At 40.1% G+C, this 243,793-nt stretch overlaps 11 protein-coding genes across 21 annotated transcripts; 6 read left to right on the top strand and 5 right to left on the bottom strand.

Moving 5' to 3' along the window:
* The first annotated feature begins 479 nt into the window (after positions 1-479).
* Positions 480-4,491, top strand: ccni2 (cyclin I family, member 2). Its single transcript, XM_056398176.1, has 5 exons — positions 480-823; positions 1,654-1,810; positions 2,106-2,240; positions 3,227-3,301; positions 3,441-4,491. Exons 2-5 carry the CDS (start codon positions 1,697-1,699, stop codon positions 3,588-3,590), a joined length of 474 nt encoding a protein of 157 aa, XP_056254151.1. The 5' UTR covers positions 480-823; positions 1,654-1,696; the 3' UTR covers positions 3,591-4,491.
* A 474-nt stretch (positions 4,492-4,965) lies between these two features.
* Positions 4,966-44,550, bottom strand: septin8a (septin 8a). Of its 2 annotated transcripts, none has more exons than XM_056398173.1 (10): positions 44,390-44,550; positions 35,189-35,303; positions 34,699-34,894; positions 31,531-31,717; positions 25,672-25,833; positions 24,089-24,185; positions 17,894-18,062; positions 17,553-17,685; positions 16,961-17,130; positions 4,966-7,809 (listed from the first exon to the last, which is right to left on the bottom strand). In XM_056398173.1, the coding sequence occupies exons 1-10, from the start codon at positions 44,417-44,419 to the stop codon at positions 7,644-7,646; spliced, it is 1,425 nt and encodes a 474-aa protein (XP_056254148.1). In that variant the 5' UTR covers positions 44,420-44,550; the 3' UTR covers positions 4,966-7,643. The 2 variants fall into 2 exon arrangements, with proteins under 2 accessions (XP_056254148.1, XP_056254150.1); XM_056398175.1 differs by lacking the exon at positions 4,966-7,809 and adding an exon at positions 10,340-14,823.
* A 133-nt stretch (positions 44,551-44,683) lies between these two features.
* On the top strand, positions 44,684-49,838 carry LOC130182943 (ankyrin repeat domain-containing protein SOWAHA-like). The gene has a single exon (XM_056398172.1). It carries the CDS (start codon positions 46,159-46,161, stop codon positions 47,614-47,616), a length of 1,458 nt encoding a protein of 485 aa, XP_056254147.1. The 5' UTR covers positions 44,684-46,158; the 3' UTR covers positions 47,617-49,838.
* Positions 49,839-53,023: 3,185 nt separating this feature from the next.
* On the bottom strand, positions 53,024-86,149 carry shroom1 (shroom family member 1). 3 transcript variants are annotated; one of them, XM_056397288.1, is made up of 10 exons: positions 85,938-86,149; positions 77,169-77,233; positions 61,705-64,632; positions 61,405-61,591; positions 61,117-61,169; positions 60,009-60,659; positions 59,282-59,878; positions 58,457-58,565; positions 57,464-57,736; positions 53,024-55,768 (listed from the first exon to the last, which is right to left on the bottom strand). In XM_056397288.1, the coding sequence occupies exons 3-10, from the start codon at positions 64,410-64,412 to the stop codon at positions 55,514-55,516; spliced, it is 4,833 nt and encodes a 1,610-aa protein (XP_056253263.1). In that variant the 5' UTR covers positions 64,413-64,632; positions 77,169-77,233; positions 85,938-86,149; the 3' UTR covers positions 53,024-55,513. The 3 variants fall into 3 exon arrangements, with proteins under 3 accessions (XP_056253263.1, XP_056253262.1, XP_056253264.1); XM_056397287.1 differs by lacking the exon at positions 77,169-77,233; XM_056397289.1 differs by lacking the exons at positions 77,169-77,233; positions 85,938-86,149 and adding an exon at positions 67,253-67,390.
* A 2,276-nt stretch (positions 86,150-88,425) lies between these two features.
* Positions 88,426-120,655, bottom strand: aff4 (AF4/FMR2 family, member 4). 3 transcript variants are annotated; one of them, XM_056396881.1, is made up of 21 exons: positions 120,377-120,655; positions 106,428-106,557; positions 102,377-103,180; positions 101,982-102,020; positions 101,564-101,650; positions 101,101-101,128; positions 100,888-100,951; positions 100,550-100,642; positions 99,640-99,784; positions 98,643-99,396; positions 98,321-98,472; positions 97,636-97,721; positions 96,968-97,202; positions 96,438-96,535; positions 95,918-95,981; positions 94,828-94,964; positions 94,382-94,453; positions 94,095-94,188; positions 93,899-93,942; positions 93,316-93,533; positions 88,426-92,520 (listed from the first exon to the last, which is right to left on the bottom strand). In XM_056396881.1, the coding sequence occupies exons 2-21, from the start codon at positions 106,551-106,553 to the stop codon at positions 92,393-92,395; spliced, it is 3,468 nt and encodes a 1,155-aa protein (XP_056252856.1). In that variant the 5' UTR covers positions 106,554-106,557; positions 120,377-120,655; the 3' UTR covers positions 88,426-92,392. The 3 variants fall into 3 exon arrangements, with proteins under 3 accessions (XP_056252856.1, XP_056252855.1, XP_056252857.1); XM_056396880.1 differs by lacking the exon at positions 120,377-120,655 and adding an exon at positions 111,842-114,583; XM_056396882.1 differs by lacking the exon at positions 106,428-106,557.
* A 1,225-nt stretch (positions 120,656-121,880) lies between these two features.
* zcchc10 (zinc finger, CCHC domain containing 10) lies at positions 121,881-133,381 on the bottom strand. 2 transcript variants are annotated; one of them, XM_056397213.1, is made up of 4 exons: positions 133,249-133,381; positions 128,762-128,923; positions 124,849-124,890; positions 121,881-122,711 (listed from the first exon to the last, which is right to left on the bottom strand). In XM_056397213.1, the coding sequence occupies exons 2-4, from the start codon at positions 128,878-128,880 to the stop codon at positions 122,468-122,470; spliced, it is 405 nt and encodes a 134-aa protein (XP_056253188.1). In that variant the 5' UTR covers positions 128,881-128,923; positions 133,249-133,381; the 3' UTR covers positions 121,881-122,467. The 2 variants fall into 2 exon arrangements, with proteins under 2 accessions (XP_056253188.1, XP_056253187.1); XM_056397212.1 differs by lacking the exon at positions 133,249-133,381 and adding an exon at positions 130,180-130,249.
* On the top strand, positions 132,588-147,029 carry hspa4a (heat shock protein 4a). The gene is made up of 19 exons (XM_056397211.1): positions 132,588-132,897; positions 134,937-134,994; positions 135,141-135,281; positions 136,308-136,430; positions 137,480-137,579; positions 138,127-138,260; positions 138,910-139,154; positions 139,381-139,457; positions 139,830-139,981; positions 140,199-140,305; positions 141,058-141,191; positions 141,712-141,893; positions 142,563-142,646; positions 143,301-143,456; positions 143,872-143,997; positions 144,192-144,299; positions 144,675-144,794; positions 145,069-145,230; positions 146,005-147,029. Exons 1-19 carry the CDS (start codon positions 132,791-132,793, stop codon positions 146,203-146,205), a joined length of 2,517 nt encoding a protein of 838 aa, XP_056253186.1. The 5' UTR covers positions 132,588-132,790; the 3' UTR covers positions 146,206-147,029.
* A 1,422-nt stretch (positions 147,030-148,451) lies between these two features.
* Positions 148,452-155,687, top strand: rnf14 (ring finger protein 14). Of its 3 annotated transcripts, none has more exons than XM_056397816.1 (9): positions 148,452-148,528; positions 149,496-149,654; positions 149,961-150,091; positions 151,109-151,298; positions 151,787-152,172; positions 152,269-152,497; positions 153,097-153,269; positions 153,597-153,727; positions 153,818-155,687. In XM_056397816.1, exons 2-9 carry the CDS (start codon positions 149,504-149,506, stop codon positions 153,876-153,878), a joined length of 1,452 nt encoding a protein of 483 aa, XP_056253791.1. In that variant the 5' UTR covers positions 148,452-148,528; positions 149,496-149,503; the 3' UTR covers positions 153,879-155,687. The 3 variants fall into 3 exon arrangements, with proteins under 3 accessions (XP_056253791.1, XP_056253792.1, XP_056253789.1); XM_056397817.1 differs by lacking the exon at positions 148,452-148,528 and adding an exon at positions 148,543-148,848 and having other exon boundaries at positions 150,030-150,091; XM_056397814.1 differs by lacking the exon at positions 148,452-148,528 and adding an exon at positions 148,546-148,848.
* Positions 155,688-155,837: 150 nt separating this feature from the next.
* endou2 (endonuclease, polyU-specific 2) lies at positions 155,838-163,330 on the top strand. Its single transcript, XM_056397818.1, has 6 exons — positions 155,838-158,701; positions 159,325-159,430; positions 160,664-160,785; positions 161,175-161,287; positions 161,603-161,756; positions 162,954-163,330. Exons 1-6 carry the CDS (start codon positions 158,600-158,602, stop codon positions 163,203-163,205), a joined length of 849 nt encoding a protein of 282 aa, XP_056253793.1. The 5' UTR covers positions 155,838-158,599; the 3' UTR covers positions 163,206-163,330.
* A 1,510-nt stretch (positions 163,331-164,840) lies between these two features.
* Positions 164,841-174,541, top strand: ndfip1l (Nedd4 family interacting protein 1, like). Of its 3 annotated transcripts, none has more exons than XM_056397726.1 (8): positions 164,841-165,032; positions 167,483-167,570; positions 168,452-168,582; positions 170,041-170,100; positions 170,716-170,803; positions 171,006-171,130; positions 171,466-171,532; positions 172,968-174,541. In XM_056397726.1, the coding sequence occupies exons 1-8, from the start codon at positions 165,003-165,005 to the stop codon at positions 173,069-173,071; spliced, it is 693 nt and encodes a 230-aa protein (XP_056253701.1). In that variant the 5' UTR covers positions 164,841-165,002; the 3' UTR covers positions 173,072-174,541. The 3 variants fall into 3 exon arrangements, with proteins under 3 accessions (XP_056253701.1, XP_056253700.1, XP_056253702.1); XM_056397725.1 differs by having other exon boundaries at positions 170,038-170,100; XM_056397727.1 differs by lacking the exon at positions 170,041-170,100 and having other exon boundaries at positions 164,842-165,032.
* Positions 174,542-217,542: 43,001 nt separating this feature from the next.
* spry4 (sprouty homolog 4 (Drosophila)) lies at positions 217,543-225,151 on the bottom strand. The gene is made up of 2 exons (XM_056397792.1): positions 224,892-225,151; positions 217,543-222,260 (listed from the first exon to the last, which is right to left on the bottom strand). The coding sequence occupies exon 2, from the start codon at positions 222,207-222,209 to the stop codon at positions 221,061-221,063; it is 1,149 nt and encodes a 382-aa protein (XP_056253767.1). The 5' UTR covers positions 222,210-222,260; positions 224,892-225,151; the 3' UTR covers positions 217,543-221,060.
* Positions 225,152-243,793: the final 18,642 nt, after the last annotated feature.

Below are 243,793 nucleotides of genomic sequence, written 5' to 3'. Positions count from 1 at the left end.
TTAAACAGAGGCTTTGATCGGGGGGGGGGGGGGGGGGGGGGGGGGGGTCCTTAACAACTTGTGCCCCTGGGCCTGTGCCCCTGGGCCTGTTCAGTGTCCTATCGTGGAATTAAACCAGAAGTGAGAAGGTGCCAGACTTATCAGGATTTGATAGGCCCTAAATTTGAGTGAACTGTCCTGATTTAAAATCCCTATAGTCGTTGTTAATGTATAACAAACATATCAGGCTGTAATTGAATATTATATAAGCTATAATCAGCAGGCAGCAGGGGAGCTGCTGTTGTAGACATGCAGTCTGGCTCTGGGCAGGATCAACTCAAACCTTAAACAGCCCCGTTTTATTTCAGCAGCTGAACAAACACTTTCTTGGTAAACACTGGGAAAAAATCTTCCATTTCCAGCGAAGGCTCGACCATTTTGTGTGATGGGTCCCGTATGTCTGACCCACTAACACATTTCTGTTCAATAGACAGAGTGACGTCACGGGGGGCGGAGTCTGGGGCGTTCAAAACACAGACTGCCCTTAATCCTCACTGATTTTCTGCTTCCTGCCTTGTTTTGCGCGTATTTTCTGTCACTTCAAGTTATTTGACTTTGCGCGTTTTTCTTTAAACCTTTTGTTTTACTTGCTCTTTTTATATAATGCGGCTGCTTTCCGTATATTCATCGCAAAACCCGTTTTGTTCCGAGGTTGTTTTCCCTAACAGGATCCTACTGGGGTTTGTTTGTTTGTTGCTTCTGGCGAATATGGATTGAATTAGAAACAAAAACCGTATAAATGCACCTGCCGTCGAGGAGATACTCTGCGTTTGAACTCGAAGAGGTAAGACTGAGCAAGAAGGAAAGAACAAAAGAGGAAAACAAATGGGGCTTTTTTTTGTTGTTGGCTGCAGCAGCAACTGTGCAAGAGGCTGCAAGCAGCTGCAGCCCATTATCCCGCCTAGATCCTGCCTGTGTTCTGTTTCACCCGCTGCACATTCAAACAGAAGTCACGTACCAGTGATTTCAACTTTGCAACTCGCCTTTTAGGTCTGGTTTCTCGATCCTGCGGTGACTGCCTGCAAAGTCTGAAAAATGGCGATGTTGTTAAGTAAAACTGAAAGCGTAGTCTGTTTCCTGCTGCGTACTTGACTCTTTAAGCAGAAACCTGATGAACTGAACCAGATTATATTAACTGGCGCCCGAAATTGACAAAATTATGGACAGTGAGACTTGTTCAAACCCGTCTGAAAAATTAGAAGAAGTTGTGCAAGTTGCTGCTTTGGGCAACAGGCCGATTTATCTTAGACTTTTATCATCATTAAATCAATTTTGGTTGTCTCACCTTTTTATTTTCCTTTACCTCTCAATAAGGAAACGAGAGACCTCAGTTTACTACCTCACATCTTTATCAAACCTTTCATATGACAATGGTAGGAAAATAGAAGGTGAAATGTGATTGAAATGATGCTAAATGAATATATAATTATTATAGTTTGACCTCTGAGTGAATGCACAACTCAAGCAGTCTAGATTATAAGAAGGATACGTTCATACAGTAGATCATGATACTTTTAAGGGATGTTTTGTTTTGTTTGCCAACCGATTTCCATTGTAGTCACTGTCTCTTGCTTGCTTTTCCTCTTCTTCCTCCTCCCTCTCCACCTCCACCAGGTGTGTGTGCCCTGGGTGCAGCCTGGCCTGTGCTCTGGTGGAGATGAAGAACCCAGCTGCCGCCGAGACCCGCCGGCTGGTCGGCCTGCTGGAGGCTGCTCTGGTCAGGGAGTCTCGCCTCTGGAAGGTACCTGTCTTCAAGAACGGATGCATCCAGGTGGGACACAGGGTCTGTGCACATGTGTACTTTCAATTTGCATTTCAAGCTTGTTTGAAGATGCAAAGATGTCATTTTCAGATGTGGGTATATAATCTGAACCATTCTGGTTTTTAATGTATAGTGGAAAATTGAGGAAGAACCTCGCACCAAAGCCTTAGAATTTCTGAAAACATTCAGGTTATGGGAAGCTCCAGAGGTCACAGGTGAAAACAGCTTACCTGACTAATCCAGAACACAGTTCTTAGTGCAGGTATTATTTATTAACCAGTTGTTGTCTCCTTCGACCGCTCAGGGTGCTGACATCTCTTCATCCCAACACAAAGAAATGATCCTTTGGCTCGGAGAAATGAGCAGGCTGTTCCACTTCTGTCCAGAGACCTTTGCACTGGGGGTGTGCGTCCTCAACCGCCTGCTGTCCACTGTCAAGGTAAGCAGCTTTAACAACCTTTTGTCCAGAGGCCCATTTTTCCAGTATCTGATATGTTACTCTTTCAGAATAAATGGAAGCAAATTTCATTTAAAAAAAAAAAAAAAAAAAAAACCTACACAAATGGCTGCTTAGAACAGTTCAAAGTGCAGTAATGGACAACATTTCATACTTCTTCTCCTGAGCTAATGGTCCGTAGTCAAAGACAGCAATACATTTTGTCTATATCGGACATCAGCGTTTACTCTGAATAGGGCTGCACAGTGAATCATGAATAATCGTATCTTAACTCGGGTCCATTTACTTCCAATTATGACTGTATGTAGTGTATTTAAATTCAGCTTGACTTAGAACAGCAACTCTAAAATCGAACATCTCAGACCTTTCACCCTTTTCTTTACAGTTTCTGATAATCACACATCGTTCTTAAGGCATGAACCGAGCTACTGGTTCATACTTGCTTTGTGGCAGGGAGCAAGAGAGCACAGCGAGGCAGATCTGTGCAACCTTAAAAAAGAAAAAAAAAAAAACTAGTTTCTCCCAATTTGCCAAGCTTCAGGAAATATGATCACAATCTCCCCCTTCCTGAGTTACAGCATTGAATAATGTCCAGACGTGTTTTTTTGGCACATTATGAACATTATAAAGTCACAGTGAAGTTGACCTTTTGACTGTTTGGATATAAAATGTCATCACTTCACTACACCGATGTAGTGTTCACAAGTACACAAAACTAAGTACAATTGTCCCATTAAATCCTATTAAAGCAGTCACATCCCTCATCACCTGCAGAACTGATCCTTGCTGAGAGACGTCAGCCTGAATGTGTTAGTTTTCTAAATTAATTTACTGAAAGTCAGAATCTGTAAAAGCAGTGAAAAAGCATCCCTAAATGTTTTTTTTATTGATGTTTGTTTTCACATTCATACATCTTGTCTTGTTCCTAAGAAAAATCTGAAGTCTTTCTTTTTTCTTTTTTTTTTTAGGCCCAACCAAAATACCTGAAATGCATTGCTTTTACCTCACTGGTCCTAGCTGCCAAAATCAATGAGGAAGATGAGGTAAGATCTCAAAAAAAAAAACAAAAAGCAAAGTCAGCTTTAAAAAAGAAAAAAAAAAAAAAAAAACAGGAGCGACTTCAATGCTATTTCAAAACAATATGTTTATTTGCTTCCCTTTTGTTGGTGTCTGTTTTAACAGGTAATAGGTTCTGTTAAAGACCTGGTTGTGCAGAGCGGATGCAACTTTTCAACAGCGGAGATTCTTCGCATGGAGAGGATCATTCTAGACAAGCTGCACTGGGACTTGTACACTGCAACACCAGTCGACTTCATTCACATAGTAAGTTAGAATTCAGCAGATACACAGGCAAAACAGAACTGTTCTTTTTTTTTTTTCTTCTTTTTTTTTTCTTTTAAACTGAACCTGAACTGTCGGAGCATCTCACAGGGAGCTGGCTGGATTTTGAAATGCTTTGTGAATTCAGGTCCCAGTCTTGCCTAAAAACACAGCAGTACAAAAGCACACATTTAAACCATCATGCTTGCTTCAAGGGGGTATTAACATACCCTCACACACACACATACACATACACACATACAGACACACACCCACACCCACACACCCCTGCCCCAACAGAGAAGAATTGGTCCTAGTAGAGATTGTGCATTTATTTTGATTTGTCTCTTTGTGCCCACGATTCCTATAAACTCCAGTCAGTCCTGGTTGGAGTGTGTTGTTCTCTTATTAATAATCACTGTAGCCAAGAACGAAGACTAAAATCCCATCTCTCACTAACGCATAAACAAAATAAAATGAAATAAAAAGGGTCTGATTAGAGGATCAGTTAGATTTTTTATATTTGGTTGTCCAACATATTAGAATAAGACGGGCTACGTGTAATCAAATAGTGGCTGTCAGACAGTTGATTTTATTTACCAATAACATAATGTTGCTGCCTGACCTCAGCTGGGATAAAACACTGCTAAATTTGCACTTCACTCACTTGTTTTTAGGGCTAATCTAATTGAGTAAATCAACTTCTAACATTAAAAAATCACTTCTTAAGTGCCACATCATAGTCACCCATCATAGAGGTGATGGGTTTTTTCCCACTCTTAACAGATGTTGAATATCAGCCGTCTGCAGGTTCATTGCAAACGACATTAGACAAAGCCAAGTTATAACCCAGACTAATTACCCAATTTGCATGTGTGTGGACAAAAAAAAAAAAAAAAAAAAAAGCAACAAAGACACATTTTTAGCACGAGGTCTGAATAGAGCTGTGTGAGATTCCTCTAACCACGTTTAAGACTGCATTTGCAAGCTGCCAGCAAAAATAACAGGCGTGTTGCATATCAGGCCAAGGCACTTCTGACTAGCTCCCACCCGCAGCCCCGCAATGGAAAACATAAACCCTGCTGCCACCAGAGGGAGTGTGTGCAGACAGAAGCTCATCTGTGCAATCAAACCTCCAAAAACGTTAAAACCACAGACCATTTGAGCGGTTAGTGTATCAGGAACATGCTATGGATTATCGAGACTGTAATGTCAAAACACGTTTGTCATTGTTCACAAATCCCATGCTGCGTTAACTCGGTTTTATGGCACAGTATTGTCTCACGGCTTGGATTTGTAGACGGTAGTTTAACTGATAACCTTCACAAATCGTTACCAGAGGCAGGCAGAACTGTTGACGGTCACAAACACACACACACACACATCATCATCATCATTTAGGTCCCATCATGCAGTTGGGGCCCAGGGCTGTATTCATAACGCTTTTTTTTTTTTTTTAACAAGAAGTCACCCAGGATGTGATGATTAAAGATCCACATTTAAACAGCAAAGACGGCAGTTTGAGCAGGTTTCAATGGGCCTCACAGAGGACTGCGTGATACAGGCGACATCTAAATATCACAATATGGCAAATGTATGCAAAATCACTTTAAGTAATCATAGTGTGTTGCACGGAACATCAATTTAAAATACACTAGCAGCATAGCAATGTCAGCCTGCAGTGCTGGTCTGGACTGAAATATCTCAACTCAACAACTTTTGAATGGATTGCCATGAAGTGTGGTGCAGACGTCCGTGTTTCCCAGACAATGAAGCCCTCAGACTTTGGTGATCGCCCAACTTTTTTTCTCTATTGCCATTTTAATCAGAAATAGACATTCAAGTTCCTCTCAGGATTGAATTTCCATCCACGAACTTCCATCTTCTTAACTACAGTTTACTTGGTGTCATTCATGTGGACAGTTTTAGCAATCCAACATGATCATCATATCACGATACAAGTCAGGAATAACGATACTGAATTAGAAGTTTCAATTCTAAAAGGCAGATATCCTGCAGATGCCGATGAAACAAAAAGTAATGAAGCCAAAGACTAGATTCAACTGAATGAGGAGGCAGGACAGGTTGTAGGCCAGCAGTCGGGTGCTTTATGAATACAGCCCATAATTTTCTTGACATAAATAGTTTACACACTGTATTGATCCACACTGTTGGAAGGCTTTCCGTCGAGAAGATATTTAGAAGATATTGACTTCTTGCCCCCCGGAAAAATGAACAGCTGATTTGTGAAGTCTTGTTGTGCATTCTGCGAGTCGATAATTCTCGTCACCGGACCAAAAAGAACAACCCGCCTTCCCTCAAGAGATAAATCAAGGTGTTGGAGCTGTTGGGATATTGAATCATGGAGGACGGTTACATTTCCTTAAAGCCACAAACCAGAAATTGTCACCCAAAAGAAGCGTCATGGCACATCATCAGTGTTTCCAGCAAAACAAAACAAAAAAAAAAAAAATGGCACTTTCCCGTACTATTACAGTTTGACTGATACTGGTATCGCAGGTTTACAGTGTGTGGAGTTATTGTTGTGAATCTATTATTGTCCTAGCACTTCACTTTAAGTAATACAAAATCCAAGACTTTTAAAATAAACAGACATAATGTATTAATAAAAGCTATAATAAAATAAAGACATTTTCTCTTTTTTATACTATTGAAATAAATATTTTTTTCAAATAAATGCTTTAACTATACTGTTCATATCTCACAATTACATTCCCCCTGCCCTGAAGAAATGACTGCGTTCCCTTCCCTAAATAAAGTGTTATTCTCCATTGTCTATAAAACAGCAATCGATAGAATCTATCAGTAATTTGTCACAGACTCGCCACCATGACACTTTTCATATGAATAAATAAGAGGCTTTACAGAGATGCTTCGTCATTACCTCTCGATATGCTTCAACGACCAAGTGAAACTCTTCTGAAAGGCAGAATCAGCTACGTGATGCTCAAAACTCTCACCATCTGAGGTTGTATTGTGACCGTTGACTCCGAACGTCCAATTTTCTTTGCCTGCTACATTACCCTGAATTACATACGTTTCCAAAATGGAGTGAAAAAGGAAATTTGAGGAGGAGGAGGAAGAAGTCAATCAACTGTTTGTTTTTTTTTTTGTTTTTTTTAGGGGTTACTTTTTGACTTTGGCACCACATTGCTGAATCTACCTCCCAGCATTCCACTTTCTTTAAAAACCAATGGCTTATTTTTGCTACAGAGTAAGAGACGAAGAAAGCAAAATGAGCTAAACACAGCGTGAATGAAAGAAACGCAAAAGACATCTGACGTGGAGAAAAAAAAAACATTCCAAGAATGCATTGATATTTCAAAATCTAGTGGTACTCGTCGGTACCTTATTGGCACTCTGTATTTAAACCAGAGTTTAAATAAAGAGCGTGTTTTTACTCGGTGTGTGATTAAAAGTATGAAGAAGTTCTTAAACATAAGTTCAAAGTGTCTTTTTCTTTTTACAGTGAGCCCCCTCTCAGGTTGCGATTAATAGTTCCTGCCTACAAACGGGAACACAGAAAAGCACTGCACGTACGATACAATACGAACAAGATTACTATGATTCCTCAGGCAAACGGGGAGGAGGGGGCGGGGGCTTGATTAGTAAAAACCTGATGGTGAGATTCTCTGTCTGTTGCTCAAGGTGTCCTCCTGCACACCGCTTCCTAACTTAAGCAGCAGGTGAGAACAGTAGAGAATGGCAGACTGCGGTGAGACAGTGTCCCGGGTGGATGAGGATGGAGGGATGAATGTTGTGCTGACCTTTATCTCAGATATGCACAGGTCTACTTGATGTTGATGTGAAATTATTAAGTAGTAGATGTAAGGGGTGAGTGATGGATGGATAATGAGACAACTATGACATCATTATGCTAACGTTTTGGTCTCGTTCCTCAACATTTCTCCGTTCATCTCCATCCTAGTTCCACGCCCTGCTCGTCTCCAGCCATCCCCACCTCATTCCGTCCATCGGGCTCGGCTCCGGCGTCGGCTGGGACCCGGCGCCGGACCCCAGCGAGCGTCCCGCCGGGCCGGGGCATCAGAAGAGGCCACCGGGCTTCCAGGCGGCGCTGTGGACCAGACAGGTGCAGCACTGTATGGCCTGCCACCAGCTTTGGCAGTTCAAGGGCTCCACATTGGCCTTGGCCATCATCACTTTGGAGCTGGAGGCGCTCACCCCCGACTGGTTCTCCGTCTTCACCGAACTGTTGAAGAAAGCACAGGTAAGAGAAAAATGCAAAGGCCTGTGAGGAGGGCAGGACATACAAGACACCCATGGGGAAAGTGTGTACCAGAGCCCAATCAATACTTTAGCATGTGTTGATATTATCAACTGATTTTAGCCAATATAAATAACAAGAAACTGCAGCACAGAAATGCTAAAGATCAATTTGAGGTAATATAGATTAGAGATTAGTTAGTTCATCAGAGAGTAACATTTTACAACTGTAAAATGTCCAACTGAGAATACAATTTTAATAATTTAAAAAATATTTTTCATAATTATCAAAAATATATATTTTTTTTTTAATAGTTTTATGCAAAAAAAAAATTTTTTAATTCAAATTATTTAAAATTAATTCCTTAAAAATGCTCAGAAATCGAGTGCACCCTGTTGGTAACTAATGACTGAAGCAAACAAATACTCGTGAATCCACAATATAATCACTGGAATTATTAACATATTGATTCAGCTGTGAAGGACGTACACGTTTGCATAAAGGATCTATTCACTTCACCCACAGATCTGCAATTCCTTGTTTTTATATTTAGACATCCCAGGCTATTTCATTTCATTACAAGTATAAACTTGAACAAGTTGATCCAGTGCAGCTTCGTACTGTAGGGTGCTTTGGATCAAGGCACACCATTAAAGGCACATGCTGGTACATTGAAGAAGTGAACAAGTGATGCTCCTTACTGCCAAAAATCAACACACACACACGTTTGGTTAAATCGGCCGTTCGGCTGCATTTACACACTGAGGAAACCAAGGGAAGAGGATATTGCACTTGTCTGGAAATTGCTGTTTCACCCAGTTTGTGCACAAGTGAACAAGAGCCTGTTGTCTATATATTCAGTCCTGTGTCGTCGAAATAACCACAGTTGATCACAATGTTGATAAGAAATCAGAAATCATTTGTTTTGAAAGGTAAATTTCAATTTTGATCCAATTCCAGCTTTGAATATTTGACCTTTTTATATCACACCTTTTTGTTCTCTCTTTCAGGTTGATAGTGCCGAGTTCATCCACTGCAAAGAGATCGTGGACGAGTACCTACACAGCCTGGAGTTGTCCCTGCCGGCCAACGCCGTCTACATCTTCGACAGCGCCCAGATCCAGGAGGAGGAGCGAGTCTGGAGCCCCACGCAGCACCTCAGGCAGCCCAGGAGGGGACGCCGGGGCGGCGGCGGCGAGCAGGGGGACTCAGATGAGTATTACGACGGTTTTTGGTGTTTGTATAACGAGGAGACGACACCCGGCATGGAGGGAAGAGATGTCGAGGGTTTGTTTGATTCCCAGAAGAAAAACATCTCCCCCTGCCCGCCGCTGCACCCCGCTGTCAATTAGGATGGTTAGTCCCACCACCCATCTCTTCACAAGTGCACGGTGCCCCCTATTCTACATTTATGATGTTATGAAGTCAATTAGCACATTTTAGTACCCCACCAAACAGCTCACTGATGCTCTAAGGTCATAGACTTAAATCCTGATGTTTTTCACCTGTTGTAATATTTAGGAATTGATTTAGAAGATTTGAGTAAATAAAGGTAGAAATTCTCTTTTTGCTAAGGCCAAATTAAATACCTGTTTTAGTCCCTTCTGTGCACTTGTCGACCAAATGTGAATCCTAAGGTGTGTGTGGACATGACCTGTTCTCTGTGTCGACAGCTGGGCAGTTGTGGGGAATGTTTGAGCCTGACTGAATTGAAATGGAAATGCTTCTCTTTGGTGCAGAGTTATTGGTCCATTTATGTTCGCTACCTATTATAATAATTATTATTATTGTTATTAATGCCAAGTTGTTTTGTACTTTTTAACCTTCCTGTCCTTTATATCCACCACAGATTGTTTTGTTTCACCGGTGGGAGGTGAAGGATAAGAATTAGGCAGTTGTGTGTGTTTGTTGTTTGTTTTTTTATGAGTGGTTGAGGCCAAGAATGGCTTTTTTATGTTTGAGAGGTTTTGTTTGTTGTGAAACATGTTGGTGCTCAGGTTCCCCACCAGAGCCACATAGCACTTTGGAAAACAAAAAAAAAAAAGTTTTTCTCTTTTTTTTTTTTTTTTTTTTTTTTTTTTTAATGCAAATAATTTTATTTTTTCACCTTTTTTATTATTATTTTAACCTTTTACTTACTTGTACTAAACATCTGCTTTAAGTGTTTATTTACCAGTTATTTACAAAAGTTACCTTTTCACAAAAAAAGCTTTAATTTCTTGACTAAATGCTGCAAATTGTTTGATTCCTTTTTTGATTCTTCAGCCTGTTTTACTTTATTTACTTTATGCAACTGTTGTTACATATCAAACACGAGCACCTTTTGGGAGTTTAGTTCAACACTAGAGCACAATGACAAAAAGAATGGGTCATTTTGAAATCATGAGATTATCTGATCAGTGATTAATGCATCATTGTACTCATTTAAATTTTCAATATACCGTGTATATAAATTTTTCTTATGATGACATACTTAATGATATCACCAATAATCATACCCAGAACATTCTTGATATTGAAGTATTTGGATAAAAGTTTCCTGTTTTTTTTTTTTTTTTTTTTTTTTTTTTTTGTAAATATAACCCAGCTCTGTCAGCTCTGTCGTCAGTTTCATCACGTTACTGACACGTTTCGATTGAAACTTTATATATAATGTTGGCTGATTACATGAACATGCAGCGTGTCCACAGGGACTTCACCTCCACTGCCAAACAGTTGAAATAGTTCACTGTGTTCAGAGGGAAGCCAGCACTGAGATCTTTAATGTGAACTGGTTACTGTCTGTTTTCTCTACGGTTCAGTGTGCTGAGGTTCATCCAGTCAACGATTGAGTGGATGTTACAGCAGTGACCAATGTAAATGTTTTTGTTTTTTATCTTTCATATTCCTTCTGATACTGAGGCAGCTATATCGACAGAAATAAAGCTAAGACTCCAAAAGTCCAAAGTGTTATTTTCTCGTTTGTCAATTTCAAGAGGGAGCAGCAGGTTGGAGAAGCCTCCCTGTGACTGAAAGGTTGCCATGTTTAGTCCCAAGTTCGATGGGGAAAATATAAAATGGGTGAAGTTTACAACACTCTCCTGTGTTGTTCCTATAGAGATAAAATTATACTGACATGATTTGTGTCTCACTATAAATCACATTTAATACTAATGGATTGTTTTAAGAGTGTTAATGCTCCTACAGAGCTGCAGTCCACCCACGCAGGTGTTTACACTTATGCCTGATTAGAGCTCCTTTTCAGGACTTAAAAACTACATTTCATTTACACCTCCCCCATTCACCCGTTCTTCGTTGCACCTGCTGGGGTGAGACAATTTAACACTGCCATTACTCTTCGTACACAGTTCAGTGGCATCACTTCATTCTGGCTGAGGTCTAATCAGCCAGGGTAATTGGAAACACCTGTGTGGGTGTGCAGGGCCGTTAAGCTTAATCTATGGAAGTCCATTATCAGCAGGACAAAAACACAAAGGGTAAAAAAAAAAAAAAAAAAAAAATTGAAGTCAGTGAACAAAACGCTGAAATACTCGGTTAAAATTTTGACTTTCTAAATCAGATTTAAAGGGGAACGACACAGATTTCACACATTGAAATCTGTTTGCTGGGTCTTGGGGAGAACTACTGCATACGTATCATTTTCGTGGCTCCACAGGGAGCGGCGTGAAATATTTATAAATTTCATCGTCGGTTGGAGCAGAGGGATATGACTGACTGAACTGTTGGTGGTCGAGTTGCACTGTGGGTAATGTATGCGCCATGTTTTGACAAGGAAGAAGATGTAGGTGTGGAATGAAATAAAACTCGCTTTTTAAACTTATGTACACTAAGAGTAGTTGTTAGAATGTCAGAAACATAACTCTCAAAGTTAATTTTATTTCTGTGTCATGTCAAACATTTAGCAATGAAGCATGGAATTACAAGACACTGCTATATGTATAAAAAAAAAAACAATGTAACATGACATCTGGTAAAATACAGAGCAGTTATAACAATATATACTTCTGTAAGTCAAAGTTGTGGTAAATCAACATTTTGACTTGTGTCTCATAATTCTGAAATGATATGACAAAGAATCCAAATTAAAATACTATCTTATAATTTAGATTTAGTAAATCAAAGGTTTGACTTACAATTTTTTCCTTGCCAGGTGTATTTATGTTTTCATCATTCCTAGCCTTCCTTTTTTTCTGGTGGGAACGGGCTTCTTTAATTACCAAAGTCATTTTATGTCTATATAGTCTGCAGTTTGAAGGGTGAACTTGTTCCATACATTGTGGTATGTGTGGTTATAACTACCTAAAACCCCATTTCTCACTTCCTAATTCTCACGCAAGCCTGTCTTCATACTGTTCGACCACAGCGTTATACCTCCTGTATGTGCAGCATGTACAGTATGTAGAACAGCGTGTCAGAGAGCCATTATCACTCTGCTCTGTTAGAGTGTTGGTGTACTACGGCACAGAGAGAACAGAGAGCTCTGAACAGATTGTACTGCTGGATTAGATCCAGTGAGCCCTGCAAGTGGTGGACAGAATAATAATAGTGATGGCAGAGCCTTCACAGTAAACAGAGAACCATTACTATCGGAAGATTTCAATACTGTACCGTGACCCCCCCCCCGCCTTGTTTTCAATGAATCACTCGTGCATTCTCTGAAGTTAAATAAATACTAATGCAGGAAATGACAAACGAAGAAACTGCTTTTCAGTGGTTGTACCATGGTACAGTGGTTTTGGACTGTTCAGCGTTTCAACAAGTCACATTGGGCTCTACGAAAATTGTGATGAGCATTTTTCACAGTTGTCTGATTTCTACATACCAACAAATTAATCAATTAATTGAGAAAATGGCTAATTAATAGTTGATGAAACTGTTAGTTGCAGGCCTAATACACAAAAAAATGAATGTTTTCTGGATTAGAAATATAAATTACTATACTTTTTTGTGTGTTTTTTGTTTTGTGTCAATAGTACATATCTATTTAAAAATTTGTTATCTTATTCTCATTGTTTGATCTTCAGCTATTACTATTAATTACCAATAAGTATTTAAATGAATAAGAATTATACATTATCCAGTTGCCAACTATTTGATCCGTTTTCAGACTAGAATGAGAAAAAGCTGAGAGGGAGATGAACTGTGGAAGCACTGAGTGTTGAGATGCAGCCATGTGGTTTCTAAACAGCAACACCCAGCTGCAGTTTGTGCACGCACACGCGCGCGCCCCCACACACACACACGCGCGCGCGCCCCCCACACACGCGCGCGCGCGCCCCCACACACACACACACACACACACACACACACACACACACACACACAGTTAACCAACATAATCCCCCATTGACACACACATCCTGTACTTCCTCCAGACACACAAAGTCAATAAATTTCACACATTTCTTTTTCACACACACATTTCTTCCTCGGAAGAAAAAAAAAAAAACACGCACTGTAGACGTGCTGTCTTGGGCATACACACACATACACCCAGCTGAGGTCAGTAGCATGGTGGCGAAAGCGGGGCGGATTATTTGCAGACTGAGCAAACATCACTCGGCTCTGCAGCTAGGGATTGCTAAACAGGACACACTGCATCTCAAGATGAAAACCTCTGCATATCATCTCTGTGCGAGTGTGTGAGGGAATAAGTGTCATCACCTGCCTGTATTTCACTTTCATCTCCCTCTCAGTTGAATATCCTCAAACAAATCATGGTGAGAGAGAGACACATCAAAGTCAGGAGGATGGATGGGAGGGGGGAGGGTGCATTTATTTCCAACGACAGACAGTAAATACAGCTGCTCTCGTCTCCATCTCTGAGCGTAAACTCTTCTACAGCGAGCTGAGGCTTGTATGTTTTCCTGCATCCTGTGTGTGTGTGTGTGTGTGTGTGTGAGTGAGTGTGTGTGTGTATATACTGGCTTCATGTTTCTGTGTGTACGCTGTCACAAGACTCACATCAAGGCGATCACACATGGTTTACAATAAAGTTACATCACTTACGGACAATGTACACCGTCATATGTGCTTCTTACAATAATATCATATTCAAAAATTAGTACATTTTGCATATTAGGCTGCGTAAGCTCGAGAAAATATTCACATATATTTACTGAGTTAATATATAACAGCACCAGAATATTGCATACGTTTGTATTACGAGTTAAGACTAAGATTTAGGTTGTCAGTACCCATGTATATGCAGTTATATACAGTATACAGGTACTCAGTTTTATTGCTTGACATATTGCTATTTAAATGTATTATTTATTTGGGCTCATTCGATATAGGGTCTTATTATAATGTGAAATGTATTTAATCTAAAGTCTCATGATTACAAAAAGGTTAACAGACACACCACACTTGGACAGCATTTCAAACAGTTCAAGATATTTTTTTTTAAAACTTTCGGAAAGACTTGATTTTGTAGGACTGACATTTAAATGGAAGAGATCAATGAAATCAAGCAGACCCTAGTTTTTTTTTTTTTTTTTTTTTAAATACATGTTGGACAGTTTCAAATATGTTAAGCTGGTGTGTTAAACTGTAGTACCAAAAGATCAAAAGAGTTGAAGGGTTATAACCTGTCATTTCTGTGTGAATAGTTGATGGTAAAACACAAGAAAACAGAAAATCTTGAAATCACAACATAGAAAAAACAAAATGCATATATATATATTTTTAAAAAAAAGTGTCCAAAACAAACACAGAAATGAAAGATCCTGAATAAATGAGATGGCCACTGTTGGCAAGTGAACATGTTTCCTCATCATCTCTCGCCATCTTTCACTCTTTTCTCCCCTGTGGCTTCATCGTGATCATCATCATCCTCAGTGTCTTTGGTCCATGTGCACAATGTCAAGATGGAATGTCAAAAAAAAAAGACAAACAAACAAACAAACAAACAAAAATAAACAGGTGTTGTCGTTGCTATGGTGATGGAGGACAAATCCATGGTCGTGTGTGGGAGGGAATACAGCGCCCATAAATTAACTGAAAAACAATGACAAACAATAAACAAAATGAATTGAATGAATAAACAACTACTTGAAGGAAATAATAAATGAATAATTAAAGATTTAACAGATTCTACAACTAAACTCAAGTTTGTGTTGAAGCGAAGAGGTGCTGGAGTTCAAATAAAAGCCACGGCTTGTGTTAGAAAACAGAAAACAATAGTGCGAGTTATTGAAACTAAATTTTTCTTTTTCCTGAAAATCTACATTTTATCTATAATAAACAAAGTTTTACGATCAGCATCTTTCCTCGACTACAACTAAACGCTGGATGCCATAAATACACGAATCGGCAAACTAAGAATGTGTGGAATCTCCTTCACAAAAACCACAAAATGGAAGATCGGTGTCCTGCAGCGGCATCGACAGAATTGGCGTGAGCAGCCACAAGATGGAGCCACATGTCCACACATAAATTCTCAGCCTCAGTGAGGATGTCTGGGTAGTCAACAGTAAGACCGCGAGAAGTACAAGTCTTGCAGACCAATGTCTAAAGCTTAGCGAATGTTTTCAAATCATCTCCAAACTCCCAGGCTGCCATTAGCTTTAGTCCTGCTCAGTGCAGCTTGAAAAATAGCTGGCAGAGAATTAAAAACCTGCTATGAATATGCGAGTCATCAAGATAATATATTTAGGCTCCATTTTTTTTTATGTTTGAGTGAGGGATTTTCTTAAACCTCTTCTTTGGTGGCAAGTTCAAGGAACCTCAATCATCCAAATTTGAGAAATGGCTACAGAAATACATTGCATTCATGAGCTAAATAGGAAAAAGTATGATGGACACCTGAACGTGACACCCATACAGTATGTGATTGATGAGCATCTCATTCTCAAACCATGGGCATTAATCTGCTACTGTTACAGCTTCCACTCTTTGGCGAAGATTTTTCAAAGGATTTAGGAACTTGGCTGCACGGATTTGCTCCTATTCAGCCACAAAAGCATTACTGAGGTCAGACACAGTCCTGGCTCCCAGTCAGCATTTCATTTCATCCCAAAGGTGTTGGATGGGGTTAAGGTCGGAGCTTTGTGCAGGCCAATCAAGTCATTCCACACCAAACTTAAAAAAAACATTTCATTCTGGAGCTCACTTCGTGTATGGGGGCACTGTCATGAGGAAACAAGAAAGGGCCAAACACAAACAAGAGCAAAGTTGGAAGTGCAGTTGTCTAAAATATCACTGCTTTGCTGTAGCATTAAGATTAGCCTCCTTAGTTCCAGGATAAACAGCCACAGATCACTTATTTTTTGGCCACAAAAAACAGGAGAAGTTGAAGTTGAAGGAATTTATACACACAATAAAAACAGAAGTTTGACAGGGAAGTTAATGTGACATGATGTTCACTACAATGGGTCACTGAATAATGCATCCGCTTCACGTCTCTGCAAGTCGACTGTCATGCTGTGCTGAAACGAACAGAAGCTGATGGCTGGCAGGTAAAAAAAAAATAAAATGTTTGCCTTGGACAATGTTTTGCAGTACAGCGAAATATACATGATGTGTAAGTTATTGAGCTAAAACATGAAAAGCCTGTGTTGCAGTTACACCTGCGCCATCATAAACTCATCGTACGCACCATCAGCATACCCATATTGAAAATGTGCATGTGATGTTCTGCATCACCTATTTATAAGCCAAGCTTGCTATTGTCTCAGCGAGTGAGTTATTGCCTTCTCCCCGAGTATCCTGAATAATCAGAGCGAGGCAAAGGGAAAGAGTGAAAGGACAGGAAATGTTAAGCTTGGGCAGGACAAAAAGGGGAGGAAGTTTCCTTAACACATGCCAGGCCTTTAAAATAGCTGAAACGTTTGTGAATTGGAGATGGGCTCGACAACAGCACAGCACATTCAATTTAAGGCTCATTAATGCGACACTTTGCCACAGGACTTAGCAGAATGAAAACCTCCAGCTTAAAGACTTGTAACAGGAGCTAAAGAGCAAAAAAAGTAAAGAAGGGATGAGGAAGGGATGAGGAGATCATTTCAGGATTTAAGGCACAAATTAAAAAGAAAACAGGATTCATTAAAGAAAGGAAAAGGGCTGGAGAAAGCAGCTTCCTGTTATGGAAGGAAGAATGAGGTGAGTGACTGACAGAAAGGAGGGGTTGGCTTACTTTTTCTTGTCCTTGTCTTTCTTGAGGGGCTGAGATAAGGACAGCGTCTCGGCTGCCACCTTCTTCCTGTTGAAGGTGTTCATCTCTTCCTCCAGGTCTCTCCGCTTCTCCTCAACCTTCCTCTTCTCCTCCTGATGCATCCGCTTCAGCTGCTCGAACTTGTCATGCAGCTGAGAGGGAGGAAACGAAGGAGGGAGGTGATGGACCGACGAGAGAGGACAAATATTTTTTTGTTAATTAACAATGGGTCAATGTGTAATTTAAAAGCAGTTGCTCGTGGTGACAAACCCAAAGAGAATTTTCACCCAACTCTGCATCTCTTCAGCTCTACAGAGCCTGGTTTGGATCATTGTTTTGGTTTTCAGGCCTGCAGCTCTGCCCTCATCAACCGCAGCTATCTCCAGCTAAATAGCTCTAAAAACCAGCCACCCTCTTAACTTGCTCAGTTGAACAAACAAGAAACAGGCTTGGCCGCATAATGTCAATAATGACAGGTGTTTCTATTCTATTTCTCAGAGTTGATATGTGGACATATCTGTGGCCTTTTAAAATCAAATATACCGCGTCCATAGCTTCACATGCCCAAACTGACCTCTCTCTCCTTTTCTTTCAGCTCCGCTTCTGTCTCTTTTACTTTGTTCACAAACATTTGTCGCATTTCTTCCTCTTTACGCTGCAGGTCCCCCAAGAACTCTTTCCTCTTGGCCTCGTACGTTTCTTGAAGACTGGAGAGAAGAAAAGATGTGACAGAGGAGAGAATGACAAAACAGTAGACAAGAATAGATTGGGTATTGTCTGTAAACAATGGAAACTCTCCCTGGTGTTGACATACAAGTATCTCTGTGGTTTCGGATTTTGCGTGTGCGTGTGTGTTCTCACTCTCCGTGAACACGATGTGTGTATGTTAACTGTGTGAACTCTCTCCCCCTCTACCTGAATGGCTGGCTGTCAGGGTCTGTGTCTTTGAAGCCCATCTCCTCCAGCTTGCAGCGTCTGTATAGCTCATAGTGGCGGGCGTGAGTCTGCTCCCTCAGATCCTCCATGTTGACCCTGATCAGCATCTCTCTGAGTTTTACAAAGTCGCAGTGGCTCTCATTCTCAACTAAAGAAAAAAAACAAAACACACACACACACACACACACACACACACACACACACACACACACACACACACACACACACACACACACACACACACACACACACACACACACACACACACACACACACACACACACACACACACACACACACACACACACACACACACACACATCATAATTAAGACAGCAGTTGCGATTTCAGGCGCTTGTCTTGGTTATTTCTGATACAAGAAAGGCTCTGACAAACTCTGCTTTGGTGCTGAAAAACTGGATTTGGATCGTGTTAATGAGCCAGCGTCAGAGCTACAGGTTCTGAATCTTTGCTTTTCACATTTCATTCTGTGCCTGGCTGTCTTTTTCACTGCTTTTAACTAATTTTAACTTCCCATCTGCCACCCTGTTACCCTCCCTTCCTCTCCATCTCTCTGTCAAAAGCAGGAAGTCTTTCTCGAGTGAGATGTGAAGTCACTTCACTTGAGTTTCATGTCCGAGTGACTCTCACAGTTAAATGAATTGATGGTGGATAAAGAGCAGGAAGTATTTCCTGCCTGACAGACTGACAGCAGGGTGGGTGGGGGGTGTGCCCTGGGCATCATTTCCATTCTGATGAAGCCTTTTTACTCATAGGTCACCTCATTTAACTCCACTGCAACAATGTGGACGGTTCAGGAAATGTGAACGTACAATTTTCTGTTCTGTTAGAGGCCAGAACAGACTGTCACTGTGGGAAGATCAAGTGGGTAGGGGTACCTAAATGTGGACTGAATCCATCTGTACTGTGAATCAGCCTGTAGTCTGGATAAAGAGGAGGATAATAATATGGTCATATATATATCTATATATAGATATATATAGATATATATATATAGAGAGGGGCAGAAAATGGATGGATTAACAAATATAAAATCATTAATTCATCTAACTTCATTTTAGGACGTGTGCATTATAAAAGGATGAACTTCCTATTTACTGTAGCTAGCAGAAGTGACTGTGCTTGTTCTGGGTCTGATGATGTTGATATGAAAAAAAAAAAAAAAAAAAAGTATTTTGAAACTTCTGCCACGCACACAATCCCAACAGACAACAATAGATACATAGAGGCTCTATAACTAACATTACTGCCTATGAAAAGAAAACACTTAAAAGTTTTGTAAATTAAATATAAGACTTTTTAATACCTTCTGAGGCCTTTTTGGGGACAACTGAATTCAATACTTTTTCAGAGTCTTAAAGATCCACAGATAGCCAGAATCCCTTCTCTATTCTGGACTGTTCTCATCAAGTAAAATCACTCCTCCCTTTCTGGACGTTATTTTTCCACCATTTACAGACTCGATAATACCTTCAGAGTCTATGTGGAAAACTTGAAAAACTCATTATTATTCGATATCCTCAATAATTAGCAATTTTTAAATGAAGGCCACATTTCTGTGAAGTGCTAAAAACGTGGAGCAGCTGTGGTCCAGAGCATAACTTGATACATCAGCCAACTTATCTTGGAAACACAAGAAAAGAGTGGCCCGTTAAAACAGACATGTGATATCAAAGGAAAAATAACTTTCCCCCTTTCAGGAAGTAAATGTGATCAACCTGTTAGCAGACCTCAGAAAAGAGTTTTTCCTGTTGTCTCAGATCTGATATGAGTGGTGGCCGAGGACATGTGAAGAGGCACGTGACTTTTCAGGGGGTTGACTCGTATGCCATGAACCCTGGGGTAGTGGTGGTGGAGGATGGGATGTATGTTGTTTAAATGCCACCACAAGCTGTGAGCTCTGAGGATGTAAAGACAGCAATGCACAGACTGAAAGTGCCCAATTAGCGTGGCATTTAGCTTCCCCTGATGGAAAATGCTGGGAAAGCAGCCTGCAATGTATGATAGCGAACCACAATGCAGCAAGACAATATGCAACATAAGACAGTCAAAGTACCTAAACAATCCAAACATCCCATCCAAAGAAACAAGACTTTCCCTCATTAGATGCAGACATAAAAAAAAAAAAGAAGTGAGTGAGTAACCACCTAGTCACCCTCTTCTACTTTAACGCTTTTGGACCCAAAATCTGAAAAAGATGAGAAACAGTAGTGGGGATGCAGCTGTATGATTCACTCACCCTTATTTTTACTCAAATTTGCTGGTTAACCACACATCATTAGTGGGAAAATACAAGTTAAAAAAGAGAAATGAGCTGTTCTCTGAGGCAGCATCCAGGCTACTGAAATTGCTTGTTCATTTGGCATCTAATAGTCTCTCTGTACTGCCCCCCCTGCTGAGGGCTGAATAGGGGCCAATCCTCTGACTGACTGCAGCACTGAGCCCTCAAGATATCTGAGCACAGGGCTCTACCGTCTCTCTCACACACACACTCACACTCACACTCACACTCACACACACACACACACACACACACACACCACACACACACACACACACACACACACACCACACACACACACACACACACACACACACACACACACACACACACACACACACACACACACACACACACACACACACACACACACACACACACACACACACAAATAGAGGAGAACAGAGACACGGCTGCAAATAAATCTACAGTTATCAAAAATGTATGAAAATAGATGAATAAGCAAAATGAAATTCAATGAAAACACAATTTTCACTCACTGAACAGGCTGATCATCAGTTCCTGTGGTTTCAGTAAAGCCTTATTTAGCATGTTTTGAGTGGTAAACAAACAGCTTTATCTAAATTGCAAAAAAAAAAAAAAAAAAACTCTCAGATTAGTTCAAGCTTTTACATTCAATAGTGTATCAGAGAGGAGCCCAATATCTTGAATTACTGAGTGAAAAGATAAGGGCTGTTATTTAATTTTAGTCCTAACTTTCTCTCATGCATAAAGCCACCGAGGACATATCCATGTATCCTTCCGGTACTGAGAATGATTTTGGTTTTTAAAGTTTTTATGCTTGGCTGAGGTGGAAAAGTTGGTGTATCTGTAAAAGCCAAATGCGACAAAGTGCAATGGAAACAGTTGCTTCCAAAAACAGTCTGAGAATCAATTGCAAAATATATGATGAGTAACATCCATGTTCACATACAAACACCCACTACAATATGTGTGCACAGAAAAACAAATACATAGTAGCTTATAGAGAAGTAAAACAGAGTCTGCTATATGTCACAGATGTCTGGGGTTCAGAGATAACAGAGTATCAAGATCCTGAGGGAAGATAAATAAACACACACACAGACACAAATACACAACCACCCTCAATTACTCTTTTTGTCAGTGCACAGTCCTTCCTCTGTCTTCCTTCAAATCGATGGAAATTTCCCATGGCTCTTCGAGAGGTTACCATAATGCATCTATATGACATCTGGCATCTACAAACTGTTTCCACTGACACAGACCCTCCTTTCAGTCAGCCGAGTGTCGTAAAACACAAAGACGTCTGTCCTCTTCTGCCCCTGTCTGAAGATACTATGACAAAGTATGAATGGTGAGCCATCCGTTTGCAAGTGTGCCTGACTATGAGAAAAGTAGTTTTCTTGTATTACAACCCACTAGTCCTGATGTTTGTGGTCAGGCAGAGATGGATGAGCGTGATAAGATTATTAGACACACAAAGAACAAAAGACTTTTTTTTTTTTTTTTCATTGGTTGTTTAGCAATCTTCTTCTTAGTCCACACACTCAGGTCGTCATGAATTCAAGGCTCAATCTGTATTTTTTATGATCTAATCAAAATATTAAAGCTGGTCTGGCTTTACTGGGGTAAACAAATCTTCCAAATGGAGATAAATCCCAAAGAAATGAGGTTACAGTAAAGCCGAGATAACTTTTTGCATATGGCTCTCTTTTGTCTGTTGCTGGACTGGACTATGGTTTCACAGTGACTGATGGAGTCCAGAGGAATCTGTCCCCCAAGAGACACACAGCAGGCTTTATAAATAACCATAGAGCGTCCTCTGAGAGTTGGGGAATGACAGTGGTCAGTGGATAATGGATAGAGGAAAGGAAGAGAGAGTGAGGACACAAGAGCAGTAAACCGAGGAAAGGAATGAAGAGAGCTGGAAGGAGGGAATGAGAGAGAGAGAAAACATCCATGAGAGTATAACTCCCATCTGAGCAGTAATATTCTCACAGCACTACTCTGCCTGACATTATTAAATTAAACTGTTTACCATCATTGACAAGCACAGAGGAATGAGCCTCGGGAAACAAAGATCCCAGGATCCCTGACACGATAGATGGTGTCTCCAGGGGCAACGCATGCACGCAGACTTATGACGGCAGAGCAACATACGGTACATGAACACCATACACATCACAGACACAGAGACACACACTGGCAAAATCCCAAAACAATCTCCACCCACTCGCCCTTCATTCCACAGTGTCACTCCGCATGAAGTCACACTCACAGCTGTGCAGGGCACTCCGCGTTGAGAGGGAGGGTATAAATAAAGAGGAAAAACGGTTGAACGCACTCACCGCTCTGCCACAAGCAGGACACATCTCCCACCATGGATAGTGATAGTACACTTGCTCGTTCAGCTGATGACTTTTATTATGTGATGTTTCTCCATATGTGCAAAACATAACATAACTACCAGCGTGTGGTATAAAATAGATCTTACAAGTTTTTTTTTTAAACAAAGATATTTCATATACTCTCGACAAATCAATCAACTAATCAGCTCTAGCCTTTATTTCCCACTTCGAATCCACACTTACTGCTTTGGGATGGCATCCACATGAACACACAAACAGAGGCGGAGTGAAAGAGCAAGCCTGAGCAGCCTGCAGGGGTATGGAAAGAGAATGAGCCATGGACTTCCTCAAAAATGATACACCCATGACCACTTCCAGACACGTCCACAGTGCAGGAAAATCCAGGAAGAATCACTACACATGCACACTCATATAATGGCATAATAAAAAACTGTACCACAATTCAAGTACTGACATTGTGCCTTAATTGGTTGAAATACATTTGAATAAGTTCCATTAACATATAAAGCACTCCTCCCACATTTGGACATTTACCTATTTAATACCTGTAACCTGGCAACCAAAGCTAAAGAATATACAAACTAACCAGCATCGTCACACTTATATGGGGCAACATGACTTGACAAGTATTTATAACTACATTTGCGACTGGGGTTTAGTTATCAAACGTTTGATCTTCCAAGTATACTTGACACAGGAAACTACTGTTCAAGACCTTCCTGTTTGCAAGAGAAGTCATGACTGAACTTGGACGGATCAGCAAATCTGTAGTCAGTGACTCACAGGAAGTGACTGAGTAATAATCAACTGTCACTTAATAAAATTAACCCTTTTTCCATGGAACTATCTCTCTTTGAGGCATCTCAGAGTTTTTTATAGTTGTCCAATTAAAGTTCGGATCAGGGCTGCAAGTAAAAATAATTTGCATTATAGGTCAATATAAATTAATTTTATGATTAATGAATTAATCTCTTGCTGTACAAGATGAATTGTGCTGACAAAATTTCCCTGAGGCCATGGTTTTCAATGTCTTGTTTTGTCCGACCAACAGCCTGAAAGCCAAAGATATTCAGTTTACCATCATAGAAAAGCAAAAAAAACAAAATTCATACCGAGAGGCATTTTTTTTGTAACAAAATAAAATAAAATAAAAAAATAATAAAAATAAAAAAAGATTCGAACTGTTATTTGATTAATCCATTTATGGAATACTTGTTGTGGCTCTTCCTTGGATAAATGTTAATGAAATGTGGTATGATAACAACCATACACTTCCAACACCAGACTTGTGCCTATCATCACACTATAAATGTGAAAATGCACAGTTTGGCCTCTCTCTGTCTTATTTCTTAAAATATTCATTCTGTAGCGGTGTGGAAAAAGAAGGAGTTACACATCACCTGACCACTTTATGTACTCACTGTTGCGTCTGCTTGAGAAACACAAATACCAACACACCCACCCAACCACCGAACCACCCACACACACACCCTAATTAACTTTCTTGTAGATGGGTCTCACCTTGCACAACACCCCAGGGGTACTGTCTGGCCCTCACTGTTTTGTTGCCCACTTTGACCTCTTCCACGCTACCAACCACAGCAAACGGCAGATGGGCCTGCACAGGAAAAGAATTTAAGTGTTAGAAAGCTCGAGAGGTCACAGGGGAAACAGGAGGCATAACCAGGAACTGATACCTGGCTCCATGCGTCTTCTGGGTTACACTTTCTCAGTTTTTTTTTTCCTGCCAGTATTTTGTACAGCACAGAATGTTTCATGAGTCAAATTTCACTTGATACAACCATGCTGTTGTGCAGCTATAAAACAACAAAATGGATAAATAAAAATAGTGTTTAATTTCAAATAAAACTTGTTTCACTGTGGCTGTCGTCCCTCTTATCTTTCACAACCAGACCACAGCAGAGCCAAGTGTAACCATGTTGACATATGAGCTGCACCAGAGCCCTGTTTTAAGTTTAACATGTGGCTCAGTTGGGAGTGTGAGGCCTATTTTGTTGAAGTGATTAAACGTGCACACACACACACACAAAAACACACACACATTTTCTTATTGCTCTAAGAGCTACTACGCCTCGTTAGGATCGACAGGGAGGCATCATGGGGAAAACATGCCCCATAGCAACCTCAAAAATTAGGTGGCGAGTTGAAACCAGCTGGCTGGTTGCAGCACAGAGGAACAAGCTGGTGAGTGTGGGCGCTGATGTAACCAACTATGAATAAATACATGGGGATACTGTACAACGACTGTGCCCGAGAGAACCAAATGCAGTCTTATTTATCCATGAGAGAATTCACTGTTTGTGAGCATTTTTACATGTGTGGGTGTGTGTTTGAGCACAGAGTTATTATACATCATTCCCATTATACAATTGGAGAGGGCTAAATATTCTCTGTAGTAAAATGTATTTGTGCTTACTGCCTGAGCAAAAGTTATTTACTGAATATTCAGTTACAGAACAACTCAAAGTCTTTCGGTACCTCTCAGTAACTGGTTTATTTTAACAATGTAAAATGTACAAATGAACATATAAAACCAGTTGGAGGAAAGCATGCACCGCCATGAAATTCATAAATTCTTTTTATTATGGAAAGAATGGGGAACTTGTGCAATTTTGTGTTAAACAATGTATAACATTTGTATATACTGTATGTCCAAGCACATACCCAGGGTGAGCTAATATTTGGACATATTTTTAGTGTTTTTCCATGTGTACAGTCACAGATTTGTGGGATTTCCAAGTGTAAAGAAACATTACTTTCTAGCTCATGTGTTAAAAGCAAATACAACAGTGTCAAAATATGCTGCCATTACCAGATGTGTAACACATGTGGTCCTAAAGACATGATGGTATAAGATATCTTAAAAACGAAATCCTTTAAATCCAACAAAAAAGCCTATCACTTTTACTTGTCAACATATCCGGCAGTCATTTCAACATGTCATAAGCACAAAACCCAAAGTCTGAGTCTGAGATGTTATCATCTAAACAACACACATACGGTGGTGAAAATTAATTAAAAAGACTTATTGAGTGCATGAGACTACTTGAGTGTGTTTGCTGGAATGTCACAACAGGACTTACGTTCATGGAGGCGTTGATCTCACTGACTGCTTCGTCATCTGTTGGGAACTGATATATCTGGACACCATTGCTCACCAGCTCACTCATAATCTTTATTTTGAACTTATGGAGCTCACTCTTGGAGATTGTGTCTGCTTTGGCAATGATGGGAATGATGTTGACCTGAGGAAAGGATGAGAAAAATAGAGAGAGACAGGGGGCAGGGGGGGTTAGTCTTCAAAAATGTACAAGCATTCCTGTTTTGAAAGCTGCTTTGTGTATACATAGTTTAGCCTGCTTTGACCTGCAGCTTCATGGTAGGACAAAACATACCTGTCAAGTTTAATATCATACCAAATGTTTTAACTTCCATTTGTCACCAGGCCATAAAGAAATACTGCAAAAAAGCTAAATTAAACATGCTAAAGACCAAAATAAAAACATATACCAAACTAAGTACATTGCTAAATATGTCTGAGGAAGCATATGAGACCATATGCAGCAAAACCGTACAGTGAATAAGCTCAGTCAGAACCCCGACAGATAAATAAAACAAACAGTGATTATGAAAACAAATTAGGCTCCATCTCCGATCAGCAGCAGATGTGCAGAAATAAACACACAGTTTGTCTGCATTCCTCTGTATGGCTGCATTACCCAAATCACTAACTGGGAGGATGGGGAGGATTCCTGCAGATTCACTCATCAATTCCATAGTGTGCCTGAGAGCAAGAGCTAGAGCTTGTTAGGAGTCAAATTACAGACTCATCATACTTTATTGGATCATTAATTTGCAGCAGGCCAGCCAGTATCATGTTGTTACCCTTATTTAGCAAAGCAACTTTATTAATTGCTTCAATTCAATGCTGCCTCGTGTGGCCACTAAGGCAGAGTCAAGTATCTTGAAATGGTCAGTGAAGAGGGTGGGGTCAGTGATATTTGGTAATTTCCCACAACCGGGTTTTCCCAACTGGCCAAAGAGTATTCCCAAATAGTTCTTAGTGTTTGTTCTGAACCACTAAGATCACCAGACGGGTTGCTGTAACCACATCAAAGCAGTCACATGTAAGATAATCACTGAAAAAAAAAAAGAAAAAAAGAATTCACGTACAGAAGCCTGATATTTATGGCACTTTTTGTTTTAATCTTACTTATCTTATTTCTCAGAGAAAATATCTGTAAATTAAATAACTGATTTGGTTACCCTTATCATCAGTCTTTTCCTTATGTCAATTTGGGGGATAATAATGCTCTAAGGTTCTGAAACTACATTCCCATGATCCAGAACGCTTTGGGGGATGTAAAAACAAAGTACAATATTGCCATTGAGTCAATTAGCTATGGGTAACAACTTGAGCCCCAGTTTTGACTATTTCTTCACATTTTGGCAAATTGGTACTGTTAAAAGTATGCCGAATTAGCTATTAAGAGTTCCTGTTTGCAACGTACCCATGGATGCACAAACAACTATAACTGCATTACTTGGTAGTGAGGAAAATTGAAAAGCGTGACAATTTTTGAAGTTAAGTTTTGAAGTTAAAAAGGAGCATAGTCTTTTCTATCATTTCTGAATTTACAAACATTTACGAAGACAGTGGCATCCTTGTAATGTGCAAGTCACGCTGAATCTAAAAATATGTGTATCGTGTCTGTGTGTTCAGATTTGATTGAGTTATGGCTCCTAGAAGTAGTATTCATTTTGACACAAATTATGGCAATTGTGTACTAGGGAGTTCAAAGCAGCTCCAGCTGATGACCATGTTGATAAGCAGAACAAATGTGGGTCTCCCCTTCAACACACAGTTCAAAATCTCTGATTTTTGTTTGTAGGCTTGCACAAGATCAAACAAAAAGTAATAATCTGAAACTATACTACTAAATCACCCAACTCTGAGAGTAAATTACAAGTCGTGATAAAAACCCATGTACATTTGACTCAGGAGAGATGATGAGACATTTCCAAGGTTAGAAGGAAATATCAATCCTTGTTTGCCAAATGACCTCTACAAACTGAGTCTCCTACATCTTAATATTAGATAATTAACAAACAATGGTTTCCTCCTTTTCAAGAAAAATCTTCATTTTAAACAAAGTACACGTCCTTCAGACTCTTATCTCTCTTCCTGCCTTCATCCACCACAATCCACACTTGCTCTGCTCGGCCTCAACCATCCTCTGTCAGGAGGGGTGATTCATAACCCATCTACAAGAAAAACACCATTGTCTAGCCTTGACAACAAAATCTACAGTCTGAGGCAAAAGCTGTTTCTGGTCAGCTTCCCTGTCTTTTCCTGTGACAGGGCAAAACCTGGCAGACAGCTCTGTTCATTTATCTTTAGTTTGCAGACGAAAGCTAATATTCACACATAGAAATGTTCCCATAGACATGAATATAATTCAGCACGAAAACCAAAAATGTGACTGTGGACCATAGTTTTGCATTCATGAGGATGGAGCCAGTCTTGAAACGCTCTCATGGCAATTAGTATTTTTAATTAATAAATCATCTTCAATCCTCTTTTATCTGAAATGTGAGAATTTGCTGATTTTGTGCAGGTTAGGTTTTAGGTTTTGGTGAATTTATTATTTACTGTTTAGTGAATCAGGTAATCGAAAAAAATAACCAGTGTGGTGAATCAATACTGAAAATAGTCACTTCAAGCCCTACTTGGTTGGGAAAACCAACTACTTTCTGCGGTCCACCTGTGGCCATCTAAAGCTCATATATTAAATAAATAAAACTGAAAATGTGCAAAGGCTGAATTGGCGAGTAGCTGCTGCAAATATTGCCTGCAACACATTTATTCTATCTAGAAAGAGACCGCTGCATAAACCCCATCAAGCCTGTAAAAACAAAACAATGTCACATCCACGGTGTGGTCACTCGACATTGGCTTGGTTTCAGAGAAAACAGTGGTCATATTGCACATTGTGGAAAGATTGCTAGGACAGAGCCACTGAGGTCAGACTGCTCTTCACTGTGGCCACCCACTCAGGCTAAAACTGAATCCATTGTTGCACTCACTATGCTGTAAATCACTTTGGATAAAAGTGCCTGCTGCCAACATTGCTGTTATTTTGCACTTTCTGGTGCTGTGCAACTGAAAAAAAAGCCTGTGAATAACTAAAAAGGCCCATCTTAGCCACACCAGAGGTTCACAAGAAAGAGAGTTTGGCTCTTGTGAAAGGACGGGGCGATTTAGCTGTAGTAAGCTGCTTTGCTTTCGCACATACTAGGGGAGAATGTAGCAGGTAAGCTGCTATACGATAGCGAACGCATTTATCTCATGTTAACTGCTTTGCTATGGTTCATATAAAAAGGGATAAAAATAATAAGGTAAGCTACCATGGCTTGGTTCAAAGCAAGCAGGACACAGAGAGTTGGCTGTGTATCCTGTGGTGGTTTGGATGGTATTAGGGGACAGTTGGCAAACACAGGGTGGCAGGTTTTGATCACTCTGTTGGCTGGTAAAGACAGAACAGAGGCTCAGCAATAAGAGTCCTGAATTTGGATCTCGGACCTTTTAAGTTTGTGTGGTTTTCTCTCAGGTCAGGACACTATTTTGGTTTTCTCATGGGAATAATTAAGGATAGTAGAGTTACTCCTGTCATTGTTCTTCACTATGGCTTTGCCCTTAAAAACACAGATGATTCTCAGGTAAAGTTCTAGTGCAGGGTGGTTTAATTTGGATAAATCAAAAAGTATTAAGTATTAAAAACTATTTAAAAACATTTATAAGACTTGCAAATGTAATTTTTTTTACTATTTGATTTGAAAAAATTAATAATTAGTGAGTTTAAACATCCCTAAGAACTTCAAAGCCTGGTTAAGATCCACTCTGTGATAAATTATAAATATCTTTTTCTGAAATCCTCATAAAACTATTAACTGTCCCTTAAGAGCGACAGTTGGCTGAGGTAGTCGATCATTTTTCTGAATAGTATCAGGAGCCATTTCGCAGAGATGCGCAGTCGTGCCTTGATAGTTGGCAGAGGTAAACCAGCAGGTTTTTGGTCACACGCTGACCATCTGCTTTGTTCTAGATTTATTATCATTGCATCAATGGATATAAACAGGACTAAAGCTGCCACTTTGTCAATCCTACAGCAGTGCTATCAGTAGTTATATGTAAAAACTAAAAAGGCAGTAGAGGCAGTAAGCAAAGTCTTCAGGGCCACGGACCAGAAAATCAATTTGACTGATGTAACAAAACTTGATTAATAAACCTTATAGTTTTATGACTGGATATAAACAAGCAGCGCACGCCCATAAAATCATACAAATGCATGTCCAAAAAGACAAATGCTACTTTGTCCTCTACGTGCAGTGCTCTCACTTAAAGTACTTGTAGATGTCAAAGCTAAACAGAATGAAATGTGGATGTTTGCATATAATCAGTAAAGTATTTCACACCCTCCCAACATAGAACAAAATCCTGAGCGACAGCTATTCTCTCATTATTGTCTTAAGTCAAACAAGTGCATACAGAGCTAAAGACGAACAAATCTTCACTTTCGGATTTTGGCTGCCTCTTTATCTTCGCTCACTGTCTCCTGTGCTTTGTGAACATGTGTTTTGAAATGTTTTGTGGAGCGTTTCCCTTTCGCCTTAAATTCCACACTTCCCACTCTTTGAGACCATGATTGAGGATCCACACTCAATGGTTTTAGCTGCGTTTATCACACTAAGCATTTCCCAAAAACATTTTATGAAATGTTGAATTTATTTAAGTGTGTTATAAAGTAGATAGAAATTGTTTATATCAGTACCATATATGTAAATAAAATCTTTTCTGTTAAAAAGGGCCTATTTGTAAGTTTTCTCTGTCACTGAACGTGGTTTCTTGCCACGAGTGGGTGGTGGTGATGGTCGCTTACCAAGAGCTTCAGCCATCATCTTTGCAATACAAGAGGTTATAATACGCCCTCTGAGCAGTGCTACTTCTTCAGGACAGAGGGGTTGGTTATGTGGCTATGTAGAAATAGCATTAAAAATAGTCCTTTAATATTAATTTCCATAGACTGATATGGATTATAAAGACAGGGATCTGGCAGGTAACATAAGTAACAATAGCTGCAATGGCAGGGCAAGCTACAGAGACTCAAACTTTTACGACAAAATTGAAACTGTTACATTTTGACAAATACAAAACGGCTCTGGCTAAGACCATCCCCACTAACCCTCACTGTGTCTCTAGTGAGTTGCACTCATAGGATGTATGGCAAAACATGGAGCCACCAGCCAATAATCTGTGTAGTAATACTCACACAAGAGCAATGAAAAAGCCACAAATCAATGTGGCTCTGAATGTGACTATTGACTGGAGTACAGCTGTGTGTTGTCCTATAAACACATCAACCATGTCAAACTGGAACACAATTAGTAAGATGAGCACAATGAAAATGTATTTCAAGACCAACTGGTACATTTCTATTTAATGGATGACAATTAAAAAGAAATGTGACAAGACTGTTTCAAACTGCAAATCTGTTCATATAGGGCAAGTTTTCCCAAGAATCTGGGTTATTAAAGTCTAAACCTCATTCTCTTTCCACAGAAACAGCCAAATAAGTTCACTCCAGAGAATGGCATGTGAATTTTTCTTGAAATCCTATATGCTGAAATGGAAGCTTTGCGTTCACTGCAGAACTTTTCTTCAAGCTTTATTCTTTTGAACCCACACCCCTGCAGAAAGATCAGGGATCTCCATACCTCAGTGAAATGCACACCGGTCACAGTGAAACGGAGGTCAGATTTCAGCAACACTGATGTTATTCACAGACAATGGGGAAGGACCAGGAGTGTGTGAGTGTGCTTTTTGCCAAAGGGAAGACCATAATATGAAAATGGATGTGCGTTTGCGTGTTGATTGTGTGTACCTTGCTGTCCAGTTTTTTCATAGTGACAAGGTCCAGAGACTTGAGGGAGTGTCCTGTAGGGGCGATGAAATAAAGGCAGATGTGGATCCTGGTGTCATGGTAGTTAAACAGTGAGCGTTTGATCTTCAGCTCTTCCTGGAGATAGTTTTCGAACTGAGTGTCGATGTAGTCAACAATGGGCTTGTAACTGTGGAGACAGCCGAAGAGAAATTGTTAGGATTTATGTCTCCGAGGATAAAAGAAAAATCATTTGTGCATTAGTAATGAGTATAAAAGGAAATACGAACTTGTCGCTCAGGAAATGAACCGAGACAGTTATGTTTTCAGTAACTGTGTGACCTGAGTCTATGCCAAGATCAGTTTAGAGCTGTACAGCTTAGTGCTACATGAAATTTGCGTTCGGCTTATGGGAGTCTGGTCGAAACAAATCACAGTGGCTGCAAAACATCCTGCCTTCTCTCACAGTGCTGTACTGGGCTTTGCAGCCAACAGTATCAACAGTAAATCAATGAAAATTAAGAAAAAGCAGTATGAAAACAGTTTGTAGCAGTGTAGTATTTGCTTTTGTGCACTTTGCATGCGTAGTCTTACACTTTATATATTTTGGCTATCCACAAGGCTGTAAATGACCTGCGTTGCTGCAGGATATTAACTTTGACAATAACCAGAAGGCAAGGAAAATAACTTTTTTTCCCCAGATACTACAATTGTTTTTTCTATAGTAGATTTGCCTAACTTATATTAAAGCATACAGTATTTCAAAAAATCTATTACATTTCACCTTGTAGAGACATGCAGGTTTGCTGAATCTGAAAATATTTGAAAACATTATCCAACCTTATAGATTTGATGAATACAATAATTTTTCCTAATTTGAGATTAACACACTGCCACTTGCTTTTGTTTCATAGAGAATATTTTCAGTTTTTCCATTTGGATTCACTGTTACATACCTCAAGTAGCATCGAGGAATCAAAAAAAGACACGCAATTCAACTGGGTCAGAACAGAAGTGTTGTCTGATTCTGTACTTCTTCCCCACTACAGCAATTATCAAGTTGAAATATCAAGAAATATTAAATATTCTTTAATGCAAATGACAAATTATGTTTGTTAATGCAGCAGCACCATTGATCCCTGCATGCTGTATTTAACGTAATTAAACCCCACACCAGTCACCAGCCTAAGTGGGAGGGTCATGAGACAGTTCAAAGATCAAAGATGTTTTAGGCCACATTCACAAAGCTTGTTTGCAGCTTTAAGTCATTTATAGTTCGGTTCATTTTGAGAGATGAGAACAAGACAATTAGAAGTCAGCCACATAAACTGCATCATGGTTGCCTAAAATTAAAAAAAAGTAAATAAATAAAAAAAAGTGTCTTTCTTGTGAAATGCTTGTGGTTTATTAGTCACCGAGTCTCACAGTCATAGCTTAGCTCTCACTTTACCTGTTAGCATATTCAGACAACAAACCTCTGTAGTTGTGATAATTTTGTTGAGATAATCTATGTTTGAAATGTTCAATTAAAACGTATTCGTTTTTCACAATTCTACCAGCACAACCTCAGAACTATGTTTTGAAACAGACTTTGCTGTAGTTCCCAGACAAATGTGCAATGCGTATGTTGTGTTGCGACACTTGGCTGCTAAACCACCAACCTCAGCCTCATTGGTTCCAGCTGGTGTCACCTCTGCTTTCACATTTCCTTCAGCTCACACTGGCAATGGCAGGATTCACAAGCAAAATTGTGCACCGAGCAATGTCAAACATCTGAATCACCTCCTGATTCCACATCAGTCACAGGGACCCCCCACTGTTTCAAAGTGACTGAAGTGTAACCCACACGTTCGTATCTTCAATGAAGTGCCTGCTACACTACAAGTGCTCTGCTACAATGTGAACACTAGAGAAGGAAATTACAGAGGTTGTCATGTTAAACTTATAGTTAGGGGCATGAATCAGACAGATCTTTGCCCTATGAATGAGCAACTTGTGACACCAATAAACTAAAATTGTTGCTTACTAGAAAAATCCTCTTGTTAACCATTATCATGGTTCATGTACACTGTTGATAATTACCTAAATTAGCAGCCAACTATACTTGTTGGTAATCTTGTCAACTTTTCAACACCGAAATCCTCAGCTGGAAGCATGTTTATAGTAATCTGTCGTCTCCCTTCACATCTATCTTCAATCTTCTCTGTGGAATGCATCAACCCTGACCTTTTGAAGCTCTCTCAGTGTGCATTTACAGTCTGCTGCAGGAGTCCGTCCTTCAGCATGTCGGTTTATACTGCCAACAGAGAAAGCTGCTATCAAAGGGCGTGAGAGTGCTGCTTGCTGGCTAGGTCACAACATGAACACTCCATTCCACAGCTGAATGTTAAAAAAAACAAATCAACTATTTCCTCTTTATTGCAACAGTCCCACTTTGTCCTGTTTCCATCCTACTGAGAAAAGCAAAATGTGCAGAAATCTGGACTGATATCAGTTTGTGTCTGTTTCTCTCATTTGTATCCTAGGCAACGTGGATCTAATTTGGGCAAAACTATGGCGTTGTCATCTTGCAACTAGAAAGTAGGGTTTGGATAAGGATTGACAGGAAAATCTGTTGTTACTCCAGTCATGAGTCAGATGGAAAAGACATATATTTCATGCATGTGCTCTGACTATCAGATGGAAAGGAATTTGCCTTATGGAACAATATGATTATTGTTTATGAGAAATTATATTAAAACAGTCCTGATCCAATAAATGGTACTGTTTGTAAGATTTACCATGTTTTTTTTTTTTTTCTTCTACAGTCATCTAAATTTTCCTACAGCTTGATTCAAACCATGGACAGTATGATTTTGGTGATCAGCAGGTCAAGAAATATCTATGGATTTATTTTGAGACATCTACAATATACATATTTTTTCTTATCATTCAAAATCCCTTTCTTTGTTTTATTTCAATGACTAACCTGAACATAGGACTTGCTTCTTATTGAAATACAGTAATTGATCTGATGTTGAAACAGGTTACTTGTATTATAGACAGTTTTAACTGAACTCCCTGAATGTCTTTTGACCTACACATCTCTAAAAACCATGATTACAAGGAATTGTCAACCATGAAGTCATGTCACTGTCTTATCACTATCTATTATCATTTCATCGTCCTCACCTATCCTCTTTGTTGATCTGATCACCGAAGCCAACAGTATCAACAATCGTCAGTTTGAGGTGGACGTTGCTTTCTTGCAGGTCGTAAGTTCGCGGCCGCAGATACACGCCGTTCTGATAATGGCTCGCCTCTTCGTTCTCAAACATGGTGTTGAAAAGTGTGTTCATTAACGTTGACTTGCCAATACCAGTCTCCCCTGTGGATAGAAGGAACCGGAGAGAGACGAGAGAGAGAGAGAAAGAGAGAGTTAAAGTACTAAGTCACCGGGGAGTAATTCATCAGCTTTCAGACGTGGCTTTTTACTGCAACACAAGCGAGAGGCCTGTGCATTTCTTTTATGTCAGGAAAAACACACTAGAGGGAAAACAAAACAAATACAGAAATGTTCAGTAGTTACAGCATGGCATTTCCATGAGTTGCTAACTGTATGCCATATGCAACACATTGTCTCTCACACACACTGCACACACGGCTGTCGGTTTGTACTCACCTACACACAGAATGTTAAAACAAAATCCCTGTGTAACCGATTTACTGACCAGTTGGTCAGGGAGGCTGTCAAATCCAACATGGCCGCCCAAGCTCAGGTTACGCTTCTCTTCGTTCTGAAAAACACAGACAAAAACAAAACAAAAAGAATCAAAACTCCTTCCTGCATACGTGGAAAACACAAGGGGAAGACATTAGTCAGAGGTAGGAAGTGTTGGGTGGTAGAGAAGCTGAAACCTTCACATTCCTATGCAAATGAACATCAAAGACCCTCTGTTCATTCTGCAGATGTAAAACCCATCAACTAACATTATGAGTTAGGTAATCAGGGCCTGCAGCGAGGATGAGCTTCAAGAGTAATCATTCGGAAAGCATGAGCAACTAAAGTCATTTCCACACAAAGATGCACTTTAAAAGAAACAACCAGGGAAATGAGCTGATTCAGTGATTTAATACAGAGTATGGAAAATGAAAATATCTTCAGTTGGGAATAAAAGTTGTTTATAAAGTTGAAGGATGTAAAAAAAAAAAAAAATGTTCTGCAGTTTTTTTACTCATCAGTCACAGAAATGTTTCAAAGCTATTCCTTTGTTTAACTTCAGCACTGATGCACTGACACCACAGCCACAGCACAAGCAATGAGTACACGAGATGAAACCATTTATCTTAATTTAGCCCCTTTATCATCATGTTTTCCAAAACAATCAAAGTGAGTGTGACAAGACAAAATGATCTCCAATCACCACAGCTACTGTAAATTATTGCAAAGACCATGCACAAACACTGTAATCAATCTGCATTTGGAGGGAGAGCATCCTGGAACTAAAAGCACAAAGATTACTGATCTACAGCAAACCAAAGACAGACAGGTACTTTTGGGTTGTAAGCGTTTTCACCTTTGATCTCCCTTATCTAACCCATCTTGACTGAAGAAGAAGAGGCAGTCAGTGAGGAGAGAAGAGTGTGTTAGAGCTGTAGAGGACGGGAACAGACAGCACCTTGAGATGAATGGGGCCACCCGAGCTCGTCTGGCTCAGCCACGAAGGACTGCATATTTGAAGGCTGATGTCACCGAGCGCAGGCAGCCTGAGAGCAGAGCAGAGCTCAGCTGAATGCAGCCTGACCGTACTGAACTGAGTGGGGACAGGCTCTGCATACACAGCAGATGAGTTATAAACCTGATTGAACCACACAATATAGGATGAGCAATGTGTGTGTGTGTGTGTATATATATTTATATATATATATTTATATGTATGTATGTATGTGTGTGTGTGTGCGTGTGTGTAAGTAAAAGGGAAAAAAAAGAGAAAGAGCTTAATGTGTCAGGCAACACAGCTGAAGTAATCTGACGTGAGCTAAGCTAGGCAATACTGAGCCAAGCTGCAACGTGCTGTGAGTTTATTACAGTCCATTAACACAGGTGTTCAATTACAAAAAAAAATATACAAGCTATAATTGTGCTTCAAGTGAAGCTGTTTGTAAAACATTCAGCAAAACGAAGACATATGTTTCATGGCAAGTCAGGTAGCAGGACGGCCACTGTCAGAAACAGAAAACATTCAATTTGATGCTTAAATGAAAGATAAAAGCTCCATTTCAAAGGTTTCAGTGCTGCGATGTAGCTCTCTAGCTCTCATTCCTTTTGTGACTGAACACACTTATTGCAAGTCACTTTAGACAAAAGCATCTGCAAAATGAATGTAATGTTTGTACTGTTCAGTAGCAGGTTTACCGGGATGAGGAAGAGGCAGTGGTCACTCTTTGTTTGTTATTCACTACAAAACTCAGCGCTTGTTAAAACAACATTAATGCTTCCCTGTGGTATTCAGTTTACTGAATGAAGCTCATGGAGATATTTGGATAAATTGCTGGAGGGGGAGGGTGTGGCCTCTGGTATCGTGCCTGGAAGGAAACCGGTGCAATGACTCTCTGGATTCCTGTGTTTAAAATAAGAGAAGCTGATAATTTATATTTGCCTTTATTTATCCGGGCAAGGATAAATAAAGGCCTCTGTGCTCATTTTCCATCAACACCCCATTTTGTATCCAGTTTCACATGTGGCAGCAGCTGCACAGTTTGCACACAGTTGATGGAAAGGCTTCTTGCTCAGGGGCACCTTGACAAAAGTGGGAAAATGTTTTGTCTTATGCTGCACGTCTGGAAATTTACATTTCCAGTCAGTCATGAGCTTACTTCTGGAAGTTCATGGTGCTTACTAAAAACATGTCTGGGCCTTTACAAAAGTATGGCCAATGTCAGGGGTAAACTTATGTCATAATCAGCCTTAAAGAGTACTTTGACCTTGTAAACCTTGTTTTTGTGGAAATTTCTCCAAACTTACCAAACCACAATGATGACACTCTCAGATTCAAAAAAATAACAAAAATCCTGACTCATGAGATAATTGAGGGTTGACCTACACTACCAAATTGTCAGTAGCACATAATCTTTGTGTGAGTGTGTGTGTGAAACATAAGAGGCAGATGGCTCTGTGACTGAGGGCTATGAAAAGAGCACGCAGACCTGACCAACTGTGTTATCTTTAAGGATCAGACAAAAAAGAGCTGCAGACGTGGACACAAACTCCCCAAGCTGTGACTTCACAGACTGAATGTGTGAGTGTGTGTGTGTGTGTGTGTGTGTGTGTGTGTGTGTGTGTGTTGGGCTCAGTGCTGGAAGACGTACTCAGATCTGTTACTGATAAAACTAGCAATACAACCATGTGAAAATACTTCCTGTGGGTGTCTATTTCCTTACAGGTAGCCCATAGCATTTAATGGAATATAATACAACTGCTGTGCTATAAAGTCTTCTTTAGTGAAGCCTATAACTTTTAGTTTTTGTTGACACAGTCATAGAGGTGTTAATTAAATTATATGCTTTAGCACTGTCCTTGTGGCCAGCGGTTGTGCTGTAATGCACTGCAAATAAAAAACACCTCTAAACATAATGCAATCCAGTACAACACCACCACCTTTCTGACAGTGTCTGCAAAAAAAAAAGAACATTATGGGCTTAGTAAAGACAGGTGTTTAGCATTAGAGTGACTAGGTGTGCCTAATAAAGGAGGCACTAAATGGCTTATTTGACAATGCTACATTATACATCTATTAAATGGGCCTGTGTAATTGTGTCATAAAAATGCACTGAAAAAGGGTTGGGTCTGACTGCACTTGAATTAGAAAGAAAATAAGACTAACTTACTAACTAACTAACTAACTTACTTAACTTTCATTAGATTAAGTCATTAGATGACTTGCCAACAAGCAGATTTGTGCAGTGAATATCACAGAAGAAAATCTTAATCTGCAAAAAGAGCAGTGAAAAGTATGTTTGCCTAGCAATAGCAGAAAAAATAAAAACTGAATAGACATGGCTTTAATTTTAGCCTATGTATTCATGTATATATAGAATGTGAGAGCCACAGCTAATCACTAATGTCATGTGAGAACATATTTCCATTTTTGGTCATTGTCCTGTTTTTACTTTGGCTGAAAGATTATAATTCACTATAAATTAAGACTTTTCCATCTTATGCTCAAAACTGACTGGATTTCATCAATAATGCTTCAATGTTCTTAATACATTTACACTTATTGACAAAAGCATAACAACACCCATTAAAAAGTACAGGATGTATAACCAACAGACGAGAGCAATTAGGGAGGCATCTTTCTTTCCACCCACTCAAGCTAGTTCAGAGAAGAGAAGAACAGCAGCATAAAGTATGACAGGAATGAAAAGCTTCTGAGTAACTGTCCCAGCGTGAGGAAACAACACAGTCCCCAGGCCACCGTATCACCAGGCCGACAGGAAATGGCTGCACAGAGTGAAATGAGGCACAAATCATATAGGCTAGTTCACAGTGCTTTGCGTTTGTAGCTGGCTAATGTGTACCGCTTGTCAGCAATAGGCCTTTTTTTTTTTTTAAACGGAGGACATTTTGATATTCAACAGAAGAGAAAGCAAAGGTGTGAATACTGAAATTAATAATGGCTGAACTGCATTTAGCTGCTTCACTTCAGAAGCATTATTTTAAGTTTTAAAAGTATTTTTAAAATGTGATTTACCACTGGTAAATGTCTACAATTTATAGTCAACATTCAAGAACATATTCAGGTACACAGGGCGGCAAACACGATGACACCACAGTGTGGTCACAGTATGTCTCGCCACTGAGATATACTGTGTGCTTTACTGTGTAGACTTTACTTTAACCCCACAACAATTAATTTAGTGTCAGCTGTCACAATTAATGATTATTTTCAGTATGTGTTAATCTTCCCATTATGTTTCTGATTAAATCACTGATAGACTAGTCTATAAAATGGCAGAAAATTGTGAAAAATGTCCATCACCATTTCCTAAAGCTAATTCTTAAATCTTAATGACTTAAACGACGAATCTAAACCAGCGGTATAGACAACTACATGGATGCACAGACTCAAATTCACCGTATGTAGTATCTTTGGCTCATGTCTGTCCCTCTGTGCTTCCCCTTTAACTACCCCACACCCACCCCTGGGGGTGGTGCACCTCACAGTTTGAAAAGCTGTGGTCCAATGCAAGAAGACGGCAACAATTCCACACAGCCAAAAGTGACACCTGTAAATTCCTTAGTATTCTCAACCAACTCTCCAGATATAAAGAGAGAAGACACTTAAATGATTAATTAATAAAACTAATCTTTTCAGCACTATTCCAGTCTTAAAACTACAACTCAAAACAATAACCTGAAGCATATCAAACGTCACTAAAATAAGCAGGCACTCAGCTTCCCAAGGGATTAAATAAATATGTGGCAGAGATTCAACCTGACATAACTGAGGACAAAACCAAGATCACCTCAAAGACAAACGTTTTCAGCGAATAGTCCTGATGTGACCTGAAATTCTTTCACACACCACTGTTGTCTGTTTATCCCCTCCTCAGCTTCCCTCTCGCCTTCAGGCCTCAATCCCCACCCGACCTGTGTCTGACTTGTATTTGCAGCTGGTGTCTGCCTCAGTGAGCCTCCACCTGACAGACAGCAGCAACCTGACAGGCTGAGACACACACTACTGCTGCAACTGATGCGTGTGTGGGGACATACACAGAGGAAAGGCCTTGGAAAAGGCTTCAAATATTTACAGTAACTTGAGGTGCACTTTGTGTAGAACTGGTTTGGTTTTCACATTCAGTTTTCGAGGCCAGATCAAATGCCAACGATTTTTTTCTCTTATCACTTATTAATCACTCATCAAGCACAAATACCTAACATTCACTAGTTGCAGCTTCTCGAATGCGATGTTTTACTCTTTGTTTTTGTTTTATGTGCCTGTAAATTAAATATATGCGTTTTTTGACTTTTATTCTGACAGAAAACGCTATCTGAAGACGTCACCTTGGGCTCTGACACATTGTGTTTAACTACTTATATTAAAACATTCAGTTGATACAGAGATGTCTTTATCTTGACTTGGGTTCTGGTAGTTTTAGACTAGATTTGGACTTTAATTAGTTTTCTATGCTATTTGCAAAAATATTTTACTGAAAATGTTGTTATATTTTGTCTTATTGTCATTGTTGTGGCTTGACTTCTGTATATATTTGACCGTGACACGATCTAATACTGAACAGTAATGGCACTGACTTGCCTTTATATCCTGCACTTAGCTGGACAATAGAATGTACATTTAAACTGAGACCTGTGAGTGCCTCGAGCTAAGCTGAAGAATGGGTCATACCATTAGCCTGTTGTAGTAGGTTAACAAATTGGGAAACTGGGCCTAAGTTTAGCTGTTAAAGTGTACTCTCTGCAAGCCAAATAAGCTTTATTTGGTGTCACAAACGGATGTCAGTTTGGGGGCTTTTTGGCGATGCAGGCCAAATATTACTTAGCATCCGTGAGGGTAGAAGACCACATGAAAACCTCAGTGACAAACCCACATGCACATTCAGTACTTCCTGTCCAATGACGGTCATGTAGATTTCTGAAAGTGTAGCTTGATGTGCCCTAAAGTGTCACTGTGTGTGGACTGACACATCATGCTTTTGAGATCTGAGAGGCTTTGTTGTATTAATGCTCATTATCAAGGATTTTACAGCTTATCCTATGTCGTCATACAAGAAATATACTTGGTTAAGTTGTTTTTGCAATATTGTCAGCACTAACCACACCTACAGATTTTGCACGTGTGTGCTGTAGCTGTTCTCCTGCTGCTAGTTTTGCTGGCGGCGATGTAGTAATGGTAAAAAATGTTGACGGTTGAGATGCAGATGACGTGTGCAATCCACAGGAATCCACAAGCATAGATATACAATTACAAAAAAAGTTTTTATCTGATCATTGTTTTATCAAATGCATCTTGTCTCACACTCATGCACAACATTTGTATGGTCACATTGCTGCTCAGCTTTATCACTCATCTATGCCCAACAGGACAGACAAAAAGAAATGAGTGAGGCAGACGGGAGAGAAGACAGGAACCATTTTACGAGACAGATGTACAGCACACTCATCTTTATAGAGCCTTTCAAATATACACCATTTCCTTACTATCGCTGAACTGACAAAAAATAGTCTGACTCAAAAAAAAAAAAGAGATATTTTTATAGTTGTCAGTTATGTTATTAGCCACAAGCTAAAAGTCTTTATGGATTAGAGGCAAAACCTGCCTGGATCTGGTAAGCTTTTCTCTCTCACATGCATGTAAAGCTTTCATACGTGCTTAGTAAGATAAAATACATTCTTGTTGCGAGATCTAGACTAGTTATGCTCATTACTGAATGCTGTTGGAAAAGACAACATGGAGGAGGTGAACTTGATTTAATCACAGACTGAACACAAGGAAAAAATATGGATCCTTGTAACGTGCGAGTAAAAGAACGTATGCAAGTTATTATAAAGTATCTATGTAAGCATCACAATATGGAGCTACAAGTTTGTCTTCGAGAAAACTCAAACATATTCTATAGATGGATATTGACTCATTAGCACAGAGGCTGGAGCTCAGCTGTCATTATCCATCTACGATACTGGATTTGACAAACTTGCCTCTAGGCGATTCTGGCCTATATGTTCTATGTAAAGCTAACACAACACTGACACATAACAGTGAGTAAATCTGACCTACAATCTGACCTCATCAACATACAAATGAACAACATGGGAAAAGCAGTGGTAAGATGTAAGATGTAAAGGAACGTGTTTTAAGTCCTAAGACTTGTTTAAAATGAGCAAATGCAGATTTATTCTGATTAATCAGTGAATAAATCTATAACTAGAGCAAATATGTGAATAATAAATCAGCACAAACAAGCAAAGCAACTCTTTTAAAGTACAAGCATCTTCTCCCATAGTTTGTTATTCCATGTGTCTTGCCTTTAAGCACTTTATGAAGCTAATTTAATTTCATGCATCCAGGCCTCATAGGAGCGACAATACTCTTCAGGGTCAGTAAGCACTGTACATGCTAAATACGTTATAGGCCATTTCATTACATAACCATTTAACTGAATAGCATCTTTTTTATGCTACACAGTGCAATCAGTGGGTGAAAAAAAAAACAATGGAAGTTGTTGGCTATATTGATCACCTCGAGTGGCTCTGGCCTAGAAAGTTAACCCAAAGCTACAGCTTCCATTGGATTGGGATTGATGTGGGCCAACAACGCAACCAACCACACATCCCTATCAATAGCTGCACATAATTAACAGCGTGCCCTTTACACAAACTGCCAGACGCACGTCAGTTTGTTCAATATGGTCTCACTTAGTTCAGAAAGTTAGACAGGAAGTTAGAGAGTCAGGCAACTATGCTGCTCCTGACGCTGGCTTCTTTCACTGCATTCTCAGCATTTTCTCATTAATCAACCCTCTAATTTTGTATTCCAAAAGAGACATTTTAGAATTTGCTCGTCTGCAATATCTTCTGCAACCTGTACCCCTTCTTGGACATGATCCTGATTTAAGAAAATGCCAACTGTGCAATATCCACTGCATCCTCATTTTTGGATCCGCTCCTTTCTTTGCAGACATGTGTTACACCAATAAGTGGAAGGAGTGGCCTGGAGTGTGTTCTTAATCTTTTTATCCCTGCAGCTCAGTGCTCCTTACTGTCCAATTCACCACCCCAACAATCTCTTCAAGGATCTGCCAAAAAGTTAATCACCCTTGTTAAATCTCCTCCTGTGCGTTTTCCTTTGTCACTATGATATTAGTTTTCCTTAATACACGCTTTGTTGTGTGACAGTCTGCAAATTCTTGATGTAAAGAGCTGCCTACATGTTAATGCACTTTCTCTGGCCGGTATTACATCATGATACTGTACCTACTGGATTATACCTGACTGACAACAGGGCTTGTCACTATGAATATTCTACAAGATGCATTCCACTCTCATCTACTCCTATGCCCAACCTACTACTGGGATGTGCAATAGGTACTGCCTTGAGAAATACAGGCCATCAGCAAAGTAGCCACAGCCTGTTTAGCAACTGGCTGGTAAAACTGGCATTGCCTTAGGTGTAAATATAACATTATGAGTCAAACAAAAGTTCAATTTTGCACCCCTGAACAAGAAGTTAAAAGGAAACACATGTCAACACATTGTCAGGACTGAGTCTCATCATACAGTACTAACTGCTATCTAGTAATTCAAAACAATATTGCAGTTTTACAACATGAAAATACAATTAATACATCTTCAATTGTGTCTGTGGTGCACAATAGTGACTTTACAGCGGCGATATCCTATTTTATAGTATTTTGATCTGCTAGCTAACCACTGTATTTGTTGTTACATGATACAGTAACGTACATTCCCTTATTGTGTTGTGTTTATAGCCACTTCTGATAACGTCAAGTAAACAGTTTAATGGTGCCATACCCTACACCCATATGCCCAGCAACGCATACATGTTTACAGATACAGAAATAAACGTTACAAAACGCAACATTAATACAGTCAAAATAACACCGTTGTCTTAATTTGTCTTTAGTGAAAGAAACCATCACAGCAATCACTTCCACCATCTCGGCTGAGCCCACATCACAGGCTTCAAAAGCGGGAGGGGGAGGCTTGGTTAGCTACATACCCACACACGGCAGCTAACACCCACACTTTTACTAATCGCAACCGTGCACTCCCCGTGGCTGCAATGTTTTCGCTTCCAAAAAGATGGGAGAAACGGCAAGGAGTGCCGTGGCTTTCACTCACCGAAAATACGTCAACGTCCGTGGCAGCCATGGTGCGGAATGTATGGTGTTGGTGTGCTGAGCAGACCGAGCAGAGGCGAAAGGGAGCAGCCCTCGTCTCTCCGTGCTAGCCTGCCAAACTACTGACTGAGCTGAGCTGACAGAGACGGGAGGAGAGGGACACAAGACGGAAGAGAGCTGGTAACTGGACAGGGAGGCTACCAGCTAGCTAGGTGACAAGAGGACTCCCTGCTACTTCGCTTCACCTTCGTTCGGTCGGGCAAACTAAAGCGTTTCTTTTCTTATTTTTGACTAAGGCTGGGAGTCGATATGAGTAAAAAACACTGATGAGTAGCTTGTGTAGTATGAAAAGAAGTCGGCAAACATAGTTAATAGCAGCGGTCAGGTAAGATAGATGTTCCTCATACGCGCCATACATTTAACGAATAGTCACGATTTTAATAGTATCCTCTCTTCTCATTAATTATCAAGGGGGCTTGCCGATTTAAGGTTGATCAATTTTGTATTTGGAGGAGTTAAAAGTCGTTTTGAAGTGTTTCCTGGCGGTAAACCAGAGACATAATGGTCAACGTTTCTACTTACGTTAAAGAAGGGGGTGAACTATCTTGACGTTCTGGTGACATCTTTGGGGCGGGATAGATAGGTTCCAATATGGCCACTTCTTAGGAACTCCCATTCAGTCCAGGAATGTCAAGCTGCTCACACTGCAAGCCAGGACAGGAGCGAGCAGAACCACAGAGCGACAGAGGTTGGGGGCGTGGGGGCAGAAATATGTGTGTCAACGGTGGAGGTGATAAAATACCTGATCATCATTTCACTGTAGCCAACTGTAGATGTGTCCTTCTCAAGACATTGCATTCATGAATTAGTGAGGTCACAGATTAATTCTACTACAATGTGACTTAGCCAATCAGAAGGAGCTATTTTGTCATTATTGTTGTGTCTAATTTACTCCAATTATAAAACCAGTTTTCCTGTATTATGTGTACTGTAGGCTACTGTTTGACTGTGCATGTAGCCTGGGTGCCCTAGGGACTCCTACTTTTTGCAGCTGTATCTATGTTTTTAGGGCCTGACCAATAGTACTGGATTTTGGTGATGATAATGACATTGATAAAACAAACAAACAAACAATTTTTTTTTTTAATAAACTGAATAAAGTTACAGATAGCCAGACAAAAGAAACATATTTTATAATACTTTAATATGGTTATTTATTCAAATGTATTTCTTAGACCCTATTTCTATAAACTGATCAAGACATTTTACTCAGAATTCATTATAAATTATTGTTATGTACATATGTCTGTGTGTATATGTGTGTGTAAGGGAGGACAGCAAATAAGGCTTCTATCAGTTATTTTTTATCAGTAGCAGTAATGGTGATAGAAGTTGTTGTATTATTAAGATTTCTTGTATTATATTACCTATGATCATAACTCTTCACGTGTCTGATAACCTAAAGTATAAGTAAATGAATGCAATATATAATTTCTATTTCAAAGTATTTCTCATTTACATGTAAATACCTCTAAATAAAGTATAAACAAAACTGTAGGGCCAGTAGGGAAACATCTTGCATATATTATTCAAATTCCATCCACGTCTGCACTTTTTCCGGAAAAGCACTCCTACAGGTGGGGAGGAGGAGAGCGGCCAGGTGAAGGCTACCGCATTGACACCAGGACAAAGGTGGAGTAGGATACAGTGTGAGTGTTGGAGTTAAGAAGTTTTATCTAAAATCTGCGTAAAGCCCATATAGTTTTAGTAATGGTTTTGACGCAAGAATCCGTCCTGTCTCTGCTCCTATCGGAGGGAGGCAGAATGAAGAAGTCCGACTTGGTGGGTAATTTTAAAGGTTCAATAGACTGCGTCGATCCCGCAGAAAAAGAGCGGAACAGGGAGCTTTTCAAGACCTTTGTCAACAACGTGGCTTTCGTCAAAGAAATCGACGGTGACCGGTATGTTGTCATTAAGAAAATGTATCAGCATTTGCTGGACAATGTCCAGACTGCAGCGGAGAGCCGTGTGGAAAAGACTGAGAATGAAGAGATTCCGTTGACAGGTGAGCAGCAGCGCCCACCTGCGCGGACTGAAGAGAAGACTGAGAGCTCTGAGGGCGCAAGAGGGGAGAGGTCATCTCTCTCTGAACTTGATCCAGAACAGGCAAGTGAAAGTGGTGACAATCCTACAGAATTACTGTCTCCTCTACAGCTAGCACTGCAGAGGAGCAAATATACTAATATTAGGGTTAAAAGGATGCTGAATTTTGAGATCCAGAAACAGGGTACAAATGGAGATAATTGCTCGAGGAGGGGTGCAGTAAATGAGCCCACCGCCATCCAGAGCAAACCTTACGCCTTGCCTCTGAGAATGCCACCCAGCAGCACCAGGGTGGAGATCCACAAGCTGAAGGTGGACCCAGATGATCCTCCTGAAAGTCCAAAACTGGATGCCTCCAGGGGAAAGCGAAGACCCTCTTCAGCTGAGACAGGCAGTGGCGTCAGCTCACCCCAGCTGAGGAGGGTGGTGAAGACAACCAAGGCGTCAGAGGAGCACAAAGACACAAGGATTCCCTCTACGCTTCCCCTGGAGCAGTCAGAGCATGAATGGCTGGTCAAGTGTGCCGCCGGCCACTGGAGCCAGGTTTACGGCCTGCTGCTGACAGACAACCAGCTGGCAGAGAAGAGGGACTTCATGACAGGGTTCACTGCTCTGCACTGGGCAGCCAAGTGTGGGAACAGTGAAATGCTTGTGAGGATTATTGATCTGTCAAGGCAAGGAGGAGTTGATGTTGACGTTAACGCAAAAACACATGGCGGATACACTCCTTTGCACATTGCCGCCTTGCACGACCAGGAGTACATCATGGCCATGCTGGTGGGAGAGTACCTGGCCGATGTGAGCATCAGGGACAACTGCGGGAAGAAGGCCTACCACTATCTGCACAAAGGCATCTCTGGGACTCTGAGAGAGATGCTGGGTGAACCCAAAGCCCAGCAGGCTCAGGACAAGGCGCTGCAGGAGAAAGACGAGCTGGACCTGTTCCCGGATCTCTCCAAGGGCCTGCATTCAATAAGTCGTCTCTTCCAGCCACACGTGGCAGGCCAGAAGAAGAAGCACAAGCAGAGGCTAGGATTTCACTCGCTGAGCGACGACCCCAGTGAGGAGAGAGAAGACAGCAACGGCGGCTTCAGACAAAGAGTCATATCGGATGCTTTTATGTGATGGAAAAACTCTTTTGTCATCTTATTTTCATGAGGGAATAGTGTGAAAACACAACAAGAACACAGCAAGAACATTCAAAGAATTTGACTGACATTTTTGTTGGGCCTTCTTCAACAATGAAATCAACTGAGAATCAATCAATCAGCTAATCAGTGTCTCTTTTCCTGTTTGTGTTTTATTTATATTTTCTATCAGATATGAGAGTCAGACATTGGGTGTGTGGTGAGAGTGATGATTAAGCAGTGACTATTGAAGTAATTTTGTAAAATGTAAAAGCAACATCTGCAAAAACAGATATCTCCCTCTAACGGAAATCAAATCATCGAGACTTGATGAAGAATTGATGATGCCGGTAGTAGTAGTAGTAATAGTAATAGTAGAGTTTTAGTTTTATCATGTTACCTGAATGAGTTGTATCTTAAGATTGTGTTTTGAGGTGTGAATCAAACATGACTCAGAAAATATTACAGTGGATACAGAGAGTCATGTTATTAATCATCATCTGTGGTGTCTGCCTCTTGAAGACCTCGGCTTATCAGTCTATCGTTACACTTAAACTGATGTAGGCCTAATGTTTGTTTTATAGTGAATTTTCCATTTCTTTTTCTAAATTAAGAGTTACAAAAAAAACAGCTGCACCAAGCACTGAAACCAGTAGGTAGCAGCACAGGTGAGGCTATTTATTTCTTACATCACTGAGCTTCCATCCATTGCCTGTTTTAAATGTCTTCAAAATATCCTTTCAATGTCTATTTTTGATTTAAAAAAAAAAAAAATACTAACAAGAATTTCAAAGACATTTTGAACAGACAGATCAAGATTTTACTTGTTCTCTTCTGTTTTCATCTGAGTAAGAACTGAACCGAGAGTGGAGAAATGGTCATGCTCTCAATTTCTACACGCAAACATGCATGAACTGAAAAAAAAAAAATGGATGTGTTGACTCAAGGGTGAATCAAACCTGTAACAGCAACAAAATAAATAAATAAAAAAAAGAATAAAAATCTGTGAACTTGCCCTGCAAGAAAACAAACACTGGATTTCATTGAATTACAATAAATGTAACTAGAAAAGGTAGAGGTCAAGGTGTGTGCAGGTGCGTCATAAATCGTTACGCTCCCTGCGCGTGCCAAAACGTCTCTGACATGTGGCTGTGATTCAGCCAGATAAGCAGCTGTCTGGGGATGAGTGTGTGTTTTGCAAGTGTTTGCACGAATGTGGCTGAAAGTGTGCGTTAATGCCATCACCGGCCCCAGCAGGCCGAGCAGAGGACAAGAAGTTGAAGAGCAGCATTCATGTAGGGCTCACTTATCTGCCTTGTTTCCTGTCTGTTTTGGTTCATTAGCCATGACAGATGTGACTAAGTGTCACCAACTAGGAGTCGACAAGATGCTAAAGATGACATGCTTAGTTGCAACTTGTTAGGAAAAGAAAAAAAAAAAAAAGACGGAGAAAAAAGAAATGGCAGAATTTAGTAATGGTATGCATCCTGTGGTCCCCGCCTCCAGTCCTCTCCCTCTGTTTCTTGCGTGTCTCATGATATCATTTTCCCCAACAGCATATATGGTCTTTACGTCAAGACGATGTTTCATCTCTAAGCCTCTGGGTTTTATTAAGCAAATGGTCTTCTCTGCTGCTGCTGCTGCTGCTGCAAGGAGAAACGCCAACACGTGGTCAGGAACAACATGATGTTAAATTACACTATAAAAAATGAACTGTTGATACAATGAAGTGAAGAGTGTGAGAAGTAGATTCTACTTATGTTCCAAAAGTAGAGATTCATGTTTTGAAACTGGTCCATTTATGAGTGTTGATGAATTAATCTGTTCACGCTGTTGGCTTGTTTAAGGTTTAAAAATGTTTACTGTAGGCTTTCCATGGAAAGAGCTTATTAAGTAATACAATGACTGAGATAGTCTCCTCTAAACAGCTGTAAAGTAACATGTTGTGTCTTGTTTGGTTAAGCCATGCGCAGACATAAATATTACAGAGCGTTACATGCTGTCACGATGCTTTGACCTGTGAATTTCCCGCAGTGTAGTGAACTAACCATATGAAACGCAATGTACTAATTAGCGTTAATTTGTGAGCTTTTTGGACAGAGTCAGGCCCTGCTTCCAGTTTTAATGCTAAGCTAAGCTAAGCTAACTGCCTCATGGCTGCAGCTTGGTACTGAACATGCAGAGATGAGAATATCAATCTTCTTTTTTTATTCTTGCCAAGAACTTAAGAATCCTTTAAGGTTGCATATTATGTTGACTACAACCCAGCATCATTTCTGAATGATTATGTGCTTCTGGTTTAAAAGAATAGCTCAATGTTTATGGGAAACATACTTGTTCACTCTCATGCTGAGAGTTAGATGAGAAGATCCATACCACTTTCATGTCCGTGTGTTCAGTAGATAGATGCAGGCTACTAGTTGAAGCTTCATATTCATCCCTTTAAAGGGTAACCAGGCAATCAGTGTCTGTTGGTGTTGAGTAGGATTTGATTGAACTTGTCTCCCTTTATTCAAGTATTGCCACATTTGGTCAGAAGTACTGAACCCAAATGCAGCCAAAAAAAAAGGGGGTTAGTGAGGAAAGATGTCTTTAATAACAGAAAGAAACTTATAAAAACAAGAATCAAGAAAAAAAAACAGGCAGGGACAAAAAACATAAAATCCAGGAACTCAGCAGCACGACAAACAAAAACTCCACAGAGGGAAGTGGAGTACAAACTGGACTTCCACAGACAGACTGACAAAGACAAGTGGGAGCACACAGACTAAATACACACCAGGGAGGCAAGGGTGATTGACCGCAGGTGAAACACGTTAGGGCGGGGCAGACAATCAACAAGGAGGGAAAGGCAAGACAAAGACAGGAAGTAAATGTACAATGGACACACATGGAACTCCAACTACAAAATAAAACAGTAAATGAATCAAAAGTCGTACAAAAAGTGAAATTAATGACGCAACAAAAATTAGGCCAGACATAGCTGCCATGTTGTCCACCAAAGTCCACATGAACTTAGGTTCACGCAAACGTCTTATCTCCCACCTGTCATGAGATATATTCTCCTTGGATCCTTTGTTCAGTGTGTGATGACATTGTTGGGAATAGGTAAATTCAATTATATGTTTATTGTTGAGATCCTAGTGTGTAAAAGTGAATTGTTAATTTTTTATGTTGTTCTCATTTACATAGATGAGAGGGGCAGAATATGACCTCAATGGTAAAACATCATTTAAATAACACCTAACAGGGTCAATAACTATTGGTATGGAGGGTCTGGAATGCAGTTTCATTGTAAACTATTGTCCTCCGTGCATGTCAGATAGTTATAAACTGGCCTTAAATTAGCTTAATGAGAGCAGAGCTCTGACAGAAACATCTGCTGTAACGTAGAGGCAATAAATCTGGGTGCTATAAAACCAGTACAGCTTTACAATCAGCAGTTTAGCTTTGTTAAGTCTTCATAACTGAGCTGTGTAATGAGAAGGTTGGAGGAGGAGACTGACGGCGCGCTGACGTTCCGGGCGGGCGGCGGGTTCAGAGTTCAGGCTGAAAACTGAGCATTGAAGCCACTAATCTGAGCACCTGGCAGAGTCATTACTGAGTCATCCGCCTTTGATAAATAACCTTCTAGACTTCCAGCAGACACTGTATATTATGACCAATTTGACACAGTTACTTGGTGGCATGAAGCAATAAAGAAATAAAATAAAATCACACTTTTTGCCCCTTCATGGTGTAGATTCACAGCTGAAGTTTGTGTTTCACCGACCATTTTCCAGTTCCCTGCGTCACTGCTGAGACAGAAAGACACAGTCAGTGATTATCAGCAGCAAAGCTCCTCATTATCCAGCAGTGTGACAGCACTGCTGCTGCAGTGTTCAGACCATCCTGTTCCCTCCTGTTTTGTTGTCAGCAGCGCACACACACCAAATGCTACATCGCTTGCGCTGTCTTTGTAACAGCGCTAAACCTAATTACCATGCAAGTAATGTATGACAAAGATCTTCTAGTTTCCAATTCCCTGTTTTATGTCCCTACTGCCTTCAGTAGGAATATGATCAACGGTGCTTTTTACTTGGTAAAGTACGCTAAGTGCTCTCTGGTGTCTCTCACTGCCCTCCTGGGGTTTGCCAACATCAAATCCTTTTTGTTCATTCTTTTAATAAGCATTTGTTGTAGCTGACAAACAAGCTGGGCGGCCTTCCGCTGTGAGGCTGAACAAACAAGGGCAGAGAATGAGGCATGAAAGAGACAAGAGAGATGGAAGACACAGGCTGGTTACCAGAAATAAATCCCGCTCAACTTGTCAGTTTTGAGCACCAAAACCTGAGGTTTTTCTTTCAGCAAAGGTAAACATTTTGTGAAATAAGCTTATTTGCCGTCTTGTAGAGAGTTAGATGAACGGATTGACACCACAGTCACGTCTGTCTAATCAATTTGAAACTGGATCCAGCAGCTGGTTAGCTTGTCTTAGCATGAAGACTGATAGCAAAATCCACCTACCACCACCTTTAAAGGTCACTAATTGACACATTATATCTCATTTGTGTAATTTGTACAAAGTTGACAAAAACAAGATATAAAATGTTAATTAGCGAGCGTTAGAGGTGCTGGAAAGTAGATTTAGCTGCCAGAGCCAGGCTAACTGTTTCCTCCTGTTTCCTGTCTTTCTGCTAAGCTAGCTAAGTGGCTGCTCATAAAGAGAATAAGTATGTCAAATATACAACCCAGTTTCCCCTTCTTCCATTTACAGGTATTATTTCTGTCCTCATCAGCCTATTTGAGTACTACATGCTTTAAAACAATTCTTTTTTATATGATGTCATTTTTAAGATGTAATACCTGGTTGTTTTTTTTCACCCCTACAGATGATGAATCTTCCATAAAGTGTAGAGAGAAGACACTGATTGCAGAATACTGGCTGCCAGTTCAGTGCAGTGACAGTGAATTACTGGCTTCTCAGAGGCAGTGTACCGATGTGCCTACAGAGGGCAGAGACGGACTCTGAGACGAACACAATCGAAACCTGGAAATCTTCAACTACTGAGGAAACTTCAGACCTTTAGTAGAGGAAAGCCAGAATATGTCAGTAGATACCAGTATTTCATCAGTTTGAATGAAATAATAAAAAAAAAAAAAAAAAGAAACATCCAAACATAAAATCACACTATAAATATTTGATATAGCCTGTATTTGCAGGTCTATGTATAGTCTGTCATGTTTTGCACGTAGTGTGATTCGCCTGTACCTGTTATTTGCTACTGTTCAGGTTGGATGAGTGTGTCTGCATCTGTTTCCTGCTGCTAGTGAGTGAAGTGTGTGCAAATTTGGGCAAAAATGCCCCTTTGACTTTAGAAAAGTTCATTGTGGAGGAAAAACAGAAGAAATGTGAAACACCAGAATGAGAGGGAGAGCTTAATTTATGCACAATATTACAAGCATCATGGAATTTACAACTCCAAACAGGCACAAAAACACAACTCAAACTCTCAACAGAAAAAAAACATAGCAGAAAAAAGTGGATTTAGAAATGTCTCTCCCACCAGCTGGGACTGAAATATATCTTTCCTTCTTGGTTTTAAAACAGATTCTGTTCGTATCAATGTCACACACCTCCAGTATTTGAAACAAAAACCCCCCAACTAAACAAATAAAATCCTACTTCAAAAACAGGCCCCCCTTTTATGCAACCTCTGTTGTCGTCTATCGTTTGCTGTATGCACGCGCACGGTAACAACTGAAATGAGTATTTATCCATGTGCTGCTCCCTCTGTGGGAGTATTTTCCTCACTTTCCCCCCCTGGTCTCCTCTTTTCTGCAAAATGTTGGGTCTTTTGCATACTTTAGAAATTCCAGCAGGCTGCAGTGAACAACACGAGAGTCTCTCTAACCCCCTCAGCCCTGCGTCAGCACAATGGCCAAAACAAACATACATTTGTTTAGCAAACTGAGAGCCACACAGTTGTAAATCTCCAGAGAAATGTTTTAGGAAGTGGTGAAACTGTTCAGCAAAAAAACATGAAAATATCTTTCCGGGTAGAAGAAGTTTCCTCCTTCTGAGGGAAACCTGCTTTTAATTGTTTACTTGTCCACTTGTTTGACATTTTGTGTTAGTCAATAAATGATATTTTTTTTTATATATATATGTGGAGGCTGCTAATGATGCTCTGCCTCTTTGTGGTCACATTTACATAAATATCACATACACAACAGTAGACCCATTCACTGGATCACTTCAACATTTTTGATCATTTTATGACTTCATAAGGAGTTTTGCTGACACTGAGGGAAGTTCTGTCTCTCTGTTCTACAACTTAAACCTCTTAAGACATTCACAATCTCAAGCGTCTACACACACACACACACACACACACACACACACACACAAACGCTGCAGATATTCTGATGTAGAGCAACAGCTCACATCACTCTTAAACAACTCTCCGATGTGTCTGGTTGAGGATTCAGTACAAAAGAAATTAATAAAACTATCAAAGCTAATCACAAATATTAACGAGGAGACACAGAATGCAAGATTACTTTTGTGGGGAATGTAATATGATTCAAGAGTGTGTATCCAGGGCTATCGAGAACAGCTTTTTGTTTTAAAACTAGATGCTAGTGTGTACTTTTAAATAAACTTTAAAGGTTACATGTGTCTCAAAGGGGCTACACTGTGGAGGTAGTGAATAGAAAATTATTTTAAGACACCTGAAGTGAAGATTGTGGACGTTCCTCTTATTTAAAAAAAAAAAAAAAAAATGTATTCAAGTATCACGTGTCACTTCTGTGACAAAGGGACATTGGGAGAAAATACCCAGTGATATAATTGTTGCTTACTTTTAAACTGCTTTAAAGAGGTTTAGCACCTCCGCATGAGGAGTTGTTCAAGCATGAAATCATCAAAACTTAATAACATGAAGAATGAAATTAGTTGGAAAAGTATTTCTACACATTCCTTACTGTTGCTGGGCGTGCTCATGTACCTTTTTATAAAACACAATTTTAGCAATCCTATTTAAAATGAATGACAAAAACAAACAAAATACGTCAAATAAATTCTTTTAACTGGATGGAGTAAGGCTTTCACTTGAAATTACTTTTGAAAACAAATCTGATTTAAAGAAATGTGCATTTATGTATCATTACAAAGTGCTTTTTTTTCATTCACCTTTTTTGGTTTTTAGTGCCTTAATTTGAAACATATTCAAAAAATAAGAACATTAAAAAAAAAAAGAAAGAAAGAAAGATTAAATCTACTACATCTATTGTACATTTCACTGACATGATACAGTACACCAGCCCCCATCTTTCACTGAAGCCTTCTCACTGGTCAAAATACAAGTTTAAAGCTTATAATAGGTTTCCACAGGTGCAGATACAGGGCTGTAGCGCTACCATCTTAATGAAAAAAAGAAGGACAGTTACTGAATTGCTAACAAGGGACGCAAACTTTCCACACAGCAGCTCTAATGGAAAACGTTCCACAGCAACACCAATACCAAGGCACACGGAGAAACAGAAGAAGTTTCGGCCTTCTGTTTAAAGTCACAGGAAACATAAAGGGGTGAGTCTTCGTTCACTGGGCGGAAAGTGGGTGAGCCTTCTGGGCAATCCTCGGCAGATGACAGAAAGGCAACGAGTCTCAACAGTCTTTATTGCTCACCTCATGAGAAGCCTTTAAGTTATGAGAGTAGAACAGTATGATGGGTACCCCTGTAGTTTGTCACACTATTAAAAGGACAAAAGGAATGTCATGACAGGGTGCAAAAGGGTTAAAGATATCAGCTGGACCACTTATAATCCATGTCCTGTAGTCTGTATGTAGCAAACTGAGCCAGCAAAGCACATCCATCAAATCCGGGGCTTTTTCTTGCCTCCCCCCTCCTCCCTCACAGATTCAGGCTGTTGGAAAGAGCCTCCAGCTGCTCCTCTCCCAGCCTCTGCTTCTCCTCCAGGTCCTTCTGCCGGATGAGCAGCGAGGCCTTGGTCTGGACGAAGCGCCGGTAGTCCTGCAGCTGCTCGGAGGACAGCTGGCGTGACAGGAAGGTGGAGACCAGGTTCTCTCTCCGGTCCAGGTTATCCTTCAGATCTTTGGCGTCCTCCCTCTGTTTGCACAGCAGACGGTGGCGACTGTCCAGAGATTGCTGAGTGGAGAGATGAAGGGAGAGGACAAAGGAGATTAATTATACCGGATGTAGATTTTATTCAGCCATATTCTGGTGCAAGTTGTTATGTATAATATTGTAGAATATGTAGAATGTTCAGTAATGTGTACCAAGCTGACAAAAAGGACAGAATATCAAGACATGTAATAGAAAATCTGAAAATGTATCACGTCAAAAAGCTTTATTTTTTTAACCACAATTTTTGGATTATATTTTTTTATTTAAATTTAAAAGGTAATACGTCACTCAACCTGTGAAAGTTGTACAATTATGTTTAAAACAGCCACAGGTCAGGAGGCGCAGTGTTTCCTTGTGTCAACAGAGGGCAGGGTAGATACAAATGTCATCGAAACCGGGCTGGAGTTTCGGTGAGTCAGTGTAAATACCAGCGTTGCTGATAACAGCAAGAAAACAAATGAGCCTCTAACAAGCCCTCAGTATGCAGCACGTCCAGCCGGGCTTTTACAGATGGACAAATTAACAAAGAACCTTTTCAGGAGAAAAATCTAGAAATCCAATGCATTCATGCAAACATAAAATGATGCTGAAAATATTGGGACACACAATCAAACAGGATATTCAGAGAGGACACAGAGCTGAGGTCAGATCCTGTGACACAATGATCTTAGAGACTTTGAAAGTAAATACAACTGTATTTGAAATAAAGACCTAAAGAACTTGCAGTAAACATATTTTAGTGAATGGTAGCTCCTTCAGGTGCATGTTGAAATGCATGTAATTATTTCTCAATATATCAAACCACTTGGACACAAACTCTTTAAGTGCAGCCTTATCAAACTGCAGTATGTGAGAAATTATCGTCAAATGTCTGATAAATCTTCGGGCTCAAACACAGATAAGCCAAAAATGGCCAATTAAACTCAGATAAACCTGACAGCATTTTTTGAATTCCACATAGCGAGAAACCTTGACTCCATTAATGTCGCCCTTCAACTTTTCCCAAGTGGCATGTTTGCAGTTCTTAAGTAAACAGAATGGGACTATAGCTGGGGCATGGGAGCAGCCAGCCGCAGTCGTCTTTTCGCCAGAAGCTCTAAATGAGCTGCAGTGAATCATGAGATCCGCAAAGTTACATGACGATATGTTCCACGAAGAGCACTCGCTGACAGGATGCTTGCTTTACTCGCATGCATTAGTGTGTATGTGTAAACAACTTCAGGGGTAAGAGGCACAGAGGCACAAAGGGCAGCGGTGATAAATTTAAATTAGATTCATATATTTATGGACAGAGTTTTACAGCTTGTGCGAGATGTGAATAATCAGTGTTTTTGAAAACTGGTTACTAAAAACACTGTGCTCATTGGTCATTCTGGCAGGAAGAAAAAAAAGACAAACAAAAAAACAAACAAAGCCAAAAATTAAAGGATTAGGCATAAATCTCCGATTTTGGAGGGTCACTGAATGCACCAACAAGCAGAGTTTTCATAACAATCCCTGCTGGCAGCTGCATTACGATCAGACAATTATGCAACTGCAAAAAATTAAACCAATTAATACCTCACTGAAATGTATTACCCATCCACAGAAAGTTTCAAGTTTTTCCAAGCTGTTTCTAATAGCATACAAAAATGCAGCCGAACCTCAAGACCTAATTTATGAACCCACTCACCCTCCCCAAAAAAAAAAAAAAAAAAAAAGGTTTTGGTCCCTCACCTTCTCCTCAGCATCTGTGTGCTGGTCCACGGTGCTCAGGGCGTTCTGCACCCTGGCCAGCCGAGCGGAGAGGCACAACAGCAGGCTGACCACCCTCTCCAGGTCTCCTATGAACAGGTTGTACCTCTCCAGCTCCACGGGCAGACAGTGCTCACAGACCAGCACCTCCAGTGCCTCGCCGCGGGCCACGTTCTCCTGAATCTCTGCCTGGAGGGCACCGCGTGTCTCTTCCAGTGAGCGCAGATGCTCCTCGATATAAGACACTAACAGATGCTGTTAAGAGAAGAGAAATGTGTGAGAGACTATAGGAAATGATGCTACAAAAGCAAGAAAAAAATAAGGTGGGGAAAAAATAAAAATATACGTAAACACAACCACATAATTTTAGATTCCAGATGAACCAATTATAATATTTATTTTCCATTTGCTATTATAGGATCATGAATAAGGATATACTGTAATAAAAAGTGAATGTTCAGGACAATCATGAAGAAAAGGGGGGGGGGCTATCTGCTGAGCCAAACATTAAACAAGTGGGAGGGACTGATAAGAGACAGACAGTACATCATGTGAAAAGAGAGACACAGCTATCTCTCATTGAAATGACTCCACTTAAGGCCAAATAGCATCCAGAATGGTATCAATATGAAATCACCACCTAGTTTGTGTTTCAAAAAAGAAAAACACAATGAGACCACCGTTCAAAGTGGGTAGTTAAATATTCAGTATGTTCCGCTGTCCTGCTTGGTTTGTTGTCATAGTTACCCTACGTGCAGCAAAGCGGGGACAACTTTAGACATATATTGTCTCTTATTAGTGAAGCTACCCACTGGTCTCATTATATTTTGTTGTGATATCGTTTTAATGGCTTATTTCTTTTCTGACTGTGAAATAAAACTTCCTCTTAGTAAAGGATTTAATCGTTAAAAAGGATTAAAATATACACATTACATGAAAACCACCCGTTATTTTGCATAAATGAATAATAATTACCTTCTTCTCAGTGATGTCAGTTCTGCTCTGCAGGTCTGTGCACTGAGGTTTAAGGCTGTCAGCAGCAGGAAGACACGGAGATGGTTCAGCCCCTTCATCCGCTTCAGCACTACAAGAAGAAAGATGTGCTAAGGTCAGGCTAACATTCTTGCACCCTGTTGATATAACCAATAATTCCAGCCTTCACAATACAGAACAGACATACTCAGATGTAATTCTTGTATCAATTGTGAACTCTGAGACTATTACAAAACCATGACATGCGTTGGCACATTCTCTACGTATCTGAGGTGCGCTTACACCAGCAGAAATCTGAGTGCATGTTCAGCAGCAAGCAGATAGCCAGGTGTGTCAGGTGTGTACATGTGATGCAACTAAATGTAACACAGCACTGGTGGAGCTCAGGTCTGTTGCCACTAGAAACCAGTATCAAGTTTCCCAGAGCAAACATTAAACCAGGAATCCTAATTAACTGGGCTTTGTCTGCACCAGCACCACGTCAGCTCTAAAATGGTTTGAAAGGTGTGAGTGGGATGGATTTTTCTTTCCATTTACACAGCTCCGTATGGGTTATGTAGCCGCCTGAAAGGATGGAAAGTCAAGGAATTGGGAAATTTATGAAGCATATCTAGTTATCATCTATGCCAATTTCCACTGTTTTACAGCTATTTTCTGTGAAGAAGTCATACGAATCATTTCAGACTAAGTATTCTCAGGAGTTTGCTGTCCTCTCTCATTGAGGCAGTAAAATGTTCTCAATAGAGCAGTAAAAGTTTATGTGTGATTGCCACAGCTGGTGTAATATTCCAGGACATTAACATTTACCTTTCTGCAGCTCCTCTCTGCTCCTGTTTCTTCTTGTAGTGCTCCTCCATCAGCAGCGTGTCCTCCGACAGCAGCTGCTCCATCAGCATCAGCGCCGTCTTACGACCGGCCAGCGGGTAGAGCACCCTGGCCAGTGATGGGTCGGCCTTGACCACCGCTTTCACGAGCTCCTCCCACTGAGGTCTCTCGGCGGGCCCCTCCAGGCTCTCCGTCTCCCCCTCTGGTGCTCCCCTCTCCTCCATCTCCTGGTTTTCTCCCAACTTCTCATCTTCCGCGCCGGGATTTTTCTCCTCCTCCGCCCGCTGAGTGACGTCTGCCTCAGTGACGGAGGCGCAGGGAGACACAGAGGTCTCGCTTGTCTGCGTTTGAGGTGCTGAGCAGGTGGACTCGTCATCAAAAACGCTGTCTGTCAGCAGCGGATTCTGGACGTCCTCTTTGATCTCTTCTTCTGGAGGGAGAATCCACAGCGATGGATCTGTGGTGACGCCGCAGCTCAGAGACACTTCGTGGTTTGAATCATGCGGCAGGGCGTCGCTGCTTGGTTCGTCCACTGACTGCTCTCTCTCTGATCCAGTCACAGAGGGAGAAGTCCTGACTCTACGGGACGTAGTTAAACACATTACAGTTAAGAATCACATCAGGGCAGAATCACACCTGCTAAAGGGTTAATACAATGAATTGATGACGATTCAATGAGTGTCTGTCTGCATTGATAGTCTAATCTTACCTGAAGCAAGGCCTGTTTTCACAGGAAAGTTTTGGCTGGGCAGGGCTGGATGACTTGATCTCCCTCTCGTTGGTCTCTATCCCTCTGGGGGAAGGTGGGTTGGATGAACTCTCACTGGGAGGTCTGCTGTACCTGAACTCATCTGTGACAGGGCCGTGAGATCCAGAAGATCCAGAGTGAACCCTGGTCCGGGAAGAGGAGTAGGAGGCCGGGGAGGTGGATCTACTCGAGTTCCTCGTTCCTTCTGTTGTCGGATCCTCCCCTGGTTCTGAGTTCTGCTTCAACAGGGGCTTTTTCTGGGTTTGGTTTTGTGTCTGTCCCTGAGAGTTCTTCTGATCAACAATCTCTGGTTCTTTTCCCGCTTCCTCTCTTAGATATTGTATCTTCCTCGCTCTTTCCTGTCCCTGGGCTTCTCTGACTTCGGCAATGAATGAAACACTCCTCTTGTCTCTTTCCGGCCCCCCTGGTCCAGTCGAATGTCTCCACAGTCTATCCAGCTGCTCAGAACTTTTACTCATTGCTGATAGTCTTGTTAACTTTGAAGTCCCAAGCTCTTCCATGGACTTCCCCCTTTGTGCAACCACACGGACATGCTGCTGGCCCTCAGTTACTGGCTTTACCAAGGGATCCTCAGTGGCTTTTTTCTGGGGACTGAAATTGACATTCAGTGTCAAATGTGTAGCATAAGCCATACAATTCATGTGAACTACGATTATTTTAGAACAGAAAGTCTTGGCTTTAAAATGAAAACAAAAACTGCCACATTTTTCATACTTTTTTCGTATACATATTCTTGATGGCAAAACCAAATGCGTCATAGAATGGATTCAGAGAAATATCATTTGATATTCCGACAAATCCCAACAGAGTTTTGAGAAATAGACCAACTCCTTGAAAATGGTTCAGTCAATGACCACAGCCTGTGCGAAAATCTCTCAAGAAGGAACGCAGGTTTGCTGGAGCAGGTTGGTGTTGACTTTCCAGCGCCTCAGTGAATCAAGTCGAGATTTACAGTCTGTGCCGCAGCACACACACATCACTGACCTAATACTCTCCTGACCTAAAACCAATATAAATGTCCCAATTTGTCTGCAGTGCTGTTACATACCTGCAGGTTTCCATAGTATTAACTGGGAGTGGATCCTTCTCGTAGTCATGTGCCTGCAGACCCAGATGAAGAACAAAAACGTGTGAGTTCAACAGCAAAGTATGTAAAATGAGTTTGAAATACTACAGTAACAGATATGGATCAAAGTATGACTTGTTTTCTCTCTTTTTTTCTAACTCTCTTGCTTATACAAAATGGGGGTTTTCTGCACATCACAATGTAAGTTAACCTGGATAAATACCAATGTCTACCGATGTTAACGATTAGGGTAATCTTGAAATGACTCACCTGAAATGCATGCGGTGTGGATGTTGATCTGTTCCTGAAGAAACTAGGAGGTTCTGGCTGGTCCAAGAGACTCTCCACTGAGGCAGACTTCCCCTGAGCTGGACCTTGACTCTCCCTCCATCTGGCCTGACTTGACTGGCCAGTATATTGACCAGAACAAGACTGTGCTGAGAAGAACTGTGCATACCTGTTTTGTGAAAATTCAAACAGAACACTTAAAAATGTCTGCTTTTGATCCCTATGAGAAAAAACAGCATTAAAAGATTTTTTTCTCGGTCTCTTGTCTTTTCTCTTTCTTACCTGATGGAGCTGGCGGAGGAATCAAGGATGCGGCCCGCAGAGTGGGGTCTATGGAGCTTCTTCTTCGTATTTTTGCTTTCATGATTTCCTGATAGAGGCCTGGGACCCCAGTCAAATGGTTTCTCTCCCAGAGAGTGCCTCTGTCTGGGCGGAGGTGGTAACTGAGCTGCTGGTTGCTGTGGCTCAGCCACTTTCTGGCCCGTCTTACGCTCCATGTACTCCACCAGCGCCTTGTGTTGCAGATGTTTTAGGTTTGTCTTTGAGGCACTAGAGGCTGAGAGCGCCCGACCTCTTGTCTCGAACATCTTCCTCCGTGCTGCAACCAGCCCCTGCTCTCCTTGCTGCCCACGTTCATCTCCTTCACTTTCAGCTGCAAACAGACTCTCACTTTCGTTGCCAAAGGAGCGACAGGCGGAATGGTGGGGTGTGCTGCCAAGCTGGTTGAGTTTCTCTGGTTCAGAGTAGCACATCTTCCTCTGCTCTGGAGTCAGTCGCCTCCTGCCTCCGATGCGTGCCACCTGGGGCTGGGCCACATTTGTCGGCCTCCCGTTCTCCTTTTCAGTCTCTTGGTCCATCTCCTTCTGATTCTCCTCGACGTCTTCCTTTATGCTCCCCCTCTCTGTCTCCTCAGAGGTCACAGATGGAGTGAGTGTGTCTGTGGAAGTCTCAGAGTCCTGCGATGGGGAGAAAGCGTGAATCACTGTCGGCCTCAGCTCAGGTTTTTGCCTGATACGGTGTGGCCATGACAGCTGCAGGTCCCTCCTTTTAAACGAAGTCTCCCTCAGGACTTTAGACTGGGCGTCCTTCAGCTTCTCTTTGTAGTACTTTTTAAATGAGTCATCCAGAGTGTTACAGGCGACATTGGTAACGTCCCCTCTGTCGTTATTGCTCGTGCTACCTCGTGGAGGTCTCTCACTGTCGTTTACTGCCATGTCTCCCTGACCTGTTTTGTTCAGGATTGCTTCCTTGCCTTTTGTACTGAAGTCAGCATCCTTTCTGGGCTGCAAGGCTGCCCTGTTAGCCCCAGTGAGGTGATAGAGAAGCGGGGTCGTTTCTTTGTTTATCCTCTCGCTGGCTACATCCCCCAAAGGTTGCCGCTTCCCTCTCTTTGCCTGCTCCTCTCTTTTGGAGTGGTTGGGCTGTTCGTTGCTTATTAGTGAGGTGACCTCCTTCGTTTGCGTTGGTGAATGTGGCGAGCAGTTTCGGTCAGGTCCACAGTAGAATATGGGGTTGTTGGCAGAGTGGCGGCTGATCTCTCGACTCTGGATCGTGTCGATTTCTTCTAAGGTGTCCAAGCTTCGAGAGGACTGCGTCGACATGAGGGATGGTCTGTGATTCTCCTGATCGTGACTCCTGGGGGACACGGAAATGAAAACCTCACTCTCATTTGGAATCGTACCGCTGGGAAAGCGAGAACTCTCTTGGAGAGGTCTAAACAAATTATCCATTGTGCTGTGGCTTCTTTCATTTTCTCTTAATCTGTGCTTCTCCAACACAGTGGAACTCTCACTCCCTGCCTCAGACCCACACACAGAGGCGGAGTACGTCCTCATACTGGAGTCAGACAGCTTACACACTCCTGTGACAAAGTAGAACTGGCCCTTATGCTGGATGCTGCTGTTGATAACACTCTGACCAGGATTCCAGGGGCTGGCAGCTCGTGTCGGCTCTGGCCCAAGCCAGTCGTGAGCTGAGTGCGCCCTTTTGCGCTGACTCTCAAAATGGCTACTGCTACCATTGGGCTTGTTGTGATGGTCTCCATTACATCCACCACTGGTTGAGAGATGTCTGGGTTTCAGGTGCTCAGGCTGGCTTGTGCCTCGGGGAGGTGATCCGCTTGGGACGGTTGTTGATTTCTGCTGATCGGAGGCAGCTTTGTTGTCCATGATGAAAAGGTATTCCGGGTTCACCCTGCTCTGATCATGAGGCTGCAGGTGAGGCCGGTAGCTTGGTGGTTGCTGGGCCTGTGGTGGCTGCTGTTGAGAGCCCCTCCAAACTGAATACACTGGATCATTTTTGAAGTTTGAGTTGCCTGTATCTGGGTTGGCCTTCTCAGGGCTTCGGGCATTCAGACCATGGTGCTGCGAATGGAGTCGATTGTAGGGTCTGGGCTGTTGTTGAGGCTGTTGGGGTTGAAACTCCGTACCTTGGTGGTGGACCCTGCTGTTCTCCAAGTTTTTTGTGGCTATGAAACTATCCAGACGTGCTGGGACTGGAGGAGGATGGACAGGAGGGTATACACTTTGGGATGGAGCCCCCAAAGGCGCCTCTTGTTTAGAGAGTGCTTTGTTGTTGGTATGGAAACTGCCATTGCCATTGTGGTTGTGGTGGTTTGCATTGGAGCTAGTGTTGTTGCGATAGTGCTGAGAGATAGCCTCCACAGAACGATAGAGCTGGTCCATGGTCTTTGAATCAGACTGCAGAACCTGGGTGGGATGGTAAATGGACTTTACATACTTGAGATCAGCATAGTGGCTGAAGGCGCTGGACTGCAGGTCGTCTGGGAGGAAGGGAGAAGGGTAGTCAGGGGCAGTGGACCCGCCAGAGAAGGAGCTGTAGGCAGAGTCTCCTTTGCCGTGTTGGTGGTGGGCGAGTTGGTCGACAATGCTGCTGTTGGACTTGGCTGGGGAGAGCCGGCTGACAGGCAGGCTCAGAGGATGCAGGTCCACGTTGCTCATTCTCTCAAAGTGGAAGTTGTAGGAATCCATGGAGGATCGGGGCGGATGGCAGGAAGGGAAGGGCAGGGTTTGCAAATGTGCCGTGCGTGTATGTGCGCTGATGCATGTGTCTGCCTTGTGGGTGAAACTGGGGAAATTACCACCAACACATTTGCACCAGGTTGTCCGTCACGCTTTTCGCTAATTAGGTCATTTTCCTCCCTCCTTTTTGTTTACTCAAATCCTCTTGAGATGGTCTGCTCAGTAGCTCCTGAGGGAGAAAAACACAAACACAGCACAGACCGGTTATCAGCCTCAAGTCTTAACTCAGGACACACACTACAGCCATAAATTTGGGACAAGTGACCGCTCAAGAGCGAAATGGTTTGACAAAATATGTGTGTTCAAACAGAAATTTAAAAAAAATGTAAAAAACTGAATGACCAATACTCAATATACCAAATGGCTTCACAAACATCCCACTATATACCTGTTTTGACTTCTTTGCAAAAGCATGACGATTTAACACAAACACGCCTGTTTGTGTTGAATTGTCAGCTTGGCATATCTTCTAGGGAAATGACACGGCCATTTTTTTGCAGGGTGGTTTCAGCTGAAACACAATTAAAGTGCCTGAAGGCAATAAGTCACCTGTGAAAAATCTTTGCCTGGTATTTCTAGGTCAAATTCCTCTCGTGACAAGTTTTACTCCATTTGTTGTTAAGTTGTAAAGACAAATCATGTACCCCTTCACTGAAAAAATGTTCATTTTTCTTTCTTCCAGTAGAGAGTAGCAGGTTAAAAGAAACAAAAACCAGCAGGGTAGAGATGCTGGTACATGGCAGCACTGGGAGGAAAATCCTTTAATTGTACTTATTCAGAGTTCAAATGTATTTTACCCTTTATTAACTTCACTTTACATAAATGTTTTCATCAATTTTTATCACATTTTGTAATTAAAAGCCAAAGAATTTTTGAGTTTTATTTAGCAATATATTGTTCAACAGGTCTGTATCAAAACAGCCATTTAAAAGCAATGGAGGTAAGGCATTTAAAGTACATTCACTAATAAGGCAATAAGTACTTCTGTCTGGTTTAAAGGTCATTACCTCCTCTTACACTGTAAAGTCAAAGCTAAGATCATCATGTGAGCAAGATAAGTTTTACGACATTTTTTTTTTTCATTTCGTGTCTGACACGGTTTACTGCGGCTCGGTTTTGTAGGTCAGTACAGTTAACCACCTGCTGAAGGAGTGTGTTTGCCGTTTTGCATCAACGAGGCCTTTAATTAAGGGCCTTGAGGTTGGCGGTCCACGTTGCAGCACACTCAGGAAAAAATGTCAGGAATTCCATATGCAGCTACAGAAATATGGGAAGATTAGTCATGTGACGGATGTATAATGCCTTGTTCTGCAGCACTCTGGCCTTTTCTCCTGATTATTCTAGGGACAGTGAAGTATTTGCTTTAATTCTTTTTCTTCAAATAATTGCCTAAAATATACCCATTTTATCTTAACTACACAAGCGTTCATTCTATTGTCCTTTGCTGTAAAACCAATTAATTTCCAGTTGAGACAAAGTCAAGCAAAATAAACCCATAAAATATTTGCAAATACCACATGATCAATAATCTTTGGGCCTTTCAAACTGAAAAACATTTAGACCAGAAACCAATTAACCTCAATCCTGATTTCAGTCTTTGATAGCTGAATTATATCAGACTCTTCATAATAGTTTCCTTACTCATTCTAAAAAAGAAAAAAAAAAAAAAACACTGGACACAAACACTGAATTTAATGACTTGCAGGTATAAAATTCCTGTACTCCGGTAAAGCTGACCTTTTGTCATCATCAGTTATCCAGAAAACTCAAGTCATCTTCAATGAGCTTGACCCTGGGAGTTAATGGTAGGTTTAGGTTTTACTGTGGACTCTAATGACAGAGCAAATAGCTTTTCTCTCCATTGACCTACATGCCTTTTGTTGACTTGAGGTTGCATACCTGTCATGCATGCGGAAAGGTCAAAATTGCCAATAAAACAAAGACAAGCCAACCAGTTCATCAACTGACACCACAGTATGAAAATATGGGCCTCGCCATTAATAGGAAGTGCAACAAATGTTGTGTATGGTCTGCTTCTTTTCTTTTAAGGGTTTTACCAACCAAAGCAATTCAAATAAACAAATAGAAAAATCCTGTGTTGAAGGACTACTTGGTAAATTAGACTGACCACAGAAAACTCTCTTATAAAATTTTTCTCAGTATTGCCAAGTTTGTTGGCCGAGCTGAAAAACCTGAATCAAAGATGATCCTAGGTGGTCGTTTTGCATACAGACAAAACCCACCCCCCAAGAGCCTTTCAATCTACAGTATTAAGGGGGATTCCATGTGTTTATGAAGGGCCTTCTGATCTATGGTGTGTCCCTGTGTGTGTGTGTGTGTGTGTGTGTGTGTGTGTGTGTGTGTGTGTGTGTTGTGTGTGTGTGTGTGTGTGTGTGTGTGTGTGTGTGTGTGTGGGGTATCCAGCCCTCCTCTTCCCTCTGCGAACAGAGAGAGGCTCCCAAACAGGGGAGCGCTCAAGTGGAAGTGATGGAGGGGACAGGCAGTGACAAAATGTACAGAGAGGAGAGATGGAGGGAGGGAGGGTGAGGCAGAGGGTGACCGGCCCAGACAAATACCCTCACACGCAAACCACAACAACAAGAGACAAGGGAACCGAACAATGACAGCAGGAAAGCTGAACACAAAGTTGGACGAGACTGGATCAACAGTCACAACAGCAAGGCAGACTGGGAACTACTTAGTGATCAGCTACTTGCAGACTGGTTTGCATGAAAGCTCACAAACTTTAACAAAAAGAGTTAGCAAGAAGAAAAACTAAAGAAACTCACCCAAACTTTGAGACTAAGTCGTTGACCTTCCTAATTTCCATCTGAGAAAAAAAAAAAAGCTTCCTAAGATTCAACTTAAATAAGGATTAGCCAAATGATTTCCGTCTCTGTTTCTCATTCAGAACATCTTTCTTCCTCTGAAGAGGGACCAGACCAAGTAACCAGGAGAGCCAGATATTAGAGGGAAGACTTCTAGCGAGTCTCTTCTCCCCCCACCGAGACCCGAGGCTGCCTAGCGGGAGCCAGTGATTGGCCAGCCTATGACGTCCGGCTCTCCGATGCACAATGAGCGCAGCGGAGGGAATATTTCACTGCCGCAGATAGCTGCTAGTGCTGCCGGCCGCCTGAACAACAGAGAGAGAAGGGAGGAAAAAAAAAAAAAAAGAAAAAAGAGGCCTCGCATTCCTGGCTGGCTTCAAAGACGGAGCAGAGCCCGGGCGCCATTCATTCCCAAGGCCCTGAGCCCGGCACATGGAGACTAGCCAAGGCAGGAGGGAGAACGGAGGAGGGGAGGGGGTAGCAGTGGTTGGATGGGTGACCTCCCAGCCTCCACCCAAAAAAAAAAAAAAAAAAAAACACCCACAAAGACCAACTATCCCACACCATCACCCTCATTCTCTCTTATTTCTAACACCTATTAGTCTCCCCTATTCTTTAAGATCTCTGTTAATGACCTGCAGGAGGCCTGGTTTGAGGGTCATCATTAACGATTAATAAAACTTTGTGAAACTTTATGTTAGTGTAATTGATCATTCGCCTCTTTTAAATCTTATGAAAATAATATAATAATAATAATAATATATAACTATCTGTTTACTATATATATATATATATATATATAAATGAAGTTATAATGAAAGGAACTTAATAGAGAGGTGAGGTTTACTACGTCATGAATACCAATATAAATTCTCACCAGTTAGCCATGCCATAAACCATAATAAAACATTCAAACACACAATTTAACACTGATCTGTCTGTTGCATGGGTCAAACCCACTCTTAATGACACCAACTCCTGTGTGATTGTCTATTGTCAGACAAAGACCCTCCCCTGCCTTCGCTATTGTTTTCTATTATGGCTGGCAGCGCTGGTGCTAAGCTATGCCTTTTCCTTACTGTTAACACAGTGTCAGACAAAGTGGAGCGACCGGGCTGTTACTGACTCCACCTGACGACAACATAATTTTTCTTTGTCACGTACAGATGCTTGTGGAACTGAGAGGCATAGAGAAGCATTTTAACCACAGTGCCAGATTAATATCTTCAGTTGTAGCTTTGATATTATTTTTCAAGGTGCAAAACTAAAAGAGAATCTGAGCTGAAAGCGCCAGAGAGTTGTATTATAGACTAGGTTTTATCTGCTTTGTTCAGTCTCACACAAAAATTGTGTGAGGCCTAGTTTAACATCTGTGTCAATATCAAGCTGAGCACACATTGGACACTTTGATTTGTTTTATTGTCTGACTGATGCCTGAATCCTGTGTTGGAATTTAGGAGCTGAGCCATTAGATTTTAGCTTTGAAATCATTTCCACACGTGACTGTACGAGAACTCCACAACAGGGGTCGACTTTAAATACAAAACATGTAAACAAGGATAAGCTCATGACTTTTGTCTTCTGCCTGGCAACTGAGCTGAAATCTCAATCAAGGTTGTAGGAGGAGAGGGTAAGCTGTAAGAAGCAGAAGAATTTAAAGAGCTTTTTTTTTTCTTTTAAATACGACGTGGTAAAGAAAAGTGTCAGGCAAGGACACACTTTCTTAAAGAGGATTGTATTTATTAACGAGTGAACACAGGGTGAGTCTGATGGAGAGAGGGCGGAATGAGGGATGGGGGGGTGTTAAATTCTTTCAGTTTTTTTTTTTTTTGTCTTTCAATGGTGATTATGTGTTCCCGCATGACCTTCACCATGCAGCCACGAGACTGGACCACCAGGCGTCTGACAAGCAGACGGCAGATATAGATATATAGAGAATGAGAGACAGAGATGGGGAGGTCAGGATGACAAAAAGATGCCACATATACAAAAAGGAGAGAAAGAGGAATAAAGAAAGAGACAAGCAGGGAATTTTAAGGAGTTATAGTCGCTGATGCCATGGTAGCCAGACAACCAACTAGCAAGCCAAAACCTATAATCTCGTTAGCCCCGTTGGCCCTGCTACGTCTGCTGATAAAGATGATGATGGTTTGACGGACCTCCAGAATCTCTGACTGTGGAGCTAAATGGATCGGTCGTTGTCCTCACAAATCTGCTTTTAGAACTGTTGCTCTCAATCAAAAAAAGCTTTGACTAATGAGAAACAAGACTTTAAACCTGCTCAGAAGAACAATTCTTACTGCAGACATGTTTACAGGACAAAAGCAGCTGTAATTAAAATAATAAATAATACAAGTTACATACCAGATACTGTAACAGAAGGGCTGGCTTCTCAAAAAAGATACTGGTTTGTAAAGTCGGACCAACCTTAATTTCTATTTTAAGATTAGTGTAATGCAAGATAGACAGTTTCACAGAAATAGAAAGTGACTCATTTTAAGTTAGCCACCTGACCCGCAGGCTAACTCGGAAATAATAGCCACGTTTCCATGGTAACAACTAATGACACCTGCTGAATAGCACCAAATGAAAAGAGCCAAATACATGTCATAACTTGTGGTTTTCTAACAATGTTGTGGAGCGAGGAAAGACAAAGCAACTATCCTGAGCCTGACTGATGAGTTAGCAGAGAGAGATTTTTTTTTTTCTTCTCCTGGACGTTTGTTCACTGGTTTGGTTCACTGAGGAACTTGAAGGAGCCATCGTTAACATTGTTTGCACCTTTGCTCTTTCTGCTATGACAAATCAAAACGACAATAGTTCGTGGCTTTGGCTAAAAGCAAAGCTATATACATACAGTACATCTTATTCTTGGGGCACCACTCTTGCCTACAAAATGAATGATATAATAGTTTCTCCATATGAATAAAATAGTTCCACTGACCTTTTGGTCCATGAAGGCCTTTATAACCATTATCTTCTTCACTCACTCACAGTGTACAGTACACATATTGCTTGAGCCTCCATTATCCACCACTGAGATGCCCTTAACACAAGGCACTAAAAACTTTTACCTGGTGTCTTCAGATCAGAAATCATTTTTTAAATCTGTGAGCATAAAAACAGATGAGGGAGGCATCACAAGAGCACAAATGCTCGGCTATGACTTCACTTCTGGACTCAAGTCTCCCACAGGACCTGAAAGACATCATTCCCATTGTCTCCGATCAAACAGAAACCAAGAGGAAGCTGTTTTTAAAAAGGTGGAAGTGGTCCAGTGTTGAGAACTGACAGAGAAAAGCATCTAGTAGCGGGAAAGGGAAAGCCGTGTTGCCATGCAGTGTTGTCACCGACGTCTGCGGTGCAATTCCTCCTGTATGTGTGCGTCAAACACTGAAAAAGACGGGGAGAATTAACAGTGGCCATGTGCAGGAGAAAGACACTGTGTGTTGCTGGGCAGTGCTCACATCAGTGTCTGAAATCTCTTGCTGACCAAGACAAGCTGTCACACTCAAATAAGCTCAGCATTCCTGCACTGATCTGGCCAACATACTTAACTTTTAACATGTAGTCTACTTGATTTAACATCAGTGTTTTTCGGCCAAAACCTGCATACACTTGAAGAAACTTACATGTTTTCACTATTGAATATTAAATGCATGCGTGTGCAATCGTAACTACAACACTTCTCCTTCTGTATTTGCAGGGATGCAAATTGATAACAGCCCTGCTATCAGCACAGTATGTGGCTTTCAGTTAAACAATCAATGCTTACATAAAGACAAACACCCGCCAACACAAAATCTAACAAGGTCAATAGCGTATATTAATAACATTCTCCACTACAAATAAAATAGTTAAGCATTCTGCATCCTCCCTGGTCAACCATTAACCAGGAACTGGTTAGCCAAGACATGCTGGTGGCAACATTAGGTTTAAAAATGAACATAGCCCTATGCGAATGATAAACTTCTTAGTACTGTCAAGTGGCTTCTGAGAAGACAATTACTTTTGTATTAAGGACCCCCCAGGGGGCTGCAATATGATCTAGTCATGGCGAGTTTAACTGGATACTGTAGGAATTCCTCCGCACTAGAATAGCACAGGGCTGCAGGCCTTTTTCTGTGCAAGTGTGTGTTTAGTCTAAAATTGGGCACTGTATATTCATCATTACTGCAGCATATTTTTTTCACTCTTTGGTATGTGTACTAAAATCTCAGAACATACCAACCTGGGTCAAAGTCAGATGTGAAATGACTATAAAAGGGCAATTAGACAACCAGGAAGCAAACTAAATGCTGTCGCACAGCCAGTACCTTTCAGAAGAAATACTACCACCACTGCCTGCACAGAGGTCAACAAACTTCTCTTGATGCAAGGTGGTAACTACTGTTGTCAGTACAGACATGACCAAGACTCAAGACGCGCCTGACCTCAGGGTTCGAGGATTATGTGTTTCACTGGATCCAAAACAGTGACAGCATCTTAAAGGTTCTCTACAAAGTAGGAGATTACCTTATTTAGAGCAAATGTGTGATACCACAAACAACAGGGGAGCAACGGTGACAAAAGACAGCCAGGGCGAGGAATGCATGAAAGGAGGAAAACACAGAAAGTGAGAAAGAAGAGACCCGGCCCGGCAGGAAGCTGTGGACAAATACCACAGAAAAAAACACACACACACACACACACACACACACACAATAGCAAATGACCCACTTCCTGTTCAAAGGTGGGAAAAGTCTCAGTGACTTCATCATAATGGAAAAAAGCTGTCCTTAAAAAAACAACAAAAAAAAAACATCTATTGTTCCTGGTCCCCAGTGTCTCCCATAGCTCAGCACTCGTCTCTCAGCAATCCTCTAAAGACACACACTGTCAGCAGTCGAATCAGGACATATCATATGAAGCTCAGTCTGGTCTTCACCTGACCTTCGTCCCTTGATAACAAGCCTTGTGTATCCTTTAAATAGCGTATTAAAATGTGTATAGAAAACCTACAGTAGCATCTCACAAACCAGAACCTGTGTAGACGGGGATTAAGACTTCTGCTGACCACCCTGTACCAAATAGCACTGTGACACCTCATCATCCCTGTGTCAGCTCCTGCCCACCTCCTATCGCTGTCTCTGCCCTGCCAGGCTGCAGCAACCATCTCTGCTGTGTTATATAATGAGTCGTGGTCTGACCAGCTGACCACAGACATATAACAGATGCAGGAATTCACCCACGGTGGCCCCTGAACTGGTACTGCGACAGCCATGACACACTGCGTGACTTCACCATGAGCATATGAGGTGTATCACAGTGACTTGCCGCAGAGACACTGACTTAACACTACACTTATTGTTCTTGTAATATAACCAATCATTATTTAATCTCACTGTAACTTCTATCTTAATATGATAGGCACATGAGGATGAATTTCATTAAAGAACGACACGTGCTAATCAGAACACATAATGAGCATCAGTTTGTTTTTCATAAAATGCCAGGCCAACAGGAAATAAAACTAAGCAAACAGACACCGGAGAACAATGAAATCTTTGTGCAAGCCGCTACACATTTGCCCCTTCTGAGTATTTATTGCGCTACTCATGGAATGTATTAACGCTGTTCAAATCCAACGCAAAAGCTGTTAATGGACTTATCACACCTTATGGAGAGTGGTATGGCATAAAGACCATATGATATGACCTGGTTCTTTGGATTTTCACAATTTGCATAAAGTGACTGCTGTTCTGCCGTTCTTTCTTGCCATGTAGTTAATTTTGTACAAAAGAAGTTAATAAGCATTAATGTTAAGAGCATTAATGGTTTTGTTAGGAGTCTTTTTGGAAACATGTTTAGCCATGCTAAAAGCAGGTCAAAGTTTACATTTATTAGGGGTGGGAATCACAGAGTAACTCACAACACAATACTATCATGATACTAACACGATATATTGCCCCCGATAACGATGGTATTGCAGGACAATCATCTATGGTACATCATGATAACTGTGTAAGAAGAAAAATACCCCTAAAAAGGCACAAAGCAGGAATCCTGTATTCATAAACTACAATGTGGTGTCAGTCTCACAGAATTTACCAACTGAGATGAAACAATGTACAACAAAGTGCCATGTCCACATGTGCTACCACTCAAATGTAAAATAAGCATAAACTTGCAAAAGGCTGAAGCCAGAAAGCAGAATCGGCCTTGCACAGAATACACATTTCAAATACATACCCAGTGTTTAACAAGCTTAATCCACTTGTTTTATGTAAACCTGATGACAGAGAAATGCCCGGTGTTTAGGCGATTATATGTGTATCTGTGTGTGTATTTATGTACAGTCTCATTAGCAGCTGGTGACCGGTCCACTCCTCGTCATGAAGCCTGCGTGCGTTCATGCCCAGTGTGTGTGTGTCGGTGTGTGAAAGACCTGCTCTTTCCATCACAAGAAATTGTGTTGACGCAGCGTCTGCCTGGTCTGGCAGTGTGTGTGTGTGCATGCGGGCGGAGTCTTAATGTTGTGCGGTCTTTATCAATTTGTTTTGTTTGGTTTAATGAATTTTTGTAACTTTGGATATCCCTTCACTCTTTATCTAGCGCATTTCAGATCAACATTTTAACTGTCAGATACTTTGATTTATGACCAAATACTTACTTCAGCTATACTTTATGTTTAGTGCTAGTCCATGGTGCATGGCGTACATGCATTTAGGGCGTCTCTTCACTTTTGATAATTTAACAGTGGAAAGACATCAGTCGCTGTGCCAGGCGCATGCTTCAAAAGGATTGTACCGAGTCTCTTAATTAAAGTCAATTGCACAATCGCTTTCCACTGCCGCAATATAGCAATGCACCAACAAGGCGCCTGACCACACCTCATTTTATGACCAACATGCCCACTGGCGCTCAGATGGGTGCAAGTGTATTTGCTATCTTCTGTCTGGTCCTCTAGAAAGAAGAGAAAGTGACAGAAAGTGAGAGAGTAGGGCTTGTTTGCAGGTAATTTCAACAACTAAGAATAAAAACCATACCGTACAGTAAAACAATCTACTTTCTGTACTAGACAATAATTATCAGCAGACCAAACACCTGACACTTTATGGCAGAATGGCACTCTGACCCCACAGTTTGGCTGGTTCGGGTTCTTGGCGGTGGCACATAGAAAGGAATGTGTTTGATAAGCAGCTAGCGCAGGAACAGCAGGTGAAGCAAACAGGTTGGAACACTCAGTACACAGCCTTCAGTTTGACGGCTTAAATATAAATATGCAAATCTTATTTAAAATTTTCAGATACTTACTTAATCCTCTGTTTATCTAGCTCATCCACACGTTGGGCCACAGAGAGTACTCAGTTATCAGTTGGGTAAGTAGTTATTATGCAATGGCATCATTAGACCTCTAGTTAACAGCTTAACCAAAACCAGCTCTTGTTCACACAGAACCCTCAGCTTCTCGAATACTGCGGCATTTCTTGAAAATATTGTTATTTGTGCTCGAAATGTCATTGAGTGCACGGCTCTGTTCCAGTATCTCTTACATAACTGACAGTGATCTGTGCAATGATCTCACAAGTCATCTATTACCCCGTGCAGATGTCAGGTGAATACACCTGATAAGAGGAGAGTCTGCAGAACACTTCCTGGTAGAACAAACAACTATGCAGACAGAACATCACAGGGAAATACAACCATGCAATAAAGCAACAAAGTGACTTGTTGCAGACTGCTGTTAGTGTAAAAGGAAAGTTACTATTTTCTACAAGTAGGGCTGAGAATAACATTTTCATTATGTGTTCATTAGATGCTTATCTTCTTGATTAAACCGATTAATCATTTGGTCTAAAAAAAAAAAAAAAAAAGAGCATCACAAGTTTTCAGAGTCCCAGTTTTCTGATCAACAGGCCAAAAACCCAAATATATTTGGTTTAATATCAAAGAGGACAAAGAAAACCACACAAAAAAAGGGGCCCTTAATTAATTACTTATTAAAATAGGTGGCAATAAATGTCCTATCAATCATTGCAGCTCTATAAGAATATTTCAAGAGAAACAAACTCAAAAGTATCACTATCTGTACCTGTCAGTGTAAATCGCCCTTTTTCATCCAAATGTTTTGAACAATGCTCTATTTTGTTTTGTCTTTTGAATGTTCACGTCACGTAAAGAAAACCAGGACAGGACGTCATGAGACATCCTGATTATTTCATATCACGAAGCTTTGTCAGGACAAAGTTTTAGTTTCAAACCCATTACATAATGACATTACATATTTAATCCTAAATGGAATATGCAGGGAGTGCCAGGTTGATAACATGCCAAGGGCAATTTTCACAGAGATGCCTAAGCACCAAATCATGAATGTATGATTTGCCAATACGTGTTTAGCAACAGCACCGAATGACAGGTGAGTACACCTTAGATCGATCTAGTTGTTCTGACTCTACCTGGCCTTCTTCAGACAATCATTTCACCCATGTAGCTAACAGCTGGAGGTACTTCGGCTATAGCCTCGGGTTATTCAGATATTGCACACCAGCTTCTTTCACGGGAAAACAGAACTTTATCCATTTCCTTCTGCTGACACACAAAACCTAAGTCTCCACATCAACACACTATCCTGTTCACTTTGGGACACTCAGACTACATAATTAGAACAGGGTGTTTTCCTCTCCTGTAATCGTTCGACCTCCTGGAGTGGGTAAAGTCAGGTTACAGTACTAAACGACCTGCGGAGCGCCAAGGCAACAGCATTCCTCGTCTGGTCTTATTGCGCCCCTTGGCCCATTTAATATGAGCCAATTACAGCCAGTGAATGGACAGTTGTAGACCACAGAAAGTAATCTGAGTTATACACTAGTTTTGAAGGGGAAAAAAAAAAACACACTCCACCATTCAATAGTTAATACACTCACCCACTGCTACCCAGACATCAAGTGAAGTGACAGTACAGTAAAGAGCTCTGGCAGATAAACTGACACACCAGATGGTTTGTCACACAGAACCATCTGGGAAAGCTTGGTTGGAGACTGTTTGGAAAATGGCAGGTGCTTTTAAAATCTGTCTATCACCTGTCTATCATGGGCTAACTTCAACCAATCAGATTCTGCATCCTTTTTTAACTACCAGCGGAGCCAGTTGGTAAATCAAACTCTTGCCAAAGCCAGTCCGAAGGAGAGCAAATACATCATTTCCATTAGGAAAAGCCTTCAGCGCCATTCTTTGCTTTCTGTCAACGAAGAAATGCTCTCCAGTTCTGTTGATGCTACTGATGCTATAGCAGCATCTAACCTGACCTTTTCCACTCATTGTTGAATCCAGCTGCTTCCTCAAGGCGAGAAGGTAGGTGATGCTATGCTGGAAATTATGCAAGGTCAGAATAATGCTAAAGTCACACACTCATTCTAGTGAGGAACGAGCTGTTAAAGCCTTTCACACCCACAGTGGATCCCCACAGGTGTGTGCTTATTCTGCCTGATGACACATCTTCTCAGGAAACTGCTGGATGTTTACAAACCGAGCTTAACCGCCTGTTACACCTTTATCAGTCTGATCGGTACACTGAGTTTTTATCTTGTGTAATTCCTACCACAAGCCAACCAGAACCTGAGCGGTGCTCTAATTAACCAGACTAATAACTGAAAGCACCTGTGTGGCTGTGCAGGGCCATTAAATTAAAATATGTCCAGCACACACTGAAAACCCCATTTTAAGCCAAACATAAAGTTTAATAGTGGAGTGAATTTCAGTCATGCGTCATTTCAATCCACGACCGGTAGAATAACACCTCTTGCTTTGGCCTAATTTAAATGAATACTTCTCCACAAGGTGCAGCATACAGACAAACTATACATAGTCAGTGACATCAGAAAAGTTGGCTTACTGGCTGCAGGAGTCATTCACACATGGAGATCCTGTTGTTACATGGGCACGTCAGTGACATCACGTCTGGTAAGGAAGCAGAAACAGCAGAAAACAAAAGAGAAATATGAGGATGAAAAGGAAAAAAGGTGCGAGAAACTGGGTCACTCTCCACTATCTAATACGGCATGATGAAAGCGAACAGACATCCCTCTAATCTCTCCTTTTATACCTGCCAGGATGCTTTAAGAAGCATGAAAAGGGCAGTCCAGATACACGATACGCTGCCCTGTAGAGCAGCAGCGGCAGGACAACAAGGAAACATTTGCTCAGTGTTGCACTGGAGATCTGAATTGCAAACTAACCTGCCAGGCAGACAGAGACACCGTGTGAGAGCCAACAGTAAACATTCACTTCCCCCACTGACCCCACTGAAGTCAACAACAGGAACTGAACCAAGCAATACTTTTGAGATTCTGATTATTTATCTACTTGAAGAGGGTGCGTTTTGCCAGTATGACCTGCCCTGTCGGTTTAACAAATGTCAGGTGAAATTAAGCAAATTAAACCGATCGACATTCTCCGCATTTTTGTTTTCGCACGATTACCCCGGCAGACTGAGCAAATGAACCCAAGTGGAAGTGATGGTCCATAATTAAGTAGACGAAAACAAGGATATCTTCTGGGTAAAATTTGTCTAACATGAATAATGTTTCTCTCTCCTATTACTACTCCTCCATATCCAGTAATTTACTGCGCCTGATAGCCTCGGTTCCAGGATTCCACTTTGCTAACTGGCAGTCTGAATGAAAAATTTGACAGAATTATTTACTTTGCATTTATTTACCCAGTTTAGTTTCTTGTGAAACTTCACAGCAAAACACACACAAAAAAAAAAACTGGGGCAAATCACTTACTGTTTTCATAGTATCACAGTTACTGGTCAGAGATCACTTTAAGTCTGACTCTGGGTCTCTGTTCCTACTCAAGCTTGTGGTTTTGTTAATTTTGAAACACCAGGGAAATTAAAGAAGATGCTGATAAATTTTAAATTAAACTCGTTTGTCCAGAGCAACATTTTCTACCTAGCTTGTGAGGCAAAATTTGATATAGAAAAAGCCTAAATCACACAAAATAAAAGCTGGCCGACACATCTCTCGAGGTATCTGATTTCACCAAAGCTGGCATTAATATCTGCACTGAAGTGGATTTTGTTGGATCTGGTTTTTATTTATTGCTTGAATTTCGTTCCAAGCTTGAGGCAGATTTGGTTCATGTTTTAATGCATTTTTGGACACTTTTATTGATCAAAAAAAAACATCACCACTTCAAGAAAAAAATAATTAGCTCAAAACAACTGAATCAAAATGATCCCCTGACCAAATGTTATTACCAAATGAACATGTATTGCAACAGAGCATTTGTATTCCCAATCGTAATTATAAAAAGTCATAATTTAGGCTCCATAAAAAGGGAAAGGGAAAGTTTTACAGGTGCCAAACATCTGGCTAACCATTAATTCACCTTCTCTCTCCTATTTCTGACTCTCTCAATCTCCATGTCAAGTCTACTGGGGAATTTTCCTGTAAAATATACCTAGAATAAATTTGATTTACTGTATAGCTCAGCACTAAAAACTCAAAACTGCAGTTTAAAGTGCAAAGATCTCAGCTTTCAACACGTTCTTCAATGGTTTTTCCATAACCAGACACTGTACAAGCCAGCTCCGCTAAATCTTTGACCTTTCTAGTGTTAAAGCACTGACAACTTTTGACATTTCATTAATCTGTTCCAGGTGGACACCGAGTTAGAATTTAGCTAGTTTTGTCATCCCTCGGGCCATTATGAAGCAGATGATCAATGGTACACAAGCCAGCAGTTTTTTCCATGAAAAGGCTCCTAAGTCTCTCAACCTTAAGTAATCATGGGTGAGTGTTTTTTCCCTGAGAAGTTTGCTTTATGGTGCAGAGAGCTATATAATCAAAATAGTGTAAGAATGAAATGGAAAATTATTATTTTATCCGGAATACAGCAGTTCTTCTTTAGCTTGACGCTCAATTACAACAGGAGTTGTTTTTTTTGCATTCATCCCACCTCCATCTAATTTCAATGACTGAACCCATGTGACAGCTCAACTGAAAGAACAAATGTGTGTCTAATGTACTGATAATTACAGAGTCCCACCTACACCTCAGGCTATAGAATACAAGCTGTAGATGATCTCCCATTGTACTGACGCCTCTGCCGAGACAAAACAGTCAGTGTTAACTTTTAATTGTCCTGCTTTTGAAACATATAGAGTAACCTAATAGCACTGATCATCACGCCCAGGAGTCAAATGATTTCTAATCTCCATTGTGTTTCCCGGCACCGACCCTGCCACCGTGGTTAATTTTGGGGAGCTTATCACAATGGGCTCCTTTTACAGCTGGCAGTGCAGGTTTCCTACTTCAGAGCAAGAGAGGAGAGGGGGGTCAGAGGAGGTGGAGGTGGAGGTGGTAAGGCGGGGTTTAAGGCTGTAAAATAAATCACACAGAGATTAAACTTCACCAACAGTGCAACACACTGGACTGGACTTTGTAACCTAGGAGAGAAAAATGTAATGTGGTAGTCAGGTGAGGTGCTGCCCGAGGTGGTGGGGGGATTACTGAGGGGGGACCATTATTTTTGATATGATAAAATACCCCAATTCTGTATTTGTTTCCACTATTATTTAGCTAATTCTCTGCTGTTGACTTCACTGTGCTATTATACATGACATGGCTCATTCTAATCAGTTGGTAGATTATTGGTCTCAAAGGGCCAATTGTAATAAATCAGACTGCATGTTAAATAGCACTATTATTTGCAGAACTAAATGTGTCTGAAATTACTTAAGGCAGGAACTAACAATTATTTTCATTATCAACTAATCTGCAGATTATTTTTTCTAGTAATTGTTAGTCTATTAAATGTCAAATAGTGAAAAAATGTTTTATTTTGCCCAACAAACAGTCAAAGACAAAGATATAAAAACTGTCTCATATTCAATAACTTTTCACTATTTTTGCTTGAAAAATCAATCAAACTATTAAATAACTTAATTGTAAGAGTAGTTGCTGACAGACCTAAATTACGTCATTTAATCTATTTACCTAACTACTGCTTTTCACCAGTATTCTGTAATTGAGCCATTTCATTTCAGTAAAAAATCACGTATAAGTGAGTAACAACCTAGGAGCCCAAGCCAGCTCCAACTGGACACAGACACACAGACACACACAGACACACACAGACACACAGACACACAGACACACAGACACACAGACACACACACACACACACACACACACACACACACACACACACACACACACACACACAAAAACTTCCAGCCATGTCAGACAGCTGTAAATGCCTCTTTTATAAATCAATATCACAGCCATATTACTGCGTCTGTAGCCGGCTCAAGTCTCAGTGACAACCCTTCACCCACACCTTTTCATCAGGTGCTATGAAACCCGAGACGGCCCTCCAGCTACACTGTTGGCACTGTGTATTAAGGTGGTAAAGTACACACACACACACCCCAAAGTCTGTCTGCCTCTCTACATTTCCCCTTCAAACACACACACAAAGGATGAAGGGATGCTCTGTAGTCCAAACTACAGAGACCCAGCAACGTGACTGTTGGTACCCACGCTAACAAAACAAGCTGTTGTTGCCGCTGCAAGAAAATATTTATTTAGTCCTCACCAGCACAGGAGAAGCTTCCGCAATGCTGGGAGTGTAGAAAACTACGCTAATTACCCCATTAATTACTATGTTAATTTTTATTAGGTCTAGATTGATAAATAGCCAGGTCAATATATCGTCAGATATCAGCTAGCTGTAATAAAGCTCTCTTACAAGCTAACCTGTGGAGTTTTTGACCCCTAGTATCTTGATGGAACAGAGTTTTTATGAAAGGGTCCCCATTTTGTCTGCACACAAGGACGCACATGCACAAATGTAACGCGACACGCAGTGTTTTCACATTATTCCACTTATGAACAGGTGGCAGTAACACACTAAAATACAAACCGAAGTGCCGGCGAAGGCAGCGGAGAGGAAAACTTCCAGCTAGAAAACATGGATGTAAACAATACCACTTTGAAAACGTGTTTTCAACACATCTATATGTCCTCAAGAATACACACAATGTATTTTGTTGCATAACATCAAATGTAAACAGAGCTTTTGTTTGTTACGAAGAAAGCTCCTCAGGGCAACTTTGACTCCTCTATTAGGCATTGTTTATATTTGCTAAATTAAAGACTTAAGTTTAGTTTATTGTTTCTTCAGTATGTTGCTGCTAATACAGTTCAATTTCCTAGCTAACTATTCTTCAGGTAGGTTACTAACACACTGACACCACACACATACCCACATACCCACATGACATATGACACTGCCATGTCACAATGAGGGTCCTATAGGGCCATACAATAGTGAAGGTGTGGTCCTGTCAGATAACCAGAATAGGCAGACAGACACACATAACCATACACACTTTCCCACCCGCCCTCAGGGGGTCTCGTATTAGCAAGCGATAACCTCCGGGAGCCATTTGTCTCCTTGACATCCATCTGCTCTATAGGACCTGAGGAGGCCTTTCTGTTCCTCTGACAAAAGGAGGATCTGCCAATAACTCACAACTGCAGGCAAGTGAGTGTTCAAACCCAGGTAAAAAACAAAAACCCCCCTGAGAAGAGCTCTGAGGTAACAACTGAGGAGAGGAAACTAGATGAAAGGTGGCGAGGGAGACCTGGAAAAAGGCTGTGAATGTCTGAGTCTGGCGCTGGAAATTCTTCTGGCTTGGAACCATCACAAAAACTGAAATGATGAACAGTTGTGTTTCTGGCCACCTGAGGAAATAAAGTCCAATATTTACTTTCCTCTTAACTCTATTTTGTTCTTCACAATCTCCTGAAGGAAATATCTGGCTCTTGGTATTTGCTGCTATATAACTTTTATCTGTCTGCTGTATTTTGCTTGGCGGGTAACATACAGTCGGTTTTTAGAGCTGTTTCTGATTAGAGTGGTGAGAGTGAACCAAAACAATAAATTTGCAGAGCACTAAACCAAAACAGTGATCTGAAAGACACTGAAAAGCAACTTGATATAAAAATAGTATAACAGCTTTAGATCAAATCATACTGTCTTTACAATATGATTGCCCTACGTGTTAGAAAGGGCCTATATCCAAAATCTAAAACTTCTAAAATTACCTTTTTAATCGTCCACTTCAAAGTGTCTTTACAACTGATCATCATGCAACAGCTTCCTTTGACCTTTGACCATGAGTCAACCACACTGTAGCTAGCTAAAAGTAGCTGATGATCAGTGTGTAACGTTTAAGTAATATTTACTTACTGCTACCTTCATCCTGATTATCAATCACACTATTTAACATGGTGGCATTTCCCTTTGAACAAGCCAGCTAGTTACAGCAACCTCAGATTTTCTTTCTATTACTTATTAATCACTGAGGGGAATTTTTAACTTGATATGGCATCTTAAGCATGCTTCTCTTCCACCGTATCAAATCACTCACCCTGATCTCCTTATCGGTGTCTGAAGTTGCTTTCCTGGTATGATGCCTGGGATGATGCCATACAGTGTGAGCGCACCTGAATACGTGTATGTTACAAGCATGCACTCTGAAACATGCATCCATCATGTTGTCAGCCTTAACGGCATGATGTCAAGATGACTCTCATTAACCACAACCTCACACCTTATGCTAACGAGCCTCAATGCTAAGCACAGTTTAATTACAGTGTCAACACAATGTACAGTTACTTCAGCATGACATAATGTTCTGTTCTTATCTCTAGTATCAACACTATGGCATGCTGAATAGTCTGACTTTACTAATTATTAAACCTGGATAATAAGGAGTCGGATGGGCTTAGGTCAGCCAAGTGGTTTATTTTTGTATTTCTACCTTACAAGCACTACTAAAAATGTATCCCAGTTCCAACTTCCTCATTCCTGTTCATTGATTTACTCTTTCATTTTGAATAAAACACTAAATCACATGCCAGTAGTTTACACTTAATATGATCACTCCCAATCCTTTCTTAAATCCAACTGCAGCCAGTCTGAAAAAAAAAAAAAACTCCACTGAATTCCCCATCCTTTCCAATGAGTCATTCACTACATGAGCTTTCACCTTCACAAATATAAGACGCATTTATTTCCCTGAAACCAACAATGCCATTGAAAGCCTTACATGCAGGTCATCATGCAGGTACAAAGGGAGAGGTGGAATTACAACATCATCACACATTACAGGAAAATGTAAACAAAACAGGTAAAAATAAAATAAACCCACGAGCCGCAAACTGATTTATACCTCTGACACCTTCCTGCTACATCCCTGCCTGTCATGTCACTCTGACACCTTCACTAGAGTTCAAAGTGAAACTATGCAGAGTGATAATGATTAAATGACAGCAGCATTAGGTCATTTAATAACGATTTCTTACTTCATACTTATCAGCTGAGTGTAATCCTACCATTTCATTCGGATTTCTTTCGGCTGCAATTTTGGCAAAATAAGTTGTGGTAACTTGAAATGATGTGCACCTACCAGAACTTAACTTAAGGCCATCCACACAGACAAACCAGTTAGTTCCTCCCTGCAGAGGTGGACTGTGCAAAAGGTCACTGAAAGAATGTAAACATCCGAGTCAAAACCACACTCTCAAACACAGTATGAGTAATTTTCCACTGTTTAAAAAGACGACCATCCCCCTCAAGTCAAACGACAACACCTCTGACTAGTGCTGGTCTGTGTCTGAAAATTGGGTGTTTTGTTGAACTGCTTTTTGTGCAGAACACCATCAATACCAAGTACACATTTTTTATTTCTCTAGAAGCAGGGAGAGACACAGAGACAGAGATCATGTTTCAACACCCGGGGTAAGTTTACATGCATGGCCCATGGCTTTGTGACCCTACTCTATTTTATAGCCTTGCCCGTCTATTTGCTTCCATCCTTTGTTTCTGGTTTCCTTTCCTCTTTAATCTCCCTGCAAACACACACGCCACCTACTCAAACACTATCATACATAAAACCAACTGTATGCAACAATTACCAAATGCGTTTTTAGCCACATGTCTGTATGTTTTCACTTTCAGTCAAGCTACCGTGCAGTGTGTCGCCAAGTCAGTATATCCTGAATCCATTAGTGCATGATTATCCAAGCAGTGCAACATTAGATGAGTTTTGGATCAGCATCTGTGTATGGAAGGTGAATGGCTGCTTTTGGGCTCTTGTGTTTCTGCCTCCCTCAGTGCACATGAGTCTTTTGTAATTGTCTATGTGTGTGTATATACATGCATGCATCACACCCATGTGCACACCTCCTCTGCACTAACGTATGTGTAAGGGTCTCTCTACACGATCCAGGTCGGAGTCGAGTCGGGTCGGGTCAGCGGCCTGAGCATGGCATCCAGCAGTGGCGCACAGAGAGGCCAGTGTGCTCCTCCTGCTCCCACCATCTGACCAATGTACCGCATGAGTGCTTCAGTTTCAGCCAAAGCACAAAACACCAGTGTCTTGTTTCCCCCAAAGCAACCCTGCCATGGCCGTGGTGCCTTTTGTTCCCACTTTAAATAAAACATAGTCCAGTCATTAGGTAGAAAGGCCCTCCTGTGCATAATTCAGGGCCAGGTATCAATTTGAGGCAGGTAGGTAAGGTTAAGGAAGGACAATGCCATGTTGTTCTCACAACACTGGCAAACAACAGACATTGCATAAGTAATGTGCAACACAAAACGTATGCCAATGGCAATTAAATGTGGCGATAACAGTTGTTTGGATTGCAGTTTGTCTCCCTCCTGTCCACACTGCCCATTACATGGCTGCAACTAACCATCAGTTTAAATATTGTTTGTTTGGTGTCACTAACAGTCGAAAACACCCAAAATATTTAAGGTGGAAACAGACAAACAAACTTTTATTCGATAAATCGATTATCTACATTTATATCTATTAATTTTCTGTGAATTGACTAATCAAATAAACAATTACATGGTTTAGTACTCTACCAGTGTAATTTAAGATCAAAAAATCAAAAAAGTACAGCCAAAGAAGATTTAACATATACACCGAGAGACAAAATGTGAAATTATGTACCTATTGCTGCCAATGCTTTATTGATTAATCAACTTGCTTGGTCTATAAAATGTTAGAAAAAATAAAATCCTAACGTTGTAGGCATGCAAATAAGCATTTTTTTTTATTCTAGCTTTAAAAAATGACTGCAATGATTAATCTATCAAAACTGCTACCAATTAATTTTGTGTTGATCCACTCAGCGATTAATCGACTAATCCTTTCATTGCGCACCAAAATTAAATCTTGTGATGCTTTAAAATAATCCCAACATTCACAACAACAATATATCTACTACGCTACAGAGCGATAGGCTATCACAGAAAATTCATTAGGAGACAGGTCATGTTATTTTGACTCACTATGCTCACTAACAATGTGTATTTGCTATCTAACGTTAGCTCCTGGCACAACTGAACTGAGAACAGTTGTATCTTACTCAAGAACAACGTCTATTTCACTCCCCCGAGACGTGTTACAAACTCCGGAAAGAAGTTTAATACAAAAGAATATATTCATAAAGCTATCCTGTGACCATCCTCCTCACTAGATATGGTAAGCAACAGGTTGACAGTTGACAACCGAAACCGAGCTACCACAGCGATACTAGATGCACCTGCTGCTACCGAAGCCTCCTTCACGTACCTGCTGACTCCCGGTCACTCAACGGTTTTCAGCTTGTAGTCCTGTCGGATTCCTTGTTTCTTCTTCTCGAATGAAGAAACATTAAAAGAAAAAATACATACAATGACAAGCAGAATTCACTTTTATCTACTGGGCTGCCATGTCTCGTAACTCTCTCTCCTCCTCTCCTGCTAATGGGCTTTCCTTTTCCTCCGCTTGCACTTAGCTTACCTTACTCCCTGGAGAGAGACAAGCGGATGAAAGGTAATAGAGGACCGAGTAGACCAATCACATGCGGCGGGAGGCGGGCACTTTAGGAATACACGACACCGTACTGGTCAATCCGTGTTAATGAAGGAGCAGTGAAAACAGGAATTTCTCTGTATTGTTTTCAGTGAACAGTGAACTACAGTGAAAGTGGCGGAAGTTATGACTTAACATGGACAGGTTTAGTCAGCGGTGGAAGAAGTATTCAAATCATTTCCTTGTAAAATTACTATTGCCATACTGTCAGAATCAAAATCACCTTTATGGGCAAAGTAGGTGTGCATACAAGGAATTAGATTGCTTTCTAGCGGCTCTCAATGTACCAATAACAATGTTCAGGAAGATGCACGTGGACATACAGCAAAAACAAGGACAACAACGCTGAACAAAGATAAAGTAACATAAACATATGACTATTATGTGAAAGCAAGTAGTTGAAAAATAAAATAGACATATATAGCCTATAGTTGAATAAAAGATAAACATAAACTTACATGCAAATAGGTGAAAAAAGAAAGATGCATCGATATGAACAGTGGATAACATGCAATGTCTCTGTACAAGTCAAACGGTTCCTGAAAGTTGTAAACAAGAAAACAAGTGGTGCAATGTACAGAAGTAACGTAATAAACTATTTTACATACAAGTAAGTAATTATTAAAAGAAAAAGTACTACTCAGGGTCGACAAATGTATTTGTTCTGCAGAGTGGCTTGCCAGTGTTGTAACATTATATTGTTGGATCATTAATATTGATGTAGGTACTTAAATGTTGTAGTTGGTCGAGGTTAAGCTATTTTGACTACTTTGTATTCTTTTATGCAGTTTAATTTAAACCAGTGCATTGTATTTTATAAGTTGATCATATGTTTTCTATGTAAAATAAGTAAAAGGAAAAAAAAGTAAATTACTTGCTATAGCTGTGTAGTACAAAATTTTCTTTGAAATGTACTGGAGTAAAAGTGCAAAGTTGCAGATAATGGAAATACAAGAAATATAAGTGAAATACAAGTACCTAAAATTGTACTTGAGTAGAGTACTAGAGTAAATGTACTTAATTACTTTCCACCACTGTTTTGTGTGCCATACTGAACTCACAGACACAGACATGCGGTGCAAATTAGTGCTTTGATTAAATATTCATGTTGTCAAGAAAGTAATGCTGATCCTCTAAATGTGATAACTATAAATAAAAACTGACAATGGAAAACATTCCGAATAAAATAGTGAAAAGACAAAGTTAGAATGAAAAAACACCAGTCCACATAAGAGTTAATGTTCTCAGGGAAGTACAACGTGGGTTGAAAGCAGCTAATCATTTCTAAGAGGCTCTGCAATGCAAAGCTATGTAAACTACTTTGAATACCTTTGTTTCATGCACAGAACGATTAACTGAGCGCCATCTATTTCTTATTGAAACACCAGCTAACACACATATCATATTCAGGGAAACAGCGATAGAAATAACTAAGTACATTTACTTAAGTACAGTCGAGGCACTTTGAAAATTTTACTTATAGTCTTCTTCTTCTTGGGGATAGCTTGTTTTAAGTTTCCATTGTAGTTTTAAGAAGCCTTCACAATATCCTAATTAAGATGCTGAAACTATTTTTCACTCCTCCCTGTTCATATTTGAACTGTTACTACATTGCTCCCACTGCTGTCATAGATTGATTTTAATGACAACCTTGGGACAACAAGGCTGAAACTGATGGGATGACAGCAATGAGTGGCAACTCATGACCACTTGGTGGCATTTTATTCACTAAGAGGCACAGGCCTGGCCTGTTGTCAGCAGCTGACTGTGTTGTACAAAGTCACTACATGGGGTTGACAAAATGATGTAAGCTCAATGTGAATAGGGACTTCAGCTGCAAGTGTCTTTCAAGTGCTACTTCAGAGGTGGGTCGTGACACTCTGGTTAGCACTTCCTTATCAGTAGCAGAGTGTAACCTAGATTTACTTTAAACTGAATTTTGCGGTACCTGTACTTGAGTATTTTTATTTTATGTTACATTATACTCTAATCCACTATATCTCGGAGGCAAATATTGTAGCTACAAGTTAAATTGTAGATGAAGTTGTTATAAATAAAACCTATGAAGAGTTTATAAAATACAGTGCATTGCTATCGGTTAATCTACTCAAGAAAAATCAGCTTTTCAAAGATTTTATGGATGTTGATGATGATGATGATGATGATGATGGACAAAGAGTCAAGTAAGAACTCAAGTACAACCCGATTAAACATATCCATATATATTTTATTCTCAATACGGCAAAATACAAAGAATATTCAGGACAAACTCTCATTAGTCACAATTAATACTCACTTCACAAGAATGCTTTTAAATTACATAACCTAAGTTTGAAGATCAAACTCAATGAGTACCTTTAATCATATTGCATCCATTACATATAGCATCTCTATCATCAGTTCTCTTAAAACTAATCCAATTTAGACTATTGTACATAGTGTATGCTGTAGGTCTCACTTTGGAGACGACTTTTAGAAAAAAGGTGTTATACAACATACTGTATAAACTGCTACAACTGTTTTGATGTGTAGAGAAATACCTCTGTTTCAAAAGACATGTTGGACCAATTGTTCAAAAGGGACACATAGTAAATACATCTCTCTCATGAGGAAGAAACAGACGTGGTTTTACATAACAGACTGTACACGCCATCCATCCATCCCATGAGATCAACAATATACATTTCATGAAAAGTACACGCCTCCATATCAAATACAGAGAAGACAAAATATTCGCACTTGGATCTAGAGACATTAATGATTATGTGGCGACATGATACTGAGAGACAGTGAAGCAGAAGACACGTATACGAGCACGGTAAGAAAAAAGGACTGAGAAATCAATTTGATATACAGTGTTAAGAGACTGGGATGTCATCTGTAACAGCTTGGAAAAAGGAGAGAACAGAAAAGCCCACAGAGGAAAAAAAAAAAAATGTGCATAAAGTATCTCACAAATGTATTTACAGATCTTTAAATTTAATAAAAATGTCAACCTGTAGTAGAAATTCACCCTTAAAGAAATGTTATATTTACAATTTATACATTTGTATTTAAATAGAAACATGCAAGTGTTAACATCTTCCTACTGAATGTCAAAAAAACTCATCTTACCCTGGATTCTTTAAAGTTAGAATTAATATTAATTACTACTTACAATGAAATCTCATCATGAACAACCCCAATACATTTACATCTTTCTATTTCATAAAATGGTACTCCTTAAAAAGGCAAAAATAGAAAAAAAACATTAAGGAAAGGGGCAGAAAAATAAATAAGTGTGAGTAGCAAACAGTTAAAAATTATTCTAATGCTAAATTTGTACATTTGACTACAAGAGGCGCGGACCTGTACTTACAAAGTGTACCAGTGTATGAAGACATTGACTGGGCTGGCAAAACCCACAGAAGGATTCCTATGAGAAAAGTGGCCTCCAGCTTAAGTACAAAATGGCTCAAGCCATTGGTGTTTGGTTATAAAAACAGATCTATATACACATATATACTAAACCAGTACACAAAATTGCAAAAGCTAAAGGCATTGGACACTTGAGTTAAACAGGTTTCTCGCTGAGGCTGAAAAAAAAGAAAAAAGAAAAAAAAAGGGAGGGGAAAAAAATCCCAAGCCTAAAATTAAACTTTTTCCACAGAAACAGATCGGTTTTTTTTTGTAAAAATCCTGCATAGATTAAAATAATACCTCCTCTGACTTTCTCTTTTTCAAGTGCAAGAGGAAATAACAGTATCCCCTCCTACAATAAAGGCCAGGGAGCCAGTGAAGGAAAGAAAATACAAGACACAACACAAAAAAGGTAAAACCTGGGCCACATAGTAATTCTTCAGATTTGTTTTGCTGAGATGAAAATGGTTTTGTCAACTCAAAAACTTACACTAAATTTAAGTTTTAAAATCGAGGAAAAAGTGCAAGAAAGTTAAAGAGTATTGCAGCTCTTTAACTGTCTGGCACTTCATACTTATCCAAACTCTACCTTACATGGACTAAAACTAAATCAGCCAGTAAGAGTTTCCATGAATACTACTTGGTCCAGGCTTTAATATTTCCAGCATGTTTTAGTAGGAAGTGGGCTTAAAATAACCAGAAACCAGACAGTCCTTCATGTCAATGATCATTACCAAACACAGAAATGTCAACTGAAACATCCTCATTCAAAACCACTGCCGTCCAAAATTTGCTTTGATGACAACCAGTAATTCTAAATAACAGAAATGTTCATATGTGGACAGCTGGCATACACAGTTATCTGTCGTCTCTCCCCCGCCTGCTGAACCATGTTAACAACAACTAGCTTAAACATTTTTTAATCTACTGTCCCGTAATACAAGTATGATTAAGGTTTTAAAATTTAAATAGGAACAATTACATATACAAATACTTTGCATCTTATAACCCCTGTTCAACCCTGTTTTAAAACTTATGCATTTGAAACGTTATACTTCTGCTTGGCCAGAAGACAAAAAAAAACTGCTTGGTATATAAATAAAATCTATATGGCCGTTTATACTTCTTATTTGAAATATATAATCATAGATTTAAAACTCTTTGTTCTATAAATGCAACACTGCTAATCTGCATCACTGATGAGTTTGCCTCTCTAAAGAACATCTTTCCTTTCAGATGAATTTGCTTTAGTTGTGCCAAATCAGTGGTCACACAGGCCCAGTTTTTATAAACTGCGATGAAAATAACTGTATTGTATACGTAACTGGATACGATCTTCAATACTTAAGACACTCCCTGCTGTTTCTTAGAAAAATGCACTGAGCAAACAAGGGGATCAAAAAAAAAAATAAGACAGAATAACACTGAGTGGAAGTGACTGTTCCTTGAGGAAATTGCTCAGTGAACAATGTAGCTACGAGGGTAAAATCATTTCTTAGGAAGAGACTCGTATTCTGGAGCTTCCAAAGAAGCAGCAAATCTTTTATGTTAGAGAGAATGTTAACGTGATCAATTTTTATGAAGGCCGCGAATCGAAAAGCCCTGCTAGCAGCCCCTGGAGGTCATGCCAGGAGCAGCATGGCCCCCGGGGGCTCACCAACATTTCATTTTGTAGCAGGACAAAAAGAAATTCATGATTCTTAAAATTAAAATTACACTGTTCAAAACAAATACACTGATCAATATAACTTCTGATAGAGCATTTGTATATTTAAATATGTCAGAAGTATTAAACTGCTATGCACAGTAGCCCTTCCTACAGTCCTTTAACCTTGTGGGCATGCTCCAAGATTAATCTCTGGTGCCTAGAGACTTGAAGGAGCGATCAATCAAGATGGTTAGAAGCTTAATTTGTGGCTGACACCATCTTTGTCACTATCGGAAATGTTAAATGTGTTTAGAGGATTTGACTCAGAAATGTGCAATAAAAACATAATTGCTGCCAGCTTCAATTGATTGCTGAATGTATAAAAAATGTATAAAATGACAACTGTGGCTAAAGCAAAAAATTAAAAATAAAATTAAAAAATTAAAAAAAAAGGAAAAAAATAATTTATTCAGATATGATGACTGACCGTTTGTTTTCCTGTAGCTCACATACAAGGCACAAAAATGATAAAGAGAAACCTTCATTTTTAAAGCACCTTTGGTGTTTATGGGAGGTACTTTGGTGAAACAAAGTAAAAGAAAAAAGTTAAAAGCCAAAGTAGCCTATAAACCAAACCCCATTTTTAGTGTATTCATAATAAATAATTCATCCAGCGCTTCCATGCCGAAGAGATAAAAACATGGCCTTCAAAGATTTCGTAAGAATGCCGATATATGAAGTATGGCGATAAGCTCTTTTGATTCCTGTGTTGCAGTTTCTGATGCGTCTCCCTGTGTGGTGCCGTCGAAGGTGTGAGATGTTTCTAAATTGCTCAGTGTTTTTGGCAAGCTGGTGTAGAAATGGACACAGTGTTGGAGATATGTCTGAGAAGTTCTTCACCTGTGTGTACATGGAGGACCAGAGGTGGACTGTGTGTGTGTGTGTGTTGTGTGTGTGTGTGCGCATACAGTACATGATTATTTGTGTTTGTTTGTCATTGCGGGCATGCTTGTGTCTTTGAGCACATGTTGCTGAGCACAAGAGGCTGAGGTGGTGTGTGTGTGTGTGTGTGTGTGTGTGTGTGTGTGTGTGTGTGTGTAAGCAGTGGACAGGGAGTGAGTCCTCGCTAGGGAATAAGCTTTGCGTCCAGGCGCAGCCAGTGGAGGCCCTGCCGTGTGTAACGCACCAGTTCTGTCATGCTGCTGGTGTTGAAGATCAGAGGACCCATCACCTTGTCCAACTCCAGGAAGAAGTCTGGGAAAACAAAGACACAGTGAAAGATGACAGTTTTAAATTATTTTGAATCATCATTTAATCTGTTTAATATTTTTAATAATCAGCTTCAGTTTACTGTTTAATAATCAGCTAATAATCATAATTGTTTAGTCTATAAATTGTCAGAAAATATTTAAATAAAGCCCCCCAAAAATTTCCCAGAGCTAAAATGATGTCTTAAAAAGTCCAAAACTCATCATATTCAATTTAAAATGACAGTTAAAAAAAATTTTTTTTTTTTAAATAAACAGCAAATCCTTACATCTGAGAAGCCGAAAACAGCATATGTTTGCTATTTCTGCTTGAGAAATGACTCCCAACAATTAATTGACTATTCAGTACTTCCTGAGATTTAAAATCTCTATTTCTATCTGTATTGTACATTTTTGTGCATTTTGCCTTTTTTTTTTTTCAGATATCATAGCATTTAATGAGACATGACAGAAAAGGAGGGGAGAGAGAGGGTTGACAAGGAACAAAAAACCTGCAGTCTATTCACATTACCCTGCACAACGGTGGAGCACAGTGCAACAAGTGAGGGCCAGTTGCAGATTTCAGCAAAAAAGAATGTATACTTACGCTTTAAAAATGAACTGATAATGTTTCTGCCTCCATACCTCCATTAATGTTTTATTTTTCAAATTCATGAAATAAATAACTGTGAATTAACATTTGAAGAAGGCTCATTTTTTGTTTTCTGCATGGGCCTGTAGTTACTTATTCTCACTTGAAACAAACAAACAAACAAAAAAATTTTTTTTAAAAAAGTTTTACCTTTCTGCTCTTTGGATAGTTGCTCAGCCTGGTCCCAGACCTCGGTGGCATACAGGAAGTTGGAGGTGACCTGGACGTAGCTGGCAGCCATCTGGTGGATACGTTGAGGTATGGTCACAGACGAACTGGCGCTGCTGCTGCTGCTGACTGACGAGTAACCACTGGCTGTTCCCGGGGACAGTTTGGGAGACACTGGGGAGGGCATACCCGCTGCCTTACTACATCAGGAAACAGAAAGAAAAAAAACCAAAAAAAACAAGGCACGAGATTTCAGTATCCTGAACACAAACTGATAATCAGCCATAGTAGTATTTATATTATTCATTTATCCAATTTTTGCCCAGTAAGACTTGATAACCTTAAACAAGAAACTTATTGCAGGTCAACAAGTTTCTGCATAGGTGCTGATAAAAAAATAATTAAAAAAAAAAACAGTATTTCTAATGGTATTCTCAACTTTTAGAGAAAATCTCAGACTAGGAAAATGTTAAACTCATTTGAGACACTTTTTCTCAACATTCAATGCTTGTGTGGGAAACACAGATTTCTCCTTTACAATTACTTTAAGAAGGACATGACTTACTTTCCCATTCCAGGAGAGGGAGCCTGGGTGTTACTCAGAGAATTCTGTCAAACAAAATGAGAGGAAGAACATTATGTACACAGAGAGGAAGCAGGTTACACATTCACAGAGGAGAACTGTATTAATGGAATATATAATGCTTTCCTGGGATTTTGAAGGGTTGCCAAGCAAAACTAGATTTCAGAAACAAATGTACCTTTAAGTGTTCGGTGAGTGTTTTGGAGTATTTTAGTGCACTGTCCTTCCTCAGCTTGAATAACCGCAGGTAGAGGAGGGACTGGCATCGTAGGCTGGAAAAACAAATGGAATAACATTGATCTAAAACGTTACAAAAAGGAAGCAATGACCAGAGACATGTGGACCCCTTAAATAGACAACTCCTCTTCATCAAATAGTAACAATTTTGAGCACTTTGAGTACTTTGGAGGCGCAGCTTAAAGACAACAACTCTACCACATCAAATGGAAATGTCCGCATACTTACCAAAGCACAGCTAGCCTCTTGTCTGCTGAAGTAGCATCTGGGGCCATATAGCTTTTTAACTTCATAGTGTATCTGATTGCACAGATAGAAAAAACATTTAGTTTCTAAGAGAACCAACTGTTTTGGTCACCATAGAAACATTTTTATTTCATTAACAGTTTCATTCAATACACAGATCAAAATAGAGCAGCAGAAGCAGAAATATCGTCTTTTTAATTCCAAAACGTTCTTCTGCCTTTTATAACCCATCTGCTTGACAATTCAGAGATTTGGGAGTGCTATGCTAATAGCGGCTAATATAGCCTTGAAACGAGATGATAAGTGTGCAACAGAGCTTTGGAAGGCCCACTTCTCTAACTCCACAGTTCCCTGAAATGGCTGTACAGCAGAACTACCCAGAAATGCAATAGTGATAAAGCAATGAAGGTATTCATGTTTGTCCTTACTTGATAAGCTCCACAGTTTCAGCATACATGGGGAAGGGAGACTTGGCCTCTTGGGCACTCTTCTCCAGAGCGTTACCACATTCAATGAAAGACACCACAGCGTCCAGGTAGTAAACGGCCTTCTCAAAACGGTCCAGCTGTAAAAAGGGGGAACAGGGACAGATCAAAAACTGTTGTGAGTTTTAGGGAGCTAGTACCTGTCAAATATTGCATTTCCTTTTCCAGCTATTTTTCGCTGTAGAGAGCTAAATGCTTTTCACTGACTTTTAATTTGACAAGCTTTTGGCCTGGTGTGCTACATAACTAACTGAATGACTGATAACTGACTGTTTGTACATAATTTGGTGTGGATTATGTGAAACCCTCTTTTCAGTAAATAACAGCAGCAACAGATAATTCAGTTATGTACATGCTAGCCTTTGGATTGAATGTATAACATAAAAGATGACTAATGAATTGTAATTGGTTCTCAATTGTAGTCCAGGTAATTTACAGAAAAATTTGAAAGCATTCCCATAATACATATTATATAAAATATTAGAAATATTATTGCTTAATTATCAGCAATGTGTTGTTTGTTTGTAGCATTTTTTTTGTCAAATTTTATGTAGCATTTAAATTGTGATCTCACACTTGCATTTACATAGGGGACAAAAATAATTTCAAATATATTTTTGACTGGAATTAACAGGTAGCAGCATCAGGTATCTCCCCAGGTAAAGTAACTGATACCAGACATGCAGTTAAATATAGCCATCAGCTCATGTTACAGTGACCTGGTAAGAAAAGCGTTCATGTTTCCCTTTTCTTTCTTTTTTCTGCTCAAAAACTCTGGGAAGAAGAAAAATGGGCCATGGAACTGAGGTCAATTCAGTACAATAAACACCATACCATCACATACATTTCACCAATAAAGCAAATGTGTTAACAGTAGCATAAAGCTCAAGCTAAATCTCACCAGGATGTAGTCTTACAATAAGGTCTAGACTTTGTTGATAAAGCACATCTCTCCTTTCAAGGCTTTGCATGTTGCAAAACAGCGCAACATCTCAATTACACATGTAAATAGTCTTTAAGCTCTCGTTCTTACCAGTGCGTCTGCATTGTGTTTAAGTTTCTTGGCCTCTTGTAAGTAGTGATCAGCCGAATGGACCCTGAAACAAAGTTGTTAACAGGTCAAACAAATCCGATCAAATCTGAAACATTTCTTTCAGTAACAAACACTTTTGCAATGCTTAAGCTATAGTTCAGTTTCTGCATCGATTTGCTCGAAGCACAGACCCTGAAAAGTACACACAAAAACATTTTCCCATCTGCTTAAACATCAGTTCTTCCAAAAATAAATAAATAAAACCCCTGAAACAAAAGACACAAAAATAAGAAGCAAGACTATGTTGTTTCCTTACTAGCATGAAAAGGACAGAGATTCCCAGCAGAGAAACCTTTAAAAATGGAAATTTACGTCACCTTTCCTGTATGCAGGCACATCTATTCATGACCTCCCCAACCTCCTACAGCTTTATGCATCAAAGGCAACTCTAGATCCCCACAGCCGTTCTTTCTGCATATCCCACTGTGGGGTTATCCACAGTGGAAAGAGCTCCTCTTACCTGTCCTCAAACACCAGCTTGGATCTCTGAGACTTGGAGCCGTCCGTGGAGAGCGAAGGCACAGCCAGCTGGTTATCACAGGCCTTTGAGGATTTCTCCTGCAGAGACGGCAAGAGAGAGGGAATAAAGTTTCAGGAATAAGGGGTCTGGTGTTTGAAGTGGAGGATAAAATATAGAAAAAGGGCGAGTGTGGAAAAAATTCATGAGGTTGAAATACACAGCACACTGTGGGAATTGGGCATATACAATATATACACCCCAATAATTCAGTGATTAGCTGCTGGTTAGACACAGTGTAAACACTTATTAGACTCATTAGTGACTTTAATCATATTTAAATGCCAGTGTTCTCGACCTCTCCCCTTCTCCCACAGCAACGATTTCATTATTCAACTTCCCCCAGGGGACACACACTGCATGGTTGGCAAAGATGATCAAAGACTGCACTCACACACTTCGCAGTATCCATGGTGTTTGCCAGGTTTTCACACAGACAGCAAATGCCTTACAGTAAGGTTACTTGCACCCACCTTGCCATCACGTGTGCTGCGTCCCTTGTCTTCTCCTTTTCTGTGTTTGGAGGTGGAGTTGCCCTTGGTGCTGTGGCTACCCTCCTTTCCACTTCCTGTCCCGCTGGACAAAGAGGTGGAGGACTGGCTGACTGTCCTCTTCCGACTCGGATGCTCTGCCTTGGGTGTCCGCTGCAGACCTGACATGGAAGGAGAAGGGACTGGCTCCTCTTTCTTCTCCAAAGACCTCTTAGACCTGATTGGATAAAAATGATCATTATTGTAATACATATATTTTTTTGTATTACCTACATTGACCTGTTGTGTAGCAATACTTAACCAACGTCACAAAATATTAACACTCAAAGATTAAATGTTAACATGTCATTGAACCCCTTAGAACACAGCAGAGACGTCATTAGAATAAAGGTTAACAGGTACAACTTGAAGAGGTTTCGATGTAATAAACGAGACGTCACTGAGCTATCATGCTTTGATTTTATGATGCTCGTTAAGAGTTTATTGGGTTTATTTCGTAAATTTTAGGAATAGAGACAAAAAGCATCTGGCAAGCTTAATTTTGCCTCTGCAATATGAGGCACTACTGTCACATCAAGTGTGCCAAGTGTTGCTGGAATGCAGAGGGTTTACTGTGAATAATGAACAGGAGGGAAAGGAAAAATACTCACTCTTTACTGCTGTTTTTATGATGAGATAGAGACTTATCCTCTAGCTTGCATCGCTTGCTCTCTGGCTTGGTGCCTTCTTCATCATTCTAAAGGTACGGAGATCACAGAAAATTAAAAGTAAAGACACATTAAAAGGATACTCAAGATTTATTGATGTGTGTAAATGCCTCTGTGGGAACTAATCTGAAGACGTATAGAAAATTGCAGCCTTGCACTTTAACTCTTTGGAGGTTCAGTACAACCTTCTGGTAGTGCTCAATGACACACAACTCCTATCTCTTTCTCAGGTATTTCCAAAGCTATGATTTAAAAATAAAATGCACAATCATCTAATGGCAAAAAGTCCAGGTCTGGATCATCACCAAAATGTAATCAATTGTTCCTTGGCTCAAAGCAGTTTCTTGCTTTGATGGAAATCTGTTTGTAGGTTATGGTAAGACATGGAGACATTAAAGTGGTGCGATTACAACTTCCTTCAACAAAGATGAAAATGAATCATCAATCAGTGTGCAAAGTCATACTGAAAACATACCTTGGTTAAAAAAAAAAAGATGTTTTTTGGACAGGGGTTTTAGATCATTTGAATTTTTCTTATAAAGTAAAAAGATGAGTGAGATGTTTTTACATTTTACTCTTCTAAAAGAGTTTTTTTATTTAAGAGAAAAAGCACTGAAATGTGTTCTACCTTGTGTTTCCTCTTGGCCTTGCTGGAGCTCTTCTCAGAGCTCTGCTTGCTGAAGTCTTTGCTGTCCCTGTCTAGAGAGTCGTCTCTCTCCACTTTTATCTCTACAGGCTCCTTGTAGGGCCGCCCTGGGATCCTTGATAGCAAACTGAGATCTATAGGAAAAGGGAAGGAAAGGGGAAGGGTAGGATATGGTTTAACTTGGTCCAAAGTAAAGAGAAGCTTCAGGAGTGTGCACTCCATCTAGACAAATGGAAAACAAATGAAGTGAGAATTTGTATTAGTTTTATAATACTACTTTGCCTTATGAGCAATTTCAACTGACCTATTTTGACTAGTAAAACCTGCTGCTGAGGCGGCCTTGCAGGGTAGCGTTCCTCAGGGTCACTCAGTGGAGACAAGAGCTCTTTCTCTTCCATTGGAGAAAACACACACACAGGGGTCCTGATACTCTCTGTGTACTTGGGCGTCTGCGACGACGACGGGATGCTCTCGTTCCCTTCAGAGTCGGACGATGAAGAGTCTGTATCGACAAACTCACGAGACTTCTGGGATGTCTTGGTGGGTGCCTTGGCTTTGCGTTTATCTACAGTGGTGGTAACAGCAGCTGCGGTCGGCCTTGGAGAGGATTTGGGTTCTTTTTTGATACTTGGTTTGCGTGAACCCTTAGTGGCAGCTTTGGGCCGATGAGGAGGGATCTCTGGAGCTGGCTCACTCTCTACTCGCAGACCTCCTTTGGGTTCCTCTACCACTGGGGGCTTCTCTGACTTTTTGGGCTGTTTTTTACCCACACGGATTCGCGGATTCGTGCCACCTTCACTCTGGGCGGGGGATTTTTGACGGCCGCGGCCACCCTCTGCACCCTTTTGCGCTGCCCGTAGGTCCCTACTTGGGGTGGGTGCCACTGAGTCTTTTGACCCCCCTCCCTGGCTACCATAGCCACGTCCTGAGCTATTATCTCTGCCCTCTTTCTTGCATTTGGTTGGAACATTATTGTCCACCGGAGAAGCTGGGGAGAACTGCTTTGCCTTCTTGAACCAGTTGTCCAGCTGCCACTTGTTGGCCATGGGTTGTTCAGGCTGAACGGGAGAACACACAAAGGTAAGAAATTGACTTGGTGAGCAAAAATCATGAATGAAGCCTAGTCAAACATAAAAAAATGTCTTCTTAAAAATGGTATTTTGGGCAGAAGAAAGAACATTCAATGACTTATAACTATCTCAAGACAAAAATAAGTTAGTGCCAATGAAATAAAATGGGTTGAGCCAAATTCTAATTAAGTAGCACTAGAGCTTTGTATAAAGTTGTGGTTAAATCATTACTTCGGGAGAGGCGGGCCGTGGGTGCTCGTTGGCTTCACTGTCTGTCGTGCTGCTTTCACTCTCGCTGTCTGAGCCCGAGCTGCTCTCTGAGCCGCTGTGGCTGCTGGAGTCATCCCTCGATTGCTCCGCTCCTTCACTGTTATTGCTGTCGTTACAGATGAGGGAGTCAGATGATATTATGTTGTGCGCAAAAGGTGTACAGTGCACTTTCAGTCACATTTTGATCAACTCAATATGAAACAGCACACTGTCTAAAAACATTGTAGAGATGCCACCCCACTCTGCACAGACACCCTGCTGAACCATGTACTGCAGCAACGAGGACCCAGTTTTTAAAACTGGTAAAATGTGCAAATTATTAACACAACTGTCCACGTTTCAGGAGTTTCTACCTCTATGGAGAAACCTGATAAACTGTATTTCTGATCAAACAAACAACTAATAGCCGCATATGTTGTATAGTTTCACATAAACTGATTGATTTTATATATATATATATATATATATATATATATATATATATATATATATATATATATATATATATACATATATATATATATATATATATACATATATATATATATATATATACACACACACACACACACACACACACACACACACATATAGACAGATCCTCTAAAAGAAGAGATCCTCTGTAAATATAAGACAATCCAATATCCCTGCAATAACTGCTATCCTTTCATTTTTCATAGAGGAAAGTGTATAATCCAACCCATTTTTCTCAAGGAACACAATATAACAAACACCTTTCAATAAAAAGCAAGGCTAAACACCACTGCAGCCTCAAAACTTTGACTTGAGTCAACACCTTTCTAACACAGTCACGACAAAAATTCAGCATTCAAGTTTCACAATAGTAAATTTACTATGCACTGTGCTTTACCTTGCTGACGTGTTCCTTGAGGCATTCTTGGTAGACTCCTGTTCTACATCACTATCTTCGCTGCTGCTCAGCTTCAGGTCATCTTCCAGCATACTGAGATACAGGAATGAAACATAATTAAATCTTTGTATTTTATTACAGCAGTGTAATAGCTGCAGGTTGGGAACGCTGGATGTGTCTACATAACTTACAGCGGCTATGTCTGCATGTCTGTTTTCTTAATTCATCATAAATATTTGTTTTAGTATCCTGCTCTCTGTTGCCTGAATCAATACTGGGAAAAACTACAAACAAGCGATTGAGAGCAGAGGAAAAGAGGAAAAGGATGAAGTACTTACGTGGGCTGGTCATCGCAAGCTTTGGACTGGTGGCTGCTGGAGCTCTTGGAGGAACTGCCTCGCTCTTAAAAAAAAAAAAAAAAAAAAAAGAAACACAAAAAAGACTCATGAGCAATAAGTAAACATAAACGTGTATTAGAAATATAAAACATATACTTTTTGAAATATTTTGTGTCAAAATGTGGATCTGAAATGTGTGCGTGCAATACTCACTGTGTCCACCTGGAAAAGGGTGAGAGTCCTGGGGAAAAAATAAAAAAATAATCCAAATTAGTTTCATGAACCTGTTTGTTCATGCTTGATTGTCATATTTGAGATTAGTTAATAATAATAATAATAATAATAATAATGATGATAGGTGAAATTAATCAATAAGGGATTTTTTGTGGCCATACATGTTTACATGCAAGAAGTTAATTAAAGAAATACCAAAACTGGCTGAAAAGTACTTGAACCTTTTATATCAATGTCAACCTTCTATCAATAACAAATCTCATCTCTTTATAGTTCAGACAACCACCGGACAAGGTTTCTCTGGGTTGGCTGCATGTTATGTTATGCAAGGTCTGTCTGGACCATACAAAAGTAATAAACAAACAATTAATCCTCATTAATTAATCATGACACATAATCATTTGAATCTAACAGTCAACACAGCCAGTGGTGCAATCCTGACCTTGGTAGGGAATGGAAACTTGGAGGGCTCTGTTTTGCAGGGGGTGTGGATGGCTGTCAGCGGAGGGGGCCACGACTGAGTCATTTCCTGAAAGAAAGCAAAAAAAAAAAAATCACACACACACACACACACACACACACACACACACACACACCACACACACACACACACACACACACACACAACACACACACACACACACACACACACACACACACACACACACACACACACACACACACACACACACACACACACACACACACACACAGAGAGGGAAAAATGTGCAAATGAGTCGTAAGGTGTGAGTAACACAGAATGCTCTCTCATTAACTCGAGGTCTTTCTCTGAATTCTCATGATGAACCGCTCGCCTGAGAAGCAGTTTCTTTTTTAGCAAAATACAATGATGTACATACCTTCAGAATTTCATCGACACAGTTGGCATCACCAGGGCCCTTAAGACAGAAACATCATACTCAGCACATGTGTTCATAAACAACATGAAGTCAGTGCAGCAGGTGAGAGGCAGTTTCCATTTTGAGTACATGAGTCACTCTATAGGCATTTTATGAGACCTATGAGTTCATTCAGACCATGTGTAATGCACTGTGAGGCAATTTAATTCAGTTATTACATCTTTATGAATATATGCTCCATTTAAAAAGTGCTCTGCCATTTTAAGTCTTCAACCTCCACTACTATAGATTTATATCTTAAGCACCACATAAACACAGCATGGCCTTTTGTGAGTAGTGAACATAAGCTGCAGGGTTCAGAATTAATTAAAAGTAGAATGAAACTGAAGCCATACCTCCACAGGTTGTGAGGGGATCTTGAGTTTGGAAAGCGAGGCCTTGCCGTTGGACTTCATCTCTCCCATGGTGCTGCTGTGCGACTGTCCGCTGTAGCTTTCTGCTTGTGAGCTCTTGGGTTCTGCTGTTTCCTGGCCGTCCATAGGCCGCACATAGGCCGTGGGCTTCTGCAGCATGGAGCCGGGCTTGGACATGAGAGATGGGGGGAAGGCCTGACTTGAGTGCTGTCCACTGGTGAAGGAGGTGTGAACCCGTGAGGGCGAGTCCCAGTTGGCCTCTCTGTCTCGTGGGGACTTGGAGCGGTAGCGCTCCTTGCTGTGATGCTGCTCGGCAGACAGGGAGCTCCGTGAGTGGCTGTTGCTGCTGGAGGAACTCAGAGAGCCCTTGGCCGGACTCGATGTGTGTGACTTTGAGTGCTCCGACCCTCCACTATGTTTACTTGATTTCTTTTCTCGCACCTCTCCTCCGTGTCTTTGGCTACTACTGCTGCCGCTACTACCTCCGTTGCCCCTCTGGCTGCCGTGCCCACCCTGGAGTCCTGAGCGTTTCTGGGATTGGGATGAAGATCCACCTGCTGCGGGACCAACAGGAGTCCACTTACTGCTCTGGCTGCTGCCACCACTACCGACACCACGCTGGTCCCCGCCAAACAAAGGTGGGCCTGATTTCTCCTCAGAGGAAGACGAGCTGTTAGAAGGTTTACCGCCAAGCTTTGGAAGTGTGTCACCGATGGGCTCTTTCATCTCGTCGTAATTGCCCAGCATGCTCTGAATACGGCTGGACAGTTTATCTTCCTTGCTGGACTGAAGAGAGAAGCAGAGAATGGGAGAAGAGGAGGTGGGGCAGAGGACAGTGTGACGATGGAGAAAAAAAGAAAAAAGAGAAAGAAGAGACAGAAAATTCATTGAGAAGAAAATGAATGAGAGAAAAATGAACAGAGGGAAAGCAGAGAGGATAGAGGGGTGGTGAGAGAAAACAGTCATTATGGGCACAAGTTCAACACTTGGGTTAATTGCTTTCCATCAAAAACACTGACAATGGAGGAAAAAAAAAAATCGCTTCTACACAAAAAGACTTAAAACCAGTCAAATAAGCAAAATGAGCATAACGGGAAATGCACATTTTCATCCCACAAAAGACAAGAAACAAATTACATCTTAACCCCGTGTGTCACCAGTATTACATTTGAAATAATTGACTAAACATAGAGAGAGGCACAATCAGCCAATCACACAGTTACGCTTGTTCAAACTGGGGCCAGATCAGTCCACACCCATCTGTGAACACAGATAATGGTCTACCCATAGTTCCAACACAGAGGTTAATCAATCACTTTAAGGCCATGGGTTCCAGCCGACCTGTTTGCAATCAGCCTGTGACAAAATATCCAGTTACACATGCAGCCTCAGACCTCTGTTTTGTTTGACATACTCACACAGACGGTGAGGAAACGCAAGCCGTTATCTGCTGGCAGGAAATGTAACTAGCTTGGTCATAATGTGCACTCCACTACCTCCTGCTAGCATCGCCTGGCTCACACGTGTGAAGCTGGTGAACTGTAGCATCGCCTATTTCTTTTATTTATTTTTTTTTTTTAAGGGAGGTTGTTTCCATTTTGTAATAAGAGCATAAATCAGTTTTATTATGACTGTATCAGACTGCCAGTGGAACACTGCTTTTATTCCAAACTACAAGTTTTTCAAAGGGCTGATATTATGGCTTATCACACATACTGATGCTGACATGTATGTTGGCTGGTAATGCTTAAAACAAAGGAGACTAAACAGAAAGTGCTTTAGGTAAATGAGAAACAGCCGAACCATTACACAGTTTGTTCAATAAACTCAGTGTTTACAAAAGACATTGATTGCAACACTCTGCAGTGTGTTGGCAGAATGAAAACGTGCTGTAAAAATAAGACGGTTGTATTGCACAGAAAAACTATCACATCTAACAGGAAACGTATATACACTTCTCTACATATTGTATTTCTCATCTGTAATAAAAATCCTTTCTCACAATTCCTCTTAGACAAAACCTTTTCACGTGGCTCTTTTCATCCACAGAAATTCTCACTAACCTTTTAAGGAACTCACGAACTTTACCTCCACGCTGACCAGAGGAACACTGTTCCAAGTTTCAGTTCCTGTCCCCACAAAAAGGCTCCAGTGCTGAGACTAGTTCCTGCCAGCCAGGAACCATTCTTACAAACATCACTTCAAACATTGCATTTCCATAATAGAAACCAACAAAGAAAAAAAACAGATTGCCATCTCTTCTAAATATGATCTGCTACCTTTTCACTTGCAAAAATGACAACCTACGCCATCAGTTTTCAACCTGTTACCTGTCTGATCTTTGTGTTTCTTAAGATGCAGTCAAAATGCAAGCATAAATGTACTCCATGGATTTTCATTTCCTGAGTTCAGGACCGCTTAGTTTCTGGAGCTAGTTAGATCCTGGCACAACTTGGTTTAAAAGGCCTGTTTGATAATCACATCTGACGGATCCCTGATTGAAAAAATTAATTAGCCCCCGAAATAAAATATTGTGTGTCTCTAATTTTCAACAGATAAGTTTGTTGCTCCTCATTTTGTGCAGCTGAGTTACAAGTGCGTGAACTCTGCACCATAAAAATGTTACTGCTCTGCTGGTCTACATCTGGGAGGCCACAGCTGCAGCTGTGTGCACACATGGCTTTTTAATGCAGAACACAGTAAACTTCCACTTAGTGGAGCATGACAGAGAGGGAAAAAAAAGTCAAACTGAAGCTTACATAAGACTCAGACAAGCAGGAGACAAGAGATACAAAGCGTAGAAAAGCCAGTGACTTAAACAGTTGGCTTTTTCCACATTTTTTCCAGAATGCCAACCCCTGTTTCTTAAAAGCAGTTTCTGAAAACAGAAGAACCAACATGCACAACAGAATTATTTGCTGCAAATGCCTTCCTTCCTTTGGAAAGGTCAAGGACTTTTCCTTCTTCAATGTCAGCCTTTTACCTTTCACTTTGTTGTGGTCCAAAACACACAGGCCAGCACTCATCACTCACCTCTGGTACCCTCTCTATTCCCAACCTGTCAGGACACATTCCTCACTGCTGCTTTGATGTGTAGCTCTTGCTACGGAGAGGAGCCACTTACCTCTGCTCAAATCTGGTTAGTAGCAAAGATTAGACCAGTACAGAGAACTCAAATCCTCTTTACAATTACACTGAATGGGCGGGAGCTGGGAGCCGGCTGGCTGGCCTACATCTATGTGTGTCTCTATGAGCTCAGAGTGAAGACACATAAGGTGCAGGAGGAGGGGAAGCTGGCGTGTTTTTATGTTTACTTTCTACAGTTGCACTACAAAACAGCTAAGCAACAACAGGTGCCGTCAACTCAACCGACTCTTCTGTATTTTGTGCAGAGTTGGTCAACAGCTGACTATCTGACAGCTCATGATTATTTAATTCAAGCGTCAAACGTTTGGAAAAGCATCAGATATTGCTTTTAATACCTACATACAAATATCAACACAACCACGTACTGTGCTGCACACAAATCACGCACGTCACCTTAAACAACTCCTGCATGGGTATTAAAGCACATCTTGCCCTATTTAGCTTTCATCACATCAACAGTAAACAAAAGCAAGACTGCAGGATCCTGAAGGTCATTGTGAAAAAGAAGAGGGAAAAAAAAAAAAAAATGAAAAGCAACAAAACTTTTTCTCAAGCCTAAATGAAACATAGAATTTATTTGAGGACATCTAATCAACTAATAACTAAAGGTTTTTTTCAGACTAACAACTACTGCATGAAGCGTGAACACACACACCTGCAGGAGGACACCAAAGGAAAGAGGGTTTCTTTCTCTACCACGGAGGCCTGAAGTTAAGGATTCCTCTTAGTAGTTTAAGAAGCATAAGCTCGGGTGATGACGATGCGGTGTTGACATAAATGCTCCTGGTCGTACGTGCAGTTCTCACTTCCTGTCACTGTTGCAAATTCCTCTACACTGACTAATCAATTTTCATGTCAAAAGTGAACGTGAGGTAAATTAACTCACCACTTTGTAAGGTTCAGGGAAGAGAGGGGAATTTGCTGGAAAGGCCTCTCCTCCTCCCTGCTGGATTTCTTGATTTCTCCTTTCTCTTTCTTTCATTCGGAGCACATTCCGGTCCTCACGGTTCATGTTGCTAATAACACAAACACAACAACAAAAAGTCAACATAAAAACACGCTGAGGAGAGACAATAAACAGACTTATCTCATAGCTTTACAAGGATGGCTATAAAAGAAGCGGTATTATGAAAGTGAGACGTCCATAAAGGAAACACCTGACGGGCCTGTAAGAATTTACCTAAAACTTAGTCTCGCTCAAAAGTGAGGAAACATAGCTACAAAGCATAAACCCTTCAGTTTTCTTTTCTGTGCTACAATAACTTAGTTTGCAAAGTTATACCAACTACTTCAAGTTTCCAGCCAGTCACAGCAAATCATTCGGTCAGATTGCCATTACATACTCGCTACTTTGAGTCACAGTTTTCTTTTTTTTTTTTTTTTTTTTTTTAGTAAGCCACAAACTGGACCATCATCAGTGAAACCCCAAACATCATAAACAGGGATGGGATCACAGAGATGACTTGTGGAGAAAGTAGTCTCTAATAAGCTTAAGCTGCTCCAGACACTGTGCAGTAGCCTACTTCTACTGCAAATAATCTCCTTGTACAGATGGTCAATGTTAAATTGTACCCCAGCTGAAACAACTAATGACCGTTTTTCAATGTTGTCGTACATTGTCAAGTTCATTTACTACAATTTGTAAAGCTGCTAGCTCACCAACTATAGGAATCAAATAGAAACGGTTTTAACATATTGGTTTTGGGGAATTGCATAAAAAAAAAAAAAAAAACACAAAGTAATTAAGATTAAATAACCTACTGCTCTCAAACTGCAGCTTCAAGCCAATGACTCCATCACTGGAAGCTAAACACACCTCTCTGCCCTTATTGTCCGCCTGAGCATAATGTGTAGTGGAAACATAAAAGTGGACAGCTATCTGAGGGCAGCGTCCTTCTAAGAGGATGTATGGATTGACACCAGAGGGACAAACAACACCAAATGTACGAACAAAGGATTAATCACAGTGTCTTAAAAAAGAAAGATAAAACTTCACATAAAATGTTCATGCCATCTGGAATATCACAACATGGGACTTTGGACAGAACAAGTGAGTGCTCATTAGGAACAGCCACTCTGACAAAGAACAAAACGTGACTGTTGTGCACCTTGTTTAACAGAAAACAACTACAGAGCTTTGAAACCAGAAAGAAGCAAATTATCAGCCAGGCGTGTCGCCTCTCCCTCTAAGTCGACAGCTTCAGGCTCTGCCAGTGACAACAATGATTTTAAGGCTGATGACAGAGAGCGATTATGCTGCAACCACCCGGCCTCCTCCTAGATTATAAACACAACATACAAGGGTGTTTTCAATTCTTACTAAGTATGACTGAAAAGATGAAAAGAAGCAGATGGGAAACCGACTCTGGAAGAGGAAAAAACACTACACACAGGGAAGTCAAACTAAACTATGTCCAGACAAACTAACCTAAATATTTGAAACCATTAGAGTTTCCTAGAAGAATTCACACAACTCTCACATTAAAACTGATCAGGATTATCAATCAACCAGCAATGTTGCAGACTAAATCTAGAACAAAACAGTTCCAGGTGTTTTACAATTTATTCTATCTGGAAGCTTATCAGCAAGTCTAAACAGTAATTTCCCAACCAACCTCTTGACTAAGCCTTACTCCGTTTTACATCATCAACACCGCGCAACTACAGCATGAGTCATTACACGTAACAGACAACATGATTTACACACTGTCACTGAGCTACACTAAAGCAGAGCTTAGAAAGCAGCCAAGGCCATGAGACACCATTAGCAACAGTTTTATCAGCAGAGGTGTAAAGACAAAGAAGAAAACATTGTTTGGGTTATCCATCACCCAAACATCCATCAACACCTCACTGTTATCATCTCTGGACTTTATTTGACTCCCAACACAGCTAAGAACGGAGCTTAGACTATACACTGCCAAAAAATAAACAGACACTTTCAGTGTAAAATTGAATAATAAAGCTGCTACAACTTTAGTGTCTACTACAGCTAACAGTGTGGAAGATTTATTCCAACTGCGTTCTTCTAAATTTTGCTTGATATTATTCATTTTGCCTACTCTATCACCCAGCTGGGTACCAACTAGGGCTGGACAATAAAACAATAGTGATTTATAACAGCGTGAGACACTTCATCTATAACAAAAAGTGAGATAGTTTAACGGTTGCATTAACAAACCCCAAACTCGCTCCCTCGCTGGCTCATGAAAACATAAACCCCCGTAAGCAGTCTATCATATCCCTTGATAATGGAGGGTGCTACAAGTGACATGCAAACAGCCAATCATTTAAACAGACAAATGCCAAGTGTGCTCCCTCCCTGGTTCATAAACAGCCAATCATATCCCTTGATAACAGGCCGTGCTACAAGTGACAGACAGCCAATCACTTAACAGGTGTGTTGTTGAGTTGCACCACCACAACAGAAGCATGTGTAGCAGCAGAGTGTAACCTGCGAGGACATTGTTGACAAAAAGTACAAGTCAGCTTGCAAGTATGGCCGTTTTTTTTGGTTTCCTTAAGACCATCTGTTATCAGAACATTATTGTGTGTGACCTGGTACTACATGTACATGCAAATGAGCCTTTTGATGTCAGTGGGGCTGCATGTGTGAACTGGCTGCTGTTAGCACAGTGCTAAATGATCAAATGCCCCAAGCCCGGAATCATTTGTAAACACAGCTCATGTCAGTTCGGCCCAACTAACTGACTGATCTATTGGCTTTTATTAGTTGAACAGGAGGTTACATCGTAGTATAGCACTAAAGAGAAGACAAGAGGCTCAACTGTTTATTTGTGGTTTTAACAATACTAGAGCATAAATGCTAGTATTTATCAGCCGCCAGTCTCTTTCATTTTGCCCCTTTCCAAAATCAAAATAACTTCACTGCCTCTTTCTATCTTGGTGAAAATGAAAAGCTAAACATGGGCTCCCTCTCCCATGTTGTTGTTTTTTCTCTAGTACTCTGTATGAATAAAAAGCAAAGTGTTCTCCTGGTTTTGAATAAATAAGGAAGTACACCAAGTACCCACATGAAGGAAAGATTGTGAAAATCCTATATTGGTGTTATGATGTGACTGTGTGAATATGGAGAAAGTCTGTCAGCCTGACCTGTTTGTAAGTCAGCAACAAAACGAAAACGGAGCTATATGGAACAACAAATCAAAACCAAGTTCAACACTACCTTTATATGAATAATAAAAAGTTACAAGAGGACCTACTGCCTTTCTATAAATATTGCCACTCATGTCTACAAAAGGTCTTTGCCTTGAATTGGTAAAGACACAAAATAAAGATAACCTGTTTTGACCAAATGCAAGAAATCATGTGACTCTGAAGATTAGTACATATGAAAGTTCTATAGAAGGCAAACTTTTCTGAGTAATGAAATGTGGTGACTAACCTTGTTGTGCCACAGTAGACTGATACAAACCCTGTATCAGGAAGTTTCTGAAATTCTAAATGTGCACAAATCATGAACTCATCAAGAATCTTTTTTTCATTTAAACATATTGATTCGTGAAAAACTTTGAACCAAATGCACTTCCGCATACATCGCCTGTTTCCTGCACATCAACCCACGTGTGTACTGTTTACAACATGGTGCAAAGGCAACTGTGTGTGCAAGTGTGGCTTAGCATCAAAAAAGACAGAGGAATGTTATCACTGCGCGAAAACAATGGAGAAAGTTTGTCTAAAGCTGGGCTCACACTACAGGCTTTTTAAAATCCTAACCAATTTTGAAATCAGGTTGCATCACACCCATAAAGAGAAACTTCACAGATGTTCTTATCTCCCAAACTCAAACATGCACACACTACAAGATTTTTATATTATTGCACATCACACACTACAGGATATTATTAATATCATCATGTCAGAGAGAGCAATCAGGGAGCAATGCACCAACTCCTGAGATCTCATGGGGAAGCAGATGCAAACAAAATGGAGACTATGGTGCAACAACATGAGTAAAACTTTGCAGTGAAAAAAAACAAAAGCAGAAGGCTAAACGAGTTTGGTTGAGAAAATGGTTGGGAAGAGGCAGTGAGCATGGGTCAGCAATATGCAGTAGTATGCACACTTACATTGGCCTATTAAAGATGCTCGATATTATTTGGGCGGCCTGATGAGTCTGTGAGCATTTCGGAGGGTTTAAGATTGGATCTGTGAATCCATCACATAACCAGATAATCAGGCCTGAACATTGGTACAAACCAAGGTCCGGCATCAGACCTCTCCTCCAATTGAAAGAGGGATGAATCGTGGTTATACTGGCCCAAAACTCCTGTTGTTTGACCATGGTATTACATGACAAGGCAACCCCTACTCATGGTGGATGGAGTCGTAGTCATAATACCCAAGAATCACCTAATGGCAGATGTCACATAGTGTTACTTTCAAATTTAATCTTTCATTTTTTAAGCACTGGGGGTTTCCCTTGCCAAGTTAAGTGAGGCCCAATTGAGCATATTGTTTATTTCTTTGTGAAGGTCAGTAGCTGTGGTCTGTATAAATAAGATGCGACTCAGAAACCACCAAGTCAGCCACTGTTTACCTGTGGCCTTCAAGAAAACCATGCACTCATCCCTAATCCCAAAATCAGGAATGTGTGGGAAACACCCAGGACAAACATTAATTTCTATTTTACTCATTTAAAGAGCAAACGTTAGAGGCACAGATCATAAAGAAGCCTCAGTTTAAATATTTGGCTGAACCTACATCCAAGGCCCAAGCGCTACAGCGCTAATCAGTTGCCAACATAGTAAGATAGGCTAAGTAGATTGTTTCAAAACAAGGCAAAAAGTCTACCTAAGCAAATCAAGCAAATCACTTCTAACACATGAGTTTCAATGACATTTATTATCATCAAAGTGTAATGGCCAGCAACATTTATTGTAATCATTCAACAGTGTATGCCAAACTGAAAAGGTCAAAGTCTGCCGAGTTGAAAAGGCAGTTCACTCTGTACCTAAATTAATCAGCTCATCTGCCTCTTTCTCAGTCACAACATAACAGCCAGGCCACGTCTTCAACACAAGCAAAAAAAAAAAAAAAAAAAAAAAAAAAAAAGGGAAGAACTGATGGTTATCTGAGAACCATGAATACAGGACTGGACTTCTGTGACACAACCATTATGTTAAGCCAACCAAACACAAGTTTATATGACATTTTAATAAGACTTGAATGTGTATATATATTTATACACATATATTTGAGTGTAGAGAATAAAGTGCTTTATTCCTACCAGACACCAACAGAATAAGTCAAGCAGCCAACTAGTTGTGCATTTCTTACCCTGACTGAGAGGCCATGGCCCCAACCACTGAAACATTGGAAGGAGGAGGGGAGGAGGGTTCAGAGGATCTCCCAGGGATTCACAAGTATTCTCGTCATGACTTGTTAGCCAAAATTTCTACGGCAACCTCGGTGAAAACAACCTGTCCCTTTTCTAAATGTATCTGTGGGCGTCCAGATGGAAGAGTATAACTACAGTTTCTTTACTCCACTCGATGGTACAATGTATTTCCTTGGAGTAGAGACAAATCTGACTTAGTGAGGGGAGGTGGAGGCTCCTTCTCGGGAGATACCACGTCAGCAAACAGCAGGGGAAGTCACATGCTAGGCGAAGTCGAGAGGCAGCCATAGAATTTGTTTCTGTGTGGTGTTGTGAGGTTAAAGCATGTTCCCAAGGTTTAAGGGTGAGCGTGTAAATGTTAAGAGTGAATGTAAGAGAGAGAAAGAGAGATATCTGGCTTGTTTCCTATTCACGTGAGTGCCAGGCAGTCCTGGTGGTGCCTCTTGTCTTAAATACTAAAAGCACTATTGGCCAATTTTAGGCTTCAGCTAAGAGGAAAAACTGTTCTGCAAGGAGCAGAGGAACTTCTTTTTTTTTTTTTTTTTTTTTTTTTTAAATCATGGTTAATTAAGGATATGGATTATTGGAAGGAAGTGCAATGCTCAAGACAACAAAAAAGCATAGCTTAGATGATGAGGCATTTGCAAAGACAATCAAAACATGGGCCCATTAAATTAGAGAAGATATATACAAGGAGAAAATAGAGGGATCAAGTCTTAATGCACCTTATTTTACCTTCAACTTAAACTCAAAATAAAGCTGATAAAATTAGAGAGGGTTTAAAAAAGAGGATTAACTGTAAAGAAATACACAACCTTGGTCTAAGACAACCTTAGAGCAATATTAATTTACAAAATATCCTTATGGGCCAATTAGGGAGATTATTTGGGAGGAAATGAAGAGTGAGGGAGCAGACAGAAGGGAATAAATCTCCCCTCTCTCTAAGAATGGAACGGTCCTCCTCGTCCCATAAAAGGACATGTTATTTTACACCACAGGGCCTCTCCTCCTGTGTGATGTCACTGCCCTCAGTGAAACCCAGCCAATCAGAGCTTGTCTTTCCGTCAACAACCTCCCTCCCTACTCTGTCCCTCCCTCCCCCACTATGCCCTGAGCACAGGGCAAAGCACCAGTCCTGCCTGTTAAAGAGACAGTGCACAGTTTCCGGCACGCAGGTTGTAACAAACCACAGACATTTTCATCAGCTACATATGATGATGACACATGCTGACAAATGTGTTATCATCACATGTTGCAAGGATTTTTATCTGGTACAAAAACAGCCTCAAAAACATATTGTACACATTGCCTGAAACTCTTCAACTTACTTGACACCTTGCCATGATATTTACGGAACATTAAATGTTAGCCTTTTTTTTTTTTTTTTTTATTTACCTATAATTATCATTGTTCCTACAAATTGTAATGTTACAACAGCTCCTTTTATCTAGTGCATGTAGAATATATGTTGCATATCTGTCAGTCCAGGAAGAAGGGTTCCCTACTCTTTTGCTCTTCACCCAATACATGTTTTCCTTACCAAGATAAAAGGCAGTAAGGGCTGGTTTATGGTCACACAGAACTAGTTCCTGATACGAACTGCCTTACCATGTTGGAAATCCAGTGTGTTTATAGTCGTTCTGCAAGGGTGCACTAAAAAAAAGGCAGAGTGAAAAGATGGCTTTGATAAAGAGAGGATGGACGCAAAATTGTTCAAAATCGGCAATATTGGCACGTATTTTCAGTCTTTCCATGATAGTCATTCATAGTGTTGCACCAGGTTGTTCATTAAAAGAGCACAAATACTTTTATAACAACTTGTATAAAAACAGCTGGAGATAAAAGCGCAACTCCTTGCTCCTCTCTCTTTCACACAGCTGACCAATCATGCCGTGTGAAGTGTGCGTGAATGTCGTATCGTTGGTTTCAGAAAGTTACAGAAATGGTCCGACACAGAACACCCCACCCCAATCACAATCCTTGGATCCAAAGGTAACATCTTCAAATTGTTTTGTGTGACCAAAAGTCGACATACAGTATCAAAATAATAAAGAGTATTATTTTTCAAACGATGTCTACACTTGTTTAAAAAGATTCCACTTTGAGGATCATGCATAATGACTTTGCCACGTCATTTTATAATCTTTATGACTGCTGTTTAATCATGGTGTATTGCAAGATGAACAAGAGAAAAACGATCCTTAAAACGTAAAACGATTTGACTCTGTTTATAGTCACCTTGTTATGTCATTTTGAAGTGCATAGCTAGTCTATATGATCAGGGCTGATGTTGGAAATGCTGTATTTAATACTTAATCTGGAAGGCAGCCTTTTAACAATCTCTCTGTCTCTGTTTACTTCAGTAGTCAGTTATTTTCAGCACATCAATTGTATAAGCCATTTACTTTTATAAATAGAAGCAGGCTACTACTCATGGTTGATTTAATCAATAACAAGGCTCATAACTTAGCACATAAAAAGCTTTGCGATACAACTGGATTTGTGTGGAATCTAAACATCTCAGCAACAGCGGCAGGTTTTCGACACTGCACTACTACGATGACAGTAAATGGTTCCAATTTAGCATTAACAGCTCAAAAACTCTTTAGACTGGAAGTTTTTTCATGTGAGAATTTTAGATGCTAAAAAAAAAAAAAAAAAAATTCCAACCTCATGTTGAGTAAAATACATTTACACAACAACCCTCAAACTGTCACCTGTCATAAATGGTTTCCTGTGTTTCATAAATGCCGTTTACAAAAAATATTTTATAATGTATCTGAACAACAAGATCTCACACAGAGAGGTACAGATGGGCAGCCAGTGGCCACCCTGGTGCTTTTGAAGCAAACCTGCTGACTGCAGGAATTCCAGAGGGAGGGTCCATTCAAATGCTGTAAACCTGCCTCATACAAGCAGCTGTTTGGTCTTGAATGGGGGGATGCCGTCAAGACTATATGCAGCAAGGACAAGGACTTTATCAGACACTGCAAGAAAGTAATGATATCTGAAAATGCAGTGACTTTGAATCTACTACAAAATATAATAACTAAGGAAGGAAATGTCTATTTATAATGAATAGGCATAATTTTCTTTTATCTTCTTTTATGTCGAAGTATTTAGCTGAGGATGTTTTGAGGAAGACACTGTCAAAACTAAGATTAAGTCTGGCTGTTCAGAATTCTTTAGTTCTTGCTTCAGTTTTCAGTTAAAACCCTTTAATATTTCTACAAGGCTTCAGATAAGCGTCAATTAACATATCAAAACAAGACTCCAAGTCTTGATTGACATGTTCTCTAAACAACTGCTTATATCCTTTCATTCAGGCAGGTTTGAAGCATTTGAACTGAGTCACTGTCTGGAATGCCTCCACTCAGCAGGCGTGCATTATCTGAATCAGAGGGAGCTGGTAGCATTTACCAATCAGAGCCCAATGCTGTGATGTACTGCATTTATAAGCTAATTAATCATGTTCATTTCAGAGCATTTTCATATCCAACACCCAGCAAACCTGTTTACTGAGCTGTGAGAAGTATTGTTCTCATTGAACACAAAACTCTGATACTAATGTATACTTGTATCTTTCAAAAACGACAATATAATCCTTTATGGCAGTGATGTCTTCATACCAAGTCTGTAAAATCAAAATAATAATCTTCAAAATATCATCAACAGAGCTCAGAGAGAAAATGCTCTCCCCGGCAGCTTTGACACAAGTAACACAATGTTGGGGGAACTTTTTTGCCACATTGTTCATGGAACATGACCCGTAACCATCAATTATCTTGCTACATTTCCAAAGAAAGAGCGTCATTCAAGCCCTTCGATGTGCACACAAGTGGTTGACCAATATGGGATTTTCAATGGTTGATGCCGATATTTAGAGAGCCAGGCATCCGGTTGCCAGTATGTAATGCTGATATGTAGTTGTTTTAATCTGCACATTACAACATAACATAATATGCATTTAGCACTAGCCAGTAATGGATTTAGATTAGATTTACTGCCATTTAGGATCGGAGATTAATTAATAGATCGACTACTAGTGCACATCAAGCTTGTCAAGAGGCTTTCTGTTTTTTTTTTTTTTTTTGCATGATCCTCTTCATCCGTTTGACTACGGTAAGATTCTAAACAATTCACAACCCCTCCCTTGGCCCTGAGTCAATATTGATACAACATACTGTGATGTAAGTACAGTTTAAACTCAGCATGCTCCAGCAAGTTCAGTGCACTTAGATGACATTGGCTTTCATGCTCTTGGAATAGCTCCATTGTTCTAAAATTGTGAAGATGTTTACCAACGTCGTGTTAAAATTCTTGCAGTAAACTGTGAAATTATCCACACTTGATGAGTGAAGCAGAGAACAAGGAACCATGAACAAAAGATGCTGAAATCTTACTAAAACAGACGGACGAGATGTCAGTAATTATCTGAAGAGAATATATCAACTGATATATGGGCAGTCTAAGATGTCTCCTCTTATAAAGAGTTTACGCACAAAGTTATTATTATCGTTTGAATTTAGTTTGACCATTTGTGTAATAAAAAGGTGTAGTGCGAGTGATACCTACTTAACTAGCCTTTGTGCACAAGTCGGCTTTATGTTCCTAATCGTTAACTGATTACTGATCATTAATGTAGGTGAAAAATAAATTATTTAAAAGAACACTTAACAGGTGAAACTCATCTTAGCTAATTCACACAGGTCTACCCTAAACTTTGTTGTATCAGGCTGTCTTTTAGCCTGAAGCAGTAACGCTTTTCTCCATGAAACACACCACTTAACAGTCTATTACTCACCAAGACATGAATTACCCGTTCCGTAGTTGTGATAATTTTACCTTCTGGAGACTACGACTACCCAGCTGAAACATGACCTAAGCCATTCAAAATGCAAGCATCATGCCAATTTATACTGCACCAAGATTTATCATATACGATAGCAACAATAAAGGTCAAACATTACCCCAACTTTATTTAGGACTCACAAGAATTTCTGTAATGTGCCATGGTTTTCCATATCAATCTTGCTCTGAGAACAGTCTGGACTAAATTTGACACTGTTAGTATCTGAGTATCTGCCTGTCTGCAAATAGAAACACGCTGAACTATAGCTTACTACGCTGAACCTAAAATAAACCTCTGCTTCCCCAGACGCTTTGATACATGCTGCGGCCAAACTTGACTGTGAAATAAGACACCAGCTGATGAAAAATTAAACTGCATGATTGATAAATAACTTCCACTGCATAAGTGGCCGAAGTTAGCAACATTAGTGTCTTTTGAATCAGTTATTACAAAGAAACTGTTCGTTTTAATCAGCTGCATCTCATTGTCTCAGTTTTTTTTACTGTTTGTTACTGATTCAACATTTGTTACTGCCTGCAAACGTTATGCCAATGAATTACATTGCAGTTTTACCTTAAGTACCACTGCTACAATAAACAATGACTGATGTTACAATTTCCCAACCAATATGACAAATCAGTATCACACAGTACGGATCAATGCCATATCTGTGAAATAAAATGGCTTTAATGAGCTTCACCTCCACGGGACTATATAGCCACATGAGAGCTTAACTCACATCCTAGAGAACAAAAGCTGAAGAACAGATGCATGAGGTCAGGACACAGTGAATGGCATATTTTTCTGCTGCGTGAGCAACAGTACAGAGGGATAAAAAAAAAAAAGAAAAAAAAAAAGAAAGAGCTGCTGATGTCTGATTAGATTCGGGCTAATTAAACTGGCAGGCTCTGGAAGAGCCTTCAAACAACTTTCTTTCGGCAAGCTTCTCTTTGTAAAGGAAATAAGATTTGATTATAAACTTACAGGCCTTCGCTGAGGACACAAGTAGCTCTTGCTTTGGGTAAAAAGCATTAGCATCTGTACAATAAACAAACTATATGATTGCAATGATTCGTTTTTGACTTCATGTATTAAATTCACTTTCATTATCAAGGGGAGCTGAAGAGAAAGATGATGAGACAAGATAAAGGAGCAACCTTAAGACTTAGGTTAATTCAAACAAGGGCTACTCAGTTTTGGGAGGGCAGTTCTCATGTACAGTCATTTGTTATTGAATAGTCTGAAACTAGCTATTGCTCATTTCCCAAATATTCAGCCTGAAAAATCACACTGTACTACTACAGAAATGTACAATAGATGTGTCAAAGCCAAAGAAAACAGGCACCCACTCCACTGTCCGGAATGGACAAACAAGTCACCATAACATCTCAGCTGAACATGTGCTTGTGCCCTTCGCTTGGCTACAGAGGAAACAGTTATACTAAAAGCCACAGAGCAAAACCTAAACAGGAAATGAAGAGGATTTCACACTGAACTGCGTCACAGGGAGCACAAGCCAGACAGCAGAAACCTTTTATCTGCCATAACACACTGACCATGTTTGCATGGACTGCATTAGTTCTGAAAATCGACTTTTATTACTGTTCATAATAAACAATATTTCAGTAAACAAACTATTAATTTGATTGCTTAAAAACTATTTCATTAGGATCCTGATATTTAAGTATACTGACATTTGGGAGTCACCTAATTTTGTTTGTGTCTCATATGTCTACCTAAGATTCACATGATGCTTCAACATCTTCACTTAAAATAAAAAGTAGCACTGCAAAACGATGAGCTATTACTTTAACAATAATTTAAAATACCATATGTGGAACTTTTCATGCAATATCAAGTCAGAAACGTTAAAGTTATTATAATTATTGATTTTCGGTCATATCATCCAGCCCTTGAGCATAGGCGAATGGCTCTAAATACATAAACATCAGCTTTCCTTCAGTATTTCAACTGTTTCTGATGCTTTGCTATCATGATACACCTTTTAAGCAAGTTTTTCAAAAGCATTGTTTTTTATTCTGCTCATTTTACTGGTATACATGGGAGTAGATTCAAATGCTATCTATCATCAAACAGCTGGATTGCCTTCTGTATCACAAAATGTTTGGAAAACTCCAGCTGAGAGGCGTATTATAGCTCAGTAAAGCTGTTTACATGTCCTTCAACAATGCAACTTGTAATACTAAGCATGTTTTACAGCCAGTATACATTTCTTATTCAGACTGACTTATATCCATGAAGTGTATTCAGAAATTCTTTTACTTGGCAATTTCTTTTACAAAGTAATTTCCGAATCTGGTAAATACAGCAGTTAGTGTCACTGTCTCAAAAAGGAGGGAGGTGTTTTTACTGTCTTAATTAAACATGAAACTAAACTTCATGAACAACTGCACCCACAACTCTAACAGCCTAAGACCTCCATCTACCACCTGACTACAGTTGTGCCAGTTCACATCTACCTGCCATAAAAGAGTTCATGACCTTAGGCCTCCCCCAACAGGATGTGTCAACCAAGATAAACAAGTTGATTGCTCTGCCCTCCTCTCCATGTGCCAAGTGTGCCCTGCTAGATGTACCCCTGCATTAGTGATAACTGTTTAGAGTTACTCTGGACTTATTATGTATATTCTGGCCCTTCCCCCAACTGTGGCACGTAAAATGGCTTCCTAGAAAAGCACATCAGCTGTCCTTCTGCTAGACCAAAGCTAGACACACAGGCTATTGTGCTGCCTTCCTACGCAATAGTAATTTTAAAGTTAATCATTAGAATTTTAACTTGGGACAACTAGGAGTGGCACTGAGAGTAATCTCGTTTGAATAAAAAATGCAGAATACGATGTGCGGAGGTTGCAGGACAACAAACCAAAAGTTTCTGCTAGTCACTGTGAACAAACTGACAATTGTTTTTGGCTTTGGATTATTGAAATAATACTGTTTACGGTAGAAAAACTGCAAGCAAGTAAAATTATTGTTGCTCATACTTAAATTGACCTGCTTTAAGAGTTTAATTCACCAAGCTGAATTGCATATGCACGATAAACAAAGTGAGCAGCGTCTGGTTACCATTCGCACTTATTACCAAATTAATATCTCCTTGTCGATAACATAAATTAGTACTAGTTAGCAAACTTAGGCGTGTATGTTATGTCAACCACGGTTAAACAGATAAAACACAAACATCAGACGTCATGACCTGTTAGCTAACATTACAGAAACAAAAACATGATCACTATCACTACGTTTGCCTTACTTTTCGAGAAGGGGGAGCCTCCGCACTAATAAAATTAACATTTTACCAATATTATCAGTACATCAATCACTAAAGTTTGCTGTCATCTGAACTCAAAAGTAGCTACAAGGTTTATCCATTTAGCAAATGGCTAACTCGCTACCTACAGGACTACCTGCATCTTCGCTTTAGCATAATGTTAGCTAGCCAAATCTGTTAGTGGCGTTTTGTGGCTAGGCTAGCGGCTAGCTAGCCCTGAAACCACTGAAATTTTCTGCGGAAATTTAAATTAACAGTCACTCCAAATGTCAGATAACCACCAAGTAAAGCTAATCACCAAACAGCGTCCTTTGTGACATTCAGCATCCTTACCTCTTGTCTTCTTTTTAGGCCCAAACCATTCTAGCTATTGGAAAGCTCTTTTCTCTTTGTCTTTTCCACTTCCAGTTACACGCAAAATGGACTCAGCAAGACGCTGTAACAGCTAAAATACTAAAACCAAATGGATGGTCTCCATGTTTCCCTTAAAACGCATCTGCACATCGAGCGGAAAACGAAAGGGAATCATTTTGTCTGTCGTTCATTTTATTATTCCTGAACAGAAGTGACTGATAGGTAAGGCTGCTAGCGAAGTTAAGTAGCCAGCAGGTACCACAGACAGGACTGGATGCATGGATGGCAGCAAGCGGTGCTGCCTTCAGCCACTGTCGGAAATTCTTCAAACCAAACCCCTAAGCAAGTTAACGGGAACTCAGTGTTTTTTGAACGTTTTTAAGAGAAATATGGACGATAGACGATTAAATATACCCTTGATCTTGACTTTCAGGTGGTTTATTCACCCTAAGATAAATAATTGTTTTGACAGCGAATAGTAGCAAATATAAATTCTTAGTTACTCAATATTCCAAAAACACCGATAAGAGAGTTGAGTCAAGTCTGAAGAATCATTTAATTGTTTTGCAAAGCAGTAACAGGCCAGCAGATGTATTAATGATATGTATTAATGATGTTGATAACTCCCACGTGAATTGAATGCAACATTTTCCTGTGACGCACAGGTTGCTCAGACTTCAGAACGGAAGTAAAAAGCAGCGTTTCATTGTTCCCTCTTATTTATATTGTGCATCTAATTGTAAATACACAAATAAACAACAAAATTCAGTTGTCATGTGTCTTTTAGCTTATCAATAAATTAATTGAAATTTATTGTACATTCAGTTACACTCATGATTTTCCTTCTATCCTACCTTCTATCCATTAAAGGTAACTTTGTGGTACTTAATTTCTTGACATAACACCTAAATTCAAGAAAAACAAGTAAAAAAGAAGTGCCCCGATAAAAACTAATAAACTATCACCCAAAAAGATTAGTGGCGTTTGATAACTGATTTCAGTTATTTGAGCCCCTGATGAATAAAAAAAAATCTGCATATATCTTTGATAGCTTGAATGTGGCATAACAGACAGTTTTATGATATGCCACACCCAACTACTTCCATCATCATCTTTATTATTATTGTTTAGGGTGTGGTAGGCTAAGAGGCAACAAATTAAATGCAGGAGTTTCAAACTGGATCCTACAACCTAGGACTAAACTGACTAGACAAAACTTGCATTTTAAGCTTAATGAGTATTAATCTGTTTTGCATTTTAATGATTGCAAATAATGGTGAAGCATTTCAAAACACTTTAAATGTATACTATGACAATGGCATGTCTACCAACACTGGCACTGTGAGAGGCTGTTTATGAAAATATCCTATGTAAATTAGTTCATAAAAAGACAATTTATTACAATTTTATTCTCAATTTCATATCTGTAAAGTCATTATAATGCCAAAATAAACCCTTTTACAAAAGCAAATATACAAGAGCCTCCAAGAAAAAACAAGCTGAGTTTATTTTACAGTGAAACAAGCAACTGCAATTTCATAGCAACAAGACCATTTAACTTCAAACTAATTTAATAACAAACCAAACTTTTATTCAGTATCCTTTAAAAGTTCTCATACTAATGTCTTTTCATTACTAGATGTGGTGTTGCCTTATTAAGGTTGTGAGCTGTACATAATAAATTTGACTAAAAATATAGTTTAGTACAAAATCACAAGATTCAACATGAATAAGCACACTAGTTTCCTCAGATCTTTAAAAAGTACATCCTCCTCAGTAAACCTACAATCTTGAGAAAATATCACATTAGTAGAAGTAAGAGGGGGGGATTTACTTTGAAAACAGAACATATGACACAATAGCCAACTCAAAATAATCTCCTGTTCTCTTTTCATCTTAGTCCATTTCTGTTTAAAAAAAACTGTATGAGCAGTATGCAGCTGTAAGGTTTACAGCCCTAAAAGTGTCCTATCCATGCAGATCCAACCAACTGTGATGGGTTTGAGAAAAAAAAAGTGGACAGCTAAAATTTACTTAGGGAAAAAACAACAAGAAAACCCACTTAGTTATTTATTTCTTCTTTTTCTTCTTCTTCGGAGGTCCTTGATCTGAATCGCTGCTGCTTCCTGAGTCTGAGCTGTCTGAGGACGAAGAGGAGGAGGAGGAAGAGGGAGAAGAGGAAGAGCTGTCATCGTCGCTGTCACTGCTGCTGTCGCTGTCATCTGAAGAGGAGCTGGAGGAGTCACTGCTGTCTGACGATGAGTCACTGGAGGAGCCGCCTGAATCACTGCTGCTGTCGCTGGAGTCTTTAGCCCTGAGAGATAAAGAGCACGGCAGACAAACATGAATACAGAAAACAGAGCGGCGTGTATAGTTGTGAAGCCTCTTGCTGTACCTGTTGTAGTCACTGTGGTGTGAAGAAAAGCTGTGCAGGGACTTTGAACCGTTTCTGATCTTAAACATGCTCAGTTTGCCTACTTTGGAAGTGAAGTAACACAGTGTTTGCAAGGTTGCAAGTGCTAGTCTGTAAGGTGTTTGATTTGTTGTTTTACATTGGAAGAACTGAGAAAATGGGGCAAACATTATATACACATGTACTCTTTCTCTAATCTGGATGTTGTATTGACCAGTGTGGTCACATCACAGGAAAAGTAATCAGATTAGTTTCACCCACAGGGAGTGACACTTTTAGTGCTAAACTTTCATTGATGTGATGTCTCACACATCACTTCCACACATCACCAGCATCTGATATCTCTTGAACGATGGCATCTGCCCCTCCCACCAACACACAAGCATGGCCTGACACTAAAAAATCCACACAGCAGTAAAGTCCACACTGAACAAATAGGCGTTGTATAAACTGTAATACCAGTTTGGTTACATTATTGTGACATTTTTCCAGTCAACAGCCACAATTCAAAAATGAACCTCTGATAATGAAAGTCAGTGGTTTCCACACTGGAGGCTAGCTGCACACACGCCCAGGGGGAAAATGTGGCCGTGGAGTAAAACTGGAGTTAAATAGACCTTTTGTCACAGCAGACATTTAGACTTGGCAAACACAGATGTAGCTAATAACATTATAAATGGTTGCATAGCAATGCAGTCACTGCGGGAACAGAGCCATCGTTAAGATTATTAGTTCCACCTGTGCTTTTCTTACCCCAAGTCAAAACGTGTCTGCTGTGAAAAAAAAAGACCTACGGATCGGATTCATTCAGGAATGATAAAGAAAAAGATGAATGTGGAAGTTAAGTTGTGCTTAAAAGTATAGGACTCTTTCTAGAAGAGATTTTGAAACGTCAGAGGAGGAAAAGCACAGGTGTAATGATACAATTAATGATGACTCAGTTTTAGGGTATTGTATATCATATTTGTACCGATATGTTGGCTCACTGTCATGGCTTATTGGGACACATCGTTAACGTTATTACTTCCACCTGTGCTTTTCCTAATACGATAAATCAAAACATCTGTTGTGAAAAAGGTTTATTGCCAACACCTTAAATATTTAGATGCGGTTAACAACAGTAACCTACCCCTCTCAGAAGAATTAGGCACAACCTAGAAAATTTCAAATGTTTTATAAAATCATTTAAAAGTACCTTTTGAAATATGTACAAACAATACAGCCACAATATGATTTTTCCAAGCAGGCATTGAAAGAACTACACAATAAGTGCTTAAGCAGTTTTTAACCAACTGTAGTGGCTCACAGTCGTCAAGAGTCTCCACTAGAGGGAACTGTTACGTCCCATTTCTGTCCACAATGTTCAGATAGACGACAACATTTAGAGCTTTGGACCGAGAGCGGGGCTTAATGCTGGAAAAGTCAACTTCCATCTATAAACAAAGGAGGGGCCCTACCACACAACTTGACCACAGAGCCATCCTGACATCCTACGACAACGATTCTCACATGACTTTCATGTGACTCCAACAACTCACATGAGACCTTATCGACTCTCGTGTGACTATGCGTGCATGACCCAAACAAATTGAAATGCCAAGGGAATTTCAAACTAGACACTATAACTGAAGAAGCCTCTTTTATGAGTGGTATAACATTTTCAGGACCAAAACAATCTGCTGTAGGTGCTTCCAAAGAAAAGTCTAATGCTCCTGGTAATGAGAAAAGAAATGTACAAGCTTTCATGTATCACTGTGTGTAAGTACTACTACTTACTTGCTAATAAAAATATGTAATTAAATGTTTTATTTATATTAAAACATTGTACAATGTTAAAATGCTTCGGAATAACTGAAATCATACTATAAAACCTACAATGTACTTTCATCAAAAAATGTAAATGAGTACAATATGGCTTAGAACGTGAAGTGTTTTCAAGTATATTGTACATAAATGTATGAATAACTGTTTCACATCAACACATATCTTGTGATCAGCCAAAACATCAAACACTGTCAAAACATGGTTATTTACTCACTTCTTTTTAATTTTCTTCTCACTGGAGCCTTCACTTCCAGGTCTGTAAAGAGAAGAAAAAGCAACCGTTTTACTGACACTTACTTAAAATAAGCTGAGCTTGAATTGGGCCTATAATCAAAAGAAATAAAGTAGGAATATGTGTTATAATTACGATAGATCAGTCTTTTGGAGTGTAAAAACACATTGTTTCAAGTGTACGCTGAACATCCTAATAGCTTGTCCTTCGTTATGTATGGTGTTATACTGACTGTTAACTTTCACTTTGCCTTAAAGACATTATGACAAGGTGCTATATCTGATCATTAAAACCAATTAACAATGTGCAATATACTTCACTGGTAACTATGACTGAGTGGACCTTGCTTTGGACTTCATATACTCCCAAACAAAAGGCTGATGTATCATTATTTAATTTGTTTTAATCGTTATGTTTTATGTTTATCTGTGTCTGAAAATAATCAGCTTACATAAAGATAAGCCTAAAGGTTTGTTCATTAATTGGATTAAACCAGACAAAACACACCTTCCCCATGAGAGCTGGTTGTGCACACTGTATAGACTGCTGATTTAATACAGAGTTGTCTGCAAAAGTTTGGCCTCTGTTTTTCTCTGCAGTGGTTGTTTCTTTAGACTTCACAGATCAACAAAATATGTAATTTGCCCAGGGATGCCCAAACTTTTGCACACAACAATAGCAGCACATTTTTCATTCCAGCTCAGGAATCAGCAATAATTATGTAAATTATTTTCAGTCCTTAAAAGTGAAATATTGACAGCTGTTAACAAAGTATATTGTATTTATCAGTATGTCCTCTAGGTGGCGGCAAAAAGCAATAACATTTTCCTCTGCTGGTCGGTTAGTTTTTGTACGATGACAGTTTCACAGTAAAGACTTATTTACTCACACATCCTGTGGGGTGTGTTTCTGACTACAACAGTGGCTCCATTTAACCTACAGATGAAATTTTCTTCAGCGTGGGTCCGAAAATGATGAGTGTTTTTACTGCTCCCTGGTGCACAGTCTCTTACTCCATGGCATCTCAGCTTAGTTTGACACCCTCACTAATCCTCTGACGAGGCAAATTCCCTGACTAAGACAACAATTTCAAACTATTTCAGTCTGATCGCCCACCTCATTCCAGGCTGAATATCAAAGCAGGTGACTGTAAAGTCAAACAGGTGTGAACACCAGCTTCTCTCTATTCAGAGGTTTCTGATTCAAAACTGTTGGCACACAATGGAAAAAAAAAAAAAAGCCCCTTTGCCTACAAATCACTTGAATAATAATACACAGGATGTTCAGAGGAATCTGATGGGCATTTTATGCTGTCCTAAAGTTGTGAACATTAGGTGCGCACAGTTATTTTCATTGTCGATTAATCTACGGGTTATTTTTTGGATCAGTTGTTTTGGTTTGTAAAATGTCAAAAAATTGTGAAACTGCAAGTTAATATTTACCAAAACTCAAGATGGCATCTTCAAAAATCTTTGTTTTGGATGAACTTACCATTGAAGTGGTTGGCATTTTAGCTTAAAAATGAATAAAATTATTATTAAATCATTGAAATAGTTGCCAATTAATCAATTTGTCGACTATTTGTTCCAGGTCTAATTAGTGCCACGGGTGCTCAGCTCCGAGGCACTCCTCTACAGCTAGAATAGCTGAGAGGAGTGCCATCTATTAATCTTCTGTTTCGGGTTTATTATTCTTCCGCCAAATTTCGGCGCGTAACTCGTCCCGCAGCTTTGAGAAAACCCCGGTAATATATACATCAAAACGTGCGTCTTGATCCCGCAAGGGGTGCTATGACTTTTGGTGTTAAAATTCCAATTTTTCCCAAAGTTATTCCCAAAAAACTGGGAATAAATAATGCATTAGAAATGCATTGGAATTTCCTTTAGAAACCCACCTTTTTTCTACAAAATTGCACCTTTTTTCTGAGTCACCCAGCTCTCTCATACCTGCACGTAGAAATATGATTCAAACTATAAAACGGAGGAAAACTTCTGCTCTCTCAAAAAGACAGGAACTGTTTTTACATAACATGTAAACTTTTCACACTGTGAGCACTCAAAGGAGGCGTGCAAATCACTTTTTCTTCAAAGTTAGAGTGAAAGCGTCAGTTGGCTAGAGTGCGTGAAGCAGTAGAAAATAACCTTTATTTTTATTTTTAACTCGAGCTCGCGGCCAAACCGTAAAAAGGAGACAAATAATTCTTTCTGAAAATGTAGACATAGTTGTTGGGATTCATAAAATGTAACTTTGACAGGCAGGGTCTGCACAAAATTTAAACGGGGGTGCCGAGTCCGGCAGCAATACCTGTCTCACTCTCATTGACACCTAATGTAATCGTCTTTTTTTTTCAAAAGAATCTCACTCTGTCTTCGCACTGAGCTTACTCACTCATTTTAAGGAATATCTGAATAAAATAGAGACTGTAGAAACTTCTGGCTTCAGTGTCTGGCACGGTCTTTTCAGTTTTTGAAAAGAAGTAACGGTTTTCTCATAATTTGCAGTTGTTTGAAGCCATGTAGAAGCCAAATTCTGGGCAGATTTTCACATTGCCATGGCAACAGCAGCTCCTGACCTTTGTGCGTGCGTGCGCCTAGCAACCAGATAACCAACTCTCCAAGCTCCGCTAGCTTTACATTAGCCGCATGTTAGGTCTTAAATTACATTTAGTTAGGTCTTAAATATCTAAGCCCATTTACTGCTTCCTTCGTTGCTTTTTTTTTGTTTTGTTAAAAGAGTGAATGAAGTTGTGACGGTCTCCGCTGAGACAGAGGAGAGGAGAAGCTACTAGCCCTCTCTCGCTGTCACTTCTAGTCGCGTTGCTCTCCTCCCCAGTAATGTTAAATTTAGCACAGAAAAAAACATAATAGTGGTAATTTAAATAGCGGTTCATGGGATTTATTAACCCTCAGGGGTCCCTCTGTCCTTTTTTGGACATTTTCTTCACTTTCCTTTTTGATTTGCTGATCATTTTGGCTGTGTTACAGCTGAAGGTATGGATTTCTGCAAGAAAGTGTCTTTTTTGACATATTTTTAAAATCTAATGTCAGTTACTGTTACAGGTCTATTATACACTGGTAACACATTTTGTACCCTCTGGGGTTCCTCGCGTCCAAAAAAGGACACACAAAGAAAATGCTATAAAATCATCATATATCAATATTTTTTTCTGCTTTTTTTGCATAAATCTCTTAAACCACTTCAGTTCTGCTCAAACCTATCAAATGTTTATTAGTTTTCGGGATTTTAACCCTTTAAATGCCAGTTTGAAGACATGTCGCCTCTTGTTTTATTAAAAAAAATAACACAGAATATGAGATATTTCCCACATAATACATGATGGAGGGATGTGACATTGTTTTATATCAGAGTCTTTTATATCAAGACATTTCTCAAAACCAGAGTATGATTAGGGTGACTTTTGAACACTGGAAATAAATCATGTACTCATCCCGGCAGTAGCCCCCGTGGCACTCAAAATTTCCCTGGAATTTTCTAGTTAACATATGCTCTTGTCAACTCGTTATTCTAGGAAAAGACAATAAAATTTTGTAGCTCACTGCGACTCAATGTGTGAAAGTGAAGAGAGTTTGGAGCAGGAGATAACTCATAGAAAGTGACATTTAAATTGTCCCTCTGTAAGAACCAACAAGTTTCTGCTTCAAATATACTCAATTAATAACTGTTTGTCCAGTACAGTATATGGATACACTGATGAAACTAAGGCTGATGGTGGCTCTGTGGTAAAAAAAAAAAAAAAAAAGCCCTGCTGGATCATCCGTATGATATAACTGCACATTTATGTTATTATCTTAAACATGTATTTTAGTTGCATAAAACAGAGTCAGCACAACTCAGCCCTTCTTTCGATAATGGTGAAATGATGGAGACGCCTTACCCAGTGATGCTGAGGGGTTTGTTTTCATTCTCCTTGAGCTTCTTTTTCATCTCAACTGTTCGTGATGGTCTGTGCACATATTTCCGCTTCCCTGTGCATTCGTAGGTCCAGTGTCCCATCTCCAAACACTTCTGGCAACGCACATGTTGTTTGTTCGCCTCTCTGTGTGTAATAAAACAGTCAAATCTGAATGGAGTGCCTTCCCTGATGATAAACAATTGGATGCAAATATTTTGAACTCCAATCTAAACACCCCAACCTCCACAAACTTATCTTGTAATTTTCCATCTGCTGGGAAGTTCTAACATGCACTTGGATCAATTAAAACATCAATGTCTATTATTTTTCTAATGATGTTAGTGTGTGACTTGCTTATTTCTTCTGCTGGTTTCTCTTGTAAGAGACCCTACATCTGCAGCTCTCCTAATACCCACAGGAGATGGGAGTACCTTCCAAAGTTAGAGAGCTAAATTCCTTTACTCCCAGGGCCTCAATGTACAAGAAAATGTGTCACTTTGATAATTGGAGCCATTGTGTCATGACTAAGAAAACAAACGGATTAAGTTATATTGTAGAAAATGGTTGAAACCATTTTCCATCAGCAGTATTTTTCATTTGAATATACAATTGAAAGTATTGTCTAATTTATTTCTTCAGCAACATGGAAAATGTGTTTGTCTACTTTATATAAAATTTTATAAACCCATCAAAATTATGCAGAACCATTCCAAAATTATCTACAGAACTGCTTGTGTTTTTACCAAGTTTTCCACTGACAACTGATTTTGGAGTTATTATTGCTGTAGTAATTTTTTGGAAGGCATCTATCTTTCCTACTGTGGTTAATGAAATTAAATTGTCGATTAGCCTATTTCTTACAGTGCGAATGGAAAAGCTTCCAAATGTATAGTATAGTAAGTATATTATGGTTAGTGTTAGGGTTAAACTGATACTCTGAATGTCGATATGTTAACAAGATAATAACGATGTATTTTTCCGTATGACCCAGTCCTACAGCCAAACACTAATAAATAGAAGAATATTTTCGTCAATGAAGTAACTTGGACTGAAAAAACCCGCACTGTTACTATGACTTGATATATCTTACACTAATCTCGAATAAACGGAGGTCTGTTCGGTTATTTTGGCATTTAAACACATCAAGCAAGTCCTTAAAGGCTAAACAGGCGTTTGCAGACAGAAATCGGTCCTAAAGTTAAACAATAATTCAGTTTTGTAGGGAAAGACAGCGGCGCATTTGTGTTCCCATTCAGCCCTGCAGCGTTCGTTATTGACCACATATATCACACACGGAGCTCGACGGGCTCAATGTCAGTGTCATTAGTGTTTAAAAGACTACTGTATTCACGAAATATGAAAACGAAAGAGTTATATTTAGTTAACTACATAATACTTACGCTTGCCTCCTGGCTATTATTCTATGCATGGGAGTCGCCATGCTGCAGTTTACTTTTTTCTCCTTCGTTGTTAACTGATCAGTGCGTATTTCCGGTAAGTTTAATACATCCAGTGCCCCCTGTCGGTAAAGGTGATCTTTGTATATTTTATCAATAACACAGTGTCAGGGCAATATTAGGGTCATTCTTTCATAGACCTAAAGTTACCTTTGTTTTTTTTAACATATGTAATTTAAATTAAAGTAAATCCATACTTTTGGCCATATCAGTCCTAATTAGGTTTTGTTCATTTGTTGTCATTACAATGAAAATAAAATCAAATAACAAATTGTGGATTTTTTTTAAATGAAGTAAATTTTGTTGCTGTAATGTTTGTAAATGAACATCAAAATTATTAATAAATTAGCAAACAGTGGATCTTCTTTAAAAAGAAACAAGAAGCAAGTGTTTTCAAGTGATGTCAGTGGGCTATAAGTAACAGTGAACATATTGATAATGTTGGACAAGACTAATAATATTTGAGTTTTTAAAATCTTTTTCTTGGTTTTATTTCAAGATCTTCACATACTGTTCCAACAGTTGCTGAGGTTGAGCATTTGTCTGTCTTTATCTGTATCACCAACGCAGTGCACACTCCCACCATTCAACTGTCATTACACCCACCCATATTTACTTTTTGTCAGAGCTGCATGTACATATAATCTTCGCTCCTTTTTTTCATGGATATTTAAACAGTATTTTAATGCCACCGACAAAATAAGTTCAGTCCTTATTTTGTAATCACAAAATGCATACGAAGTAGGGGCCCTGTTTGTCCTGGTCCTCATTGAAATGGTTCAAAAGCAGCATAAGACATCAGGGAAGATCAGCATCTAGATGCTTTGCTTTGGCGGTTTCCCGATTTGCTCTTCTTCTCACAAGACATAAGGTATGAAACAACTCCTCCACATTTACTTGACACAGATCCTCTGTTAACGTCCATACCCATGAGCTATTTGAAGTGAGATATCATATCAAACATCTCAAACAAATATAGCCACTCCCTTACCAGAACAGGGGTTTCCATTATGTTGCTTCTCTGAGAATAGAAAGTTGACACCATATTCTGTTCAATAATTTGGTGTCCTTGCTTCTGTTTTTGTGCATGTTTTTTTTTTTTTTATTCTTCTTGTGTATGTTTCTGAGTCTCCACAGTTTCACCTGGAGGCAGCTGCTTAGTTGCCAATTTAAGATAAGTCTTCTCCCTTGTCTGTCTTTTTTAGGTAAAGTGAGGTCTCCCCCTAGTCAGTTGTTCAACTGTGCTCTGCACACACAAGCACAATTTCTTCACATGCAGAGACTTTAATTTCTTGTACAGATTTATTTTACAGTTTTACCATAAGGTGTGGTACCAACCTGAGTTGGATTCTGGCATCCCTATGAAAACACATACAGTAGTGTAATTGTATTAAATAAAATGACTTTCCATTGCAGGGCAAAAAAAGACATTTTATGCAGCTTTTTTTTGACGATTATAGAATATAAAAGATTTATCCATCATACTTTAAAACCTCATTTAGCATATACTGTAAGTACAAAAGTATGCCCCACAGTTGATATTTGTATTCATGTAAATAGTTGCTACTTAATGTTTTTTACCTGAACAAACAATCTGTTGCTCTTTTTGCTGTTTTGCTGACATATACTTTACATTAATAGACACTAAATGTTTGTTTACTGCTTATAAATAAAGTCTTATGGGGGTTTAAAGGTATACTTGTCAGTCACATTTTGGTTTATCTTACAAATGTAAAGCAGCATAATAATATGATGGACAGGCATAGGCATTCTTGCTTCAGTCCTATGCATTGTATTGTATTATTTTGTATTTTCATATTTTGTATTTGCATGTGAAGGTCCATGTGCTGGATAGTATGTGTTTTTAGGTTTTCTTTTTTCCTAGATACACATAGCTTATTGTATGATGTTTTATAGAAGAAATCTAATAAAAGCAATTACTCTACATAATAAATTATGATTATTATTAGTTTTGAAAAATATATCAACCACTATTGCAATGAATATATTGTCAAAATGAATGTGTGGCTTTGGTTCGCTCTGTCAGTGGTAGGCTTTTAACGTATGACTTCATACTTTCAATACCTAGTCTATTTGTGTTTTATTACAGTTGATCCCAGGCAAAATTATATTAAATAGCACTGGAATTCTTTACACGGTGTCCTTTCAGGATAAATCTTAAGCCCAAAAATGATTTTGAAATGTTTAGAAATCAGGATATTTCACCTGAAATCTCGAGTAATGGCGAACAGTCTCTCACATGGTTATAGAAAGGTCCAGATATATCTAGAACTCCGTAATTCTCGCGATGACTCCCGGCGAGATTTGAGTGAGACCACCTTGCTGCTGCAGCCTGCCAGCACAGATCAGAGACACCGGTAATAGTCAGCGGCGTGGATTATGACTAGAAGTAGCCCTACTTAACACAGCGCAAAAGAACTTACTACTCCACCTGACTTGACACCCTCTTAAAGCTGTAGCTTTACATTTGTTTTATTTGTATAAGTCATATTGTAGATACTGCTAACGCTAGAAGACAGACGTATCGCAGAAGATGTCAGTGGTGGGATTTGACTTGGGCTTTCAAAGCTGCTATGTAGCTGTAGCCCGAGCCGGAGGGATCGAGACAGTCGCTAACGAGTACAGCGACAGATGCACACCGTAAGTACATAAAATGCAGATATTTATTATTGGAGTTGCGAGGGAACAACTGTAGGAAAGGGAGGTGTTATTTTCTAACGTTAGTTGTCTCGCCGGTGTTAGGGTAATGCACGTGAATGCAGTTTTACTCACTAGCTACTGTTAGCGCAACTTGCGTACTGTGTTGGCTTATTAATGTGAATTTCAGTGTAAGTAAATTAAGAAAACATTTGTTAATATTACAGTGGCGAATGAAAAACCACGTAGAATTCATCTTTAACACATACAGCTCGTTTACCTACCAGCTAGCTAGTTAGCTAAGCTTAATTTCAACTAACGTTACAGTACGGTTTGAAAACGAGCATTAGTCACCCGGTGAACACGAGCGGGCGGTGTTTGCCTCCCACCAGCGCTATGGTTACTGTTGTTCAGCTCTTGAAGACGAAAGCTCCGTCCAACCGGTGTGCCTCGTGTGGCAAAGAGTGCGTCTTGCCTTACGTGCTCGATGACAACAGCAGCCAATCGGTTGGAACATTCTGGCAATTTTTGTAGTCCCTTTAAGAGTTTAGTCACTTGTCCTGAAGACATACTATTTATATTAATTTATATTGAATTGACTTGTATTAAAAAAAGAGTATGTTTCAAGAATGTTATTATTAAAGTGTTTTTTTAATATTGACCCAAGTTCACCTTATTTGGCTGATACGGCACGCTTTGTACACATAGTAGTTATGGGTCCTGTCAAAATATCTTATGAAATATTATCTTAATGAATTTCAAGGGGTGTTTTGATAGGATATTAAGGAAACCACCCCTTCACGAATATTTCTCATAAAGATACGTCGTGCGATATTTTGTTTTTTCCTTGATTTTTGTTTTCATTACAGGTTTTGAAGATCAACTTAGGCTTTATAATAAGAAGTGTGAAATTCATTGTTTCAGATTAGTATTTGTAAACTAATTTTAAATAAAAATGTGAATAGCAAAGAATGATTCCTCAAACTGGTGGAAAAAAGAAAACGTCCAGAACATGCAGTTTGATATAGTTTTAATACTGTACATACAGTAAATAATATTTTAAATTTAGTTAAAACTGCCATTAAAACTTCCTTAAAGGTCTTTTAAAGAATTATCTGATGTACATACACTGGTTAAGTTTTGATAAAATAGAGAGGATGAATAAGAAACATTAGCGAATAAGATGATACCTTCTTGAGGATTTTTAGTATGGTGACTCTGTGTGATGACGTGTTTGGTAATGTCTGTATTTCAGAGTTGGGAGAAATCATGTCAACAGAGACCGTAACGTGAAATTATGATCTTAAATTGAAACCAACATTTATGATAGTGAGGGTAAAGGAATTTAAGGTTTAAGGAGCCGAAAACACCACATCATATAACTTACTACTCTGTTCTTGGGTGAAGTTGTTGCCCAGCGCTTGCTAAGTCAACTGCTTCAGAGACTTGATGCATTGACCCATCGTTGACATCACCAACTGCACTTGTGTGTTGACATCAACTGTAGCTCTGAGTATGACGATTATTAAAGGCATGTTTAGACCACAGTCCGCTGGGATACAAGTGGACTGACCACTTCACTTCAGACTGTGTTTATATAGTATTGAGTGAACTGTGATAGATGAATCTTAATAAGCCTGTGTGCAGCCACAATGTTGAAAGAAAAAAAAAAGGAGAGTTGATATTTTTCTACATTGTGAAAGATTTCACATTTACATTTGCTACTTGTAAGCAAATATCTTAATAAAGTTGAAACCTTGATCATAGTACACATTTTATTTTACTTTTATACAAACCAAAACAAACTGCTAGTGTTGTTACTGCTCACATGGTCTGTCAAGTTTTATGTGGGTTGGACTCTGAAATGTCATGACATGTGTAGACATGAGAATTACACCATGTAACAACTAAACTGGGGAGCAAATCTGTCTGTATTTGGGGTGTATTTACAAATAGATCCATGATTAAAAAAAGAGCTTAGGGTGCTTGTTCATATTAACATGCCAGGGTGTAGCTTAAAATTTTGTTTTGGTGTCTTCCAGGTCATTTGTATCATTTGGACCACGAAATCGATCTATAGGAGCAGCTGCAAAGAGCCAGGTAAAATCAGTCCCTTCACTCTGACATTGTCCTGAGTTCTCTGCATTTAAAATGCAAACATTGGAAACTGCATTAGGGTTAATGCTCATTATTGTAACTTAATTTTCTTTCATTTTCTCCACTTTTGCTTCGTTCAACATGTCCAGGTGGTGACCAACTGTAAGAACACAGTGCAGGGCTTCAAGCGATTCCATGGCAGGATGTTCTCAGACCCCTACATCCAGTCAGCCAAGTCTAACTTGGTGTATGATCTGGCACAGATGCCCTCTGGATCCACTGGTATTAAAGTAAGATTCAGAATATAATGGTGCTCCTTCTGTATTGGAGACTATATAGATAACCATAAACAGCACAAGAAAAAGTTGCAGTCTTTTATAGCAGATTGTTAAAGTAAGACTTAAGAACCAGGGTGTTTATTGGCGGTACTGTACACTGAACTAGGCCAATCCGAAATAAAAAAGGGACAGGCATAAGAAATCTAGCAGAGAGAAAACATAAAAAAAATCACAATAGCTCATTCCAGACCATATTGCTTTATCCAGTATTACCTACTGTGAAAGCAGTGCCTCACATAATGCTCTTTCCTCTGAATCATAACTGTTCTACTTTATTTTTCCATTCTAGCCAGTCCTCTATGCTAAAAGCAGCCTCTCCTACCTCTCTCTTAAGTAGTTATATTTGTTTTTCTGACATTTTGTCTCTTATGACAATATTCTGTGGTAAAAAATGATCATTGCATTATCTGAACCTTGCACTTAGCTGAATGTGTAAACATGAAAAAATTACTAATTTCTGGTGTCATCAGGCAGCTAGTGTAACATCCAAAACATACCCAAAGTTCTTGTAAGGATGCAAATGACAGTGCTTTGGCTTTCTCACTGCAAACAGATAGCACGGCATTTTGTTCTGTCCCTGTGGACATAATTAATGTGAGTTCTAAAGACAAATAAGAGTAGAGTAAATGTCAAATCAAAGGTGACTACATCAACCTGTTGTTGCCCCCAAAATCACTCCTAGCATTAAGAATATTCAGCTTACACTTTTACATATTTTATTACATTTACATATTTTTCTTTCCTAGCTGTTAGAGAATGAACCATCTTGTTTTGTGACCGCTCTATCTGTTAAGATAGAAACTGGAAGCCTTATTTAATCGTGTTTTAATGCATTACCTGTTTGTTTTTTGTCATTTAAATCAGTTTATACATATGTGTGGAAGTATGTTTGCTGTTTCACATTTAATATTCTATCAGCTTATTATTAAAATGATATGTTTCGAGAGTAATCATCTTCCTAATTCTCGTCAACTCCAGGTGATGTACATGGAGGAGGAGAAAGTGTTCAGCATTGAACAGGTCACCGGCATGCTGCTGACCAAACTGAAGGAGACTGCAGAAAGTGCACTGAAGAAACCGGTTGCAGACTGTGTCATCTCTGTAAGCATACCTGCAGACAACTGCGACCATTTCACGGCTTTAGCAGGGTGTTTGAAAATCCATAAGACCTCTGAAATAAATTTGTCAGATGCTGCACATTAATTTTCTTGTGAAAATCTGTCTGCTTGTCCAGGTCAAACAGGATGTTTTGTAGGCTTATTTTTGGGGCAACATATCTTACCTGATTGCCTTTTAAATGTCTAAGCAGGTGTTAATTTACTTGTTGGATCCGTATGCACAGCTTATTTAAAAATGTGACATTGCACTAACAAGAGACATATGACTCACTTTACGTACTGCACTTTATGCCATTCTATGTACTTAAATGGAGTACTGCATTGCATTTACATCCTGCTATTAATGTCATCCTCTTGCATTTTCAAACACTTTGGGTTAAAAAAAAAAATGGGCAGAGAAAGCTGCCTCCAAAGTGTATAAATGTATTACCACCTGTTCATGTGACATGTTGAGCTCTAAGCACTTAACCAGATGTCTTGTCTCAAAGCTTTATTTCCTCTCTTGCACCTTGTTGGTGAAGAGTGGGAAGTGTGCGTTTCTTGCAGTGCTCAGTACACGAAATCACCAACAGCATCTGTTATGTAATGTTACAGATCTCATACAGTGAGTATGTTACTTTCACTGGGCCTAAATCTACAGTTTACATCAGCCCTAGCGATGGATAACATGTTATTATTACTGTGGCCAATAGTTAAATTTAGTCCTTGAGCTTTTCCACAAGGAGATGTTTTGTTTTGGCACCCGGCGTAACCAACACGGTAATATTATCCAGACATCTTGTGATGCAGGCGATTCATGGATCATTAGTGTTCAAAGTGATCATTCACATAGAAGAAATAAAGGCTATGTTATAACTTTCGGACACATTTCGTATGTTATTAGTGCATTACGGTAATACCATGTGCATACATTTTTCTATTATTGGTGGTTCCGGTCAAATCCTTCATTCTGAGACTGGCAACGTTTCCTCACTCACTGACACTCTTTAATCCTTTGTATTAACGCTGTTTTTTTTTTTTCCCCTCTCCCAGGTCCCAAGCTACTTCACTGATACAGAGCGGAGGTCTGTCATGGATGCAGCTCAGATCGCAGGCCTCAACTGTCTACGACTAATGAATGAGACCACTGCAGGTACATGGAAACACAGTAAACTATATGCAGAACAGGCACCATCTGAATCATTGTCGTCTAGTTATCCATTGCTGGTCTTTTTAACCACGTATGGTAATTATGACACTGCTGTGAGATAACATCTAGATGCTATTTTGTGTGAGATATGTTTTCATCTCCTGGAACAAGTCACTCTATTAAAGAAGCTATGAAAAAGTATTGAGTTGTCAAGTGTATGGCCAAATGTAGTCTGTAAATGATTGCTGAGTAAAAGTTTTAACCATGCTCAAGCTGTAAATCCATGTACATATCACATTGGTGCTACAGCATATTTTCATAAAGGTTCAGAAAATCTAATTCATGTTTTAGTTACAGTGACACAGATGGATGTCATGCAGCTAGACCTAAATTTTATTCATTTGTATTTATTCCCATTCTGGAAGTGACACTTGTGTGTAGGTCAGACATAGTTGAGCTCAGTACACTTGAAATGCAGCATGCTAACTGGTATACTGGTACATACAGTGGTCAGAACAAACTAACACCATATTATGCCTGTTTGTTGCAGTGACTCTGGCATATGGCATCTACAAGCAGGACCTGCCAACTCCAGAAGAGAAGCCCAGGATAGTGGTGTTTGTGGATCTGGGCCACTCCGGTTACCAGGTGTCAGTTTGTGCCTTCAACAAGGGAAAGCTTAAGGTGAGTAATGAATAATTTGTACCCATTTTGAAAAACAACACTGAAGGGGAAAAGGTTTTAGGGCAGGTTATGACACCACAGCATACTCTAGGTTCTTCTCGGGTTTGGCAAAAAGTTGGTCATTCTTTTTTCCTTATGTGGGCACAGACAAACAGAATGGTGAACAGTGCTGTGTAGTGATGATTTTTAATCACTTGTTCATGGTTATTTCACTGCGGTGTGAAGAAGGATGTAACCTATGAGTTGAAAACATTCAATCAGAGCACACAGACATTGAACCCACGTGTTGTACTTATTATTTATAAGAATTTTGTTTTCCCCTTATACGGTATGTTTGTTGCCTTGTAACAGACCCTATTTCCAAACCAGAAAGAAATTAGTTTAAAAAAAACATTTGCTGGTGCTTTACACCAGTTGCTACACTTCACTGCCTTGGTTGTTTTAATAATGTGAGAATTTAATAGAAACAAACATTCTCTGACTGTGGTCAATTTATTTAATTAAGAAAACATTTTACCTAATATACCTAAGGTTGTTTAAAAGCATCTATTATAATATAATCAATATATGATATAGTACAATATAAGTATTTATCAAGCTATTTATCCATTAGTTTAATAATTTACCCCTTCTCTCCCTCCACCTCCAGCTCCTGGCTACAGCGTTTGATTCAGAGCTCGGCGGGAAGGACTTTGACAACATCCTGGTCAACCACTTCTGCGAGGAGTTTGGAAAGAAGTACAAGCTGGACGTCAAGTCCAAGCCCCGAGCGCTGGTGCGGCTCTACCAAGAGAGTGAGAAGCTCAAGAAGCTGATGAGTGCAAACTCCTCTGACCTGCCTCTCAACATCGAGTGCTTCATGAACGACATTGATGTTTCCGGCAAACTTAACAGGTGAGCTTCAAAGTTACTTTTATTAAGAGGACAAAACCTGCTATGTAACAGCAGGTATAACCAAAATCTTAAATGAGGGCTTGAGAAACACTATATTTTGATTTGTTTGTTGCTTTATATTAACAAATGAAAATAAATAAAAAATTGTGAAACAAAAATACATGTGCGTGTCTCCGAGTATGTGTTAGTCTGTATCTATTAATAATCTATGACCATGTGTCCCCAGAGGTCAGTTTGAGGAGATGTGTGCGGGGCTGCTGGCTAAAGTAGAGGGTCCCCTGCGCAGCGTCATGGAACAAGCCAGTGAGTACATATTACTTAAATAGCAGCTGGACTATCCCCGTAAGCACATGGCACACTCGCAAAGACATGGTTCAGTCATGTGCTTTGCTGAGACAGCCCTTCCCTCCGGACACTGGCGACATGCCTGCCTCCCTCTAATCCTTCCTTACTTCCTCTATGTCTTGCTCTTGCTTGTCCATTCTAAAAGTTTGCTGTTTTCACTAGGTACTACAATGTCCCATGAGCTTCTTTCATTCAGACTAAAGTACTGTTCACACACTGAGCACTTTGTCATTGTATTTAATGGGAGTGTTTTGGAAAGTGAAGCTGTGACTGTCTAAACTCAATAAGCCTGTTTTTGTATCGTTCTTACCACCTGCTTCCTGTACCCAGAACTGAAAAAGGAAGATGTCTATGCAGTGGAGATCGTCGGCGGTGCCTCCAGAATCCCCGCCATCAAGGAGAGAATCAGCAAATTCTTTGGCAAAGAGCTGAGCACTACTCTGAACGCAGACGAGGCTGTGGCCAGAGGCTGTGCCCTGCAGGTACAGCTCACCTGTCCTCACCCAACACTTTGGTCCTGTTAACGACTCACGCAGGAAACTCACCTTCTGGTAGCTTAGATAAGAGAGTAGAAGAAAGATCACACACATTCAATTTAATTTAATTTTTCACTGTTGGTCAGAATAAGATAGCAGCTTCAAGACAGAACCTTGAGCTTTGATAACTTATATTTTGTATTTTTCTTTCTCTTCTCCTCAGTGTGCTATCTTGTCACCAGCATTCAAAGTCAGAGAGTTCTCCATTACAGATGTTGTCCCCTACTCTATCTCCCTAAAATGGAATTCAGCCGCAGAAGAAGGACTGAGGTACGATCTCTGTCGGTGTCACATGAGGACATCTAATGAGGAAATGCAGTTAGGACTTTGTTTAAATTCATGTTTGGATCACACAGTGAAAATGGGGAACCTGGGGCTTTAAAAGCTGCTTTACTGTATATATGAATATCGGTGGACTTGGGGGCTTTAATGTAGTAAGTGTTATACTGTCAATTAGCTTCTTCAAGCAGAATAATTTGTTGTAATTTGTTTTGACCAACTGTATATTAAATAATCTCTAATATTCTCTAATCTAATCTCTAATATTGAATTATGATTTAACATAATTTATAAACCACCCTGAAGTCTGCAGACATGGGAAAATTATTTTGTAAAGGCCACACCTGCTCTCACTGTGTGATCAGATACGTTTATCCTTACCTGCAGGATTTTCTGCTACACCTGCCCACACCCACAGTCCGTTTGTACCACACAAACCCACTATCTGAAGCCTCTGCCAGTTCCATTCTCAGTTTACCAAATCATTTGTAAATCCTGACTGCTAACCAACTCTGGTTAAATAAATGGTTTGTGAGTCTCAAAGTGACTTCACATATGTTTCATAAGCTGTTACTAAAAAAACCTCTAGTATCAATTGCTGCAGATGGACCTATGAGCCAGCCCACCTCATGTATACCACAGTGACATTTTCCACATCGATACAAATCCTTGATCTAAGTTGCAAGATTCTGTTTATGAAACTTAACTTGTCTCACTGACCTCTTCCTGTTGTGTTCTCACAGTGATTGTGAAGTTTTCCCAAAGAACCATGCAGCTCCCTTCTCCAAAGTTTTGACCTTCTACCGGAAAGAGCCCTTCACCCTTGATGCTTACTACAACAACCCCAAGGAGCTGCCCTACCCCAGCGACACTATAGGTACTGCAATTTCAACTTCATTACTTGTAAGAAAAATGTGGTCAGAATGAATAAGGGCATCAAGTATGTTGTATTTTTATTTACTTTGGTATAAAAAATTAAAAATCAGTAGAGATATAACTAAGAATAGTTTCTGGAAATGTTTTGTTTTTATTAATTTAATCTGCAGTTTGTAAGACAAACCGTCCAAAGAGTGCCAGTTATAAGTAACTTATGGACAGTTAATTTTTAACTTTGACATATGCCCCTGCTCCATGCTACATTTGTTAGCTCCTAGTTTTGAGTGGTTGCAGTTAGTTCTACAGAAAGAATGATGCCAACCTTGAAGTATGTGTGCAGTAATCAACCAACTTTAATCATCATTTGATAACATGCTAATGATTCCTACAACGTGTTCAGCGTAACTTCCTGCACGTTTGCTATTTTTATTTTTGTATTTGTACTTGTGCACCTTCCTCGTTGACATAATCGCAAGTATTCTCACCCGTTCTAACCTTTCACCCTTTCCCTCGCCTTGCAGGCCAGTTCCTGATCCAGAATGTGGTTCCTCAGGCGTCTGGGGAGAGTGCAAAGGTCAAGGTTAAAGTTCGGGTTAATGTTCATGGTGTGTTCAGTGTATCGAGTGCATCGCTGGTAGAAGTCGTAAAAACGGCTGAGGGGGAGGAGCCGATGGAGACAGAACAGACAGCGAAAGAAGAGGAGGTGTGTACTGTGTATTTAGCACTGGGTGTATGATACAGTGTGTGTGTCTGTGTGAGAAAGAGACAGGACTTACTCCTGGCTTGTTGTATGCCGTTTGCTTTGTTTGCACATCAGAGATCACTTTTCACACAGTATTTCAGTCTGACCACACCTTGGTTTTTAATAGTCAGTCTTGTCATAGCCATGGAATTTAGATTTCTTGCCTTAACAAGCTTAAGACAGCTTCAAGGGGTTGTATTTGATTATCTCTAATACCTCTTTGTAATTTGCAGGTTGTTTGTCATCATCTGTGCAGCAGGGCCAACAACCACATTTGCATTCAATTGCTCTTTTTAATGCGGAATAACTCTTAATCTGATTGAATGCAACTCGAAAAGCCATGAGTATAAACTCATGCGAATTAATGCTGTCGAACACGATACTTCTGCAACAAGTACTACCTGTGAGAGGTTTAAAAAACATAATTGAGACCAAGAGGAGTTTGTGGTGTGATGAAAGGCAGCCAACACAAAAGGCAGACTCTTCAGAACGGAAGGAAACCAACCAAAATGATTTGGACAAACCTATCTATGTTCGAACTATCTGAACCCAGAGTTCGATAAAAACGGCCACAAAATGGCAAATTTAATATAATCTATCTATTTCCTTTCTTTTGTTACCTTGTGTCAGAACAAAATGCAGGTGGACCAGGAGGATCAGAAACTTCATGGCGGAGACAATGGAGACAAGAAATCAGAGACGGAGGAGATGGAGGTAACCTTGTGCAGGCCAATACACCGAAATTTACTCAGTGTTTTTGTGATATTATATATAGCAGGATTACATTGCTTTCTACCTTTGAAAGGAAGTCCACTTGTTGTCAGTGTAAACAAATACGCACTTACAAAGTGTTACAAAGATGTTATAGTGAAAATTTAGTGTGGCTGCCAATTCAGTGAAAATGGAGAGATAACATCAGTGTCACCAGTGTCATGTGTAGAACAAACCTGGACAAAATTTTCCAGTGTGTCAGCATTTTTGGTATTTTATCTAAAATACCTATTACTAAAGAAGCCAAAGACACACCCGACATTACGTAAAATGTTAACATTGCCTAAATGTGCCAGACCCAGAATGTTGTTCTAACAAGTCTTGATGATCTATTTTTGAGAAACAGGACAATGAAGTCTAAAACAGAATTCTGCCATTGAAAGACATAATATAACCTAAAAATGATAAAATAAAATAAAATTTAAATATTATGCACCAGTGTAAAAAGAACAAAATAGATCCAAAAAATAAATTCTAGAAAAGTTAAATCCATGGGAATCTCAAGGCCCTAAAGCTTTTTCAGGTTGAGGACATAGAAACTATGTAAAATACCACTAATGCAGCAGACTAAGCAAATTTTCATCGCTCCTCTTTCAGACAACAACAGAGGACGCCAAGCAGGAGAAGAAGAACGACCAGCCCCCTCAGGCGAAGAAGCCCAAAGTGAAAACGAAGACAGTGGATCTGCCCATAGAGAACAAGTCGGACTGGCAGCTGTCCAGTGAAGTACTAAATATGTTTGTGGAGAATGAGGTAATGCTCTAAAAATCACCAGGAATGTCTAGCACGCACACAAAGTATTTGTCCAAGCAATGTTCTAGTGAAACTTACTGGCCCTGGTTTTTATTTAGAACGAAAAAGCAATGACTGTTGGCCATTTTAAAACTTACAATAGCTGTGCTTTTTCTAATGATATGATAATGACAGGATTCTCTAAGACCGCTTAAGGTTAAAATCTTGATCTTACACTTAAGTTTACTTTTAGGTGCCATAACATGACTGTAACATTGCATAAGGGTTTCAGTTGTTCTTATTCTTATTTTGTATATTAAAAGTAATTTTTTTACATAAAGGTATATGTAAACTTTCTAGATCTAAATATGATTCAAATATTCATATTATTGTTTGTGTGCACTGACTGGCAACACTTTCACTGTGATTCTTCCAGGGTAAGATGATCATGCAGGATAAGCTGGAGAAGGAGAGGAACGACGCAAAGAACTATGTAGAAGAGTACGTGTACGACATGAGAGACAAACTGCACGGAGCCCTGGAGAAGTTTGTGAACGAAGCTGTGAGTATAGATCACTTGAGGCCTCTAGATGGCAGTATAACACATGTTAACAAACATCTTCTCATCTTCTCTAGAAATGAGCTGTTAGCAACAGATAAACTTTGGATGGGTTTAAACCTAAAATGCAAGTACGAAGGATGTATTTCATGCTTTGAAATATGTGAATTTAATCTAAGTTTTTTTACAACATGTAGGATCGTGATGCGTTCTCATTAAAACTGGAGGACACGGAGAACTGGCTGTATGAAGATGGAGAGGACCAACAGAAACAAGTTTACATTGACAAACTTGCTGAATTGAAGGTAACCAGGAATGCATGCATTGTATGACTGGGGAGTTTTTACTACTATTTTAAAGGGTACTTGGAGATTTTAGGAGGACATAATTCAGCTTTGGGAACATGTGGTCAGAGTAACAGGTGGCAGTGACAGTACCAAGGTTACAGGCAGTTATTTATTAATTTTCTAAAGGTTTAAACATGGCGTTAACTACTTGTAGGGGATCTATATGTTTATCTACTGTTTTCCTTGTTTATTCCCTTGTTAACAAAAGGAATAATCTTTAGTAATTAATTTGTTTTGTTATTAACTGATTAAAAGATAACGAACTGAAATAATTCTTGAGTACTTTGACTTGTTGGACGACTGCTTGAATAAACACAATGCTCTTTTCTACAGAAAATGGGCCAGCCTATCCACGAGAGATACATGGAAGCTGAGGAGAGGCCAAAAGCCTTTGAGGATCTTGGCAGACAAATCCAGATGTACATGAAGATCATTGAAGCTTACAAGGCAAAGGTAAGCTGGCACAGAGAGCGGGTTTGTTCACTTATTAAAGTGATTGCTTAGTTGGAGTTTGTTGGTGATATATTAGAGCAGCACCTTTCACTGACTTCATTACTTCAGAGGTCTTGTAGGTGAAATGTATATATATGAAGCACTAAGATTATTTTAAAGCTATTTTAAGCGATTATAGGCTCGGTTATAATCACTTCCATTTATATCTTCTTCACTCACCGATATGAGCAGTCACAAAACGGGTTTCTTAAATTACCTGGGATTCTCTCAACAGGATGAACAGTACGATCACCTGGATGAGCTGGAGGTGACCCGGGTGGACAAGCAGGTGAACGAAGCCATGGTCTGGATGAACAGCAAAATGAACCAGCAGAACAGTCAGGACCTCACCCTGGATCCAGTGGTAAAAGTTGACGAGATCAAGGCCAAGGCTAAGGTACTGAGAAAGCACACATACACACTAAATGCCAAAAATCTTTAGGTAAATTGTTAAATAGGGGCTTTATTTCTCAACATCATCTTCGAGTTAGCCTTGGAAAACCAGCCTACAGGCCCCACTGTAATCATTGTAGAGTTCAGTAAGCATTTTATTGGGTTTAGGGGTAATGTAATTCACACCAGATTTGTGAGTAGTCTGGTTTCCTGCAGCCTTAATATCTAACACAGACACATGAAATTAAAAAGGAGGGGAGAAATGGAAAAAAAGTACCTACTTTTTCAGTGGGACCATGATTGGAGTGTTGCTTTATGTTGTCATGTTTGTACATGAGAATGCAACTATAACAAGTAATCAAGGTAGTGCACGATCGTGTGATTTTTTTCTAACTTTTTGCACCCGGAGACTGTGACAGTCAGCTTTTCCTCCATGTTGTTTAAAACTTTGTACTTCCGTTTCCTCTGGAATCAAAATGATCAATATTGGCTCTCACTTGTTGCTTGCACAATGTCAGAGGAAATTTGCATAATATTGAGCCTTTCTCAACTTCATAGTGTAGCTGGATGCTTTTTGAATCTGTATGTGTTAATGTACTATAAGCCCTGCTGCGATTTTGTAGTAGCAGCAAAGAAGTGTGAAATAGTGAAACAAGTCTTCATTGTACAAATTGGCTGTAGAAATTGATGTAGCTTCATTTAAAACTGATCAAGTGAGCAAAAATGAAATCTGAAATAAACCCTTTTTCTACCGAATTCTTCCTTTTTCCCTGTTCAGGAGCTTTATACAGCCTGCAACCCTGTGGTGTCCAAACCCAAGCCCAAGGTGGAGCCTCCTAAGGAGGAGAAGACAGAGAACGGACCAGTCAATGGACAGGAGGGAACAGAGAGCCAGCCGTGCAACCCAGACAAAGCCACACCTGCAGGGACGGAACAGGAAACAGCAGAGAGCAAGCTCCCTCAAATGGACATTGACTAACTGTTGCAGCTGCTGCCCCTGAGCTTCACCTCCGTCTGTCCTGCTACTCGCCCCGATTCTGTTGTTCTTCTAAGATTGTTATTGATGACACAGTAGCCTCTCTCTCTTGAGGACACAGACAGCAGCATCCCTTATCAGTACTGTTCATCAGTTGGTCTCCTCGGCATGTCATTTCTCGTTTTCTTTGATGAATACAAAAATATTGCATAATATTAATATTGAATGGACTACTTTGACATAAAAGTTGTAAGTGTGGGATGGAAACTGCTTTCTCTGTGTTTCTTTGATGGCCATTATGTTAAAGATTGTTTTTATTCAGCAGCTCCTGAGCACATTTAAGCCAAGAATGTCCGATTTGAAGAACTGAAAGCAAAGTGGTACTGTAGAGGAAAAGTAGTAATAAACACAGGATTCATGAAAATGTAAAATATTGCAGTATGTCTAAATAAGGTATAGATACAGTGGCTCTTGTAAACGAACATGGATTGTTCCAAATTGTACATGACAAATAGTGCATTTTTTTCACTACAAATAATTGTAACTGCTGAATTATTATGTATTTAGTTTAATAGGAAGGATGGAGTAATTGAGTTTAATTGTACTGTATGTTGAAACTAGATACTACAAGTTACTGTCATGCAGTATTTCATTGTTTGGCTTTTCTCATTCAAAAGCAATGGTCCGTCGGTTGTTCCCTGGTAGCCTTGTATTGTTTTTTTTTCTACTTAACAGTGTGAATGCTGGTCTAACAAATCACCTTCTGGGTGCTGCTGTTGTTGCCACGTCACAAAAAAAAGCAAAAATAAATCTTGTCCAAAAAAGCATATGATCTCAGAAATGAGTTATTGACATAGAATAGTCATTTATTGTTAATAGTGAACACAGTGGCTTTCACCTGCCTTCAGATTTTTGAGCAGATGAATGGAGTTTTCAGTTATTGGTTGGGATTGAATACCCAACAACACCATATAGCTCTGGAAACTGTAGACATTTACTTTTGGGATAGTGCCTTTCACTTGTCATGAAGGACACCTGTTAATGACAGCATAGATATGGTAGCTAGTCCTTGCTCTACCCTCCTTGGTAAAGTTGATGGTAAAAATTTTAGTAATTTTAAAAGAAAAAAGAACAAAAGAAAGGTACTGGTTCCAATTTCATTGCTGGTTTTCTTAGTCCTCTGTGATAGTAAATGTAATTCAGACAAAACAGTTTAACTATGATGACCTCTACTGTGGAAAGATGAGATATATACATTTCTCACAACTTGATCATTAATCAAGAAAAATATATTAAATGACTAATTCCTCCTACTCCATAACAGAATATGTATGTCATTCCTGTACTCATATATTAACTTAAGTCAAAGTTCAAAGTTTTATCAGCAAAAGATGCTTGAAGATTCATAAGTGTACTGATCATGCAGAATGGCCCCTTTCAATATAAATGCATTATATTTATAGATCGTATATTCTGCAGCTAAAAACTGAACCTGCAAAGTAACTTCGGCTCCCAAATAAAGTGAAGTAAAAAAGTACATTAGTGGAGTTCAAGTGTATAGTAGAGCAAAATGGAAGTTCTCAAGTTCAGTAGTGTAGTCGTAATTTCCTTTTTAGCAAAGTTTGAATGAAGGAAGAGAGAAACAGCTACTACAGCTGTAGTACCGGTGTTGCCAGATTGGGCTTTTTTTCCGCCCAGTTGAGCTACCTTTTATTTAAATGGACTGATAAAAAATCATTTGGGTGGACTGCTGCTATTTGGGCTAGTTTTTATATCGATAAGGCTCTATGTAAGAGGTTCAAATTGTAAGGGATGTGTGGAGGGAGGGACAACAGGCGAAGATACTGTGTGAGGTGACAGCGACAGGTGGCAGCTAATCAACGGAATCAACAGTTGGACTGTGCATAGCCAGATTTACCTCACAGAGGCCCCTATTGACTCCAACTGTAGTTTACATGACACCGTCATTATTTCCCAAAAACAGACCAGTACTCTAGAGCTGAAATTACAAGTTGATAAACAGAGTAGTCGATTGAAAGAAAATGAATTTAAAACAGATCTGATAACCGATTCATCAGTAAACTCATTTTCTAAGTAAAATCCCCAACATTTACCTGTTCCAGCTTTTCATATGTGAATTATTGCTAGTTTTGCCAGTTTTCTATGACAGTGAAATCAACATTTTAAAGGCTTCCTTTACGACAATTTGGTCTAGGCTCTGATTGGGTTGCTGTTTGTCAGTCAAACCTGGCAACACTGCAAACAGCTTCTACAGTCATGACCCGGTCAGAGGGCAGAAGTCAGTAGTACGTGGGTCGGTAAGAAGGTAAGAAATGCAGTGTTTTCACATTATTACAGGTTATAACACCCTTTTTGATTAGTAGTTCAGGAGAGGTGGCAGTATTTGGTGCTACCGAGAAGAATAGTTACAGCAGGGCCGTGCTCCGACTGTGGCCATAGCCACTGTTTACATTAGCTAACAATGCTAACTAGCTTGAACGCTTTTGCCTACCCACCTGGCTAGCTTAACTATCTCCCGGCGTGAAAGTCTGCCTGCAGTGCCAGCTCGCCGATAGACGACCACAACAATAGCCACTGTAATTTAGCCGACTGTTCGATTGTCACGAAACGACAACCACGTCTAATGTGAGTAAAGTAAACTTATGTTAGCTAGCATGCTAGCTTTGGGGCTACCTTGTAGCCCAAAGACAGCTACAGCAAAATGATGTTAAGTCACAACAAAGTTAAAGTAGTCGTGTGTGGATACACTCAGTAATCAGTTTATTAGCTACAACTAACAACTACCAATGCACTATAATACAGCAGTCTTGAAATAAAACCTGTCTTCATGAAGATTATTATGTGAAGTATATGTTGAAACTATTTTAAAGAAGTGTTGATTCGACTCGGGATGTATTGTATTGTGCTCTCTAATTGTTTGTGTTGTACTTAATGGTACCTCTAATGAAGGTAAGATTTATTGCAGGATTGATGTATTCGACTGTAGTAGTTTTACCTAGGTATACCTGATAGACTACCAATTTAGTGTACATTGTTCATCAATGATGTAAGTACACTCAAGAGTAACTCCAAGATAATAATTAACCAACCTTTGATCAAATCAATGCTGTGAGAGTATTAAGGTTCTAATGTCAAATAATGCTTTTGTTTTTGTATTGATATGTGTAGGTAAAGCTCTCTCTGATGATGTATTTGGCTTTGCTACATCTATGTGTTGCTACTGCTATACTTTATTAATAATGAATTTATATCGCATGTCATTGTTCTTGCAGGAATGTAAATGTCTGAGGACAAGGAAGCCCAGGAGGATGAGCTGCTTGCTTTAGCAAGTATCTATGATGAGGAAGAGTTCCGCCAAGCAGAGTCGGCACAGGGGGGAGAGATCCAACTCTGTCTGGAGCTTCCTCCTGATTTCAAAGTTGTTGTCAAAGGTAAAGCAGTGAGTGAAGCTGTGTAAAGCCATAAGAGCAAGGTGTACAACTCATGCACAGCTCATTTTCAATAATTTTTAAGTCCACACAGTACAGTACTGTGCAAAAGTTTCAGGCATCCATCATACAGTAATATCAGGGAGGCATTGTTTATGAAAAAATCCTCACTTTACTTTTAGGGACGAAAACTTTAACACAGTACTGTAGACGATTTTCATAAAGTTCTTCTGTCTTAATCTTGTTAAGACATATTTGTTAGACACACTTTAATAAGGAATGTAATTACATCTCTTCCATCTGTTGCAGGAGAGAAGCAAAGTGAATATAATGTCTGCTTCTTACCTCCTCTGGTGCTCAACTTTGAGCTTCCTGCAGATTATCCATCTACATCCTCACCAATCTTCACTCTAAGCTCTAAATGGGTGACCAGAGCACAGGTAAGAATTGGCCCAAATATAGAATATATGTGAGAGACAACCCCTCTTCCCCCTTGTCCATCATCTATTTTTGCGAAAAAGATTTTTTTGAGGATAGGAAACAGTTTTGCTTGAAATACAGTTGGGATGGTTTCTTTGATATACCATTAATCCAAGGAGAGGATAATCCTCATCATTTAAATCTGTTCTTTGGTAAAAATGAAACATGAAATATAGTAATATTTAAAACCCATGTTTATGTAGTTTGTCTGTCTGTCACATATACTCACACTCTCTACTGTCAAGGCAAACAAAACATGTTTATGGCTGACTGACTCTGATAGATTCACAACAAACAGACTTAAAAATGTTTGCTAGCCAAGCAACATTAAGGCTACAGACAATACACAATGCAAGACTCTCTGTAGAAGATCATGTTACACTGGTGCTCTCTCCATTCATTATTCAATAAATAGATAGATAGATACTTTATTTACCCCTTCATGTGTCCAGTAGCTCATTGGTAATAATGATAATAACAGTTATTAATAAATTAATAATAATAATTCAATTAGTCCACTTCCTTTGGCTGAGGTGTTGTATAGCCTGATGGCAGTGGGAACAAAGGATCTCCTGAACCTCTCTGTTCTACTGCTGCTGTAGCTGCTTCTCTGTCCTGCCAGAATTTTGTGGAGAGGATGGTTGGTACTCTCTAAGATGGCCTCCATCTTACATTGCATGCGCCTCTCCACAACAATCCTGAGTGAGTCCAGACTCCTGCCAAGCACAGACCCAGCCTTCTTGACCAGCTAGAATATCTGATTTGTAAATACGCATTGTCAAGTCGTTGAATATAAGATGGCCCCCCGTCTTACACTCAGGCCAATATGGCAGTTCTTCATGGCATCCCTTTCCAAAAGTTTTGGTGAGGCTTCACTCTCGGAAAGATATATATATTGTCATTTGTAAAATGCTATCACTCAAAAGACAGACACTCTCAATACCTGCTCCATCTCCTTTTCCATTTTACCTCCTCAGATGAGCTCTCTGTGCAGACGCCTGGATGAGCTATGGGAGGAGAACCAAGGCTGTGTGATCCTTTTCATGTGGATCCAGTTCCTCAAAGAGGAGGCTCTGGACTTTCTGTGCATTCAGTCTCCTCTTGAAGTTATCAGGGGAGGAAGTAAGGCAGGTTGCGAGCGCAGGAAAACCGACCCTGCAGCCACAGGTACAGTATACATTTTATTAAATGAAGATAGTTTTTTTTCTGCTTGTATGGATGCATCTACATAAGTTTAGATAACCAGCATGTTATCTGTAAAAAGTAGATTGTTATATTTCATTATGTCATTTAGAGCTAAGCTTGAAAAGAGGAGTTGGTCAGTACAATTACACATGTGCTCTCCCCCCTCTCTTACTACTGTTGTCCTGTGAAGTAGATTGGTTGATACTGAGTTCATCACCAGACATGAACATTTATTCACTCTGCCTCATTTGTTTGTTACAAAACGATTGCTGGTGTCTCAAACAAGTGCTTTATTTGATCAAAGCACGCAAAGCTCTGTGTGCTTTTGCTGTTAGGAACACAGCCGTTTTTGAAGGTTGGATTGCATGAATTGTGATATTTAAGAGTCATCGTACTTGTGCAGAAACTCAATGAAAACACATTGTGAGTGTTTTTTAAGACTGATTGATGCGTTAACCAATTATGTTCAGCTTTGACGAGTGGGAGTCATTCTGAAAACACTGAGGAGAAGAAAAGTGAAAACGTAAAGAAGGAAAAGTCTGAACCACGGTTGTCGTCACCTTCTCAACTGGACCCGCGAGCTGTCTTGTTGATGGACCCGCGTGCCGACCTCCTACCTCAGCTCCTGGACTTTGACGAGGCGCAGCGCCAGAGGGTGTTTGACAGCAAGGTGTTTTGCTGTGGGATCTGCTTTGTAGAGAAGCTGGGCTCCAGCTGCCTCTGTTTTAAGGAGTGCCAGCATGTTTACTGCAAGGCCTGCATGACTGAATACTTCCAGATCCAAATACGAGACGGCAACGTTCAGTGCCTTAATTGCCCTGAGCCCAAATGTACCTCCTTAGCCACACCGTTGCAGGTAAGAGAGCTTTGAAGAGTGGGAAGTTTCCTAACCCTGTCATTTGTAATGAACCAGTTGATCCTCTGCTTCCTTTTCTCTGTCTTTGTCTCTCAGGTGAAGCAGCTGGTGGATGAGGAGCTGTTTGCACGTTACGACCGTTTGCTGCTCCAGTCCAGTCTGGACCTCATGGCTGACGTGGTCTACTGTCCCCGCCAGTCCTGCGGCACCGCTGTTATGGTGGAGCCAGACACAACCATGGGCATTTGCTCAGCCTGCCAGTATGCTTTTTGCACACTGTGCAAGCTGGGCTATCACGGCCTCTCCAACTGTAAAATCCCAGCAGGTAATGTTACTAGAAATATAGTAATTTTGTTTCTAAGGGTAACAAGAAAAGAATAGTTTTTTTTGTTGATGTTGTTTGATTGTATTGTAGTTTAATGCCGCTGACAGATGACAGCTTTGTATTTCTTCAGGCAGCTTTATGATAATGAATTTAAAATCCCCATAACAACCATCCAAATACTCTTCAGTTACTCTAAAATGACATTTTTGAGATCAGCTCTTTAAGGCAAAAGTAGTTAATACTTCAATGAAATAATTTTCAAATGCTAATTGATATGTTTTTGTTTTTTTTTAATATCTTCATCATTGTCACTAGTTCAATATATTACATTTCAGTAACAATTAACTAACTGAAAACTAATTGAAGTCGGGATGTTTGGTTTTGAATGCTGTACAAGTTGTTGAGTTGAGACATTGTGAATAATACTAAATTTTCAGATGCTGTAATGGTCAAATATTACAGAAAGACACTAATAAAGGAATGGTTTAGGAGTTCAGTTCATACAGAAGAAATAAATTGGTATCACATTTTATCAATCCCAACCTTGAGTCCTCGGGTTAAAAACCAGGACTGTCCCTGTTTTCTGTCTTGTGCCACAGACGAATTGCGTAACCTCAGAGATGAGTACCTGTCAGCCACATCTGAGGGGAAAAAGTTCATGGAGCAACGCTTTGGGAAGAGGGTGATCCAGAAAGCAGTGGAAGAGTCCTTTAGCAGAGACTGGCTCAATGAGAACTGCAAATGCTGCCCTCGCTGTGGAACCAATATACAGGTAGGGCTCCCCCTGCTGGTAACAGTACAGTAGAACATTGTCACAGGTGGGGCACCGTTCACTTCTGTCAGTTTCAAATAAAAACAAAGGTAGTCAGGTGTTTGCACATTCTGTTCAAAGTGACCCTTAGCTGTTAAAAAAGCTACTGATTTAAATGTGCAAATGAGAAAGAATATAAAAATATTTTGTTCTTCTGTTAAACTACACTAACTCTCTCTTAAATGTTATTATCTATTCTCTACTGTAGCTCATGTCCCAGGATATGTCAGTTACTACTGATGTTAACTGATGTCTGAGTCTTCTCCTGCTAATGCCTTGTCTCTCTAGAAAGTTGATGGCTGTAACAAGATGACCTGTACCTCGTGTAGACAATACTTCTGTTGGCTGTGCCTGGGCCTCCTCAGTAGAGTCAACCCATACAGTCACTTTAACAACCCACACTCACCCTGTTACAACCAGTGAGTGATCTGCTTCTCTTTTCAGTCACTGACACATCCGATCCATCTGTAAGGACAATCGTTGAATGTCTCTTTTGTTGCTTGTTGCAGACTCTTCCAAGGTGTGGATCTCGACGAAGAAGATGCCTTCTGGAGTGATGAAGAGGACTGACACCTGTGCAGTGCCTCAGCGCGATATGCTCCATTTGAATGCACTTTAACTCACTTTACCATCACTTCACCCGTGACACACACTACGCCTGAAGTAGCACAACAGTGTCCCCTCGACCATGTACCACGGTACCATTGTTTATGTTTTAACATCATTAGGCATCTTGGGTTATAAAACATTCAAAGCCTCGATGTAAATCGATCATTATTAATATATGACAGATATTAAAATACGACAGACACTATATGAAGTATGAGATCAGGAATGGCAAGAACAGTTGCTCTTATGTCGAAATAGAAACAGCTGTGGTCATTCAGGTAACCTTAAAAATACACTCTTTTGGTTATGACCATCAAAGATACATACTTGGATATGTGGTTAGTGACCAGCCATACAGTACGTTTTTGAAACCCTTAAAATATGACAGTGTCATAGGACGGAGCTTTTAATTTTTAAAACTGTAAAAATTGGTTGGATTTGTCTTTTTTTTTTTTTTTTTTACAGTAGATTATGTCTACAGATCTAATTTCTCTCTTCTTAATTGGACATAGGTTTCATTATGAGTTTTAACACCTCGCAGGCTTATAACCCTTTAGCCACTGACTCAGTTAAGTTTGGTAAATTGGAAGTGTTTGCTTTTGAACTATAACCTCGTGGTGTTGCAGGGAAAAGAGAGACTGATTTTTTTGCTCTTCGTTGTCATATGAAGTGCCCTGCTCATTATATTAAGTATCTACCCTCTGGCTAGCATTTTGTCACATATCAAAAGTATGATGGCCAACTTTTCTTTTGAACAACTGGAATGAACTTCAGTGGATAATGAAGAGAATTTCGTGATCTAACCGACACACTTAAATACAATAATGATGCAGGTTTGAAATAATGGAGGTACAACTGGAGATTTGTCACCCGGACATAATCGCAAAACAGAGGTTTGGTTTTTGTTTCTATTTTAGGCTGTTTTGGTTGACTACCAGAAAGGGAACCTAATATCTCCCTCAGACAGACACAATGTGCTATGTACAGAGTGTGATCTGTAGGTAAAATTTTCAGGCTGGTGTCATCTTTTCTGGGGATGTAATTTCTTTTCTTATTTGAAAATTATGTTTAGATTAGCTTTTTCTTGACATTTACAGAAATGTGTTTTTGCACATCTTATGGTAAATGTCAAGCAGGTTCGGAAGAGGATTTGTATGAGATTGGTTGTGGGGAATGTAATAATGGAGGACACTGCAGTAAATATTTGTGACAGCAGATCTTCTGATTGGGTTACTGGGATTGTGGTTATGGTGAGTTAGAAAAGAAATCCTCTCTTGGTGAACAGCAAAGATATTTAGGGATGATTTTGACTAGACTTATTAACACCTTCCTTTGTACAACTGATACTATGATGTTGCCAAATATTAACTTGAAAGTGAGGCCATGAAATCTTGATCATTTGAAGATATAAACATTATTTTGTATAATGTAAATTTATTTTATTCAAATTTGATCAGAAGGAGGACTTTCTCATGCAAGCAGTTCTGTTTGAAATTGAACCCCACATCAAATCTGTTCTTTTTCAATGTTGAATTATTTGCTTCTCAAGGCTTGAAAAGTGCAGAATACTCTCAGAATTGACGCTGGTCTGCACTGGTAAAAAGACAATCTCTTGTTCAGTCTTGAACTGCACATGGATTCACTTTTCCCGTCAATGTAGACGCATCGTCACTTCATGTCTCGTGTAAGAAACATTTGAATACACAACTTGCAGAATCCTGTTAAAATGCATTCAACATACTGTTCCTCACAATAAATGTTACCATTTAACATGTCTATTTTATTCAGTGGATCTGAAACTTAAAAAATGCACTTTGGTGCCAACATAGTTCTTCTGCACGCACTGTGGGTATAGATGCACAGCTACGCAGCTACAGCGAGCTAAACACACTTGAACTGTTGAGGTTTTCACTGGAAGTATTTGTGAAATGTTGAAAACAAAATTGGACAACAAATTCAAATTCTTTTCAGAAAAAGACGAGATTCCATAAAGAAGAGTTGAACAAAAGATGTAAAAATTAAATGGGGTTCACAAAAGTATGAAGTTCAATTACTTGAATTTTACTTCATGCCAGGAACAAACAAATTGTCAATTTGCTCAGTGAAAGATCAACACTAAGTTGTCATTGAAAGTACAACACAGTAATTAATATAGTAAACATACATGTAGAGTTAAAAAAAAAAGTCAAGAGTTAATTTAACTATTAACTCAACAATAAAAATAAAAAAAAAACAGCTGTAAATAAGAGATAATGCTACATGAAGGGCATTTAAGGAGATGAAAGATGCCTGACTCACAGATCTGACAAAATGGTGTGTGTAAAAATTGTTATTGTTAAATGTTATATAAGTGTTTATTCTCACATAAGTAATACAATCAATAATTTACATGGGGAAAGGAGAAGCCAATGATTTTTTCCAGCCACTTTCCACTCTTTTAATAGTTATGTAAAGATGGCATTCAGTGCAAAAATATTTAGAAAAAGAACAATTAGAAACAAATGAAAATGGTTATACATTGTTAATGTGGGAATATACAAAACTCTATTTAACACATCAACATGTCAAGATTAATTCAAAAGTTTTAAAATGAATGAAGACGTGTCAAACCTGATATGCGCTCTCTCCTAAATTTGGTTTTGTGTAGATAGTGTCGCTACCTTTTTAAAAAAAAAACCAAAAAAACAGATTTACCTTAAGTTTCCTCCATTTTGACCAAACATTTAGTCTTAAGAGTTCAAATTATTTTGAATAAAATGGGTTAAAAAAACAAAACAGGTATATGTCCTAATCAAGATGTGATTATGTTCTGTTAGATTAAAAAAAACATTTGCTCCCTTTAGTGCTACAAGTATACTCTCCTTTACAACATCTTGTTACCTGGAACATGACCCATATTTACCCTGTAATCCAGAGGTTATGCTGTGACAGAGAGAGAAACAATGAAATACTAAAGAAACAAAGAGCTCACGTTTGAGCCTGAGATTGAAAAGAGACGACAACATGGTGTAATCCCTTTGGCTAGAGTTGCTGACAGGGGATAACCCTTTAAAATGGCCCCTCTCTCCTGTCCTGTCCCATCCCCTGCCTCGTGCTCTCTGTCCGCCCCCCCAGCCCCTGCCTGTCTTTCTCCATACACACTGACTGGCTGGACTGTTAGTATGCCCCTAAAGACACCTGCTCTCACAAACACAGGAGAGCAGCACCAGCAGCACCTGACCAGCCCTGAGGAACTTCACTGACCCTTTAACCATCACCGTTTTCACCTCACTCAACCACAAAAACAGGACGAGGTAGACTTTTACAAAGCAAAAAAAGGTCAGTGGATTTTGATGTGGTGCCCGATGGGATGCGGACTGGATGGGGAGGGGGGGGAACTTGGATGGTGGTGATGAAGTTCCCAGATCTCACTGTCATGGATGTGTGGTCTGTTGTCAGCCATGTTTTTGTGGAGTGCAATGGTAGTGGAGCTGTTTGAGTGTTGAGATGGATGAATAAACTCTTCCTAGATGCGGAAGCTGTTATGTTTTTACAATGCTTTGAACTATCACAGGCCAACGTTAACTTCATGGTAGCCTTGTGAATCAGTGTTCTGTGATCATGTGTGAAATGATTGATATAATATTGTGGGGGAACAAGCATGTGAATGGACAAATTTCTTGTACTTTTATTTGTTACAATATAACAACAATAGAAATTCAGGTAATTACACTTAAAATCCTAAAAACTAAAAAAGAAAAAAAAGAATAAATATGTTTCAAGTTGCATGTCAGGCAACCTCCTACAGGCACTGTCTGCTAAGTCAAATAACACGTTAGACACTGAACACTCACTGATCCCACGTTTACAATATAAAACATACTCGCATATTAATCAACATCAAACATTACTATCCAGCCAGAATGACAATTTTTATCCCAAACATATCCATTGAACTCTCTGGAGTGAGCTAGCAGACTTAACTAAAGGAACCAATGTACCAGTCAACACTCAGAGCTGATTGGCTCCTGACATACTGTATATACATGCTGTTCAATGAAACTGAGAGGACTGCTGTTCCTGAGTCTGTGTGAACTGCAAACCTCCTTAACAAAGCATGAGCTGAGTCAACTCCAAAACAATTCTTACAATGGGTTTTACTTTTTATTTTTGGGGATTTAGAAACAAAGTTAGCAAACTTTTAAATGATTAAATTGCCCATCCTACCATGTGATATGTCTGTACAGCAGATTATTTCGGGGGTTTTGTTGAAACATTTCATGGAAAATTCACACCGTAAATCATATATATATATATATATATATATATATGTATACAATGTAGTGCAAGTACAAAAGCAACAGCTCATACATTCTGTTTTCCTCCTGAATATTCTTGCAAACTGGAAACCTGAATATATAGAGTGAGAATACCAGTTCTTGTCCGTGCAACTAAAGGTCAGTAGATTAGTGAGATGTAACATAAATCATCAATAGAAAAAATGTCGTATTAGGTGTTTCTCATTTCTGAGGCCTGGAAAGAAAATATTTGGATCAATAAATTTATTTTGAATTTTTAAATCTTCCAGTCCAAGACATAACCTCATCAGCTGTTTCTCTCCCCTTAGAGACGTATACTGAGACCAAAACAACCCACAGCTCTTCCGCCGCGGGACCACAAAGACACAAGCGAGCAGTCTTATCATGATTGAGAGTGACAGAGAGCTGTCGGCCATGGTGCAGGAGCTATGGGACAACGATATCAACAGACTCAAACCTGGAAAAGACTACAGGATCTCTCTGCAGGTGCACCTCACACACGCGCGCACACACACAACAACACACATGCAACTTCAATGAATAGCCACAGCCCTCATTTTAAGACAATACAATTCAAGTGAATAAAATCTGTGCTCTGGCCTCTAAACTGTACTGTACGCTGAATTTACAGTGACACCTGTTAGTTTGCTTTATAGCACAAACCAGAGGGTGGGTGCTGTTTTACCACTGCAAAGCTTTTATATTTCAGTCACTTTGTTTATACTTTCCCTCCAGTATGAAAAGAGAAAACCTAAGGCCTATTGTAAAAGTAAAAAAAACATCTACTGTATGTGACAAGAAACGAGGATCTTATGGGAAATTATGAGGGTCTTAATTTAAACTGCCACACCTGATTGGGTGGCAGAACCATTTTAGGGCTACGGGGGAGTATCGATGTTTGGTTCCATATTCATATTTTAAGTGGTTTAGTCATTGTCAGTGGCAATACATCCGTCTTCTGAAATGAGCTCTGACTGAATGCAACACATTCAGTTACACTGGAAGCGCACTAGAAGATCGTCTATTGAACACCGTTTTTATGGGGAAGCAGAAAGCAATGAGTCTGCATACCCTATTTTAAAGTTTGAGTGGTTCTCTTCCTGCTGCAGGGAAAAGCTGGAGACAGCATGGCCGTCAACGACAACAATGATGGAGCAGGATATCCTCTTTTCACATTTGTCAACGAGAACATTTTCAAAAAGGAAACCTTTTTAGGTAGGTTTTTTTTTTTTTTTTAAGCTTCAAAATCACAATCATTTTATTTCTTTCTTTAATGCCTTAATGTTCAGTGGTTGTCCCTTGTTTCTGTGGGATGAGGCAGCCTCTAACTGGATTCTTCTGGATGTAGCACTATGGTTTGTCAGTGTCTCTTACACAACTGCACTGTCATAAAATGTTTGAATCATAATCTCATCGCACATTCCACCGCTCCCTTTGCCAGTTTGATACTCTCCTCTCTGTCGCCTCCCTGCAGACTAAAGCTTTTTCACTGACTCATAATCTCCTTATGACCGACATTGGCATGTTGCATAACAATCACAGAGTCTGCAGAATTCACTGCGCTGGATGCAGAAAGATGCTCCTCTACAACCGCTGGCAAGATACCTGCCGAGGAACATGTCCTCCTGATCATCCTTGTCTCAGATTTATGTTGTGCAGCAGGTTAGAGAAAGCAGCGCCCTAGTACAGAGCTCTATAGAGAGTTATGTAATAGTGGGTATTAAGAGTTCAGTCTGAGGCTGATGTCCCATTGGAAAAAAAAAAAAAGAAAAAAAAAGGAGGATTCCTCCCTCTGTGCTATTTTTGTACTTGGTTTGTCCACAGTCTCTTGCAACTTGCGTCACTGTCTGTCACCTGGTTACACAGCAGACACATTTTTTTCATAATTTGTAACAGGGTTTGTGCTCTTGAATCCAGGATTTTCAAAATAAAGTGTCAGGTGTGGCCAGAATAAATCACATTAACAGAAAAACTACTGGCATGCTGGCAAAAAAAATTAAACAGGTTCTAAAGATACAAAAAGAGTACATTTATTCCATGTGTAAAAAGTGACAGTGAAAAAATTTAAATATAAACATAAAAAAAATTAACATGTCAGTCAAAGAGGCGTCACCAGATTACAGAACATCTAATTCTTATCATAAACAGGGTATCAGACTATCAACAAAACAGGAAGAGTCGTGGAGAATTTTCTCATGCCAAATGTACCGAAGTAGACACACAATCTCAGTTTTGAGACATTTTCCACCTACACTCTGATGAGCTGGGGGTTTCCATATTCAGCTTTGCTTAATTGTCTTCATAATTGTCTCTATATATATATATCCATGTTTCTAGGATTCAACGTTGTGCATGTTTTGAAAACCTTTTTTCTTTTTTTTTATGATTTATTACCCCAGACTGCACAAAAATCCCTTTTTTGATGAGTGTCTGTGTTTGTGTCTACAGCCTTTATCTCACTGTTGGATAACTATGAGAGTGACACCGGCGAGCCAGAAATTGTAACCCCCGAGGAGGTGGCAGAGAACCACAAGTTCCTGGACTCCATCATTCAGACTCCCACCATGAAGGTACCTTTGGGGACTTTTGGAAATAAACCCTTCCCATCTTCCCCTGCCTCATAAAGGCCCATTTCCACTAAATAATTGATGGGAACTAATTAGGAGTTGCTCAGCTGTTTAACTATTCATATAATACAATTAAACTGACTCTCACCCTGACTAAATTATTACTTTTATCACTCAAAACTATATTAGAATGGGTCTGGTCCATTTTCTGAATGATTAAAAATGTTCAATACATTGTCCTACAGGTGTAAGCCTGATATACTGATAAACAAAACAAGAAGGCAGATGTAGATTATAGTAAACGGGGCTGGGACAAATGACCCAAGTCAGTATTGATCAATTTGGGGTGTTTGATATGCAAAATAATGTTAGACAACATTGTTTGTTTGCAGATAGCCCATAAATACCTGGTAGAGAAGCACCTCTCTCCTGAGAATGAGACACAGTTCAAGGAGCAGCTGTACAGGATCTGGTTTGAACTTTATGCGAGGAGAGGATCCAGCAGGTTGGTGGAATCTGGCACAGCACCTAAATATAACCTTGCCAGTGGAATCTGGCACTCTGATGGTAACTGTCTTACTCTGAGAAACTGGCTCTGTGCAACACATCCAGCCAGCGTCGCTGTGAGTGAAACAATATCAAAGTAGCACGTTCAGGATTACACACTTTATTGTGTCTAAATGGCGCATCATAAAACTGATGCATTGACACCAAGCTGCTGAGTTATGAGTTTATAAGGGAGCATGACTGTAAGCTGGTGAAGTCACACTTTTTGTGATGTGTTTGCGGTGTGATGTGCTCCTTTCTCTCTCCCCACCAGGCCAGACTCTTCAGGGTTTGAACATGTGTTTGTAGGAGAGACAAGAGGAGGACGGACTGTCATCGGCTTTCACAACTGGATCCAGCTCTACCTACAAGAAAAGCTGGGACACATCGATTACAAAGGCTACAGCGTCAATGCAAATTCACCCAAGGTATACTGACTTGAGATGGACTAAGAATATATTTTCAGCACTGCTGTATCTGTATGAGATTTCTTAAACAGAATTAATTGTACTTTCTATATTATACATAAGTATATTATAGAATAAAATCCCCCTGTGTCTGTTTCAACAACCAGATTTTAAATTTCCCAGTCACACAACCATCTATATTTGACAAACCTCTCATCTGTCTTCCATTTTCTCTTTTCTCGTCTACTCCCCCAAGTTGATCTGCACTCTCTGCAATCTTGCTCTTGAATCATCGTTCTTGCACACTGATGAGAAATCTCTCTTCCTGCTGCGGCCTTGTTTGCTCTCTCACCTATCGCTCAACAACTCTCCTTTGTTGCCTGTTAAATCTCAACTGTGTAATCACAGTGTTTATATTGAGGAATAGTCATTATCCAAAATGCTTAAGTTAACTACAAACTGTACATACATTTTTTTAATATGAAGTCTTTACTCATTATAGCCAGGTTTATTGGTGACTATTTGAAATGAGTTATCACATATTTCCATTTTTGCTTCCACATAGAAAAATGTCTCAGTCTCATGTTGTTGCATCATTTTCATATTCTACTTTTCTTAATTTTTACTGTTCCCCTATGTAGTTTCCAAGTATAATGCAACATACTGCATGCCAAAGTATCTGCATAGAACATTGAATCTAGCCGATGGAGGAAGACAAAACAGATGAAAAGTTATGCATGATAAATAAATAAAACTAGTCAGTAAAAATTTTGACTTTAGTTAAAATTATAAAATAAAAATTCAAACTGATGAGATACTAACTCACAATTAGAAGTTTAAGTTTTTTACTTATGGAGTAAAAATTAGGAGATAAAAAGTAAGTTTCTTGGCATAAATGGGCTTGCATACAGTATCTTTGCTCAGGAAGTGAGTACAAGTATGTCAAACATGGACAGGAAGTCTGTGTCTAATTTCTCTAAGTCTACTTTCTTGTCTCACTTTTACCACCTGTTCATGCAAGTTTCAGAATATCTTCCTGATAACGCCTGGCTGACTGTGAACAGCATAAGCCTGTTTTAGTCTTTCATCTTTCTCGCTGTCCCCTCACAATGATGAGATTGAGCCCGCAGCTGCTTTTTCTTGTCTCTCCATCTCTCACCATCCTCTCATCCTCTCTTTCATCACTTGCCGTTTCTTTTTTTTTCTCTCTCACTGCAGCCCGACGAGAACAAACACATCCTGGCACTACAGTTCAGCTGGAAGAACGGTATAAAGCCCAAGGGCAGCATCTTCATCGGCGTCAGTCCAGAGTTCGAGTTCGCCCTCTACACTCTCTGTTTCCTCACCTCGCCCAATGAGCGTGTCAAAGTCCAGTTCAGTTTCTACGATGTGGAGATTGTTTGCCACCACTACAACCAAAAGCACATAGGCACCACTTACCCTGTGCTCCTCAGGTACCAGAACCCATGAGTAACCTTACCGTAGAAATCAATCTGAGATATAAAACTTCTCCAACAGTTGAGCTTGGATACAAACTGTCATAGGTATTGTTGTTGCCTTTTTATTATAGATAAAGATACAATAAAACCTTACAAGACACACTTGCATTTGTCTTTGTTTTTATTGTCCATGCTGAGTGTGTATCTGAAGGATTTCATCCAGTAATTACTGATATTCATGAGTTACTCTTAAAAATGTTTAATTAGTCTGAAGAGGGTTATTGAGCTCAGTCAGTTTCAGTTCAGACTGAGTATCCTAGGCACAAACAATAAAATGCATTTAACCCTCAGGTTTGTGCAGTTATTCCCTTGTATGTGTCTACAAATTGGTATAGTACAAATCTATACGATGTACTTCATTAGAGTAGGTAACCTACTAGTAAGTACAAGTGACAGTTGCATAACATAGTGATGCTGTCATTCTGATTATTTGGTTTTTAATAATCTGCTCATCTACTTATTCATGTCTCCATGTATCCAAAAACAAGAGATCAAAGTACTTAATTGTTATATACACAGCTTTGTGTTAGATAATGTGACATGGTTGTTAGTATGGGATTATAAATCCACTCAGTTTCAAATATTTTACCTATGATCCCTGATTACAGAGTTGACTAATGCTGGGGTTCACATGTGTATTCAGGTCAAGGACCTGAAAAGTACAAACTTATTTTGAAGAATTGTTCCAGTATAAAATTTACATTATCTTTCGGTGGCAGCGAACGTTTATTCAGCATTATTTAAATTTTCCTGGCTAATGCTGCGTGAAACATTGCCAATGATGTTCATTTTATTTCAACTGAGGGCGGTGGACGGTTTGTTGTGAGCAATGACGTCAATCGTCTTTCGAGCGAGAGCGGCTTCAAAACAACGACAATAAAACAGGAAGTGGTAGGTATTGGTTTCAAAATAAAAGCATCAGAAATGCCCACACCCTTTTTTTAAAAACAAAATGTATCATTCTTATTGAGAAAGAAATGTACGATAATAATTGCGCCTGAGAATTACTTGTAAAATTATTTTATTTTAATTGTAGCTTTTTTTTTATTTCAAGTGTTTTCTTTAACATTTTGATATATTTTATCTTATTTAAATTGCTTTTTTTTTTTTTAAAAATAGCTTTTTCTTACCACTTAACCTGTCTCTGTGCTGCTGTAACATAAAACTTGTTTTAGGGTTGTATCTGAGGACAGATATAATTCTTCCTTTTAGCTATTGGGCTAGTGAGCTTCCCTTTAGCTTTAGCTAGTGAGTGGTAACAGCAGCTTATGTTACTTTAAAACATATTTGAAAAAAGGGTCGCAACTGACAATTATTTTCATTATTATTCCATTATCTGTCAATGAAAAACTATGAAAATACCTTTTATGATTTCCTGTTACGCAGGGTGACATCTTAATATGTTTTTTTGTCTGGTCAATAATAATTTATTTATTTATTTTTTTTTTTTAACCTTTTTTAATGGTAATGTACATTTCCATGGTATAATATTTTCTGCATTAAGGCTAGACAGTTGCTGTGTTTTAGCTTTGTCTTGCAGCAGTGGTTTTCAATATGGGCTTTATTTAAAAAAAGCTAACAGGAAGCCTTGTGTTGCATACTTACTCACTGTAGCTTGACAGCAGTGTGAGCGGTCGAGGGAGAAGCAGCTGTTCATTGTGGCAAGGATTGAGTTTACAGTTTGTACTGTTATATAATTTCGTTTTTCGCTGCTGTATCTTGGTGGCGTTTTTCTCCTGTCGTTGATTGCTAGCCGTTCAAACCCGGAATGGCCGAACCGACCGCCAGATATCAGCAGGTACGACAATGCTATCCGTTGGTTAAATAGCAAGCCAACGCGTCAAAGATTTAACATTACACGTTAATCGTATCGTGAAGCTGATTAAAGAAGCTACACAGCCACACAGGTGTGTGGCGTTAGGTTGGTTTCACCCCCGTAAACACGACGGTTTCCTATTCATGGAAGCTGAGTATCAGTAATGTTGTCAACTGGGTCAATTTTGTTGCCAGAAACATCGTTATTTTCATCAGCAGGTGTTAGCATGCTAGCGGCACTGACGCTAACGCTTCCGTGTTAGCTAGCTATTTAGTTATTGAATTATTAAATTGTAAGTGTTTGTGAACGTGTCTGTTCCGTTTTTTTTCCTTTTTTTTTTGGAGTGTGAGTAGTGTTTATGTGTCACGAAAGCTTGTCAACAAAGTCTTCTCAGAATAACGCTTTCTAAGACAATTTATGTTTGTTAAAGTTATATTTGTTTATGTTAATGTCAGTGTCCATTATTTAAGTAAAAGACATAATAATTCAGTGTAACAATACTGTGTTACAAGAAGAGCTCCTGCATTCAAATGACATAAATACACAAGTATTACAGTACGAGTATCAGAAGTGAAAGTATAGTTGAATTCTTCCTTTCAATATCGGAGTAAGTCAGAGACGTTAGAAAAGAACGTATAAGGACTTTGTTTATATTACTGTATAAATGTTATTGGTACATTAATGTGTAAGTGGTATTATTTTGTTGTAGCTGGTCGTTTTTTAACTACTTTATGTTCTGTTGATCAGTTCAATCTTTGAAAGTGCAAATCTCTAGCTATAATTGTGTCCTAAAAACCACGGGTTAACATGTGACCAGAACTATTTCATCAACCTGTTTTTAATTCTAATAACATCAGCTGTGTATTGAAACAAGACGTGTGAAACATGTTGCTGCACAAGCATGATTACGAGAAATGAAACCTAATTTCTGAAGAGTAGAGTATAGCATAGGATGATATGGAAATTCTCAAGTAAAACAGAAACAACTTAAAATTGTACTTATGTACATACGTGAATAAATGTAGTTACTTTGCACTGCTGGTAAATGTTAATTTTTGGATAGCACATGACCTACAGCAGTGGGTGTGATCGCTCATCATCTAGCTTAACTGCCAAATCTGACAGCTAACCTGCTTATGGAGATGTTGTTAGGGCAGACAGTCCTTATTATAAGTCAGCTCATGTGGTTGATTGCAGTAATAATTCATGTGCAGACGCATTAGAGACTACTCTGGTAGAAAGCCAGTTAAGTTCTTTGGATGACTAGAAATGTGGCGAGTGTCCGAGGACAGAAGGCTGCATTAAGGCTTGTATTAAGGGGTACCTCTGATACTATCATTGCGTCAGTCCAAGTTCTTTATTGTATTAGCTGTACTCTGACCACGTACTCTCTAAAAAACTGTTAAACCACAGTCATAAAAACACAGTCAGACTTTCTTACGAAAAAGTTACAAGGAGTCCTTGAAGCCTAAAATGGCTTTGGGAGAGGAATGTACAAATGTGTAGCTAGTGCTTTATCCTAGGGAATCTTGATCTTCTTGAGTATTTCCTGGGAACTACTACTTTATCTAATTTTGCAAAAATGAACAAGTTACTTAAGTTGGCTTTATGCACAGTTGTTATTTCCAGATGAATTTCCTCTATTTTAGCCATATACAGTATGTTGAAACATGCCTGTTGCCAAATTTAATATTTTTCCATGTTCAGGGGATCTGACTGACTAAAGGACTCATTAGGGTTACACTAGCAAGTAATTGGAGTTAATTAATAGGTATGAATTACTTGAAAGTGTACCAGTTGCCTGTCACCACTGTCCCTGTTTTCCCCATTATGCGATCCTATGTGTTTACCAATGGTTATCAGTTCCTTTCTAGAAAATTGTAGGTAACTATAGGACCTGCAAAATAAAGTGTTACCAACGGGAAAATAAAGGTGTTGTTAACCTGTAATTTACACCTCTGTAAGTCCATTGGTGCAGACTTACTACCAGGTATTGAGTACCACCTCAGTGGCTTGTCTTCGGAACTGACTGTAGTGTTAACATGTCAAACGTGTTTGGTTTTTAAATACTTGTTGAACTCAATCAGGAGTCAGGAATAGCTGAGTGTGACTTTTTCAATGTCTGAGTTGACCGACAAAACTATGATGAGGTTTTTTGTTATTTTTTATGAGTTTGGGCTGCTAATGTGTTTCCTGCTCAATGCGAGAGAAACACGTGGTCGGTGCTCATTTCTGCTTATTATATGCACGCAAAAAACCTTTTGATGTGGTTTCCAGTTTACCTTCCTCTTCTCTGATCGATTGATGCGTCGTGTGTAAGTTCCTTAAGGGTGCTCCGATAATCATTTAACTGTGTGAAGCTTCTTTATCTAAAAGACTCTATTTCCAATGAAAAGTGCTGACACATATGCTGGTTTTCTTACCTCCCACAGCTGCCGAACGAGGAAGACCCAGAAGAGAATCCACAGGTAGCAGCGGATGCTCCACCCCCGTACAGCAGCATCACAGCTGACAATGCTGGTAAGACCATGACTCATCCAGATGTTTCTCTGGTTCTGAGGTCATAGACAATAGTGGCACATTGGAAAGTTATATTTTTTTTGCATGGGGAAAAATTGAGGGAACATGATTACTTTAACTGTAGTGTACAGTTTGCAGCTCCAAAAGGATAAATAAACGCAAAATGTATTCAAGAAATAATGGCTATGTTAATGTGCACCCTGTGTGGATGACTCAGACCTCATAGTTGTTTTGATTACTCTAATCCCTTATCAAAGACAATAAAATAGATGAAATACCAGACACAGAATTCACTCACTCAAGAAGAACTAATTGCTTTGAAAAGGCATTTTAGAAAGTTAGTTATAGTTGTTGATTATACATTAGTCAATTTAATGATTAGCTGATGATTATGAAGCCATAAAAGTAAAACCTTCAAAAGAAACCATGTGAAGACATCACCTTAGAGTCTGGGAAATTGCAAAAGGCATTTTTTTAAACTTATTTCTGACATTATATAGACAATATGATTAGTTGAGAAAATAATTCATCAACACTGTCAAGCAGTCAAACATTTTGTCAGTGAGCAAAAATAGAGTTTTATCCACTTTTATTGTAATCTTGTGAAGGGTTTTTTTGTCAGTAGTGATAAGTAGGAAATTGTCATTCATACTTCTCCAATTCTCAAGCCTGTTTCCATTTCCACTGCTTGCAATGATTAAACACTTCAAAGGCTTACTGTATGTGAATACATGAGAACATAGGTTAAATAGTGGCTTTAGTTTTGTCATTGAAAATACAGTCAGTGGGCACTTGTGGATACAATAAATCATTTTGAAACAAGACTTTTTATTAGTAAGCTTTCTGTCTTTGTGTTTGTAACGGTACTGTTTCTTCTTCAGCCTATTTTGACTACAAGGAAGACGGTGCTTTCCCCAAGCCTCCATCATACAACGTGGCAACGACGCTACCTTCCTATGATGAAGCAGAAAGAACCAAAGCTGAGACCACTGTTCCCCTGGTAACAGGAAGAGTGAGTATCTCGCTTTTTTTTTTTGCCTTTTAACACGTTGTAACGTTCGCTGTATGCACACACAGGCACACACACACACACACACACACACACACACACACACACACACACACACACACACACACACACACACACACACACGCTGCAGCTTGTGCTCAAATACTTCTTGTGTTGTCTGCAAGGCAGGAAGTGCTCAGCGCCCAACCACAGCAAGTTTGTTTGTATTGCCTTAGGTGTGTTCTTTACTTATCTGATTATATCTTTGTCTTTCCTGCATGAACTGCTACTGGTTTGAACAACTGCAGATTCTCAAAAATTGAGAAACCATTTACTATCACTAGGGCTGAACAATAAATTGAAACATTATCGAAATCCAGATTGCAGGCGCTGCAATTTTTTGATAAAGATAAAATGTGTCACAACATACCATAAATAAATCGTTGTGGTGCTACGGAGACTCCCCGGCCTACAAACCATATTCTCCAGATGTAAAGGAACATGCTTGTTTGGTACAAGCCCTAACAAAAAATCATCATTTTTATATTTTTTTCAGTGAAAATGAAATGCAAAAATGACCATTCCATCTGAAATCGTGACTCATATTGCAATCGTAATATCTGCCAAAATAATCAGAGTATGATTTTTCTATGTCTCTCTGTGTGTCAGTGCCAGCCTTTTATATTTTGAATGCTTCAGTCTCCCAGACCCCCTGAACCTACCGTGTGTGCACAGTGCACCTGGATTTGTTTCCCCCAAAATTTTAATAAATCCATTCAGTTTCTATATGGAGATGGAGGTGTGGATACTTACCAGTGTAAAATGTTGAAATGTTTGATAGGCACACTAAAACCTGTTATGAAATGCAGCCATGGCATTATTCTCTATATCAGCTGTGGATGTTCATGCTTTAGTTTCCCATGGCTGCAACTCGGTGGTATTAAAGCACCTTCTTATCTGATATATATTATTTTAAAAATTACATCAGTTAATGTTAATTAATATATTGTATTTGAAATTAGACATATTAGAAGTTGCCCAATCGTTAATGACACCTTTGCTCAGGGAACCATGTTCTTATTGACCTTCATGTTTGAGAACTCTTTTGTTTGCAGTAACTGTAGTTCTTTTATTGACTAAAGGCAAAGCACACCTCGTCCTGTACAGCCTGCCAATAACTTCTAACCTCCCAGCTCGTACACAAAAGCCATCTCTGTGCAACTCCATCTTTGTCAGCAGCAGAAGAAATTCATGCATAACTTGGCAGCGCATGTGTCCTGGAAAAAAAAACAAAAAACAGTTTCTGTTGAGTTGAGTTGACACTGAAACAAAAAGTCTTAGCAAATGATGTCAAACTAATCTCTGACCTCTAGTGGTCACTGTGATGCATTGCGCCTTACTGCACGTTGTTTGATTGCTGCTGTTGTCTTTCTCTGCCACACACTGCCTTGCGCTCAGCAGCAGCCTCAGCACAGGGAACGCCTGGAGACTTTTGACGATGTAATTCGCAGTTCACTGGAGGTAACTGGAAAGAGTGGGAGGAGGGTGTATGAGGAGAGGATGTGTACTTGGTCCTGCTTTTGTGTGTGAAATCACAGATGTACCTACAGTTTTTGTGTATTCAAAGCCCCACCTTCCTTGTATGTTTGTGTATTTAGAGTGCTAGCTAGTGCATAGTTCATAGTTAAACAAGATCGACTGGTTCTCTTGATTTCCTGCATTGTATTTGATTGACTTCAGACCTTCGGGTAAAGTGACAGTGATAGTCATTATATAGGCTTGCTGTGTTGTGATGTTTCCATTGGTCTGTTGGTTGATTGTGTTGTATTTACTGTCCGTTGTCAGCTTGGTTTACACTAGCAGCTGCTTCTCTGTGCTTGATCACATTCACTTTGATTTCAGTCACTGCGTTGTATCAGTACAATTTTAAATGCACAGTTGTGAATTGGTTAAAATAAACCAAGCTTTATCAAATAAATCGATCTGATAGATCTGTATGTAGATCATTTCAAATACAATAAAGCTCTGGGAAGCTCTGTTACTGCCTGGCTGTGCTGTCGAAAGACTGTTTCAATGCTTAAATAACTTACTTTGCTCTCTTTTTGTTTTGTTCTATTGTTGTTTCTTCCATCACAGGATGAAGACTTTGTGACCAGAGACGACTTTGAAGATGCTGATCAGCTGAGGATAGGAAATGATGGCATCTTTATGCTCACTTTCTTCAGTTAGTAACCCAATCTACTTGTCTCTGTTTTTCTCTTTCTCTTCTTCAACGTGTTTTTTCATCTTCAGCTCTTCTTTACCTTAACTTCTGCAGAAATGATGTCTTTTCTTATATTGGCTACAAATTAGTGAAATAATATTTCCTGCGTTCTCGCGGCTGTTTTTTAAATTTCTGATGGCATGTCTAACACTCTTCCTTTCAGTGGCATTCCTCTTCAACTGGATCGGTTTCTTCCTGTCTTTCTGTCTGACCACCTCCGCAGCTGGCCGCTATGGGGCCATCTCAGGCTTTGGCCTCTCCCTCATCAAATGGATCCTCATAGTCCGGGTATGAACACACACACACACACACACACACACACACACCACACACACACACACACACACACACACACACACACACACACACACACACACACACAAACACATAAAATGTGGTTATATGTACGCACAAACAACTCAAAAGCCCCAAACAGCACTCTGGTATTTTAATGCTGTGTCTGTAGTGGTTGGCTTATTGGCACTGTGTTATTTCCTCAAGATTTCTTGAGAAGTCGGCCGCTTTCTTCATTCACTGTTAAAATGCAGGACTCATTTGAGTGAAGCCAATGCAGGCCATATTTATTCTAACCAGTCATTTCTGTCATTCTGTTGGGTTTCTAGTTCTCCACATACTTCCCTGGTTACTTTGATGGACAGTACTGGCTGTGGTGGGTGTTTCTGGTGTTTGGTAAGTAGCCAACCTCTGCATTTAAATGAATCAAATAGGGAATCGAAAAGTTTTGTTTTGCTTGTGACACATTTCTGCTCTCTGGAGCTCCATTGCTACAGTGTTGGGGTGTGAATAGTTACAGCAGGATAGTTAACCTTAATTATCCTTTTAGATAATCAGTTATAATTATTACAGCGATATAAAAATTTAATTTCTCTAACCCTTGACCAGAGCTGATATGACCTCCTCAGACCTGGCATTAACATGTGTCTCGGGTGATCTGATCACAAGAGGGCAGCTTGTGCAACTTTGTCACAGTTTCATAATGAACTGAAAATATTTTTACACTTACAGTCTTACTGTTCTCAAAGTGTCATTTTTTGCTGTAGTATGCAGCTGTTTCTTGACAGTATCTTGTGGATAGTGCACAGTGGGCAGCGTAGTTGCTACATTGTACAGTGGATCATTTTGCAACTGAAGATCCAGATATGTCCTTCAGGAGATAGTCGAAACCAAACAGAGCTTAAAAGGATTTATTGGGTCGACAGAAACATAAATGCTAATGTTCCATAGTATCTGCTAAATGTATGTATGACATCTACTTATATGTCTTCCTTATCCAATCAATCAATCAATCAATCAATCAATCAATCAATCAATCAATCAAAAAAGGGGAGAACAGGTCAGTATTGTGTTTACAGCAGGTTGAGTTTCCCCAAAGTGGCCAACTGCAGGTTTAACATCACTATAGGATTTTCTCTGTTTTAATTATTTCAATTTCATTTCTTAGAAGCTTTTGCTAACCGAAATGCACCATGGGTATCACAGTCTTTATTTTCTGTATTTACTCTACTTTTTTTGTCCACAATATCCACAACCTTAATACTTTTTAATTTATTTTCAAAGCACCAGATATTTTATAATGCAGTTGTTCATTTTTTTGTAACGATGATTCAACTGGGTGAGCTTCATTCCTCTTCCAAAGCTTTAAACTGCTCCACCCACGAATCAACCAAGTCACTCCTGAAAAGACTGTTCTTACTTTGCAACTCTTCATAATTATTTTGTCCCAATTTTGTCTTCGCTAACCTCAAGCAATTGTTTTTTAGTTAAAGTGTGTCCTAGTTACTACTCATTCATTCACATGTTGCCAAACCAGTTCACTGAGTTATGTTTTACCTCAGTTCATATCAGCCAGATCTGCTCTGTTTACCCTGTAATCAGTATGGGTGTATTAGGAAGTACTTTAATCATGGGCGTCAGTGCAGTTTTATCTTTTTGGTTTTTGTTATATTTCTTTTATCAGGTTTTATATTGGTCAACCTAAAAACCCCGTCAGAGCATTGCTCGCATTTGTTGCTGCTGCCACTGTTTGTGTTTGTGTATGTGCTGTAGTACTAGTCACTTCTGTCAGTCTCATAGTCTCCTTTTTTCATCTTCCTCTCCTCCTCAGGCATTTTGCTCTTCCTGCGAGGGTTCATCAACTACGCCAGAATCCGCAAGATGGCTGACACCTTCTCCACCCTGCCCCGCACCCGAGTCCTCTTCATCTACTGAGCTGGCAAACCCTCAGTCTCCATCATCTCTTTTTTTCTCTCTTTCAATGAGGCATACTGTCTGGCTTTATTCAATCAAAACAGGGGAAAGGAACATTTTTTTCCTCTGGTTGACATGATTTGGACAATATGGCTATAGTCCCCTTTTGGTGTAAAACAGTATACACTGAGAAATCTGTAAAACCCTTCAGTTGTTAGTGGTAAACTGTCAAGTGCTATTTGCAATTATGAAGTGTGTGATGTATAAATTAATGCCTTATTTACTATTTTACTATCTGTTGGTAGCAGCAGCATGCACTGTCCCCGTTTAGCCACCAGGGGGCAGGCTTGTTTGTATTATTTTTTTCCACCGATCTTCAACCTGATGAAGTCATTTGTCTAGAAAACTGATTCTCAGTGCAGGGGCCAGTGGGAAATTTTGGGGTCATGGGTTGATTTACATTTACACTTACACGATGTGAAATGATATATTTCAAGAATCACTTAAATGTGTTTTTAACCTTTCTGACCAATACTTTTTGTTCCTTGTAAAATAGTATATAATTCAGGTAATACAAGGCTGAAAAGGGAAAATCATTAGCTTTTTTTGGGGGTTCAGGGGCTAAAAAGGTTGACGATCAGTTGTAAAGAAGACCAGGGGCCAGGTTTTCCCCCAAAGCATCTTTTCCTTGTGTGTTTAAGATTTGTCTATGCACTCACTGTAATCAGGAATGTTCTCTCCTTATTTACCATACACGTATTTCAGCAGAGGCTTAAAAGGTCCAGTGATGCCCAGGGTATCCAGGAGCGGAGCTTCTGGGGCAGGCTGAGGGTCACTGCCTTGCTCAAGGGCACAGTGATAGGGGTGGAATAAGCTGCTAGTCTGTCACTGGATTCACATGTGTAAACGGACAGTTTTGGTCAAATAAAAGATTCCAACGCCCTATCTTAGTCACTGGCACCCCACTGATTTCCAATGAGGAAATGGAATGATTGTGTCGCCAGATGTGATTTGGAAACCCTGCCCTGCAAAGAACAAGGAATATATTAATTCAGAACAGAGACTTTTCTTTGACGTAACTATGAAATATTAAGAGTCATTGTTTTTATTTACCCTCATTCTAGTGTAAGTGGAATGATTATTTTTATTGCAAGAATTTTAAGTATCTGGCTTGGAAAATGTTTGGAATTAAATTGTAAGAGAACATTTTGGTGCGGAGCTATTTATCAAAAAAATAATATGGAAAATATAACCTGACACGACGGTCATTTTTAGTTATGCTTGTTATTCAGGTAGTAGGATGCCACTTCCTCCCTCTATTATATAGACTGATGGTTTAAGATATATTGAACAAATTAATTTACATACAAACATTTCAGTCCAGGTGTTCCAGAGTGGTTTTATTTCCAAAACGCCTGAATAGGAGAGTTGTATCATTGAGGTTGAGAAAAAATGTTCTGTCAGTGGATAATAAATAGTTTTGGACTTTGATCAAGTTTAATTTGAATTCAGCCTGATGATCCGACTGAACTGGGATAAAAACATAATCTACCATGCTTAGTATTTTTGAGCATGGCTGGTGTGCGGAGGCTTTTGAAAGTTTTAAGTCATCCAGAGAGAGCGGAAGCCTCCCTGACCGTGATGTTCAATTACTGACCAGAGACATACTGTTAGCCGTGCTAATTTTAACACACGAGACACGCGTGTGCGTGTGTGTGCAAGAATCGAGATGATTTACTGGTAGTGGCTAATTATACATGTCAGCTGTGTTTTTCCTTGCAGTTGGAACAGGAAGTTAAGGTCACCACACCTGGAAGACATGTCACACCAACTGAAACATACTTTGGTTTCACTGGAAACTTTTACTGACACAGAGTGTCACATCGTCTCGCAGGCCTCCCCACCTGATGCTAGCTGGATATTGGCCTCTAGTGGTGCTCAGATGACATGACATTGGCTCCATTCAGTTCATCTTTCACAGGCCACCAGGGTAAAATGTCACTCTCAATTCACTAAAAATGATTATTTTACAGCTCATGGTTACGAACTGTTCCCAAGAGCAAAACAGAGAAGTCGAGCAAACCAGACTTTCATGCAGTTTAAGTCTGAAGGTATGCTCAGCCTTCTGGCACGCAACTGTGCATTATACAGAGAATATTAATTGAAAAACTCCTGCTATTAAGTCCATACTTTTTAAAAAACGCAAATGTTTTTAGATTATTAGATTAGATTATTAGATCATTATTTATTCCATTAAATGGAAAAGGAGACAGAATATGATACATTTACTGCATACTGAAAAGCAACTGTTTAATGTTGGTTGACATTTTTAGTAAATGTTTCTCTTATGAACTGTAGATTTTGCCTTTTGTTCAAGTCTGTGCTGCTGCACGACTGGAACTTCTTAAAAATCGGATTTCCTGAAGTCATTTCTTCTTCTGCAGTGTGCCCTTTGGAAAAATAGAAACAGCTGTCGGTCAGAAAATACAGATGTTCAGTAGCTCTGGGCTGAAAATGTGAACTTTGAACTGTCTGAGTTTTAAACTCATTATTTTAATATTCTAAAGTAGTTTTTTGTTTGTTTCTCATATTTTACACAGCACAAATGGCCCATAAAGATGGGAGTAAGAGAAAGACAAGTAGGGCAAAGGTCATATTCCAGACCGTTCAACACCAGTCCACTGAAGCACCACGTCACCAGATGACCTTGGATAAACAAACTTGATTTTGCCAGGTGCAGACGGGTTTAACCGATGACAGTCTTTCAGCTGTAAATTCTGGCAAAGCACACAAACAACAAAATTCCTTATCGTCCACATCTTACACAAATTCAGCCTCAGTCCACTTGAATCCCTCTGTAACGTCATCCCTCCTCTGCTCCAGCAGGGTCACCCAGTGCAGGTGTTCTTATTATCCAGATGTCATTCATAAAACAGCTCCATTGTGCCAAGAGCTGTCTGTGTCTTGTCAGCTGCCCCCGATTTACAGAGATGGAAGTATTTCTTGGAGTAATTGATGGGAATTATGTGTGCTTGCCAAGTGCCTGCACTGCTTGCATGTTTTAGCTATCAAAAGATAAGAGGAGACTTTTTGATTTACAGAGAGGCCTGGGAGTTAGCCATCTTTCCAGAGAGACAAACTTTGGCTTCTGTTAGGCAAACTTTTTGTGAAACGACAAAGTGATTTTACGATAGTTGATAAAATCATACAATATGTTTAATAATAATAACAAACAGAGCACAGTAGTACACAACATCAGCTTGTAGAGTTAATAAGAGTTAGAGAGAGTGCCGTTTGGAGAAAAGCTTTCAGAGAGGCAGATGGAAAAATCACTTGTAACATGTTTAACCGCCTCTGTAACACAAAGGTAAATGAATCCTTTGCCTTTAAAAAAAGATCCATTTCTGTTAACAGAAAGGGGTTTCTGGGAAATGCGGTCTTAAGTCTGGTATAAACTAGAACAGAGAATACAAATAATGTGCTTTGAAGAATACCAATCATCTCCACTGAAGTCTTATCTGTACAGAAATTATAACAGGATACCAAAATTGATTCTGACCATAATATACTGATGTTTGCAGATGAGCATGTTTAAGACAAGAGACGTCGAGACCACAAAAGACATCCTACTACCAACTTCTCACATTTTGACTTTATCTTCAATTATTTAAAGTTACAACATCCTACCAGAGAATTCCCATCACCTTAGACAAACTGCATTGAGTCGGAGCCTCCTGCTGTCAGTCTGAGTTTCAGATGGGAGGTTCCCCAGGATGTGGGGAGGATGTGGGTTGCATCCAAATGATATGTCCTTCTTCTCTCTCTATGTGTGTGTGTGTGTGTGTGTGTGTGTGATTGGGTAGAGGGAGGGGTGTTATCATTGATGTGTGAGTCATCCTGACCCTCCCCTCCTCTCCCTGCACTTCATGTGGTGTGTGTTTGTGTGTGTGCAAGCATCCTGTAGGCGATGTGTGTTTATGTTGCGTTGAAGTCTACATGCTTCTAATGCCATAAAACAGGCTGTGTGTGCATGCACAATGTGTTTTTACATGTTTGTGTGATGGCGTATGGTGGTGAGCATCCCTTTGTATTATGTGTGTGTGTGTGTGTGTGTGTGTGTGTGTGTGTGTGTGTGTGTGTGTGTGTGTGTGTGTGTGTGTGTGTGTGTGTGTGTGTGTGTGTGTGTGTGTGTGAGTGTGAGTGTGAGAGTGAGGCTGGTAAAGCAGTGGTGAGTCATCCGCAGGCCAGCATTGCCTGTTACCATGGGTCACACACAGCAGGTACCCCACCTCCCCATGTACTCCTTTTTTTTTTCTCTTCCTTATCCTCTTCCTCCTCCTCTTCTTTTTCCTCTCTGACTCACAGATGACTCCCCCACCACCACCAATGACATCACCACCCCCCTCCCTAACACTTTGTTGTGGTGAATCATACTGTACATTGAGATTTTCTCTGCTCCTGTCTTCAGCCAACCGGCAGGGCAAACCGTCAGCCGTTCATTCGTAAAATCAGACTCAAGTCGCTGAATCATTTGTCCGTGATGACTCTGACCATTGGGTAGGTAGGTTACCTAAGTGATGTCATCTGTTATAACATACATCCAGTGACGTAATCAAAGAGGTCAGACACACTCGGATAGGTCCTCTGATTACATTCGGGGGAAAGATGATGTATTTCAGCCGTCCATGCAAACACAGATCTCCACTGTACCACAACTGAAAAACCACTGTTCTTATTTAAACAGCCCTCTTGTGCATTTTCTTTTATTATTACACTAAATAATCCTCAATTTGTCAGCAGGATTGTTCAGTTTCAGAGGAAAATTTTGCATTTTCAAACTCAATCAAAATCACACCAGCTCATACTGTACAATTTTTATATCTCTGTGTAAAAATTACAGTTAATGATAAGATTAACTGAGGTCTTTAAAATCAGAAGCATCTGAGGGAAGAGCAGCTGAAAGTTTAAACATCATATCCAAAGATGCAAGACCAACGTGCATTACATTTTAGTTGCTGTATTTCTTAACTTAGTATTATGTTATAATTTTAACCCTACTGAGACATTTGTCATAGCTGCTGTTTCCTTGTCACTGCTCACCTTAAATGTATCATATCCAAATTCTGCAACTTTCACATAAATGGTTTTCCAGTGCATTTCTGGTAATCATCCATTGGCGGTATACTGTAATGTCATCACATCTCTCCTGTGTTTCTCGCTGGGTGGCATTATTTAGTCTATAATATGAAAAGTGACCCTTGTTTCTCACTTTACTGCTTACTTCCGCAGACTGCTGACGAGTTAAATTCTGCAGACATTACTGAATGTCATAAAACACAAATCCGTCATGTTGTCTGTGTTATCACCTGGAGGAGTGTCTGTGAATGCCAATTGTTAATGACATGTCGCTGTATCAGACCCGGAGAGACGAGTTTACCCATGACTTCATCCTGTAGTGATGTCGGACGAGTGTCATGTCACCTGGCTTTCTTGTCTTCACGATACTTACCACTTCTGCATGTTGTTTAAAACAATTTGTTAGAAGCTGTGATGATAATCTTCCTGCTGCTCCAAATGCACTGTCCTATATTCTGGTGTAAATGACAATGTATCTTAATGTAATGTGAAATTTTGAAATGTGTGTTATAATCCACTACCGAGTTTGGTAGCAGCTAAAGGCACTAATTCTCTAGTTGGCAAATTGAAAATGCAGATAGAAACAGTTGGATGGGAACCCACCTACTGCCACCTATTACAATGTGTCATGCTGGACTACACTATATGTATTATATGATACTGCATATCGTATCATAGTTAATTATATTTCTTTTCCATTCTATTCTATTTTACTCACAGTTTGAAATTGTGCATTGCCCATTTTTATCTTATATTGGGACACCTCAAACATACTTCCTGTCAACACTTTAATTACTGTTACAAATCAGTGCTCTTGGCAGTCTAGCTAATATTTGACTGCACATGCTGTAGCCATGGCAACAATAAATCTTGCACAACATTAAACTCAAAAGTATTGGGTGAAATTAACTCATGTTTGAGTCGGAGATACTCATCACGTTTGGCAAGATTAACAGTTTTCCTTAACAGTCATTTCTTTGGTAAAGAATCATAATATAAATGCCGATGATTTACCTCTACTTGCTACTGCAGTGCTCTATTTTAATTTATTGTTTCGTACCGTATTATTTTCCTCCACGCAAATGCATAATATTCTACTGGTATAACACCGTCTCTCTCTCGGCTTACAGGGCTTTTTGTGAATGGAGACTTGCTGTGCTGTGGCGAGAAGGTGGATGAATGGGACGGAGCGACGGACGGATGAATGGGAGAGATGGAGGGACGCGTGTGGCGAGGGAGGGAGCGATGGAGGCTACGTCACATTACGTTTCCGCAGTGCATCAAGGGAACTGGTTTGTCTGTGACTCATACCGTCAGGATGGGAAGGGGGGATCGGGGGGGGGGTAGATGGAGAGGGGGAGAGAGAGAGATAGATAGAGAAGGGCAGAGGGAAGAGGAGGAGGAGGATGAGGAGAGAGAGAGAGAGGAAGAGGATGAGGAAGAGAGAGAAGGGAAAGGATGGGTCTGGTCTTTTTTTGTCCTACCTTTCCTTTTTTTTCTTCTCCATTGCTCCATCCCCCATCAGTGATGTAATACAGGTGACCTATTCATCGCAGGGAGGGAGCCTTCCTTCCTCCTCTCCTCTCCTCTCCTCTCCTCTCCTCTCCTCACCTCTCCTCTCATTTTATCTGTCTCCCCTACCCTCTCCTCCCTCCCTCCCTGCTTCCTCTCTCCTTGCTCAGCTGACTGGCTGAATGCTTGAATGAACAGGCCTCTCTCCTTTTATTGCGGTGGGGGGAGGGGATGACACAGGAAGCCATGAAGCAGACGCAGAGCTGGAGAAGAGGAAAGAATGAGTGATAAAGAAGAAAGAGAGGGAGGAGAAGAGATAGACAGAGTTCCCATGGCATCTGAACGGATACACACTGACTGCTGATCTCATCCTTTACGTGTGAAGCTGTTGCTATTGCCTGTCTGTCTATGTATGTGTGTGTGCAGGCATACGTGCCTATGTGCGTAATGTATGAATGGATGCAACCTTGTTTCTTTCATTGAGAAATCTGTGTGCACATTCTGTGCTTCTGCCTAACTCGGACTCCGCATGCCACCTTAACCTGCTTTACAGAGTCAATAGTAGAATATAGGTAAAAAAAATAAATACAGGGAGCTGTCACACCATCCACACCGCCATTGTCAGCATCTATCTCATGATTTAACTGTAGATATGTATATATCAAGTCTGCATTTGTGGCGGAATGAATACTCCTTCTAAACCAGTGCTCAGTGACTTTAACAGTAATGTGCCTATTAAAATGGGACTTTTAAGGGTATTCAAAACATCCAAGTGGATATAGCTGAAAACCTCTGTAAAGCTTTTACTTTGTAAGACCTGCAAAAATAAGACCTGGCTTTTGGCTTGACTGCTACATATTTTTTTTTTTTTTTTTTTTTTTAACTTTCTCCAATGAGTTTTGTTGGCTTTCACGTGGGAGTAGAAATTTTTTAAACCCAAGATCTAAGTAAGCAGTAATACATGATGAGGTGCACTGATACGCAACGAGGCAGAGGTGGAGAACACAGTGAGGTAAAACAGATGTTTCCTGTGCTGAGTTATTTACCACTGTATATCAGTAAACCTCTGAGTGAATTATCACACTTATATCACAGCCACTTACTACAGGAAGTTCAGAAATACTTAAATTGTTGAGTTTTTTTTTATTGCTGTCATTTTAGTAAACTAACAGTATTAATATTAAAGCACCCCTGCCAAACAGCAGACATCCAAAGCTAGCAGCTAGCTGGTGAGCATAGTGGAGTGTTTAGCAGCCAAAAGAGACCAAAGCAAAGCCAAAAGAGAATGAATATTAGACTTTAATTTGCCAGGTAGACAGACACACAATGTCAAATACATGCTAATGTTTTTCCGTGTTTGGTAGGCATATATGTGTAAAAAGTCAGCTGTTCGCAAACACATTATATTACCTTTATGTGGTAATAGGTCAGTGCTGTGTTTACATCTTGCTTCCAATGCCCCCATGTGAACTAAAAATCAATAATGCAGAAGGAAATCCAGTTAACTGCATAACATGCTTTATTTCCCAAGTTTTTAGCCCATCAGGTGCAATCAGGCCTCCCTGATGACGGCAAGATGTTTAGTTTTGAAGGTCTAGTTCTTAAGGCTCAAACTGGTCTGCACATTGCTGCATGTGTGTTCTGAACAGTACATATGGATGAAGTCAGTTTAATCCATGGTTTGGTCTGCTTCACTGGTAAGAGTTGCGCAACACAGAAGTGCAGTTTCCATGGTTACCTGCAATTTAATATACCTTTTGCAGTGACTCAAACAGTGTTTTAAACTGTTGACAGACACTATGTCTGAGGTGTCATTTTCTGTGGCTATGGAAGAAATAATTTTAAGGTCATCCAATGAGCTTTAGAGGAGGTTTCAATGGACCAAGACGAGTAGAATTTTACCAAACCATCTTAATTATCTAATCTAAATACACACCACTGGACTTTTGCATTGATATAATGTAGGATAAATGTTCCTTGCTCATTTGTAATAATTAAGTCCAAACCTGACCTGGAGGCAAGAGTTACAGTAAATAGGTATGAATAGATATAAGTAATACTGGTAACTGACTATACATCTTAGCATACTACATATGTACGTTGCTGTGTGTAGTATGCATGCATGTACATATGTACATTATGTCCATACCTGTTCATTTTCTCATGTGGACCATATGTATGAGTATATATGTGTATATGTACCTGTGTGTGTGTGTGTGGGTGTGTGTGTGTGTGTGTGTGTGTGCGTGTGCGTGTGTGTGTGCGTGTGCGTGTGCGTGCACGCTCATTGCCAGTCATCAGACCCTGGTTGTCTCTGCCTCCACCTTGTATGAGTCAGAGCTGCAGTACAGTGTGGGAGGGGCTGGGATTGGATATCCTGCTGGTGGCACGTCCACACACACACACACACACACACACACACACACACACACACACACACACACACATACACGCACACACACATGCGTGTGCACACACTTTTGTATTATTATACTTTTGAGGACCCCTCAGTGATGGAATACGCTCTCAAACCTTTAGAAATGAGGACCACCAAGATATCCACTGTGAGGCTATGAAACTCAAACCGGTCCTCGCAAGGATAGATGTACAAGAACACACATTAGTTTATGAACACATACTGTTCACACACACACACACACACACACACACACACACACACACCCTCCTCATATGCAGAATGTGGAGACAAATGGCAACAGTGACATATATGTCTGCACTTAACACACATAAGCACACATACATACAGCGCACAGACGCACACACAAACACAGCATGCTGTCACATCCGGCCCTGCGCTCCACAGTGTAGCCTATAATTAGCTGCCTGCAAAGCTGACTGCCTAGAGATGAGATGAGCTAACCAGAGAGAGAAGGAGAGGAAGAAAAGGAGATGAGCTAACCACATGGAGGTAGATGCTGCTCCGCTGAGAGAGGAGGAAGAGGAGGATAGAGGAGGAAAAATGTTGGGAGGAGGGGGGCCAATGAAAGGAAGGAGAAATAACCAGACAGAGGTGAATCTTCATAAAGGGAAAGTCGCATATGTTACAGGACAGATGGAGCACATACAGAGGAATTTATCCAAAGTATGATATAGTACTGTGGGTGAACACACTCCCTGTGTGGGTGGCCCCAAGTGGGCATTAAACACCAAACCCTTGCAGTGACACACACACTCATCCTCAACCCATTCAGCTATACAATACGACCAAATAAGGGATTGGAGCTGTGTGTATGTGTATATGTGTGAAGATATGTCTTCCACTGCACATACTCAGAGGCTGGAGCATTTTTATGAATGGGGCTCAGGCAGCCAGCGCGGTAAAGTATATCAGAGCACTATAATGAGAGCTGCGATGGACTCTTAAGTAGCACGATTTCATCTGTATAACAAAAGCGGGCTTGAGACTTGGCTGTGAATGAATGAGTCAGGATCGACGTAACCCAGCTTCATTGTCGGGGGTGGGGGTGTTGGGGAGGGAGGGGTCTGTGTATGACTCATACTCCTCTCCTCTCTCATTGTCACTCCACTGCAGTAGCAGAGGACTTCTGGCCTGCTGTGGGCTCTCCCTCCTTTATCTCCATCTCCCTGTCTGCCTCTGCATTCGCTCCACTGCTTCCCCGATACTGCATTGTCACTTTGTCTCATCCGTGTGTCTGTCCCCGTGTCTCTCTTTTTGTTATGATGCAGGTAATGAGGGAGCTATTCAACCTATCTTAAACCTGCTGACCCCAACCCCCATCAGTATGAACTCATGCTGTGAACTGAATTGGACTGGGTTATTATTTGCGTCGTTCTAAATGTCAGTGGGATTTTGAAGGAGGTTTTCTTACTTCTGGAACAGCACCTGGAAGTTCCAGTTCCACTTCTGCTCTCTATAGGAAGTTTGTGTAGCTCGCTGCACAGCTGTGCGCCTACATGCATAGCCACAGAGACGCAGAAGTTGACAAACTGAAACTTGGGAGTGAAACCCAAAAGTCTGATGATGTCTGTCACGGACTGGCCAGACCGGCCAACCTTAATGTGCAGTGTGCAAAGCTGCCAAGTGTCGCTGTGAGAAAATAATTTCCCTCTGATTTTCCACTCTCTTCAACGTGCTGCTCAGTCCAGCAGCTGCCTTCTAAATCTATTATTTTGGCTTTAAATAATAATAATAATAATAATAATAATAGTTTAGAGTCAGGACTGTTCTTCTACATTGTATCAAAAAAGGCACTCTGACTATGAGGGAAAAGCCAGACGCAGCATGGAGCAAGGCGTGATATGGGGAAAGACTGCATGGCTGGAGACACGACTGTTTTCTCCCTGTAGCTACAATATTGGTCTGATCTGTTTGTTTGCACAACAGTAATGCACGTAATATAATGACACAATCATACACAAGTGGAAAACTCACTAAAAAAGCGAGAAGCTTCCAGTAAAAACTCTTGACATAACAGCAGCAAGAATGCAAGAAGATGAGCAAACCAAATGCAAGGCTACAATTAGATACAGTGCTGTGACCATGATGATTGATAATTATAATGATGATGGCAACATGATGTAAAGTAAACCTCTTGGAGACAGAAATATGGAAGAGGTGATTGATTTTTCTTTTTCTTCTGCTGTCACAGTTGGTCCACGTCACAGTGCTGAAAACAGAAAGTCTCCTCGCTTGGGGAGGGTGGAGAGATCTGCTGAAGTGCGAGGGACATACATTTTACATGATGGAAATACCTCCTGGAAACTCACGGGCGGCGGCGGCGGCGGTGGTGGTGGGGCTTTACTTGCTCATGCGTGTGAGGTGCGTTCATTATTATTCCATGCCTTTCTCGGCTTGACTAATGGGTGCACTGGGCCCACTGCTTTCACACTGGGCTGGAGGAGGCATGGAAATAAGATACAGGGGTGTGTGAGTCAGTGAGTGGTCATTACAAATTAACAAACAGCTGGTGACCTACACACTGCAACCAAAACTGCAGATCTTTAATTAGGGGAATTTGGAAAGCACTGTGTTCCCATGTTTTGTCTGATCATCACCATTTCTCATTGTGCAGGACTGTTAATCATCAGCTATGAGGGGATTATACTCGAGTATACAATACGGTGTGAGTGTAGAGAGCACTTTTTACAAGTTAAACCCTTCACTTAACTGCCTCAATAATGTTTTTCGCAGCATTGGGCTGGTTTGACTTTTTTTTTGGTGTCCTCTTCTGTCAAGTTATTTTTCACTTCTTGGCAGAAAAGCTGCATTTAAAATTCTGATCTTTAACTTAACACGGTGTACACATAAAAATATAAAATATGCATCTTAAAAGGGCTCAACAGTAAGCCACATTGCCCCAGAGCAGTGCTGTACCCTATGTACTTATATGGTCTGTTATGCCAAATATTCCAACCATGGCTGATATGTACAGTACTCTCTGTCATGAATCTTCTCATACTGATGCGCTAATGTGGTTTGAAGAAAGAAAAATGTGATTTGTGAATAACAGTATTTGACAAAGTGTGAACAAAAGAACACATAGACATTTTTTGTCTATTCAATCTAAATACTGCTATTCTGTGGTCATCATTCAAGCCGAAGAAGATTCCTAATAGATTCTGTGTTTGGAGGCCATGTTTATTTCACAGCCTTTCTCCTTAAAATTCTTCAAAAAATCCTACAGATCTTTGGGAACACATCGCCTATAACTCTGTGAAATAACAGACTTCTCCGGCTGATGGTGTGTCATATATCAGACCCCAATGAATCACGATTAGTGCTCCACTTTATAGTTCCCATGAGCGGCTTTCTATCAGACTGTTTTATTATTTTACCTCCCCACTCGTTTTGACACGTTCACTTTCCAGTCCAACGGAGACGATGTGTAAAGATCGTTGGAAATGGAGCCTGAACTCACAGAGTGGAGCCAAAGAAGAGCTCAAGACTGGTCATTGCTCTCGTAGATCATCCTGCTACTTGTAATATATGTAATATATGTGATATTGCTTAAATTATTACCTAATATGATGGTGGATTTATTAATAAAAATCCTGTAAGAGTTGCCGTTATGATTTATCTTTTTAATTTGAGCTGCACCCTTCTGTTTCCACCGTTCCCTGGCCAAAAAAAAAACAAGTAGAACATGTCTGTGGTTAATGCTGTGCAAAAAATCTGGACATGAAACAAATTTCAGGATATTTTATAGTTTAATCACTTGTGTTAGATGGATTGCGAGATATTTATGGTTTCAACAAATACCTTTTTTCAGGGAAATTACATCAAACACACAAAAAATGTGTTGAGGAAATTTTCAAAATTGAATTTCATTGGATATGAAAGACACATGTCCATGTACAATAATAATATACACTGAAAAAAAAACTGAAACACAGCAGACAAAATAGGATGGAAGATAAAATTACATGCCAGGCTTGTCGTTTTTTGCAGTGTACAAGCACACCCTTTCTAATGATTGATTTCAAACTGCAGCTTACATAATGCCTCCTGGGCATTATGTGTTCATGTCTTTGTACCTGTGTCATTTGCACAACAATTTAGTGACTAACTGCCATAAAGCAAGATGTCCTTTGTCCTAACAAAGATGTGTTCAACGCTACTATGATTATATAATAGTACTGTAGTTATAGATTAAACGTTTTACCTGGCCAACATTGTTTTTTTGTAAAAAGAAAAAAAAGAAAAAAAAAAGTAACTTGGAGACATGAGATAAAAGCAGCATTGAGCTTTAAATTTTCCTAACCTTTGCTAAATAGGTGCTACTTTTATGTGCAGACAGGTCAGCCGCTGACAGATGTGAAGTGCAACAGGAACAGCGAGTCATTGTGAAGCACTGGCCAGAGGAAGAGAGGAAGAGGAGAGGAGAGGTAATGAAGGTGTAATTTGCTAACCATCTGTGAGGTGCCTTGCTGCCCTGGGGGTTTCCTCTTCTCCGGAACTCCCCCTCCGCAGGGGCACAGGTGCTGGAGAGCAGAGGAGGAGGAGGAGGAGGAGGAGGAGGAGGAGGTGAGGGTGACTGGTATAGAGGGAAGGGAGGGGTAAAGTACGTAGGGGAATTAAAAAAAAACATAGACAGTGAGGGAAGACGGATGAGGAGGGTGAGAGGGAGCGATGGAAAAATGGAGGATGGGGAAATAACAAATCCTCTAATCTGAACAACCGCAGAGGCCATTTGTAAGTCACTTCTGATGTGACCCAGGTGATATGCCACAGAAAAAAAAAAGATAAATAATCACTTTTGATTAATAAATAACTATTCTTTTATGGTGTGGCAATGCTATGGGAAAGCTTTGGTTAGGTTTAGGCACATTTGGATTAAAAATAAGTACTTTGTTAAGGTTAAAGAACCTTCACTGTCACCACACGCCCTCCCTCCCTTTGTCACTTGAACGTAAACATATTTGTTTGTAGGGCAATTGTTGAGTTGATGCCGTCTCACACCACTGTTAGTCATGGTTACAATAAAATGTAACAGTGGGTTGTAAGAAGCTGCTTCCACAAACGACCTATGGGGCTGTTTTTTTATGGGAGGACAGACTTGGAAATAAGGGAGGAAAGGGAGATAGGCATGGAAAAACCAACAAAACAGAGGTAATAGGGAGAAGGATGCTGAGATTATTGCGGAAGAAGGCAATCCTGTTGGAAAGGAAGGAAATGGCACCCTTTGGTGCTTTATATCAGTCTCGACTGTATAATCCAAATTATGGTGAAGACATGGAAGGAAATGGAAGTACAATGTTTTGTCCTAAAAGCCTTCAATAGTTCAGTGCTTCCTCTTGTTTATGGCTTTACTATCCTACGGCCAAGCCATTTTCCCCTCCATCAAAACCTCTTTCTCCATCCTTCATCTCCTACTTTCCGTCTTTAAGCTCCGCTATAACTCACCACCATCGCTTCCTCCCTTTCTGCTCCATCCCATCCCACCACAATCATCCCTTCAGATAATTTCTATTCCTTCTCATCCACTTTAATTCTTCTTCAAAAAAACCCCCCAAAAAACAGGGGAAAAAAAGCTTTCTATGCTTTTATAGATTTTGTTTTCAGCTCTAAAATAAAATAACTTAAAACCACAAAAATAGTTTCAGTCATCAATTTAAACCTGACTGTAATTCACAACATGAGAATGATTCACCTTCTAAAAACCAAGTATCCAGTCTCTCTGGGGGAAAATCTGTGTTGTTGCACAAGCAGCAATAGCAAGTACAGCTAAACACACAAAGACTTATTTACACATCCAGCAAACATTTGCATTTATTTGGAGCCCAATCAACTTCCACCCGATCAATATAGGTCCAATGCTCACTCTTGTTTTAGTTCTGTTTTGGTCCCCAAGATGCTCCTTAATTTCAGTGGCCAGCTGCTAACTTTGTCCGTCTGCTGTTATTGTTGTTGGTGTTGGGAAGGTAGAGTAGTGTCAGTGCTGAGAGCAAGTGAGAGCAAACAAAAACGGTGAAGTTGCAGGTTATAAAACCAAAAACAATGAGCCAAAAGGGGCTAAAACACTTTGTTGACCTGAACTACAGTTGTGTGATCAATCTCTCTGGGTTCATCAGAGCGACCCATATCCTAGGAGTGACCCTTTTCACTTAACATGTAAACATTTCAACCTTTGTTGATATAAAACTATTGATTAGTGCAGCTTTAATTAGAAAGTAGTTCCATTCATTTTTCAATGTTGTGAGCACCACAAACTAAATTCACCTCCATTGTGTTGCAATTGGTGGCAGAAATCTCAGAGACAGACATCACAAAGATAAAAACCCAAAACTATCTGCAAGGCTAGACACAATTAAACCTGCACAAAACCCGTTTCTGGTAAAAACTAAAAAACAAAACAAAAAAACAACAAAACAAACCAACAAAAAAAAACCAAAAAACAAGTCCAATAAAATCATCTCCTTCCTTTCAAATACCGTTGTATCTCTTATCATCCACCCTGCCCTGTAACCCCCATCTCACCCCGTAAACTCCTCCCTTCCCCTTGAACATGCAGGCTGGTGGTGGTGGTGGCTGGGCTCCTTCCTGCTTTGAAGCGCTCCAGTCAGCCGTGTTGCCTCTGACTGCCTCTCTCTGAGGGGCATATAATGGCTTTAAGACGCCCTGGCTTCCTCCATAATGACTGCTTCCTCTGCTCTTGTCCTGTCCTGGCTGGCTGGATGTGTGGGTGGCTGGCCGGCTGGCTGGCTGGCCACCTGACAGGCTGACCAACGCTTGGCTCGCATCTGCAGTGTTACTACAAAACTGTACTATTGTCTCCCAGAAACTGTTCTTGTACATAAAGGTCTGGCAGAGTTAGTATTTTTAGCTGTATGTCACTGTCTAAATTAAAACAGGTTTTGTGACGATTGTTGTAGTGAAAATATGAGCAGAGAATTTCGAGCAGTTTCCAAACTTTCCCCATCTGCCGCTTTGCTTGTTGTTGCTCTGTACTGACGTCCGTTTGTGTCACAAGCATCTGTGGCGAATGGCTGCTTGCTTGCAAATTATTTTCATAATGAATGTGAAACTCCCACTGTCTGAGTGCATGGCTTACACATTGACTGGTTAGTTGTCTTGCTGATTAACTGTTGGGGATGGATGGTTGCTTTACTGCCTGGCTCTTTGACTGACTTGCTGATTAAAAGCTGGCTCCTTAAGTAGCTGACTTATTGGCTGTGGAATGCAGCAGGTGGTTCAAAATCTGAATGGGTTTTGCAGTTGTGTGTGCGTGTGTGCACGAGTACGATTGTGTGTACGTGTGCGTGTCTGAGTGCGTGTTTTTTCCCATGGTTGAAACTATTGAGCTTGTCTGCAGGCCCTCAGATTTCTTCTCTAATCTGGCATGTTTCACATTCCCAATTTCCTCTGCTGATGCATGACTCCTCCGCTCTGTGTTCAATCGCAGACTGCAGAGAGAAAAGTACGACAACTGCCTGTCTGTCCGACTGTCTGTCTCTCTCTACTTTGCTGGAGCTCTTCCTCCTTTGCTGATGAATCTCACCCACTGTAATTGTCTATAATGAGGAAACATTTTTAATTAACACATCTGTCAACTCACATATCTGCAAAATGGCATATGTCATTGTTTTTTTGACAGTAGCTGCTCTTGTAACACAATACCTGCTTGTAGCAACTAAAGCAGTTTTTTTTTAAGATTATTTGTATGTACTTGAGAGACTTTGTGGCAGAGATGATGTTATAGTTAAATAATGATAGTTAAATATCAGAATAGCCAAAAGTGACTTTAGTGATGAGACAAGACATGTTTAAGTTGTTAAAGGTCCTCTCTGCTATGATTAATATTTTGTTTAACATGTTGGTTTCAGGTTTCAGACATGAAAAGTGAAACACAAAGGAAAACTGGGGCTTGAAGCACATCTACTCTTATTTCCTCATTGAGAAACTCTGGATCAGGCCTTATGTCCCGCCCACCACCGCTGCTTGTACTAGGTTGACAGGTGAAAGAGCGGTGCATATCAAGATGGTTCGTGGAGGAAACATTGGAGAGACTCAGCCACATGTGTGAGCCTCAGTCAGACCCAGACTCGGATAAGGTTAGCATAGTTAGCATCTTTTATTCGTTTATGCTGTTTGTTAGCTTGCAACTAGCACTGGCTGACACAGTGTGAGTGGTTATGCTAATGTGGACCCTCGAACTATGTACTGACAAGGTTTTGGGTTTATTTTGCCCCGCCCCCCCATCCCCACAGCTTGACGGGATTGGTTCCGTACGTATATGACAAATGAAACCCTGGCTATCTGTGTCCGTTTTTATGAGACTGTTATTAGTTCACTGTAGGTCCTATGTGGAAATGCGCAGACATGGTGTTGACTGATTATTTCGCTCACGTGTTCTATTTTATAAAAAACATCTTACGGCATATAACAAAAAACAAAATAAAAACTTGATTTTCATTGGACGGTGTCTTTAAAACAGAGCTTCTAACAAACAGAGGGAGAGTTAAGGAAACCAAATAGTTACATAATGACAATTATAGCTGCATTTTAATTGCGCAAGGATTATTCATTGTCGACAGAATTCCTGACAGAGTTGATGCTATTACACAGTTGTTCCATCACTGTTGCTCAGAATAACATGAAGGGACTTTGTGATGATGATTGGAAATAAAGATTAAACAAAAAGCAAAAATATAGTCACTTTCTGCTGTCAAATTTACCTGCAGGTGTCACCATCTCATGTCATATTAAGTACTTTATTCATTCTGACAGTGTTGCTTCTCATTAACAACTCCGCCTCTTCGTAGGTAGATAGGTAAGCTTGGTGATAGTGATTATCCAGGACGGCCGATGTTTGGCTTCCTAAACCAGATTACCCCAACTGAGCCAGACTAAACTGAATTTGCTTTGTCCAACAGGCCTCTGGTTGTGGTACAATGGAAACTTGAAAACACCCACATAACCCCAAGTGCTCATGCACGCACACACACACACACACAAAGCCACACACATACAGATTCACTTGATCATTAGGTAAACAAAGGGCAGCGGAAGCTAGGGAACACTCTATCAGCAGGCTATCTACAGAACTGTTGACTCTACCGTTCCTTATCTGTTACATGAACTCTACACTGTCACATAAACATATGTATGTATGTGTGTGTGCACATGTGTGCGTGTGTGCGCACGTGTGCGTGTGTGTGCGTGTGTGTGCACGTGTGTGCGTACACGCTCGCTCATATTGCATACCTAGATACACATTTATATAAATATACTGAAGTGTATATGTTAGTTTGAATGTCTTTCAGTACATAGGAGTGTGTGACAGTGTATATATGCATGTGCCTCTGCGTGAGTCTGAATGAACATGGCAGGACACGTGAGTGTGATAGCAACGTTTTCTGATGCAATAACGCTGCTGGATTCTACACATCATAATGCCCATTACTTCTTCCTATGAAATGGAGATTCACCTGCAGAATATCACATATTGAATGCGTGTAGTGTACTGAAACATATTTAACTAACAACAATCCTGATGGCTGATTGATTGTTATTAATCTAGCAAAACGCCAAACTTTCTCTAGACTCAGCTACTCAAATGTGTGATTGTCTGCTTTTCAATCTTGTGGCATTGTAAACTGAATATCTTTGGATTTTGGACTTTGGGTTAAAAAAAAAACAAGCAACTTTTAGATTTTTTAATGCTTATTAATGACTGATTAATTCAGAAAAAAAGCAATGAGATGCAAAAGAACAACAACAAAAAACATTATCATAATTTCAAACTTTATATACACACTTCACACATCACTAAGGAATACTGAGTGTAAAACGTTCTATATTTTCACATAGTGATGTATAATTTCCAAATGAATTATGATACCTTATTATTATTATTATTCATGTTTTGTTTATTTAATTCATTATTTATTGTAATTTTATTTATTATTGTTATTTGAGTTGAATATTTCCTGTGATGCTTCACTGTAGAGGAGAAACATTTTGGAAGTCATTCTTTCATAGTTTCTTCCACTTCCTCCAAGCTAACAAGCTAACATTATTCGCCTACCAACATTTCTAAAGCTCCCTCACCCCATAACCACCGCCACATAACCACTTGTAAAACCACAACTAATAGTATAATGATGCAACGTTTTACTCTGTGAGCCTTACAGGTGTTGGCAGGCAAATTTTTTAAACTTTGGACAGAACCATGCTAACTGTTTCCCCCTGTTTCAAGTTTTTATGTTAAGCTAACCATCCCTTGGCTTTAGCCTCATATTTAGCGGTGAGACGTGAGGGTAGTATCAATCACTGCTCCTCATTCCCCGAAATGTCAAAATATTCTTTTAAACCACCTAACAGCAAGAGAAACTTTCTGTTTTCAGTTTAGGAAAACTGTTTTTCATACATAACTGATATGTACGAACATGTGACATATGTAGCCTGATAGGAATGGCTGATTGAGATTTCTGGAAACTTCCCACTAGCTGCTCATTTGCTTGTTTGCGTCTTGATATGTCAGGAAAGCGTGACATGCAGGATATTTCAAAGGGAAGCCAGATATACCAGAATTTATCAGAAGTTTGTTGCAAGTGCAATGTCAACTTTTCCCTGGACAGTAGGTTATCAGCACGAGTTTGCCATCATGGCAAAGGAGAACTGGGGTGAACTTTATTTTTCTGCAAGGTAAGTAAATAAAATTGATGTCATAGTCCAGTCCCAAATCAGCTCTGTCCCTCAGAAATGAAAAAAGTAAGGACACTGTGAATTTCTTTTCAACAACCATACTGTATGTATAAATCTGTAAAAGGTTCACCAGTAGACAATCCATAAATCTGTATCTTTTTCTTTATTCATCATTTTGTTTACCAGGTATTCACCTCTCCTTTTTCACTCACCTCCCTTTTTCTGTCCTTCTCTCCCTTTCTAACTCCCTTCCTTCCTTTCTCTCTCCCTCTCTTTCAGTCCCATCCTCCATGCTAAATGAGAACCAGACGTTCTGCAGACCTAATCAAGATGTCCTCAGCTGAATGAGCCTTATTATGGGATGGGTAAACAGTGAGTTCCGATATTGCCCCGGGATAAAGTCCCGGGACAAACCACGGAGTGATTGAGAAGAACGATACTGACATAGCACAGTGAACACTTGTCAGTTACGACTACTGTTTGTTGATGTCTGAGGAGGAAGAGGAAGAGACATTTTAGGACTAAAAAATAAAAAAATAAAGTATTTATACTGTATGTGTTAGTGGGTTTCTAAGATGATTTAGATGGATATTAAGGGCCTGAGAATCAGTAAAGCCTGCTTATCACAATGTTTGGCATAGCAAGTAGTGCACAGATAGCTATGTTTTATAAAAATTAACAGCACTCATTTGGCAATTTATTAAGTACACTTTGCTTAAATTAATGTAACAGTCCTGCAATTAATCTTCCTTCATGAAGGTTATAATGTTCAGATTTTGTTCAATTTGCTTTAGAGAGGTGTTGATTAGACTTTATGGTCATTTTGGGAGATGGATGGATAGATAGATAGATAGATAGATAGATAGATAGATAGATAGGAGGAAACCACTGTTAATCTTTTGTGCATTTATGTTCTTAGTATGTACTTAGTCTTTGTGCACTGTGTGTTGTCAATCTACATCGAATAATAGTTGTAATTTGCTAAACCTATCCAGTGCCAAAATACGATACAAGAAATCACAGAAATTGTTATCCCCCCCTGTTTGACCCAGGTCTGGAGTTTGGTGCTCCACGTCGGGCTCTGAGCTGAATCACTAAGAGCAACAATTAGGTTTTTATAAAAACTATGTTCCCCACTGTGGCCTCACTGTTGACTGCAGCTTAACTGGTAGTCAAACAGAAAGCCCTTATCATAGGTAAACACTAAGTGGCCACTCAGCCATCCGGCTACAGAGATAGGCAGGGAGAGATAAACATCTCTGTATCGCCATGCAGAACTGCGTTCAAATCGAATTTCCGCTCTCTGATTTGGAGGCTTGTTTTTATCCAAAAGCATCTGGAATATTAACATGCCCTTGAAAGAATTTCCTGGCATGCCTCATGCAGTGACCACATGCGTCTTTGAGTGCCATATTAGTGCGAGTGTGTACATGTGTAGCAGGCCACGTCCCAGTGTGTGTATGCGTGCGTTTGTCTTTGTGTGAGTGTACATATTTGTGAACATGTTCCTGTGTTGTATGCTGTGTGTTCTGGCCTGTGCTCCCATATTTAACCACTTGTGCAGAGCCAAAGTCCTCACTACTGTAAAACCCTCAAATCTGAGGCAATTTGACAACCACTTACAGTACTTCTTTAAAGTTTGTCATTTCTGACTCGTTTAAATTGCCAACTTATTCTTTACAATCGTTTTAGTTGTTTTCCCTTCAAAGATAAAGCTGGAAGTATTAATGTTATATTTTACTTACTGTTAACAAATGTCTTGAAAGGACCAAAACCAACAATGCGTTAGTCTGTCCCTGTACTTTTTTATTTGTCTGCCATGTCTGTGACATCAGTCCCATTTGTTCCTGTCATGATGAAAATCTTTTTAACATAAGGGTTTTCAATTTTAAGAGTAATACTTGTAGGATAAAGTTATTCCTGGTATTGATGTCTTCATGGAATTTGTTGACGGTAAGAAAAATATAGAACATCACCTGCCATGTGAGTGTTAAGCACTTTAAGTTGGCACACAAAATGAACAACTATTACATCCTCAAAATTACCAAGAAGACTGCTGAGTAAACAGCTGTTAATACTAGTGTTGGCTCTGTAGCAATAGCAAAACTTATAGCTCCTAACTTTGTGTATGTGGTGACAGAGCTGGACTGGTTAATGTAGCCGTAGGGACTGGATTTGGATTAAGTTAAGGCTCAGATTTTGATTTTGGTTTTAAAATTAGATTTAGGATTATGTTTTGCTTGGGTAAGAGTAAAGAATTTGCATTAGGTTTGCATTAGCTTAAGGCAAGAGTCAATGTAAGTCAGCATTAGGCTCTTTACTGTAACAATACAAACGTCGGTTTGTACTCACATGGAAACTGTCTTTGCACATTAAAAAACTTTTTGGGCATATCTGATGCCACACAAAGCTAGTACCTCACAATGAACTTGACCTCAGAGCAGTGTGGAGAGAGGGAAGTTGTAAGAAATCTAAAAACAACTCCCTGCTTATTTAGCTCTTGTTTTCCTGCAGCACACCAGTTTTTCATTTCTGGGAGGGATGGAGGGAAGGAGCGAGCATTGGAAGGCGGGATGGAGTGCGTAGCACTGACAGTATTTATAGCCCGGTGTTCTGACCAAAATTATCAGTGTACCACAAAATAACTTCCTCTGGCCTCACCGCCAAATAACAGGAAGCCTTCAATTGTGCGTATTTATTAATTTTAACGCACACACATGTGCTGGCACAGACACACATGGTTGTGCACACGCTGAAATGTGCTCACACAAACACAAACGGCACATGAAAACATACTGTTGTGTACACGTACACAGACACATATATAGTGAGGGTTTGCTGTCTTTATAAATAGAGCAGCTCCTGGAGCTCTGCAGAGTCGGCTGTGTAAACTTCCTCCACTCTCTGGAGTTGGTTTTTCTTTGTACTTACAAACTCTTTCTCTCTCTCTCTCTTTCTCTCTCTCTCTCTCGCACTCTCTCTTTCCTTTCTGTCTGTCTCTCTCTTGCAGATGGACACATGCAACCAAGTATGAGCAAACGTGGAACACACACACACTCACACACACACACATAAACATGCACACACTCTCAAAGTCTGGCCTCCATTAGAGAGTCATTCAGTGGAGTTTGGGCGGCTGGGGGTGAGGGTGAGGGGTAGGGGTGGTGGTGGTGGGGGGGTCAAAGGTGAGAGTGTGTTAATGGGTGACGTGGGGGGTCTTTTCTGCTTGGCTGACCATCACTGCCATGTGCACACACATTCATGCACACACACACACACACACACACACACACACACACACACACACACACACACACACACACACACACGTGCACACACATAAAATACACATATATTTATGGATTATACTTAAGTAATTTGTCCTCTTCCACCATCACCTCTTTCTGTCTCTGTCTGTCCTTCTCTCTCTGTCTGTGTTCGGCCTTTGAGTCTCTAAATCACAGGTTGGATGTTTCAACACAGCACAAAATACAACTGCAGACGCTGCACCTGGTAGACATGTTAGTGAGCATGTGCACATGTGCAGGCCTGTGTGTGTACATGTGACAGTGTTTAAGTGCATACATGCTCTGCAATGCTAACCGGGCTTATGTTACAAAACAAAAAAAACAACAGTCATCCCTGCTGGTACAGTGGGTTTTGTATAAATAAATCTTAAATCTAATACCTACAAGGAAGAGCAGAGCTGTGTTGTTTCGTTATTTAAGTATCGTGCAGAGACGGAGTCCCACTGAGCTGGTGTAAAAACCCTTGAATGTGCCTGCATACTGCATAGAGTGCGTCTGTTTCCCTACCCAGGTGAGTGCATTATCTGTATGTGTGTGTGTGTGTGTGGGTGGGTGTGTGTGTGTGTGAGTGAAAGAGGAGTTGGCTGGGATTGCGTAATCACCATGTGCCTGGGTGCCTGGAGCCGGCAGCTCGTTAACCTGCCTTCCTTCCTGCTGTCACCTCTAACTAAATAAACACAGAGGCTATCTGCTGTGCATGCACACGTGCACCCACTCACACACACACACACACACACGCACACACACATATACATCGATGCACACTACTTACACGTGCATTGGTTGATGTGGACATTTCTTTATGTCTTTCTCTCACCTTAATTCATGAGCTGTGAATGTGCACCGGAGGCTCTTTCCTTTAAGGAGGACAGATCATGTATCTCTTTCTGATTACACACACACACACACACACACACACACACACACACACACACACACACACACACACGCACACACGCACACACACACCCACACTAACTTTGAGCTTTTATTTACCCTGTGGGGAGGATGTTACAGTTAGGATGGGATACAACATGTCATTGAGGAATCCTGCCTCCCTGACAGTTGAAAACAAGCTGCCGGGTCTCTGCGGACTTTAACCTCTGCTTGGTGTTTTTCAGCAGGTGGCTTATTGGCACCCGACAGAGGTTTGCAGATGTTGTGACAGGGCAACCAAGTTGTTATGAAAATAAGACATGAAGTATTAGACCAGGTTAAAAAGTGGATGGTGGTGGTGCAGAATTCCAACCTGCAGGCAAACGCTCGTACCTCGACCTGAACTTACTGAAATAATAATTAAATCAGGAGTCTTTATATTTTGTTATTTGTTGAGTAAACATGGCAGTAAATACTTTATGAGTAAACAACGACAGAGAGCAGTCTTTTAACTTTACCACCACACAGCAGGCTTACGTCATTGTTTTCCGAATGCTCTCTTTTCCCCCTCCAAACGAAAATATAAATCTGGCCTGCCCATGAAAAATCGATATTTTTGTGTGTGAAAATTATGAGAAAAAGATGAATTTACAGATTAACAGAGCTTTGTTTGGATGTAGCGTAAGTCAAGATACAATATATTAAACATGTGACATGTGACAGGCTGGGATAACACTAGATGCTGTGTCGTTATTGCTCATAATTGGGCAAAAGAATTGATGTATTGAGGATGTGTTTTTTCCCCCTCATTTTTTAAATAAAACATTTTCAACGTCGCATTGCAAGACATTTGTGTACATGTAAACACACAACTTAGCAAAGTTTGACCTCATCCGAGTTTAGCTTTTCACTTTTTTTTGTCCCCAAGGCCTTTAAATCTGTTTAATACCTACTTTGAAACTTCAGCCTCTCATTTCACAAACACAAAACATATCAAACCACATGTAACAAAGCCACATCAAGGACTCATGTTTGTTTCATAAAAAATAATGACATTAACATGCCCCCTTTCTATTCTTTTTGCTTTTAAAACGTGGACCGTGGACTGTTTCAACATTAAACTTAGTTGTGCCTCGCAGTCAGTGGGGTTTTGTTTTAGTTTTCTTTCTTTTAAAAATAACACAAGGACATGGGGGCGGACTAGCAGTGGAAGCATTAATAAACAAAGAAATAAATAATGTTTATTGCGAGCCAGACATCACAGTGGGTTTATGGCTGGACTGTAAACTAGAAGACCCGGCTTAGAATTTACATAATTACTTCCTGGTGTAAATTACCCAACCCCACACCCCTACACCCCCCCACCCCGCCTCTCTCTCTCTCTCTCTCTCTCTTTCTCTCAGTCTAAATTCTTTTAAAAGCACATATCACCTATAGACAAAATATAGTTACAGTACAGCTATAGTTTTATAGTTAATTGATTAATTGATATCCTTTAGCGTGCGACTTGTTCAAGGCTGTTTTGATAGTGCCTTACAAAACACTGCCTCCCACGGATGATGTTTATATTGCTATTTTGCAACAGAGAATAGTGAAGTGCAACGCCACCTGAATCACATTTTGCATTGACATAACGAGGACACGCTTTTTTAAAGAATTTATCTTGTCAAGTCCTGAAATGTTCATGCCGGATGTATCTGCAAAAATGTTTACTAAAGTATTTTAATTCACTTTTTCTACAATATCCGCAATACAATTTCTGCTCAGAGCTATTTTTAAAATATTTTTTATATATTTTCATTTTTTAATACCAAGACGTTGCGTCAAAGTTGTAATCAGAAGCACATTATATACCTTTAAGCTAGCTATTATTACTATTATATCTCACCATTATTACAATTTTACGAATGTGACTTCATCCATGTGAGACTTTGGTTTCATCAAATGTCTGGTGAGCTTCTACAATGATAAATGTGCTGGAGTGAAAATGTAACATGCGGATGCAGGCCTCGCTACCTTCAGCTTATAGAAACATACCTGGACCGAGTCATGATCATGAGAAATCTTTGTTGTTTTTCGCAGTAAAACAATGAAACACCATGCTTTACAATGGAACTCTTCTGCTCTCAGCTGCAGGGAGTGTTTTCTGTCTCTGGTCCAGCTTTGAATTGTAAAGCACAGGCTTGGGTTAGGTTAGTGGAGGTCAGGGAACACAAGGACAAATTGCTAAATGAAACATTTAGTCTTCTTTAGGTCAGACTCTTGGCGTATCTACCTATGTCCTGGGCTCAAGAAGAGAGGGATGGGAGGGAGGAAGAGAGGACGACCTAGAAGAAAGAATGAGGGCCTTTACTTTCAGCAGCCTGTTTGCTCAGAGTACAAATGTCCCTCACTGTGGTCATTTCACTCTTTTTCTCTCTTTTCTCCCTCTGTCTTTCTGTCGTTTTCTGTCTCTTTACACTTTTTTTTTAGTCTCTTTCTGCCCTCTTTTTTGCTCTTTCACTCTTTCCAACTCCCTTTGCCTCTCTCTCTTTCTCTGTCCTTCTTTCCCACTGGGACAGGAGCCATGTGCTTTGGAGGCCCTCAGAGAGAAACCACACACTGGAGCTGTAGCAGGGGGTAGAAGGAGAAGAAAAAGAAGTAGAAGAAGGCTCCAGAAAAAGCTCTGCCGGCGCTCTCAGCCAAGACACCAGCCAGAAACCAAACTGGATGTGGTGAAACTGTCAAATTACTTAAGGAAACTGCAGCAAAACCTCAGGAGGCGAAAAACAGAGAGGGAGAGGAGATTTTTTTTTTTTCAGTGTGTTGAAAAACAAGCAAAGCAAAATGGTATTTGTAAAGGAATTTACGATTTAAAAAAGTTGTCAGAGGGGAGGCCTTGCTGTTAGAATAGTGTTCTTCACCCAGATTACTTTGTGGTTTCTTGCAGGAGCAGGTGGTGGTGCCATCAGTGTCTTCATAATACAAGAGGTTATATTATGCGCTCTGAGCAGCTTCGTCTTCAGGGCAGATTGGAGGCTACGCTATCGGAAAGTGACGGGACGGGGGCTAGCTTGTCAGCGTGCTAACTTCAGTAGAAGAAAAGGTGCGATAGAGACGAGAGTTAACATTGGTGTTGCTTTCCACCGCTGGAGACAGCTCTTGGTGAGTAAAGGAATGAAGTTTGATGCCGAACTCGCAGCACTTCTTCTAGACTGGTAAGTAAACAGCTGTTAATGCTAACGTTGGCTAGGTAGCAATGGCAAAACTTACAAATGGCTCCTTTGAAGACTACATGAGACCACATCCATTTGCAACCATGTCCCCTGGAAAATTATGTTTATATGCCACCAGTTTGTTTTGCGGGTTACGTTTCGGAGGAAAAATAATTAATGCCCAGAGTATGTTCAGTGGAAATATTTCTTTGAGTATCCTGTAGGAAATGTTACATTTTTTGGTACATGCAAATTGTACGGTTTTGTCCTATAACGTGTAAGACTTTTTTCGGGCACCACATATACTTTGGTTAAGGTTAGAGAATGAACAGGGTTTCCATTACTTGTCATTTAAGTTAACACATTGACACACGTTTGACTTTTTGACTTTTTCAATAGTCTTTCCCTCATGCTAGTTTCTACGAGTGAATATTGTGAAATACGTTGTTGGTATGAAACATAGTTCAGATGAACTTTTTCTTTCAAAACATGTAGACATGCACATGTAGAAATGTAGAGATGTAATTTCTAGGAGACACGGTGACCAAACCAAGTTTTTTGAAATTATGGATTCATGATCGATCACTAATTTATATGCACTTGCACAAAGAGATAGAGGGAGAGAGAGAGAGAGAGAGAAAATAATTCCCTGTGCTGCTCTACACGGCACTGACTGGTAAAAACATCCAATCTGTCAACGTTGTCTGGAATGTGCAACAGTGCGTCGCCTTCCAGCGACAGTAATGAGAAAAAGAAGCTCTGAGTCGCATCAGCCTCCTCGGAGTTTGCTGCTCATGGAGTCCAGACATTACGGGATGTCCCATAACTGCAGAACACGCTATACTCTGCTGGAGGTACTGCTTGTTTGGGATCTTTGTCCCTACCCCTGTACATTTTCATTTCTGAAAGGTTTACTAACAAAAAAAATTTAGGAGACCTTGTTCAAATATCCTGAAGTGGTGTACTGGTTTATGTACTGTTTTATGCAGACGCTGAAATTTGCACTGAAATTTATGAAAAAGGAGGGCTTTTATTTTGACATTACTGCCTGCTAAAGTGATGCAGGATTCCAGTTTCATGTCATTTAAGAGGAAGATGTAACATGAAAACGTTGTGAGAGTTGACATGAGGGATGAATCAGCTCGAGGCCCGAGTGGCTCATTAGGCCGCTATAAATCACTGCTATATGTTTCAAATAAAGTGTTACCATTTGTGTATGTGTGTGTGTGTGTGTGTGTGTGTGAGTGAGTGTGTGAGTGTGTATGCGCGTGTGCCCTTGCACTGTGCTCTGGCTCCACTGAGACTCCGTGCCCAGCAGTTATAGACAGCAGAGACGGCTATAACTTCCACTGCCTGCATCTCTCTCTCGCTCTCTCTCTCTCTCTTTCTCTCTCTCTCTATCCCTCTCCCTCACACACACGCACACACACACACACACACACACACACACACACACACACACACACACACACACACACACACACACACTTTCTACCTCCTCACTCCATAACAAACAGCAAGAGCCTGGGCCCCCAAGGCTTCCTGTATCCTACACACAGCCAGCAAATAAACACAATCACATTCATTTACCCCTACACACACACACACACACACACACACACACACAACACACACACACACACACACACGTACACACGTACACACACGTACACACACGTACACACACACACACACACACACACAGACGTACAACCACACAAAAGCATTCATTCGTGCACAGCCGTGCTGCTAACATACCCACAGACCCACACAAACACACACACACACACACACGAGAATTCAGGCATGTGCAGACACAAGCACACACTCTGCGACTGAAAGAGGACTCAGACCAAATGGGTAACCACTGCTATTTCTTCCCTCATTAAGCCGCAATATTACGAGCTGACACTCTGAGAGGCCTGTGGGCTTGGACTCGGTGTCCCGAGGTTTCCACTGTTGAGGGGGTGAACGTCTCCTTCTATTACAGGAAGAGGGAACAGAGGAATCAGAGGAGATAACCAGCGATTCCGCAAAGATTTAATGCCCATATTTTAGAGGTTAAATCTGGAAAATCAAGGAAACTGTGTGTCCACAAGATGGCTAAGGTCACAGAGAGGAGGATGAGTTTTCTTTTGGCATTCTCAGACTTTGTGTTTCCTACTGTTGAGTATTGAAATTACATAATTTCTTTTCCATTCTCTGCAAGTTTTACTTTATTATAGTTGGATTAGGAGCATTTTCTATCATGAATTCATCGTGATTTATGATAACAGTGTTAGACTCTGCATTTAAAAAGTTACATGCATCAATACGTGACATCCTTCCTTCCTTCCTTCCTTTCCTATTTGCATTCCCATCCACACTGGATGAACAGCGCAGGACTTGTAGCCCTTTTCACTTCTTGGTTCAGGACAATGTGTTAACGGTGTAATATTCTTGATTGGCCGAGTCGGTCTTCTGACCTCAATCCAAATCATTTCATAAAAAAACAAAAAAATCTCCCCAGTTAACGCACAGAAATATAAAATATGCAGCAGTACAGGCCTGACAGAGCACGACAAGGGATGTGTGCGGGTCAGAAATTTCTGTCATTCATATGATTCCACATAAAATGACAAACTTGTGTATTGGTTTTTGCACAGATTAAACAATCAAAATGCAACATTTAAAATAGGGAGATTTACAGAAATTGATTTTTGTTTTAACCTGTGGACATAGCTAGGCAAACCTTTCCCCCATGCTGCCAATCTTTAGGCAAAGCTAAGGTGCTGGTTCAAGCTCCATATTTACTATACACACATGGGAGTGGTATTGATTGATTTTGTTGACAATAACTATTCCTTTAACGTGTTCAATTCCTTTTTTTTCCACCTTAATATTAAAAGACAGAGTTTAAAAAGAGTTAGATTTACTACTTCATTCATCTAATATGGATTTAAACATCATTAAATTAAAAATGATCAATTCATTTTTTTATTTTTGTCAGTGTTCAATTCAGTATGCAGGAGTCCAAAGCTGACACATCAAACTATATCTCACTGTCAAACTACCTATGTCCTACTCCACTGTATGTACACTATATAAATAATTGGCTTATCTGCATATTGGCTTAATTCATCACCAGGCGAAAGCAGAGATTTCAAAGGTTTGTGTTGGCTCGAGACCTAAGCTGCTGCAGCACTTATATGTAAGTACTTCTGAGTTTGGACGGAGAGAAGTGGTTTCTGGGTAACCATAGCTCACATAGGGCTCCAAACAAGCCAATCGTGCAAAAGCCTCCGAAATGTCAAATATTCACTGTGCAAATCTGTGGTTCTTTGTGTCAAACAAATTGTGATAAGTCGAGCAGGCGAAGATGATGATGTGGTATCACTGGGGTCACGCCAACACCCAACATGGGGCTAAAACAAACAACCAAAAGCTGAGTATACACAGAAGGATTCATTTATTTGTTTTCCTGTATATCCGATTTTTTAAAATACATTTATATTTGATAGATTTGACAGCGGCCCTGTGTGCACAGGCTTAGCTGAGGAGAACTTTTGTAAAAAATGTCTCATTTTCCTGTTTAACCACGGCCTCTTAACACTTACAACCACATACTTCATGACTAAAACTCTTAATTAAAAAGCTTTTTCAGGCACAGAGTTGATTGTTTTTTAGAAAATGTGAAATCCATCAGTATTTACTAATGTATCACCAATATTTATAACTGCATTATCGCCAAATACAAATGCTAAACGACGTTCTTGACAACTGCTAATAACTGATCTACAAAGTTTATTAATTGATTTATTATCCTTTAATTAAGCCATTAGTTATAGCCTCACAAAGGATACTTCAAGATCACTTCCTTTTGTCTGTGGACAGGTTTGATATCTAATATTTATTTTTGTGGTACAACATTCACTCGTTGGCACTTTAGTAACACATTTCTCCAGAGAGTGCAGCAGACCTTTGTCTCGTTGGTGTATAAGTGAGCAAATTTATATAGCCTATATGGAAGTATTTATAGTATTTGTATTACCTGGCATGACTGTGAATGAGCATCAGGGTGTCTAATGTGTAGCTTAAGTGTTTCAACAGGACAAAAACAATGGCCACTTAAAATCTCTCACTGTAACACTTCACACGTGTTGCTTCCCTATTTGTAGCCCCACCAATAGTATATTTTTGACTTCACCTATACATACAACATGTGCTCATAATATCCTTTCCTCTCCCCTTGTCGTTGTCGTCGTCCTCCTCCTCCTCTGGGTAGCAACAGAGGAAACATAGCAACCACATAATTGGTGGCCAGGATCAAACTTCCATCATGCCGTCCTATTGGCGAGGCTCCGTTCCCTGTTCTTTTCCCATATATCTTGTGCCATAATGACTGTGATGCAGCTCTGCCAGTACAGGGTTCGGTTGAGTTGGAATGTATGTAATTGGTTTACAGAAGTTGCATTTAAAAAGAAAAAAGAAAAATCTGCAAGGTTGTAATCACTGACATGTAGTCACTGTATAGCGCGAGCTAAACTGGCCAAAGATCTGTTTACCTGCCTTCTTTTTGTAACATAAATCATCAGTATGCATCTAGTGTTTGTTGAGTTTAAAGTTACAGTATTTCAAGTGGAAACAGATTTTAAGTATTTGTCTTTTTTGTTTCCTTATGGTTATAGATGATCCACCTTCTTTCAATGTACATCTCTGTTTTTATCTTAAAGACAATTACTTTATAAAATATAGGTTAACTCTTTAAAGGGAAGTATATATATATTTTTTTTTGTGAGAGCATAAATAAAATAAAGCTGCACATTGTTTTGTGCTTCTCAAAATAGCAGTTGCTTGTGGTTAAACATGGCCTTAAATTATAGCCTGATGTAATGAATAAAATAGAATAAAATAAATAAGGAATAAATATCATTTGATTGAAAGCCGCTAACAGTGAGCGCTAAAGTAAATGATTTAAATCTACAGTTGCAGCAGTTATAAAAACTAAAATATATTTTGGTTTCTAAGTCTGTAAGCAGGAAAAAGAGGTCAGGAATTTTTATGCCGTGATTTCCTCGAACTGCTCAGCTTTAAAAAGTCCAAGGATGGGTTTGTTGATTTTAAAAGGTTGAGTCTCCTTCCTGTTATCAAATACACAGACATTGAGATGGTGGACAATTATGTAACACGCACGCTGCATATTATGGACTGGTTGCTGAGCTGAATTCTGAGGCCAAAGAAAAGAAAAGGAAAGAAAGGAAGAAATCCTTTGATGTAAGCTTTAATGCAATGTCCCTGTTTTCAAAAAAGCTTTTCCCTTTCTTGTTTTGACCTCCGATTGGTAGATAGCATTTGAGAAATGCTGTCTACATTTCTTATTTGGCTGTTGAGCTGTTTCCATGGCAATGGGAGTCTCAAAAGTTTGGCATCCAAAATTTAGCCCTGAAGGAGGAGGGCGGCCAACTTTTGTGGCTCATAATAAGTTTTAATTCTTCTATTTTTCTTTTTTTTTTTGCAATAAACTCCTGTTTTCTCTTCTTCTATTTATATCTTATAGACAAAAAAATGAATTCAGCAAATGTATGATGATTAAAATGCATTAAAATATTTAAGAAAAGGACAGAAAATGTTACAAGAAGCAAACTGATGCCCTCAATCAGCCACGGCAAAATGTAAATGTCTAAAATGTTTAAAATGACTGAGAAGACCAAGTTGGTGTGCTGTGTGTGTGCTGTGTGTGTGTGCTGTGTGTGTGTGTGTGTGTGTGTGTGTGTGTGTGTGTGTGTGTGTGTGTGTGTGTGTGTGTGTGTGAATAGATTCAGCCTGCACAAACAGCTAGCTCGCTGTGCTGTTTGTGGTCGTCCCACCAGACACAGGAAGTCACAGTGTCCCGGACATCATTGTACTGTGGGACAGAGGTGTCTTTGTCTGGGCTGAGGTCGCTGAACAGGTGCTCTGTCTTTGTTCCCTCAGTGTCTCTCAGTCACTCTCTCTTTTCTCTCCCTCTGTCTCTGTCTCTGTCTCTCTCTCTCTCTCTCTCTCACCCACTCTCCAAATCTCTAGCTGTGTTTCCCTCCCAAGCATTAAACACATGAAATTACAAACAATTATCCTTAATTGTTCTTCCTCATGTGAGGCCCATTAAGTGTAACTTTAAACTATAGAAAATGGAGCATTGTTGTCATGTTTGCTGAGGTTCACCTTTTAATTTGCATTGTCACCATGTTCCCAGATTCCAAGAGTTGGTGTAATATTATCATAACACTTCTATTAAACTTCAAATTAAAGTCAACTTTTGTCAAATGTCCATAAACAATATTCTACACTCTGGGTTTAGTAGAAGAAGAAGACGAAGCAGAAGAAGACTGTGGGTGTTGAAAACTTGTAAGTGAGCATTGAGTTCCCAAGGTCAAGAATGAAGCCCCATGCTTAACTTGATGAATATGTTTTCATCTTACATTAATTTTTTTTATCATGTTCCTCATAGAGAGTATTAGTTATAATGTCTGACCTCAGCAGTGAAGACATACATGGTATGAGGGTATTGGCCTCCTGTTTACAGCATCATAGGCCATTGTCAGGTAAGGATGGGCCGAGACTGTGAGAGGAAGGGTTGAAGAAGACAAGTGTATGCAACCACACACACACACACACGCAAGCAAGCAAGCAAGCAAGCAAGCACACACACCCTGGAAAGAGGAACGTGAGAAAAGAACGAGAGGGAGATTAACACACTAATCCAATATCCGATGCTCCTGGATGGAGGAGCGGCTGTTGAATGATGCCTCTCTCCCTTTCTTTCTCTCTCTCTCTCTGTGTCACACACACACACACACACACACGCAAGACATGTACAAGGGGGGTCTGAAGGATCCGTCTCGTAAGCATTTCTGTGAGACCTACTGACTAAGCCACACACACACACACACATACACATACACACACAGCCACTAAATTTACAATATTTACTGCTTATATACATTCAACTACATTTGTATGTCTATGCAGAGTGTGTGTCTGTGTGTGTGCGCAAACATGTGGCTCAGCTAAACTAGTTCCTCTAGGTCCTAGAGATTCCCTCCCTTGGAAACCATTAACTAAATCACTTTTCACAGTGGCTGGCAGGAAGCGAGTCCAGAGGCTTTATCGTTCATTCCCTCTCTCCATGTTTTCAGAGCTCGTGTCCTGTCAGGCCTTTTGATTGACAGCTGGATTTATTGAATGACATTAAAAAAAAAGTAGTCAGTCAGTTAAATGTTGCACGTGAAGATGCGTGACTCACAATGCACAAACTTCACAGGTATCTCACCCTTTAGCTCTTACATGCTTTTTTTTTTTTCTTTTCCTGTGGTGGGAAGTACATTTACTCAAGTACTATAGAGTAACTTGTACATTCATTATTTCCATTATCTGTTACTCACCTCCACAACATTTCAGTGGGCTATACTGTATTTACTTACTTGAAAACTTTAGTTACATGTTATTTTGCAGATTCATTAATACAAATATATAACAAATTCTAATTTATTATTGTAGCTTTAGATAAGATAAGACTTTAATTATCCCAAGGGGGAAATCCCCATGCTACTCAGCAGTACAGTGTATACAGGAATTCAAATTAGCTCCACTTTTTTTCCAACTGCAACATTAAAGTGATGAACACATTAATACATCAGTGAATCCAATAATCCAATATACATTATTCTGAAATGGGCCACTCTGTATAGTAAGTCTACTACTTTAAGTATATTTTGACGTTTTTTGTCTGATGCATGCATCCTTTACACAAGGATCTCATGAGCGCCAGTAACTTTAACCAACTTTTTTTTTAACAGTACGACCAGCTTCAGCTAAGAGATCTGTGACCTTCAAGAACAGAGCATGCATGACAGGAACTTCACAGGAAGAGAAAAGGTCAGCCAACGGGAACATGAGAGTGCCAACTGAGCTAAAAAGAAACATTGAACCGCAGTGAGACATGCCAGGATACCCCACCCTGAGGTCCTAAACATGCACGTTCAAACACACACACATGCACTGATGCACACAAATCTCACATATCTGAGAAAACATGACTTGACCTCTTTTCTTTTTGCCTACAGGTGTGCTAGTGTGAGAGATGGTGAGTTGTTGGTTGTTTCTGGTGGGTTGCCATGGTGATTTTCCTTGTTGCTCATCATATTGACTAAACAGATGTATGTTAACAGGAAGGAAGGAGGGCATTTCGGGGTAGAGCTATGTTAGCGATCGACTGTAGACGAGGATGTGACGAAGAGGAAAGTTTCACGAGTGTGTCCTCTCCTCTCCTCTCCTCGCCTGTCCTCTCCTCTCCTCTCTCTCCTCTCCTCTCCTCTGCCAGAGAGTGAGTTGGCAGATTCAGTGGAGTAACAGATGTGTGTAACATCATTATTTCAGTCTCTGGCACGACCGCTGTTGGATTTGTAAGACAAAGCTGCTGTGAGTTTATCATAACACACCACATCTCTACAAGTCTCCCAGGGTGTGTGTGAGTGACTATATGTATATTAGTTTTGTCCGTGTGTGTATGCGTTCATAACTTGTTTATTGTATGATGAAACAGAGTCTAGGCCAACGTTTGTGCATATCAACAGGATAAAGTTCACATAAGCTGCCTGTGTCCAGTCTGATGTGTAACCTGGATTTCATCCTTCTGGTTTTCGCCTCAGTGACAGTTACAAAAATAAGTTGGCCATGAGTGAATTTCATTCACCCCAACTGCTAACAGTCCATCAGATTTACAACAGTTAACTCTTTATGGTGATCTGCAGATATTCATCCATCTTTAGAGTGACCTGTCTCCAGATGGAGCGTGTGGAGAGTATTTAACGTTTAAATTTCAACATGCAGAACTAAATGAAAACATGTGCAAAAAAAAAAAAAAAAGGTGAGGACAATTTGCTATCATTTGATTGCAGAAAATCCTAAAAACTTGAACCTACTTTGATCTTGAATCAATATTTAATACCAAAGATGTAAAACTGTGACTTTGCGGCAAAATAACCAGTGCAGGGCAAAAAATGGTTAAAATAAATCAAAGACTAAATGGAAAAGATTAATGATTGGTGAAAACTGTCACAGAATCACTGCTTCCCCACAGGCTTTAAACAGGGGGCTTTATTAAACAGGTGTTTTATTTAGACACCGTACAGCATCTGGGACAAGTGCCAATTTACGCCGTAGAAAAAGCTTTTGCAGAAAGTTGGGAGCCATGTCTTTGTTTATTCAGTAGATTTTACAAGACAAGGTCAATGTGTTCTTCCCTCTGTTTTATAACTGCATGGTGGCCGCAACTGAATTTTCAAGTTATTATTACGAGAAGAAATTTAACAAGCAGAAAATAAGTTGCTTCATATTGAAAAATCTATATGGACCTAACCCCAGATTTTAATGTCACGACTAAATGGGGGAATTCGTCTCCTTGTTTAACTGCTGCTTTCTCTCCAGTTCCAGTTCAAGTCTTGTAATAGTTCAGTGACATTACACAATAATATGACAGGGATTTACAGTGGCATTATAGTGGTAGATATAGACATTCCTCTTGTGCTTGGTTGTATTTTTGATGTCTGCTGTTGGGAGTTGTTCCCAAATCTTTTTAAGGGGGTCGTAGGCAAGACAGAAGAAAAAACACAGGTCTGCAAGAAAAGGAAAATTTCGAGACCAACACCAATATTTTTCAATATAAAAACACCAACCTTAAAATCTAACAACACTATCCCCATTTTGTACGTTGTGCATTTGGTGCTTTGAACAGGAATATGACTCTCTGTTGTCCAGTCAGTGTTGTGGCTCATACAGGGAACTGAAAACCCAAGAGTCATACTGGACATTGATTCCTCCTCCTGTCCAACAACAAAGCCGCATTGTGGACCACAGAACTGACACACACACATGCACACACACACGCACACACACGCACACACACGCACATTCATACATGTTTCAGCCCTGACCACATACTGCCCACGTACGCACTCATACAGAAACATGCAAAACATACACGGTAAAAAGAGTACATGACATGCATACATGAATGGGCATTCATACACACACACACACACACACACACACACAAAGGTGCTGACTTCCTGTGAAGTCATAACTATTACATAAGTCTCTGTCTCGCTCTCTTTCTGTGTGTGTTTGGCTGCTTTTGTGTTTGCTCTGACAGAATAGAAACTGGAGCACGGATAGACAAGCAGACATTTGAATGAAGCTGATTCGACCTTCAAGTAAGAACTGTGTGAAGAAGCGTCTGGTGACGTCTTTGAACCCGATGATACATCTGTGTGATCTTTTTGGAGAAAAGTCACTTCTGTTAGACTGAAGATGCACATATCTTAATATTGTCTTTGTATTTCACTCAACCACCCGCTCTCGGTCTCTCAGTCGAACTCATGATACTGAATGACCCAGACTGACATGATACATTCATATCTTTTCTAATAACGCAAGAAGCAAAGTGCAGTGAGGTGATTTTTGCTTTGCTCGTTATCTTTAATTCCATCTTTCAATTCAGTTCAGTTCAAAATTTGGTAAATTTAGGATTGCATCTAAGTTAAATTGGTGCAATACAAGTCAAGTCAATTTGGGTTGATTTTAGAACTTCAACGATAAGTAAACTAATCAATAAGTCCATCGACGGGACATTAATCAACAATTGTTTTAGTCATTTTTCATTTTGATTAAAACTAAATGTTCAGATTTGTTGCTTTTCTTTGTCTTATCTGATTGGTTTTTGGATTCAAATAACACTGTAGGAAATTATATAGAAAGTACCTTCCACGATTCTCATTTTACCTTCCACATTTTACACACAACAGGATTTATTGACTAATCAAGAAAAGAATCGGCAGCTTAACCAAAAATGGAAATACTTGTTATTGTTGCAGCCCCATTTGTTCACATTCATCTCAAGCAAATCGGGTTTGACTTGAGACAAGTGCATTTATTTGTGTTTATAATATAGTATCCTAATTAATTACCATCGTATTGTAGCCTGAAAGAAACCAGCCTCAACCTCAATTTTCAACATCCAACACCGAAGACTGAGACTTGTATAGCAGGCCTCTTAAGGATGAAGCTGTCAGGGCAGCTTTTAAAGACTCAGATTCAGTTGTCTGTGAAGTCATTTTTGTCTGTACTCTTCAGTGTTGGTTCTGACCCAAAGCAAAAATCTTATTAAAAGCCTCACCAGATCGGACCACAAGTGTCTATCCTCCCATAAAGCGTCACTGGATCTGAGTTTCACTTTATAAAATAATTGGTGTGTATTTTTTTTTTTTTTTTTACTACGATTTGGTGAATTTCTCAAACTGAAAAAGTTTTGAGCTCATGTCAAGAGATCCATGAGGCTGAGGAGGAGGGGATATCAGCTGTATCCCGTAACCAGTGGAGGTCAGGTTTCAGGTGATGTTATTCACTCTCTGGTGAAGTCGTGAGAGAGAACGAGTCGGCTTCACTTCAGAAAAGAGAAAACAAGATTAGAGGAAGAATGGAGAGAGGAGGAGAGGGAGAGATATGAATCAAAACAGTGTTTTGCAATACCGTTCTCGCATGCACGTACACGCAATATCTCTCTTGTGCGTGCAAACGTGTGTGTGTGTGTGTGTGTGTGTGTGTTCTCTGTGTTTGTGTCAGTACTGAGTGTAAGCGACTCAAGCCAAGAGATAAATGTATGAAATGTTATTGTGGTGGGGCTGGCCCTGCTCCAGAGGAAGTGCTTGGCTTTGACAATGCTCTCACCAGGAATGCACGGCAGGCCGCCGCCAAGTGGGCGTGTCGCTGCTCCGGGGTCGGAAGCCAAGTTTGGTCGGTTCAGTTCTGGCCCCTCCGATGCCTCGGGGGACCGTCCTGCTCCACTGTTGTTCAGAAAAGAGAGAGAACGAGAGGGAGAAAGAGGGAGAAAGAGGGGAGAGAGGGTGTAGGTTTGTGTGTTCTTGTAAGCTCAGTTTGTATAGACTTGAATGAGTGTGTGTGTGTGTGTGTGTGTGTGTGTGTGTGTGTGTGTGTGTGTGTGTTTTCCCTTTTGAGAGGAGGATCTGAAAGGAATGCAACTGTTCCTTTACACATGTCCACCCCCCTTAGGCAGCCACAGGGCCTGTTGAAAACAGACACGCATCCATGACACACACACACACACACACACACACACACACACATGCAAACACAGAGGTTGTGGAATGGAAGGAAGTATCAAACTACACCGGCAGAATACTTATCAAGACTGAGGAGTAAAGCTGCCCATTAAGATTCCAGACTTTCACTGCTTAACTTTTGCAATAAGAAAATAATAGGATCACATTAGAGCTGAATAGAATAATCAGTGGAATACCACATTTTTATGTTTCAAACATTTTAAAATGTTTCTCCCTCAGTTGTTAATCTGAGAACCAAGACTGCGGTCTTGAAGCACAAGTCCACTGACAAGAAGTGGAAAACTGACTTGTGCATTCCTTTGCACAAGTGGAAAAAAAAAACATCCTTTATGTTGGGAGAACAGATGAAATTCAATTAAAATGCTGTTTGATGGATTTAATTTGTTTTGTCTTTTTATGTGCTGCCCCTTTCGCTGACATACAACCCTCCCCCCTGGGTACAGGGTTAGTATAATAGTGGTATAATGGGAGCGGGCTGGAATAGAAAGCAGTGAAGAGGCCGGTGCGGTGGAGGCCTTGGTGTGCTGCAGACTGGCAGTGCCTGGTGATAAGAGGCTGCGGCCTGGATGGCCTCTCTGAGGGGAAGTGATGCAAGACAGTAGCTCTTTGTTTAGTGGCATTACTTGGTCCCATGCCAGTGGCCCCACTGAATGAAATGGACCGGTTGGCTTGTTTGCTGGCTGGGTGACTGGCTTCATGGTGGACAGGCTGACTGCCTGGCTGACTTGCTGGTAGGCAGGCAACTGCGGCACTAAAAATCGTGGCTAATCTCTCTTTTCTCCTCTTCTTTCTGTCTTTCTTCCTCTCTCGGCTCCTTGGGCTCAAAGGAACACTTAAGCCGTGAACTGGGTAATATTTTGTTCCGTGAAAAAATGTGCCGTTACCACCGCTCTGTTTTTTTTTAGACAAACTGTAAATTAAAAATAATTGGAGGTTTGATAATAGCTATCAAGGATTAAATTATTCTTGAAAAACTTTAGGATGTTTTTAATTTAACATGTACAGTTGTAGCTCAAACGCACTGAGGCTCTCATTGACCTGTTTATCACGCATGGACTTTAAATCAGACAAGCTTCTTAGAATCCTGAACAACCGCTCCTCCTTTGCTCCCTGTTCTCCTCCTCCTCCAACTGTCCCAGCAGCTCCTGCGCCTCTCCTCCCTGCTTTCCCTGCCACTTCCTGAGTGTTGAAATGTGTGTTTTTCCTGCAGCTGAAGCCGTCCTGTCACACTTAGGTTCATTTTACTTTTGAATTCCACAGAGGAAAGAGAGGAGAGGAAAGGGGGGGGGGGGTCAGAGGAGGAGATACTGTGTGAGTTTCTACATCTGTGTGTGTGTGTGTGTGTGGTGTGAGACGATAGGATTTTGCAGTCTGCAGGTCGAAATGTCAGGGGTTCCATTTCCAAACAGCGTGCACTTGCCATTTCTGCCTCATATATGAGCGTAGATCCCTACAGACTCCCCAAACCCGACCACATGCATACACATACAGTAACACACAAAGTCCTTCTCCCTCCTCATCATCATCCTCTTCTAGAGTTCCCTGCACGCAGGCAACCACATCTCTAAATGCATTTCCATCCACCTGTTTTATGTCTGTTTTCAATTTGCTAGTGTGAAAATGATAAAAGAGAAAGAAAAAAAAAGTTGAAATAATTTTAAATTTCTGAATGTGACTGAAGTGAAAAAACTGGTGTATTGATAAAAGCAAAATGTGACAAAGTATAATCAACACAGACTTAGTGCTTAAATAATGACATACATGAAGCATGTGACTTAAACATTCACTGAAAGCTTGACACCAAGAGCGGAGTGATGAGGAGGCTTTAAACTGCCACAAATTATTAATGAAACAAACATAAATGCCACGTTGCCATCATGTTTTATACACGGGTTGACTGGCGCTCTTTTAATTACATCATCTATTGTGCCCTCTTCTTCTGCAGTACTTAAATGGCACCCAACCAGAGAATTAGCGCCTCCTGCCGTTTACCTTGATGCGACTAACAATTAATATCCACATAAAATTGCACATTCACTTGCATTTTCTGTCGCTGGTTTTCTGGAAACTGGGTTCACGACACTGTTGTGACCGTGGTGCTGCTGCGGCTTGGATAAGACACCAGTCGTAGCTTGTAGACCGAGGCGATTGATCAAGAGGGAACAAAGATCGCGAATGCCAACAATCATGGTGTCCATTGCGTCACGGAGAATTTTGAAAAGACTGTCAAACCTGGAGGAAAGACAAAATATATGACATGTTTATCTTTCCTCTGGGGCTTTGCAAGTCATACTGTAAAGGGTACAGGAGGAGTTGTTTTCCACCATGACACACTACAGAGGATAAAATGACAAACTGTCATGTCTACGCTGATCTACACTGAAGTTCCCAGTGCCCCACGTGTATTGGTTTGGGTCATTTTTAGCTTGACATTTTGTAGGTAGATCCTGACTTTAGCAACAATTAAACAAGGATGCTATCGCATGCTATTTTTCTAGTTTCACGCTTTGTATGTTTACAAAAATCTATCTGCTATAAAGTATAAATTATAAATTAAACAAATAAATAAAGGGGGTAAAAGGAAAAGAAAGGGAGGAAAGTGTGTGCCTCAGTGTGTGTGTGTGTGTGTGTGTGTGTGTGTGTGTGTGTGTGTGTGTGTGTGTGTGTGTGTGTGTGTGTGTGTGTTCATCTGGGGGTAGTCGGTGGTGCGAGGGGGTTCGGTTGAGCACTACACCAGATGTGAAAATGACTTTTGCAATATGTCATCTAAACAGCAAACTGCAGGGGATTTACTTGAGCTAACTTGATGCACGTAAGTGCTGGAAAGCCAAAATTACAGTTAGCTTCTTGAAAATCTCAAACGGTTTCGGAGACCAGCTGAGGGGAAACATTATTCATTGCAGGAAACTGGCATGTGGTTTTCCCCCACGGCCTATGAAGCATTAGTCTAACACATGTTACCTAAATGCAGATTCACGCTGAAAAATGGCGGTTTTGCCCCTTTAAGTGGTATCTCAGGCCACATCGATGAACGGCAATGCGGGGACTTAGCGGTGCGGGTTCTGTCAGTTGTGAAACGCAGCAGATAAGAAAACAAACATGAGATGGGTCAAGTCAGATTATGTCGCTTGGAGGTTGCACCTGATGATCCTTCTGTCCTGTGTTATCGCTACGCAACTGCTGGTTTCTGTAGAACTCATATGTAGTGACAGTCTGTACCACTCACACATGCACACACACACACACTAAGTCACATGTGTACTAACTGGAACAAAGTCCCATCCAGCCTGAGGGCCAGTGACACACTTTTACAGAAAGAAATGACCCCTCTGTTACTCTCTCCTCTTCTTTCTTTTTCCTTCCCATCTCCTCTCTTATATAAAAAAAAGGACGCACATTTTATCAATGTCCTGTTCTGAGTTGCTATTTTAGATTATCAAAGTATATTTTTTCCCATGGGCATTCATGCGACACTGTCATTTTGTGAATGTCTGCATGTGTGAGAAATTACCGGCACAACAGAAATACTTTGCCATAACAACAGCTGATGTGTGTATGTGTGCTGGGCGTGACGACCTTATTCTTTATTGCACAATAATGCTGCAAATGAAGCAGAGTACAAACATGCAGCAGCAGCAGTCTGACTTACTAGCTTCCTAGTTTCCCCTAACACAGCTTAGCACACACACACACACACACATATATATATATATGCTTTAACTAAACTTTCAAATTTGATTTTCAAACTTTTTCTGGCCTGTGTGTGTTGCATTGCCTCCTGTTGTAAACTCAACCGTCTTTGGTGGCACAGCAGGGCAAACCACAGCACAAATAATTATTTGCGTACACAGGTTTTGACCCAGGACTGGTTCCTCAGTGGATCCAACCTGCCATAATCGTAGCTGATAATAAACGGTTTCTTCTTCAGCTGCCTGTGCCGAAGCTTCCTGTGTTGATGATATATATGTGGCCCGGTGGGGTGGAGATGACAATGTAGGTGTGGAGGAAGTCGAATGCAGGTGTTTGTGTGTGTGTGTGTTTGTGTGTGTGTGTGTGTGTGTGTGTGGGTGTGAGTGTGTGTGTGCTGTCCCAGGTGGGTGCTGACAGACCGGCAGGTAAACAAGCAGGTTGGTCTCTGATCTCACCTGTTGGAGCAGACACAGCAGCGCCTGCAGGGCTTCTGCAGCGGAAACATGTTCTTTATGCGATGCTGGAAAAGCCAGGTCAGCTTTTCTTTTCTTTTCTCTTCTCTTTCTTCTCTTCTCTTGTCTTCTCTTCTCTTCTCTTCTCTTCTCTAACCTTTTCTCTTTCATTTGTTCCCCTCTGCTCTCCCAGGTGCAAGGAGGGGGTGGGCACGAGGGGTGGAAGAATGCCTCGGGGTAACAGCAGCACAGGTGGGCTGGGGGATGGGGGTGGGGGTGACGACAGTGTGTGTGTGTGTGTGTGTGTGTGTGTGTTGTGACAGGAAGGTTTTTTGTGTGTGCTCCAGCTTCATAAGGAGGTGCTTTGGAGAGAAAGGAATGTTACACATCCAGATTATAACAGACCACCCCTATAAACTAAAAGGAAGTCAGTTAAACACACACATACGCATGCACGCACACAAACACAGCAGCCATAGAGTAAAGGCTCTGATATGAAGTGACCATCTTACTGGTTCATGTCTCATGTTACATCGTCCAGAGGAAGTCTATGAATTATTTCCTGTTACTTATGTAATGTTTTCTTTCGGTTTGAGGTCAAGCAGCTTTATTTGGCCTCCACCACCGGGCCAGTGTTTTATAGAGCGCGATCTATTCACACACAGGAAGGGGGGACCTCAGGAAGTTGAAGTGTTGATGTAAAATAACTAAAGCCCGGAAATGTTTTTTTTAATAGAATTAATAGTAGTTAAATTAATCAGCATATGGTGACTGAAGAATATTCACAAGAAGTATAAGTGGCTACAGAAGCACTAATAGTAGATTATAATGTATTTACTGTCTGTAAATGTACTGTGCATATGCACCAATACTGGTTTTAAGGTTTTACACAGCATTTTGGACCTTGAATAGAAAATATTGCTCAATCATTGTGTGTGTGTGTGTGTGGTGTGTGTGTGTTTGTGTTTGTGTGTGTGTGTGCACGTGTGTGTGTTATATGCTTAAAAAGTACTCACAAAAGTAACGACACAACAGCTTGGTATATTTAACAATATATATTTCCATTGTCAATGTACATTCCGTTTCGACATAAGCTTTCTTCACAAACAAAAGGTTGGCATCTAAATAAATACTATATAAAATAGAACTTCAAAATAAATATATCTATAAAGGGAACCTTTTATATGAGAGATTTTTTTTCCTTTTTGTTATATCTAAATAAAACAAAAGCACAGATCTCGTTTCTTAATCCCCAACACTGACATTGCAAAGGCATAAAGGAATGGAGTAGCATCACCCAGCTGTATGAGACTTTTCCTCTTGTTTGGGTTGAAAATAATAATAATAAAAAAAAGAAATCTGTGCCCGCAAACGAGCGACACGAAGGGGTATGAGTGTGTAAAAATCACAGCATTGTAGCAAAGGGGGGAGAAAAAAAAAAAAAAAGAAAAGTAGGAAAAGGTTTTAGTCATTGAGTTGTCGTTGTGGGTGATTATTCCACACCTTGAACAGGCTAGCGAGCACATGTAGAAGTATAAAGCTAATGTGACAGAGCTGAGGAGTTACAGAAAAGAAAGGCAACAACTGTCGAAAAAAGAGGTCCACTGGTTAAAAAGATGGCACTGAACACAGCTAGAGAGAGAGAGAGAGAGAGAGAGAGAGAGAGAGAGAGAGAGAGAGAGAGAGAGAGAGAGAGAGACAAAGACAGGCGGAAAACAGCGAGAAAGGGAGGAAAAAGAGAGACAGACTTGTCTTTCTCTCTCGTCTCTGTGGTATGACAAGTTTATGCACAGCAGCTGTGTTTGTCAATCAAGGCCAGGGGTGTTTGTTGGACAATTTCTCAGGGAGGAAGGGGGGGAAGAAGAGGAAGGGGGTTGGGGGTGGGGGGCAAGAAAGAGAAAAAAAGAGGGGAGAGAGCTGAGACACTGAGCAGTAACAGCAGGAAATGGGTTGATCCGGATAGGGGTAGATTGTGTTCCCTGTGCGGATTCAATGAGTCCACAGTCTTTAGGACTCGGAGAGGAACCAGGGAATTAGCTTAGCCTCTCGACTGCTAATGAGCCATGGATAGCATAAACAGCAGGAGTTTTTTTTTTTTTCCTTTTCTTTTTTTTTTTATTGCCGGGCACACTTTTCTAAATCAAGTGCTAGTGATCGAAAGACCTGTCATTTTTGTTACCCTTTCCCAAACCTTCCTCTCGCCACCGTCCCTCTCTTTTCTTTTTCTCACAACCTCAAAAACCCTCAAAATATATATCTAATATATTCTCTATATATTTTGTACTGAATTGTAGTTATAATGTACCATGCAATCTTTCAAGGACATTTAAAAGTCTCTTCTAAAGAACACAAATGTTGTGAAACTATTTACAGCAAATAACATTTCACCTGCATAGCTCTATTACTAAATATATTGTCAAAACATTTGTGATTTTTGCTGCCCACCTACACGCACTAGGTCTTTGCCCAGTCACACAATCATTCTCAGTTTTGGCACCTTTCTCTCAGACTGAATTGCTAGGTTTTGAAAATATTGCCGCATACATTCAAGACTAAGGACAGTGTGTGTGTGTGTGTGTGTGTGTGTGTGTGTTTTCTTTTCCTTTCCTTTTTTTTTTTTTCCTGTGTGATATCGGTTTTGTGCAAAAGACAAATACAGGTGTGAGCAAAGTTAGGCGCCCTAATTGAAGTTAAGGGTCCAACATGAAAGAGAGGTTTGTGTTACAGAGCAATAAAGACAGTATGCCTTTATGCCAAACAGAAAAGGCCATCTGTATTAAAGGGCAGCATGCCTTTAAGAACCAACTGCCGTCAACTCCATTTGGCAAGAGTGCGTAACAACTGTGATCACTCAGACAGCGAAAACATGCTACTGTATGCTAGCTTCCTTTGGCAAAGTCCTAAGAATGTCATGCAAGCCACAAAAATAGACTTTCAGAATAAAAGGTAGACTATCTGACTAACGCAGCTATGCAGCATAATGATTAGAATTTAATGAAGACACTGCGTGTGTGTGTGTGTGTGTGTGTGTGTGTGTAGAGGGGCGGGTGGGTGGTGGGGTGGGCTAAATGTAGTGCACGCCAATGTAATGTGAGATAGCTGAGGTGGTTAATACTGTGCTTTAGTACATCCTTTAAGGGGTTTGCCTCGTCCTAAAAAGGTTGTGCAAGTGGCAGGTTTTGATTTCTGACAAAGGCTGACTAGACACAAACACAACAACAACAACTTTGCTATGCCTTCTCTCCCCCTTCTTCGCTCTCTATCACTTGCGTCCCCCTCTCTCCTCCGGAAACATTATTTTCTGGCCAGTTTGTCTCTCACTTAGCTTACTTAGTTTTAAATTATTCACTATTGCCTTTTGGCCCCTAAATGTTTCTTTGCCTTCTTGTGCAAAGAGGAAGTAGACCAGGCTCTTAGGCAGTTTAGAAATCGACATGCTGTAGGCCAAGTTCTAGAGAGGATTTCTGTAACAGTCCCTGAGAAGGTTGGGTGTACTTTTTTTTTTTTTTTTTTTTTTTTTACACATTTCTCTACGACACATCGACTTCTAGCACGGTGGGTAACCATTACACTAGAGCATGCAGGTCATGACATGCATTACCTCTGTGGTGATTGGTGAACGGCATTCAAAATCTTCTAGAAAGTTTAGGCTTCATCCCCCAAAAATAGGAAACACACTGTAAAGTGGTTATCTCTCACTTGCAGTAGTACACCTGGGTGAGAATTATGGGAAATTATTATTATTTTTAAATTTTCAAAAAGATTTGTTTTTACAGCTCCTTCGTGGAGATAAAAACTTAGATAAAATGTTAGCAATACCAAGCCAGCATCCTTAAGGTATAAGAGGAAAAATGGTGACACTAAGAGATGGTGATCATCATAATAGCAGAGAGAGTGAGCGAGTAAGTGGTGGTTTCACTCTTGCAGTGGCCTATCATAAAGCCACAGTATAGGTAATCACTTGTTTACATGTTTGTTCAGACAGGGGGACCATGGGGCTGTGCTTTTTTGGGGGGTGGGGGTGGGGGGTTCGTGGGGTGTGGTGGTGGTGGTAGGGGTTGTACAGATATTTCTCTCCATCATTTGACTTCTATGTTATCCAAGGATCAGCAACCAGCGTCTGGTTAGTTACCGTTACAAAATTAGCTGAGAAATACAGAGCAGCAGAGAGGTACAATGACTTTGTGCCTTGGGCCAATCTTCGCACAACAACACAAGCATCAGTCCCACAATCTAGTGTCTTCTTCTTGTGTCACTCTCACAAACCAAGAAAAAAAACAAACGGAAAAAAAAAACAAAATAACAAAAAAAGAGAAGGCCTGTTAGCTATTTCTACTAGCCAACTCTGATCGGGCCCGTTATGTTCACCACCCTATCAAACATAGGTCAAAAAGCCATTTAAGTACCTTTGTTTTACATAAGTCATCTTCCAGCAGATTAATGGGGTAGTTTAAGGGGTTGGTGTTGGATTGTCCTATCCATAGAGAGCGAGAAAGTACTGCGTGGTCCTGTTCATTGTTTTTCTAGTAAGGCCACTGCCAGCCGGTTTGGTCCAGTATCATGACCCCTGCTGCTGCTTCTCTAGCGTCCCAACTTTCGCTTCCACGCCTCCGTTTTTACACACGGGGACGCTCACGCCACCCTGCAAGTTCTTGCAGCGGCAGCCAGGCCTGCTTACATTGTCGTAACACTTCTGTCCCAGTTTGGCCAGGCCCATGGCCGGCAGATAGCAGACGAGGCAAGGCAGGACGAGGGAAAGGGCGGCCATGAAGGACCAGCGAGCGCAGCAGTTGGCCTGGGAGCACGAGCAGGGCTTGTCGGCGCAGGAACCCTCGTCATCCTCATCCTCAGTACAGTGGTAGAAGATCCCTTTGACCAGGCACATGCAGGTGGCTGTATCCACCAGGCTCTGAGCAGAGCACAGGCACTCCTGGTTGCAGACCCAGCAAGAGGGTAGGGTTCTGGGGAGCGTACACTCCGTGCAGCGGCACTTCCCACAGTGCTCGCAGAGAAGGAGGTGCTTCTTCTCGGCTGGGGAGGAAGGGATCAGCGCCAACCCCTGCTGGCCACCAGTGGAGCACACGCCTCCTGCAGGCATCTTAGCAGACTTGAGGTCCAGCGATTTGGAGGAGGAGGAGCAGGAGGAAGCGGAGGAAGAGGAGGTGAGGACCTTAGATTCAGAGGAAGTGAGGCAGCCTGGAGTTCGGGTATTGACTGTGTGTAAGGGGCCCTGGTGGAGGTGCAGGTTTGGGTGGTGGTCCACTGTTGGGGTGGGTGCAGCATGGTCCAGCAGCCTCTGATCGGATGAGGTGCTGCTGCTGCTGCTGATAGAGCTTGGCCTCCCGCTGAAGGAAATCCAAGGGTGGGTGGTGGTGTCCTGGTGAGGGTGGGGTTCGCACCTGCCTTGCTGGTGGTGCTGGTTTTGGTGATTGTGGTGATGGTTGTGGTTTGCCCCCAGGAAAGCCTCCTGATTCTGACCAAGCCAGGTGATTCTTCGGTTTACAGACTTCTGGCTCGGGGGCTGCTGGGAGACGACAGCTGGGCTGTCGATGTAGTCGTTCTCCACATGCGAGGACTTTATCTGATCGATGGGGTAGATGGTGAGGGGGTGCTGCAGGCGGCCGTAGGGCACTCGACTGTCCAGCAGGGGCTGGGATATGAGGGAGGAGGACACTCCGGGGATGTGGTGGGGAACCCTGGACTCCATGTGTAGGCTGGTGCCTCGCACGTCTTCACTCTAGAGCAGCATTTAGCAATACTGCAAAGACAGATACAAAAGAGACAGTTATGACTGGAAACATCTGCTGCTGTTCTCGCTTTTTCCCCTTTTAAACCTCTTCTTTCTAAAGGTCTTTATCTTAACCAACAAATAAAGCAAAGTATATTATTACAAGTGAGTGACAGTAGAAAAATAACACTGTCTAAAGAATGCGGGCCAGGTTAGCTATAAAGTATGAGAACATGAACACATAGCCTTTCTTAATTTGTTCAGGGTAGGTCATGGTTGAAACCTTCAGTTTGTTTGACATGATGTGAATGCCAACATATGTTGAGGTATACCGGCAGGTCAGGTTTTAAAGAGTCCTTTTAACACTCTGGTATAATGTCGTTTGCCTGCTGCTTTTGCATCACCACTGTTGATGACTAACTGCTGCTGTAGATCACGTCTAAACTACTAAAACTACTCTCCTCACATGACTGAGACTTTTCTATACGACTGTAATAAATCATACAATGATAGTAAATGGGATCACTCAGTTCCAAATCAGCACCTCAGACAGCATGTAAAACTAAGATATATTACAAGCAGTTTACTACAGCCAAGACAATTATTAAATCTTAAAAAACCAAAGCGTCCCAGCCTCTCAACAGGAATCTTTTTTTTCCAGGCCAGATCTCTGCGATAATCTGAATGTAGAGTTTCCAAACGATCTTGATTTTTAGACTGAATACCAACAGGGTTTCAAACCTCCTCCATTCTAACTTTGACATTAGAACAATAGAAGTTGGGCTCTCATCGCCTCCTTTTCAAAGAGCAGGGAGCACCAGAGAGCAGGGCTTGCATGCAAAAGACTCAAAGATGCAAAACAAGGCAGAGCGAAGAGAGGACAAGGTTGCCTGAAAAGGGGGACTTCGACAAAGACAAAATGAACGCAAGAGGCAAAAGAAATGAGGTCTTTGTATAGAATCACACAGTAAAATGAGAGCTACAAACACCCACCAAGAATTACAATTATTTTTTATGGCAAATTTTCTCTCTCAATATACATCTTATTGACACAAATTACAATCAGAGGAACGGAGCAATCTTGGAATTTGTGAATGGAACCGATTTCTGTGAACTGCAGGGTTTTTTTTCCCTTTTTTTTTTGTGAATGAAAGCTGCACTCGGTGTTGCAAGCATGAATCAGTGCGCCCCAGTCATGATGAGCACTGAATGAAAGCGGTTTCATCCATTTCATCAATGACCGCTCGGCAGCCGTCAAAGACCTAACCTACTTTACAGAAAACAAAAAAAAAAGGTGACTGAAGACAAACGGCTGCACAGTCGACATTTCCACTGACCCATATCTGCGGTGTTTAGTTACCTTATTGCCAAATATAAGCTATAGCTACCCCCACAAAACCCAGTTTATTCACTCGACCGTATACAATATGTTTTTGACCATTCTTTCAAGGCAACATGTATTTTCCAAGAACCCAAAATCGGTCGTGCTGTGATTTATTAATGCGCATGAACCTGCTTATTGATGGACTATTCCATTAAAAAAAAAAAAAAAAAGAGCCAGGTCGTCACTGCTTTACTTTGCTTTGGAACGTCGGCTCGTGTTATTCTCCTTTTTCCTCAGATTTGCAAAAAGCCTTTTTGAGAAACCTGTTGCGACATTGCTGGCACTGACACAAGCGCCTGTGATCGTCAAATCTAGACCATTATGAGCTCCAATTCGGAACTGTGCGTGTGTGCGAGCGCGTGTGTGTGCGTCCCTCCCTTCAATATGTGAATGAACTGAGTCATAAAAACCGGAGGCGGCCGCTCGGCATACTCAAATAGCATGTTTATATAGGCATTGTAACCACGTATTCAACCCCTCACTCTTAATATCTGTAAATTGACCAAAGTAGAAAGCTTGTTGGTGAAAATGGTGAAGCCCTACACTGTGTGCCGCCGCCGGAGGGACGAATGTGGGGTAGTTTTAATCGGCGGCAATTAAGTGCGTAGTTTGATGCGTAAACCTGGATGTTATCGCTTGTGGCGCCCAACAGAAGCCGATTAAAGATGATTTTTGATATCTTATTGGAAGTAAACCGGATAACATGAAAACGCTCGGGGTTAATTGCAAAAACACCTGACATAACCTACATGGCGTGCCAACCAGGCGGTCGCTGCAGAGCGAGAGCGAGACACGCAAACCGAAGATAAAACATGTACAGGCTTCAGAGTTGACGGAGGTTTTAGACTGAGCTGGGAATGTAGGTCTCCTCTGCTTCCTTTTATTGTGACAGTGGCTTTAGAAAAAGCCACGAACAGCCACAGCGATAGATGTCGATCCATGTTTGCTACCAAGAAGGAGAAAAAAAGGGGGAAAGTGTCGTTTTGAACAAGTTACGCTTTAAAACACGACACCGTTTCCCCTCTGTGCGCCCTCAACCTTGCTTTTGGTACAAAATCGGTGGTTAAATATTGACTCAGTGTGCAAACACGGGTCGGGGGAAACAGCTTGTTGCAAAATAGAATTTGCAAGAGCGTTTTCATGCCTGCGACCTAGTTGGTTGAGAGGGACAGCGAAGCGTATAGGCAGTAAAAAAGCTGAATGGTGGGTCTGTGCAGCCTCAAGCTCGCAAGTTACAAAGATTTAGGGATGAGAAAACATCAGAGGTGATCACTTACTGTAGTTTCAGGATAAAATGCTCATCTCTTCGTTGCGCACCACGTTTGCGCGCAGGGTTATAGTCCAGTCCAAGCGAGTGAGTAGCTCCAAAAAAATAAAAGAAATGTTGAGTAAAGATAAGTCCAAATATTAGGAAATAATATGAGACGGTATGCGAATAGGAGAGCGGGTCTCCAGCACTAATCTCCACTCGCTGGTGCGTAAAAGGCGACTGCGGTTGTGGACGCAGAGCTTTGGGTATGATGTTGCAACCACTGAGGGGGAGGGAAGTGAGTTTTTATGAATGGGAGGGTAGAGGAAAGGAAAGGGACGGCACTGCGCAGATGCCTCGGCTTTTTTTCTCTCTCTTTTTTGTGAATGGGAGGGCAGAGCGACTCGGGAGGGCTGAAATGCGGAGGTTACATTTTTATGAATGGGGAGGACTCAGAATGGCATTGCGCAGGCGCGGTGCCGAGATTTTTATGAATGGGAAGAAATGGGGAATGAGGCGTGTGTGTATGTGTGTGTGTGGGAGAGAGAGAGAAAGAAGTGGGGGGGTTGAGGGAATGAAGAGGTGGGGGCTTTTATTGGTCACAAGGGCAATGTCAGGCCTGATTTACATAAAGAGTCGGCTCATCGGCGGTGGTGCCACTCTCGCTTTATTTTAGCCTGTTAATTTATTTATCTATGCAGCTCGCGCTTCCTGCTGCATGTTAGAGGAGACGTGATCATTGCATTGTGTAATAAACGAGAGAGCGAGATGTGAGTGGGCTAAATCTGCCATGAATCAATTCATTTCTCCATCGCTGGCAAGTCTGATCTCTAATATTCTTCTGATTGTGATGAATTGGTGCCAGAATATCTAATGAAAAACATGAGCATGCAGTCATTGCTTGCAAACACACCATCTCTGCAAAAAAAAGCCATACATCTGGAAGAATATGATACAAGCGGGGATAATAAATAAAATAAATAAAACACAGTCGTAGTTTGAGGTTTATTTTTCATTATAATTAGTATATTCTCGACGAGGATATCGAGATCCAACAGAATCTTTCACGTCAAATGTCTCAGCTCGATTAGGATAAATAATACCCTTCCTGTTCTATCTAAAGCCGTTTATTGCGAACAAGGACGTGCCCTTCCTTCCTCTGCAACAATGTGAAGTATGACTACAGCTTCTATGGCAGTGTAAAAAAAAAAAAAACAGAGGAGAAGGAGGAGGAGAAGGGGTGGGGGTGGGGGTGGTGGGGGGGGGGGGTTATAACGCCTACTCTGAAACGCAAACCAGCATGAGGGCAGGCAGGCTTCACAAAAGGACAGGATGTTGTTGATTTGTACCGAAACCACACGGAGGAAATGAGTGTGAATTTCCTTTCTCTCTGACATCCCAGTGTGTGTGTGTGTGTTTCCCTAGACCCCCACCACCACCACCACCAACACCCTACCTCCCTCCCCTCTCCCCTCCCTCGGCTTGGGGCTTTTAACCAGTCAAAGGTTAACAGTTGCCCCATTATCCGTTTGCACACATCACCATGGCAACCACTACACCTCCAAATTGGGATTACTGTTTTGGAGAAAGCTGGAGACAGAGAGGGGGGAAAAAGGGTAAAGAAAGGGTTTGATTTATTTATGTTTGCATGCATCAGGAGGAGGCTACTGTCAGTTTACTGTGCCATTCATGTCAGTCACACACACACACACACACACAAAGGCCACTGACAACAAATCAAGTTTTGACAAAATGTAGGCTAAAAAAACCCACTGTCAATATTTGCATCGACTCGTCCAGTAGTTCATTTTTTATGGTATAATTGTGAGTTTAAGGGGACTTTACCACACACTGTGTCTTCTGTCCCCTATAACACTCGTATCATGGACCTGTAATATTCATTTAGGGATTCAAAGTGTGACTGCAACGTTCAAGGAAAGGCCTATGATATATATATACGTATGACCTTATTATGTGAGTGACAGTTTGTTTTCCCCTTTTAGTCAAAATATAAATAGCCTATTAATATTATCAACAACATATTTTACATTAATATAATGAATAGTATAATTACAACAACAAATAAATAATTTCTGAAAAATGAACCTTTAAGGAAGTAAAACATGAGGATATTTTCTGGTTTTCACTTGACTTTATTTATGCAGCACTTTTATACAGTGAGTAAGAGAAATAAAAGAGCACATTTGAATGACTACATAACGTTTGACTCTTACAAAACAGCTTAATGAGGAGAAGATGGCGCAGTGTTGACCTGTTGATAAGCCTTAATGTTATGACTTTATAGTTTTATTTTCTCAAAGTAACTGATAGAAGCTGGCGTATTAAAGAATCAAAGCTTTCTTTACAGATTCACAAATATGTAAACCTTTACACGTCAGCCTCTTTTTCTTTTCCTAACATTTCTCTCCTTCTCTCTCTCTCTCTCCCTCTCTCTCTCACACACACACACACACACACATGCACACACACGTACAGAGATGCACAAAGACACACACACTGGAGATACTTGCAGATTTCTGTCCGCAGCTGCGTGGCTTGCAGGCATGGCCTACATGAAGTGCTTGTTGAATTGTAGATTTCTCGTCGGTGTGATCATCCAGGCATACATGCACGGAAGGGACGGCCTAGATTTCTCTCCAGAGCCTTCCCTCACAGCCTTCCTTCCTGCCACATCTGCTGGCTACTGCTGTGAGCTTGGGATAATAATGGACAGCCCCATCTGCTTCCAGAGCAGTTTGATATTTTTAATGTTAAAAGTGTTTTTTTTTTCACTCAACAAACCTATCAAAATCTTTGTATTTTTAAAAAAAAAACAACTTTTCTTTATTCTGTATCTTTTCTTAGATCCAAAGTAATCCACACATTTAAGTCTAAATCAAATTACAATGTCAACAGCCTTTTTGTTTATCACTTAGGTTTATCACTTGACGTATTTCCCTGATCTATTGGTGTTTGTCTGTCTTTTATTTCCTGACTGTTCCCAAGACACAATAACTTGAGAAGAGGTGGTAATTGTCCAGTGTGTGATTGTGTATTTGTGTGTCTGTGTGTGTGTGAGCAGGGTGTTAGGTGGCAGTGCTTAAATGCAAATCACAGTGATAGCTCTACAGAGTGCTCTCAGTCTACATCAAAAGCTTCCTGTTGCAGGTAAGTCGCCCCCACCCTACTCACGACACTTTACAATACGCATCTCTCGCCAATTAGCAGTAGCATGGCAGGTTGAAGATTTTCAAAGTGCAGGTCACACAAGGACACCATGTCTCTATGCTTACAGCTTTCTTCACACATGGAATAAAATTTTGAAGAGGAGAAATTGAAACATGATGATCGAACAAAAAGTGATGGTAAAAATGCCTCTAAAGAGAAAAAAAAAACAATCAGTTTAATTCTGGTTCATTGTATTTAATGCACATGTTCAACATTCAGTATATAGACATGCCCAGACTAACCTCCTGAGAGGCCCCTATTGACTCCTACTGTACATGGTAGTGTCTTTATCTCCCCCAGACACTTAGAAACCAACCAAATGATTAGCTGATTAATCAATTCAATTGAATAAAATATAAATTGGTCACAATTTTGATAAATATTTCATAATTTATGATTCATTTTAAGCAGAAAATCACATTTCTGCAAGAGCTATTGGGCAGAATCATTCGTAAAAAAATGCTGTTTTAACTGAATTTGCTGGGGGAGAAATGTTATTTAAAAGTTCAAAGTCAACGTAAGCGCTGAAATGTTTCAGCAGTAAAAGTAACCATAACCCAACTCGTAACAGTAATAGCTTCTTTTAAAATCAAACACAGACAGTTGCAACCCCTCGGGAAAACCCCATCTCTGCTTAAAGTTTGGTCCCTGACTTGGCAAGTTGGCTTTGCTTACTTCCTGTAAATATTTGTGTTGTTAAGGAACATTGAGCAATCCTATTCTACCCTCTGGCTGTGAGTACTGGACCCTTAGATAGCCTACATTCAGAGGGATGACTCTTCCTATACATACAGTATCACAACAACTGTGTTTGGTCAAGATGAAATTCTGGCCGGTTGTGGAGCAGAATGTTTGTTAGTCAAATTATGAAAGGATGTTGATGCAAAGACGAATTAAAGGGAAATTCCTGCCTCACGCACTCACACTCAAGTTACATGTTCTTTTTAATAGTTTACATCAAAACATGATGTTTACTGTTGCCGTTAAATTATTCTGATTGTTTTCTTAATATAGTGTCACTGAAATGTCTCAGCGTGATGTCCCATTGTCTATGATTAACCATTTATACTCCATCTAGCCTACAATACAGGAGTATTATTCCCTGTTTGGGAATAATACTCATACTTCCTAAAGGATACTATGATACTATTAGGATACTATGACCTGGACAAATGAGAATATACACAGGCTTAATACTCATACTTCCTACTTTAAAGCCTACTTGTACTTCAGGGGGTAGCACAGGTGCTGCCAGGGGGTAAAAGCTCAACTTATTAACTTAACTAAGTTTGAATTAAAAATATATCCATGTATTTGTTTATAAGGAAACGAAACGTAGCCTAATGGATAAATGGTTAAAATAATAGTTAAAAGTAATGGATAAACAGCTGGAATAGTGAGCTGTAATAGATAAATAGTTCAAGTAGCCAAACAGTTGAAAGAGTTGGCTAAAAGTAGGCACATAGATTTACGGTGGTTAGCTAAAATAAAAGAAACCCAACTGAAACAGTTAGCTATAAGTAATGAATAAAACAACAGTGAGATAAAACTCATGGATGTACATTTGACAGCCAAAAGTAAATAAACAGATGAAATATTTAACTGAAAGTAAAAAAAGTGCAAAAAATAATGAATAAACAGTTGAAATAAAAAATTGAAATAGCTAAAAGTAGTGACTAAGTAAAATGGCTGATGCCTCCAGGGTTTGGCCTCTCCAAGTCACAGTAGTACAAATGCAAATTTGAAATTAACCAAATATTGACAGTTTAATTGTATCAAAAAAGTATCAATATCGATTTAAAATGTTTAGTCTTAAAGAACAGCCACATCATAATGAATTCATAAGGACACATGTGGAACATGAAGGGTAGTGTTGACGAAGGCTGAACACATCTGATAGGCTGGGGATGGGGGTATGTCTGTGTTATGGTAAGGGAGGATTTTACCTTTAAAGAGTAGGTGGGCTTAGGGCCAACAGTGACAGAATTAGCAAATGTAACGCCGCGCTGGAACCTACAGGAACACTCAAACTGAGCAAGCTGAGAGCTGCATTGTAGAAAACTCTATAGTTTGCCTGCAGTAAGAGGCGGATCTGGACCACGAGGCCAGGTAGCTTCAACTCCTCAAATATTGACTTCCTTCCTCGCTGCCCGCCTGGTCAGGAGGTGTGTTTGTATGCTTTGGAGTCAGGAAAGGTGTGTGGTAAGAGAGGTAGGAAGGTGGGCGGGGGATGGGGTGGGGGGTAGGTGCATGTACATGTGGTTGTGTGAGTCTGTGTGTCCACATCCATCAAAATAAAGAGTTTGATGACTTTGGCCTGCCCTCATTGCACCATAATAGGATACATTAGACCTAATTCACTCAGAGCTATTAGAGAGCTTGAAAATTCCTGTAAAGGAATAACAACACAGAGGCCAAATGAGCTACACTGGCTCTGCTGCCGTAATAGTTTCACAACAGATTGTTTTGTAACCGGATCCTAACTACTATATTACTTTTAATCAAATATTTATTCTGAACTTAGGAAAATCAAATATCCCTTTAAAGTTCTTGATACTAAACACAACAGTTTCACTTCATTATCTTTTAATAATCTACCATAATTACTTTAAATGCATAAGTAAATAAAGTTTTTGTTTAGGTTGCATGTTTTTTTTAAAGGTTCCTCTTTTAACTTTTGTTGTGTGATATGTATTGTCTCTATTTTTAAGTAATAATTCATCATATTTATCAAAGTATACGCAGGGAATACATTCACACAAATCAGCGTCATCACCAGAACTAAAATATTTCTACTTTGACCCCCAATCAAGCCATTGTTTTGTCCAGATCGCTCCCACACAACTTTATTCCACGTCAGTCTGCAAGCTTTTCATGAGAATTTGACATTTTGAAAGGAAATTTCGTGACCAATAATTTAACATGGTTATGCAGGAGGAAATGGGTTTTGTGGCTCCAGATAGTCACACCCATTGTGAGAAATGCCCAGGTCCCTTAGTAACAGTCTCAGTCCCAAGACGTCGAATAGCATATGGCCATTTAGCAGATGCTCCCCCGCCCCCATGCTATGGGAAAGATAGTTACATTGAACCCTCAAAATAGTGACCTCAAAATAACTGCAAGTAGTCTACAGACCATTACTAAGAAGATTTTGTCTCAGAGGATGGCCACTGAAAAGATTACTGTTGATAAGTGGGAAGAAAACTTTTCTTTATATGGTGAAAGAAGCAATGATGAATGCTTGAAAATCAAATGATCCTAGCTTGGAAAACCCTAACCTCGTGGTGTGGAAGACTATATTTTCACCGGATGACCCAGGCTTGGTGTCCATGTTGACAAGCATCTGCCCTGCTCAAATGCTCTCGAGCGAGACCCTGAGTCCATGTCAGCCGCAGGGGTGCTGCTCTGTCGCTGACCCTGACCTCTGAACTTCCTGAGTTTGGGGAAAAGCAATGAAAGAAGTTCCCTGTGGGGATCAATAAAACCATCTCATTAAAACACGATGATACACTTTTAGTATGGGTGGTCCCAGGGAATCAGGAGGACTATTGATAATTTCTTCTACGGCTTTATATCATCACAATTGTGCGTTAATGAACTGAGGGAGTGAGGGCAGTACCTTAAAGCACTCTTGTCTCCGTGAGTACTCTAGAAACGACTACAGGACACTCTACTGTGCTAAAAGTAAACTATGGGCATCATTTAAACACAGTTGGAAACTCTGTCTTTTATATTATAGCACCAAAGATCAACTTGTCACTAAGGGTTACTGAGGAAAATATTATACACTGCGCTTTCTGATCATCTCCTTTTCTCTGTCTGAGCTGTTTTCACATTTGACTCCTGATACACAGGACCATAAATATACATCCACAGAAAGACATCTACAAACATTCATGAACATACAGCACAAGCAGAAAACACACACACACACACACACACACACACACACACACACACACACACACACATATCCCTAACTTGGCCTTCCATCACAGTTTCCATAGTCAACCGGCTGGCTGATATTATGTCTAATTTCAGGCATGTAATTAGTGTGTAGCCTGGTCTGGTTCTGTCTGGGTCAGTGTCGAGACTGTGTGTGAGTGTGTGTGAGGGTAATGTGTGCATAAATGGTGTGCTTATGTACATGTGTGTGTTATGAGTGGTGTGTGTGTTTGTGTTGAGTCTGATGTTAGCCAGCACCACAGGATGGGACCGCACCACTCTATGCCGAACCACACATGGAGGGCAAATTAAAAAACACATTACTGTGCTAACACACACACCACACACACACCACACACACGCACATACACACACACACAGAGTAGGACTACCCTTGGTACCCTCGTGCCAAGGATACACAAGTAGTCGTATGCACAAATGAATAAATAGCAGAGAACAACCAACATGGGGGTGATGCTTTTTTACCAGGAAGCCGCAAAACAAACACGACTCTCATATTAAAACTCATGAATGTGCCAAACTAAGCAGACCGACAGACAGCAATGCAGTTTTGACTTTCAAATTTAGATGATATACTAATGATCCGTGTCCCAGTGAGCAGTAATGGGGTACATCAAAGACACAATAGTATATATAATAAAATCAGCATGTGTGGGCTAGATGTTACATGTATGAAAGTAATTCTGACACTCTGTGACATAATTGACTGAAATGCTGAAGAGAAAATCTTCAAACATCCATGTCGATTACAGAGCGGGAAAGGATTCCCAAAGTCGCCCAGAGAGAAACATAATATTTTTGTCAATTTTATTTGTCTTTGTTTTAGTATGCACAGAGGGCAACATCTGGAAGCTGCTTTCAATCTGCTGTCTTCAGTCTAAAGAGTTTTACACTTGAAATTCTAACATAATATCATACTTGGAAAAAGTATTTCAAAATGATTTAAATGCTACATTTGACAGACATTTATATATGAAGTCTTTCAGGTATATTGTAATTCCTCTCATTTCACAGTTTCACAGTTCATCGTTTTGTGCTGAAGTTCTGCTACTCTGTATTCCTTGTAAATTCTTTTCCGTACATTGTATCTCTATTGCTACACTCAGATACAACTATTGCATGGAAGGAACACACGTCTGTTACTCCCCTTGAAGTTTTTCTTCAAATTATGGTTTGAAGATTTGTCTCATCTGAATCAAAGATCTAAGGAGACATGACATAATTCAGATTTTAAAGCTCTGAGACGTCCAAGCAATAAACTGTCTAAGTATGAGGTGAACCTGTTCACCAGAAGAATTGAGATCCTTTACTTATGTAAAAGTAGCAATGCCATGGTAGCACTCTACTTTATGTCCCCCTGTTTAGCATTAATAAGCATTTATTACACACTACGATGTCATTGTAGGCATATATAAGTGCTCATTAATGAATTTGACAATAGGTTGAGCTTATTTGAACTATTTCACCTTCCGTCGGGTTTAATCTATTTGAATGTATAACAATGCATCTTATTTTATAAGTCCATTATATGTTTGGTATGTAAAAATTCATTTGTAAAGTAACTAGTGTAGCACTTGAATAAATGTGGCGCTCAATCTATGTGTGGTACAAACGTGTGTGTGTGTGTGTGTGTGTGTGTGTGTGTGTGTGTGTGTGTGTGTGTGTGTGTGTGTGTGTGTGTGTGTGTGTGTGTGTGTGTATGTGTGTGTGTGTGTGTGTGTGTGTGTGTGTTCATCCCTGAGTTGCCTGGATGATATGTGCTCACAGCGACACTTGGAATGCCCAGAATGCGAGAGGTGGTGAGGGGAAGCGAGGGTCTCTGTAGCCACGCCCCTGACGGCAGGTCACGCTTCAGCGATTGGTGGGTCCCCGGAGGTCGGAGTGCAGTCGGGGTCCTGTCACTCCTCTGAAGAAAGGTCAAAGGTCGACTTCCACCGGAGCTCGCATTTCCTCCCCTCGCCCGGCAGGGTTCTTCCAGCTCTTCCAGCTTAGACAAGAGCCATGAAGTTAAACTAAACATTTTCTTTTCTTTTTTCTTCTTCAAGGGAATAGAAGACGGCCTTACTGATAAACTGTGGATTTGTCTCAACTTTTTTAAATTTTTGGCTACATGCATGTAGCGTTTCCAGAAATAATACAGAATCTATGAGTCATCAGGTATAAATATCTCATTGTGGTTTGAGTTTAAAGCATCAGATATATGATCTTAATGCTTTATCAAAAGAGTGGTTTTAACCCACTTTGTTCCATTAAAATTGTTTTTGACTCTGACTGTTATGATCAAATTATTCAGTTTCAGCACATCTGCTCAGTTGTAGGTGTTGTGTCACTTCCTCAAATGCCGCTGGGGAAAGGTGGAATATTAGAATGTGACAAAACAAACTCCTCAGACTTAAACTCTGAAAGTGACGTAATCACAATAATTCTTTTTCTCTTTTCTATAACCAACACAAGTAGCTTATCTGCAATTTTCGTTTCTTGCATTAAATACTCGAGAATACCTTGTAGATCACATTGATATATTTAGAGGCTTACTGCACCACATTTGTAGAAGATGATCTTTCAAACTGCTGAACAGCTAATTTCAACATGTTATTGTGGTCCCACTGAAGAGAAAGGCCTCAGTTATCTAACATCTACTACTGTGAAAATTGGTGACACATACACTCCAGACAAGCACACAATAGACACACAGTCGTGCATCATTCAACTAAATATAGGTTTCCTCCCCCATATTCAGCATCTCTTTTTGATTATTAATTATGCTATTACAGGTCGACATTTTAACCTTTTAGGTTTATTTAAGGTATTAATAGGCAGAAACTATCAAGGTAAAAGAATACATGATGGTAGGTTCAATGGCTGCAGCTGGCCAAATGTAGTAGTAGTATGTTAAAATGAGAAATAATGGGCTACATTTCAGCTTGGTAATCTTAATGCTTCTGTGTGTATTGATAGCTGTATGACAACATGTTAAAACATAGCTGAGCTGAACCCATAGTCCTGTTAATTTTTCTTCTTTAAACATAATGTAGAATACTGTATTCTCTAAATTACAGTGACCCTGTGAACTCACTTTACAAAAGCTAATATCAGTTGAAGTGTACGCCTTCGTACACTTGTGTGTAGGATGTGTGTAGTTCAACAGAGGCAAAAATGTAGTTCCATAGGCAACGGCTGTTTGACAGCAAGATAAAGTGGAAATATTCAAATGAAAGTGTACACCTCAACTGATATGGATTTTTTTTTTTTCTGTAGGCATTTTTTCGGAGCTAAAACAAGTTTTTTGGCAGATGGTCCCATCCACATGGGAGCACAACCCCCACTACCTCACATAACCCCACGTCAAATAACCTGAACTATCCCTTTAAGTTGAACAGAAGAAAACAGAACTAAGTTATAACATTAAGTTTCCAGCGGACATTAAAAACTGATGAACATGCCGGGGCATGTGAGTTTTTGTCCCTGCTCTGTCGATGGCTTAGCATGATAAAGGCATGTTAGCTTGTACACAGCAGAAATCCGCAACAATATCTTAACCGTGCAATTAGAATGTGAAAACTGAAATAATATGTTAGCTCTTGCATCTAACAACATTGGATTGTTAGCTTTGTGATTTTTCGGTTTTCTTTTGTTTTCTATATCTTTTCGTGTTTATTATATCGTGTTTTGTGTCTCTGCAGCTTTTTTTTTCTTCAAAATGCTGCACTTGTCTTTTCTAATTGGTGAAAAGTTTTTAACTCTTTTGATTGTCTAATTTCAAGTGTTTTCTTAAGCTGAAGTGAGCTGAGCTGCTGCCATACAAAATGACCGTCACTGAAATAAAAACAGAAATATATTAGGTAAAGAGACACATTTAGCACCAGTATTGTTTTTAAAGTTCAGAGGCCAGCCTGTCTCGGAGCCAGAAAACACATTGGTGAAATCCACACCAAATCCACAATATGCTTCCTACTTTTAGACTGCCTGTGAACCAGATGTATTTCAGCCAATTTTTTCTGTTTTTTTTCATATATTTATTTCAGCTCTCTCTCAACGGCTTAAAAAAGGTGAGAAATAATCATTTTGTTGTGTGAAACAGGCAAAAATAGAGACCAACTGTATTGCAGGCAAGTTATCGGCACCCCAGAGGTCATAATGGCTGCAGCATCATCGGCTCACAGATACTCTGCTGACAAGTTTAAATAAAACCTTCAGAGGAGGGACAGGGTGTCAAGAGGAGAAAAAAGGTAGAGGAGAGAGGAGGAAAGACAAGAGGATCAGGTGAGTGGAAAAAAAGGACGTAAATGAGAGGATGTGACAGGAGGATGGAAGAGGGAGAGGAAAAGGGGGTAGATGAGAGCGGTGAGAAGATCAAAGGAAAGGAGGAAGGAGGAGAGGAAGACGAGGAGGAGATGAGAGGAATATAAAATGATCACGGGGGAGAGGAGGGGAGGGGGACAAGAGGAGATGAGGAAGGAAGCATGGAAGGACAGGAGGAGAGGAGACGGTGAGGGATGGACATGAGACAGCCACAGTAACTTCCTGTGAGCCATCAGTCTGGAGAGGAACACGAGGAGGATGAGGTGGGTGGCGGACAAAGGAAAATCAGTTTCGTCTTGGGGATCTACCCACGATTTGATTTTCCAATTTGGCCAGATGTGAACTGGTCACATATAAAGAAGAAGGCTGATGAAAGGAGTTTTGGGAACAGGGTTAGACCGACATATTAGACCAATGCTGGACTTTTATCAAATATCTGATGTCAGCCGGTGGATGGAAGCTGACGTGTGAAGTCTGAACAAGCTGCTAGCCCAGAAACAGCACCATTAATATGGTTTTAAAGACCAAGTGGCTCATGTTTAAAGGGAATTGTTCGACATTTTGAGGAGTAAAATTTCTTGCCAATAATTAACTGAGAAGATCAATAACAATGTCATGTCTGTATGTAAAGTATGACGCTAGAATCTGGAGCTAATCCCTGGAAGCAGGGGGAACAGCTAGCCTGCTCACCAGCTCTTCTAAAGCCCACTCCAGGATGATAGTTACATTTCTGTGAGCAGATTAAACGAATGGAAGATTAAATAGTGAACTTTAAAGGTGCTGATGGGTTTGGACAGAGCCAGGTTAGCCATTTCTGCCTGCTAGTGTTTATGCTAAGCTAAGATAATCATATCCTGGCTCAGTGGTATTGATCTTCTCATCTGACACCCTCACAAGAAAACAATGAGCGTATTGCCCAAACCATCAAACTATACATTTTGTTCAGAGGATTTTCAACAATTCCAGATATAAAGCCCCGGGAAAAATACTAGATCTCATCAGTGACAGTGTCTAGCTGAGGAAATAAGGCCCCCTTTAAAAATCTCTTAATAAATATTCCCTTCATTTATCTTAATTCTAATCTTGTGAAGTTTGTTGTCTTTATTTAGTTTGAGTTTATTTTAATTCCCATGTGTATAAACTGTAGGATTATCACATTTCAGTGTGTAGTGTTATATGTAAATCAGATTTCGCCCCTGGGAGTCGGTGTGTGTTTTGTGTGCATTTGTGTTCAGTTGTGAGAGTAGTGATTGTGCTTCACACGCCTCTGATTAATATAACAAGACCTCCTCCTGAGCTGAGAGGATGTGGCTCAAGAGGGATGCTTTGACTCACTGGCTCTTTTGTTGTGATGGATGATGAGGTGGTCAGTTTCCAAATGCAGGACCAGTCAATACAGGATGTGAATCACGATCCGATTCAATATGAAAAGAAGATAAACAGCGATTTTTCTCTATTAGGTCTAATTTTTTTTACATTATACGATTCTGACTCAAAATGAATCATTTCAGCTTCACAAACTGAGTCGTTGGCAGTTACACTTACATCGTGGCAGTCAGCTTCAGTCTACAAAGAAAACTTAACTGCATCAGAGGAGCTGTGTTACTGCGCATTTACCTAAACTGGTTACTTCCAGCTGTCTGCATTGATTTTAACTATTACACAGGTAAATGAGACACATGGTAAAAGATTACTGCTGAAGACACCTGATTTCTTGGTTGTGTACTGTATGTGCCTAACTAGGTTCCTAATGAGACTTTAGATTGCGGGAGTATCACTGTAATAACTGTAATAATAAATTGTCTGTAACACACTATATTGTTGTAAACAGATAACAGTTGTTGTATTTTTGTTTTACTTTCAAGGAACTGTGTGACTTTTGGGAAAAAAGGCTGATAAACTTAAAGGACTGATAAATGTTTCTCCCATTCGGCCCAGTGATTTCTTCATGAAATAGTTTTTTTTTTTTTCATTTAAAATTTTTTATCTGAGTCTACATGACATGAATACTCTCACCACTAAGAAACAATAATTCCCCCCCTCTCTTATTTGTCTCACTTTCTTTTTTTTTTGTTCACCAAAAGGTCTGCATGTGTCTTTAACCGCCTGTCTGTTGTGTAAAAGAAGAAGAAGAGGAATCTGCATAATTGTCCTGGAAATGTGACATTTCATTCCGGGCCTCACCTTTCCTCCTTTTCCACCCCTCCCTTCATCAACACACCTTCATTTCCTTAATTGAGCCCCACATCCTGCATCTCAGGCAGATTAACCTCGGATTAGCCAGGTAAACACAGCAGTGTGTGTGTGTGCATGTGTGTGTGTGTGTGTGTGTGTGTGAGTGTTAAACTAGAGGGGGAAGTGGAGTCTTTGATCAGGCTAATGAGCTGCCAGTGCTCCCTCCAGGGCCTGCTGTTTCGCTGGGGGTGTATGGACACCTGAAACAACATGGAGACCACGCATAGCCTCCAGTGGCACACACACACACACACTCGTCAATGCAGCACACCCGCATCCTGCCACCATTATCGTCTGCCTGCCACCTCCTACCACCCCCTGCTAGTCGTCTCTATCCATGTGTCAGTCACACCCTCACTTCACCTCCAATCTCCTCTGCAGCTCCCACCCGACTAACAGTAGCCTAACCTTTCACAGCGGTCACACCACCCACCTACTGCCTTGCCCCCTACCTATCCTCTATTCTGTCATTCACAGAGACTTCAACGTCCACTCACCATCCCCCATTCACCTTCATCTACAGTTCTTCCTCTAACAAAGCTTAAAGCCAAGTGTCAAATGCCTCTCGAGAGCATTTGTCTTCATCTTTCTTTCTTGTTTTTGCAATATGGGCAGCTACATATGTACAAACACATGCAGCGACACACAACTTCCAACACTAGTTTGCTTCCTTCCTGTACTTCAACCGTCACATCCAAATAAAATGAGGCCAAGTATCCCTTCAAATGTCACCCTTTCATTATTTCCTGCCATTTCAGTCACAGGCCTGAATCTAAAAATCTTTGGCCACACAAAACATTTTTCCCACACTCAGTTGTGATCTCCAAAATTGCTAGTTTCAAAGATGAAAAAAAAAAAGATACAGTGATATAACAATTCAGCTATTTTTAGTTTTTAAAATAGTTTGTAAATTGATCCACTGTGAAGAGTATTTTTGAAGAACGACAATGTCACGTTGATATAAGGCTAAAACTCAGAGAAAAAAAATGCTTTATTCGCATTTCTGTGAAAATAGCCTACCTTCAGCAGCCTAGTGGCCCTTTCCTACCACTCAATCTTCTCACGAAATCAGGAACCTCTCCTGAGTTTCAACTACAGGAATGCACTGCAGTTCCAGTTTTGGTTCCTGGGCCATAGTTTCTGTTTCCTTCCACCCACACCCCCAAAAAGTCCCCTGACCCATGAAGTATGCATGCATTTTGCATTGCTAACAGCATTGACTAGTCAAACACCAAACTGACAACGGCTAGCAAGAAGCAAGCATTCACTCAGTACAAGCAAGCAGTGGTTGACATTACTATCGATATACTGATAAAGCAGTATTACTGATATCTAATCTATAATTACAACAGACTTCCAGACTAGTGTAGCGTCAGGAGAGATGAGACGCCCCTTTTTTTGGCTATGTTTGTTCAAACTGGCTCAAAACCTGTTCTGCAATCACTGCTTTTATTGTTCCCCTCCCAGGAAGTTTACAGCTCTGCACTCACACACCTACATACATCACACTTCCTCACCCCTGCTGACCCCTCAACCCTGATGTGTGTCACTCAAGGTGGTGACAGTCGGAGATGGCACTGCCGACACGAGGGCACTCAAGCGATAAGCATTTGTCTTTGCCCTCCTGCTTTTTCTCCCCAGTGCCTCTCTCTTCCTCTGAGGCCTTCGCGGCCTGTTGCTATGTGACCCATTGACCCATGACTTGATTGGTCCCTGACAGCCATCAAAGCACTTTTCTTATTCCACAGTGACAGCTACAGGACAATATATGACTTGGATTTAACATACTTAAAATTAAAAAAAAAAAAAAGGGAAGTAGGTTTGAAACAAAGAGCAGCTGGGTGTTCTGATCCCATGTGGGCCGTGCTGCTGTTTAAAAGTATAACCTAGAATTTATTTGACCATCTAAAATTGGTTTGTACTCGCATTATGCTCTTTCCCATGCGTTTGTAATGTTATATGGCTAGGGAACTTTCTTAACCCATCATAGCTCAAATTACAGGTCTATAATGATCAGGGGAGAAACTTAATATTAAGGTTGAAAACTCCTGAGCCTTCAGTCCAGCGAGTCATGTGGCTTCTTCAAATAAAGCCACATCTCCTGAATGTACTTTACCTTACTCACCATCCTGTCTTAAGGCTACAATAACTGAGAAGTTCACATTTTCAAAGCCCACATCTGTGCAAAAAATGCTTATCTACATGATTTCAACCCTTCTTGCCACAGATGTGTCTGTGTTATATTTAGCCCTGTGGTGTAGCAACACTTTCAGCTGTCTGCCTGTGACAAAACTGAAAAACAAGTTTCCGAGATGAGGGAGATGGAAACATTAACACTGATAAGCTGTGTTTGTAACCAGATTTGCTGATGATACATGGTGTCAGTTCTTAAAAAAAGGTTTTGAGATTGAAACTTAAAGGTTATCTGAAAATGATCGTGGTCATGTGGTTTGTGGATTTTGTTTTTGTCACACTGACATGACATGAAAAGTGCCATTTGACTCAGCCTTATCTCCAGGAATGACTCATAGATGTACATGTTGAAAACTTAATATTTTGTTCCAAGAGAAGAAGAAAAAAACAGTTATGTTTATTTTAAAACCTTTCCTTCACTTCACTCCACCACCTGAATTATTACTCATCTCGCATGGACAGTTCTGGTGTTTTTGCTTGTGTGTGTACGTGTGTGTATGAGTGTCTCACTGTGCACTCAGGATGTTTTCACAGCGCTCACTTTTGACGGGGTGATTTACATCCTCTCAGACCTTCTTATTGAAGAGACACACACTGAGACACACGCCAAAGCCACACAAACCCGCACTACACACACCAAAAGGGCGGAAGACATGCTCAGCAAGAAAACAGGTTGATGATCAAACTGGTTTAACAGAGGCCTTGTGATGTTTGTATAGAGATCTTGTCCTAGAAATCTGTTTCACATACTCAACCCTGACAGCACTTCCGCTGAACTCTGAATGTGAGGGTGATGGATATTTCAGAAGTTAGTGGGGTCCAGTCAAACAAATGTTCTAGTTTCTTTAAAGGCTGCTTTCCTGGCACAGGATTAAGACTGATTTCTAAAACAATATTTCATCTTAATAGCAAAGTAATACATTAGAAACGCACACCTTGACATATCGTGAGCAGTAAACCTCTGAGCTTTGTTGTTCCAAGAGTGCATCACCAGCAGTGGTATTCACAGCTGCAAAGGTTAATGCTGAATGTGCTAACCCACTGAGGAAGTTTGGTGTACATTCATTTCCTCCTGCAGTTTCATAATTGCTGATACGAAACAATAGGCACAGATTATACAGATGGTAACTAGCTAGTGGGTGTTCCTGAAATTGTATTACAAATACATTAATTTGTTCATGTCACATGAATTTGAATAAGTTGAACTGCTGCATTCTGATTTAAACCCTTTCAATTTAATTTCAAGCTTTATCAATATGATGATTTTGGAACTGGGAAATGTAATTGGAAAGGTGCCCAAACTCAAAGGACCAATATGAAGATTTTGATAGCAATTAGTGCCATTTTGATTATTACTTAAATTAAAATTCTGTATTTTGTGTTGCGTTCCACTGAATTGGATTTCATCTGCTAGTTAGTTTTACGGTATCAGTATTCTTCAGACAAAATGCTGTCAGATGATCAAACAGTGACCGCGCGTCTGGAGATGAGAAAGTAAGCAGTTTTTAACTTTTTTCTAAAGCTCTCTGTAGTTGCACTTCCTTACGAATACCTTCGAGCACAAGCCGTCTGAAAATGTGTGTTATCCTCTTTTGAACGATTGTCACGTCTCACCCCTCTCTATGACAGTGGGTTCTTTGCCCTGCCTTCAAGTGCAGATGTCGAAAAACGAGTTCACTTGAAGCAATCAAGTCACCTTGATCGGTGCCACAAACTCTGGAGGCTGGAACACAATTCTCATATATAAACAAACAGGCCCTAGCCAGCCCAGGCCTTTTAGAATAGAATATAATATACTTGAAAATATTTCCTACTTTTGGGTAAAACTATTTAGTTTCATTCTATGGCAGAATTTGGGCCAAACAAGAAGCTCTATAGCTGTTCAGAGGTATTTGTAAGTTTTGCTATAGCTACATAGCCAATGTTAGCATCATCAGCTGAAAAAAACATTTAGAGTTCAGCATCAAACCTCATTCCTTTACTCACCAAGAGCTGTCTCCAGTGGTGGAAAAGCAACACCAATGTTCCAATGCCAAATTCTTGTTTCTATCCTCTACTGCAGTTAGCTGTTACTTTGTAATAGCCACTGGCTGTAGTATTATTTCTCCTTAAAGGTGGCAAATCCTCTACATGCATGGTTAGGATTATTGTTAGATATACTGTTGATTTTACTCTAAAGAAACAAAAATGTGATGGGACACCAGAGAGGTTAAGGTGACCAGAGGATCGTATTTAGTGGCATTAGGTCAAACATTAAGGAATAGATTTCTCCTGTTGCATTGAAATGTCCAAAGAGCATGTTTTCAGTCAGAGCATGCCATGCCGCTGGTACAGCCTGAAATATAATGCTTCTGCAACTGACCTGCATTGAAGTAAAGGAATATGACTTTCTCCAGCCTTTGTAGAAAACTGGTCTGTCATGACCTACAGTCGCACCAGATTCTACTGTGACATTGTCCACTACTGCTTTTTTAAAAGTGTGTGTTGAAAAAAGAGTTCTCTTTGCATGTACTGTACATCTGTACTGGTGTGTGTTTGCATTCACTTTAGTTCTGCTCTCCAACAGCCTCTCTCTGTGTTACCCCTTTCTCCCCCTGTTGTTCTCCGGCTCAGGTGAAAAGGATCCTGGGAACAGCCAGGTTCCAGCTTCCCAAAAGCCTCTCAGTGCTCACAGCTTACAATGGAACAAAGATTGTCTCAGTGTTGGGATGCTTATGGGAAACCCAACCCAGACTGTAATGGCCACTGTTTGACAACTGGGAACTAACAGGAGGATGGAAGACATGATACATCTACTGTATAAGCCTGCGAGATGATATTTTTTACACCCTAGTGTGTCATACAAACATAGAAAGTCTGGGAACCTACAGTCAAGAGCAAATTTAGGACACAAAATATGATACAATGAATTATTACACAACACACTGCTAAAAGAATCTGTTGAGCATCCAAAAGAAATTTAGGAGTCACGGTGTCAAACCATTATTTTCTTTTAACAGAAACCCT

Source organism: Seriola aureovittata, chromosome 15 (assembly GCF_021018895.1).
Source record: "Seriola aureovittata isolate HTS-2021-v1 ecotype China chromosome 15, ASM2101889v1, whole genome shotgun sequence".
Classification (NCBI taxonomy): Eukaryota; Metazoa; Chordata; class Actinopteri; order Carangiformes; family Carangidae; genus Seriola; species Seriola aureovittata.
This window is presented reverse-complemented; position numbering and strand designations above follow the sequence as displayed.

Coding starts and splice junctions, on each gene's coding strand:
- aff4 (XM_056396880.1), bottom strand. Junction 97,722..98,320: donor AGGCCAAGAGGAAACACAAG/GTAGAACACATT, acceptor CCGTACCTTTAG/AATGATGAAGAAGGCACCAA. Junction 93,943..94,094: donor CACTCACCGAACACTTAAAG/GTACATTTGTTT, acceptor TTTGTTTGACAG/AATTCTCTGAGTAACACCCA.
- hspa4a (XM_056397211.1), top strand. CDS start 132,791: ATGTCAGTGGTGGGATTTGACTTGGGCTTTCAAAGCTGCTATGTAGCT. Junction 132,898..134,936: donor TACAGCGACAGATGCACACC/GTAAGTACATAA, acceptor GGTGTCTTCCAG/GTCATTTGTATCATTTGGAC. Junction 137,580..138,126: donor AATGAATGAGACCACTGCAG/GTACATGGAAAC, acceptor TGTTTGTTGCAG/TGACTCTGGCATATGGCATC.
- shroom1 (XM_056397288.1), bottom strand. CDS start 64,412: ATGGATTCCTACAACTTCCACTTTGAGAGAATGAGCAACGTGGACCTG. Junction 60,660..61,116: donor AATACTATGGAAACCTGCAG/GTATGTAACAGC, acceptor TGTCAATTTCAG/TCCCCAGAAAAAAGCCACTG. Junction 59,879..60,008: donor GAAAACAGGCCTTGCTTCAG/GTAAGATTAGAC, acceptor TACGTCCCGTAG/AGTCAGGACTTCTCCCTCTG.
- septin8a (XM_056398173.1), bottom strand. CDS start 44,419: ATGGCTGCCACGGACGTTGACGTATTTTCG. Junction 25,834..31,530: donor TGAAAAAACTGGACAGCAAG/GTACACACAATC, acceptor TCCTTTCCTCAG/GTCAACATCATTCCCATCAT. Junction 7,810..16,960: donor AAAGACAAGGACAAGAAAAA/GTAAGCCAACCC, acceptor TTTCTTCAACAG/TTCGGTGAAGACGGAGAACC.
- spry4 (XM_056397792.1), bottom strand. CDS start 222,209: ATGGAGTCCAGGGTTCCCCACCACATCCCCGGAGTGTCCTCCTCCCTC.
- zcchc10 (XM_056397212.1), bottom strand. CDS start 130,220: ATGGCGACTCCCATGCATAGAATAATAGCCAGGAGGCAAGC. Junction 124,891..128,761: donor AAACCCCTCAGCATCACTGG/GTAAGGCGTCTC, acceptor TTCTCTTTACAG/ACCTGGAAGTGAAGGCTCCA. Junction 122,712..124,848: donor GAGAAGAAAATTAAAAAGAA/GTGAGTAAATAA, acceptor TTTATCTCTCAG/GGCTAAAGACTCCAGCGACA.
- ndfip1l (XM_056397725.1), top strand. CDS start 165,003: ATGGCCGAACCGACCGCCAGATATCAGCAG. Junction 167,571..168,451: donor CATCACAGCTGACAATGCTG/GTAAGACCATGA, acceptor TTTCTTCTTCAG/CCTATTTTGACTACAAGGAA. Junction 171,131..171,465: donor AATGGATCCTCATAGTCCGG/GTATGAACACAC, acceptor TTGGGTTTCTAG/TTCTCCACATACTTCCCTGG.
- LOC130182943 (XM_056398172.1), top strand. CDS start 46,159: ATGGTTTTGACGCAAGAATCCGTCCTGTCTCTGCTCCTATCGGAGGGA.
- endou2 (XM_056397818.1), top strand. CDS start 158,600: ATGATTGAGAGTGACAGAGAGCTGTCGGCCATGGTGCAGGAGCTATGG. Junction 158,702..159,324: donor ACTACAGGATCTCTCTGCAG/GTGCACCTCACA, acceptor TTCCTGCTGCAG/GGAAAAGCTGGAGACAGCAT. Junction 161,288..161,602: donor GCGAGGAGAGGATCCAGCAG/GTTGGTGGAATC, acceptor TCTCCCCACCAG/GCCAGACTCTTCAGGGTTTG.
- ccni2 (XM_056398176.1), top strand. CDS start 1,697: ATGAAGAACCCAGCTGCCGCCGAGACCCGCCGGCTGGTCGGCCTGCTG. Junction 1,811..2,105: donor TCAAGAACGGATGCATCCAG/GTGGGACACAGG, acceptor TCGACCGCTCAG/GGTGCTGACATCTCTTCATC. Junction 3,302..3,440: donor AAATCAATGAGGAAGATGAG/GTAAGATCTCAA, acceptor CTGTTTTAACAG/GTAATAGGTTCTGTTAAAGA.
- rnf14 (XM_056397816.1), top strand. CDS start 149,504: ATGTCTGAGGACAAGGAAGCCCAGGAGGATGAGCTGCTTGCTTTAGCA. Junction 152,173..152,268: donor CCTTAGCCACACCGTTGCAG/GTAAGAGAGCTT, acceptor TTTGTCTCTCAG/GTGAAGCAGCTGGTGGATGA. Junction 153,270..153,596: donor GCTGTGGAACCAATATACAG/GTAGGGCTCCCC, acceptor TTGTCTCTCTAG/AAAGTTGATGGCTGTAACAA.